The 272,112-nt window shown below is 39.1% G+C and overlaps 1 protein-coding gene across 4 annotated transcripts; it reads right to left on the bottom strand.

The window, feature by feature from the left end:
* Window positions 1–25,197: 25,197 nt before the first annotated feature.
* Window positions 25,198–201,299, bottom strand: pik3r3b (phosphoinositide-3-kinase, regulatory subunit 3b (gamma)). Of its 4 annotated transcripts, XM_084909541.1 has the most exons (15): window positions 200,091–201,296; window positions 199,623–199,960; window positions 148,787–148,861; window positions 147,906–147,980; window positions 126,885–127,016; window positions 118,769–118,961; window positions 117,190–117,275; window positions 39,514–39,649; window positions 38,367–38,465; window positions 35,948–36,128; window positions 35,332–35,457; window positions 34,891–35,210; window positions 34,264–34,338; window positions 33,964–34,134; window positions 25,198–32,711 (listed from the first exon to the last, which is right to left on the bottom strand). In XM_084909541.1, exons 2-15 carry the CDS (start codon window positions 199,861–199,863, stop codon window positions 32,513–32,515), a joined length of 2,109 nt encoding a protein of 702 aa, XP_084765667.1. In that variant the 5' UTR covers window positions 199,864–199,960; window positions 200,091–201,296; the 3' UTR covers window positions 25,198–32,512. The 4 variants fall into 4 exon arrangements, with proteins under 4 accessions (XP_084765667.1, XP_084765666.1, XP_084765668.1 ...); XM_084909540.1 differs by having other exon boundaries at window positions 199,623–201,299; XM_084909542.1 differs by lacking the exons at window positions 117,190–117,275; window positions 118,769–118,961; window positions 126,885–127,016; ... (2 more) ...; window positions 199,623–199,960; window positions 200,091–201,296 and adding an exon at window positions 48,710–49,268.
* Window positions 201,300–272,112: the final 70,813 nt, after the last annotated feature.

Here is a 272,112-nt window from a genome sequence, read left to right on the forward strand (position 1 = left end):
AGAGAATGTGCAGACCAGCTGGCAGATGTCCTCACTGACATTTTCAACCTTTCCCTGAGCACTGCTGTCGTTCCAATGTGCCTCAAAGCCACCACCATTGTTCCTGTGCCAAAGACGTCCTCAGTGTCCTGCCTCAATGACTACCGTCCTGTTGCACTCACACTCATCATGATGAAGTGCTTCAAAAGGCTCGTCATTCAGTTCAGCATTCAACACAATCATTCCTCAGCACCTCATTGGAAAACTGAGCCTGCTGGACTTGAACCCCTCCCTCTGGAACCGGATCCTGGACTTTCTGACGGAAAGACCTCCAACAGCCTGAATATGTAACAGCATCTCCTGACTTCAGGAGAGCACAGAGAGATCACTGTCCACTTAACACCGATGGATCCTCTGTGGAGGTCGTCAAGAGCGCCAAATTCTTTGGTGTCCACATGGTGGAGAACCTCTCAAGGTCCATTAACACCAGCTCCGTAACTAAGAAAGCCCAACAGCGTCTGTACTTCCTGAGGAAGTTGAGAAAAGCCCATCTCTCACCTTCTACAGAGGGACTATCGAGAGCGGATGCATCACTGTCTGGAATGGTAACTGTGCCGTATAGGATCGCAATACCCTACAACAGGTAATGAGAACAGCTGAGAAGATCATTGGAGCCTCTCTTCCTTCCATCACAGACACTTATGACACCCGCTGCATCTGCAAAGCTACCAGCATTGTGGAGGACCCAATGCACCCCTCACACAGACTCTTGACCCTGCTGCCTTCTGGCAAGAGGTACTGGAGTATTCAGGCCCTCACAGCCAGACTGCGAAACAGTATCTTCCCCTAAACTGTTGGACTGCTGAGCACTCAGTGACTGGACTGACACACACACACACACACACGCACACACACACGCACACACATACCTTCATACACGTCACTACCAAGCACTTATCTGCACAGTCTCATACACATACACACATGCGTGCACACCCTCATACATCAAGTTACTTTTTGCACAGTGCTCAGTCTTTTTGCACATCCACTGTCATTGCTGCACTTCTGTTGCACTGTTATGTTTGCACTGTCTTGTGTCTGTATCGTTTTGTTCTATCTACTGTTGCACTGTTTTTTTGTGTGCAATTTTTGCATATTACAATTTATGTAGTCCTGTGTTGATTGTCTGTTATATGTGGCACCATTGTCTTGGAGGAACGTTGTCACTGTGTACCGTACCACTGCACGTGGTTCAAATGACAATAAAGCCACTTGACTTGACTTTACTATTGCTCTCCATTAAAATGAAACTAGTATAAGAATTAGAGCTTGCATTTTGATTTAAGTCCCTTTGTGAGCAAACTTACATATTCAGCAGATCAAAGAATTACCTCCCCCAGTGTTCACCGAGTGACTTCACCTCACTTGGCTTTAAACATACACTGTTCTATCTAGGGATGGGTATCGAAAACCGGTTCTTGTTGAGAACCGGTTCCCACTGTTTCAATTCCTTGGAATTGTTTGCCATTTTTGCAAACGATTCCCTTATCGATTCCAGTCGCCCCGAATGACGTCACCACGTTGCGGAGCGTCATTTACCTGGCAGGAAATACGGCGCCTAAGCGGCTTAAACGCTCAAAAGTTTGGTTATACTTTACGAGAACGGATGACAACAGGGCAACTTGCAATACTTGCAAAGTAGATATTTCATTTAAGGGAGGAAACACTACGAATATGCAAAAGCATTTGCTCACAAAACACGCGATAACCTTAAATGGATGTCGTGATTTTAATTCCGCTCCGGACTCGTGAATCTCAACCCAGCAGCAGCGGTAACGTTTGCACGTCCTCTCCCGTTAATGCGGCAGGTAAATAATCAACTAACAGTGCATATTATGTTAGCGCGATCTGCCTTATTACAAAACCTGCCATTACTGTGCATTTAGGTGACCGTGATGAGAGAGACAGACAGTCTGGCTGGCGCTCGCTGGCAGTTGTCGCTGCAGTCTACCGGTAGCGTCTCCTTTCAGGCCAGGATAGACGAATGTCACCGAGCAGTGACTAAGTTTGTGGTAAAAGGGTTGCACCCATTTGCCACAGCAGATGCCCCGATTTTCGGTAAGTGAATGTGTTTAATTGTAGGCAGGGACATTACTGGATATTCTTGTGTAATTGCTACAGAATAATTTATGTTATACTTTGTTATTGCTACAGAAGAATATTTATTTTATTGTTTTACATTTACAATTTTTTCCCCGGGGACCCTGTGACACCCCATTGAAGAGCCGTAGGCTGGATCTCTTAAGATCTCATTGTTGGGTTTGTAAGGCCATGTTACTGCTAAATTTCTATCTTGTTCAAAGAGAAGATATAAAACAAAGTTCTAAGCTAATCGACCTTAGTGTTCTCCTTTTTTTAAAAAAAGAATCGATAAGAGAATCGATAAAGAATCGAATCGTTAAACAGAATCAAAAATGGAATCGGAATCGTGAAAATCTTATCAATACCCATCCCTAGTTCTATCACTTATTAATATCATGTGTTTTATTGTTTTTGTTTATTGAAGTGGATTTTACAGCGCAACATGTATACACTGTATACCTGCAGTACTCAGCTCAACTTAGTTGTTGTTCACTTTAGCAGTTTACAGGATAAAATGCACGTTCACCATTCTCCCTTCACAGACTTCTGGATGTAATTTTTTTGAATCTGCCAATCAATGAGTCAGTTAATTGGCTCTTTTTTCAAATAATCTAGAAATTTATTTTTGCATAAACTACTGGCCTTTAGTAAACAGATGCATGTACACTGAGGGATAACCTGATAGGGAGATTCACTGAGAAACATGTCAGGTAGTATCTTGTATCTTTTGACAGTTATTTCACTCTCCTGTCTGCACTGAAGAAAGTGTCAAATTTCTTCTGGAAATCAGGGATTTCTCTGAGTTACAGCTGTCAGCTCAATTTCATGAAAGTAGTAAATGAGTAAACTCTGAGTGTGTTTTAAATGATAGACTTCTTCTGAAAATTAACTACTCTTCTCTACTTTCTTATGTTAAGCCTGAAGGACTCTTTTACCTTGGAGCAACACATGCCTGAGATCAAATACACATACTCAGAATTTTCTGCCTATATAAAAAAAGTATTAGTTTCCTTTCAAGGGAATCTGTCAAGGGGATTTTATTAATGTTGAGACCTTAACTAGAGAAATAGTGAATAAAGTTTGGGTATTTTTCTGCTGTCCTGTAAAAGTAAAATAACTTTATAAATGTGTATCAGTGATATCAGAGAGGATTTGATGCCAGAGTTCTTAAACTTCTTCAGTTCAATAACCAAATAAGTTGTTTGCCTGCAGGAACAAGCCTTACTAAAAAGGCTCTTTATTATTCATGCCATGTACCTAGCTGAGACAAAGCTTGGTGGATCAGAACCTGTAGTGAATACAATAAAAAAGCCACTCCTACAAAATCTTGTGGACTTTGTAGAGTTTAAAGGTAATTTGAGGTCTGCTTTGGGTTTGAGGGATTGAAGTAGACGTTCACTGTGAATGATTTTTGCCTGACCATGTTTGTGAAATTTACTCCTATATCTTCTACAACAAGGGATCAATTCAAACAGAAGAGATGTATTATTTAAGGATGGTTATCTGCAAAGAGAAGCATCAAAGAAACTATGTTTGGAAAATTTGTACTGCATCCCGGCACACTAATATCTGTTACCATAAATACAGCCATTTTCATTATAGCATGTCATTTTGTACATCTGGGGTCGATCAGATAACAATCCCTGTTGTCAGTTCTATCTTCTTAATGATTGGCTTTCGTAAAAAGAATATGTTTTCTATTGATTGATAGAGGAGTAATTTAATCATGGAGAGCAATGTCTGGAGCACTCTGCATTGATTGGCGCCAGTGGGTTTTTACAATGAAAAGCAAGGCCTGTTTAATAACCTGAGAAATTGTATTATTTTACTGTGAATCGCTGACAACAACAGCAATGTTTCCTCTCTAATTGCTATTCCAGGCTCTTCCCTGTCAGACTTTACTCAGACTTCAGAGTTACAGACTATCAGGAAAAAGAAAACAAAACAGAGCAGCAGAGAGAGCTTATAATCAACAAGTAGCTAACAGTCTCTCTCCTCTCGTTATCTCACTGGCCTCAGGATGAACCCACATACACAGCATTCACCATGAAAAGTGTTTTTTTTTTCTTGCCTGGTGTCAGAAATTTCTCGCAGTGTGTGGAGAGATGAAATGAAATGCAGTGAATTGGATTTGCTCTTGCAGCACTCCCAGGCTCCCACAGCCATGGAGCTGGTGACCGGAGTTTGACTTCTGCATTTGTCAAATCCTGAAAATAACTGATTCTTACAAAGAGAAGGAAAAGATGAGAGCTGCAGAACAAGACAGTGTACAAGACATTTCATTACAATAAAAGCTCTTCTATCTTTTTCTATTTCTAATAATTCTTGAAGTAATCTGATTGGAATACAAGTCATTTCATTTCAGAAAATTGAAATTCTAAATAATTAATGTGACTTTAAAAAAAGCAGTGATCTTTCTATTCATTTAATTTCAACAATGTTGTAAAAATGAAAAATTAATATTTCATATGCATAAGGAAAACGAGGTACTTTATACGCAGATTGAATATATAGAAGGATCTAAAATATTTTAGCTTTTCTACAAAAAAAGAAAAGAAAGTGTTACATTACACACTTTCTTTTCTGTTGCTCTATAATGTGAAAATAAAATCTTGAGTATAAAAAATATATCCCAAGACATCTGTTAAATTACAGTTTTTCTGAATTGATGAAACACGTCTTGAAATCTCAACTCATTTTCTGAAAACCTTAAACACAAATCCAAAAATCTGAACTACATTCACAAAACCCCAGACTTCTCAAAACAAAATCAGTTATCCTGTGTTCAAAACCAAACAATGTGTTCACATCATACACACAGCAAGTAAAAATATATTCACGTATTGTATCTTTATTTTGAACATAAATAGTATAATAGCAACAACAGAGGAAAAAAGAGACAAACAAACAAAGCAAGACAAAAGGAAAACAAGCAATAATAATTATAAATAACTTACATGTTCAAAAAGGAGTAGGAAGAAGCATAAACATATTTAATCCCACCCCTTTCCACTTTTTTGTAACTAATAGGCCACACTTTTTCTTCATGTTTATGCCCTATCCATCATAAAATCGTCATTAAAATTTGTTACACCGAAGAACATTTGTTAGACATGACATCAAATAATTAAAGACACAGAATCTAGGGCATGTAGCTAACAGGAAATATTTATTTTAAGTGTATTACAATAAAATCACCATGATTAGAGTGACATGAAGTGCTGAATGTAGTAACAAAAAATAAAATGATTAAAAAACCTAAATGAAAAGCACATTAGTGTATTTCACAGATTGATTCCAGTGTCTGTCCAGAGGACTTTATCTACATCAGAGGCAATATTCTACCTCGCCAGGTAACATGGGAAAAACCATTTTGTGTGCTGAACCCAGCTTTGATAAGACTCCACGGCTATGTCACTGGTGGCACTGGCCAGACACTCTTGCTGAGTTGTTTCACTCAAATGGCACCCTTGTTTCATGCTAAGTCTGTTGCATCTTTCAATTTTAGAAAAGGGACAATGGACTTACAAATGTGTATAGCCAGTAAAAATAGCATTTTAATGAAGATTACAGCAGTTACAGTAGAGCATACTATATGACAAATGGTATGCAGGCAGAAACAGTTACCTGTTCGTTTCTCTAAATGTCCCGACGATGCTGCTCATAGAGACTTTGCTCAAATTGGGTTGAAGACTTTGACCTGCTTCCCTCATTGTTATTCCATGAACAAGGACATGGTGCAAAATAGTTGCCCGGATTTCATCAATACTGACTGTTCTTAGTTGCCCCCCATCCCCCAAACGGAGTTTTGTCTTGCCCAATTAGAAACACGTGTGTTCAACTGTGAGTTGCTGTGTGTAAAAGATGATAGCTGTGTTGAAGTTGTTTTCACATTTTGCTGCCAGTGTTTACAGTTTTGCAATACAAGTGTGAAAGATGTTGTGTATCATAGACTATCTCTCCACTCCGTGACATGTTCCAGATGTATGGGGTTATGACCCCCCCTTGGTCGTGGCGTGTCTTTATGACCCTCCGGCTAGCCCGGCCACGGCCCACAGCTTACGTATAAAACAGCTGTGCATATGTGAAACCGGTGATGGTTTGATCTCCACTTGCAAGTGGCTGTTTATGAAAGCTTGTGTGCGTTGGTGCTGTGTGGGTGGTGTCAGTTGTGTCTGCTCTGTTAGGGAGCCTGTCTTGGCAGTTTCCCTGGATTTGTTGTCCCCAAGCCCTCTGACGAACAAAAAGCTAAAAAGCTATCGTGGGTGTCCGGCTGTTTCTGCGGTCTCTTGAGTTCACTCGGCGACCACACAGAGTTTGCTGCTGCAGGCTGTGTTCCCTCTGGTGTATTGCCTGTGGTGTTGCAGTTTTACTGGACAGTTGGACCTCGCTGTATCTGATCATCAGCCGGTGAGTGAGAGTGTTCTCCAGCCTGTAGTGCCGGCTTCCCATTTGACGTATTGCCCGTGGGGTTGCAGGTTTACAGGGCCAGTGGGGTCTAACTTGGTAGCTTGGTAAGCTAGAGCTTCCTGTCTTGTACAGGAGGTGTCTTGCATTGTGAGTTCACTCTTGCCTTTCCCAGTATTCTAAGCATCACTTCACGCTTAACCACAGCTGTCGTTCAGCAGAAGAACGACCACCACCCTCCACCAGACCCAGGTCCTGACAGTTTAAAGTGTAGTCAAAAGAGTGTTTGACTTGAAAATTAAGTTTAGACCAATTATTTGGTTTAGAGAATGGAATTTAGTGTTTTAGCAATTGAGGAAAACTAAGTTGATATATTTAATAGGCTGTATAAAACTACACATCCGCAACATCAGATGATGGCCTGAGAAGATCTCGAACACAGACCTGTGGAAGAGAACCAGACAGAACCTGGTCGGTCAAGACATCAAGAAGAGAAAATGGGGCTGGACAGGCCACACACTTCAAAGACCATTCGACAATGTCACAAGGCAAGCACTGGACTGGAACCCACAAGGAAAAAGGAAAGCGGGGAGACCCAAACAGACGTGGAGAAGATCTGTCGAGAGCCAAGTAAAGGCCGCCGGAATGTGGACCCAGCTGAAAAGAACGGTCCAGAACAGAGTCCGATGGCGTGCTGTTGTAGCAGCCCTATGCTCCACCAGGAGTCTACAGGGTTGATGATGATAAAGCTACACAATGCAACAAATGGAGAATATTCCACACTGGTACTGTGCATGGCAAGTTAAAATGAGAATCTGTTCTGTGACATATGAAAATGCTGGGGATGTAAAGCAAATTCTTAATTTGTGAGAGAAGAGAGAATCTATGTGAATGAAGGTTTAATTTTGGGGCATGATTTAGAGTTGATGTTTTAACAGGAAAAATGGGTATGGAAGAACTACATTTAAATCTAAAGAAAAGATATATGTATATGTAATGAAAAAACAATAACCCTTCCTCATGTGTCTAGCAATATCAAATCGAATTTTGATATTGAAGTTGATATTTGAGGTGATTTCCGGTCAGCATGCGACCCGAGTAGACGCGGGAACGAACTGCTCCAGTGAATTTCACTCCACTCTGACCAGTTTCACCCCTCCAAATGCCACATTTAAGTCGCTTACACTCGCAACTACTTTTCTAGTGTTTTGAACACTTTTGACGCTTTCCAATGGCTTCTAAGAGTGCAAAAGTGAACAAGAAGGAGGACGCTAGCTTAACACTGGAGGCTATCACCACGCTGCTCCCGCAGCACCGAGATGAGTTACTGTCTGAATTTAAATCCTCATTTAACGCCCTCAATTCAAAACTGGACCAAGTACAACAAGCCCTACACAGCAAAATCTCCAGTGTTAAATTAACACTAGAGAGTGTCTATATGGGTCCACACCTCTGAGTGTTAAATACAACACTGTTGAGTGTTAAATTAACACTTTTGACAGTGTTATATGTTTAAAAGTAACCTAGTCAGTTTTGAAGATTAACAAAGACTAACACTGAGCAGTGCTGATTTTCTAACACTGGAATATTTCTAACATTTTGAGTTATTTTCCAGTGTTAGAAAATCAGCACTGCTCAGTGTTAGCCATTGTTAATCTTCAAAACTGACTAGGTTGCTTTTAAACATATAACACTGTCAAAAGTGTTAATTTAACACTCAGAGGTGTGGACCCATATAGACACTCTCTAGTGTTAATTTAACACTGGAGATTTTGCTGTGTAGAGGAACAGGCCGAGAGAGTTTTGTCCTTGGAGCTTGCAGCTGAAGACCTGAGCCAATGAGTCGCTGACCTTGAAAGCACGTGTGCTGCTCTTCGCGAAGATAACAGCCAGCTAAAGAACAAAGTCACCGACCTGGAGAGCCGTAGCAGGCGTCAGAACATCCGCGTCCTTGGACTGCCTGAAGACACTGAAAGTGGGCGCCCCACTCACTTCTTTTCTAACCTTCTCTGTGAGTTATTGGGCAAAGAAATACTTCAATCTCCCCCGGAGCTTGATAGAGCACACCGTTCTCTCGCAGCGAAACCGCCCGCGGGGCGCCCACATCGCCCGGTGTTCATCCGCCTGCACCAATACCAGATCAAGGACCTTATCATCCGAGAAGGTATGAGGAGAAGGAAATTCAACTACCGTGGCGTGCCTATCCGAATTGTGGAGGACTACAATCCCGAGGTTAATCAGCAGGCGCAGTACAAGGACATTATGTCGGAGCTCTACGGACGAGGCCTGAGGTCGGCTCTCCTCTTCCCAGCACGGCTTCGCATAACGCAGGCCAGCGGCACCAGAAAGTTTTTCAGCTCCGTGGACGAGGCTCAACAGTACATTAAGAGACTCCCTAAGTCTCCGGAAGCCCCATGAAGAATTATTACTAATAAAACAGTGACACCAAATGCAGGTACCAAACATCCCATACATGTGTAGAGGTGCAGTGTGGATCCACGTAAGACGTTGCTTTTCCCCTCCGAGTGCAGCTATATAGTCTGGATTTGATATTTGATATGACTGTGTCAATAAGAATGGTCTAACTCCGAAGATATTGCCATTGCAAAGTACTACAATCTGACCTTCAGGATGATATTGCTCTCATCCATTCAGCACTAGAGCTCACTGAAGAATTTGGTGAGCATAAGAAAGATATAAATAAAGTGCTGTGGTCATCTACGCATCTCAACCTGACTGAATATTTGTGGGAGATTTTGTTCCAACAGTGCTCTCCATTGCAACGTCGATGTATGTCAACATATAGAAACACGATGTTAAAAAATGCGTAATTTGCCCACAGACAACAAAAACAGTGTAATGCTACAGTATGGAATCACATTTTATAAAAATAATAACAACATTAAAAATAAAGGTAGTTTTACCATTGAAAACCAATTCAGCATTGCAGTATTAACTTTAATGTGTTTATTAGGAAGTGAACCTAAAATCCTACCAAAACAAAAGCATAATGGCAACCATTAGCAAAAGAATCCAAGATGTTTTGCATGATGCTTCAAAACATTAGCATCAGTATCTTGAAAGGAAACAAAATAAAGCTGGCTTCTGGGATAGGGTAAAATTTTTCTTGTCTCATTTGTTTTGTGTGTTTTCCTGTGGAGTACCATATGTTAGATATTTGAGACTGTAAATGTTATGGTATCCAACTGTCTTACCCTCTTATTAAAAAAAAAAAAAACAGAACAGAGAAAGACATTTAATGTGTGTGTTTGTCTATGTGTGTGTGTCTGTGTGTGTGTTCATGGATATGAAGTCGATTCAAACGGAATTTATTTGTCAGGCTGACTTCAAGGACATTTGTGTAAAGTGAGTGATACTGGTTATAGGTGTGTTTGTGGGGTGATTGTGATGAAACAGATGCAACAAAAACAGTTTAGGAGGCTGCTGCTAGAAGTCTCTACTGCTGCTGCTTTTAATTCCTAAAATAACTATGATATCCCTAACACTTACAGAAAGGTCCATTATTACAATCAGAACACATAAATAAAACAGTCAAAAATGAAACTGTACCTAGTTTTTTGACGACTTCTATCAAAAACAACACATACATTTTGGGGCCATAGCTTCATCACTAGAACCTCGTTTGTTTTGGCTTATCTCACAAGCAATGCCTGGGAATGCTGGAATCTCAAGAGTGACAATGGGAAATCCTGAGATGGTTGACTAAGACAGAGAAAGAGAGAGCCAAGTGACAGAAATGGGCGCTACAATAGAAAGGATGAGGACACTAGTTTGGAACGTGCATGGCAGGGGTTAATGCAGGTTATTGCTCCTCCCTGCTGACGGACCTAATCAGCTGGGTGCAAGGCTGCTCCCCTGTCACAGGAAATAAAACCAGAGCAGTGCCGAAGCTGGTTCTCCTTGGATAGATGGAGACATGAAAGGCCTCACTCTTTGACAATAAACCCCTCACAGACAGAAGACCAGACCAAAGCTCGGGGGCTCTCAAAGGCAAGAGGCTGTCAGTGTTGGGCCACTGGCTCTACTTTTTCTGTGAACAGAAAAAAAACATCCTTCTCTTCACCAAAAGACCCAGATTGAATAGGACTTCTGAGCACACAGTGACAAAATACTAGACACACTGGCTAGGCATTCAACTCTTAGCTCTATGAGGCATATCTGAGGCAAAGGTGGCTAAAAAGCTGCATGACACATCACTTGCTGCAAAATATTTCTGATGTTTTGGTGTCATCAGGATGTGACAGCAGTCAATGCACTGCGGCAGTGACACTGCTGGCGTTTGCAGTGAAGATCTCTTTATCTGTCACTGTGAGTGACAGGGCATCTGCATAATGAGGATGACTGTCAAGTCATCATGTGATGACTTGATATAAAATATCTCCCTCTGCTGTTAAAATGATAAATGGTCAGCTTTTACACACTATGGTCATCCACATTGTTATGTAGAGAGGTGTGGAGACATACTGTTCAGTCAAGTCAGAGTGATGTCTGCTGTTTTCCACTCCACTCCTCTCTGCGTAACACACATGTTCAGAATATGTACTCTCTATGTATCTCTATGTGCTGCAATATGAGTATTTTAATAATTGAAAACAACATTATTAAAATAAACCACAGCTCTATGTGCCGTGACTTCTGGATGTACTGTATTGGATTTCTGTCAGCTCAGACCGCTTAATCAACTGCATCACAGCCACACATTCAGACCTTTAGCACGTTCCTACATTTAACTGTAAACACACGAATCCTGTGTTTAATATAGTTAAGACAAGGAACAACACGGCATAAACTGAGCGGAGCTGCAGATGTCAACAAAAATGACAGTGGTAAACTTTGCCACATAAGACAGTGTAGGTGCACACACACATAATCCGTAATGGAGACATTCATGCTTTATTTTTCTACAAATGAAGGGGAGACTAGTGTTGCTGCTCTGCTACTTTGCTTTGTCAAGCTGGCACAAAAGGCAGTTATGGATCTGGTCAATGTTTTAAATCAACTACCTGCACACTGATTTTTTTTCCTCAATAAAAGTCCTGTAAATGGAATTGATAGTGAAGTTTTAATGCACTGTGCATTACATTTACAACATGTGTTTTTGGTATTTTTGATGATATACTCATGGAGGTGGGCTTACATACCAGGAAAACAACATTTTACCCACTTTACGTTTTCCCTTATCATCTTCCTTAGAAAACACACAGCAAATAGATCGGGGTAGATTCAGACTCTGGTAATAGTCATATGCATATGTGTCACAATACCTACAGCCAATCTAAGGCATTTTTAAAGACGTTACCACTGTGTTGTCTTTTAGATTTATATCATCCCTTGTTAAAAGCAATCAAGCCCAGAAATTTATAAAGAAAACTTTTATTGTATGCGTGGATCAAAGGGTCTTAGAAGCATTTTTCCATTAAAGCATATAAAACTCCCTAATGGCAATTTGAAAGTTTAAGGCACCTTTACTTTGTTTTAAAATTTTTAGTTATAAGAACAATGCTCATCCTTTATTAACATATGGTTTTGCAACATACTGTCTCACTGTACATTGTTCTTGTTTACCAAGTAGAATTTAAAGCACTTGTGTGCTGTGTGCAGAACTAAACCAGAATGCAAAGGCAGAAATCCTGCTGTGATGTTGTGTTTCATCCCTCAGACATTCATGGTGTGACACACAAAGCCATTGGGCGCACACCTGTAGCTCCCTGCAGAGAAATGAACTCTAGGAGAAAGGAAGACAGCGAGAGAAATGTTCTCCTTCCTTCTACAGCAATTGTAACAAGAGGAGAACAGGAAAGTGAATGTCAAACAGCAGTCTCTTGTACATGCCTCTCATTCTTTGTTTAAAACTTAGCCTTTTAACTTTGCTCCTTGCTCTAGTTCTCCAAGCTATTTCATATTTCTTACAATGATTGCTTCAAATAAGCATAATCAAAGACCAAAAATCAAACAGAGAAAACAAGGAAAGAAAATGAGGACACACAGATTTCTGCACTTATAGGCTCATTTCATTGCCTGCTGTTAAAGTCTCTTTTCACTGCTGTTATTGAACTTACTATTTAAGAGACTGAAGCACAGCGAAGCATGAAGTTTTCTTAATTGAAGGAAATTTATCTGAATTTCACGATTGGGTGCACACCTCCATACACACACTTTCCTGTTCTCTGTTTATGTCCCTTCTTTTTTTTTAATTAATTCACTTCTCATCAGAACATGAAGATCTGACTGGCCCAGGCGCTGTCACCAGTGCACTCTGAGGCCTTCCCAAACTGCTGCCTCAATTTATCCTCAAGGAGTAATTAACCATATTATCCATCAATGCATAAATTTACTGAGGTGTCAGTTTGACTGGCAAAATGTTAACGATGCAGATCTTTATTTGAACATTTCATGTACTTAATCTGTGTCTAATTGTGATAGTCTGTGGGCAGTGTTGGGAAGGTTACTTTTAAAATGTATTCCACTACAGATTACAGAATACATGCCCCAAAATGTATTTTGTAATGTATTCTGTTATGTCACTCAATGAGAGTAATGTATTCTGAATACTTTGGATTACTTAATCTTGCTTTTTACAGCTACATGAATGTACTATTGCTGTGTGATTTATTACTATTACTGAAGGTTACTCGCCATACCAATACCAACTAGATGTTTAAATCTTAATATAAAATGAGTAACAGTAGGGTGGACATTAGGTAAGGCTGCACTTTTTGCAGCGATCTCATATAGAAAACTATTCGCGCGTATATAAAACAGGTCCGCAGCTCTGAACCGTAGTAAAGGGACCTCTGGCTAATACATCGGGTTCCGTGTCGGGCTCGTAGCTGAAAACTAGCTTTACTTTGTTGTCTGGGTCAACTTTGCTAGCGAGAGACGGAGAGAGGCGTTGAAAGGCTGCTCCAACGCAACACAGTGTACAGTCGAGTCTTAATAGCTTACTTACAACTGGGCTCGTCAGGCACTCTTTTTGGCTGCAGTGGTTATTATTATATTTACATGCTTCCAGCTGCCGTTTCTGCTCGGTGACAACTCGTACTTTTCCACTCTCCTTTTTCTCCCTCCTCGCGGTCACAGACACATAACGGGTATGGCAGTCCGTTCTCCCTGCAGCACGGACTACACTGCCCATGAGGCTACATTCTTTAGGGCTATCCCTGTAGCACTCTGCCTATTGCCTTCATATTAAATCATCAAAAATATTTCCTCACGTCATTATGAGACGCAAGATTGAGACACAGGCATTTGAGCCTCTTAATGCGTGTTTTGTTTGGGTTTCCACCGGCATGGAATTACCAAAAGAGGGCATAGCCTAACATATGAAACTGGAAAAGACCGCTGTGTAATCCCTTTATTTCAACAAAATACCTGTATTCTGAATACCACCTTTTTAAATACGGTTACTCATGTAATCCATTACTCCCCAACACTGTCTGTGGGCATATATGGTCAAAAACTGTGTGCAGATTTCATCAAGAGCAGGATGAATGTATGTGTTCCTGTGTGCCAGTGTGAATCTTGCAGCCAGGCTGTGGGAGTATATAAGTGATTAGAGTTAAGAGCTAAAAGTAAAACGAAAAGTTGATGGAGGCGAGTCAGTGAAGAGAAGATTCAGGCCACATCTGATGTTATATAATGTTAACTTCACTATAAGAGGCTTGAGCAGCAGCAGCTATACATTAAAATCAGATCAGTTTTCTTCTCCTGTATGACATTCCATGATGTATAAACGGACTAAATGATCAACTATCCACAAACTAGACAAAAAAACTGGCGATGCAGTGATTAGCACTGTTACCTCACAGCAAAAAGGTCCTGAGTTCGATTCCACCACCTGCTCGGGGCCTTTCTGTGTGGTTTGCATGTTCTCCCTGTGTTTGCGCTCTCTGGGTGCTCTGGCTTCATGGTTAGTGGGGTTAGGTTAATTGTTAATTCTAAATTGCCACCAATAGGTGTGAATGTAAGTGTCTGTCTCTGTGTAAGCCTTGTGACAGACTGGTGATCGGTCCAGGGTGTACCCCACCTCTCACCCTATGGTAGCTGGGATAGCCTCTGGCCTATAACCGAAAGAGAATGGATGTAATCAGTGTTGTTCTCTCACCTGACCACCTTCAGAATAGTTACATTTCTTTGTACGAAATCACCCAAACAATCTGGGTATGTTTGTTGAGATTTGTGGTGTCAGTAAGATGCAATGATGCATAGGGGCAACTAGTGTTTGCCCAGACACAATTTCTAGCTTTTTGGCTGTTATCTTGATCCTGCTTCCCAGCGATCACTTTAATTATTGACTGACTTTTAACATAACTGACAAGTGGTCACAATTCTACGTTGTATAAAAGAAAATGTATTTCTCTGAAGTTTTCTTCTTTGTCTCTCAGCACACGAGGAACCATCAGTTGTGTTGTGCAAAAGTCAGATTGGTACACAGCTGACAGCCCTATTTGACAACTGTTTGAACTCATATTATGGCAAGAACAGATCAGCTAAGTAAAGAGAAACGACAGTCCATCATTGCCAATAGTCATCTCTGCCGCTGAAGGTAAATTCATTCGAGTCACCAGCCTCAGAAATCGCAAGTTAACATCACATCAGATTAGAGCCCAGATAAATGCCAGTAACAGACACATCTCTAGCTCAACTGTTCAGAGAAGACTCCGTGAATCAGGCTTTTATGGCCAAATAGCTCCTAAGAAACCACGACTAAGGAAAAGCAACAAGCACAAAGAGATTTGTTTGGGCCAAGAAACACAAGTAATGGACATTGGACCAATGGAAATCTGTGCTTTGGTCTGATGATTTGAGATCTTTGGTTCCACCCGCCGTGTCTTTGTTGTTGGGGAATTATTCAAAATTGAACGCGCATTGAACCAGCAAGGCTCCCATAGCATCCTCCAGTGACATGCCATCCCATCAAGTTTAGTTGGACTATCATTTATTTTTCAACAGGACAATGACCCCAAACACACCTCCAGGCTGTGTAAGAGCCTATTTGACCAAGAAGGAGAGTGATGGAGTGCTGCACCAGATGACCTGGGCTCTACAGTCACCTGACCTAAACTCAGTCGAGATAGATTGGGATGAGATGGACCACAGAGTGAAGCCCAGAGGGCCAACAAGAGCTCAGCATCTCTGGGAAAATGTTTTGAATTAAATGAGAATGTGTGCCAAACTTTCAACTGGTAGTATATATTGGCGCTCTCTGAGTACTCTGAAAGTTATCAATGCAAGAGTTAATTTTTCTCTCTTGTAACGTAATAGCAGCATACTTACTGACATGAGCTTTTTACATTTTCAGAATTTATAAGACTCTTGATATACACCACCGGCCAAAAGTTGGTTTTGGTCGTTCGTACAAATAACCAATTGGAGTTAGAAAAGAAATTATGGAATCAATCTACAGGGAGTGCAGAATTATTAGGCAAATGAGTATTTTGTCCACATCATCCTCTTCATGCATGTTGTCTTACTCCAAGCTGTATAGGCTCGAAAGCCTACTACCAATTAAGCATATTAGGTGATGTGCATCTCTGTAATGAGAAGGGGTGTGGTCTAATGACATCAACACCCTATATCAGGTGTGCATAATTATTAGGCAACTTCCTTTCCTTTGGCAAAATGGGTCAAAAGAAGGACTTGACAGGCTCAGAAAAGTCAAAAATAGTGAGATATCTTGCAGAGGGATGCAGCAGTCTCAAAATTGTAAAGCTTCTGAAGCGTGATCATCCAACAATCAAGCGTTTCATTCAAAATAGTCAACAGGGTCACAAGAAGCGTGTGGAAAAACCAAGGCGCAAAATAACTGCCCATGAACTGAGAAAAGTCAAGCGTGCAGCTGCCAACATGCCACTTGTCACCAGTTTGGCCATATTTCAGAGCTGCAACATCACTGGAGTGCCCAAAAGCACAAGGTGTGCAATACTCAGAGACATGGCCAAGGTAAGAAAGGCTGAAAGACGACCACCACTGAACAAGACACACAAGCTGAAACGTCAAGACTGGGCCAAGAAATATCTCAAGACTGATTTTTCTAAGGTTTTATGGACTGATGAAATGAGAGTGAGTCTTGATGGGCCAGATGGATGGGCCTGTGGCTGGATTGGTAAAGGGCAGAGAGCTCCAGTCCGACTCAGACGCCAGCAAGGTGGAGGTGGAGTACTGGTTTGGGCTGGTATCATCAAAGATGAGCTTGTGGGGCCTTTTCGGGTTGAGGATGGAGTCAAGCTCAACTCCCAGTCCTACTGCCAGTTTCTGGAAGACACCTTCTTCAAGCAGTGGTACAGGAAGAAGTCTGCATCCTTCAAGAAAAACATGATTTTCATGCAGGACAATGCTCCATCACACGCGTCCAAGTACTCCACAGCGTGGCTGGCAAGAAAGGGTATAAAAGAAGAAAAACTAATGACATGGCCTCCTTGTTCACCTGATCTGAACCCCATTGAGAACCTGTGGTCCATCATCAAATGTGAGATTTACAAGGAGGGAAAACAGTACACCTCTCTGAACAGTGTCTGGGAGGCTGTGGTTGCTGCTGCACGCAATGTTGATGGTGAACAGATCAAAACACTGACAGAATCCATGGATGGCAGGCTTTTGAGTGTCCTTGCAAAGAAAGGTGGCTATATTGGTCGCTGATTTGTTTTTGTTTTGTCTTTGAATGTCAGAAATGTATATTTGTGAATGTGGAGATGTTATATTGGTTTCACTGGTAAAAATAAATAATTGAAATGGGTATATATTTGTTTTTTGTTAAGTTGCCTAATAATTATGCACAGTAATAGTCACCTGCACACACAGATATCCCCCTAAAATAGCTAAAACTAAAAACAAACTAAAAACTACTTCCAAAAACATTCAGCTTTGATATTAATGAGTTTTTTGGGTTCATTGAGAACATGGTTGTTGTTCAATAATAAAATTATTCCTCAAAAATACAACTTGCCTAATAATTCTGCACTCCCTGTATATACCAAAATGTATTCTAAACTTTTGACTGATCAAAGTAGCCACCTTTGAGAGATATAACAGCTGAACGCACCCGTGGCATTCTTTCTACATCATCATCATCATCATCATCTTTTATAAAGCACTTTAAAACAACCACAGCTGACACAAAGTACATTGGAAATAAATAATAAAATTACATAAGATATAAATAAAATCCAAATATAAGAAAAAAGTAAAATAATTAATGAATTAGTTAATAACTAATTTAATTACAAGAAAAACTACGTCTTGCTGAGGCCAAAAGCCAAAGAATAAAAATGGGCTTTAAGACATGTTTTAAAAGTGGACAGTGAAGCGGCCTCTCTAATGCGCAAGGGCAAGTTATTCCAGAATTTAGGAGCCACGATAGAAAAGGCCCTGTCCCCTCTGAGCTTCCTCCTGGATCTCAGTATGCCCAGGAGCAGCTGGTCAGCTGACCTAAGAGACCGACAGGGTGTGTGGGGATGAAGAAGCTCAGCGAGGTAAGGTGGGGCAAGATTGTGAAAGCATTTCAAAACAAACATAAGAATTTTAAAATGAACTCTAAAAGACACAGGCAGCCAGTGCAGTGAGGCCAGGACAGGGGTCATATGCTCTCTTTTACGAGTTCCTTCTAGCAATCGTGCAGACGCATTTTGAACCAGCTGCAGACGTGAGAGCAATGACTGACTGATCTGCACATAAAGCGAGTTACAGTGGTCCAGACAATATGAAATAAAAGCATGGATCACTGTTTCAAAGTGCTGCCTAGAAAGAAAAGATTTCACTCTTGCCAGTCACCTTAAATGTAAAAACTGAACATCACCACTGCTCTAATTTGGCTGTCCAATTCAAAATCGCTGTCAACTTAAAACCAAGGCTAGTAATAACAGAGGAGGACTCACGGAAACCAGTTTAAAGCCAACCAAGATTTAATGTCATCTAGACATGTGAAGAGAGGTTTTATGGAGATGCCATCCTTCTGCTTTAGTAGCAAATAAATTTGGCAGTCATCAGCAAATCCATGAAAAGAGATCCTATGCCTTCTAAGGATGGAATCCAAAGGCAATAAATACAGTAAAAAGAGCAGTGACCCTAAAATTGAGCCCTGTGGGACGCCACATGACAGAGAAGCAGAAGATGATGCAGAAGTGAGAAGACTGACAGAGAACGTTCTGTTTGCCAAATAAGACTTAAACCAATTAAGTGCAGTGCCACCAATACCCACTAGATCATTTAATTGAGATATTAGAATATTCTGGTCTACTGTGGCAGCAGTTAAGTCAAGCAAGATCAGAACAACGTGGTTACCAGAATCAATGGATTCCAGTGATCCACAATTCCATCTGCGTTCTGCTCGATAACATTAAACCAAAGCTCAGGTTTAGCCTTAGGGTGCCTGGTTTTTAATGGAGCCACAGAGTCCAAGATGGTTTGACAGCAAGAATAAAACCAGAAATTAAGCTCTTTTGTATAAGAGGAAACAGTTAAAAGGGCCACAGAGCTGATTTAAAAGCAGCAGAAACTGCGCGGCAGTGGAGGGGTTAATAGCCCCACGAGACTTAACTGCAGTATGTGTAAAAACAACAGTGAATAACGCAGTCATATCATCTGAGAGTGCAAAGTCACAGATCTCCAGGTTAGTGACAGGCAGACCATATGAAAGAAACAGGTGCAGTGTGTGTCTGTGCTCATGTGTAGGGCCATTAAGCTGTGTTTCAATCTCTTGTCCTGTCATGGCCTATCATGCAAGATGTTAACTCTCAGAAACTTGTCTTCTGATTCAGCTGTGGCTTTGGGTTGCCAGACCTCTTCCTGTCAGAGTTTGCCCCAGTTTCTAAGTGCCTTTTGATGGTGAAGGAAACTGTACTCACTGACACCTTGACTGTTGTGATGGTCTATCTCTCTTGCACTGTTAATTGCCCTTTTCCCGCCATTTTTGTAGCAACACACTATTTTCTGCAGTACAATACTGTTCAACTGATGGTCACGAGGGTATGGTACCACAGTGTGTTCCAACACTGCTTTTATGCAGACAGATGGGACTGTAAGTAATCCAGAAAAGTTAGAACACCTGTAGGAATTAGTAGCGCCAGCTTTCAAGACTGGACCAACCTCCATTGTGGCAGAACAGCATTAAATTGTTAACCCATTTTGTGTTCCCTGAAAAAGGCCTTTTTGTATAATTCTGAAATCTACATTATTTTTCAGTGTTGGGTAACCTTACCTTTTTTAAATCTCTGGCAGTTCACCACTTACAAGCTATTCATTGGACTTGAATTACAATAAAAGATGGAAAAACTGGGGTTTTCTAAAACTTTTGACCAGTAGTGTAAGTATCCAACATAAGTTCTGTTAACACACTTTAAATGCTGGAGAAAACTTCTGTTTGAGTTGCACCAGCTTACAATGCTCACCAGTGTAGCACTGTGCGTCAGCAAAAGACTGTTGTTTGTTGTTCTGTCATAAAATAGACTTTCCAGTAGATATAAAAGCATTTATTCTGCCTCTCGCTCATTCTGCATTTATCTCTCTCTCTCTTTGTTGTGCAATGGTGCACATCTCCCCTCTGCAGTACACTGGCGTCCATTCAGGTGTGTGTTTGTGTGTGTGGTGGTTAACAGAAGGGGCATTGTTGGTGATGACTGGGTCAGTTCTCTTTCCCAATGTTACTAAGATTTCATGAATCAGCCTGACCACACATCCTGTCATTTACTTACAACCTCTTGACCTACCTCAAGGACTATTTGCCTTAGTCAAATATAAACACACACTCTAATTAGTCACATTCTGGAAAAAGTTTGAAAATAGCGACTGTTGCCACACTTGCTATTATAAACCATAACTGATTAATAATAATAATAAAAAAAAGAAGTCAGTGACAATGTTGTACCTGTAAAAATAAGATCAGATGTTTGTTTTGAAGTTTTATATTAGGACAATAAATACGTATTCTTGACTGTGTATGACCAAATCTGAACCTCTTATTTAACTCAGTTGGAAGCCATGTAAGGTGTACTTCCAAATAAGGCATATACAAATGTTACTAAATATAACACACTTAATAGCAGGATAGATATAAAATTGTCACTGGCTTTTTCAGGACAACATATACTCTGCTACTGTACTGTTCAGTATTTTTCCAGAGAAAGATTCACACAAATTGAAAGGTCAACTTTGCTCAGGAAACTGCAGCTGAAATAGAAACAGACATCGGAGCCACTTCACACTTTAGAAGCACTAGTGAGCAGTGTTGGTCAAGTTACTTGAAAAAAGTAATCAGTAACTAATTACTGATTACTTCCCCAAAAAAGTAATCCCGTTACTTTACTGATTACTTATTTTCAAAAGTAATTAATTACTTAGTTACTTAGTTACTTTTTAAAAACACAATTTACAACCTGAATAGGTGATATAGCGATACATCTGTCAGCCCAATTCTACTTTTTCTGCATAATCCATCATACAAAATGTAATCAAATGGAAAAGTCTCTTTTTTTAACTTGTTTTATCAGTTTTAATCTTTTAACTTTATGCATCAAGCAAAAATTAAATTATATGCAACATTCTCTGACTTGAAGAAATTAGTTTAACATTTAAACCTATTTTCTGCACATTCCAGCACATAAAATATTTTTTGTGTTTACACTCGGTCTTTCAAATAGATGCAAGTAAAACACAGCAGAAAATAAATAAAATCAAAGACTAGCAGTCCTGTTGCTTTATTTTCACCTGTAAAGCAGGAGTGGGGTAGGCGGAGGTTTACCCTGGTGCAGGTGTGCCGCAGCAATCAGTGGAAGAATCCGTGAGTTTCTCTGTGAATTTCCCATTATGTCGTTACGCACTCGGAGCTTGGTTAGGGTTTTTTTCGGTGTAAAAAGAAGTTTTCTTCCCACGCACAACGGACGCTAATGTTTTTGTCACTTTTTATGGAATCAAACTCAAAGTAAGGTCACTACTTCCACACTTTAAACGCTGCACGCTCATACTCTCTCCCGCACTCGATATATGATCCACTGTTGATCTGCACACAGCTGTTGTCACGAACGTCGCACTCGCTTACGTCACTGTCATGAGACATTCTCGCAAAAAAATCACGGTTTTAGTAACGCAGTAACGCAGCGTTCCTACGGGAAAGTAACGGTAATCTAATTACCGTTTTTGCAATAGTAATCCCTTACTTTACTCGTTACTTGAAAAAAGTAATCAGATTACAGTAACGCGTTACTTGTAACGCGTTACTTGTAACGCGTTACTGCCCATCTCTGCTAGTGAGTCACGTTATGCTCAATCTGATGATTATTGGGGTTTTTCACTGTCTTTATATTATTTTACGGTATTTAACTTGCAATACAAATTGCCCTTCGCAACTGTTGTTGTGATTTGTTTCTATATAAATAAAATTTAAATGAAAAATGGAATTGAAATGTGTTAGTCGCCACAAGTGAAAGTGGTAACTGATTCCAGAAGTGGCTGTTGAACTATTGACTGAAAAAATAATAATAATTAAAAAAAGGCTTTATGGCTCACACAGTGACAGTGTCAAGTGAGCAAAACACTTAAGCTTAAATGGCTCCAATAAATCAAGCTACCAACCTGAGGTTACAAAGTTATGCGTTACGAAAATCAATTTCTCGTTTTTACAGTCTGTGTTACAGTCTGCACGGGGAACTCTCATTTCTCTCCCTTTACAAACAGACGATTCTCTAGCAGTCTTTGCAGGATGAGCCGGACCTGTTTTACACGATCACCATGACTTTTGGAAAAAAACAGAATGTCGTCCAGGTAGACAATCACAAAGTGGTTAATAAAGTCTCTTAGGACATGCTTCACCATTGCCTGAAACACTGCCGGAGTCGAACCAAGTGATAGGCATTGCGGAGGTAGAGTTTGCAATAACTCAAAGGCCGACAAAAGCAGAGGCAGGAGGTACTTATTCTTCACAGTGATTGTGTTGATCCTCAGAAGTCAATGCAGGGATGGAGAGTTTTGTCCTTTTTCTCAACAAAGAAAAAACCTGCACCTAAAAGATGCTACTCCTATGTGACTTTGTGCAGTGGGAGGGAAGGTAAACAGTTTTTAAAATGTGAAATATAAAGTCAAAAATTGCCAATTATTCCTGCACTCTTCCTTTTTTGATCCTGAATGCGATTACGAGATTGTGTTTTTTCTTGAATCTCAAACTAAAGAAATTAGATGACGTAACTGTGGAAGAAACCATATGCCTTCATCAAGAAAATATGAGCTGTTCAAGAGGAAAAGCTTCAACCTAAAAGTCAATAACATGTGCAGATGAACAGAGGAAAGTTAAAGGAGTGCAATAGGCAACTGGGAAAGTAGTGTGATATGTCTCCCCCTTCTTCTCCTCTTCACAGCCACTGGCAGCTCAGCAAGTCATAGAAACTCAATTTTTTTTTTGCATTTATGGTCGATGTGGTGTCAGCTGCTTGAAATCAATCCAACAGGACAGATATAATCAAAGTAGTAGCTGATGTTGCAGAAAGATTCCTTGAAGGAATGAATCTAGGTCCAGAGCAGTTACACAAGTTCATGAAGCGAAAAGTGAAGATTGATGAGAGAAGGAGGAGGGGAAGGAGGTTTACAGAGAGAAGTGAAGAATACACTGAAATTGCAGGCTTGGAAATCCATGAGGATGACAGATTCTGTTTTACCTGTTGCAATGGAATACAAAAGTTTGATTGCAAATTTACAGGCATTTAAAAGATGTATTGATGTATTTAAAGATCTGCTAACGAGTCATTGAAGAACCTTGGCTTAAGATTTGTCTAGATTTTGAGTTCCTAGGGTATGAAAATTCAGACCTGATCAAAATAAAAAAGCTGCTGGATATTGAGCAAGTCAATAGTTTGTGTGTGTGTGTGTGTGGGGGGGGGGGGGGGGGAGTCCGGTCTGTAGTGGAACTGCAGGGGAGGAGTGGTCCACTGGGTTCAGGCCCGACTGGCAGCCACAATCTTTTCATGCCTCCCCTATTTCAGTAGCATGCTGGGAAAAGAGAGAAGGTCCACACTGTGAGTGAGCGTGCATCTTCAGCTATGAGAGACCACTGGCAGTTACAGCCTGGAAAGGCTAAATGGTAATTAAATAACTGGGAACCCTCAACACTGTATGCAAGTTTATTTTGCTGGGCAGAACCAACACCAGCTGGTGTCAGAGAGTCTTTGTTGTAGTCCACACAATTCCATACTTAGGGGGTACAAAACTATTTAACAATAAATTTAAATCTGCTCTCAGAGGTGCTAACGTGGGTGCGGAATAACTAAGAAAAAGAAAAGAAACACTAAGAGAACACATATATAAACTATAATATCGCTAGAAGAATTGAAAAGGGCTATTGAACAAAGCAAGGAAGCCAGCCCCTGGAAAACATGGCATTAATAATTATTTTCTGAAGAGACTATAATTGAACCAGTGTTGGACTAAATATTGGTTTTTATGAATAATATATGGAAAGAGAGATTTCTCCCCAGTTCATAGAAGCAAGCAATACTCATTAAAGCACTAAAATCAGAGGAGGCTGGATTGCTTGCACGGTCTTACAGGCCAAGATATACTGTGTAAAATTATGGAAAGAACGGTAACTGATTAGTTTTTAAGCTGGAGAAGGTTTAGTCCTTTTTCAGAGTAGGTTTCCTAGGCAGAGGAGTAACATGGCATCCATCCATTTATTTTATTTAGCTTCTCTGAGGCGAGGTTGCAGGGAGCCTTAAGAGAGAAGCACAGACCTCCTCCCTAGACAACCTCCTCCAGCTTTTCTGGGGGAACACCAAGGTGTTCTCTGGCCAGCAGGGAGTTATAATTTCTCCAGCATGACCTGTGCCTCCTTCTGGTGGGACATGCCCGGACTACCTCATCCTGAAGGCATCCTGTCAGATGCCCAAACCACCTCAAGTGGCTCCTTTTGATGCGGAGGAGTAGCGGCTTTACTCTGAGCCCCTCACCCTATCTTGAAGGGAGAGGCAAGCCACCCTTCTGAGAAACCTCATGTCCGCCGTTTACATCTGTGATCCTGTTCTTTTGATGACTACCCAGAGCTCATGACCATAGGTGAGGGAAGGGACGTAGATCACATGGTAAACTGAGAGCTTCACTTTTATGCTCAGGTCCCCTTTTACCAAAACATAAACTGTGCATAAACATATCTGCAGCTGCAGTCCTAATCTATCTGTCAGTGTCCTGCTCCCGGGAACTCCTCCACTTGGGAGTAGCAACTTGTCCCCGACCCAGAGTGGGCACTCCACCCTTTCCCGGCTGAGACTTTGAGGTGCTGATTCTCATTCCTGCCACTTCACACTTGACTGCAAACTGTTCCAGTGCGAACTGGATGCCATGACCTGATGAAGCCAATATGAACTGTTAGGCAACCCGGCTCGGGTGGCTGCGGTATCATCTGGATGATATATTAGGAAAGGTGTCTCCGTCTTAATTACTTAAAACAACTTTTACAGAGGTAGCTATTATTGAGTAAGGGTTGCAAATCCATGACTAGCAATGATACTGGCCGCATTGCATGTGTTATGTACAAGGGTCAAACTGAACTAGATATGGCATGTAGTGATCACACTAATCAAATGAATTTTGGGGTATGCGCAGGCACATTACAAACCACCTAGTGAGAGTACACCCTGAGATGGAAGCATTTACAAAAAAGACAATCACATATTTGTAAGTGAACAAAATATTTCCTTTATTCTGCAAGAGAATCAAATATGTTGTAACTCCACTGATAATCATACGTGGGTTTTGCTCATAAAACAAATGGCTCATAAACAGTCAAACTCTTCCAACGGACACAAGAAAGTAGTGTAATGGTGAAGGACCAAAAACCATTTCAAAGAGAATACCAAGAGAAGCCAAAAGCAGGTATGGCTGAGGGTAACGCTGAGAAAGAGACCAGCTTGAGTCAACCGGAAAAACTGAATGGGAGAGATTTCATTCAGTCAAGGTACAAGTTTGTGGTTCTCTGTTGTTATGTAAATCAGCACTTTGTCATTTTTTCTTTTATTGTTTATTGTGCAAAATTCTTATGAATGACACATAATGGATGTTTTAAATCTTTGATCATTTATTGTAAAAGAACACTGGGCTATAGTTAATGCCGTAATTTGGACTGAAAATACTCAAAGCTTATTATTTATTCATGTGATGTACCAATGGTTGGCATACATTTTTGGTTCTCTTTCTCAGTTTTGTTATACCATTAAACAACCAACACAAAAGGACTATAACTTGTTACAGCTGTAAGCAGTGATGTTAAATTTGCTATATTAAATTCAGATCTCAATACACCATAAACAGACAAATAACATTTGATTTTAAAGACATCTTTTTAAACCATTTTTCTTTTATACACAAGAGAAAACAGTCAATAGTACCAAATATGCATGCTGGATCTGTACGTATGCCAAAAAGGGGTAAAAGGCATAGAAGGGAGGAGGGGATGTTGTATAACCTTTTTTTTAAAAATGATTTTTTAAAAGTTTTTTTTCAAGTTTTTTTTTCTTTTTAAAGAAACTGATACTCCCCAAAGCTGTGCTGGGCGCTGTGATCAGATAAGCATTCGTCAGAAGACAACACAACTCCTCTGTAAGAACAAAACATATTAAAACCTGGCTGCAAATAAAACTTTGCAGAACTGCTTAAGGATGAGTAGTAGCAGTACTAGTGGTATTAATAATAGTAGTAGAGGAATAACAGACAGTTGCTATTTTAACAGTCCTGCAATGATAGTGAGTATAAACACTCAGAAAAAAGGTAACAGTGGAGTTATTGTTCTTTTTTGTTACTGAGCCTGCACCTTTGTTAGAATCAAAATGTACCTTAATTTTCTGAGAGGTGATCTTAAAATCTGTTCCCTGGAGTTGTATAAGTTGATGCTGAGTTTTCTGAAGTAAACTCAACCAAACAGTCATTAAAAGTAAACTTGACAATATTTTGGTTTGTCCCATTAACCCTCATAACTCATGTCACTGTAACCCCAGGTGTACAGAAAGGCCTGTATTTTGGGTCTGTAACTGCACAAATACATTTTCCTCCATCGTGAACCCCTGACTGACAAAAAAGGGAATATTGCATGTAATTGTTTAGTGATACAAAAAGTGAGAACAATCCTGCAGAAATAATTTAATTATTTGTGATGTTTAAAAAAAAAAAATCTGGGTGGTGGCCGGGGGAGGGGTTATAGCGAGACAAGACAGCCCACTCTTAAGTTAAGTCAAATGCTTGTAATGCTAAAAAGTAAATTTCATGAGTTCGGTCTTTTTGGGATCAATTTCTTGTGTCTGAATCTGACATTCCATTAGGAACATTTGTTCTGGATTTCTGCAGGACACTTTCCAAATAAAGAAAAAAAAAAAAAAAAAAACTTCAAACAAGACTGAACTTCATAAACTGGCAAACACAGATTACAATAACTTTGATTCATTTACAATCGGAAGATCAATGAACACGGACTAAAGATGGATCTTTCCTGATATGCCACAAAAACAAACAAACAAAAAGACACATTTCAACTCACAAGAACTGAACTGATGGACAATCCAACAATCTCACCAAACAGTATGGGATGGTCATTCACACTATGATTTTATTTTGTGAGTCGTGATACCATCATTTCAATGGACGTAAAAAATTGTTTCTATTACTGAAACATTCATTTTCCAATCATCAACAAACATCAAGAACTTAAATCTTTGGCGTTAATGTGTTTTGAAGGGTGGGTGGGGGTGTGGGGGGGGAATGGTCAAACGGCGACTAAAACAACCCTTCAAACTGTTACTCCTTTAAGCTCTATATACATATAAAGATATATCATATATATGACATCTCTGTAAATGTGACTCTGGATGCATACGCAGACATCACCAGTAAATGTGTGCAATTTCAGTCAAGCCCTATGTGACAATCGAAACACATCTGAGAAAAGTTTCAAATGGCACCTTCTTCCCTCCCAAAGTAGCTCTACATTTGCCTGTAACAAATACTGTGCATACACTACAAACCTCATCCCTGCTCACCAGAAAACAAAAGGGAACTATTTGCTTTTTAAATTTTTTCTTTAATAAATGTATCATTTTATATAAAGACATTCAACAGTGAGCAATGCAATACAGTTCAAGTAATAGACTTAGGGATGTTTGAGTTCCCTATGCAAAACACAAAAGTCTGGTAACAGGGAAAAAAACTAAACAAACAAAAATCTAGACCGTATGTTGACTGAGGGGAAAGAAAGACCATGACATCCATTTGGTGATGATGCTGCATCTAATTATGGGAACCGATGACGTACAAGACTGTTAAAGGTAGGACATTTTAAAAAGTCAATGTCATGGGCCTACATTAATTGATGAGTGACTGAAGTATCCATGCACAAAAACCCTGATTTAACCTGATTTTTTTCCCCTCAAAACGCTGGCTTTGTTGTGTGGTAGCTTCTACGGTAAACTTGGAAAAAAGACCTGAGGGTTAATGACCAGAAACTATGATCGAAAAAGTCGTCCGAATCAAATGGGCCTGCATTCCCGATAGCACCTTGAGAGTTAGCAATAGTATGTGTTGATTTTAGATAAACGTGACTGAGGTGCTTCGGATTAAGAAAACAAACAAAAACACACTGGACCAACCTCGCTGTACATTCAAGATTATACTGACAAACCCCATGAAAAAGCAAAGATAACCTGTGACTTAATCCAAGAAAGCAAAGCTCTGAGGCCGTGTCCAGTTCAGAGGCTCATTTGAAAAAGGGAAGGCTAAACCTGCACCTCTGCAAAAAAGCATTTGCAGATGATTCACCACAGTGTCAATGTAAATTCTCACAATATGGCCATAATAAGATTAGAAAATTAGCTTGTGTATACTTACGGACAGTAAACAAAAACATTGATACCAAACAAAAACAATGATGCAAAAAAAAAAAAAAAAAGAAAAAATCTAAAATCTCATTAAATTTATACAGTTGCAAAACTGCAAAATACATAGTTTGCAATAGAACTGGAAGCCCAACAATCCAAAGATCTACAGAAACGCACATATAAGCCTGAGAAACTCCTTCCCACTGCAGCAGTGTCTTAAAACTTGTATATTACAAGAAGCCTCTGAAACAGGACACAGCTAATCTCCCCAAATTCTTCATGCTGCAAAAGTTACGTTGGGTTTCTACTTATGGCTGCTATTCTTAACTGAACTGGAAAACTTGGGCTGATAGATCAAGTAAATTTGGCACCAATTTTTTGAAGCGGTCTGTCAGACATGACATACAATTTAGCAGTTGAGCCAGTTTTTGTGTAACTTTTGAGCTACACTTCTACAGGTCTAGAGAAGTGAGTTCTATATACACTTCCATTTTATTCTATTATGACTACTTGTTAATTTGTGTGGAAACTAAACAGACTTGCAGTCTTAAGAGATTTACTGAAGCAGGTTTACACCTTCTTGATAAGCCTTAGAACAGGTCAATTTAGATTTAATACTGCCACACTTAAAAATTTTAACCGATTCATCCTGTAGTTTAAAAAGAAGAAAGAGAAACTTTCACTACCCATGGCTTTCAGCGCCACAAACCTCACTTCTCCCAGTTCATCTACCTATTGTCTACCTAGTGGGCTGTAATGGAGGGAGGGTTATGGTAGAGAACAGTGAGCAGACTCCAATAGGTTGTAGAAGACATAGAGATGACTGGAGATAAACACACAGTGGGCACAAACAAGGCTTTATGATTTCTTCACAATGATTCCTTTGCACTTTCCAAACAATAGCACTCTTTCTAAAACTGGACACTTTCTCTCTGTGCGTTTGTGGCCAAGCTTATCAAAACTGGGAAAATCTTAAAGATGACAATAAGAGAGAGAGGGGTGCTTTGTCTAACTTTGCAACCAGTCTTTTTTTTTTTTTTATTAGATGCTCTTTCCAGTTTAAAAAAAAAGGGCTAATGCCTAACCAGTGTGATTAGTTTTAAGAAGAGGATTAGAGTGAGTTGAGAATCACATCTCTGCTTTTTCTTAAGCATTCTCTTAACCTTTGATCTCATTACGACCTTTTAAAAGCTCCATATTATCAGTCAGGCAGCGATAAGTCAACTGGATCACTATGAGAAGATGCTTTACTGTGCTGTGTATTCATTTTCTGGGGGGAATAGAATCTAACTTGGTCGTGTATTGTAGCTCTCCTCAGTGTTTGAAGATATTTTTCTTTTTATCAAGTCGTTGACAGAAAATGGATCCGCTGGTTAGAAAGTCACGCAGAGAGCATGTCGTTTTGGGTTCAAATAAAAGCCAAACACTATCAGCAATCAGACAGAAAGGGAATTTCACTCCAACAGCTTAACTGTGATTATCTCCAACTTTAGTGCATCTCACACTAACTGCTGAACTACATTAAACACAAAGCTAGATTGCACGTTCTTTCAAGTTTTCAGATTTTCTTCTAAAGCCTGTATCTTCAGCTCAGGACATGGACTTTGTGTGCCTGTGCTCCTTATACATAAACATTTAGTAAAAGCTTATTTTTTCTGAAGGCGTTCAAACAAAAACACCCCAGTTTTTCAGCCTGCAGTCACATTGCATTAGCTCTTTTCTTTGTTTAAACCACACATAAAATGGGTTTCGGCTTTTATGGCAACATTTTTCACCAAGCTTAGCCTTTCAAAGGCTGGAAAAGGAACCCTTTACCAGTTTACCTTAATGTGCCTTATGCTTTCTTCAGACCAAATTCAAAGTGAAACTTTCACGTCCCAATTATATAGAAAGATAAAATCAAAGAAGCAAATTGGCACAAATTTATGACAGGTAATGCAAATGAAATCATTTTTGCATAGGGTAAATTCACACTAATGTGCTGTGGATTTAGTGTCACCATTATCACAGTTTGTAAGCAGCTAGGCCGGATGATTTCGGTTAACCTTTATACTGATGCATGAAAAAAACAAGAAAGAGCTTGGAGGAAACTAAGCAAAAATGTTTCCATTAATTTCAGCTATCAGTTTGTCTCAGGAGGAGAAAGAAATTTTGGGGGTTTTGAAATTAGCCAAAAGATGCCATGTAGCTTTAGCTGCTAATTACACCTCCTTTGACTCATCCACTTTGGCGTACACAGCCAAAACTTTGTTAGCGCTGAGATTACAAATGGAGCTTGTTTGAGTGCTTTGAAGGTTGTGGGGTTCATGTACCCTTTGATTTATATAAAAAAAAAAAAAGTCTATTTGTCACTAAAGCACACGGCCTGAAACTCATTTTTATGTGTGGCCTTAAACACATCATTGCTCATCTTCACCCATTTGCATTCACCAAAGATGGGAAAATTAAATAAAGAAAGAAAAACCCAACAGATGCTTTATCCTCCCCCTTCACACCAACTTTGGTCTCTGGTTGTGATTTGTTACCATTTACACATACTGTGGTGTGAAAAAGTATTCTTCCCATTCCTGATTTTTTTTCTTCTTTCAAAAACACATTTGTCACGCTTTCATGTTTCAGAGCCTCTAGTTTTAATCTTAGATAAGGACAGCCTGAGGAAATACAAAATGCAGGTTCTAAAATATTTCAATTTTTAAGGACAAAAAGCAGCTATCCAAACCTTCCTGGCCTGGATCGTGCCCATAGATGCCATTTTTGCCCTGTCTTATTGGTGAATCATGCATGCTGACCTGAACTGAGGCAAGTGACGTCTGTAGTTCTTTACATGCAGTTCTTTTATGAACCCCTGAATAAGTCGTTGATGTGCTCTTGGAGTAATTTTGGCAGGATGGCTACTCATGAGAAGGTTCACTATTCCATCCTTTCACCATGGTTCGCTGGATTCCCTTAAAAATATCTTTGTAGCCCTTTCCAGACAGACAGACAGACGTCAATGACTTTGTTTTTCATCTGTTCAAGTTTCTTTAGATCGTAGCATGATGTCTTGCTTTAATTTTCTAATATATTTTAATTCACAACTTCCATATCTGGCAGTAAACTCATGAATTATCAAGGGTGGAGGGCAATTCCTTTTCTTTTTTTACATAGAGACGTGTAGGTTATAATTGTTTTTTTTCCTTTAATAAATGAACTTCATTTTGCACTTACTTGGATATTTAGTAATATTTGTTTGATAATCTGAAACATTTAGGTGTGACGTGTGACATGTTGTCCCCCCCCCCCAAAAAAAGGGTGGTACAAATACTTTTTCACAGGACTATAATAAAAAGCAATGTTAAAAAAAAATAATAAAAACAAAATAATTAGTTTATACAAGCAAGGCTTCAGTCTTTGAGACAAAAAACAAAACAAAACAAAACTTCTGTGTCACTTGTGCACCTCCCTCCCCCCAGATCCCTCAGCAGCAGCAGTCTACTCTCTCTATAACACCTAGTGCTTTGTCTTTTATGCTACATCGTTTTATCTTTTTGTATGGAGAGGGACAGAGAACAGACACTTGACATCATTTCAAAGTAAGTGAAAACAAAAAGGAAACCTCTTAAAAAAAAAAATCTCCAAAAATATATTTCAAAGTTACACCATCTGATGAAAAGAAAAGGGAGGAAAAAATGATGGGAACACAGAAAAAGTCTGATGGGAATGTTTTGTTGTCATTCTTGTACTTTAGAGTTTCTGGTATAAAGTCTGAGCTGGAGTTTAGGTAGCAGCGGGATCAACCTGAAACTCTGACGTCTCCTACTCCATTTCCTTCCTTCGGTCACTTTTGTTTTCACATTCACAAACATTTAAAACTTCCTTGTGCAAATCAAGCAGTCTTTAGAAAGAATGCCCTCCAAAATTGTTCTTGTAAAAATATATAACTCCAAGGTGGCTGATGTGTGTGTTGCAGCAAATGTTAAAATTGTATCGATGTTCATCAGGTCTGGACACAGGGCTGTTTTGTAATTCAACCAATACCACCAACACCACCCATTAAGCTTCATAACACTCCCTTTTCTCCTTTATCCTGAAGACGGTAAAATGTGTTGTCCTTCTGGGGGTAGTTGTTTAGCATCGTTGGTTGGGGTTCATCTTCGTCCAGAGGGCATCTGTGCGTAGACAGGGTAGGCAAGGCGCACATTGAGTGAGTCATTGTGCTGCACCAGGGAAGTCTGGTGGTAGTGGAGCACCAGGTCCTTCAGGCTGCTGTAGAGGTTGTATGGCTCAGCAAAGCCAAAGCCACGTGGTGTACTGTAGATGACACAGTGCTTCACCTCCCCTTCCACACTTAGGAGACACACAGGAGAGGTACTTTAGTTAAGACTGTTTTGAGGTTAAAAATCTGTCATTCAATGCTTTCTTTCTGCATTTTCAGTTTCTTCCAGCTAGCTTTGTTCTACTACTAAAGTAAACTCCCAGGGATAAAAAAAATTAATGGAAATCATATCAGTTTTATTATTTTGGTTACATTCAGTATTTTTTCAAATGTTAATTTAGTGTAGTGATTTAAGAGTTTTGAGTCAGTGGACTTGTTGGTTCTGTGAAAAATGACATCTTATTCAATACTGACATTAAGAAAAATAAACATTTTGGAATCAAACCTTCCTGCTCTCAGGGTTCACTCAGTATCTAACAAAAGTTTGGTTTGGGGGAAGACAACAGCTAACAACAACACTACTTTAGAAGATCAAATCTCTGCATTTTAAAACACATTTTGTACTTTAACATCCTCCTGAATCTGGCTCTTCTATTATCTTGTTATAGCATGCTTTTAAACTGACTTTTACAAAGCTACCATGTTATTGGGTTCAGTCTAAATATATAGACATGGACACATAAGTGGCTTTATTGTAACCATTGACTATAGGTTGCCATGGAAATAGAAAGCAATCAGCATGTAAATCACTGAGTTTTTTTTCCCTCCCACATGCTGTGAATGCATCATTAATCCCCTGTCTGAACTGGAAGATTTTCTACGCGGCACACTTTGCCCACAGTACCAATGGGGGTCAAGACATATCACAATGTATATCGTGTATCGCGATATAGCTAAAAAATATTGTGCATTACATTTTCCTCATATCGCCCACCTCTACCACAGTTTTGTGTCCAAAAATGTTTTTTCGGTTCCCTCAAACGCACACTGTGAATCACAGTGTGCCGCAGACTTAAAAAAGCCCTATCATCATCTTCAATAAAATAATCAGCTTCTTTTCTGAAGCATTCAAATATTTCGTGTCTTAAAGATGTACTGCAAAAGCATGGTGCTATTGAAAAGCCTGAGAGTAAATACAATTAAAAGTTGTAGCTTTATTGTAACTTCAATTCTATTTTAACAACTTTTTATGTATATAATACAAATGCCTAATGTTGTTGTTGGCACTGGTGTTTGTCTCAAAGTGCAATATTTTGAAAGGTGTCCCAACATTTTGTCCTTGTGTACAAACAAGGAGGACAAAAATGTCACTCTTGACTTCATAAAGTATGGGTATGTAAAGTAAGACGCACATCACTTCAGTCATGTGTTGCATGTACTCACACTACAGAGCAGGCATAGCACCCTTTTTTGCTGCTTTCTCGGATAAGAAAAGCTCCATCTGGCTTCCCCAGGAGCAGCTCCTCTGCCTGTGTCCTGTTCAGATCCCCCACAAACCAGTTCTTCTCATCATAGTGAGGCAAGTTCTCATCTTCCTCACTCACAAAGTAACCTCTGCAACCACATACATATGCAATACATTGAGAAATTGCACCAAAGAAATAATATATTCTGCTCTTAACAGTTGCTCTAAGTAAGTAAAGTAAGAGTGTTTGGGTTGCAGCAAAGCAAGTAGAGACTCACTCATCTGTGTTCTCATTCTTGATTCCCAGCCAATCATTAATTCGTTTCTGACGAACTCCTTTATGATTGAGCCAGCTAAAGAGAAGTAGAGAGAGAGAGAAGCATTGTTACTGCTAGGAATCGGTTTGAAACTTTGAAATTTGTTTATGTTAGAGTGAACCGGCACAAGACTGAAATTGGCAAATGTCCTCACAGAATAATTTGGGATGTTCTGCTGAAACACTGCTTAACTTGTTCCTGGAAATAAAGCAGGCGCTCTGATATCGAGTTGAACTGGACCTTCCCTAAACCAAAGCAAGTTTCTGATTGAGCCACTTGATGTGTTTTTGGCTCTAAAACTATGATGAGTCAGATTTTCTTTGATGTCCATATGACAATCAATAAAAAAACAATTATTTCATCGGAAATGATTCCACTGATGTTTGAGTTTTTTTGACCACATCTAATAACTCCCCATTTGACTTTCAAGTGTGTGTAGCTACCCCACAGATGTACAGCATGAACAATATAAACACATGAAAACAGGATCCTATTCCAGGTCAGTAGGTTTTTAATGCTGACCTGCTTTGACCTGCTTTCTGTACTAATGCCATTGCTCGTGTTTTTCTCTCGTCTTTGTATGCTTACACTAGATACTGATCCCTGATTTTGCGGAGCTGTATGAGATCAGGCTTTAGGCTGTTCATCTTTTTGTCTGTCTCCCGGTTGTCCATGGCTTGCGTCTTTAGGTCCTGCTCCAGCCGCACCTTGCTGTCGTGGATCTCTCCGAGGCGAGATTTAAGCTTTTCATAGTTCATCATGATGCGCTCAATCTCTTTATCATTGCTCTCACGCCTAAAACGCTCAATGTAGTCCTTGCTGTAGCGCTCCTGCGTGTGGCATTGCTCCTCGAAAATCTTGATGGTTTCATTGAAGGCTTCAATAGCTGTTCGCTTCATCTGGATCTCCTGCAGGACAAGATGAATAGTTGACACACAAAAAAAGCCCCAAAAAACAAACAAACAAACAAACAAAAAACAGACATGCAAAAAAAAGCAACGCATTTGTTAGACTAGAGTATGAATATACCTGTGATGTCTTGGTGTACTCTTCATATAGTCTGTCATATTCTTTGCTTTTCTCCTGGTACTGATTGTGGTATTCCTGCAACTTCTTCCCCACTGCATCGATGTTGTCCTCCTTCACCAGCTGGTCCTGAGAGTCAGTCGGAGAAAGGAGCATTAGAGACAGAGTGACTTTCAGAAACTGACAAGGAAAAAGCTGGAGAGTAAAATCAAAAGCCATTTGTAATAAAAGGCCAAAAGGAAAAACAAAAATGCATGCACACACACTTATTCCCATTACCCCCGTTCTCCTTACTGAGGGTGACTCCTGAACAGGCTCGTTAATAAACCACCCACAATGCCCCAGGTGTAAGCCCAGGTGTGCATTCTGGCTAATCTTGCATAGTTCTGAGTAATGACTGGCTAAACCTGCCCTTTCATCACTGGTGCGTGCAATTGAGTATGTCATAGGAGCCGGCTGAAAGGGCAACATTTCAGCGAGCAGGTATCATGTAGCTGCTGCTGCAGTTTAAAGTGGAAACACTAAGAGCCAGTCATTGGGTATAGAGGGAAGATTGTTGGTGGTGTTCAAGAGGATACTGTTAGAAAAACTATCAAAAGATTATGAGGAGGGAGTGTACCTGCTGGAAGCGGGAGATGGGGTACATGAGCTTGACATCCAGCTTGGTGTTGTATTGAGCCAGTGACTCATGTCTGTAATGGCTGATGAGCTCCACCACTGAGCTGAAAGTCAGGGGGTCAGAGAAGCCGTACTTCCCATCTCTGTGGTAGATCTTTATCAGCTTGTTATTGCCCCCTTTCCTGAATAACAGAATAACAAACAAAGGCTTAAAGAGACAGGCAATGCATTCTAAAACAGACAGGTTATCAATTTATATACATGTCTTCAAACATTTGAAGATGTGGTGTACAAATATTTATACACCATAGCTTCTATAACACCTGGGCATGGTATGACTCCAAGGCGGGATCTTTGGTTTTTCCTGACCCGCCCGTGTGAGGTTAATGAAGGAGAAGAAAAAAATAAATAAATCACATCTTTGCTAAACTATGCATCAGAGAATGGCTTCATATTTCCTGCCACCCTGCCCCTAACAAAAAACCCCAAACAAAAACAAACAAACAAACAAACAAAAAAAAAAACTACACTTCAGAAGAGTCTATTTTAGAAGTCTTATTATTGACCATTACCCTGAAATGTTAAAGTTCAGCTGATGGTAAAAGCAGAAAGAAGGTGGAACTGAACTATGCTAGTGTACTGAATTGTTCTGCTGTCAGTTGACATCATTAATAGGTTTTATTCATTTCTGTCTGAAAGTCAAAAGATGAACTAGTCATTAAGATTACGTTCAGTCTGAGTTATCAAGGGACACACAGTGAAACAAAACAAAACAAAACAAAAAATACACAGAGGTAGAAGAGAATTCATTTTAAGCATGTATTCTATTCCATCAAAACACACATCAGAGCTCAGTGGGGAAAAAAAAAAAATCACGCTAATTTCTATTCTGTTATAGGCTGGGTAATCTGCTGGGAACAAAAGGATACCATGCACTTTGATGAAAATGAAAATTCTCAGCTTTCAGAGGATGAATTCAAAGTAACAAAATAATGCAGTCAGTTTTTTTGCAGCAACCTAAAAATGATACCCAGTTTTTATGGCTTCCACGTGCTTGTATGCATGCCTGATAACATCGGGGCATGCTCCGAAATGAGTTGACAGATGGTGTTGGATGGGAACTCTCCTCCCAGATCTGGAGCAGGGCATCATTAAGCTCCTGGACAGTCTGAGGTGCAACCCAGCCACGTTGGATTTAGGTCAGGCAAGCATGACTATGGTATCAATTCCTTCATCCTATAAAATGACTTCAGGTGGCTACTGTTGTGGTTTCGTCCTATATAACTAAAACTGAATTGAATGATATCCTTCAGGAATTGCCACCAAGCTCTTGCCACATGAGGCTGGGCATTGTCCAGCACCAGGAGGATCCCAGGACCCACTGCACCAGCATAGGGTCCTGGGGGCTTGGACAAGCGGTCCGAGGATTTCATCCTGATGCCAAACGGCACTCAGTGTGCTGTTGCCCACCCAGTGGAGGTCTGTCAATCTCTCCTTAGGTTTGGCTCTTCAGACCATCACTGACCCACCACTAAACTAGTCATGCTGATGTTACAGTCACTCAGGGTGAACCTGGTCTTATCTATGAAAAGCCCAGCTCAGACTCCACGGTGCCAAGCAGTGAAGTCCATTTCTGATTGTTTGGCCAGAGACATTCACACTAATGTCCTCCATGCTCTTGAGATGTTAGGAGAGACAGCAAACCTAGCAATTGTACACATTGATGTGTCATCCTAGAGGAGTTGGACTCTAACCCTAACCCTCTATAGGGGACTTGGTATCATCTCGTGCTACCAGTAGTCACACTGACACTAGCCAAACAAAAACAACGATTAGAAAAGATGAGGTGGGAAAATATGCCTATAAAACCATTCTTCTTTTTGGGCATTTTCTCATTGTTGCCCCTCTAGTGCCCCTGTAGTTAATTTCATTCAAATCAAAGCAGCTGAAATTGACAAACAACCCCCTCTGCTACTTAAATGACCAAATCAATTTCCCAGAAGCTTAACTGCCTTGACCTTATACTCTGATTAAAGAGTGTTCCTTTCATTTTTTTGAACAGTGTATGACCCCCCCCCCCAAAAAAAAAACCAAACCTAAAATTGTCCACTATTACTATGCAATGCTAAAAAAACAACAAAAAACAAAATAATAATAACAGCAGCATGCTCCGACTATGGCAATAAGAGTTTAAAATATGTCCAGAAGGCAGGCAACGCTCTATTATTCTTTATTATCTACAAAGCACTTATAGGAACCATCTCAAGTCTACATTCTTGCAGTTAACTAAAGGATAACAGCATTAAAGTGGATCAGAAGTGCTGCACTACTCTCAAGTTTGTAGAAATCCTTGTGTGGTTTAAAACACATCATTCAGATGTTCTGATATAGACATAAAGGTCTGTGTGCAGTGGCCTTACCTTAGCGTTAGCGTGTAGTCGCCTTGCATCTTAGTAGACGCGTCCCGAACCAGGAAAGTCCCATCAGGCATGTCTCTGAGCTTATCATTCACCTCCTCCCTGAAGACAAAATAGAAAAGAGAAACAGAGGAAGAAAAAAAAGGGTGTTTGACTTGGTTGAGTGATCCATGCACAGATGGTGTTCATTTGGAAAAGTCTGCCTTCAATCATCAGTGGCAGGCGAGTCGAACTTTCTTTATAACCACACACCTCAAAGTAAACAATCCGTCAATTAGCAGTGCAGGGAGGGGTGATCCTGAGGATAAGTACGTGAGTGGCAGACTGACTGTCTGCACTGTAGGTGTGGTTATCACTGTTTGTGGAACAGCTAACCTGCACTTAAAGTAAAGCAGTGACCTTAACAGTAAAGACAATTTACCGAGCTGAGAAATAAACTTGTCAGTTATCTCTGGTGGTCAGAGTATATCAAAGTTTCAAAATATATTGACATATAAAACAAACAAACAAACCAAAGAAACATAGAATTACACTATATAGTTTACTAATATGATGGTGTATAACATAAAGCATATAAAAAAAAACTCTGGTGGAGCCCTACCCCTACTGTCGCTATAGACTTTAAGCTCACTGTCAAAGTTCTCCTGCAGCATAGATGGACAGACAGTGCTGTGATATCTAACAAGGAATAATAACCTGATACTCTGAGTTAAGATTCAATTGATGCTAAACAACATGCTAAACAGGAAATGCTAATTTCAAAGCCACCAGACAACAATGACAAATATAATATTTACCCTAATGAAAAATAAGTGTTACTGGTCATTTTGAGACTCTTTAACACGTTGGTAGCTTAGAACCAAACAAACATCAATGTCAGACAACTGACCAACTGTGGCCCAACTATAACTCCTATTATTTTGTGGTCTGACAACAGGTAAAGCACTGATAATACCCATATTTGCTTTTTTAAGATGTCTAAAATGTGCTGACCATGTCTGCACATAGAACATGCCTTTAGTTTCTGTCAGTGCAGGTCTTGTGTTGCTGGGGGAGGGGCCAAGCCTCCCACATCTGCATTTCATGTAACCCAACAATGTCACTGTTAAGCTCTCACAGATTTTTCTGTCAGTAACACAGTGTTTGCTACCTGGATATGTCACCCCAGTACCATTCGGCCTCTTGTAAGGAGCCTCCCACTCCTCCATCCTTGGCGACATTGCTGCTGCCCCCTGCCATTGCGACCGAGGAGGGCTGCTGAGGCTTGGTTGGCTTTGGAGGAAGGGCTAGGAAAAAACACAAAACAAACAAGTATTACAATTACTGTGTGTATAACAGTTCATATGTACATGATATTTGCATACAGTACCATCAGTCTACAGCTGATGGTATTTAGAAATACTACTTTGCACAACCATACACAAAAATGTATGGTACCTCGCAGCCTTCTAGGCTACGTTCACACTGCAGGCGAAATCGCATCAAATCCGACTTTTTTTGACCCTATGTGACCCATATCCAATCATGGTATAACAGTGTGAACGGCACAAATCTGATATTTTCAAATCCGATTTGGGTCACTTTCGTATGTGGTACTGAATCAGATATATATCTGATGTTTTAGAAAGCGACTGCTGTTTGAACGGTCATGTCGCATTAAATCCGTCTTCTATGTCACTGACACAAGACAGACGCCAATTATCAGCGCCGGAGAAGACATCGCGAACGCTTCCTGGCCATCCAGTGTAGATGTTAGTGAAACTGTTGGGAAGACAACGTTGGAGAAACGTGAACATTTTATTTGTACTGTATAATCTGCAGATTCTGACAGACATTTCCAACTATCCTTTGAAGCACCGCTCCTCTAAAACAGCAATAAGGATCATTATTAGGCCATATGTAAATAACAAAAATAACTATAACTTAAAGCAAAATTGGGAAACGTAAAGTCTGAAGTCTTTATATTAAGGGCCATCAGTCAAACAATACTGTTTGGTCTGGGTCTAAACAGAGCGCGTTGTGTGTGACGTCTTCTTTTGCGTATGTGGGCCGCTTTGAGCGTTCACACTAGAGCGCGTTTGCTGTCACATTTTATTTGTAGTGTGAACAAGCAGACAGAAAAATCGGATTTGATCCAAAAATCGGAATTGAGCATTAAGACCTGCAGTGTGAACGTAGCCCTAGTAGACACACCTATTGTATCAATTTCAAAATCTGACATCACTGTGTTCGAGTTATTGCATTCATAAGATTTTCCAAAAACTTGACCTCTGAGATTCAAACTCAGCTGATATTTGTAAAAGAATCAATTTGAAATTCCTACATCGCCACGTTCAAAAGTCACCAGATTCACATTGAATTTTCGATTAAATCCTTAATATGCACACATTCTTTTTATGCAGATGATGCATCACAGATCACAGGAACTGTACTCATAACCACACCACATAAACACTGTAGCAGTGCAGCTGGTGACTGTATGGTTATTAATCACAAGTGAAGAGCCCATATATCATAGTAATTATGCCTTATGTCAGAAACCACACACGCAGGTCAACTTTCACGTGAGTGTTCCCGGGGCTCAGCAGGAATGCTGAGGTTTGTTAAATGTGGAAACCCTCATGTTTTCATATCTTCTCCTGTCATTAAATTCATTCTCCTGTTAGGTTTGTAATGGGGAACTCTGGTCCTTCCGCTCGTTTGTTTGTAGCCATTGTCATTGCATCATAAGAGTGTTAAATTTGACTGAGAACTCTAACAGAAACTCTGACTTGCATTCTTCCCATTGTGTTTTGGTTTTCAACGGTTATGAAGATCAAGCTGTATAAACCCATAGCTTAAAGGTTTTGCTATAAAAATAGGTTGTTGTCTTGTTATTAAGTGCTTCTTTATAAATGGACCGATTCTTATACATTTTTTACTTTTCTACTTTCCCAGAGCTCTCAAAGCCTTTTATACAACATGTCACAATCACCCATTCACACACATTCATACTCTGATGGATGCATTGGAGACCAACTTGGGGTTAGTGTCTTGCCCAACATATGCAGACTGGGGGAGCCAGGGATTGAATCACCAACCTTTCGATCAGTAGATGGCCTGCTCTACCTCAGGAGCTACAGCCACCCCCATAAATGTTCACTTTTACGTCACTTAAAGAGCTTAGTTCAGTTTGAGTAAAACTAACATAACAGGAGCGCCTTTGGTCAACGGGATCAATCTATAATGTTTCACAAGGTTTAGTCATTAAACAAATTTAAGTATCAAATGGAAATACAAACTGAAGACAAGTCAACATATTTAACTGATTTTGTGAATTACTATGCAGTCTAACAAAAAAATAAACAAAGACTGAATGCATGAAATAAAGGTTAACATTACTGAGTCCGTTTCAACTTCTGTGTTGCAATTTATGGGGCTAACATGCAACTTCTATGCAAGACTGGGATTCAAATCTCTATTTGATTGCTAAGTGTGAAAAAATGTATTATATAGAAAACATTTCACCTTGCATGTCAAGTCAAGTAAAACAGTATGACAGTCTACTCACACACTGACCAGTCAGTCAAACGGGATTGATGGTAGTTTCAGAGCTTTTGGTTTTTGAACACTGATGTTATAAACCAGCACATATTGTAAAGACCTGTTTGGTGCCATGCTGCATGCTAAACAGAGTTAACCTGACTATGACACATAATACGAAAAACAAACAAACGCATGCAAAAGTTTTCAAGTATCCAAGCACATCTGGACACAATTTAAGGACCAGCAGTGTAATATCTCTCTCTCGCTCTCAACAGAGTACTGATGTGGGAGGTGTCATTTAAAAACAGAAAGTAACCTGATGAATGTACTGAAATGGAGTGGGCTCCTCCTGCAGAGTGCTCACGTGCCAGAGTCAGCAGCATTTGGGAACACTGTGGCCTCACAAATTACCACAAGACACGCACGCACGGACAGCAGAAACAGACGCTTGAATGTGAGGAAGGGCTGAATAAAACCTGGACTTCTGGGTGCACGTGCACATCACCACTCACTGTCCGTTGAATGCTAACACTCACAACAGCAAATAGTTACATTGTTAAGTTATTTCTGTTATTTTTAAGCAATCCATAGTTAAAATGTTTATGCTAAATACTACATAGGTAACTTTTGTCCTTAGGTTCGACTGGTGCTGTGTCACTACTATTCCACAATAAGGTTGCTGCTGGCACATTGCAGGACTACAATCACACTTCAAATTAGGTATTACATCAATGACAGTAGCTCACTGGAAAAGAACCATTGGGTATGTTCTGAATTTACTTGGGCTTATAAATGCTGCAACAATCGTTGTTCAGCATTTTTTCAATATTATTAGAACTATTGTTCATCACAAATTTTCTTGAAATATTGTGAGTTTTGTGATTTTGAGGGTACATCACTCACCACTAGGTCGAGGGTGACTAATGTGTTTAATTCATATCGTCTATGGAAAAAAAAGAAGACATTTTTCCCAGTACTATGAGGACTTAAACCTACAACATTTGCCCACTGGGGGGAGCAGAGCAAGCAAAATGCACAATAATTCAGCGGTCCCCAACCCCCGGGCCTCGGACCGGTACCGGTCCGTGAGTCGTTTGGTACCGGGCCGCGAGAGTTGAGGTTCAGGTGTGAAATGTATGGTTTTCAGGGTTTTTATCGGTTTTCAGCGTTATTTTGTTATCGTTTTTATCGTTTACTCGGTTTTCCTGGGTCCTTTCACGTGTGTTATGAATATTTTTTCGGTACCGGTACTAGTTTTATTTTGTTGTATTTATCCGCGACACCTTAAAGGCCGGTCCATGAAAATATTGTCGGGCATAAACCGGTCCATGGTGCAAAAAAGGTTGGGGACCGCTGCAATAATTGATTTGATGCTAATTACAGACATGCTAGTATATCTAGCTGACAAGTGCAAAAAAAAAAAAAAAAGCCACAGCCACCAATGAAACAATGAAAACAATACTTTGACGTTATATTTTAATTGTCACATGATAGTAGTGAGAATTCACTACAAAGTGTGTGGGGGGGACAAAGAGGGGAAGTGACAGCTTGTGCTCATCTATGCAAATGCTTGGATGCCAATAAACAAACACACTACATTTCAAAGAACAAAAAAAAAGTAGGAACAGTTTACATCCTACAAACTTTTTCTTCACTCTTTATTGTAAGACCACTTAAATAGAGACTGGTAGCCTCTCTTCCTCTCCTGTTCTTTGTTCCCTTCTCACTGACTATTCAACTCTTCTCCCTCCTCTCTCTCATGTCACCATGGCAGTCAGTTAGTGTTGCCAAAACTGTCGTCCTGCAGCTGCACTGTTCCCCTCAGTCAGCACTTTACAGACTAATGCTACACGTGTGCACTTCCAAGGATAGATGGGGTGGAAATTCATGTTATGTTTACATTGAAAAACACATGCACAAGTGAAATAGAATGCAAAAACAGAAAAAAGTAACTGATTTTAAAAAGCATGAAAATCAGAGTCTATGTGTGCTTGCAGTTGTGGACCACACAGAGTTTAGCATGTAAAAAGCACAGAAGGATCACCACAGCTGCAGTTAGGCAATCTCATTACCAATAAAATGAGTCTTTTCTTGACTTCATTACGTGTGTCCACTTTGCATATGTTACTTGAACACCTCAAACACTGAAGTTACAATGAGATAATCGAATTTCTGTCTTAATACACCAACTACAAAATGCATTTCTACCAAATTAATGACTAAAAAAATTTCTGCACCTTTAAGTCTCTCATTACTCCAATACTGTATCTGGTAGTTTTTTATGACAATGGACACAACAGAAAATAAGCAGTACACAAGCTCCAGATTGCAAAGTTCTATAAGAAAAATTAAGACCAGAGACCTGTAGAAAATCCAAACCTTCTGACAATGATCAGAATTTGTGGGAAATGTGATCTTATGTCCTAAATAAACAAGAATTATACTAATCGGAGAACAGTCTTAACCACATGGAAATATTTGGAAAACGTTCAAAACTGCAAAAAACCCAACTTAAAAAAATATGACCAATATAACGGAAACTGCTGAGCCCTTAGTCACAACTACTGCATAGGTCCCTGAGAGGAAGCCAGAGGGACGGTGAACAAAGGGGACCGTAGGTGCAGCCTCCCCCTCACCAAACAAAGGACCAGTGCTCAGCCACACATTCACATATGCACAGACACTTCCATATCAGTTGTCATTGTACATGCTGACAGAAGCTGCAGCTCTCCTAAACAATAACTGTCAGAGTGGACAGACACATGATAAATTCACTTGAGACAAAGAACTCAGAGAACATGGGTCTTGGGGCATGTTCAGGAGTGCACACGCCAGCTGATCAGAGAAACAGGGCAGCAAAATTGAGGTTTGAAAGATGTGTACCGACACAGGAATTCATACACGACAATGGAATTAATGCACAGCCTACAGTTAAAAACTCAAAGCAGGAAGCATGAATGTGTTGTTCTGAAGCAATCTGCTTTATTTTCACAGCTCTACATCTGGATGAGGTAAGTGTGAGTGTACGCATCTGTTAGATGAATGGGGTCTTTCAGACTATCTAAAGAGGATCCAGATTTCTGATGTAGTAAAACTGATTAACATTTAAGTTGACAGATTGACAGAAATTTAAATTTGATAAAGCTATTTCTAAATATTAAAATATTATAACTTTTTAAAGAACCACAGAAAAAAAAAATCTGCTTTAAGTGACATTCTGTTGTTGGACTTTCATTTGGACGACTGATTGTGACCCAGTTTTAAAATACAAATGCACACAGAGCAAAATAATGAATGAATGCCAGTGCCCGCTCACATCCTCTGCAAGTTATGGGTGCTGCAGGAGCAATGAAAGAGAAGGAGGAGCTCTGTGTGTAGGGGAAAAGCTGAAAAACACTAAAGAAAGGGCAGCATAAAAATGCAAATCAGTAGACATGGATACAAAGAAAGCTAAGGTTACATTTAAAAAAGCAAAACTAAGAAGGCTGAAGAGACTAAAAAGTGAAATACACAAAAACAAGAAATCCCATTCCCTCTCTTACCGTTCTCCATCACACTCTCTGTTAGATGCATGTTTCCAGTTTTCTCTCAGCTGTTTCCCTCCTCCCTTTTTTCTGTCACTCACTCTCCTCGTCTTACTTGCACACACTCTCTCTCCTCCCTCCTCTACCACCACCTCCTCCTCCTCCTCCTGTTCTCCTCTCTGCCAGACTGAAGAAAAGAGCGAGCACAGCTCATTCTAAAAGACAGAAGATGCCCCAGCTAATCCCTGCACGGAGGCACGCCCCCTCATCCAATCAGAGGACAGCCCCGAGGGAAGGCGTGCAAAGCTCAAAGAAAGAAAGAAATGAGGGAGGCAGGGAGGAAGGTTGAGTAGGCTTGTGGTAGATCAAGTCCATCACACCATGCAATCACACACACAACAATGCAGCACCTCTAAATCAACAAGTTTCTACTGTGACTGCCAACTGAATTTGTATATTCATTCACTAACCCTAAACTAAGAATAAAAACAAAACTTCCCAACCTTCCAGTAAATTCAAGCCTTGTTGAAAACTGATTCTTATTCCAGCTTCTCCTACTGGGAAAAACTGGAACCAGAATGAGCTTCCAGCTTCTCCAACCAGAATTAGTTTCAAAAAAGGCTTAAAATGCAGACAAAACCATAGGTGCTGGACATTCTACATCTCTACACATTCTACTGGGCTATGCCTGGAAAGTTACACTGGTGGAAAATTAGCAGAAGACATCTCTGTCCTATCACAGAATAGGTCCTCATACTGACGTTTAGTTTTATAACAACGCTGCAATTTATTTACTTGAAAAATAATTTTGCATCTTTCCACTGACTCACATTTCAACACAAAACAAATTAAATTTTATTTATACAGCACCAGCTGACAGAAATCTAATTATGCTTTATATGAAGTAAAGAGGCCACAATATCAGAGTGAGAACAACAATCAGACAATCCCCCTATGAGAAGCACTTGGTAAAAGTGGGGAGGAAGAACTTTTTTAACACGTGCAAGGAAGCATCCAGACTGCACAAATAAAGAAAAGGACCAATATGAATAAAAATAATGTGATTTGTCGTCTTGGCAAAGGGGTCTTTTTCTTTTATTCTGTGTACACATGAATAAAAACTACGGGGAAGAAAGAGGAGCTGGAATGTATAATACTGCATTGTACTGCAAATGAACCTAGACATGCAAAAAGCACTCTGGTATGGTCCTTTGGCAACAATGTCCTGGTGATTTTCCATTGAAACACGAGACTCATCATTCACCCCACATCCACAGAGTGTCGCTTCACACACACCAAGTTGCCAGTGGATACGGAGGCCTTGCCCTCCCCTGGGGGTGGCAGTGACACTCCACCTGTGCTAATCACACCACAAGTACTACTGTACACACACAGGAATTCACACACTGTAGATATCAGTGAGGCGTTCACATTTCAATTCCAGTGTAATAAACATACAAATGTAATGAACATCTGTGGGCATGTGTGTCATCTGATTACACATCAGGTGTGTTAAGACAAAGACACGCATGCAATCTGCACACAGCAAAACAAATATGAGTTGGGAGTGAGAAAGACTTAGAGGTTTAGCTAATGACAGGATGTGCTCATTTGGACAAAAGAGCTGTAAGAATCTGAGTACTGTACAACCTAAAACCAACAGAAACAGTGAAGCTACTCGCATACGAACAGAGGATTATTTGTCCTCTATAAACACCAAATCAGTCTATAAAAACACTCATATATACAAATGCTGTTCTGAAGGTTTCACATTGCCAACACAATGTTTGTTATGGTCCAAAACATTCTTGTTCACTACATTTTGTCAGATAGAAACAGTCTGCTGAGCAAAGCAAAAATCTGTTATTTTTTGTGCCATGACAAACCCCTAAAGAAATGGCACTAGGCACGATAAAAGCCAAGGTCCAGTGACCAGTTAAATGTGTGAATCACCATTAAATGGCCAGAATTTTGCATCTGCATCCGTAATGCACTGAGCAGCAGCAACAAAGGATTACCGACTGCACTTCAAAATACAAGGTCTAACGAGAAAACGTAGCTGAAACAATACTTTTACCCAGCACAAGCTTAAAATATGTTGCATATTCAAGCATCCCGTGGTAAAATGCTAGTGAGCTCTAAGCCCAAATACTCTGCAGCATGCTACAGATAGACACAACACGGCACTGTGAGGTTGCTGCGGAGTATAGTGCATCTTAATAGATACATGGAGGGAAAAGAAAGGAGACGGAAAAAAACCCGAAAGAGCTACAAGGCAATTCAACAGCGCCTCCTGGAAACAACACAACGTCCCACATCTGCGCCATGATCCATTGAGGAGGGGAGAAAAGCAGGGAAGAAGAGGAGCGAGTCGAATGACACTGGCACAATTGCCGAGGAATGAATGAATGAAACTTATTCAATTGTGGGTGACAGTTGGCTAGAAATGGGCACAAAGACTTCTATATGTGTCCAAGTGAAGAGCGTTATTATTCGGAGATATTCAGGACGGTTTTATTCCAGGTTTTATTAATTTTCTTGGTTTCTTGCTTGTCCCATCCCCCCTCTCCCCATTCCCCGGTCACGGCACAGCTGATTTTGGAATGATTCAGTCGGAATGGTTTAATGCAAACTTCAAGTGCGGAATAATACCAAATCTCGGGATGGTACAACATTTACCCGGTGGTCTCATAAGCCAAATTCTCCAACAGTTAAATTAAAATGGGTTAAGCAGCAGATACAGTCACCTTGGCTCCTATTTTATCATCTCATAGGCCTCTTGCAAAGCCATCAGACGCAGAGAAGAAGTGGGGATGCTTCAGTGTACGGACTACACGGGACTTATTGTCTCCACAGTGAGACTGCAGCTACTGTGTCATCACGCAAATCTGTATCTTAATGTACAAAAGATCAGCTGTGGCGAGTGCACCGGACAGCGAGAAACAAAGAGTCCAAGGCGTTTAAAGCGCTGTCACTGCTGCTGTAAACTGCCATTTTATTTCCTTCGTCCCCGAATTACCTGCTTCTCAGCTACAGACAGCGCTAAGTTTATGTACGCTGTCACAAATGTAGCGAGTGTGCCTAAAACATCACGACTGCCCAGAAGCCCGCGAAGTCCTAATAAAACAAAGCCATAACTGCCTGACCGGTACGAACAGGAGCAAAACGTGAAATCTGAAAGCTTCTCTGCAAATTTCACCAAACACCAAAGCACACAGCTCCTAAACACACATCACTCCAGCTAATTAACTCCAGTCCAACTAGCCATTTCCCCGCTATCACCGGCCTGAAGCTTACCTGGTGGTTGGTCCATTTCCAGATAAAATATCAGCTCTGTGGAGTAGGGCATCATCACGTCCCTCCAGTCTCCTTCCTCGCCGGCTTTTTTGGTCGTCCAGACTGTGTTATACATTGCTTTCTTGTAGCTTAACCAGGCAGTCTTTGTATTAGAAAAACGCTATTAAAGTAAAAATGACCGGCGTACTTAAAAAAGAAAAAAAGAAACAATCATCGTGTGCTCCTGTCATATGCCTCTATGTTAATCTATCTGTTTACTTCTAAGTCTTCTATCTGAATTCCTGCTTCAGGATTAAATGAATAAACGAAACGTATACAGCAAGCACCGGGCTGCGACTGCTCCCTCGGACATGTTAATATTGTTAACAACTCGGGGAACTTCATGAAGGCTCCTGTATGTATGTGTGTGCATCTATCTGTCTACATATATATGCACATAAAGACTTCCTTTAAACGGTGGGTAAGTAGATACCAGCTCTACATACAACCCCCTCTGCCTCTCCTCCGCAGGTGCCACCGTCTCGCTAGTTTCATTTTAAGAAACGCACTGACAGGAGGAGGCTGGCGGAGGCAGAGCCAGACAACGGCTGGGAAAACCCACTCCTACACGACATGCAGGGGAGGACAAAAATATCACCAAATATTCACATAAAACTTAGTGTAAATAAACTGCTCTTTAATGTTACATATAATAATATCCCTCGTTTATTCATTGCCATTATCTAATCCATGTAGGAAATCCAATTTTTTTATCGTCCCTGCCGATTTGACGAATAATTAATCGTCCCTTTATTACTCGAAGAGTGGTTAGCCCGTTTCTGTCCTCTATACACCGCTGACAAAGCGCTCTGCGCAAGCTCAGAAGCCGAATTTCAAAACCAGTAGGAAAATTACCTCAGCCTATGAAGAGCAAGTTACAAATATGGTGGTTTTCCACTAAGTTTCTAACCTTCGCCTGAGTCTGTGTGACTACATGTTACCAACTTCTGTTGCCGCTAAAACACATACAGCACCGACAGCTGTTTGGTATGACATAACATGCTGCATGATAACTACCAGTCAAACCAAGACTGAGAGCCAGTGCTTGCTTTATTTATTTCTGCAAATTAACTAGAAACAGGAAGATTAGGATTTTTAAAAACATATGTCAAATTAGTAATCCAGTAAATATTAAATATACGCTATTACATATTTTCCTTACTGTTACTTAATACTAACAATACTGAACTTAGATAAATTCTTTAACTTTACTTGGAAATTAGAAATACATGCTTTTTAGTAGTGTCTTTTAAGTTACTGTTAATTGTATGGTGAATAAACTGCTGAGTCTGGCTAAAAGAAAAGAGCAACTGCTTTGGTGTGAGCAGCCAGTAGCTCACTTCTCATATTAATGTTTGCTTGCTAATGCTAACTGAATTAGCTAGTGGTTGCCACATAGACTGTTAATAAATACAGTTCTGCTGGATGCATGTAGACTCAACATGTTGTTGACTTTTCACAAGTCAAATATGTTTTTGATTTCACAGTGAGCAATAAGCATAGTTGGCACTAAATAATGACCTTGGTGAAATATACATATCAAGTAAGTTTTGTTTCTAGTTCATGTTTATAGCATTATGAGATTAATTCAAACAGGAGCAAAATATAAGGACAACCCCCCCCCCAAAACAAATTAAAATCACTTATGCATGGTTTTGGAAATTGTCAGTAGCAGTGTGAATAAGATGGAAATACACTGCAACGGAGATTACAATGTGGGAGATTGTATGTTTGCATAATATACCTAAAGATTATGTATCCACATTAGCAACTATCCTCTTGTAGGATAGGCAACAATGCTTGTCCTCTCCAAAGGTACTAGCTGACTAAGTCCACACATCTTCATAAACTCCTTTAAAGTCTCTTTACACTAGCTTTGGTGAATTTTTGGTTATCCCCTTTCCCAAATAGTGGCAAGTACACACTTTTTCATCATAAGGGCCTTTTCTGCTGCAGTGATAGAGCTTTAGTTTATTTGATCACTGGGCTTGTTTAACTAGCCTGTTTAACTGCTATTTGCAATGTGAAGCAAACCTCCTATGGTGAGGTAAGTACAGTTACAGATAATAATATGGAAGCTTAACCATGAATTAGGGAATGCTAGAGATATGCAAACATACATGAGGCCTGTAATAATTACATTACTACACACACACACACACACACACACACACACACACACACACACACACACACACACACACCTGCACCAAAACACCCACCCACCAAGAAGGATAGTATGGATTTCCATGATTATTAGTTCAAGCATAATCTCTAGGGATCCTTTTGTTCATATTTTAAGATTCTAAAAGTGCTTGGTATTTTTATATTAACAATGAATGGCGATATGTTGTGGGAAAGGGGTCTCTGAAAGCGAAACAGAGTATTAATGCTGTGTTTAGACCAAACATTAGTGAAGTTTTACCCCTCATTATATGTGCATGTACAGGTGATACAGCGTTTCTGGAACACTTGCAGCTCAAAAATATTACCCAACATAGAAATGGAGAACTACTTCATTCCAGTATAGTTCCAATAGCTGGAGTTAAGTAAAAGTTTTGATTCATTCAAATATTCACACTCTCTCTTTTTTTTCTGTCTCAATATAAAGCAAATGTGATATCAGGGAGAACCACAGAAATCCCAAAAGAGGAGGGAAAGAAGACACAAAAGAGAAGAATAGAGAGACCATATGCAGAAAACAGGACAGAAGACTTCCTTTTTTACGTCAGACAGTGTGTGCACAGATTTTGTATGACTTACTTAGCTATGTGTTGTGAGAAAACAACATTTTCTTTCGGTCTAATTACACCATTAGGCTATCACGTAATAGAGCTTTATAGCAGAACCTAAATGGACATATTCCTCGACTAGTACCATCTGATGCTGACCTACTGCCCAAAGTCCTTTCACTGAAAAAAAATGCTTACATCACATATTTTTCTTAGAACTTTGTTTCCATTTTTTTTTGTTTATAATAATTATAATTTTATTAACACCATGATGGGTGACCATTATTATGATCCAGACCCCCATCATCCCCACAGTAATCTCTGCCAGGAATGACAGCTGCTTTGTCTGGCCCAGTGTCCTACTTGACGAGGCAAGCAACTCCCATCTACTATCACTGACCCAGTCATCTATCTTTCCATAAACTTGTCTGTCTCATCTGTCCATCACAAGAGAGGTAGAAATGAAGGCGGATGAAGGGACCTTGTGTGAATTGAGGGAATTGAATGGATTCTCTGTAATGCAGTACGCACATATATATCATTAATGTGTGTTTGTGTGTGTGTGTGTGTATGGGTGGGTGGTTGTGTTACAGATGACATATGCTGGATACACACAGCACAATGTTATTCTCTGTACTGTGTGTGTGTTTACAGCCTGGCAGATGGATCACTATTAATGATACAGGAACTAAAACTGCCTCTCGCCAAACAAAGGAGAAATGAAGAGGGACGAAGGATGGGCAGACAGCACAGGAAGGGAGGACGATGATGGGAGATGTGTGCTGATGGTTGCACTGTCCCCAACCATCAGCACGCAGCTCCCCATTTAATTTCCCAACCACCGATCGCAAATAGTGGCCTATTTGCATAGCATACCCCTCCGATGGCTCCATATACATAAAACATATACAGTTATGTTTTCAGGCACTTGTTCAAGCACATTTGCAATCAGATGCAAAAATGAAAACAAATTCCCAAAGTAACAGAAAACATTTTTAAGCTTGGCAGACAATGTAAAAACCCATTAATGGCTGATGATTGAAAGAACTGCTGATTTTGAAAACGCTTACTTTAACCTTTAGTTTTGCAGTATTTTCCACTGCCTTTCACTATTATCTTGTTAAAAAGACAAAAAATAAAAATGAAGGAAGGACTGATATGTCAGACAATATCATATCTTCATTCTTAAGTGTTAACATGAATAGAAAGCTGCAATGATTTACTCTTAAATCACTCTGTGTCCAGCACACACACAAAAAAGCACAGAGCAAATGATCTGCATCTGCAACAGTCCTGATTTGTTTGATCCTGTGTTATTGAATCCGTGGACTTCCCTTGTCTCTTTTCCCTCTGATTTAGTTTAGCTGTCTCTTGTACTCCCTAGCTGTGAGAGTGAGAAACAGTTGCCACTACCAATGGGATAGTACTCATGAAACACAACAAAATATCAATGCTGGACAGTCAGAGTCCAACATTACTTTGGCAAAGCATGAAATTCAATATTATTTTTAGTGACCTCCGATTGACGTAACTGAGTGTGTCATGATCCTTGGTTTGCACCCACCATTCTGCTCAGTTTTCAGTTCGACATTGTTGTAGTTTTCAGTTTGGATATATTGTTACTTAGGTTATGTTCTCATTTTGGTCTTTTGATTTTGATCTTGTTAGGTTTTTAGTTTTTCCTGTCCTCCTATATTTCCATGCCTAGCCTGTGTTTCTGTGTTACCTCCTGTGTTTAGTCAGTCCTGTCTTTGTGGTTTACTTTTGCCTGTTAAGTTCATGTGTCTTGTGTCTGTGAAGGTTCTCAGTCATCCAGGTCGCTGTAGTCTAAGGAGCTTTTCTTGAAGGTGAAACATCTTTAAGAAACTTAAAGAAGTCCAGACGCTTTTCTTTCCACGCTCTTTGGCTTTATGTGTCTTCGTTTCAGTCTCATCATATTCAGTTTTGCTTCTCCTGTCTCGTCTGTCTGTGATTATGTCCAGCTGTGCTCCCCAGACGGTGGAGGATGGTGGTGGATTCGAACTGTGTTTTCTTCTGCTTGCTTGTGCTGTAAATGTGCAGTGTTCAATCTTGTGTTTTACAGATTTAATTGGTCTTCTGTGTGAGATTGTGTGTGTACCGATTTAGAAAGAGACAGAACAGTATTGTATATCTCCCTGACACGTTTCCTGGTGTCAGAGTGTCACTACTGTACAATCTATCACAGACTGAGCACATGGTTAGACTTTTTTTCTTTTAAAGGAAAAGGTAGCAACGTGCACATTTGCTGTCAAGATAGAAACTGTAGCAGCAACCTGAGACAAAGATGGATGAGATCTAATCTGCCAGGTTTCAGTGCAAAGCAACTGAAGCAAGAAATAAAGAAATTAAGAGACAAGACAGGAGAGAAAGATTGGGGCGTTGGTCCATGTGCCTAAAATATTTTGTTGGGATTTAGGCATTGTCATATGTAGTTTATTAAGGTGTGTGTGTGTGTGTGTGTGTCTGACAATTTGCTGACTACTTGCTCTATTTCTGTGCTTATCATCCATGGCTATTGGTGCTTTCACATTTTGTCTGACACTGTAATAACTAGAGTGGAAAGCACAATTTAACTGTAGACATGAATAGATTGCTAAACATAGATGTTGGCTGAGTGGGGTCTCTGAGAGCACACACACTTTTACACAAACACACACACACACACACACACACACACACGGTGGTTGCGTAATATGGCACGACACTTTTGTATATATTATGCATAAGCCTTTTCTGAGGGCGCAGGGAAGACGCACACAGTGTGTCATCCCCCACATCACTGCAACAACTATCATTAGAATGCACAACGTAACTAAGCAGTAATCCTTTTGTTCCCTTACTTTTTCAACACTGGGTTTTTGAAAATATGGCAACATTTACAATACAGCTGTAAAGTGTCATTCTTTTAGTAATTTAAGTAAAATTCTGACATTAATCGAGTCAAGTCCAGCTCTAATCCTGGTAGATCAACTGATCTTATTGGCAGTCCACACAAGCTGACGGCTCAGCTGATATCCTCTGTATACATTTGGCAAATTATGTAAGATGCTCATACAGTTTTTTTTTCTTGCTGTGCATCTGAAAACTGATTTGTAACCCATCTCCATCGCAGGTCCCAAAAGGAAAGATCCTTTTGTGTCCAGCTTTTTTGTTTCATATCTTCTGTCATCGATGCCTGGTGTTATGTACTGGGTCTTACAGATGTTCTCATTATCTTCCATTTTCCATGTATGAATATGGAAGGCTGAAGATGTCAGAAGAAGAACAAATCTATGCCACCAAATATAAATGTCTGCAGATGTAAATAGCATTCTTCTTTTGAATATAGTGTCTTGGCTCAAGTACATAATGAATTCTTGACTTATGGCTCAAAAAAGTGTTGTCTGTGACGCCAATGACCTAAACCTTTGACCACCATCTGCCAAAATGTTGTCGTCTTCTCATCATCTTTACATTCATGTGCAAATTTGCACCAGATGTGATGAAATTCCCTCTAGATGTTCCTAAGACATTTACAAAAATGGAAAGGCTGTAAGATCACAATGTTGTTTACCTTTGGCTTCAACAAACATTTGTACCAAATTTAAAAAAAAAAAGGTCATTAAAATGTGTTCAGAATTTGCAAACTGAAGACGATTCTTTTAAATCCTCTACATAAGCTGCCTTTATAGATTTAACCTCCTAAGACCTGAACTCTTTCATGGCATGCATTCTTAATTTCTCTTTGCTATTTGGGCTGATTTGGACCTCATGAATGTAAAAACAAAGAATTACCCGATTTTTATTTTTTACCTGATTTTTGCTTTTGACTAAAATGAGATCCACATATGAGGACGTTCGTTTTAAACTTCGATAGAACAGTGGCAGTATAATATCCCTGTATAATGTCCTCATAAGTGGATATCAGGCCCTTGTAGAGCAAAATTTAGTATTTTGGTCTAGACAACCCAAAATGTGATGTCCACATATGTGGATGCCAGGTCCTAAGACATTAAAGAATCTACCTTATTATAAAAATAAAAAAAAATCACTTTCTAAAACTTTAATATCTATATGAATTTTCAGCCAAAATAATTCAGCTGCTTTTTAATGGCAAAAAGTCCAGTTCTATACATTTCTATAATCTTGTAATGTTTAAATTCAGGCCCCATTTTGAGAAACATTCTTTTTCATCAAACCAGGTCAACCAGAAGAAAAAAAACTTTTATAAAAAGTCTAGAATGCATTACCAGTTAACACACAAGAACTCATTTTAGAAACATTTATGCAGTTCCCAGTTGAGAAAAGCAGATTCCCAGATAAGTTATGTATCTAGAACAAAAGAAGTTCAGGAGACCCCTGCTAAGTACATTTCTTCTAAGTGAACAAGCATCTCCAGGGGTAAGACCAAGCTTAAACACCATTGACTAGACACCGTGCTGTAGTTAACATCACAAATACTGGTTTGATCAGGGCTTTGAAGGATCTTGCACATTGGATTTACATCGACTGTCTTGGTCTTAGTGCTGTGTGCTGTGAGTCATGTGAACTCCAACTCAAGCTTGGTTTCCCTGTTCCAGACTTTCCAGCTCAGTTATTTCCTGTCTGATTCACCAATGAACCAGTGAAGTCATTACTATTTAGAGAGGATTGACTCCCTTTGCCGGCATCAACTGAGCCTGTATCGCAAAATCAAAGCATTGCTCCACCTGTGTGAACTCAGTTTGTTGCACACTGCATCAGTCAAGCAGAAGTAGCAGTAGCAATTAGCCTGATTTTCATCAGTTATTGACAACACCCTACTGAGACCATGTGTCCATCATTTAAAGCAAAAAACACTGAAAAAAGTATTCAGGTGCCAAATGATGTCAGAGAAGTCTGAAGGATTATGACTATAATATGGGGGGAACAAGTTTGTTTCAGTGCAGTTTTTAAAAAAGTGTGCACTTTGCTGAGCCGCTAACCCCACTTTAACATAGTTCAGTACCATTATTAGCTGAGATGAAACCTGGCAGCCTGACTCAACACACCTATAGATTTTCGTATGAATGATGAAAGTTTATTTTATTGTTTGTGGCCATTAGAGGAACGGCAGTTTTTAACACGTCTAAGGTGGCTTAAGTCTTAAACCCTTGGTAACCTTGAAATTATGTCGTTAGCTCCAAACCGTTGAAATCTTTAGCTTGTTATCCAAGTAGGGTTGAGTAACAGGTTCTGGCTACAAATCATAACTCTGCTTTTATTTTGCCTACAGTGGATAAATCCTCCATAGTAGTTAAACTGGAGCTAATCAGGAGAATGAATATTAGAATATTCAGAATATTAGGATAGACACAATAGAGTGAAGGTAACAGGACTATAGAAACAATAGAAATGAATAATTGCCAATTCCAGCACAGGCCAGATTTATATTGATATTAATATTTGTTCATTTGAAATTGTATTTGTGCAGTCATTACATATTCAGCAGAAATAGGGCTGTGTGTAAGCTAAATAAAAAACGATGAAATCAGTTTAGCATAAAGTTGTGTGATGTATTTAAATAAACATGGTGCACTGATAGAATTTCTGGAATATTCACATGGGAAATTAAGGGTGGGAAGCAAAACTAGTGGATTGCGTAAACAAAAGACTGGAAATGATAAATGCCATATGAGCACAGATGATGATACCTGATTATTTTCTCAATTTAAGTGGCTAAAATTATATTAACACCTATCCAGGGATTTTAAAAGTGGTGTTGGATAATTACAGGTTCATAATATCATGGGGGAGCAGTTGATTTGGAAATTTAAGAAGCCTTTCTGACTGAACATCATGTTGATTTGCTTGGCTTAAATTCAATAAATAAAACACATTTATAGCACAGAACTGAGAGGTAGAGCTGCTTTGGACAGAGGCTCTACATAATATAATGCAATGAGTGATTATAGCACTGAGTGCATCAGTAACAGGATCAGGTGAAGACAAGATTAGAAAAGACAAAAGCCATAAGAATGTAACCACATACATAGAAATAACCAAGTTAAGAAGGACGATTGTCACCCTCTGGTGTCGATTTTGCATGTTTAAAGAATACATGATGGATGCTATTTTAGTAAAAATGGAGATGACGGTACAATACTCTTCTTGCTTGGTATCTATTTTTTGTGTAACCAGCCAGTCAGTGTACCAAGAGAAATAGCAGATCAAGAAGAAAAGGGAAGGTAGGACATAGATGGCAGACACACACACTAATACACACTTTTTGACTGAACTAAAACCAAATCTTTCCACCCTTCCTCCTCCCTTGTTCCTTTTTCAGATTGCTATATCATGCTGGCAGACAAGGCCAAAACTCTCCACTAGCATCGGCGTCTTTTTTCCCTCTCTCCCTATATGGCGCTCTGTTCATCTGTCGATCTGGCTCTTTGTCTTTTCACTTCCTTTGCGATGGGCGGTCAGACAGAAAGGCAGACCGTCTGCTAGAGGAGAGCAAAAACTGAAAGAAGCAGCATCTTTTAGGGTAGTCAGACAGAGCCAAGCAGACGAGGTCTGACTCGGCAACGGGTGATGTCATCCCACAGTGTAAATGTCCCCATGGTCCTGATCCCATGATGCAACACTCTGGTGACAGTGTGAAACAGGCTGCATCTGCTCCTGTAGGCTGCATCCAAAACTGCTGAGCTACCTTTCTTACTTGTTTCTCAGTCTTATTCTCCTTTTTCAACAGTTTGTTAGGTTTTGCTTTGCAGCTCATTTTCTTGCTTTTCTTCAAATCTTTCTATTGCTTTCTCTTTACTTGATCAGATCCCTCCAGCATATGCCCGGCCCCCCGTCTCGTGCCCACACACACCCCCCTCCCTTCTATATTTGCTCTCTACCCACACAGACCCCCTTCTTCTTGTCCTCTCCCCACTCTCCATTGGTTGTCAAGGCAGCAGGGCACCATGGCTCAGCATTATTCATGCCGTAGTCAGACAGTTCTGCCGACAGACAGACTTACAGCAGGACAGGCAGGTAGACAGCTAAGCAGAGAGTCAAGCAGGCAGGCTGCCTGAACATCAAGTGGTCCAGCAGAGGCAGGCAGACCTTGCTATAAAGATACCAGTCAGTTCAAGAAGCACCAGTCTGATGATTTAGAAAAGTATCATAACCAAATCATGACTAAAGTTACTTAAATACACTCCCAACATAGAAATTAACCTCAGCTGCTAAAATATATTTTTCCACTTTACCCATTCATCAATTTTCTTAACCTTTTAAAGCCTCAACCATGAATTAATTTGCAAAAAATTCAAAGTTATGAAAATGGAATGCCTGTTGAACCTTTTGGCAATTAAAAAAAATTAAATATTAATTTACATATATGAATTTTAATTTGTATCATATTTTCAACATTTTTTTCAGTTTATTGCTTAAAAATGTATTGTGCAATTTCTTTATGTTACTGGGGAGGAAAAATGCACTCATGATGTAGGTCTCAAAAACTCAACCCCCTTAGCCAGGTCATCACAAAGAGCAGACATGAATTTACATTCAGGAATGGAATGACCATCAGCCACCGCCAAAACATGGATGACATCAAGTTGCATGCCAGTTTCAATTCTATATGAAGACTGTATCATAATTACAACGTCTTTTTTTCTCAGCAGTGCACAGAGAGTAATTTTCATGTAGTTTATTTTAACTTCTCTCTATCATAGCCATACATTCCATTTTGCAATACCCATAAAACTGCAGCTACTTAAGTGAATGTATTGTCTTAGACTTTAGTATGTACCTGTGGCCACACACAGCAGAAAAAAAACAACAGCGATTACACATTTGACACAACAGTATCTTCTTTAACACACCAGTGGCTCAGTATCTTCTGTGAAGTAATGTTTGGAGCTCTTCTACACATCACAAAGATGAGCTGTTAGACAAAGATTTCAGGTTTACATGGTAGAATAGTTTGTAATAACAAAGTTCTCCTCTGGATAGATCCTGCGCTCCACCTGAGTCTAAGTCATTTGGACCTCACACACATCCCGTCAAATTTTAATAGACAAGTTCATCGTTATAGATATTTACTTATCTTATATATTTACTTATAGGATATTTACTTAGGGTCCTTAATTCCAAGGTAAGAATCATTCAAATAAATGCCACACGCTACCTAAATGTTGTTGACAATGACTATCCTTTAATTACCACTTTGTACCAATCTTGTGATGGCTACTTCTGCTTCTGTAGCAACATGAAGTGTCACAAAGCTCAAACGACCTCAAAGTGGTTTGTTAAACACGACTGAGTTCACTGTAGTCAAATAGCCTTCACAGTCACCAGAACTCAAACCAATAGAGCAGTCCTCGACGAGATTACAGCAGAGAGCAAATACTCCTTATCTGAGTTCTAAAACAGTCACAAGGACAACCTCCCATCTTTGGGTGCTACACCCAGACCTCTTCTGTGACTCTCACTCTCATCTGTCTCTGCCTCATTTGTGTATGGCTCTTGTTATAGCACTTGCTTTGCATGCAGAACAGATAAGACATATCCTTTCCCAAAACATAAAGTGCAGAGACCCTTTAAAAACCAGTGTATGACAGAAGTGGCACAGTTAAATACTGTTGCTGCCGAGGTCTCATAAACTGGAGGTGTAAAAGCAAAATAGCAGGTCATTTGAACTGACAGTGAGAGAATCACCAGCAGTGACCCCCTGGAGCACTGAAAAGATGTTTGTGTGTACGCTGGGGTAATGAGGGGAAATCTGTGTCAGGTGTACAAACAGATTCACCCAGACAGCTGAAAGGGACAGGCAGCTTCTTTGTTTGCCACACTCTGCCTGCTGCTGGAGACAAAGGTGGAGGATCATAAAGCACACATGCACATTTACAGCATTTCCCTGACACCCACAGATTACATTAAACTAAATGAAACACATTAGAGCGAGCCAAGCTGACCCACGCTGCCTGACATGAGAAGAATTCCAACACCCACTGGTCAGAAATGAAGGATTTGCTGTAAACGGGGAAAGGAATAAAAGGAAGACTTGAAGAGGAGCATGTGGGGGCAAACATCAAGGCCCTGCAGTGGATTCAGTGACAATGCCAACAAGCTCAGAGCTGGATGTGCTGAACAGTGGGTGTTCAAGATCATTAACAGGCATTATGAGTGTGAATATCAACAGTGCTGATACGCTAAGAAAAGCAGGAAACATTTGTACTGTGTCCCAGTTCTATTATACATTTCATACCTTAGTGATTTTGCACTAGTGTATGCGTAAACACTTCACGTGGAGACATGCACCAGGGAGTGCAAACATTTTCCCCACCTTTGCTGTGAGAAGCACTGCCCTGTGTTGTTACCAATCTTCACCTCCTTCTAGTTCATTTAAAGTCAGTAGTTTTGCTCTTTAAGTTGAGTCTAAGTTAGCCAAACAGCAGAAGGTGTGTTTTGTCTGCATAGTTGAATGTAGGGAATCGTTCAGTCCATTGCAGCATTTTCTACATATGGATTTCACTCACTTTTAACATTTTAATCATTCTGAATGAATGCTGTCAAGTGCTAGAATTGTTTTGCTCTCCACAGTCATCGTTGCCAAATAACCAAGGCCTTTGCCATCTCAAGTCTCATGTTGTGCTGTCTTACTGGACAGGTTGATGTTGAGACAGTCCAGAATATCATTCAGATTTTTTGAGGACACTGATATGCAATTCTTTTTGTTTTACTTTAGGTGGCAGCTTCTTGTATTTAGAGTAATTGAAATCTATATTTCTAAGATCATACATTCATTTCTTTTGAAATGCACTGCTTGCAGTTCCTGCTGTTACCTTTTAATAGAAGTTCGTATTTGAACTTTCATCATTCTCACTGAGAGAGATGACATAGTCCCAATTAATCCTGCTTGCCCAGCTATTTAAAAAGCGAACCATAAAATGCTGTCATTAAATTGTCAAATGCTCACAAGTTCTCTGCTTTACAATCTATATAAACAGTTTGTAGTTGTTTGCATTGAATATAAAACAACAGGTAGCAACAGGCTAATAATTCATGATTCATCTATAATACTCTACCTGGGAAAAAATGTAACTAACGTGCCAATGGGTAACAGAGCCTCTAAATATCACAATGACAGTGGTAAATGCACTGGTTCGAAGAAGCTTGAAAAGCTTGGAAAGAAAGAAATTCCAATTAAAATTTGAGCACCATAAAAAGCTATTTTTACTTAATCACAATTTGAGACTGCATGGAGCAGCATACCTGCCTGTCCAGTAGCCACTTAAGCGTTAGCAGGAGTTTGTTACAGGCAACAGCAGCTAGTGATAACAAATTTGTACAGGGCATAATGTAAAACAACATTCATGTTGTATTAATTTTGTATTAACGAATTTTGTGTTCCCAGAAAAAAGATTGTTCCATTAAGACTCACCATAAAAACTATACTTATAGCTATATTATCACTACTTGTTATGTTAGAATATTACAGTCTTTGAACTTGTATTTAATGACCTGCATGTCTCACTGATCTGGGCTTATAGGCCTTGAATTTGAGTTCTAAAAAACGTAATTTTTTTTGACTATAAGAAATAATCAGCTGAAGCGTAGTATACTGTTTATCAAAGACTAGTTTGGTTCAATGTTACCATGAACATTTCCTTTGAAACTATTTAAAACTTTTATACAGACACATAAAGTGCCTATTGTGTTCTCGGCCACTTTTGACCAGCAATATGATATACTTCTGTATGGAAGAAATGATCCCCAAACTACACTGGCTTCTAACATCTCCTGACAAAGAGAGTAAATCATCATCTTCTGTCCGTCTTAACAGACAGATGATGATGATTTCAGAACCACAAAGTTTGCTTGTTTTTTTTCAAGAATATTGGCCAATAGTTTTCGATTTTGTGGTCATCCTTATGACATTTTCAGCTGAAAACCTTGAGTCTCAGGTGGGGATAAGTTCCCATTCTTTGACTTGAATGTGACAGTAGGCTTAGCGTGGCCATCCTCTTCATCTCTGGATCCATCCTCATCAGTCATTTCGTGGTCTGGATTATATTCCTCGCAGTCTTCAGCTACTGATTCTTTCTCTTCTAATTCATCCTCACTGTCAGTTTCCTGGCTTCTCTGCTCCTCACTAATGTGGTGATCAAATGTGGATTCAAGAGCCTCGTTTAGGGTATATTGTTCTGCCATGATGCAGCCGCACAGTACAAGTGAGCAAGGCCTCAAAAAAGCATTATACACTAAGGCTACGAGAAAAGTTCAATGCTATTGAAACAATGTTGCAACTGTATATGAGAACTGCCAATACAGGAGTTGTTCTCATAGAAGACAGCATCTAGTGGGCATAGACTTCCGCAGTGGTTGCCAGGGAACCCAAGGTGTCTATATGTGTGTATGTGCACATATGTGGGTGCACATGCAGCCATTCTTGCGTGTGCGCATATGTCCATCTGACCAGTGGGTCAAGTTATTTACACTAATTGTTATCTCCTCCATTAATTTCTAACGATCCGTCATTGTTGACCGGAAACACTCGGAGTGTACAAATATTCAATAAAACCCACAACATTTACATTTTTTTGTGTGTTGAAATCCTTTTTGTAGACAAAGTCATGCAATCTTAGGTCAGTCTAATCACATTAATTACATTTTTCAGAGATAAAACTTTTAAATCAGTGAAATTTGACTGGAACACAACATGAGGGTTATTTCTGACAACTTGTGCACGGTCAGCAGATGTGTGAGTGTGTGTTTTTGGCTCTTGATACTGAATAACTGATGATGCCTTCTAATCTGATTGTTGTGATTTTCTCGTCATTACTGTATTTACTTGTTATATAAAACACGCCTTGAAGTGACTGTAGATTTGGCGCTATATGAATGTGGCGTGGGTGTGGTCTCTGGCCAGCTGCAGAGGAGGGGTGACGCAGTGAGCTCCCGGGCCGGCGCAGGGGCGGGGTGAACAGGTGTGCTGGGATCTGACAGTGATTGCGTCTCTTTATATGTTGGCAGTGACAGTCGGAGGAGGAGAGCGGACGTGACAGCAGAGAGAGAGCGGGAGTGTCTGTGTCCCAGTAAAAACCACAGTATTAAATAAAAGTTCTGCTGTCATCATATTCGCCCCAGCGTATGTTTCTTGGGTCCAACGTTACAATGAATAAAACTGAATTGAACTGAGTCATAGAGAACTGAGATTCCTTGTAACAATAAATTTGGATGTATGTTTTCAACTGTAATGGTGTCAAAAATAATCTATGCTCACTTAGTAGTTTTCTGAGCTTCATCTGAGGCATTTTTAACACATAAAATATGGATTTGAGTAAAAAATACCTCAAATGAAATTGAGAGAAAATGTTTTAACAACATTAAGTTAAAATACTCCTCTTAAGTTACAGAGGGTTGCAAGATATTACACAATGCCAGTAAAATAGTCAGACACACTGGACCACAATAGTCATTTTCCTTCCCTAGTCATTTATCATTAGCAAAATGCTTTATTTTGAGACCTCCATGCCTTTACATGTACATACACTATATTACCAAAAGTATTCTGCCTTCACACACACCAGAATAGGTGTTCCATTGGGTTGAGGTCAGGACTCTGTGCAGTCTAGTCAAGTTCTTCCACATCATACTTGCTCATCCGTGTCTTTATGGACCTTTCTTTGTGCACTGGTGTGCAGTCATGCTGGAATAGAAAGGAGCCATCTACTGACTGTTTCCACAAAGTTGGGAGCATTATTTTTTCCAAAATGTCTTGGTATGCTGAAGCATTAAGACTTCCTTTCATTAAAACTAGGTGGTGTGCCCAACTCATGAAAAACAACCCCACACCACAATCCCCCTCCACCAGACTTTACACTTCGAACAATGCAGTCACACAAGTACCATTCTGGCAACCGCCAAACCCAGACTAGTTGATTGTGGAATATTAAGTAGCAAGGAAATTTCATGACTGGACTTTTTATACCGGCGGTGTACATCCTATTACAGTACGGGTGAAATTCACTGAGTTCCTGAGAGACTCAGTTTTAGACAAGTGTTTGTAGAAGCAGTTTGCATCCCTAGGTGCTTCATTTTATACACCAGTGGTCATGAAAGTGATTGGAATGTCTGAATTTGGTGATTTGGATGGGTGAGTGAATACTTTTGGCAATATAGTGTAGATTCGGAAACATCATCCCCAGGTTGACTTAAAAAGTTTACTTTTGCATGACTGCTTAGGTTGATTGCTGATGTTAGGTTAAGTGAAGCCAGGTAAGGAAATTGTATCCTGGGTGGTGCATGAAGGAAGGTAATTTGTACCTCAGCTTACCTGATTTTCACCCTGGTTCAGTCCAGACAACAGAGACAGATAAGAGTTCATCATGGGACGACAGCAGAGGTAATCAAGCTTCGGTTTAATGGACATTTAATAGGCTATCTTGTCCATTAAGCAATGAATGTGAACACCAAACACAAACAAATTCACAAACACAGTGAGTTGGAGTAATGAGAGCTCCTTCAGTGAGCATTTAAGTCTAATTGGATTTTAAGTGTCTTCTCACTCTGTCTGATTAAGACCTTTTGGTAAAGATCTCTTTTTTTCTGCAGGGTCTTCTGCGCCGTTGAATTTATTTTAACTCAGTAAAACATTGTTGGCATAAAATTTAAATAAAAAAACAAAAACAAAATACAATTGGTAATACACCTCAAAAATGGTGATGGGTTTGTAAATGAATACAATAACATATGTATTGGTTAAAGGACACTGACAACAGCCACACATTTAGCATCATTATCATGATCTTTTTCTTCTTTATTTTGTCCATATTATGATGTTGAAGGGATAAGAGAAGGCAAGTTTCTCAGCCAGGAGAAGGAGGTTTCATTTCCCTTTTGTGATATTTGCAAAGCCAATGAAAAATAAACAGTTTCATTTTCTTGCTGCTTATGTTTAGACATCAAAACATAAAATACTTTTATAGTCTGGATTAAACTACCTGCAGCATTATTTTTGTAAATTGAAAAATGAAGTATACCCCAGTGTGTTTAAATGTGACACCAAAGAGTGTCCTTGTGTGCACATATTTAACAATTGGTCCCATCTCTAAACAGTGCATGATGCACAGGTCCCAAAGGACACACTGAGAATGACAGGCTGTGTCATCACATAGTTTGATCAGCAGGATAGTTCTCATTTACATATTAAACTCAGCATGGAGTGGTAAAGGGTAATGCCTTGTCTTGACTTTAATTTAGTTACTACTTTTATCATATACGTTACTGTAAAGGTAAAAACCTCCTGATTGCCCCATTTAATAATAATCAGGATTTTTGTTACGGCAGCAGCAAGAAGGTGAGTTTGATTCCACCACCTATCCAAGGCCTGGTGGTGGAGTTTGGATGTTCTCCACGTGTTTGTGTGGGTTCTCTCCGGGCATTCCAGCTTCCTTCTACAGTGATTAGTCTGCCTGACTGGCCACCTGTCCAGGGTGTACCCTGCCTCTTGCCCTATGGTAGCTGGGATATGCCCCAGCCCCCCGCGACCCTGACAGAAGAGAATGGATGGAGGATTTTCTTACCCCTAAAAATCAGTCTAAGGTAAAGGTTTATGCTCTTGGAAATAAAACAGCTTTTGCTTTCAAAAGTTTACAGCCAATATTCAATTAATAATGATGCTCCAACTGTGCACAAGGATACCTGGTTTTCAGTGGAACATTGCATACTGCAGCTTAGCTGGAAAACAAATTTTATTTATTTATGGAGTAAACACCAGGTGGTCTAATTTCATTGTTTTGCATTAGAACCTTATCATGGATTTGAAATCAGTTTAACTCCACCAGAGAAATCGAATTACCACAAGAACGCACCTTGAAAAGCACCTTGTTTAATATGATGTTAGACAGCATAAAGCCTTGAACCGGTATTACAAAATGCTAACATAATATAACTTTTGATCAACTTTAAATTTGTTTACTATGAAATATACATCTCTCTTAAGGGACACTTTTTTAAATTATTAGTTGAATGAAAACACAAATTGCACAACTTTGCAGATAAACCCGTGTTTGTAGATGAACTTCAGTGACCTAGAAGACAGTTCCTGTAAGTGTGTATCTCGCACATACAGGAAAGACACATTTTATCTTTCTACACGACGGCCTAGCTGTTACCTGAGTCTCATTATTTATTGTGACCCCCAAAACAAGTCTAAATATCAATAAGGAGACAAAGTAGACACAGAAAAATGTATAAATGTATTAATAAAAGCATAAATTAATATAGTTTAAGATGTATATTATAACTGCAAAAATATGTTAAACATTTTGTTTAAAAAATTCAAAACATTTTTTTCTTTAAATAACTATAAATATTTTATGACAAAAGCAAATTGGGTACCTCCAACTATCAGTAGCTTAAAAATTGAGCCTACTAATCACTAATGTCAACAAAGTATGCATGTATGTGTTGGTATGTATGTTAGGCTGTTTTATCGCAAGCAATTCAACAGGCTATCTGCTCTAAGGTTATTGCAGAGGGCCTGGGATCAAATCTACTCTGGCCCATTTGCTGTCTGTCCTTTCCCTGAGCTCCCTCTCAGCTTTCTCTTCAACTGCCCTCTTGTTAGAAAGGTTAAAAAAACACAACAAAAAAACAGTGCCAAACTTGGTAGTCAAGTCACCTGTACACTAGAGTGCTATGGAGGTTATACAATATATACACTCTATATAACAGTCATCAAAACAACAATAAATATAAACTAAGAATCATAAAATGAAACAAAGTAAATAACTCTATTTGCATAACAAAAGCCAGACCATGTTGCTGAACTAAAACTGAAAGCAAGTGAGAAAACGACGGTGTTTTTAACAATCTTTTAAAATGACTGAGAGACTGGGCAACCTTTATGTAAAAAAGTAGGTTGTTTTAAAGTTCAGTTGAGTAAGATGACAGCAAACCATTAAGACTATTAAAAACAACCTGTAGTTGTTGCATGATGTGTCACTAGCTTCCCAATATTCACAACTGGACTTCTTCAATGGCAAACTAAGATGGAAATGGCATACATGTTAGTATATATGTTATTTCAAACTGTAGCAACCTCCCATTGTTGCACTTCTGCAAGTGCAACAATGGGAACAATGGGAAAATACCCAGAAAAAACAGAAAACTTCTGAAGTCAAATAAAAGTCTTCAAGGTGGTGAGGCACGGCTTGTGTTGCAGTTGGAGGTAAACTTCTCTTTTATTCTCATTCATTCCTGCACAAAATTAACAAAACGTGTTGTTCATTCGCTTGGTCATTTTTAGTGTTTGTGTGCTGATGATTAAAGTGGTGCTTTAGTGCTCTCTGTGAGCAGATTGTGCAAAAAAAGAGGTCAGCTGTAACATGTAATAATCAGGCTTTGCCTCTCTGTGTGTCTGTGTGTAGACTGGATGGGAGGTAATTGTGGTGGTTGGGACACAAATATTCAGATTATAATTTCCTTCATGGGATTTTCTTTTTCTTTATTAGGTATTTGTAATTCTCTCCCCCCCATAACTGTAGTTTAGCCTTTAATTTGTTACATTAATTTCTAGTTCAGGTGGTTAGTTTGCCTACCAGTGATTTCTAAATTGGTGTTAGGTCATATCATAATGAGATAGGTTATAAATTCCAAAGCAGTTTCTTCTCTGCCTTCATAGGTTCCAGCTAAATGAGTTGGCATGTTTGAAGAAGCAAAGAGGAGATCATATTTCAGCTTTTGTGTTTAAAAGATTGAAAGCCTTGAATGTAAGTGAATGTATAGGTAGGTGTGAGTGTTTATACAGAGTACAGATATGCCCAAAATGATGGATTAGTAGCGGAGATTTGGAGCACTGATGGAAATGTAGCATTAAAGCTCTGCCCTCGGGCAGCGATGCAACTGTCAATTGGTGGGACATGCATGGTGCCATGGTGACATATATATGGCTTATTGAGGCATCTGTGTATTCAGAAGAACTGTCCCTTTAGTATAAAAATAATCTTGAAAAATCATGGAAGCTCTCAAACATACTTAAAATCAACCTTGTTTGTATTTGTACGATGATAAAATTGTTGTAATTTGACCTCTATACAGTAGCACAGTAGATTTTATATGAAATAATCAAAAAGTGGCTAGTACAGACTTTAATTCAAGGTTTTTAACAGGTCAATTACAACAACTTTTATATACACAGTCACTCATTTTCAGAGGCTCAAAAGTAATGATTGAACAGGACTGACCTGGCCATGAAACCTGGTCGCAGAAATCTTTCCTTGGTCCACAAAAACCTGTTCACAACTTCTAACCAAGTCAAGGACACTTTCAAGTAGGCAAAAGTCTATAATAAACTTACACCTTTGTGAATGTATATGCAAATAATTTAGAAGATGCAAACAATTGGTTGCACTGAAGAATGTAAATGCCAGATTAGATGTTACCAGAACCATCTAATAGCCCTTTTCCACTAGTGCCTACTTGGCTTGGCTTGACTCAAGTTTTTAGGGTTTTCCATTAGGTAGTAGTAACTGATACCAGGTACATTTTTAGTACTCAACTGGCGTTCCAGATGATCTGAGGCGATCCAAAAACGTGACATCATCAGACTGCATTCAAGCGACTGGCTAGTCAGTGGTGTCACTTGGCATGAGAGCGTCTCCTTCACAAAAATCAAAACCACCAGTTTTGAAACCTAGCAACAACTCACAATACAAATTGTTATGGGAGTTACTGTTAAGTAATTACCATATTTTCCGGACTACAAAGCGCACCTGAATATTAGCCGCACAAGCTAAAATCGGGGGAAAATCCTGTTTTGTACATACATTAGCCGCACCTGACTAAAAGCCGCAGGTGTTTCAATGTTGACTTATCATATGTAAGAGAATATGCACAAAGGGAATTGTCAGGAAAGAGATGGCTGTTTGGAGACACATCCCTTTTATTAATATTTTGAAAAACAAGTTACGGGTACATATTTGCATAACTTTTTAGGGTATATGTACAAGTACCGGTAATTACAAGTACGAAACATGTACTGTGCTTCATAAATGAGTAACAAATGTAGTACATAACAATAACCTACAGCACACCAGAAAAATAGATTCGGACTACCTTTTAGGCTCAGGTGCAGTGACACGGCTTTAACAAGAAGAAAAGTCAGTCATTCACCACCATCTTTCTCTTCTTCCTGCGCACTAAAACCACCAAAGTCCTCTTCTCCAGTTTCGGAAACGAACAGGCTCAGGATGGCTTCGTCATCCACTCTCCGCTTCTTTCCTTCGTTGTCACTTTCAAAACCAAAGAAATCCTCGTTGTCAGTGTCAGAGTCGAACACCCTCTGAAGGGCCGTGGCGGTGTCCTCCTCTCCATCATGCAGCAGTCCAGCCCTTCGAAATCCGTTGGTGATCGTGGATGTTTTCACACTTTTCCACGCTGTCAGAATCCACTGGTGGAGTTGAGCATAACTTGCTTTTCGCAAGTTTATCGCCGCTCGTCATCCACGCCTCCCGCTGAACGCGTAGCGCTACTTTGAAGTTTGTTTTTCGCGCTACTTCGTACAGCACTACGTTGCCTGGCGGACGGACATGTGACCAACATACCACTCTTGAACCCCGATACTGTGTGTCTGATCACATGCCCTTCCACCAGGCAACGTAGTGCCGTACAACAGTGGAACAAACAAAACAAATCCTCTTACGATATGACAAAAATCATGGACAATCCATAGAAAAGCCGCACCTGACTAAAAGCCGCAGGGTTCAAAGCTTGTGCAAAAAGTAGCGGCTTATAGCCCGACAATTACGGTAGTTTTCCCATGCTATACTTGATGTTAGAGTTCTCCCATCTACTAAATCCCACTTCAACCCCTGAGAATAAAATGAAAAGAATGACTCAGACCATGGACTGAGCAGGAAACAGTTTCACATGAAGTCTTTTTGCAACCATAGGTATTGCTCTCTGGTGGCCTATAGAAGCATATAGGTTAAATGGACTGGCGCTATTGCTTCACTTTTTAGCTCTTAAAGGTACATCCATCTTTTATACGGTCTTTAGTTATATTTAGTAAAACCTGAAACTAGTGAATGATCAGATCAAAGAAACTGAGGGCTATTTTCCCAGTGAATCCTATGCAACTGGACATTTTTTGTAGCCAAAGGTTTTTTTTAATGTAATTATAAGTCTGAATCCATCTAGCTGTCTAGACTCCTCAACACATCTCAGCCCAGTCACCCATGAAGAAAACTTATTTCGGCTGCTTCTATATGCAGCCTAGTTCTTTAAGTCACCAAAAGACTTTGTGGCTGTAGTTGAGGGTTGGAATTTATTGTAGTGATCTGATCATGATTCCATAGGCATTAACCTGCCAGTGGAGCCAACTGCCATTTCCTCATGTTATCAGCTGTCAGCTCTGCCTAGAAAAAAAATATTTGCCCATTTCCGGATTTCTTTGTTTTTAAATACAGAATTGATTTTACTATATGAAAAAAAGTCACTGAAACCTGTCTGGCCCTGTGTGGAAAAGGAATTGTCCTGTAAACCTAATAACTGGTTAGCGATTCTGACACACCGTCAGAGGACAAAGTGGTGCTCTACCCACATGGTGTATAAGGTGTATAGTCTGGGTGGGAGGCTGCTGACTTCAACTGAGGATATTATCAAGTGATGGAAAGAAAAATTGGAATACCTCCATAATTTTACAGAGTGTCTTCTGTAGAGGAAGCAGAGTCTGTAGATGAGGGGGACGATCTGGGCATCACCAGGGGTGAGGTCACTGTGATTAGGTAAAGGTAACAGTAAGAAAGCTTTGAGAGCTTAAATTGATTAAATAGGCACTATATAAATAGCAGTCCGTTTACCATTACCAGTGTTATTATCAATAACTTAATTGTGGACATCATGAAAAACAATATACAAATGAAGCTAAATAACCAATTGTGGTGGTGTGAGGATAATTAATGACAAAGAGAAGGAGGGGTAATAAAGAATAATGGGAACCCCTGAGCATATGCAACATCAGGTGACAGAGGAAACAGAACAAAAGAAATATAGAGAATGAGGCAAAGCGTTAGCTAAGGGGGAGTTGGGGGTCTGTCTGAGGGAGGGGGAACTGACTAAGAAGAGATGGATGAGGAAAATGGTAAGGGCTCAGGCATTAATAATTAAGAGATTGACTCAAACACACAAGCACATACACAGGGCATTATTCTTTATCTGTGTCATTGCTTACCAACTATCACCCACACACCCCACACACCCCCGTGCTGCTCTGACTATATTGGGCTTATCGCCTGGACACAGAGCACCATTCACCACCACAATATCATCATTATTTACATCCAGATGGAGAGGGTCTACTGGGTGTGTAAGTGTGTGTGTTGCAGGCAGCATGGGGGAGTGAGGTGACAATGGCGTTAGGGGGATTAGGGATGGATGGTGAGGCCACAGATTTATGTCTGTCTGTGTCTTGACCTTGTGCCCTCTTTGTCCATGGGAAGCCTCCTAAAGTCTCTGTGTGGAGGGATTGGGGGTGTATAGGGGTGAGCACCACTACTAACAATAGGCTGGTGACAGAGAGTGGTCCGAAGATCCACACTGAAGCTTTACTGGAGAGTGAGGTGAGGTTTTTAAGGTTGGCTGTGGGGCAGGCTGGGATGTACAAAGAAAATGAAGGATTGGTACTTAGCATTTTTAATTAAGGATATGACCTCTTAAATATAAGAACCCAAGCAGACCATAGAAAATGTATTTTCTGAACAAGTGCTTAATATTGTAAAAGGGCCTTTTTTTAATACTAAGTAGATTTAGATGACGACTCGAATGGAGCTGCTGAAATGGCAATTTTATTTACAAATGGTTCAAAATACAGCTTATCTGACTCATATTGTGAAAGGATTTTCTTTATGTACATTGATTTAAATTGTCTAATGTTCATGGTGCAGTGTAAAGCCTTCCAAAGTTTCACTCCATAATTGGAAAGACACCTTGGTTTTAAAGCATTGTAATAAAACTTACATTTAAAAGAAGTTTTTCATTTCTCTTATATTAAATAACTTGTCAATTTAGTTGATAATAGATAATTTTTCACAAATTGTTTTTTTTTATATAGTTAGTAAATCTTTCAGATTGTGGAGTTGACTTAGAAAGAAAAATTTCATGATAGAGCATTGGGATAATTTGCCTTTCAGTGCAGTAAGTGTTGTCACATAACTCTTCCTGCATGAGGCTAAAATAGGCTGTTAAATGGTTTGCTGTGAGTCTCATAGCTGTCAAGCACATCTCAGTCTAACTTCTTAAGTTGTTTTTTTGTATTTCTTAGTCCAAGTGAAGTAAAAATATACATAAAGCAGAATATTATTTAGAGGACATGCATATTAGGGTTTAATTTTGAAATGGCCTTTTGTAATGCCTCTGATGTGTTGATTGACATGTGAAAATAGAAATAACTACAACTTCTCTAAGGCCAGATATTGTCCTGTGGTCCACCTCAGCCAATGGAATGATTATAGCAATTCCATGGAAAAAACAACAACAGCAGTCTTTGAGAGATAAAGAAGTACAGAGAGGCCACTGTAACATGTGCTGAAGCAGGGTGGAAGGCACAAATATATCCTGTTGAAGTCAGATGGATGGACTTTGTTAGAGAATCCACGCCACAGCTACTGAAACCTCTCAGAGTCCCTGGGTCCGAGCAAAAAAAGACACTCAAGGATCACTCAAGAAAGAGCGCTTCTGGCTGTGACTCAGAAGAAATGATCTGAAGTGGAGAAATTAAGGATCTCAGGACAAGCCACAAACAGCAATGAACCATTGATTACTGTGACTGTGAACTGCAGTGGCATCCAGGAATGACTGGAGGACAGTCAGGGAAAACCTACTAGCAGCAGGAAAGGACTGGATACAGGCAGGCTAGTTAAGGACCTAGACTCTTCGGTTGCTAAGCCATGTTTTTGCAATAGATGCAGTATTAGTACTTAGTATTGTGCTGCTGAAATAAAAAAAAAAGATTGTTCTGAAAAAGATGTCACCTGGATGGGAGCATGCTATGTTAGCCAATTCAAGCAAAATGCGTGCTGTAAAGAATTACATTTCCATTACTTGATCACTCGAGGCCCAGGTTAATAATGATCACCTGTTGGCCAACAGGGTGCCAGTAGAAATGATGCTACTCTGATGTGAGAGCAAGGACTTTAAATGTGACTGATAAAGCAACTAATACTAGTTAAATATATGCATTTATTAAGATGTGAAGATAAAAAGGTAAAACTATTACAAAACAGTCAAATATTAGTCATTGTGAATGTTGTATTGCACGCAATAACACAAACACCTCAGGTTTTTACTACTTAACAGCATGTTGTAAACATGAGGCGAACAACTGATGCTTTAATTCTGTGTAGATTCCTGAATGTCTTTGTGCTAGTTAAATAAGATTGATCCTGACTTTTGTTTTTCATCAGAGACAAATTCATGATATCTTTGTAAACTATTCAGTGTGGGGATTTTTTTTTACCTGTTGTAACAGATGCTATAATTAATATCAGTGTTGAAAAAGATTTATGCATGTTATATATGTACATTTTGGCATTACCAGTGGCGAGCTGAAAATGTATTGACTTCAGTCAAATAGTAGCATTGGCAGTGGTAGCCTGTGAATCTAAAGGAGTATAAATTCCAAAAATGTAGTTGTTTGAAGGTCTGTCGTGTCTTTTCTGTGTTTCTGTGCAATGTGTTTTGGTTTCTGTCTGCATATCTGTGTAGACTGATATGCACACTTGTCTACTGTCAGTATAACAGCCTCTGTAATTTCCGTCAGTGCATCCTTCTGCACTCTTCCAGGGAGACATTGTGGAGGTCAATAATGTAAATCTGAATACTCCACTCTACAAGGGCACAAACACATTCAGAGCTCGGTGGGCTGCAATTCGATTACCAAGATTAGTCTTTGCAATCCTGCCTAGAAAAAACAAAGGCAGGTTTGATTTTGGTGGGCTAAAGGAGGAATGTGAGTGGGAATGCTGTGTAACAGAGACCCTGCAGAGATCAAGAAGTGGAAATGCATTCAAAAAACAAAGGGTCAAATCCAGTCACAAAGCAAACTCAAATAAAATTCAAGCATGTGTCTTTCATTTGTTTTAAAATATTTAATATATTTAACATCTGATTGATATTTTATTTGTCTGTACAATAGTTTTGATCAGCCAGCCACACTACATCTTTAATAAGAGTTTTAATAGGATTATTGTCTCATTGTTTATTTGTATTGGCCTCTGCACGGTCAAAAAAAACTGTGGTTAACCCTACTGTACTACCTCACAGAAAGGTTTTGGGATTCAATTCCCTTGGGGGAGCTTCAGAGGAACTCTTAAACCCAAGTGTATTTTCACTTCCAGCCATACCAACAAAAATGATATCTTTTTATCTGTATGTTTTTCAACAAACTGAGAAGATGGCTTTTCACCTCTTATCAAGATTTCAATGTTGTTTTTTGTTGCTACTTTCCTTTTTCTTAATCATAACCTTAACCTTTTACCTTGTGACCACATTAACCTTTTTTGGGGTCTTTGATTGCCTTGGGAGAGTCTTCGGAGAACAATTAAAACGAAATAAAATTATATATTCTGATCGGTTGGAGGTCAAAAAGTAGAAAGTGTTCCCTTTCAGTGGTGCTATTGTGCACTGACGTTAGTATTACTTTTAAGCTTTTCCACTGGTGCTTGCTGAAATGATGGAAATTCTATAAAGATGGATGATGGACATCATGGTGGGAGCTGCATGGTGGGTCACTGGTGACCTGGTGGACGTTAAGTGGTTAATTGCCTGACACAGGTTGGAAAACAGCATTAGAATAGAACCGATACCTCAAGTACATGTCAGAGATGATAATGTCAATTATTCTGATTTTCAGTTATAATAATAGCTAAAAAAAAATCACCAAAAACCACTGAAAACAATTAACAAAATTAATGCTGTAAATTTAATCTTTCTCCTTCACAGTATAAGCAATCTGACAAGGCTAAAGTCACCTGAAGAAACCAACCACAACATCAAAGAACAAAAAGTCTTACTGATGATGACAGTTTCTGTGTGAAGATAAATTCAGAAAAGCATGACTGACTAATGACTAAAACAATAGCAACGATGAAGATGAAAGTACATACTGGGTGAAGAAGTTGTTTTAGATAGATAGAATTTAAAATGTCTGTTTTACTCATTTCTTTTCGTATTTTCTTTTAAATTTTGGCCTAATTATCCCACGTAGCAGAGTAAAATTAATGTCTAAAATAAGATCGTTTATCAGTTAGCTTTTCTGCTTAGACATTTATCTCCTTTAATTTTCTTTGTTGGTGAAGTTTTCCTTTTAGGATTCTCTGACAATCCTGCTACTCAGTGCAAAATATCTAATTACTTAGACACAAAGACAGGCATACATCTTATCAGGATACGTAGAAGAAGATATTTTAATTAGAGACACTTAGCTAAGATAGACAGACACACATACAGACAGACAATGCTAATATTCCCACCTTTAGGTCTTCCAGCTGGCAATCGGGCCTATAACCAACTGCATCACTACCTGATTGTCCATTTTACAAGTCTATTGATTCCCTATCACCTCCCCACACCAATACACCTCAGCTCATCTCTTCCTTCTTACCATGCATGGAGGTCAATGAGAAAAGATCTAACGGATGGAAATCCTATTAGAGAAAGAAAAAGATGGTGGTAAGGACAAATTGACTCTGAGGTAGAGGAGTTTTCTATTGTCTCCAGAGAAACTGGTCAATACAAACTGAAAGGGTCAAAAGTGCCACATACATATTCTCAGTACAGAGGATGCTAGTGTGAATTCAATTTTACATTTCAAAGCTCTGGAGAACCTGGATATATGTACTTTCTTTGGTAAGAAAAATCTCCCAGCATGTTTCAGCATGTGCCCTTCATGAGGGTTATGAACCCTGTAAGACTCACCCCATCTGAAAAATAGCCAGAAAATTCTGATTTTTTGGAACTGAGATGTTTATTAATTTTTTTATTAATTTTAAAATCCATATTTTGTTTTGTTGTTTTTTTGCTATATCATGTTGTGTATGATATAATTTTATTATATATTTTTGTGTCACATTCGATACATTGGGCGTTTTTGGTAACTTTTTGTTAACAACAATGTTAATTTTAGACCAAAAAAAATTATGGCAAGTATTGATCATGTTGATGAGATAGAGGTCTCAGAAACTCATGTGTCAAATATGATGCAAAGGGCATTATAGGGTGACAAATTCTATTGCAGGTGACAGTTAATATATATTCGCTTACGGAAGTAAGAAGAAAAATTTAAAAACAATATGCATCCAGCATGTTTACCCACCAATGGAGCAAAGCGAGGTCATTAATGTAACATATTACTGTAATTGAACCATGACAATAAACTGCCTAAATTATATAAATAAATATGTCCTTCATAGTGGTTGTTTGTAACACTGAATGAGGAGAAATTTAAAACACCACCCCAGATTTTATACTCTTCCTTTTTAGTAACCAAAAATAGCTCAGGTTTGACTCTGATCACGTGACCTTATACCACATGACTGTATGCCCAGTCCATCCTTGTTGGTGCTCCATAAGTGGATAAATATACAAGCCAAACTGAAAGAAATAAGATGTTTAAAACAAACAACAAAAACAAAAAAACCCAAGCTTGATTACGATTAAGGATATGTTTGAGTTAAGTTGTCAAAAAATGTCTTGTCTGTTTAACTATGAACCCCAAGCATGTAATTTGTCATCAGAATCGTAGATATTTATATTCACTTATAGGGGAAGACGTGAGGGGGACCAAAGCCTGTTCCCTGTTCCCATGAAATACCTGTGGGAACCTTGGATTTTCAGTTTGTGTTGTTGTGTGTTTCAACTGGATCTTAATCAAATGCACAGGACTCATTGCCAAAGGAGAAGCCAGAAACGTCAATAGGAGAAGTATTGATTGCAGAAGATTACCCAGTTAATGGAGGATATAAAGATAACTCTTTGCATCTAATTGCTTCAATTAGTTCTACTTCTTGGTGTTAAAACTCAACACATGAAAATACAGACATAAAATTCATATTTTAGGAATCAGGGCTATAGAAAGGTATGACATCTACTACAAATAACAAAGCATCAACGTGCAGAGAAAAAAAGGTGGTATTGGGGGGAACTCACACATGTATAGGGAGAGCCTGCAGGCTCTACTCGGAAGCGTACTGCCAGCTGGTGCAGTCAAACCCAGGATCCTCTTGATCCTCAATAGCGCTAATCACCACACCACTGTTCTACCTCATTGTAGTGTATTAATAACTAAAAAAATAGCAGACTGTTAAAAAATGAGAAGACTTAAGCTTGGTTTCTTTCTTAGGAAGCTGAAACAACTAATGACCTCCACTTAGATGACAACCATTCTTCCTCAACACTGCAGGCTCACTGGTGTTAAAATGAGAGATCAAGAACATGATTCTGACTTTGCACGCTGACAGCTAGCTGTTAGCTGACAGCTAGCTGTTAGCTGACAGCTAACAGTCAGCCGGCTGACCTCTGGCTAAAAGTGACAATTTTGATTGGCTGGATCTGTAAGGGCATTTTGAGTAGTGGCTAATTACTGCCACCATAAGTCTCTGGTATATAGGCCATTAATAACAATAAATTCATCTTAAGTTATCGTTATTAATGCACACAAGATTATTGGCGATTTGGAATGTAGTTGTAGTTGTAAATGTGACATTAATTTCTGCATAGAAAATCACATCCCTGACCTGCTAACAGTGTTTTCAAGATATGGAGCGTACACATACATGCACACATATCATTAGAATGAGAGCTTGACCTTGTAGTATGAAGACCTAGGGCCACCATGACAAAAATAATGGGCATTCAATCTAACGACCCTCACTCCTACTTTGTCCTTTCCCTCCACACATGTATAAGATTCATGTTTCCAGACCAGATGACTCCCTACTGGCTTATATTTTGCTAGCTAGTACAGTGGCTAATAAGGTAGCTAAGACAGAGTGGTATCATTACTTTTGCAGAGGTTAAAGTTCAACCTCATCATTACAGTGAAAACACTTGCTCATTGCTACACTTCTTTCCTTGCATTTCATCAACACAACTGTCCTTTCTTTCCTTCTTTATGTGGGATAGTCTTCATTTAGCATTGCAGCAAAAGGTCAAGGCCATCACCCAAAGATGCTCTCTAAAAAGGAGAAGACAAACTTTTTTTTTATTTTTCTTTGCTCCATTATTTCCTTTACCCCCTTGCTTTTATTTGTTATTCCATTGTTTTTGTGTATTCTTTTCCTTTTATTATTTATTTCCTTCTTTTTACATCCACTTTTTCTTCCATTAGCTATTCTTTAATTCTCGCTTCTAAATTGTTAGCCGAGGCCCAACTAAATGTATCATTACCTCTGTAGCATTAAAGTTGAACAACAATACTGTTTCTTCTTTTCTCTTTTCTTTTTATACCTCTTCATACCCTTTTGTCCTTCTTGTCCTCTACAGCTAATTTGCTTTGCGTGTATTGGTGCATCATTACCTCTGCTCGGGGTCAATGCTGAATGGTTATTAACTGTAGCCTCTTCATCCAGATGACTTACTTCCACAGTGATGTGGATCTGTCTGACTAGATGACAGCCCCAACCCTTTGCTTGTCTCTCTCTTTTTTCCTGATATTTCTTCTCATCTTATTCTCTCTTATTTACCCCTCAACTCCCCAGACCTTTCTCTTTGTAGGTTAACCCCTTGCTGATCGAAGCCAGGGGATCTAGCCTGGCAGTGGTGCACAGATTAGACAAAGGCCAGATGGCAATATGTGGGCAGCTGAACTAAGCCCTGTTAGAGAGAGTCATTACCCTGTCTGCCTCAAAGACAGACCAAATTATCTATAAAAAGACCAAAAGAAAAAAAAAATCCAACCTAAACTGAGATTGTGATCTGCAGCCAAACCAAACCAAAGGTCTGCAGCGGATGGCTCATGTGAACGGAAAGAAAAAACAAAGGTTAAAAAAAGAAGGTATAAAGGAAGAAAAAGCACGCCAGTAAGGAAACACTTAGAAAGAAAGAAAAAAAACATTTAAAAAGTCGAGGAGGAAAAAAAAACAAGAGAAGAAGAAGATAAAAACCTTGAGTCACAATGGACGAGAGGCACACAAGGCAGGAAGGAAGCAAAGAGCATTTCATCTTATCCAGGCTTGAAAATATGAAATATTGGGCCAGGACCTTTTTTCTGATAGTTTGCATATTCGCATTGTGGATAAACTTTTTTACTTTGGTTTTGCCAACACTCCACCATCATTTTCATTAATTTCAACTGTAGATACACATTAACAGTTTTTCTTGATAGCTTTGACAAAATCCTTCTGTTTTTAAATAGTTTTTATTTCGAACATGTGAATATAACTAAAACAACAGGCAAAAAGAAAAACTTCAAAACATCAAGTTTTCATGAATATCGCTATGTCTACACAATGTTTATGCTCAAAAAGGAGCATAAACATCATGTAATCTTAATAGGTTACATGATAGGGTGAGGCAAAGTCTCACAATTGTTTCACCCAAAACCTTTGGTGATAATGACACATGCCTTTTTTTTCACACCTTGGCTCATGTGATGAGTCACATGATTAATAGTGGGTCAGCAACCCTCTTAAGGGACAACCCCAGTAGAGTTTAAGGGAGTCTGCTCCATTTGGTATTCGAACTGAAAAAGCTTCTTCGATGAAAGGTGAAACATCTTCAAGAAACTTAAAGAAGTCCAGTCACTTTCTTTCCGAGCTCTTTAGACTATGATGACCTAAATGACTGAGAACCTGCACAGACATACTCAACCATCTCTAGGGTTTACATTGTCTGGAATGAGAAAATATCAAGGGAGCAGCAGTTCTGTGGATGAAAATACCTTGCTAATGTCAGAGAAGAATGGCAAGATTACTTCGACCTGATATGAAGGCAACAGGGAACCAAATAACGACTCATTACAAACAAGCGATGCAGTAGAGCATCTTTGAAACACAACACATCTGACCTTGAAGCATATGGGTTACAGCAACAGAAGACCACACTGGGATTCACACCTGTTAGCCAAACTCTGTACTTCAGTGGCCTCCACAGTCACCAGATCTCAGTTTGGTGGAGCATCCTTGGGATGTGCTTGAAAGGAAAATGTGGATGAGCAGTTTAAGTTTGCAGACTTAAAGTATGCAAACCTCTGGTTTACTTGAAACAAATACTTGAAACATACTTGAAATACTTGATACACACTAAATACTTGGTATTTTAATTGGTAGTGTAGTAGAAAGATCACAAAGAATAGCAGTGTGTATAAGAACAATGAGAATGTCTAATGTGGGTGAGGATATTGAGGTGAACATATAGTTAAACATTAATAATTTCTACACTCACTGGCTGCCACTTCAATCACAGGAATCTTTTAAGTGCTGGCATATGGGGACTGTGACGGACTGTTCGATTCAACCCTTAGTGTGAATCTTTAATTGGCTTATCATGGCACACCCATACATAGTAACTATGAGGCCACACTCATCTCTCTGATCTCTTCTTGCACTCCAGCTGTTTACACTCACCCGCAATAATGAACTTTAAAACATACTGTATGCAGTAAATCTAAACAGAAGCAAACACATACACACACAATTACACGCGTGCAGACAGCTGACACAGCTGAAAGCCTGCAAAGCTTATAGGCCAGAAAACATACCAGACATGCCATCCCCATCCCACTTAGCTGATGCTTTTAGTAATTTAAAGTGCATAAGAGTTCAAGTAAAAGCGGGAGTACATGCAGCACTGTGGGAGCTTAGGCGACATTATGAAACTGAGCTTAGGTTAAAGTGTATTAGATCAAAGCAATTCAGAGGAAACATAAGTCCACAAAGAGAGAAGCAGGTATATTAATTCAAGTAATTGTCTGTGTGTGTGTGAGAGAGCGTGTATTATTGGATTAAAGCTCTAGGAAGCATCTGTGTAGGTACAAGAAAATGGAAAATGCCCAGAATATTCACTTATTTGGTAATACTTCTTAAGGAGCATTTGGGGCCACAAGGTAGTCAAATAAACTCAAATCATTTTAATCAAGCAACATAATGCAATATACTAGAAAAAGCTTTAAATGTTTATTTTATGAAAGTGAAATATGAGTAATGAGTAAAATATCTGATTACAAATACACAAGATGTCCTGACAGAGAAAAACATGAATCTAGAGGCCAATGTTTTGAGGCAACAATCATACCTTTTCCTCAGTTTGTACTTACAGTAAAATTTCAGGGTCAGTGACTGAGCTTCTTTCTTGTGTCTGGCCTGGCATTTTTTCATTAAAGAAAGCATAGAAAAATGATGCCTTTAGCAGAAAGCTGAGCTTGGATTTGTTGACCTGTCTTCTTGGTTTTTTGTTTACTAGTGGTTTATGCTGCTGTGCACCCAGGCAGAGGCTATCAATTTACATCCTGTGGCATGCAAAGAGTAATGTCAAGAGCCATTGCTGCATTCGCTGATTCCTCCACCTGACATGTTGAGATGAGGACGAGAGGGACAGTTAGCGTGACTGGGAGATGGAGAGGGCACGCAATCCCAGTCCACCCTTTGTGTGTCTGTGTGTTTGTGTTCTGTTTTTCACACAAACTGACATACACATGAATGCTAAATCAACCTCACTTTTTCTCTGTTGGAGTTCTTAAAGAGTTTTCCTTCCTAGCCCTCTGGGCGCTCTGAGGGAGATTTCGGAGCATCCATTGGCCCAGATGAAGGAAGTAAGAAAAATGTGTAAGAAAAGCTACAAGAGATGCTGCATGAGGCATCGAGGATGAAAGTGGAAAGTGCGCGAGAGAGCCAGTCTACGGAGCATCAGATCCATGATGCATAAGCAACACCAAAGTGCTCTTTTATTCAGTGTTTTATTCACAAACACATACTTGCTTTTCCTGGAATAAGTGAACTACTGTAGCGAGAGAGTTGGAACTTGTCAGGTTCTATCACGCAACAGGGCTGCAATACAGGGGATTACTGTATGCGTGTGTGTTTGTGTGGATGGTGGTGGGTCGGGGGACTGTGTGACATGACCCAACACTTTGCTAGGATGGAAAATGACATGTCCATGATGGATTGTGTGCCTTAGTTCATTGCTCGAAGGAGACCCTGTTGCCTCGAGCTGGTGTGGTGGTTTTTGTGTTAAATGTGTGATACTGCACTAGTTTACATACTGCATACTTTACATACAACCAATGATATGTCACCATCTTTATCTCATATTCATGATCTATTTCATCTCAGTAAATTATGTGGAATGTTTTTGAAGAACTACTTCAACATTGGAGAATAATCAGGAATTGACCAGTTTAGTTTAGAATCAGGTCAAAGCTCTAAGATTAGCTAGAACTCCAAAGCTGTTTTATACTTTATATATATATATATATATGTCAGAAAGGTAAAATACCAAAAGTTTTACCAGTGATTGTTTTTTTCATTGACAAAATAATTGATATTGTCATATGATGAACAGTTATGCATCATCATTTGTAATCAACTTTTCATTGATGTATTTGCACTTTGTTTACTTCAGGATCGAAGGATAAACTTCATATTTAGGTTTTGGTTCAGGATAGGCTGATGACTCTTCTCTCTTTGTTATTGAATAAGATAAGTGGAAAGTAGAAAAAAAGTAGAAAAAAGCATGATATAATTTAAAAAGTCTTAATTTGCATGTTTAGATAAAAAAAAAAAATCTGGAATTTGTTCTCATACACTTTGTCTTTCTAATATACCATATTAGGGCCACAACAGGTAAAGTAATTTAGATACATTTAGATCCACCAGTAATATATGTGTATATATATATGTGTATATATATACACATATATATATACACACACACACACATATATATATATATATATATATATATATACATATATATATATATATATATATGTATATATATATATTAGGGGTGCAACGATACTCGTGTCGATATTGAACCGTTCGATACAGTGCTTTCGGTTCGGTACGCATATGTATCGAACAACACAAAATTTTTAATTTATTTTATCAACTTTCCTTCTGACGATGCTGTCTGTGTTGAGCGCTCAGTGGATCTGCGCTCGACAGTGCAGCCTAGGCGGAGCAGTCGAACGCAGATTCACTGAGCGCAGGGCAAGCTAGCGAGACAGAAGTTAAGCTCTCCTTGCAACATGGCAAATTGAACCTCCCCCACCCTCATTCAGATCTGGCGTTTGGAACTATTTTGGTTTTCATCTGACTTATGACCCTGAAGGTAAGCGCGTCATGGACTAAAGTAAAACAGTATCTTGGATGTGCCACGCAATGCTCAATTACATGGGTGGGAACTAGTGTGTTAGCGCAGTTAGCTCGTTAACGTGTTGGCCGTCCAGCCCCACGCACGGGTCGATCCGCGGTAGCTTGTTAACGGAGATTTGCCGTGTTGTGGCATTAACGTCATTTCAACGAGATTAACGCTGACAGCACTAGTGGGAACACAACGAATATGACTGCACATTTACTCCGACATCATCCTAGTGCAAAGACAAGTGGAAGCAGACAAAAACAACAAGCACGCATGCTACGAACTTTACCCGAGTCATTTAGACAGCCGTTAGCACATGATTCTCCTTATGGGGACCTGATATGTTTAATATGCTGCTGAGAATATACCCCAGAAGAAGCGTATAGTATAGCTTTTATTTTGGAAAGAGCCATTTTTCTGTAATAAACTCTCTTTTCCAAAGATGAGTGATTCCTCAATCAGATACAGGGCTCGCAAAATTTTTCCAGTCGGGCTACCAAAATCTATCTCTGCCCTGCCCGTCGGGCTATCGTAGGAAGGAAAAATATATGTCAATGCTTTTGCATTCTTTCGGAAATGTAGCTGGGTAATTATGTCATTGGCATCGGTGAGCCACTGTCAATATGTGACATATTGAAATCGCGTTTGAATTTGCGCTTGTTTTTTGCTTTCACTTTGCAATCGCGCGAACGGTGTATAGAGAGCGACAGTTCTGATTGGTGAGTGACGATAATTTGTGCACCAATTCCTCTGACATCGTCTTATCAATTGTTAGCTTACTATGCAAACATGACAAGTGAAATCTCCCGCAGCAAGCTTAAACATGTGAGAGGTTGATCGCGCAGAGAATCGCTGAGCGTTATGTGAGTGCGTGTGTAAAAGCAGCAGGATATATATTTTAGTTCTGCTGAGCCAAATAAGACAGGTCAGGGTGAAGAAGTGACAGCCAAAGAAAAGCTTACCACAAAACGGAAAAGTTATGACAAATCAGACTATACAAGTTCATAGAAATGTGTGTTCAATTAGAACCAAGTATTTGAGTTGATGATTGTAATTTTTATATAATGTTGTAATTTGTTTTTCAACAATTTTTTGATTAATGTTTTGTTTCTGTTACAATATTATACTTTAATGTATAATATTGTAAAGGAAACAAAACAGGAAACAAAACATCAATCAAAAAATTGCTCTCTTTTTTATTCGGGCTACTTAAATTTATTTTGGGCTACCAAAAACTGAAGAGTCCCTGCCCGAAGGGCTACCAGGGATTTTGAAATTTTGCGAGCCCTGAGATATATTTATTTATGTTATTAATTTTTTGTTTTAGCAACATTAAATTTAAAAACTGTACTTTTGAGTTAAAATATATATTTATAATTTTAATAAATGACAAATTAAAAAGGCATGAACATTTTTATTGTGTTGAAAAAATATCGAACCGTGACACCAAAGTATCGAACTGAACCGAACCGTGAATTTTGTGTATCGTTGCACCCCTAATATATATATGTATATACACACACATATATATATATATATATATATATATATACACACATATATATATACACACATATATATATATACATATATATATGTGTGTGTGTGTGTGTATATATATGTGTGTTTGTGTGTGTGTGTGTGTGTGTATATATATATATACACACATACATATACACACATACATATATATATATATATATATATATATATATATTAGATATAGAACTTTCTATAGGGCTGAATATAACATAAGTTCAGAGCCTCTGTGGTTTATCTGAGTACTAACATTACCTAAAACAAGAGTTTGGTGGCGTTCTAACTAGTTATCAGATCTATCGATGACTATTGGAGCAATTGGTTAGTAGAATTGCTAACAAGCTAACAAAGAGCTTCTAACACATTACATGTGCTAAATATTAGTCCAGATAACGCATTAACAGTAGGAGTTACAGAATGATGTTTGCTATTGTATAGAACTGTGCCTTTGTATATATAGCAACATAGTTGTATTTACCTTAATTTAATGAGCTGTCAGTTGCAGTAAAACTGTCAGCAGAGAAGTTAAAACTGTAACAGAGTAAAGATTTAAAAACAGGGACTATGACTAGTAAACGAAAAGAGTTGGCTGATATGATGAAGAGAAGGAAGTGCCTTTCTGCTGTGATTTGGCATTAAATAAATAAAATTGATCTACACCCCTACCCTCACCTATGGTCACGAGCTGTGGGTAGTGACCAAAAGAACGAGATCGCGAATACAAGCGGTGGAAATGGGCTTCTTCCGAAGGGTGGATGGCCTCTCCCTTAGAGATAGGGTGAGAAGTTGGGCCATTCGGGAGGGTAGAGCCGCTGCTCCTCCACATCAAAAGGAGCCAGTTGAGGTGGTTTGGGCATCTGACAAGGATGCCTCCTGGGCGCCTCCTAGGCGAGGTTTTCCGGGCATGTCCCACCGGGAGGAGGCTCCGGGGCAGACCCAGGACACGCTGGAGAGATTATATCTCTCAGCTGGCCTGGGAACGCCTTGGTGTTCCTCCGGATAAGCTGGAGGAGGTGGCTGGGGAGGTGGAGGTCTGGGCTTCTCTGCTTGGGCTGCTGCCCCCGCATCCCGGCCCCGGATAAGCGGAAGAAAATGGATGGATGGATGGATGGATGGATAAATAAAATTGAATTGAATTGAATTGAACAAAGGTGATCACGCGATAGTAGTTAGACAGGTATGGCATTAAGGAGAGATATACACAAGAGCAGATGGTAGTGCATTTTGCGAAAAGGATGAAAATGGCTGTGGTAAACACACTTCAAGAAGGAGAAAGAACATAGGGTGAGAATGGAGGGATGAGCACATATGTGGACTACATCTTATACAAAAGAGGCAATCTGAAAGATAGGTGCCTGCAAGGTGGCTCTAGAGAATGTAGCAAAGCAGCACTAGATGGTAGTCTTTGGGATGCTTTGGACATCAACAGGAGGAAGTGAAGGCATGTGCAAACATTAAATGGTGAAAGATAAAGAAGAAAGTAGACAGGAAGGCTAGGTGTGCAGCAAAGAGGTGGAAAAACTGAAGAAAAAGGCTTATAGTGAATTGTGTATGAGGGTGGACAGAGAAGAGGATGTGTATTGATTGAGTAGGCAAGCTGATCAAGAGAGATCAAGCTGGAAATTATATGATTTATCCTTAGGATAATTAAGGATAAAGATGAAAATGCACTAGCAAGTGAAGGCAGTTTGTGCAAAAGACAAAATATTTATGCAGCTGGGTATGTAAAGACAGAGATATTTTTTGTTTCTTTGTTGGCAGCATGGTTTGTATTGAGCCACACACTAATAACCAGACCAATGAAGTATGGCTTCCATATCTCACAAAGATTGTACCCCTTGCAATCCAGGAGTATACAAACAACCCCAGTCTACCCTACTCTGAGGAGCTGATGGATGAAGAAAATGAGAGAGAGGGATGGAGGACAGTTAGTGGATAAGGAAATCCGGAGCATTAGTTAGGAGGAAGTGAGGACAGGATGAAGAATGGAAAGGCAGTTGGTACCTTTATGTACCATACCTCTGAAGGTATGGACATGTCTAGGAAAGAGAAGAAGGAGACTTTTTGATAAGACTCTTTAACACAATAGTGGAGTGTGACAGGATGCCCGAGGAATGGACAAGTGGAGAGACTTTCAAGAACAAGGGTCATTTGCAAAACTGTAGTAAGTACAGAGGGATATGCCATAAAGCCACTGCACATGCACATTGCATGCACTATCAATGCAATGTTTCCTTTGAGAGTGTTGATGGAGAAATATAAAGACCAGAAAGAGCTGAACTGTGTCTTTGTGGATGTGGATCTAGAGAAACCATATAATAAGGTGCCAAGAGAGATACTGTGGTACTGCACGAAGAAGTCAGGAGTTGCAGAGAAGTATGTGAGGATTGCACAGAACATATACAAGGACAGTGAAACAGTGGCGAGGTTTGTGATAGGAGTGGCAGATGGGTTCATGGTAGGGGAGGGATTACACCATTGCTTGCAATAGTGATAGACAGGTTGACAGATGAGGTCAGGCAGGAGTCTTTGTGGAATATGAGTTTTGCATACAATATTGTGAGCCATAGTAAAAGTAGGGAGCAGGTGGAAGAGAATCTGGAGAGGTAGAGGATGGTAAAGTCCTGATCAAAAGACTACTTGAAAAATGGCAAAAAATCATATTTTGCATGGTTGGGTTTTTACAAGGTTCCAAGTAGAGCTTCAAAAAATGAAAGACAAAGAAATGGAAGTGAGACAAAACATTTTTTGGAGAATGCATTATTGAAAATTAAGCTTAAACTCAAACTTTGGCTGGCGCATTTCTCAGGTTTCCCAATAGTGGGCAGTATTACCCCTTCTTTCTTTAGCTCTTGGTGAAGGCAGTCACACTTTTCTCCTCTCCTCCTTCCCCTTATCTTCCCTGCTTAGCCTCTTGTGTCCTTGTCTTGTCTCGTGTGTATTACTTTCCCTGGAACACTCTCTCACAGTCTGTTTCTAAACCTAAAAGAGAATTATGGATTTGATCAACTGGTCTCTGAATGCTATTGACACCCTTTTCTCAACGAGAAGCCTGGGCTCGGGAGAGCCCGAGTGCCCTGGAGGTACTTTCCCTGCCGGATACACGATGGACGGGTGGCAGACATGGAGGGTCGTGTGCCTGGCGGGACTGTCGATCGAGGACGCTGAAGATATCTACCTATTCGGAACCATGATAACAGGGTTCTTGCTGATCGGAGCTGGCTTGACCCTGGCTTATCGGAGAATTAAGAAAGTGGAACCGGCTGTTCAAACCCCCCCAAGGCTGCCCGCTGGAATTGAATCGATGGGACGAGGCGCGACTTCTCCGAATGGGCTCATTGAGTGTAGCATGGTTAAGACCTTGGAGAAGCTAACGGCTGCCGTGAATGCTCAGGATAACACCTCAGAGCGTATATTGGATTACATCAAGAACAACACCTCTGAGCGAAAGTTGGATTACATTGTGGAACAGCTCACTGCAGTCGTGAGTTCTCAGAATCGGCTCTCTGAGCACAAGAATGACAAGACCACGGATCGCAAGTTTGATAACATCATGGAAAAGCTCGCGGCTCTCCAACGGGAGATTGAGAGGCCAGTGTCGGAGTGTTAAAGAACAGCTCTGAAATTCTCATGAGTTGCTCGCATAAAACAAAAATCACCATTTATTGCGGCTACCCCTTCGGCGCCAGCTGTGGGCTCAAGGCTGGAGCCGAACAAAAACTCCCTGATACCGACTGTGTTTAGACTGTTCCTTCCCACTCAAGGCCACCTGGGTTGGCTGGTAGACTATTTACTTAGCCTGGCAGGGCGAAGGACACTGTCTCAGCTGGACTGTGGACACACACACACATACACTGATACACACTCATCCCCCCCTCCCTTTCCAAATGCCTTCGATGCTTGTCCCCTCCCAGGGAAGATGGCGGTCGACTGGTCCAGCGCAGACATGCTGCAGGACCGGATGCGCTGTCTACACCGGCTTTCTCTTACCCTTTACCCGCCCCTGTTGCTTGTCTTGTGTTTCATGGTGTATTGATAGTTATGTGCTTTTTGTGCTGAGGTGTTTTTTTCTGTTATCAAACTGTTCTCCCACTAGGAGCTCAGTCTGAGTGGAGTTTTTTCTCCTCCTCTCACCTCATGTTATGTATTTTCGTTGTTTTTTTTTCCTATCAGCCTACCTCTCTGACATGTCTTCTCAATGTGTTGTTTGTGTTTAGTTTGGTCAGAAGGTTCCTTTGTAAGTGCGCATGCGCCATTAGCGTGCTGCCTGCTGTAACCCTAATTTCCTTCGGGATTAATAAAGTATTCTGATTCTGATTCAGTTTGTGGCTTCTTCTTTAGTTATTTTGTGTGCACTACACTGCCTCCTTTGGTGATGTGTTGTAAGCAGCAGGAAAAGATCATGCAGGCAGTGTGAGAAAATGCCTGGAGCAGAAAACAAGCTGCACAATATTAAGCCCAGTTTACATCGTTGGGGAGTTTGTTCAGCCATAATCTGTAAGTAATCAATGTGTAGCTTTATTTTCTGTAAGATTTGTTACTTTCCTGTTACTTAAAAGGGTATTTGAACGTATAAGGAAAGATGTTTATGGTGAATGTAAAGCATAAGGAAAGCTATGTTGCTAACTTATGTTTTTGTTTACAAAATATGTCGATACTGATGCTTACGTATTATTTCACTGTATGTTCACAGTCTTACAAATTAAAAGAGGAAAAGCTGCATAGGTTGAATAGCCATACATTCAACTGAGGGCAGCAGAACTGTCTTACTGCATCTCACCTCAGCAGCCATGGTACACTGCGAGAGACCCTGCTTATGCAGTTCAACAACCCGACCACACTCAAAACGGGAACGTTTTTTTTTGCCTTTGCCATCAGAACATCATGACAGTGTGACTACCTAACAGAAAATGACAATTAATCCACATTTTTATAGAGGTGAAAATTCCAGGGGAAATGGTATCACAGAAGAAGAAGACAATCTTTGGGGATAATCATAGATCAGCATCAGACCTCATGATCCTGATGGGAAAAAAAGCCGGGCTTCCCAATGCAGTAATGCGTTTGTGTGAGGGAAAAACTGTACTGGCAGATTTCCTTTTTACAAAAGAGACAAAGAAAGACATAAAGCAGGGAAGGAAAAGAATCAGGTTCATGAACAATTCCACTCAATAAATAATACAAATCTTGCATATTCATGGTTAAAGGATGAAAGGGGACATGCTGGTGTGTGGGTGTCAGCCAGAGGGCAGCCTGAAAGAGTCTGACATCAACAATGCTGCTTCTCTGAAAGGATCTTTTTTGCCTGCTGGCCTAAGTGAAGAGGGGTTGGACATGTGTTACAGAACTGGTACTTCCATTGGTTGTGACCCATAGTGCCGCCAGTGCTCACAAAGGCAACATTCACACACAGTTGGACCAATACTGTATAATGAAAATGTTTTAAAACTTTGACTACAGCATAGCAAGTTACTATAGTTAATTTTATGACATAAATTTTATTGTTTTGGTTGTTATTTGTTTAAACGATGTTAACTACATATTGAAGTTAAACAAAATGGTTATTCTGATAAATGATCATGTTATGTGTGAGACAAATTGTCATTCGAGATGACAGAGAAAACTGAATTAAACAAACCAACCAGGATTATACAGCGTGATCACACTGGCATAGAATAAAAGAAAACTGATTGCTTAAAAATACACACATGAGGTAATCAGGGAGATGGAACACACCGGGAGAGATGGAAACAAAACTAAACAACAAACACAGGGAAAAGACTAACAAAATAAATCAGGAAGCAGCAAAACACAGAATCACAAAGATGGTGACTCGACAAGGAATGGCGACATAAGGGAATTAATACAAATCAACAAAAGTCAAGCACATCAACTAGATAATCATGATATTAAGAACAGAGAGAAAACACACATTGGTAATCTACGGAAAAACTAGATATATCAAATACTAATGGAAACACAATCTAAGCAAAAGTATAATATCAGATAAACTCAAAACTGAAACTGAAACTACAACAAATCAAGTCAAACAGAGAATAACAGAAGTGAAAGTCCCAAACTGAAAATGCTGGGTCCAAAACCTGACATCATGACACAAATAAAGTAAGGCAAACATTCGGATTGTAACTGTTCCCTCAGAAAACCAGAATACTGAATTAACAAAGACCGAAGTTTGACAGTCATGTATGACTCATGTAGTTTTGGTTAGACATCTTAGAATAAGACAGACAGTTTACTAGTTTACCCTAATTTTATATAATCTTTTCCAGGTAAAAAAAAATCCTACTTTCCCATACAACTCATTTAAAAAGACTGATATGGTTCAGTTAATTATGCAAGCCTTGCAGAGTTACTTAGCTGCCAAACTTCTATGGAGGAGAATAGGTTTCAAATGTGTTGGAACTTAAACTTTTTCCTTTTATAATATTTATCCATCCATCCAATTCTGAGTCAATGGGTAATCATTCAAACCTACACTCACACATAATTTAGAATAACCAATAACCTAACCGCACTAACTGTAAGAAAGTACCCAGTGTTTATTATTAAGGGGGGAAAAATGCAAACCTACATGGCTCCTTGTGAAAAAGTGATTGCCCCCCAGTGATAACATAAATTAACTGTGGTGTATCACATTTTTTTGAAAGCTAAGTTCAATTCCTCTAGTCACAACCAGGCCTGATTACTGCTACACCTGTTCTCAGTCGAGGAATCACTTAACAAAATGAAGCAGACCAAAAGATCCTCAAAAGCCAGACATTATTCCACGATTCAAAGAAAATTCAGGAACAAATGAGAATCAAAGTTTCTCTCAGTATGGAAAAGGTTCTGAAGGCTTTCCTAAAGATGTGGGAAACCTGTGAACCAAGGCGAGAGCCATCATCCACAAATGGTGAAAACATAGAACAGTGGTGAACCATCCCAGGAGTGGCCGGACAACCAAAATTACCCCATGAGTGCAGCGACGACTCATCCAAGAGCTCACAAAAGATCCCAGAACAACATCTAAAGAGCTGCAGGACTCAATTGCCTCAGTTAAAATCAGTGTTCATGAAACTTTTTTTTAAAACAACTGTATGTTCAAAACAAAAATATATGCATTTATTTTTATAGGGATGGTTTATAAGCCAATTTGAAATATGTGGTTATGTTTAAGTGATGGCAGCACATAGTTAAGATCATCATCTAATTTCACGTTCCACAATGATTTGAGACTCATTTTGTTTGTTTGTTTTGTTTGTTTGGTGCAATGAGGCTGTTTAGTTATTAAGATCAAATTCCTCCAGTTTCAGACCACACATTAAAGCACTGTGACTGGGGTGAAACATTTAGATGTGGACTGCATGCAAATGAAAATTTAAATTCATTCTGGCTCTTCTGGTTGCAATTAGTGATAATCTGAGTTGTAGCTGCTGCACAGAGCATGGCACTGTCTTCTGCATGTCAAGCAGCTGTACTTCTCACTCATTGATATAAGCAGCACAGACTACCAAGGCCCACTGCAAGCACATTCAGAAAAAAAAAAGTGAAATGAAAAATCAGCTTTAATGTTCGTACATATTTAGTTGCTGAGCAAGCCTGAACACAGAGCTGAAATCTGATCAAGTGTTCTTGATCATTACAGTTGAGGATATTTAGAGAAACACACTGCAAAATGCAGGTGTGAACAAATCCTGTCTGCGATGTAGTTTAGGTTGTGTATCAAGCTTTTAAAAAGTATTAAGTATTAAGGTAACTAATTACTTTTGAAAATAATTAATCAGTAAAGTAACTGTAACTTTTTTGGAGAAGTAATCAGTAATTAGTAATTAATTACTTTTTTCAAGTAATTTGACCAACACTGATGGTGACACAGAGAAATCATCCCAAGCCTGGTATTAAGGGGGTATTTTCCATTTTGCTTAAATAATCAACTAAATAAATAATAAACTGCACCAAAAAACAGGAGCTGAGAAAGGAAGTGCGTAAAGCAGGTGTCTTTGAGATCAACAAGGGGACTGAGAAAACCCGTTTTCACCCCATGTTCACTAAACCAGAAGTCGTCCAGTAATTTTATTAACAGAAAAGCCTAATTTTAAAACCCTAAGATATGAAACTTAATCTGAAAGATATAAAATACAAATTTTAGTTTAATTATTAATTTTAGACAATTATTAATTATATCCCAGATACAGTGTGTAGAGAGCTGGTAAATGTTAAAAGGTTAATGGAATAGCTTATCCATATGCATAGTCTTTGTCCAGAGTTATTTTACCTTACTAGAACATTTGCCTTTTACTAAATCCAACAATTATTATATATCTCTTATGTAGGTTCTAAGTACTTTATGAGGTACTTGCTGTCACACACCTAGATCTCAGCAGAAAAATGCAAATTGCATTAAAAAATTCTTTAGGGGTGCAAAATGTTTTCCTTTAAGCTCATTAGTGCCAAACGAATCAGCTAATTAGTACAAAAACACAAACTTTCAGAAACATGGAGACTGTAATTGAGCACTCAAAGCACTTTATACAACATGCCTCATTCACTCATTCAGTTATACAAACACGTTCCCTCCCTCATGACTAAGTGGTTTCCAACATTCACACAAATTTATACTCCAATAGAAGCATCATAGAGCAACGTGAGGTTTAGTATCTTGCCGAAGGATACTTGGGCATGCAGACTGACAACTAGAACAGCCAGTGATTGAACCGCCTGCCTTCCAATTAGTAGATGACCTGCTCTACCTCCTGAGCTACAGCCACCCCGTGTGGGTTCTTCTACTTCAGACAGATACAGTAATCCTGCCTCATGTTGTAAGAGAAGCTTTTGTTATTAGATTATGCTGCATTATACAAAATGGCAAATCGATTATTCATTAGGCTCAATACAGCTCAATACAGTACACACACATTAGAATCTGTTGTGTTTTCTCTTAGTTACTGTGTATATGTATTAATGGGCATCCATTTAGAATAATAGATATGAGATGCCAGATGCCATTTATGATGCTGTTAAACTGCAAGCAGTCCAGTTTCCTTTGAGCAAATACCTGTTTGTAGAAATCACATGATTTCATAAACAGTATGCGAAGACTTTACTTTCAACAGATTCACAGAAACCCTAATATTTTAAGATCCAGGCCAATTTTTCACTGTGTATCATTAGAGTTTATTCTTTTCCCAGGAAGACTAAACATAATATCTGTTGTGATATTGTTGTGATTCCACATTTTTGAAATTTTGCACTTGATTTTTGCAGCACTGGTTAGCCACTGTAATCACTATTTATCACTAGTATAGTGGTGGAACATACAGGACGGGGGTAAGAAGAGATAGATGGAAAGAGACATACGGAGTATTTTCCATTTAGAGCATAAAGAGAAAATTATATGTACTGTGCAGATATGTATACAGTCATGTATACATTGCATTTAGTGCATTTAGTTTTTCATATAGGGTGCACTGTGCGATGTGGACTTTTTCCCTGGGTACTCTCTGGGTACTCTAACTTCCACTGCCCGAAAAAACATAGTAATACATAGTAAAACATAAATAAGATTATTTTTTATAATTGGCTGAAGATGTGAATGTGTGCAGAAATGGTTTTCTGTCTTTCAGCGTTAGTCCTGCAATCTATTAGCGACCTTTCTAGATTGTACTCTACCTCTTGCCCCGGCAGATAGGTCAGGCTCCAGCCAACGACCCTACTTTGGATAAGCAGAAGAAAATTGATGGATAGGTGGATTTTAGCTTTCTACAATGTTGGAAGTAAAGTTGTGAAAGGCTGTAGCTTAACCCTAAACATGGCCTTTACCTAAAGTAACTAAGAAGATTAATTTTCTAAATGTAATCAAAGAATAACCAGTCCCACACAGTACACAACCCTTAGTTTCCTGGGTGAAGGTCACATCCCAGACTTGAATCCATGATGATTCTGATCTTTGTTGGAATTACATTCTTACTTACTGATGTTGTGGCAGTTGGAATTTTTGCCTTGTACATATTGCATATTGGATGTTGTATCTCATTTCGGGTATAATGTGTCTTTAGTTTTTAGCTTTTCATTAAAACTGAGGTAATATAATAAATAATAAAATAACAATAATAAAAAACTAATTTGCTATAGTGAGAAGTACACACTGCTGCTTTTGATTGTTTTTCACAGCTTTTTTTAATTATAAAGGACAGAGCAGAGCCAGGTGAGCCTTCATTTGATTATTTTAAGATATGACATTTCTAAGTGACATTTAAAAAGTCAGTCACATAATTGACATTAAGGAAAAGGTGTTGGCAGACCTCTAATAAGAAAATATGCACTTAATAGCCCACACATACAAACAGCATGGCATAGGCAGGTCATGATAATTAACCCTTTTAATCAAAACTAAGCTCTTATTTTATCACTCCATAATTGCACTCTCCTTGTCCTCATTATGAGTAATTAATCATATTTGAACACAGGACTGCTGTCAGTTATGACAAGAAATGATAATTCATTTAGAACTGAAAAAACATAGCCAACCACTAAGCTCCTCATGAGTACCTTCCTCGTTATTATCATCATTAACATTTTCTAAACTGGCATGAGCTCCACTTTTGCCATCAGATTTAGAGGAATCATTATCACATCTCCATCATCTTTGGTTGTTTTCAAAATCATCACCTTCAGCATGGTTGTAATTATAGTCATCATTGTCATTATGACAGCTTTTATTATCAGCATTGTCAGCTTCATAAACATTATCACCTTGAACAACAAAATCATAAACAGTGTCACCACAGCCACTAAATCATCATCATCATCATCACAATTACCATACTGTATTATCATCTTCAATGTAACATTATCACTGTCATCTTCACAATTAATCTTGGTTTCTAATTTATTGTTTTGTCCCATTATTATTATCGTCAACATTTTTAACTTGGTCCTCATCTCTGCTATTTTCCAGCACTATCACCCTGCACCAGAATAGCAGGTAACAATGTCAGTATAGGATTACCTTTTCAAGTAAGATACAGTACAAGTGTTTCGATCCAATATGCTATCAAAGATTGTAAAATTCATGTTACAAATTACATGACTCATATTCCTGCCAGGGGTTTAAAAATATTCCACTGATTTACAAGTGTTGATGACGTCCCAAAATATGCTGCATGTGCTAATAAACACAGTGAAGACTGCTGGTAAACATAAATATATCGTTTGCAAAAATGGCAAACAATTCCAAGGAATTGAAACAGTGGGAACCGGTTCTCAACAAGAACCGGGTTTCAATACCCATCCCTAGTTGTTAGTCATAATATCTCTGTGTAAGAAAGTTTTTGTACACTGAATGACTGAGACAGCTCACATTTGAAAACATTTATGGTGGAAGCAGAATATTGAATCGCTCCCTGCAGATATCTTAAACATATGCATTAAGGAGGGATGCATAAACATCCCCCCTAAGCCTACAGGTGGATGCTGAGGTTGTGAATGGAGATAAAAGAGCAACTGCACTGATGAGGGAGAGATGGAGAATTCTGCAACTTAAACTAATTCAGAGGATGTGCATGAAACAGGATGTAAGGAGAGGTATGAGCTTCCCGCCCAAAGAAGCTTTCAGGCTTTGCTCCATTTGATTAAAAAGAAAAAGTCAGGATACATAGTTTGACTTTTGTTTTCAAAGTCCCGAATCCTAATAAATAGTCATGTGAGCAAGTCTGCGATCAACAGCGAGTATCCTCATTGACAGATTCACTGGGTCTCCTGAGAGTCAATGCCTCAGTAAGACAGCTAGCATTTCTGCTTCATTACCAACACAAAACCTGCCATTTTAATCATATGGTGAAAAATTGCATGTTGTCTCATCTTATTTTAAGCCTCTGGCATTCCATTTCACTTAATGCATTCACCACATTGTTAAATATTTTTGGTCCCTAAAGTAAAGGCCACTTCTGCTGATCTCAACATTTAAAAAAACTTGCTGAGATGTACACATGTATTCAAAAAGTTCTGCCCTAATGAACACCTTGCTGTGCATCTACAAATGAAGATGCTTATTTCTATAAGGAGACCTAGCCACAGCCAGCGGCTGCTTCATCACTTATTAAACAGTTTCACTGCTGATCTCTGAGATGAAAGCAGACAACCTCAGAGACTCAGCTGCAGCTGGCTCATTCACTGCTCATCTTGAATCAATAGAAAAGTTCTTCAACTTTTGACTCAAGTACAATTCAATAGCGGGTATTGATGCTGAAAGAGTCAACAAAGCAAATGCCAAGACAAGAGAGCAAAGTTTTGGCCTGGGAGGAGCCCTAGTGCTCATGTCCTAAAGTGAGACCTGCTTCACATTCACACTCATCTTTTTATGCCTTCACTCCTCTTTCTGAATAATGAATACAGATACAGTTTGGGTACCAGGTTTAAATAATACATAAATGCTGTCTGAACACTGAAACTAGAACGATGACCCTGTGAATCTTTACAGCTCGTCTGAAAGAGTGGAAGAAAGAAACTTAGCTTTCTTTGAGTAGTGACCTCATCAACCTCACTGTTATTGACATGCAAAAGTTGTGGCTTGGCTAAAAACTTTAGAACTTTTCCTGATATTCAAAAGCCTCTTTGACAGTTGTCCTTTTGTTACTTTTAAACCAATAGGCACACATTTAATTGTATTATCAGATGACCTGGAGACGTGTCATACACTCAGAGTTTTCAACAGATTTACTACAGGTTCTGTTGTTAGCCAAAAAGAAACCCCTTTTCTGCAAAAGATATGACCTTGGGTCACTGCCATTTGTGTATTTTTCTGTTACACGATGTATTCCTGATGACATTTACTTTGGCACAAATGACCACAGTTTGGAGTACTTTGGTAGGTGTCTATCTAAATGTATGTATGACCCTAGATGTAGCCATAAAACATAAAACAGGTGTTTATGTAGTTTTATACCAAAGGAAAGGTGAATTTAAACTTTACACTGTATATATAAAATAAATAAATTAAAAAAAAAAGTTTAAGCCACATTAAGAATTCCATTGGTTTCTCGATGGCACATTATGAAGCCTCAACTTTAGCATTCTGGCATTTAGCATTCTTTTTTTTTTCTTTTCCTGTACTGCACAGTAAGTCATATTATTATTGATTGCATTTGACATTAACTTACTCCAAAAGGCACCAAAAACAATGGAGAGATCCGTTTCAGTAACTCACATTAGCAAAGGTCAGCTAATGGCTACAGTGTGTTGTCAGTCAGGACACCAACACCCCTAACTTTAAGCCTCAAAACTATCCAGTTAATTCTAACATCATATACTTCTTATAAAGGGGGAAACGATACATAGACAACTGTACCATTTTTGTACCAGGTTGTAAACATGAACTTCTGTAAGGACTGAGTCTTATGTTATTTCTAAGCCCTGAAGGTTGTTGCTTGGTTGGTTGTTGCTTGGGTCAAGCATAGGATAGAGGGGACAGTGGACGTACCCCTACCAATCCAGTTTTCATGCTTTTCACCTACGTCTAAAATTCTTACTTTTACTTGTATTTGGTTGCTTCCCATTTAAAGTATCCTTATCAGGTGTGTAAACCTTTTTTGAATAGGCTGGTCAAGAATTTATTAACATTACAAATGGTCTCTATCTAATCCTTGTTGTATCTTAAGACAGGAAGTCAAAATTGAAATGTTCTTTTCTTTAGTCCCTACTATAATAGGCCACAAAACACATAAATAAATACTGTGTTATGTTAATTTTAAACAATGTCAGAAGGAATAAAATAATGTTGCTCTGTCTTTGTGGTGTGTATCAAACATTGGCAACAAACATCATTGCAACTTCACTGGAAGAAACCAGTTCTTATATCTCTCATTTCGTCAGTAAGTCTACTCCAGAATCGATTCTGCAGCGCTCTCTGCCTGTAAACAGCATTGAGCTACTTTACATGCAGTATTTATTTCCACAGATTGCTTGTTGTGTGTAAACCTCCAAAATTATGAAAACCTTTTAGCATAACGACATTATGCTTTTTTTGCCTATTATTGCTTTGAACAATGATCTCTTTGGTAATGAAGGGTACCTTTACATTAGTTTTTTTCTTTCTGAAAAAAAGATATAGCATATAACAACATCCAGCAGTTTTGGTGTGAGGAAAGCATTCTAGTTCAAAAAGAAACACTGCATATATTCAAAATATCATCCATCTGAACAAAATTCAGAAGGTGTTTGTCTTTTATGTTAGATTTAGTTTGAAGTTTGCCAAAATATTAATAACACCATACAAATATATCGAAAACATTAGCTAGCCGAAAAATGTGGATCATAACATGTAATTATTTGTATCTATTTTTTTTTTTAGCTGAACATCCATTGTATAAAATCAGTTTAAAAAATACTATCACTGACTCACTCTTGTTTTGCAGAATCAACTTATTTAATATCCTTTTTACCCACATTGTTCTGTGCATAGAAGGATTCACATATTGCACCTACACCTGAATTGTCAATACAGTGGGCTCAGTGTTGACCCAAACTACAGCCTGAAGTCAGCAGTCAGAGCAAGAATGCTACCCTCAAGGATATATACAAGGAAGAACACTACAGAATCAATACTGTTGACAGGAACCTCTCCTACTTTTTGACTATTTTAATAAAAGCGGGCAAGGGCAACTTTTATTAAAAAGCATGTCTGTGTGTTTGTGTGGACATCAGTGGGAATTTCTTTAGGTCGGGAAGCGGGTAGCTAGAATGAAGCTAATGAAATTAGTCTGGAATTAAAGTGTGCTCACTGAGCTCATTGGGAAGCTAATTTAATCAGAGGTCCTTGGAAGCAATGTTGAGCCCTGGATAAATCAGCCTGTCTCAGGTGCTTAATAAAGAAGTTGCAGTACAACTGACTGAATGCCAGGTAATGACATGTGCTGATCACATGTCAGAAAAGCAAAACAATTTGTATTAAAGCCTTTACCAGCTCAATACTTTGGTCTTTAATTGTTTCTCTCATTTAATTGTTGATTTATTACTTAACATATTATATAGTGTAGTATGAACGGCTATGGGGGAAGCTGTAAAACCTATAAAAATACAGTTAAGTCTAATGATTTTTACCCTCTTTCATATTTTCCAAAGCTATCCAGCAGGCAGGATTGGAACCATTACCAGCCTGATTCTTGCCATTGCCTTTTTTGCATATTACTTAGTTTTTATTCACCTAAGTAAATACTGATTAACAACCTTCCAGACAAGGAAAACCATATTTGTATCCTCTTAATTCCACAAAGATGATCAGAGTATAATTGTATAGATAATCACACTACTATATGTATATGATATGTGTTTTGAGCTTATCTTGTTGGTTTTTTTGGCCATGAGTACCATTCACAGACAGTTGGGGAATAGCTGCAATTGCAGCATTGTAATTTGGTGAAATATATATTCTAAGGCCCCCTCCTCAGCTCACAGATGGTCGTTTCCTTTTCTCATAAATATCCTCCTTGACTCCCTGTTCACATTAATGTTCCTCCCTGTCTAGGATGTACACATCCTCATCACTGAATGAATGGACAATGGCCTGCAGATATGACTAGACTGTGGAATCCTGACCTAACAACATTGTTTGGTTTCCATGATGTATAATTCACAAGGATTCTCTTGGCACTTAACCACATACACTATATTACTATGATTGTGCCAGGAGACCCAATCATTGGGATGGACCAATTTGTGGTGTAGTAGGTGTTGTTTTGGGGTTTGAAAGCCAGAGATACGGTGTTTTGAAAAAAATGCATCTCAGGTGATCTGATAATCCTGACACATTAGAGATCATCACAGGTTTTTGCACTGGCAGCGCTTGTCCTTCTCTCCCGGATCACCTGGAGCAGTCTTCTGGCACCTTTCCAGATTTTCAGCTTTGTCCAGCTGGGATAGCCACATTTATCCAGGTCTTCTGAGAATTTTAGTTTTAGTTGACAATTGACAGTGCTACAGAAAAGATGAAACGATGTTTCATGGTTCTGGGTCATTTATTTTACTTCCCTTGTCTCGCTACCTACCTTTAGTTCACGTGTGTTTAGTTCCCCCAGCCGTATCATTTCCCATGAGCCTTCAGTGTGTCTATGTATTGAAAGCCTCAGTTTGCCTTATTTCTTTGTAGTGCCGTCTTCTATTCTTTGTGTTTTTGCTGGGAGTTAGATTCTGTTGTTTTATATGCTGTTGTAGTTTTTTTTTTTCTTTTCTGGATTTTTTTTGACTGCCTTTCATTAAAGGTGAGCCTTTCATTGAATGCCTGATTGAGTCTCATTTGAGCCATCATTCTTCCTCACATGACAAGAAGGAATGAGAGTGACAGGAGGAATGGATAGAAGATTTGCATTCACATTTGACTGAAGATGCTGAAGTGTGCAAAAAATCAGGTAGGAGGACAAAGAGAGTGATAGAAAATAAAAGAAAGCAAGTTGGATGAAGAAAGAAAAGAAACAGAAACAGAAAGACAAAAAGAGGCGAAATAGAGGACATCTGTCATTAGCTGCAGGGTCTGAGTCAATGCCAACAATGAGGTCAGAGCAGCCTGCTGGATACAAACACTGACCATGTTACAGCAGGACGATGCATTTCAGCAGATTTAAACATTTTAACAGAGACGCACTCAGAATGGAATTGAAATAGAAATTTGTCCTAGTTCCCATATAGCTTTTGTTTCTAACAAACAATGTAAAAAAAAATTTGTGCTGCAGAAAAACTGAAGACATAAACAGAAAATAGTGAAGATTTACAGACTCTCAGCTCTGCAACTGAAAACAAATTCACAGCATTATCACAGAAAAACACTCCATCGCACCCATCATACAGTACTTGACAGAACCTTTCTCTATCACATGCACACATGTACACAAATCCTGGTATTATGACTTGAGTTAATGATGCATTACATGCATTACATGCTGCATTTCCTCCATCTTAGCTGTGACTTTGTTTGTTGTAAATGCCAGAAGTCAATTCTTGATGATTCTTGATGAATTTCTTCAGCAACAAAAACATAGTTCTGAGTAATCACGTGAAAGTAAGATTCCATTTTTCTTATTTTAGAACTTTGTATCTGTAGTGGGATCAGATCCTCTTTCAGCTCAGAACTGACAAACCCTGGCTCTGGAATGTGATATTAGAGACTATTTTTCCAAGGGCACTGGAGGAGTATAGGGGTAATAAGTTGGACACAATCTGCAAACTGACCACTGTACACTGCTATACCCTGCACGCACGGTAACCTGAATGTTATCAGAGCCTTTTGTATTTGTAGTGTAAATGGCAATGATGTGTTTTGTGGAAGAAGTCAAACTGGTGTAAGAAAAGGAATCGTTATTCTTTAGTATATCTTGCTAAAGGGATACAGAGCCTTTGCTTTTTTAAATAATTCAAACTATTCACTGACAGAGCTTCCATACCACGATGATGCTGTGAATAAGTGATCAATAAGGGAACAACATGTGGATTTTCTAGATCTAGAAATGTGTCTCTTTAAGATGTCCTTTAATGACATTGATTTTAGGTCAGTACAATTAATTCACTTTAATTTAAGTGATAACTGAGACCATTTTCAATTAATATTAGTAGCGCAAAGCAAATCAAGTGATCCGTAAATGAGCACCTAACGACATACCTGCGTATGCCAATAACAGCTGTTCTCTGCACCATGCAGTGTGAAGTTTCATTGCGCTTGACAGCAGCGATATACCACAGATAAGACTGTCAAAACAAAAATCAAATGGCACAGCAGAAGGCGAAACACTTATCTCTCAAAGTGGATCTTTGTACATTGTGCTGTAGAATTGTTTCTGTGTAACGAAGACGTTAACTTAGTCAACTACCTGAAAACATATCACAAACTGCAGCATAATGAATATATAAAGATAAAGTAAAAGAATGCCGCTGTTGGTAAGGTGAATTGTTCAAAGTCAACTTACACATTCACAAAAATAGTGAGTCAGCATATGTATCAATCAAAGAAATACTAAGAAATACTAAATCACAGACCAATAAGGATAATGAAGGCAGACAAATGATAAACATACTGGTCAAAACATTATTAGTTACCCTCTTGCATGATTATTTTTAAAAGCGGCAATAACACTGCAGGGAAAATATAGAGGGATCTCGAAATTGTGGAGGACTTTGCTTCAAATGAATACATGGAGATAAACAAAAACCCTATTTATCTGCAAATATGCTTTAATAAACAGGAATGCAGCACAATGCATGCGGCACAAGTCCAGTGTATTTGTAAAGGGGTTGCTACTTTAAAAGGCTGTATTTTGTTGAAAAAGGACATCTTCAACAATGGTACTGCGTCAAAGCTGATGTCTTTTTTTACATTTCTGTTCTGAGGTCCAATAGCACAAGATTTTTTTTCAGTCATACATAATACTTGTTTATTATCAGAATTCCTGCATTTGTCCAAAACCATAATCTTTGCCAAATTCCACCCGAATTACAGTTTTGCCACTGTACACTACCACAGTAAATTTTAAATGAATCAGAATGTGATTGAAATGCAAATTTGAACCTTTTTAAAATAAATGTTACCAAATGTTTCCATTAACTAGGAATTACATTAAGGAATTTTAATACAGACACTCGAAATTAATTGGACAGTTGACTGACTGACAAGCAGTTTTGTGACAAGATGAGGGTTGTAGATTCGTTATTTAATGACAAATGAAGTAGACAGAAGTTGATTTGCAGTAATAAATCTGTATTTTATATAGCTTTTTTTTTATAAATATGAATTTGAGTGCCAAAAAAACAGTTAGAAGTTATCAACAATATCAACAACAACACCCAAACACCAAAAAATACAACTCAAATGGAGGATAGAATTGTTTAAACTGGTAAGGACAAAAACTCTTAAAATGTCTAACCATGTCAAGAACAGGCTGGGAGGCAGGTGCTCATTGTCAAGGTCTACAATCAAAATAAACCTTCATGGATGTAAATACATAATTTTTTAATTCTATTTAACAACAGGAAAGCCTGATTAGACTATAGCACAAAATATTTAAAATTCTTTGGATGGATAAAACCAAGATTTACTTGTACCAGAATGGGAGGAGAGTGTGGAGCAGTAGTTCTGAAGCATCATCTAGCCAAAAACATTCAGTCAGTGTTATCGAGCATGTATGGCTCCAAGTGGAACTGGGCCACATGTGATTACTGATGATGTGACTGCTGGTAGAAGAAGCAGAATGAAGTTGGAAGTGTACAAGACTATACAAATATACTATACACAGTGCAAATGGATAATGACCCAAAGCAAGCTGCAAAAGCAACCCAAGAGTCTCAAGGCAAAGAAATGGGATATTCTTCAGTGGTTAAATCAATCAGTGAGCTCACTCCAGCAGAGCATGCTTTTCACACCCTAAGTGCAGAAAGACCACAAATAAACAGCAACTGGGCTGTAATGCCCCTGACAAAGCATCTAAACAGAAGAAGCACAGCGTTTGGTGGTCGCGTCAGGCTGTCACTCATTGCAAAGCATTTTCATCCAAGTATTACAAACAATTCTCATATTTAAAATTATGTATTTACCCAGTTGTATAAAAATACATACATATGAAGGAAAATAATATTTTAGGAGAAATAATGACATCTGCTGTGTCCCTGCTTCACTATAACAATGTATAATGATTAAAATGCTTTATGTTTTTTTTCACATGCGGGTCAGTCTGAATGAAACTTCACACACATCATCACAGAAATATTAACATCTGCATGTCATCTATCTGTTAAAGAAAAGATTTCCCAAGTGATTTTCATGTTTATCATCACCCTGCAAATGTGATGTTATGTTCTCTGTTTGCATTTCTTTCATGTGTCATGCTCAACGTACGTCCATATTTAACTTGACAGTCACCAAAATTTGTATCTGTGACAGAATTTAGTTTGAATCTCCACAAAATGCAGAATGAAGAATTTTAAAAAGTGCCACAGACTTGTATATGTAATGCTTGATAAACACAGCTGATTGAAGCTGTACTGGTGTTGTATGTTGGCACAAACCAGTTCCTAGAGACGATGTTCCATTTTTTTTATCACCAATGCGTAAGACTTTGTCTGAGACAAAGAAAATTGGAGACATATTTTTTAGCATTCCACTGACAATGCAAAAGTCATTACACTTAATCCCTCTAAGGCACCACAAGCACATAAATCCATATGGTCAGGCTGTGTACATGTGAATCTCAAGTACACATGTGTGGCTCTATATGTGTGCCATGAGATCCATCAGATTATCGTCACCTGTGGTTCTGCTGCCTTAAAGCGCTGTCTGCCACCAATTACAACTCCCTGGTTACCCATAAACCTCCCAGCATAAAAGGACAAGTAGAGATTGTTTCTTTATAGGGAGCCAATGAGAGAAATGAATCTTTCTCATTCTCTCCCACTTTTATCCATCCCAGGCCTTATAATATCAGGCAGGTTTCACAGATTTCATTTAAAGTGCCCTTGACCTTCAAGTGATATAAGGGGTTTGATAGAGCATCATAATGGGACTCTGTAACTTTTGGTGTGGTTGAACAAGTGGTGCACCACAGGCTAGGATGGTGCCTTACAACAGATTAGGTGTTAACGTTTCTTACCATAACTACTACCATCACCTACTCTGTAAACCACATGAACCACAGCAGGCTAGAAAAAAAGCAACCTCCAAAAAATGTCCTGTATGGAATACTAAGAAACAAACAACAGAAAAAATGGAGAAAAAAACCTCAAGATTGTGTTAATACATGTTTTTGAAAGTAAGTGTGGATGTTGTGGAAATTGTAAAAATCAATGAATTCCATGAGACCACCATTAAAACAGCACCTACTAACAAATACCTAGAGTATTTGTTACTGCTGTTCTGTAGTTCCCAGTCTGACTGTGATGCTGAGATCAGGACTGTGGGCTCCAGATCAACTGGTTCACGCACCAGTTGATCTGGAGCCCACAGTCCTGATCTCAGCATGAGCAAGGAGTTCACGCACTCCTTGCTCACGCTGTTGTTTTAGGCTTGTATAATTTCATCTATATGATTCGATCTCTGGCTGCTCCAGTATGCATGCCAAATATTCTTGGGCAAAATACTAACTCCAAGTTGCTCTCAGAGTGTGACTGAAGCATAGAAAGGACAAAGGACTTAGGCTGCATTTACATAGATGACAAAGGCCTTCAAGACCAAGTGAGTATAGTGCTACTGGTGATGATGATTTCTTTGCTGAAATCCTGTTAAAGAAATAAGAATAAATACAGTACAATCAATATACTGCACATAGTTTCTCATAGTTGTCTCTTATGTTTTGGGTTACTTAAGGGAAAGTGAGATTATTATCTGAATATTGAAATATAGATGTTTTTTATTGTATCCAGTATTTGGGAATTCTTCTCTTTCTTCTATCCAAGTCTTATTTTTCCTTAATAGTATTTAAAAGAAAGGACAACAAAAACAACCTTGACCTTAATTGTTTAAATAAAATCATTTGACTGCTGACCGGTGTACTCTACCTTTAGTTTTTTCATTAGAGGTGGAAGCGTGTTGTTACCAGATGAGCAGCTTTAATGTCTGGCATGCCTGGATTTTTAGCCACCAATGTATGGCACTGTTAGCCTGTTAGCGCCCCCCCACTCCACCCCTACAGAACTGTTAAAATGTTTAGACATTCAGCTGCTATTTTACAGAAACTATTTTTCCAGCTTAATTTGACACAGAGTGATCCATCAGTGCTTGAATCATATTTTAGAGAAGTGATAACACTGTTGCTCAATCTGCCTCGGGCTCCTTCAGGTGATGTCAGCGAGAAAGAACAGAAGGGGAACAAAGAGAGTTCGAAAGACAGTGTGGTAGTACAGGTGGTGGCAGACAGAGACATAGATGAGAAGAAGCACATTGGTATTCACGGCTGGCTTCAGCTCACCCATCCATCCCATCTCATATTCTTTACATCACATTTGCCCTTCAGCGCAGCAAATATGTCACACACAGCTGGTAGAAACTACATGCGTGCTTGAAGGGTAGCTGGCACAGTTCATCACATGCACATGTCTCTGAGTGAGTGCAATCACATGCCGTCTCCCCCAGCTGAGATAAAAACAAGCCTTTTTTAATTGCTACATGGGAGAATCAGATGTTTCATTTTTATTTTACCATGTAGTTATGTGCATCATTAGAACTTTGGGTCAGAAGTCCAATGCATTATTGATGGATTACGAGAAGAATAAAATAATTTGACCATAAACTGTGTCATACAATTACTGCTAATTCTTGGACATTTTTAGGGGTCTTCCATATTACTCTTTAATTCTCTACTGCAGGGGTGGGCAACTCCAGGCCTCGAGGGCCGGTGTCCCTGCAGGTTTTAGATGTGTCCTTGAACCAACACAGCTGATTTAAATGGCTAAATTAGCTCCTCAGCATGTCCTGAAGTTCTCCAGAGGCCTGGTAACGAACTAATCATGTGATTCAGGTGTGTTGACCCAAGGTGAGATCTAAAACCTGCAGGACACCGGCCCTCGAGGCCTGGAATTGCCCACCCCTGCTCTACTGGGTAGAGTACCTTGATGTCGGAGTTCTTTTAACCAAAGAATAAGATACATTGAAAAGTATCTTTAAAAATCTAAACATTTACCCAAATAACAGAAGAACTTACATGAGAATCAGCATACAGTAACTGTACAACTAACTGTATAAATACAACATCCAGTTTCATTAGTAGTTATGATGTAATTAGTAAAGTTAGGAAACCATTAAATTAGACACTGCATTAGTAATATGTATGTTTAACTGTACTGTATAAAACTGTTTCTCACGAAACCGTCAAATATTTGTTAATGAAGAAAGGATTGTAGTGTATGTAACCTAGCACCTAATGCAAATAAAACCCTAAAGATATATCGTGGCAAGATAATGAGGATTCTAACACTCTTTGTCACATTAACAGTAAATAAAAATTAAGTTAAATGTTAAGTTAAAAAAAAATCTTCATTTAATAAATCAGTGGATCCAGTAAATTAAAAAAAACATCACACAAGACCATTGTTTCTAATGTGTAACAAAACATCATTGATTAATTTTTTCAGTTTTATTTGCATTTAACATGGAAACACAAATTTACACAATGAAAAAAAAATGAGTGTGATATCATATTACAAGATGTTACAAGTATCTCATTAGTATTACCAAGTTATCTTTTTGAGAAAGAAAAGTTAACACTAGGGAAGAACCACTATGAGCTTTTCTAATGGAGCTGAACCACATGTTTATGAGGACGAGTGCAAAACACTGTAAAAGACGAGTGGTCACAAAGCTCAAAACTGTGCAAAGTCACCTGATTTTTTTTTCTTTTCAAGACCAGGAATGAAACATACTATTACAAGACAATGGAAAAAGAGAGAAGAAAGTGAACAGAGTAAGTGAAGTGTGGTACATGACAGGAACTATAGTTTCCATGATCTCATGATCCTTAAAATTACATATGAAGGGATAAACATGGTAGCCAGGGGTTATTTGATGTTAATTCAAGCTTTACATGAGCACATTACAGCAAAATATGGACATTAACCATGGGTGAGCTTCCTTCCAGAATACATCATAAAACGACTCAACCAGGGAGCAGTGTGCTGGATGATGGGCATTATAAGATAATCTTCTAATAGAGCCTAAGGATAAAACTGTACAGGGCTGAGGGAGAGTGCTGTGCTGTCGGGAAGAGGACATCCCTGAATATTAACTTTTAAATATAACTGACTATACTCTGAGGGAAGCCTGAATGAAATATTGGGGTCAAAGGTACATTTTTAATAACTCTGAAGACTGAAGAACAATTACAGAATGTTTGTTTAGAATCAGATTCGGCTTTATTGACCAAGTATGTGTACACATACAAGGACCTGGGCTCCAGCTATTGCTTTGCTCTCAGTGTACATAACAGAGTAGACAACATAAAATACTGACAACATGACATCAACACACAGACAGCTTGACACAGACAATAACATGTATACCATATTTATGGTGCAATGGTGAAGAAAGCAAACATGCTGAAATAAAACAATGCAATAAATACATGATGGATAACTACTTACTATTTATACAGTTTAGAGTAACATAATTTCTAACTACAGAGGTAAACTGTAAAAAAATGTCATCATTCATGTAATTAATAACACTGTGGCCCAATTAGCCAGGTGTATTAGCTAAATTTATACTAACCTTTCGGTGATAGAAGCTAATATACTGGTTAGCTATCCAAATGGAGCCTAGAATGTTAACTAGTGATCAACTATCACCTACAAAGTGATGTACACACTGGACTTGCAGTCTATCACTGGACAAATGACCTACTAGACTGGTAGCTGATTACACTGATTATTATTTATTTGTCACAAAGCAGTTAAAAAATAAGGCGTTATCAGCACAAATAGAAACATAATCTATGAGAAACACTAACAAGTCCTCAATGCATGCTTTAATAACTGACTGGGTTACAAAATTTTACAAAGTGAGTCTCATCGTAACCTCATCATCCAAACTTCATTTTAAATAAACTTGTCATGACAGCAAAATGAAAAAAAAAATGGACGGACTGGATGGATGACTTTAACTGTCTATGTGTGTGTGTGTGTATGTGTGTGTGTGTCATTAGTCGAGCCATGTAATCGTGTGCTACTGAGCTGGACACAGAACCACAAACAGAAACATGCAAAATACTAATAAATACAGCAGCTAAAAGCTGAGCATTCGTTTGACCTTAATCACATTATACAACCATGATGGCTTACAGAAATTCAAACATCACACTAGCATGTGTTTGTATTTAGGTTTGTGTATCTGCAGTATGTGTGTGTCTGTGTGCCCTGCAGCTGACCCTGTACAGCAGGATTATGTTGGATGTTAAGCTTGCACTTTCCTCCTCGTGGGTTACAGTCACTACATGATTTTACAGGGAACTGTAAATGTATGTATGTATGCTCACATACAGTGTGTGTGTCTATACACAGAGAGAATTACTAGGTTTATTGTTCACATATTAGCAGCCAAAGAGCACCATGTTTCAAAGTTCCTTAGCTTCCTATATGCAGAGTCCAAATAGAACTCTCAGGAAAGTCTGCACCAAACTAGTGCTCACATAAATTTAAGTATCTTACTACACAGTTTGTATGCAAATGTGCAAAATCACAACAACAGTTACCTCAGTGTGCTTTTTACTGCAAGGTAAAAACATACCTAAAGTATTCTGGAGAAAGCCCAACAATCAGTGAGTCTCCTATGAGCAAACACTAGGCAATGGTGGGAAAGAAAAATTCTTTTTAACACAAAGACGTCTCTGACAGAACATTCAAGGCTCCCCCATCTGGGAGATGAGAAGAAAAAATAGAGAAAATCAGAGCATAGAAAGGAGAGAACACAAACTATGGAAGAGAGAAGACTCAGGATGACATGAAGCAGTGGTATATAATCTCCTGGAGAGTGAACAGTGTTCAATTGGAAGTCATACGAGAGTCTGAGCCTATAGAAATATAAATAATGGGTGCTTCAGATTCTTATTATTGTATTACTGTACCTATTACACACCTAACTATAAGCTTTAAGTATAAGCTATAAGTTTTACATTTTAAAACTAGAACATGTCTGCATAGAAACTGTGACCTGGTTCCACAAAAGAGCAGCCTGACAGCTTTTGTAACAACTTTGACAAAATTAGGTCTGCTTAACAGGTTCAAAGTGGCTAAATTATTAGCTAAAATGTTGCAGTCAAATGAATTTAGTACCATTAATTAACCATAATGCTAACTGTGAGCCACAGACTGTGCTGGTCTGCATTCATCTTTACAAATACAGTGGATGATGACAGTGAGAGAGACACCTGTTTATTTCCAATTGTACGGTCTATACCAGCGCTCTCACCAATGAAAGAGCACCCAACAATGGTTTAAATGGTAAATGGACTGGTTCTTATACTGCGTTTTTATTTTACTCTACCTGAGCACTCAAAGTACAGGGTGGGCCATTTATATGGATACACCGTAATAAAATGGGAATGGTTGGTGATATTAAAGTCCTGTTTGTGGCACATTAGTATATGTGAGGGGGCAAACTCCTCAAGATGGGTGGTGACCATTTAGAAGTCGGCCATCTTAGATACAACTTTAGTTTTTTCAATAGGAAGAGGGCCATGTGACACATCAAACTTATTGGTAATGTCACATGAAAAACAATGGTGTGCTTGGTTTCAACGTAACTTTATTCTTTCATGAGTTATTTATAAGTTTCTCTTTGTTCACAGCCATTGAAATGTCGAAGAGGCTAACACGTGAGGAGCGGATCGAAATTGTGTTGATATCTGGTGAATGCAGTAACCGGGTCATTGCAGCAGATTTCAATGCAAGACACCCTACGAAGCCACCCATCTCCCATGCTACAGTTAGCAAACTGCTTGCTAAGTTTCGTGAAACTGGTTCAGTGTTGGATTTGCCAAAATGTGGATGCAAGAAAACTGTCACTAATGAAGAAACATCAGTTTCTGTCCTAGCTTCATTCAGCAAGAGCCCACAGCGTAGCACTCGCCGCATGTCACTGGAGAGTGGCATTAGTCGAACATCCCTTCGGTGGATATTAGCTACTCACAAATGGCACCCTTACAAACTCCAGCTACTGCAGCATCTCAACGAGGATGACCCAGATCGGCGCACAGAATCTGCAGAATGGGCAAAACAAAAATTGGAACAGGACCCTCAGTTCACGCAGAAGATTTTGTTCAGTGATGAGGCAAACTTTTATGTGAATGGTGAAGTTAACAAACAAAACCACCGCTATTGGTCTGACACTAACCCACATTGGATGGATCCCTCCAAGACTGTTGGAACAACAAAAGTGAAGGTTTGGTGTGGTATATGGGGTACGACGATAGTGGGTCCATTCTTCATCAATCGAAACCTCAAGGCAATTATATATCCTTGAAATTGCTACATGATGATGTGTTTCCCCCTTTATGCACTGAAGCTGGCACGTTCCCTGAGTTTTTCCAGCAAGATGGTGCACCACCACATTATGGGTGCCAGGTCCGAGCATTCCTAGATGAACAGTTTCCTGGAAAGTGGATTGGTTGTCGTGGGCGAGTTGAATGGCCCCCAAGGTCTCCCGATCTGACCCCCTTAGACTTTTATCTTTGGGGTAATCTGAAGGCAATTGTCTATGGTGTGAAGATACGAGATGTGCAGCACCTGAAACTACGGATACTGGATGCCTGTGCTGGCATTTCTCCTGCGGTGTTGCTATCAGTGTGTGAAGTGTGGGAGAAGAGGGTTGCATTGACAGTCCAACACAATGGGCAGCACATTGAACACATTTTATAAGTGGTCAGAAACTTGTAAATAACTCATGAAAGAATAAAGTTAATTTGAAACCAAGCACACCATTGTTTTTCTTGTGACATTACCAATAAGTTTGATGTGTCACATGGCCCTCTTCCTATTGAAAAAACTAAAGTTGTATCCAAGATGGCCGACTTCTAAATGGCTACCATGGTCACCACCCATCTTGAGGAGTTTGCCCCCTCACATATACTAATGTGCCACAAACAGGACTTTAATATCACCAACCATTCCCATGTTATTACGGTGTATCCATATAAATGGCCCACCCTGTACTTTATACAACTTGCCCCATTCACACAAACACTTTTTCTACAGATTCACACACATACATATGGCAGCTGATGCATTGGAGTGGTAAATGGTAAATGGCCTGTATTTGTATAGCGCTTTACTAGTCTCTAAGGACCCCAAAGCGCTTCACACAACCAGTCATCCACCCATTCACACACTGGTGATGGTGAGCTACATTGTAGCCACAGCCACCCTGGGGCGCACTGACAGAGGCGAGGCACTGGCGCCACCGGGCCCTTTGACCACCACCAGTAGGCAACGGGTGAAGTGTCTTGCCCAAGGACACAATGACCGAGACTGTCGAAGCCGGGGCTCGAACCGGCAATCTTCCGATTACAAGGTGAAATCCCAACTCTTGAGCCACGAACAACTTGGGGTTAGAATCTTGCCCAAGGATATTTGGCATACAGACTGGAGCATCAGGTTTAGGGGTAGTTACAGCATCCCCACCATTATCTTTTGCATCGTTGACATATGGCAAAGAATGGTCTAACCTATTGTAATCCATAAGTTGATGATATCTGTTAAACAGGTAAAGCAGTATATAGGGTGATTCCATATATATTTAACTGAAAAAATATATAAATATAAATTCAATCTGACCCGTCCACAACACATTGATTTATTATATAGACAGAGAGCTGGGATAGTTTGTCTCAAATTGTATAGACACATGATCAAGAAAATACACAGGCAAAATTGTATCCTCATACTATCATAACTTGTTATGCTCCAAGCAAATCAATTTTAAACCCACTCCAAATGTCACAGTGCGGCAAAAAATCACACAGAAGGGTCATGGCACTTGGTGAGATTCTAATATTACCTTGTTTGTCTGTGCTGAACAGTGTTGGTCAAGTTACTTGAAAAAAGTAATCAGTAACTAATTACTGATTACTGAGTAATCAGTAACTAATTACTGATTACTTAAAAAGTAATCCCGTTACTTTACTGATTACTTATTTTCAAAAGTAATTAATTACTTAGTTACTTAGTTACTTTTTAAAAACACGATTTACAACCTGAATAGGTGATAAAGCGATAGATCTTTCAGCCCAATTCTACTTTTTCTGCATAATCCATCATACAAAATGTAATCAAATGGAAAAGTCTCTTTTTAAAACTTGTTTTATTAGTTTTAATCTTTTAACTTTATGCATCAAGCAAAAATTTAATTATATGCACCATTCTCTGACTGGAAGAAATTTGTTTAATATTTAAACCTATTTTCTGCACATTCCAGCACATAAAATAAAATATTTTTTTTGTGTTTACACTCAGTCTTTCAAATAAATGCAAGTGAAACACAGCAGAAAATAAAGAAAATCAAAGACTAGCGGTCCTGTTGCTCTATTTTCACCTGTAAAGCAGGAGTGGGGTAGGCGGAGGTTTGCCCTGGTGCAGGTGTGCCGCAGCGGTCAGTTGAAGAATCCGTGAGTTTCTCTGTGAATTTCCCATTACGTCGTAGCGCACTCGGTGCTTGCTTGGAAGTTTAGGGAGGTTTTTTTGCTGTAAAAAGAAGTTTTCTTCCCACGCACAACGGACACTAATGTTTTTGTCACTTTTTATGGAATAAACTCAAAGTAAGGTCAGTACTTCCACGCTTTAAACGCTGCACGCTCATACTCTCTCCCGCACTCGATATATGATCCACTGTTGATCTGCACACAGCTGTTGTCACGAACATCGCACTCGCTTACGTCACTGTCATGAGACATTCTCGCAAAAAACTCACGGTTTTAGTAACGCAGTAACGCAGCGTTCCTACGGGAAAGTAACGGTAATCTAATTACCGTTTTTGCAATAGTAATCCCTTACTTTACTCGTTACTTGAAAAAAGTAATTGGATTACAGTAACGCTAATGTTGGGCCCAGCTATCTTTGCATCTGAGACTAATATAACAGGCAACACTGAACCTATGCATCACATAACGTGCACCCAACTTAAGGTGGAAACATGATGGCCAAGACCCAACAATCAACCAGAATTTTCCTTTAAATGGGACCAAAGGAAGCACCATGGTAGCACCAGCTATCGCTGTGATAAACTCTCCAAAGAGTCAATTTCAAACCCAGATGGGATGCATAACCAGCCAAATAAATGACCACAGACAGCCCACACAGAGAACATATGTGTGCATTTAAAGTGTGTTTTGTGTATATTACATTCTTGCCAAGTTGTGGGCATGACTGAGAAGCAAAATGTCTCATAACAAAAGCACAGAGAGAGGGCCAGAATGTGAATGGCTTTATATGGGTGTTTACAATGCTCCCTTTTTTTCTCCCTCACATTATTTTAGCATGCTAACCGACACACAAGCTGGACGAGACTAAGGTTTCACATGCAACTGTAGGATAAACCCACATGTACAGATACCAGTCACACTGAGCAGAGATGGTGAGCCACGATACTCAGGTAGCAGAGAAACAGTCATGAATTCAGTGAATTCAGACTTCATTTTAAAAAAACTGACTTAGGCTATGTTCACACTGCAGGTCTTAATGCTCAATTCCGATTTTTTGATCAAATCCGATTTTTTTGTCTGCTCGTTCACACTACAAATAAAATGCGACAGCAAACGCGCTCTAGTGTGAACGCTCAAAGCGGCCCGCATGCGCAAAAGAAGATGGCACACACAACGCGCTCTGTTTAGACCCAGAGCAAACAATATTGTTTGACTGATGGCCCTTAATATAAAGACTTCGGACTTCACGTTTCCCAATTTTTGCTTTAAGTTATTTTGTTATTTACATAATAATGTAGATAACCTAATAATTATCCTTATTGCTGTTTTAGAGAGGAGCGGTGCTTCAAAGGATAGTTGCAGATTTCTGTCTGAATCTGCAGATTATGCAGTACAAATAAAATGTTAACGTTTCTCCAACGTTGTCTTCCCAGCAGTTTCACCGGATGGCCAAGAAGCTTTCGCGATGTCTTATCGGGTGCTTCTCCGGCGCTGATAATTGCCGTCTGTCTTGTGTCAGTGACGTAAAAGACGGATTTAATGCGACTTGACCATTCATACAGCAGTCGCTTTCTGAAACATCGGATATGTATCGGATTCAGTGCCACATACAAAAGTGACCCAGATCGGATTTGAAAATATCGGATTTGTGTCGTTCACACTGTCATACCATGATCGGATATGGGTCGCATAGGGTCAAAAAAATCGGATTTGATGCGCTTTCACCTGCAGTGTGAACGTAGCCTTAGAGTGCAGCTCTCCTGAGACAGGTGCCACACACACACACACACACACACACACAGCTACGTAGAGGTCTTAACACACAGCCAACAGGCACAGTGCTAACCTTTGACCTCCACTGATGCTATTTGAAGGCTACTAGTGGAGGTAATGGGTGAGAAAAATGCTCACACATGAGTCTGAGCTCCCTGTTTCAGCCTACCTCTCTCTGTCTCTCTTTTTCTTTGTACACATCAAACAAAGAGATGCTCTGTCAGATATGATATCACCTTGCCCTGCCAATGAAAAAGAAAAACATGCACCTTAACTTGTAAAATGACTGAAGACCTCAAAGAAAGTGCAGAGGAACACTATCAACTGCCAAAACTGAATAATTGAATGGCAGACCCCAAAGCTAATGTTCTTTATCCTTGGGCCAACAATTCAAATGTTGACTGAATATATGAATGGACTCCAAATGGAGTGCATCAATGTGACAGCAATGGGGTATTTTTATAGGTTAGAATTTGATTGTAGTAATTCCATCTAATATGTCACTATTGAGACATAATATTTGACTGTGACTTTTTATGTAGCTGTACAGCATTAATTTTCATCATAAAGATTTGTTGATTCAGGCCTGACATCAATCAGATTTGAGTGTGGCTAGTGAAATTCAACTCAGCTTTTTAAAAATGTGGTTAATCACAATTAATTCAAGATACTTTTTTCAAATATGGGCAGGTAAACTTTTTTCTCTTGGCACATAACAAAAATAACAAAAAAGCCTTTTCCCTGAGCAGCAAAACTGATGATAAGCTATTATTGCTCCTTTATAATTAAATTTATTTATAATTCAATTATACATGTGTAAGAACATTTTTAAATTATTAAATAAAATATTGAAAGAATGCATCAGTGCAGTGAATGTATTGTTCAGGCAAAAGAAAAAAACATATTTTGTGCATCTCCATAGTTATTTTCCTACCTGGTGCTGCTTGCATCTCCATTCGACCTGCAGTTGTGATGAGCGCCTCCAAAATCCTGATGTGATGCTCTGGATTTACATCTGCACTGTAAACAAAGCACCAAAGTGAAAACAAATTGTAGTAAGGGACACCATTGAACTAAGTTTTGCATAAAAAAAGTAAATATAGTTCATGATGTACTTTCAGGTACAATTTCAATTGTGCTGTGTAGAAGTCAGGTTGATACACAGCTGACAGCCCTATTTGACAACTGTTAGAATTCATATTATGACAAGAACCAACCAGCTAAGTAAAGAGAAATGACAGTCTATCATTACTTTAAGAAATGAAGGTCAGTCAGTCTGGAAAATTGCTAAAACTTTGAATTTGTCCCCAAGTGCAGTCTCAAAAACCATCAAGTGCCACGACACACCTATACATCAACTGTTCAGAGGGGACTGTGCAAATCTGGCCTTTATGGTCAAATAGCTGCTAAGAAACCACTACTGAGGAAAAGCAACAAGGAGAAGAGATTTGTTTGGGCCAAGATTATTTGTATTAGCCAAGCTCAAATAAAAACGTGACAAGATTACCTTCATCCAACTAAAACAGCTGATACTTTTATATTAAAAAAATGCTCTTGCTAACAGAAAACCAAGTGTGATATTTGGCTCAGCTTTAAAATCAACATCCTGGAGAGAGAGAGAGCTGGGAGAATGGCATTTAACAAGGCTTCCGAAATTGTTTTGTTGATCTGTGACCTGCTTACGTTCGTCTGTGACTGTTTTTCCAGAATTTACCAAGGAATTTCTTCTCCTGGTACTGTGCACTGTGGAGATGTACTGGATTTGGGGAGGGCAGTCAGTGAGTCAGTGAGTCAGAAATGAGGGTTGTTTGTGTAGCATGGTCAGGCAAGTTTACCTTTGACGTGAACAACGGGTGGAAAAAGAGTGGGGTGGTATTTCACATTGTGCCATGTTATTTGCACCAGATGCCATAATAGCTCATTTCATGTGTATGGAATCTCTGATTAATCCTAAATTGTTCTGCAGTCTGTAAGCATTTAAACAATTACACATCTTTTCTTGTCTGAGCATTACCAAAAAGTGCTAGATACTAAAGAAAATATGAGGTAAGACATCATTTAGTATTTTTCTTGATGTGAACAAGACCAAAATAAATAAATGTTTCTCATATTTTTGTCTGAGTCTCCAAAGCCTAATATACTATCTCTTTCCTCTGTGTCAATTCATTGACCTGTTCAATAAACAGCAAAAACATTTCTTAATGGAGAATGAAAAAAAAAAAATTTCTACTTGTCTGTCTGCCTATCCGTTTACTACAGTGCTTTTTAGTTTTCTTCAAAAACATAGAGTTAAGGTACAGGTCATTATTAATGATGATATAGGGCAGAGACAACAGCATTGCTTTCCTGTCCTTCACGGGCTCTTATATTATAGTTAAGTTAACAGCCACAAACATAACTTGGAAAAAAAAGAAAAGAAAATTCACATGAAATAAAGTGTTTCCTCCAAAAAATTTGCATGGATATTTCCAAGAGGAAAGTGTTGAAGGTGCTGATAGTTTTTATATCTGTACCTAAGAGAAAGGTGCTTGAAGATAATGTCAGTGAAGGCCTGTCCTAGCAGCCGGGGGGAGGCTTGACTTTGCTGGCTGATTCGATTCAGGTGTCCGGTGAGGTGGACCAGGAGCTGGTGGTTGACTTGAGGGATGCTGGAAGACTCAAGGATCCTTTTCAGCTTATCCCCACACTCCTCCACACTCTGACTCTCTGAAAAAAAAGACACAACACCTGAATTCTTTGGAGCATTAAACTAGGTATAACAATGATTCATCAAATGTCCTTTTTCAGCCTATGTTCATTTTGGCAGTAGACAATACATAGTATTTACACTATATTTTAACTATAACAGATATACTGTAGCATCAGGTCTTGCCTTTCTTGTAAATAGACTGCAGTGAATTCTTATTTTTATAGACCACAATGTTTCATATTACAATACATATTCACCAACAATGTCAAAGAAACACTACAGGGCTTAAACACTCATGTAAAGAGCTTGGCTGGGGCAATTCTGGGCTTGCCCCAAACACTGCAACATGATGACTCGAGGAGTCACCAACTTTTTGATCAGTGGATAACGAGCTCTACCTTCTGAGCCTTATAATTACCAAGAATAGATAAAAGCGACTGCTTCAGTTTTCCTGCTTTTATTTAGTTAATGACACTGAATGTTCATTGTCTGAATGGACTATCCTGGTGTGCCTAAATCTAGTGAGGGTGCGCTGGGAATGCCTGGCAGAGGCCTAGTCCGTCAGATCTTCAACTCCCACCTCTGGCAGAGCTTTGACAGCATTCAACCATGCGCTTTGTCACTGATTCTGTTCATAACGTAACCAAATGGCAGAAGGCTTCGACTTGGGTGGTCTCAAAATCTTGTCTCTGCTTTTTGCTGATTATGTGGTTCAGTTGGCTTCATCAGGTGGTGGCCTCCAGCTTGCACTGGAGCTATTCACAGCTAAATGTAAAGCATTGCATGGGGTCACAATGACCCCATTCAATGATCATCATTCAAAAATTAATAGTTAACTTTTTTGTTTTGGCTTCCTATTTCTTGACTTTTCCTTATGTGATGGGGGCAACTAAGTAAGCATAACATTTTTATGATGAAATTTGGGCTGTACACATTTTGCATACATCGACACTCCTCTGGGGTCAGTTTTACCCCGAGTTGTTTTAGCTTTGTAAAGCACGTCTTTCTGTGTGTGTGACCTACTATCCTCACACCTGCTGAATTACAACTGATATTTCTTGTGTGGTGGTGGGTGGGAATCTCCTGCAAGGACATGACAGCTCATGCAAAATAAGGGAGGAGCAAACATATAAAAGCTTTCATGACTGCCTTCTTTCTAAATCATTGGTGCACTGTGTACTCTGCAATCTGTATGCTCTCTAAACATGTCCTTTGGGAAAACGTTACTGTCAATGAGTTTTTGGCACAACTCTTTGACAGTGAAAGTGCCATGGAGGAGAATGTGTCAGAGACAGAGTATTGTGTTGAGGAGGACCTTGGTTTTGAGGAATTCTCATCTGATGAGACTGAGTGTTAACCCTCCTGCTGTCTCTCAACCACCAGCAGACAGAATCCCTTCCAAAAATGGAAAAATAACATGGTCCCTTTCCCAACTCCAACAACAGGGTAGACTTAGTACTGATAATATTGTCAAAATGGTTCCAGGCCCCACCAGATACGCAGTCAGCCATGTTGAGGACATCGAGCCATCATTTGAGCTCTTCATGACACCATCGATTGAAAATATTGTACTTCAGATGACAAATTTAGAGAGGACATGTGTGTGGGGACAGCTGGAAAGACTTGGGTGTAACTGACTTGAAAGCTGACATTGGGCTGCTCATTTTGGCAAGAGTTTACAGGTCAAACGTTGAAGCAACAGCAAGCCTTTGGAATGCTGAGACTGAAAGGTGGGTACAGTGTTTACCCCTGCTGTACAATCCAGGTCCTCATGTGACTGTTGACGAGTGCTTGGTTGCATTTTGTGGCTGCTGTCTATTTCAGCAATATATGGCAAGCAAACCTGAAAAATATGTTTGTAATGAACACACAGCAGACCTATCCACATTTCAGTGCTTTTCAGCATACTTTATTCAGTTGCTGTTCTCACACACACACACAGCTGCAGCTTTTCAGCTCGCGGCTGAACACTTCCACAACCACAACACTGCAGGACCTAGTTCAGCCTTAAAGCCGGCGAGGCATGATTGCGGATGCCGCTCAGGTGCGTCTGCCTCCCCTGCAGCGGAACCACAGACCATGCCCCACCACAATGCCATCAAAATATGGGCAGCATGTGATGCACAGTCCAGCTTTGCCTGGAATATGCAAGTTTACACAGGCAAGTCCACTGGTGAAGCAAACTCAGGGCAAAAGAGTGGTGGCTGACATGGCCGAAGGACTGCATGGGCATAATATCACACGTGATATTTTTTTTCATGTCTTATGCCTTGGGTGAGGAATTGCTCAATAGGGAGGTCACCATGTTGGAGACAGGGAGAAAGAATAAGCCTGAGCTTCCTTCTGAACTTCTTGCTGTCAAGAACACGAATGTACCATTTTCAGTTTTTGCCTTTACTGAAAAAGCAACTCTGGTTTCCTATTGCTCCAAGACAGGGAAAAATCTCCTGCTGCACAGCACAATACACAAAGACGCTGCTCTAAGCACCAGGGAAGACAAAAAAACACAAGTCAGAGAGCAACCTTGCCCAAGGATATATTTGCCATGTAGAATAGAGCAGCTAGGGATTGAACCACCAACCTTCTGATTAGTAACTGCTCTGCTCTACAAGCTTAGCTACACTCAGCAATACTGAGAAAATGTCACCTAGTCTGTATGGAAGTCATAATTGCAGACAAATTCAATTTGATTAATTGACCCTGTGCATGTCATGTCTTTATTTGCAGGAAGGACTCTTGCAAATAAGACCACAACCCACATTTCCAGTCCAATCTCCTTAAATAAAGGTTGGTAAAGGTCATATTAATTCAATCTATCAAAAGTCAAGAGACAGTGTACACCTGAGACAAGGTCGCCAGTCACAGTCACATGACTGGAAGGTTCTCATACTGTGCTCATACTAAGCAGTGGTTCACCAGCCACTACTTTGGATGGTGAATCTGAGTTTGTAATACAGCCTTGCAAGCTCATATTTGACCGTGGCTCAGGGGATTGGGAAGCTCATCTGTAACCGAAAGGTTGCTGGTTCGATCCCCCTGCTCTCTCTGTCCTGGTCGTTGTGTCCTTGGGCAAGACACTTTACCCTACTGGTGATGGCCAGAGGGCTATAGAGGCGATATGGCAGCCTCGCTTCTGTCAGTCTGCCCCAGGGCAGCTGTGGCTACAACTGTAACTTGCCTCCACCAGTGTGTGAGAGTGAATGAACAGTGGAATTGTAAAGTGCTTTGGGTGCCTAGAAAAGCGCTATAATAAATGCAATCCATTATTATTATGTTGACAGAAACATTCAGAGTCTTTTGGACACTGGATCTGCTGCAGGGACATTTGTCCAAGTTTAAGGCTAAGTTAAGACATCTGACACTTTTCCTTGTTGTTTTAGACTCAGTGATGAGTAGATGTGTCAACCACACATTTGATTTTCATTTAAAGATTACAGATAGAGGGCTGATTACTGGCCCTTTATCTAAGGTAAGTCTCATAGGCAAGTGGTTTCTTCCTGTTCCAGCATCACGTTACGTTTAAACAAAATGTTTTACAGAAGCACTTCAAACCTGCTGTAAGTATTGTGAAAATGCATGCATTTGAGCATTCTAGGATATGCTGTGCAGCTCAGCAGACACCCTGGATGGCACATGCACAAACATTTTTCACATTAGAAACATTCCAGCTTTCCTTTTAAACAGAAGTATAGATGTGCTGCTGGGTGAGAAGCAGCACCATCAATATCAATTTAAGCATGTAGCTAACTGCTTGCTGACTTTGAGGAGATGTAAAGCCTTGGCAGGATATTGTTATTTGCATTCAGTCCTAGTCCAACAGCCAGTAACGTGTAAGCTAGCCTAATATATAGTAAGGAGAAAATCATATGGCCTCTATAAATGGATGGTTATAAAAATGACACCATGGGAGGCTGTGCAGGGTATATACCAATTCCTTTCTTGTACTAGCCAGGGTTCAGACAATGGGCTGTGTTCAAGAAGGACCAGACATATTGACAAGCTCTCTCAGCACAGGCCCTTTATCATGGCTAAGAAGCTGCAAATAAAAAAAACATCTGTGCCCGAGACTGCTGCGTGTTGGGTTTATGACTGGAGGACACAGTGGGAGAGTGCTCATCTTCCATGGACAAACAGACTCCTAACTGCACTCCACACAACATGTCTTTTTATCTATGGCTGAGTCTATTTGTCTGCTCATGGAGTTCAATTTTTTTTGTTTCATTTTGTTTGTTTTTTACTGATTCAGTTTATTTGATTCCTTTTAATAATAAAATCTCATTTTAAAATCACACCCGAGCTTGTAAAATTAACTGGAATATACTCTAAATTCATCCTAAAGTGTTATGTCTGCTTTTTTTCCCTCTCAACATCTCAGAATAGTGTGACATTTTACACCTTTACACATATTTAGTAGGTCAGAAAGAAGCAGATAAAAATGTTGCAATGTGTGAAATACCTTTGTATAATTTCCAGTACATCCATGTATCATTTTCAGTGAATGTAACTATGTTGTTTTGACTCCAGTAAGGATTCTGTTACAATGAAACAATGTAAGCTACTGAGGAGAGGTTTTTATAGAATTTAATTAAATTTAAAGCCTGGTGCTGTAAAACTGAAGTTTAAAACTGAGACATTTGTATAAAATGTAAAAATACATTTAAAACATACAAACATTGAGTGTGTTTTCCTGCCCAGGGTGGTGTCTCATGGGGGTTCAGGGGACACTTGTGGTGTATATATGTGTGTTTGGTTTGTTTAAATGAAGGTCATGTTACCTAGGTCAGCCCTAGCTCTGTGTGATCTCTACTGATCACAGACAACTGGCACATTCAGCCCCCCTCCCGTCTGTCGTTATTGATTATTGTTGACCCAACTAATCAATGGAGGTCAAGGCTGAAGCGAGAACTTGGGTCACCTATTTGACCCCCTGGGGCTCTGAGAGACTGGACAACTGGACATTAGACTCCTTGGTGTGCCAAAGAGTGTGTGTGAGACATGCTGACATGATGGTGGTTAGGACCAGACCAGCATTATCTATAGTTTGAGATAAAAATGCCTCTTATCTCCTGGGTTTTCATGGAGATAAGATGCATTTTTATTTCAGTCGAAATTGCAGTTTTGACTGATTTAGTGTGTGTGTAGACAAAGGACTTGAAACACTGTAAGGGTAAATAGAGTTCAAAAAGAACCTAAGGATCTGTAGAATCTCATTTAATTTTTAGAAATCAAATTCAAATTCAAATTTTATTTGTCACGTACACAGTCATACACAGTACGATATGCAGTGAAATGCTTAGACAACTGCTCGTGACCTAAAGAAAAAAAGAAAAGGCTATGAATAAGATAGGAAATAAATATGAAAATTAAAAAGGGTAAATTTAACTAGGAAGGAATAAAATAAAATATAAAAATTAAAGTTAAAAATGAAATAACTGTACAACACAAATTAGAATGAAGGGTAAATTTAACTGGGAAAGAATAAGATAAAATATATAAATTAAAGTTGAAAAATAAAATAACTGTACAACAAATACACAATACACAGTATAGAACTATATAAGAATGTATGAAGAAATATAAATATATATATATACAATAACAGCAGCTGTACAAGTATTAACTGGAAATGAAGAATATAATGACCAGAGTTTCTGGTTACCACATTGCTGCTGATTGCTTCCAGTATGGATGTAGCTTGAATCTATTTTACACCTTTAAGATGATCTGGAATGTAAATTGAGACCTATGCCTAATCAGCCAACATCAGTGGTGACCCTCCATTGATGCTCTCATGTCTCAATGGGAACATAATGACACCAGAAGGCTGGAGCCTGTTACAACAGCACATTAATGCCCTTGAATGCATCAACCCTTCCAACTGAAAAGCCGTTTCTTTTTTTCCCTCTCACACTTTTAGGTCCAGATGGACAGTGATCAGGCTGACTCAGGCAGCTGGCCTTTATCCTCATAGATAATAACCTCTGTGAGAGCATTAAGGTTAACTAATGCTGACAAAAGCAATGAATGAGTCTTGGAAGCATAAAAAATAACGCTGGGGGAAGGACTGGGAAAGGATAAGGAAGACACAAGCTGGAGGAAAAAGAAGCCCTCTGATTAAAGAATTAAGATAAGTGATTCACAGACCACATATTTAAGTAGAATGGGAAACTTCTGAAGTAAAAAAAAAAAAAATACAAGTGTTCAGATACAAATCTAATGACTTTAGCTCTGCAGACATTGTTACTTTAAGGGACTAAGGGGCATTTGTACACATGAGAAAGCAACTTCTTAGATCTTTCTGTTGCCATGAAAGAAAAGTGTCAACTGTGATCAGGATGTTGCAGGAACGAATGGGAGAAGGATTACAGGATTACCATCTTCTCATGACAGGTTATTTTTCGGTATTCAAAAAAGCTTTAAAATAGGAAAAATAGAAATATGACTGGACTAATCTAAGGCTCAAATAAAGTTTGAGGTGATGTACAAAAGCATTATAGATTAAATTAAACAGTCATGTTACATCTTACACAGATCTTACTCAGGCAATCTCAGAGAAATTTTAATTTCTTTAATACATAGTTTTGGCAAAAAATAAAAAACACGTCCCACTGGTTGCTTCATATAGAGTACAGAAGGTTTCTGAAAAAATCCCTTCAGTTTTCCAAACATTTTATCTTTGTTTCTAATAATGTAGGGGAATTTCCCATGATGTGCCACTGACTGGAAAAAAGGATTCAGATCAGATGAGAAAATGACTCCCGGAAAAAAGAACAGCCAGAGGAAAAGTATTTAACGAGAGGGGATTTTAAGTGTTACAACATCAACAAATTTCAAGCAACAGATGAAGACAGAACAATAAGGCTTTTTACTAATTCTATGTATGTGAGTATAAAAACCTGCAACATACAATGCAGGGTGAATACTTTACTGATTTACTGTTTTGTCATTATTAATTATAGATATTTTGAGGATGACATCTGGTAATGGAAAATAAGCACATTTTTATGTGCTTTACTAAGTCCCTATGGACCCCAAAGCGCTTTACACTACATTCAGTCATCCACCCATTCACACACTGGTGATGGGTGGAGCTACATTGCAGCCACAGTTGCCCTGGGGCAGACAAACAGAGGCGAGGCTGCCGGACACTGTTAATGTGAGTCTGTCTCTGACAGGTCTTTTATTTCCACCATGCACAGTGCACACATAAAGCAAAAAAAAGGAGGATATCAAGGGAGGCTTTATGACAAATGGATTAGAGTTTCAAGAGTCCCTAAAAGCCAGGGAGAAGAGGACCTGCTGGGTGGAGTGGACAGCAGGTAAAGGGGGGGGGGGCGCAAGAAGGTCAGGTGTATGGAAAATGAAAAATGAAAGACAGAAAGAGGGACAGAGACAGAGACTGACACTAGACCATAATTCAGTACAGTTTGTGCTGAAAGCTGACAGAGGATTATATTCTTCTTGTTTTTATCTATGGCAAAATTCTTGCGGATGTGATGATACAGCAAACATGCTCAAAACCTTGATATCTTCTCTCTGGTCAAAACAAGTACCTTGGTACAGTGGCAGAAACTGAATTATAGGCAGATGGATGTCAAAATTGTTTCCATGCAGAATAGAGGTTGCATCAGAATGTGTCTTAGAAACTGAAAACCATAGACTAGATAATAGGCAAAGAATGAATTAAATCCATTTGTCTTTGATTCTTTTAGCAATGACAATATGGTTAGCAGATGTTTATGAACAGGCATCCACAGAATGTATTTCTAAACATACAAAGACTACTACCACTGGGGGCTTGAAAGGCACAAGCAATAAAATTGCTGTCCAAATTCACAAGGCCTTAGAAACACAGTCCATAGTGCCCAAAACAGTCTAAACCCAAAAGTATCTGCATACCTCGGAGCACCTGTTGTTTGTACTGGTGTAGCACACTGTACCTTGAGCAGTATAGACCAGCTCACTGTAGATGGTGGCAGGTATGATGGGGGCAGGCAGGTCCTGCAGGAAACCTTTTAGAGCATCAGTCAGAGCAACCACATCATATCGGTTCAAATTCACGGAGAGCAGATCTGGGAAGACAAGAAAAAACAGACATAGCTCAGAGAAGCAAGAAGCGCTACTGTGTTCACATTGTTACTCTTGTGGAATTTTAATAAAACACATGTCACGGTGATAGATTTTGGACACTGATTTGTTCTTTTTTTTTTCCTGCAAAAGTCATATTTATTTATCAAATTTATCCAGGTCATCACCATCATAGTAGATCTATTGCCATTTGAAGTAGCAGGGGACCAAGAATAAGGCAAAGGCATAAAAAATGGTGTAGAAACCAATGCGTAGGATATTCAAACTCATATGTAGTTCTGCATCCTCGTTCAGATGGATTAAATTGGAAAGTGAAACGTAGCAGTGCAGAGTAATGGACTTTTAGTTTTGGTCAAAATGCCATATTAGCAAAGTGCGAGATTGGTGATCTGCTTGATCAGGGTTTATCAACTCTCATGGTCAGTTGCTTCTGGGAAAGCGAGAAAGCACTTTAGTTACCCATAGATAACAATAAAAAACACAACTGTCCAGTCCACGAGAATTTACAAATCTATCTTCCTCTAGACAAAATAATAGATAACACCCCCGTTATGACCCTGCTTTGTGCTTACGTGAGTACTTCAGCAGATTAGCAAAGGACAAACCACATGGCGTCAGAGGACGTTTTTGCTGTCCTCCATCTTTCACCCCAACCTTCCTCCTCTTTTCTACCTCCATTCATCCTTCCCCATTTAACCCCCCTCCCCCCAGCTCCCTTTCGACTTCTTCCTTCTTGACCTTTCTTCTGTTTGTCTTTTTAAAAGATTCCTGTATCAGCCTCGTTTGCTTTTCTTTTAGCCTTTTTTCATTTCCTTTCCCTTCTTGTTTTTCTCATCCCAGTGTCACCCAAACCACCCTTTCCCCTGTATGCATCAGCCTCTCTAGAGTTAAAATGCTTGTTAAAAGCCATTGATTTCATTCCCTAAATAATGCCTGAATAAACTTAACCATTCACAGACCAGTAAACCAGCAGGCCATTAATATCTACGGATGACCTCTTCACATTGCTGTGCTGGGACTTGCGTTATTGTGCAGTGATTTGTCTAGGGAATTTGATCATCTCAGTGCCGAGACAGCTTAAATTCGGTGTCGCCATGAAAGCCAAGCCCACAGGAAGATACTAACACAGTTTTTCGTGTGTGTGTGTGTGTGTGAGTAGGGAGGGGGGTGGGGGTGGCTTGTGAAAGCATAAAGTATTTTATTCTAAGAAGTATTTTTTTCTTAAAGCATCTTAAGGCAACTGTTGTAATTTGGTGGTATATAAGTGAAACTGTTTTGAATTGAATTATATCAGGTAAAGTATTGTTGTGTGGTCTGTACTTGAAAGTGCTTAGAGTGGTCAAGTTAGACTAGAAAAGGTTCATTACATTATAACTGTCCAATGCTAATCAAGCTCGCTAATAAGCATTAGCATTAGCATTAGGTCTGAACTGATTTAGGTGAAGCATAATCAGTCTGTAAAAGAATGTTTTTTGTAATGAATTTGTGTCACAAACTCAAAATATGTAACAGATTTTGAACAAGGCAGATTTATATGAAACACCACAGAAGTACTAACTGATGAAATTCTAATTGAACAACTTCAAACCAGAATTTTAGTGATGCAGTTATCTGTCTGGTTGGTCACTGAAGAACTTAAATCGTTAAATCATTAAAAACGAATCAAATGTCAAGAACATTTCAGCTATTTCTGGATTTAAACCGACACATACACACAAACACACACAAATTTCCTCTTTACACCTGATCACTCCATCAATTCATCAAGGTCTGACCCTCACTATGGATCAGTCATTGGCTAGGCAAATGAACAAAAGGACAGATAAATGGACAGATTAATTAATGAATGACTGAAATGAGGAGAGGGGGGTTAATAGTCAAGTGCAGTGTTTAGCTATTACTACATGTTATAGAGGATCTATTTGGTAGGGTTGGTTGACTGACTTGATTGGAGTAGGTGAAATGTAAGATGCTTATGAATAATACTATATATACACGCTATTTTAGGTCAGGTGAACTGATTTTTATTAAAGCTACACAACGAGACCTGAAGTTACAACATATATTAAGGCAGAAGAAATTATATACATGCATTTAAACAAAAAACATTTTCTGAAGAAACTGCAGTGTGGATGCTGATAGCTGAATGTTTTGAGCTGAAATGAAATAACTGCTGCATGTTAAGTTAAAAATGTTGAATGAGATGAAAAATACAGAAATTTTCATCTGAAAACAAAAGTTCAGAACTATTGAAAGCTGAGATTCAAACAGAAGAAGTTAAACAGTAGGCGAACATGTTTAACATGTTTGTAAATTAGAAAAAGCTGAGTAATGACAAAAGAAAATGTAGAGTCAGAAAACATCTGCATAAAAAAACTTGAAACCTCATATTATTTTAATCACTGAATGACTGAAATGTGGGAAAATCCACAACAGCTGAATGCCGTAAATTTTAATCATTCAGTTAGAAAAGATGACTCTAAAAGTCATCATCTGACTCCAAATGCCCAGATCTGAACCACCTGTGTGCGGAAGAAAAAGCCACCAATGAACAATAAGCTTGAATTTAACAGGCCAATCAGAATACCCTATTTAGCTGGCCTGCACTAACTACTGGTATACTGTTATTCTGTGGCAAAACCCTGTCAAATCTGCCTTGGTGCACCTGTTGAAAAACTGCCTCTAAATCCAAGACCCTAACTCCCATCAAAACAGCTTTTGAACTGTGAGGATCCCAAGGAATTGTTCTACACAACAGTGTCTCTTTTATCCTCGTGGTGTCTAAAATGTGATGACAGAAGCAATTTAAAAAGTGGGGTCTTTCCTGCTGTTGAGACAAACTCCTGACTAAAAATACAATGTATTTCTATGGGTCAGTTAGAAGGTTATCCCTCTACTTTGAGCCACACAAATCAAAAAGTTTAAATCTCTGAGCTTTGAATGCCCACAATGTTGGAAGAGAAGAACAATGACTACGTTTTGAGGGTAAAATGATGGCTATAGAGCAAACACTGGGGACACAGCAACAGTTGAAAGAAGTTGAATCTTGGCAGAGTGACAGACAGAGCTCATTAAGCAGGCAGGTGTGAGCCTGGTTGCTATAGCAACTGCACCCAGTCCCCCCCCCCCCCCCCCATTGGACAAAAGTCATTGTGAAACAAATGCTTCCCAAGAAAAAACTACAAGTCGTATTGACAAAATTCTTTCACCGTGAGCGCCAGCAATGTCTAGTCTACCGAATTCTGAGTTTTCATGCATGTGGAGTTTATTTTATGGACAGTGTAAAGACAGCCTGTACTTCTAATTTTCAGACGAATTTTGGGAGTCATTTTAACATTGGACTCTATGGAAGAGTTGAAGGGAGGAGGCTGTGCATTGGTGACATTTATGAAAGAACCCAATAATATATACTACAATAATAATAACATTGGATCAAAGAGGACAGCGATGGCTACGTTTTGAATGAGAATTTGAAGGGTCCCCCCCGCGAAATACATTATAATTTTTTGTTCAATAAAGTTGAATAATTAAAAAGATATAAAAGTTAAAAGTGAGAAAAATAGAAGCACTAATGTCCAAAAGAAGAGGAATCGAATGGTGGTTGAATGGTTTTTCTAAGTTGAATGGTGTTGAAGGAGATAGTCGGCGAAAAACGTACGGAATAGATAATAATAAAATAGAAGAAAGAATAGAAGAACAATACTGTGGATGCTTAATCAGCATCCACACTAATTATTCGGATGATCCAGATCTGGGTTTGAATACCAAACGCAGAAATACCAGAAATAACCAGACTTTTAAATTTAGTTTAGTTTCATTTAATTTCCTGAGTGAGTTTTCCTGTTTCAGTCCAGTTTTTATTAGTTTAAAGACATTAAAAGTCTCAGGAAACACATCAATTAAAACACAAAAACAAGGGATTTTTTAAAAGAAAATTTGACTTAAATATGTTTTTATATTTTTTAGTTTAGTTTTATTTAACTATAAAACATTTCACCTTGAGAGGAGATGTGTTTGTTTGGTGGTACACAAATAAAGGTGAAGTGAACTTGCTGAGTGCTGCAGAGTCCTTTACAGAAACCAAACAGGATAAACTTCAAGGCTTGTTTAAGTTTTCTAGATTATTCTTGAGGTCAGAACAGCAAGGTGTTTGAAAACAGAACACTTAGTGAATTTTGTGTAAGCTGGAATCAGTATGTATAGGTACAGAAGCTGTATATAGACATAAAAGAGGAACTTGATGTCCAAGGTCGTAACATTTAGAACTGACAGAGAACAAAGATACACTCTGAACTTGCAGCAGAGTCAAAGGAAATTTGAAGGCCAAAAACAATCTCAGACTCATGCAAGCTTACAGCAGTATAAGTTAATTAGGTAAAGCTTTGCTTTAATGTCATGCACAAGAAAAGTATTCATTTGGTGGCTGTAGCTCAGGAAGTACAGTAGGTCATCTACTAACTGGATACACTGATTGGTGTATGTGTCAGATCTTTCTGACACATACACCAATAGAAGGCACTGTGGTGTAAGAGCAGAGACTTAGAGACAAAGCAAGGTAGAATTAGCTGTCAAACAATTGAAGTGCAAAAAAGATTCTCATTTAAGTCAATGCCATTATGAAAGAGGGCTGCCACTCAAAACAGTACAGTTCTTGAGAAACTAGAAATGTGGCAAAGCATTCAAATATTTACAGATTACCATTGCAACAGTCAGCACTTCTTCTCACACCTAATATAACTGATACAGATTACACTATTTACATAAGTTAATGTATCAGTTTCAGAGATAATATGACAATATGTATCCTATTCCCTATAGTTACGAAGGTAAGCAGGTAAGGAGGCTACATGTGCCTCTGGGTATAGTTGAGAGCTCTTTTTTTTTAGCATTTTTATTTTAAATCTCATTTAATTGATTTTATTGATCAAAGAGAGCAAAATCATCTGTCATACGTTACTAGTGAACAATCCCCTTTCTTTTATTTTGAAGTTTTTGAAAGCTATGTAAGCCAGCTTTTGAAAAAGAAGCTAGCTTGCCCCATCCTGTTTTCCTGTACTACCTGGTTCAATGCTGTGGCAGTCGCAGAATTATCCAACTATCTTTCTAGTGAGTCTCCAGTGGTATCAACTCCTCAAACTTAGACTTAGGTTTTTGGTTTGAATTTCAAGCAAGCAGCGGACTCGCACCTATTGCAACGTGCACATTTTGTCCACTGTCTTTTTGCTTGTATGACCTGTTTGTATGAAGCAGGTGGTACAACTGCAGAAAATATACTCTATGAAGATATCTCAGTAGTAATTGATGGTGGATAATTTTAATTTTAATCATTAGGTCAGGTAAAACATAAACAAATAAAACAAACAAACAAAAAACAACAATAAACAGAAAAGAGGTCTACTAGAAAATGCAAATGCAGCATTATGGACAATAACTACTGGGACCAGCTGATCTATACCACAGCAGCAGTGATCACAGAGAAGCTTGGCTATAAGATGAACAGCTACAAGGACCAGTACCTTCCATGGAGAAGGGGACTACAGGCCAAGATCAAGACAGCGCGGAAGGAAGTTAGCCAACTATCAAGCTGCAGAAAGGTGTGATAAAGAAAGGAGTGCCTAAAAAGCAAAGACTTACAGCCTTGGTGAGTCGCTTATAGAGAGATAGAAGCCAATAAACAAAATGTTCTCCACTGAACCCATCCGAGGTATACTCTTGGTGGCAGGTAAACAATATGAGAACAACCCCACCAATCCTGGAGACAGAGAAATGCTAGAAGAGCAGTATTTGCAGAATTGTCGCTTGATACCAGTGCAGATGATTAGATGTGTCAGGACCCTCAATCTCAGTAACTCAGCTTTTTCACCACTAATCATCATCACAAATCTTAAACAATAATTAACTGAGCATAACACGCATGAATAAAAAAACACTGAGTCATCACTACTAGCCCTTGCTGTGCAGTCAAAACTTAAAATGTTTCCTTAAGTTAAAATGCCTGGAAACCAAATCTAGCTCAATAAGCAAATAAATGAACAACAGTAATTCTAAGCTAAGAAGGCACTTACCATAAGGTAAACATAAGGGCCAATTCCACCACGTACACACCTACAGAATCTAATGAGTTTAACATTTTTTTGTTCCTAGACGTTTCTGGTTACTAACACTTATATGGTGGAAATATATACCAGAAAACCACAATATATTTTCCTTACAATATTACTTATCACCACTCACTCATCACCGTTATATTATATTATTATATGTTATATTAAATTATATTGTCTATGTGGAAGCAATAGCTATACATATTACACATTGTGTGTAATATATTTCTCTTTCATTTTTGTATCTGACACGAAGAAAATGTTCTAGCTTTTATATCTGTTAATATTTTCATCTTGTAGTTTTTTGTTCATTTGACTTATTGATTTGTTGGTTTATTTATGGCAGAAAGCACCTATGTAGCCAGTTTCATTGATTACAGAAGAGTCTTGGTTTTAGATCAGTTTTAAAGTGGAGTGAAGAATAACAAAGTGTTAGTTTGACGACCAATAGTTAGGTTTTCTAGTAGACTAATAGACTGTTCTGCTCCACTAAATGCTTTGGTGCACAGTGAAAAAAGAGCTTTAACATATATAGTCAGCAAATAATACACAAACATACATCTGTAAGGCACTATGCTCAGTAGTCATTAATATACACTGTATGTATCCCTGAAAGCTTTGGACAGCAGTATATCCAGTGCGTGGTAATGAGGCATAATTTCATCCAGTGCATGTGTGACAACTAACAACTAACCTCTATAGCATAAACATACCAGGCACAAACCATGCCTACAACCACTGACTGGTTTGTGGGAGCAGTTAACGTTGTAGCTGGTTTGTGTCTGTTCAGTGGATTTGTTGGCTGTGGGGAAATATTAATGTTGCATTTTCTGTGACACAAAAAGTGAGAGCGATCTACACGGACCCAGATCTTATTTATGCCCCAGGATGTTCTGGAGGCCTAAACTGCCCTGATGCTTACAGTGTAATTTCCAGGAGTTAAAGAGCTATGGAATGAATTTCTTTTAGACACCAGGGCCAACAATGTTCCCAGCTTGCTAGTTAAAGAAATTGAGTCTGGAAAGCTGGTACTGTATGTATTACAGAAAGTAATATCTCTATATTATGAGTTGTATTTGTTATAAAGTGTATTGCATTGTATGTTTTTACAAGTTTAATTTTCAGATGATAGATTTAATGCCACTAAATACATGAAAGTACTGCAAGATCACTGCGGAAAAACTGAATATTTAAAAAAGCCATTAAAGAGACTGTAACTGCTGCTGCTGAAATATTCCTGCTTTAAACTTTATTGCTTATTTTAATGGACTTGCAGATCACTTGGGTTTATGTACATAAAAAGATCCTTGACTTTTTGTTTTTTAATGTATATTTGCCTTTACAGCCTATAAACTAAATTTTTCCTCCTCAAAATAATTTGTATTCAAGTAAAAAGTGCTTTTTATTTAGAGTACAAGTTTACCATGTGCTTCCTACCTTCCGCACATGGTACATATGCTTATATATGTACACACACACACACACACACACACACACACACACACACACACACACACACACATATATGCACTAATCTGGACAGAGATCTCCAATGATGCTCCTGGGATCTGCTGGAGTCACTTGCCTAGTTTGTGACTTACTGCACCTACTGCTCCGATTACCTGATTTATCAATTCCTTATATACTCCAGTTATAAATGTGGCATATAAAAAATGAACATGAACATAAAATCAAAACTGATCATCAACATAAAAAAAAAATCGCACAGTATCACAGTCTTCCTCAACTCCATTAGAATCACCAGTTACCATAATACCCATATCACTGACCTATAAGTGTAAACCCTCCAAGTCAATGACATAGGTCTTATATCGTGTGTAGTCTGCATGTCGCAAACAATCTGTTTGGTTGTGGTCAACAAGACCACAATCAACTAGAAGGTTGGAACAAAGAACCTTGTTGCTTTGAAGCCACAGTATCCACCACAACCAGATGCAGCTACAGATGTAAACATCTGCAGTCAAAAAGCTCTGCTGCTGTTGTGAAAAACAAGACCAAATGTGAGGAAATGTGTCAAGACGTTCACACTCCAAGTCTGAAGCATTAAACTCAAATGTTGGTGGAACATCCTAAAGCAGACAACTTATGTCACTATTATTCTTACTATTGTCTCGTATTCCTCCTATATTCAACTTTTTGGCCATCCATTTTAAACAAATACAGCCAGCCGTCTACAGTTTTATGGTGTGAAATAGTGTTGATATGACACAAAATAAACATTAGTTTATTTAATAGTATATATTGGGTTGTGTTGTTCTTAAATTTGTGAAAATATATATATTTTATTCTATATAAACAGAGAACTGAAATTTTTTTTCTCATTTTCTTCTGCTCATCCAATTTAGGATTGCAGTCTGGGTGGAACCCTTTCAGTATGTTACATGGTTGTGTGTTTGGTGCTTCGGGTGATAATGTTAGTCTAAACCATTTTAATTTGTGTTTTTGCTTATAATCATATAGTTCCCATGACTACCGCTAGGTCCCCAAGTCTACCAATTTCCTTGAACGCGTGTCTATGAACTGGCTCACCTCTGTGTCAACCCATGTGTCCTTGGAATTCTGCTCACACACACTCTGATATCACAACATGAGCTCAGATAGATGGAACAGGAGGACACAGAGAATAAAACACAGGGATGAGCGAGAAAGAGAGAAGTAGAAAAACTATCACACTGGCATACAGAACAGATGTGGTGGTTATTTTGATACCTGCCTGAACACGGCAAGAGCACTCTTGTGATCACAGAATTGTTCAGAATTGTTTAGAAAAAGATGGCAAAGAATTTAAGGTTTTAATTTGCCCCAAAACATCCGAGATCAGAAAACTGAAATCTGTATGTGTAAGTGTTTCCAACAGACGGTGGAGCCACAGGTATCTCTTTAGTCATTCATGTTACAGGGCAACATATGGTAGAGATAAGCATCTGAGAGAAGAAGTGAGCAGAAGCGAAGAGAAAAGAAGCATTACCCCATCATCATTTCAGCATACTGAGTTAAAAAAAATATGTCTATTTACAATCCAGATCAGTTTTCTGATTACCTTATATGATGTTAAATGATGTTATATATGGTTAATAGGGTATTCCACCATGGGATAACTGGGAAAGTACTTGAAATATTCAACGTTTCAGTAAATGCTTAAGCTTTTACCACAGTTACAATGATTTGGTTCTGGACTCTACTCATCTCACTTTCAGAATTTTTTCATTAACACAGGTTACTTTGCTTATTGCACATTTTCCTTTTTCTTTGTTTTCCAAATACTAACATTAATGTGATTGCCAGTGGCAGTCTGGGGAAAAATACAATGTGCCCTTTGCATTGGAATCTCCAGTATGAGAAGAGCAAAAAAAAAAGTGGATCCAAGAACAAGCTCTCCCATAGGAGTACGCGATCAGAAAGCCACAGCTATGGTCAGTCTAATTTGTGCAAACTCTTTGTAGACTATTTGCTAAAATGATTTGACAGCTGCTTAACAGTCCATCACTGAAACACAGATTGATCCAATTAACTTTTCAGAACTGTAAAAATCCCCTCATAACTGCTATGCAGCATTTTGGTTTAAGATTTATATTTGCTGAGAAGGATACATTTCAGTATGATTTTAGCTAACGCTGACAAAAACATTAATCCCCTGTGAGTGTCAGCTCCCCACAAGCCCCACTGGTTACACTGGAAAACATGAAAAGATTTCAGTACAGAGGACATGGATGCATTTTTTCAAAAATAGTAGATATTGATGCATGACACTAGTATATCCAGCAAAGCACAGTCTGCAGCACATGTAGCAGAATAGCATAACAGCTGAGCAGAAAGTGGAGCAGGGTCACTGTCTTTACAGTAAGTTGTTAAACAGTTTGCAAAACATATTCCTGAAATAAATATACATGTATAAAGAAAACTGGCTGCCATAGCAATATCAGAGTTTTTGGTATCAGCATCAGCCCTAAAATCTTCTATCAGTCAAAGTCTGTTCAGGTTGATAACTATCAATATAAATTATAATATGAATTTTACCTGTCTCTGACTTTCTACCACTAAAGATTTATATTTAGAAACTAACTAATTTCTACAGTATTAGTATATGGTGCCAATAAAGGTTAAAGTTTGGGAAATCGGCCATCATGGCTTATATCAGGGGTATCCAGACTTTTTTTCAAGTGTGCCAGTTTTAATAATGGAAAATCATTCAGGGGCCAATAATCATCATCATTCATTCCTTTTTCGAAACATAAAAACTGTGGGGGTTTGGTTTTTTTAAAAAAAAAAAACATTTTATATTTAATAATACAACCGTTTGTATTATTATGATGATTAGGTGTGTTCAAGCCTGAACAAAATAAATGTACTTTTCATTCACATATTTCATAACACAGTCTTTGATAAACACTCTCTGTGAAAGGTTTTTCAGCATGGTTGCTCTCTGATAGGAGATATGAATTAGCATGTTTTGTCTGATAGTGTCTCTTGACATTCAATTCCTTTTTTTCTTACTTTGCAAATTACACAAACACAATTGTTTTGATTGTCTGTGAAAACGTACAGCATTGCAATTTCCATCTCTCCTGGAACACTCAAAAAGATGAAATTGGGTGGTCGTTATATTTTAGCCCCCCTGGAACTCTGATAAAGATAAGAGGATGGATGGAGTGACAGCTACGTGAAAGTTGTTATAAAGCCATTCAAGTTTTATGTTAAACAGACTCTAGATTTTATTGGACACTCCAAAAATAACTCTTCAAATGAACGTAAAATGATAATGGGAAGGATTTTCACATTAATCTATTACTTTCTATTAACATTAAGTATTTTTGTTGGACTAACTTCATTTGCATGGGTTGGGTCAACTCAGCTAAATTAAGTTGGACTCAACCGGAGTAAATAAGTTGATTCATCATTATTTAATTACGTTGGTCCAACTCAAGTACATTAAATTTGAATAACAGAATTGCATAATGCTAAAATAAAACAATTTAATCACATGAAAATCCTTTTCATTATTTTTTATGTTCATTGAAATAGTTATTTTTTGAGTAAAGGTCTAGCCTTCAGTATCTCTTTTTCAGAGGTGTCATGGCATTATCCACAGCTTGTTACAACCAATGAGTGTAAAAAACCTTTATACAGTCATTGGTTGGAACATAGAGATGAGCTCAGATGCTGCTGCCACCATGAGATGAAGTGACAAGAGAAATTACTCTATAAATTCTGTTTGTTTTGGTGGGCCAATCAATAATACCTTTTAAGATGGGAGTGAGGGGTATGGTTAATGACAGAATGAAGGGTAACTAGATGTCTCTGACAGGTTTTTCTTTCCTACAAAAGCACACCACACTTCTAGGCTCTTACTTTATTTCTGAAGAACACAATATTTCTTACATTTCTTCCGCTGTAAGATAGTGTCAGTAATACACCTGCAAGAAAATATGAATGTATATTTCAACACTTTGTTTTCCCTCTTGGGTGAAAAATAATAAATATATAATGCAATTAGTGTTAGCGGAATAAAATGTTCCTCTAGCAAGTTCTTAAAAATACTTGCTGTATTTGGAGCCAAAGAACCATTTTATCAATTTTTACCAAATGCTTCACGACAAACTGACTGACTGTTTCCACCACACATCCACTGTGAACGAATGTGTGATCAGCTGTTTATGAGTATGTGCAGCTGCTGACTGTAAAATTACTGGATTCCAATAGGTTACTGACGGACCCCAGAGGAAGATGATGACATCACTTCCAACCAATAGCAGGACAGAGACTGGGAGACAACTGGTAGCAGAGACAGAAAGAATAGAAGGATGCAGATGGAAGAAAAAGATGGAGAGATGGAGTAGAGGAGCAATTTTAATTTCTGTTTTGTTGAACTCAGCAGCCACTGTCACTGAAGCACAAGGGAGAAGAAAAGGAATGGCGATGAATGAGTGAATAAAAAAGGACATAAAAGTTCAAAAGGGAAGACAGAGAGAGACTGAAGAGCACTAAAAAAATGCAAAAAGAAATAATATTATTTAAGGGTTCCAGTGTTGTAGATTGCTTGTTAGGCTGTGAGAGGCAACCAAATAATTTGATGGGAAAATGTGAGCAAAGATAACAAAGTAGTATGTCCTCATCTATCTGCAGTGTCTCTCTATGCTTCCATGCACACTGTTTTATATTCTGTGTAGCAGAATATTCTGTAACAGTTTAAGTGAACATGAGTCATCATTTCCAAAACAGACACTGCCCACTCTGTGCCATTGCACAGTGTTTGTGTGTTTGCATATATCTGAGCACTTCCATGTAATCATCATAAGCAACTACTTCCAACTCAGTTAAAAGCATAAAACACACACACCCAGAGGCCTCACACCAGAGATACTAGTACACATACAAAATAAAGATGTTTCCCATTGTAATAAAATCTTGTCCCTTTTCAAAAAAACACTACTACTTTTATACTTTTCACAGAAAGAACATTCTTAAACTCTAAAGTACTTTTGCACAGCTTATAATAGCTTTTAGTGAAATCCTCAGTTGATCCACTATCTCAAACAAGTTGTTTTAGCTGCAGTAGGAAATAAACTGCAGGGCACACCAACAACCAAGCCTCTCTCTCTCTCTCTCTCTCTCTCTCTCTCTCTCCCCCCCCCCCCCTCTCTCGCTCTCTCTCGCCCTCTCTCTCTCTCTCTAGATAGATAGATAGATAGATAGATAGATAGATAGATAGATAGATAGATAGATAGATAGATGAGATAGATAGATGGATGTTGTCACTCTTCAGGTGTGAAACACATGCTGGTACTCACAGATACAGAAGTTCCAGCACACACACAGTGTTACTGGGCCAACTCACTGAGCGCTGTGTGGGCACGGCAGAACCAGGCTGCTAAAAAAGGCTAGCTGTTACCATGGCAACTCTCAGGCCATGTACCAATCACAGGTCAATTTGATGAGGTAATGTTCCTAAACCCTTTCAGAGTAACTCAGACACTTATACGCTCACTTTGACTCCTCTAAGAAAATACTGTACACATGCAACATACCAAATAAAGCACACACAGCCAATCATGTCAGTTGGCAGGATCTGAGGCTGTGGAATAATGTGAGAATTTCTGTACAATATACAACTCCCTGTTACATAATATTATTCCATAGCATGCAACACAAATGCAGAACAGAGAAGGCAGAGTACTTCAGCAGCTTGGATATACTTCCTGCAGACTGATGTTTCACTGCCTCTGCAACGTACTGATCAGAACACCGTTCCAACAAAGGTTTTATTTACTATTATCAGTTATTCAATTCAGTTTAGTTTTTATAGTGCCACATCAGAACAAAAGTCTCCTAAAGCCACTTAATGTTCTAAATTAAAGACCCTAAAATAATTCAGAGAAGCCGCAACAATCAGATGACCCCCTCCCCCCCGACCAAGTACTTTGGTGACAGTGAATGAATCTATATATCTATATATATGCATAAATAGCATGAGGGTCAGCGAACTGCTGCAACCAGCTGGGGATGAAAAGAGGTAGACAAGACAAAGACACACTCTGGAAGGGAGCCAGAGATTAATAATAACTCATAATTAAATGGAGTGTATAAACACATGGTCAGTGAAAAAGGAGTGAGAGAAGGAGAAACGCTCAGTACATCATGGCAGTCTAAGTCTATTGCAGTATATAAATGTACTACCATACACAGTATACAAACATGGATAGAGGATTTGGATATAACCTTCAAGACTTGCATATTTCCTGGTTAACCTTTGACTTTGTAGCAATAGGCCCACCACTTGCAGGAGGGCGCCAGGCCCCACAGGCAGTAGGGGTCGGGTGCAATGTGTGCCGGGCTGCGACCAGGAGCTGAGGCCCTGGCGGACCGACCGAGACTTCAACGCTCATTGGGCAACAACAGTGAGACCTGGAGGGGCGTGATTGAGAGGAACGGGTTCAAGGATCTGACCCTGAGCGGGTTTTTATTCTTGGACTTCTGTGCAAACCACAGTTTGTCCGTAAGTCAAACCTCAGATACAGGAGGAAAAATGCAGTTTTCTTCCTGGCTGTGGAACACTGGATTGCCATGAGAGTAAACATGACTTTGTTGCCTATTATTTGTCAAATGTTTTTTTTTTTTTTTTTAAATAGGGCAGCAGGGTGTTGCAGTGGTTAGCATTGTTGCCTCATAGTAAAAAGGTCCTGGGTTTCAATCCACCATCTGGCCAAGGCCTTTCCGTATGTAGTTTGCATGGTCTCCCCATGTCTGGATGGGTTCTCTCTGATAGCTTTCTCCACAGTCCAAAGACATGCAGTTGGTGGGTTTTGGTTTATTGGTGGGGACCTGTCCAGGGTGCACCTTACATTTTGCCCTATGACAGCTGGGCTGCTCTTGTTGACGATACAGCATTAAGGCTCAGGGGTAAAACGTATCTTTACAGCCTTTGTAGTACAAAATACAATTTGGGGCTCTATTAATAGTCACATCTTCATAACAAAGGCACTGTGGCTAATAATGAGATTTTTTCATAACTTAGCTCTTTGCTGAATGTTCAAAATGGTATTGTAGTTTCTGCTTTTTGGACCCTGCTTCACAGAACTATGTAACAAATCTTTGTTGTACAGGCCATCCAAGAAGTTTGTTCTTTAGTTTTGTTTAGTGAAATTCTAGTACTTTATTATTCTTTTAGGTAATACCAATTAGTAGGCATGTATATCTGTGCCCCCTACAGTTTTTGTTGGTGCAGCTTGTGGAACAAACTTGCATTAGCTGATAACTTAGTACTCCACTCCATCATCCAAATATTGTCAATATGGTCTGTGAAACGCTAACATGATGGTGGCCAAAAGTTAAACATTAAGGCTTCAAAATGTGGATTCCACAAGCCAACAGGTGATATTACATCAGCCACAGTGATTGCTTATACACAGTCTATACTTAAAGAAAAACACTCATTCATTATATTTCTTTATCTTTGCCTTGTATTTCTTCTGAGTGTGTAATTCAAAACCATAATTGAAAGAGAAAAATATTCCTGTGTGTGATGCTGAGGCACGGAGGAAGACAGTGTTTCCTTTCTTGTTTCCCTCCCACTCTCTCTCCATTGTTTCTCACATATACCACCCCTACGTGCCCTTCAGTATTCCATCCAAACCCTTCCTTTATGACTATTCACATGACCTCATACTCAGACGTCAACACAAATCTCCCCACAAGTTACCTTTTGATATATTTATATCCCATGAACTCTGTCCACCTCAGTTAGATCACATATCATACAGAACACAGTTATAGAGTGCATGCAATTTCTGTCATTCAGCCCCTTTATGCTTTAACATATATCTGGGTGTGCATGTCAGGGCTTTGTTATATATTTCTCTGCCTATATGTCAGCTCCTTTAATTCAATAATATGTGCATATCTTGGCCCAATGGTAATGGTCTAAAAAGGGTCAGGTTTCAGGTGTGTGCGCATGTATCTATACACATGTATCTGGCAAGCTGTGTAAAGTGTTTTGAGTGCTTGGATAAATAACAAAAGTACTATATAAGAATCAGTCCATTTACTATGTTGTGTGGCTCAGCATCCAATGTCTTCAGTCTTTTTAAAACCTTTTGAAAGTATGATGTATTACCTAAGCCTATGTTTATAGCTGTGTGTGTGTGTGTGTGTGTGTGTGTGTGTGTGTGTGTGTGTGTGTGTTTAGTATTTCTTTTAAGACTTAGAAACACAATAACATATAGCATAAATGATGAAAAATACATAATAGTGATGTAGCATCATTTGTGCTAACCTCTTAGGATTCCAGGTAGCATAACTACCGAAACACCGAAATTAGTTCTGCATCAGTCCATAAAATACATTTTTAAATAGTTTTAGAATTATCTTCATTCAAGATTTACTTTGTAAATTATATTACTAATATATAAAATTAGAGGGAGTGCACTCGATTAACCATTATCTTAATATTCTTCTTGTTATTACAATAAAAATAATATTTTAACAATAATAATTCCATGTAAATGTGCCAGAGTGTGGACATGTGTTAGAGCAAAGTTCAGTTTTATATAAGCTTTATATAACATCACACCATACTGGTAAGAACTAATGAAATATCTGTTTTTGACCCACTATCATAAGCATAAATAACAAAAACTAAGAATAAATGTCTCATATCCTCCTGGCCAGCTACCTGCTTACCATGCTCCAACTGAGAGTGGAGTCTAGAGTGTAATTTTGTGAGCTCCCCTCCCCTTTCTCCCAAAATTAAAGTACAGAGCCAGAGCACTCCCTGGTGGTGCCAAAACTGAACTTCAAATACTATAATTTGGCCAAGTTTTGTCTTTTTTCCTGACTATCTACTTTACCTGGTTTTGGAGCTGTGTTTTCTGATGATCCACTTGTTGCTTGCAGATGATTAAAAATTAACCAACACAGCAAAAGGAAGAGCCCATTTAATTTTAGCAAGAGTCACTTTGTTTGAAAAGATAAGAAACATAATTTCAGTTTCAATTGAGTGCACAAGCTAAAACAAATGTTTCATGTTGCTATTTTAGTACACAAGAAGGCTTCACTTGTAATCTTATTTGTCTGCTAACCGAATAGCTTTTATACAGTTACATATGCAGTACAGTGAAAAAGCATTTGTGGCATATTTTAGCACATTTTGCACACACTTGCATGACATCAAACACATTTTTATGTTAGATGAAGGTAACCTCGGTAAATAAAAAATATTTTTAAAATGATGATTTCATTTATCAAAAGAATAGAACTTTGCAAACCTCCATGGCCCCTGTGTAGGATGGGATGGTTTTTATTTTGTACTCTTCTACTCTACTTAAGCAGTCAAAGCACTTTATACAACACCCCTCATTCACACAAGCACTTTTTTCTATGCTTTTTCTATCTAACATTCACACTCTGATGAACAAATAGGACAGCTACTTGGGGTTCAGCAAGGATATGTTGGCATACAGACTACAGCAGCCAGTGATCAAACCACCAACCTTCCAACTAGTAGATGATCTGCTCTACTGAGCTATTGTTAGCAGACAATTGCTAAACCTAATAAAAGCCTTTATGTTCTTTTTTTGGTCAGCATAGGTTTTTGCCACAGAAGTCAAAGATGGATCACATTTTTGCTCAGTCTCTTCCTCTCTTTTGATCTCCCGGATTAGATGTGTTTCTACTCTGGAGTAATTTTGGTACACCTGCCAATGCTGGGAAGGGGGCAGATAGATTTGGATAGCTTTTTTACCCATAATAAATTGCATTTTATATTTACTTAAGTTATATTTGTGTAACAATAAAATTTGTTTGATGACCTGAAAGTGTGACAAATATGTAAAAACCAAAGAATTCTGGAAGGGGCAAAATGCTTTTTCATGTCATTGTACGTGTACCAGTTTGAATGCATTCAGGACAATTCTGAATAGAGCAACCATGTTTGCGCAGTTATTGCTACGAGGTGTGGAACAAGAAGAGAAAAGGGACCTGTGTGAAGTCAGTGTTAAGTGAAACAAAAGAGGTGCCTGTAAGTCAATAATTCAATAATTATCTGACCTGAAAGAACTGGTAATAGTGATAGAGTTTAAAAAACAGTTTTCGCCCATACTGTTACAATATAGAGAAATCTAACCAATAAGAATAATTACTGGAACACCAGCTATTTATGTATACAGAATGGTGCCTTCCTCCTGTGAGACAGGGGTACTAACTACTGAACCACTGTGCCACAGTTATATGCCCAGGATATTTTCTGGTTTGCACTTTGTTAGATCCCAGATACCCCTGTACAGGTGGTCTGGACCGGCTCTCCATCCTTCGGGTCAGAGTCCCTTATTTAATTTGATTTAATTCTCCTGTTTGGCTGCCACGTTCCTGTGTGGAGTTCACATCTTCTCCCTGTATCTGCATGGATTTCCTCCCACGTTTAATAACTGCATGATAAATTAATTAATGACTTAATAATGTCAGAGTGTATCCAGGGTGTACCCAGTCTTCTGACTGCTAGATTAGACTCCAGCCTAAGGACACAACATCAATACTTTAAAAGATACAACCCATGAGACAGGCTTTTGTACCCCTAAAGGCACAATAAGGTACTTAAAAGATAAAATAGGTATTTTTTTTTACCAACCATTAGGTCTGTGATAGAAGCGCTTGGAGGATCCCCAATTATCGATAATTCAATTAGTTCATTTCCCTCAGTTTAGTATTCCTACAACAGAATATTTAATGTGTGAACATCTTTAATGAAATTTTCCTTGAAATCAAAGATGTTGTTGTTGCTGTGAATCTAAATGCTAAATATCTACACTGTAAGTAGTTGGTGCAGATTAAAGCCATGTATTTACTGTTTACTCACACCACATGCGTGCAAGTGAGCTTTTCTGCATGACCAGAGCCTGTGACTATTACACTCACAGTGTTTGGATCACTGATCATGGACGTGTATTACTCTGTGCTCATTGAACACAGGCAAGAAACGTCTGGTCATTTTTTTCTATTAGGAACTCTTAAGAAATACCCACAATCATCAGCAATGTTAAAATGGTACTAAATGCTATCAAGTGTAAAGGGCAGATTTTCCTTCTACAAAATAAATAAATGAATAGCTCCTTTGTGTTTGATGTTATAAAAGACAATACTCTAGAGCAGGTCATCAGCTAATGCGGTTGGTCAAGTATCCTTGAGCAAGATACTGAAACCCAAGTTGCTCTCTGATGTGTTCACCGATGTGTGAATATAAGATAGAAACCACTGCAGTGTCGAAAAAGGTGCTAGTGTAAATGGCTGAATGAGGCACTTTTGACTTTTTACAGTTTTGATTTATCAAAGGTCCTGTTTGACTTTTGCTTAATTAAAAAAGAACACAAAGGTGAGATTTGTATGCTTGAACTTTTACATTTATTAACTTTAAAATTTTTTGTTAAAGTTTTGCTAACTTCTTCAGGTTTACAGTGTGCTGACAAGTTTCCATGACAGACAGGGAGTACAGCAGTAGTTACCATGCCAACACCAAGAGTAAAAAAATAAGTCATAGGTAGTGTTAGGATTTTATAAAAACAAATACTGGTATTTATATTCTTAGTGTTACGAACTTGCATGTTCATGTGTTTTGTTTTGTGCAGGTGATGTATCTTTTTATGTTAATTCAGCTGTGCCAGGGCCCTGCTCCGATTGGTGCGTGGATACACCGCCCCAACGTGACTGGTTCCAGCTGGAGGACCCGCTCATTAAAAGGAGGCTGGAGTGCTACGGCGGGAGAGGTCCTCGCATTTCTCCTCATGACCCAGCAGTGTAACTGTGGCAGCCGCTGGCTGCAGTGCGGCTTGAAAGTTGTGGAAGTGGAGTGGATAGGGGTGAGCAGCCGTTTCTTTTGATCACCCGTCTTCTACTGTTTTGAATTAGTTAAGGAGGTCAGACTCTGTCTTTATTTTTGACTTTGTTTTGGTAAGGTCAGGGGTGCGGGATTTGTGTAGATTTGTTTTAGTTTATTATTTTGGCCTTGGCTCACCCTGAAGTGTTGACACTCCTGTTTTTGTTGTTCCTCTTTTTCACTTTATAAATAAATGGCATTATAAAGAACGGATTTGTTTCCTGTGGCTGCTTGGGTCTTGGGGGGGGGGAGCGAGTGCCTCACTCGTGTTATTGCCTGGCCCTAGACGGGTCGTAACATTATTGATACTGATACTTAGTGATACTTTTATCAAGACCACTGTCCCTTTTTAACATAATGGAAAATGTTTTAAGGGCTACCTTTGACACACTGGTTACAATAACCTTTTTCATGTCAACCTCATACTAATCAGCTGTTTGGTGACATGTTTCTGGTGCCAGCTGGTGATCACCACACATCACATCACCAAATATGATCAGCAATTGTCAACTTGACACTGACATACTGGTAGTCAAGCCCATTCCCAGAAACAATAGTTAATTTTGGCCAAAGATGGGAGTGAGTTAGAGGATGCAAAGAGGCAATATGAGAATCTTTGCAGGTTCTGAGTGTTAGGGCTTTTCAGTTTTACATTATTATTGAACTTTGATTTTGATATTATTTATCATTTCTAGTTTTTTGGTTTCTTAGAGTTCTCTGTCTTATAGTTTATTACTCTGTGTTCCATAGTTTCTCTGTCTCCCCTGTCAGCTGTGTCCCCTTGTCAAGTCTGCGTCTCTGTGTTATGTTTCCTGTTTTACTTTAAAGGTCCGTGTCTCATGTTAATGTGTTTGGTTTTGCTTCCCATGTCTTAGCCCTGATTTGTCCCAGCTGTGTTTCCCTCCTGTCTCCTATTCCCTGATTGCTCCCTCTGTGTATTTAAGCCCTGTGTTTTCTTTTATCTGTGTTGTGGTCTCCCTCATCCTATGCTGTCTGCCCTGCCTGCCTGCCTGCCTGCCTGCCTGCCTGCTCGCTCGCTCGCTCGCCTGCTCGCCTGCTCGCCTGCTCAAAGTGTCTGCACCTTGAGTCCACAGTTCCTGCCTGTACACAGCTCATGACACTGAGATGTAAAGAGAATGATCACTTTCATTGTGATATGATTTAAAATATTTCTATCATTTAGATATGAATGGTCAAGCAATATTTTCCTTAAATACTCAGACAAATCGGTCACATTCAGAGGCTGAGACTCAGCTCATTACCGCCTTATCTTGGACGTTTGATTGAACTGGCACTTCATAAAACAACCTTTCAGTAAATATTTACTGAATACATTATTATACATTATTTTTGCTCTAACATTTAACTTATTTTGAAGGGGTCCGTACCTGATTCTAGAGACTGGCGGAGCTCTACAGGTCCACTGGATGCTGGTGGGGCTTGGTACAGAGAATCATTAAGACCTGGACAGCACACACAAGCGGAAGAAGAGGAACGAAGTCAGTCGAGAAATGACTGTGTCAGACAGAAAATATGATGTTCCTCTGGGCTAAGAAACAGTGATATACATTATATTATACAAATGATCAAGTCTGCTATTCAGGCTCCAGGCTAAATGTGGTGAATTGTGTTATATTTTTCATGCAGCCCTGTTGAATTATAAAATTCTTCACCTGCTGCCCTCAGAAGACAGAACCATACCACACGTATTTATTATTTCTCATGTGGGAGAAGGTGGATTTATTTTTAAATAAGTGACGGAGTGAAAAGATGGAGATTAATCTCACATCTCTAACCACAGAGCAGGAGTCAGGACATGGTTAGACTCATGAAAAGTAAAACCAGCCTGGCTCTCTGCAACATTTGAAAATAGGGCTCGGAGCATATTTAAAGCTCACTAATCATCATGTTGGATTTGTAGCCCAGAAGCAGAAATGTACACATGCAGAAATGTACTCAGTGGTCACATGCTGAGTTATGAATTTGTGCAGCAGTGAGTCTTAGTTAAGTGTACATTTTGCAAAATGTGAACTCCTCTGTAAAAATTAGACTTATTGTATTTTCTTCTTTATTTAATATATATAATTACCAAGAAAGAGCAATTACCATAATATATATATATATATATATATATATATATATATATATATATATATATATATATATATATATATATAATTACGGTGGTTTAGCTTCAAAATAATGATGCCAATGTGTGTAGTTACCTGGTAATAAATATACTTAGTACACAATGATGTTGCTCTCTCACCATGTTTCTCGATGGTCTCGATGAGTCTCCAAACAATCACAGGTGCTGCTTCAGAAAGAAGTTCTCCCTCCACACCTGAGACAGAGATATAAAAGCCTTTATCATTGTTCTTGCCTGGAAACAATCAGACATCAACATAAGGATAATTTTAGTTCTAATTTTGATTTCATTTGCATAGTGATTATAATTTGGAAAATAATTTACTACTGCCAAAAAACTGAAAAAAGAGAAAAACATTGTTATAAGACTACAACCAACATTTCTGAAGACTTGCTGAGCCCGACAACAAGAGGCATGGTTTTTCTTTTCAATTTCTGCAATCTACCCATCTAGACTGATGGATCCAAGTGCGTATGTGTGCTTTCATGTGTGTGCCCTCCAGGGAATGTGTACACACACACATACACAGAGAAACAAACACAGACAGCAGCATAAAGGCCTTGTAAATGTCAGTGATGAGTTCATACTTGGGTCAAAACTTCACATGCCACCGTGTGACACACACACACACAGAAAAATAGCAGCTTCTTTAGGCACATAAATACATACATGTTAAGTTGTAGTCTTTTAGTGCTAGCATACAAAACACTAAAGAAAACTAAACACGACACATGAATATATCAATGTGTAACTACAGCATAAATAGCTACAGCAGAGCGTATGCATGCACTGTACAGACAACCTCTGAGCATTTTTAAAAGGTTGGTTTATCATGCTGCACATATGCATGAAAAAGATGAGTAACATTATTGAAGAAAGAGCAAGAAAACATGGTATCGTCTATAAACAGGGCTTCTTACTGAGATCTTGGTGAAGTAGAATTAAAACACTGAAGATGTGTTGGTACTCTAAAGCAGAGTATGAACAAATTAGCTTTAAGGAGCTGCTCTTATACTATCCATTATTATTATGCAGCCAATAAATCTTTCAACTAACTGAACATTCTTTTAAAATTGTTGGCAACATTTGGGGCATCCAGGAATGTGCTGGTAGAGCAGTCCACCTACAAATCGGATGATTAATGCATCAATTCTTCTGTGCGTGTGTCAGAGTATTTTTGTGCAAGATACTGAACCTCAAGTGTTCCCTAGTGCATCCACTGTGAGTGTTGAAAACACCAGTCCATTTTTTTTTCAAACACTTATTCCCACAGAGATCACCTAACTTGAAAATAAAACTAGTTAATAATAGCAGCTTGCACGAATTTCTTTGGGAGTATGCTGTAGTATACTGTACATGGGTACAATACATTTTAAAAAAATCTTAATGGCTCCAAGTTCCCTTTGTATTGTTTTTATTCACCAGTTTGGTGAGTTTTTATTGGTCATTCACCAGATCTTTGTTAATGACGCGGTTTCTACAAATATTTCACCTTTACCGCACAAGAAAGGAAGCTATGGTTTCCTCCATGCTGTGTATAGAAAAGATGGAGGGAGCTTCTGGGTGTGAAAAGTGCAGCCAATGTAGACTTTCCTTAAGCCTGCAGTCTTTCTAATGGCTGGTGGGGGGCTCCTCTAATGGTTTACAGAAGTCAACGTGCATGGCCAGAAGTCTATGAACAAACCTATTTCAGCTTCTTTGATCTCAGTAAACAGATCCCTGATGAGTTGTTGGTCTTAGTCACGAGTTTTGAGACTTCCTGAGTACAACATGATGTTAGTTTTTAGGAAGCCACCAACTAATGGGTTTAGAAAGAAACCTTTCATTTATTAAGGGTAATAAAAGTGGAATTAGAACTTATAGCATACAGATATAGTCTGTTATTTCACTACTTGAAATTTAAATATAGGTCACTGAAGCATTCCAAATGACAGGATCATGCAGATTTTATAAAATGATGGTAACTTTGTGTTTTATTTTATTTTCTCTATATCTAATATTTTAATGTAATGAAGTCAGGGTCATCCCATGGCTCGTCTCTACCACAACACTGCTAATATTCTGTTAATGTCTTTTCTCCTTTATTCCATCTTTACTTTGTTTTTTTTTGGGTGCCCTCTCACTTTCTTTTTCTCAAGCTGCTCCTCAACTTGTCCCTATCCCTCCCTCTATTTCATCCTCTTAATAAACTTTTCCTTCACCTAACAATTCATGCCTAGTTGCTCTCTTCTGCCCACATACTCTTTGTCACCATATCGTTTTAGCTTAGCAGTTCCCACCCTCCTTTGTTGTGATGGTCACACTTGTGTCCTATCATATATGATAGGACACAAGTGCTATAGCACACACACAGCCAAGTATTAGTCACGCTGAATTAAATGACACCTGTAAATGACACTTGTCTTTTAATGATGTCAAACACACTTGCACAAAAAAAATCATATTTAAAAACTTAACACACACTTAGTCACCATGTTTACAGGTTTACAGACCTGCTATTTCCTGCACTGATTATGTTTATGTGAGCGGCCAGTTGAGTGTATTATTTCAGATGTGTATGCATGTGTGGCTGTCAGTGTGAGCAATGACAAAGAATGCTGAGGAATTTCCGGAGATATCGGTCGTTAAATGCACAGTACTTTCATTAATGTCACTGTCGAAATGTATTACAAAGACAATAGCTCAGCCAGAGGACAGGAGAGGAGAGGAGAGGACAATAGAAGAGAGGAGAGAAAAGAAAAGTGATAACAGAGGTAAAAAAAAAAAAAAAAAAGAGGAGATATGTAAAGAGCATGAGTAAAGAGAAAAATCAGAGCGAGATGGAAAAGAGGAGAAGAAGGGAGAAAGTAGAAGTAAGAAGAAGGTAAGAGGGGTCTCAATAGGAGGATGAGGGGAAAGTGAAAAAGAAGAGCATTGAAAAAACTGAATTCAACATGGATAAAAAGAGCAAAAAACAAAAGAGGGCAACCCCAAAAAGAGGAGAATCAGGGATTAAATAACAAACATAAGGACAAAAGCAAAGAGGACAAAAAGAGAGAATATATAATAAAGACAAGAGGACAGATCAGGGTGGATATTACACGGCGGGGATAGTGAGAGATGAGAGGAAAAATCAGAAGAGGACAAACAAGAATGGAAAAAGTGAAGAACTGAAAAGTAAATGGACAAATGAAAACACAAAAGAGTAGAAAAAAGAAGAAAGGAAGAAGAACAGAAGAAAATGATGAAAGAAGAGGACAAAGAAGAAGAGACTGGTGGATGAAAATAAAGACAAAAGGAGAAGAGAGGAGAACAGTGAAGCTGACTCCATTCCTTCAGCTCTGCAGCAGATCACCCCACCCCACCCCCAGCCCCCATTAGAGAGAGGGTAGGGTGCTACAAACAAAGACATACACAAACCTACAGACACACAGAGACACAGTTGAAAGTCAGATAAACAGATAGAGATGAACCCCAAGAGAAGATTAACGTGACTGTATGCACCAGTATAGTATGCACATCGTACAATGAGACAGATGGATGGACACACACACACACACACACACACACACACACACACACACACACACACACACACACACACACACACGTCTGTCCACAGAGATGTTCTCTCATTAAAACATTTTCCACTGTACTATACTGTATAAATCTGATACTATGGTACACACATACAGATGTGGTCATACCCTCAGAGCTACCAACAGCTGTGGTCCCGATCAGCAGTGTCTGAAAATGATTTATTGATCGGTGAAGCTGGCATTATGAAGTAGGACCAGAATCACTATTTCGCGTTTACATTCAAATTTAGTATGCCCCCTCCCACCACCACCACCACCACCACACACACACACACACACACACACGTACAGATGGAAAATCTGATCAAGATAAGAGAGTGGAGTTATAGAGCAAGATGCTTATATATCAGAGAAGCTGCTCTGTGCCTGTGGGAGCTTCTGATAACTCATCTACCAGGATTGGCTCTCTTGATGTATAATAAATCATGTTTAGGTCAAACACTTGCACGATGAGTATGAAATTCACTCATATTTGATGTTCACACGCCAATATGTTTACGTTTTCATCCTAAGTCCCTGTGCAACATCTCAGATCTTTGTCCCTCTCAGATGGAGGTGCTGTGTTCAGTTCTGCAATAATATACAGTGACACCAGGGGGGAGCTGACTCCAGACCTGACTGGACAGTCCTGTTCCTTTAATCGGAGCTACAGCAGAGGGAAGCCACATTTGGTTTGGAAAGGCTGTTTTGTTTCATCTCAGGAAGACAAGTTTAATGTAAGTCTTCAGGTAAAACTCACATGAGATGAGGCAAACTATAATGTGCAATATGTGATCTACACAGCATGTGTACAGAAATAATGACACAGCATGTGGAAAATCCAGCAGAATGCAGGAGACCATAAAAAAGGGAAACACGCTGTAAAGGATAACAGATAATGCAACAAAGAAATATTTATACTCACACAGCAATCCGTTTAATGAACACAGCTGGGAAAATGAGGCACAGGTGAATGCAATCAGGGAAAATGACAAATAGAAAGCAAAACTAAAGTCAAGATGCAAGAAAGAAGCACTTATAGAGTGACAAATACCACAGACACATAGCATCTTGACATTAAGGAGTAGTGGGGAAGGCTATGGAATGAATTCAAAATATGAAACTCACAAATTATGACAATAGCTGCTGATAATATTCAATGCATCTCCTCACATGTGCTGAATCTTAAATAGTACACAGGAAAGGGACTTGTCTTTAGCAATATTAACAGCTAAGCAAAGTGAAAAATTCATCCTCTGTCTCCTCCTGACCAATCCACCATGGCAGCATGTTAGTCAGAGGAAACCTCCCCCCACCCCGGGGACTCAGCTAAAAATGCTATGAGGTTAGCGTATGATGACTTATTATATGAGCATACTCAGAAAAACATTTATGCATATGCATACATTAGCATAAATGCATACAGGCACACTTATCTAGCAAACATAGCCATTTCATTTGCTTAAAAATGTAACTTTCAGAGTAAAGCTGTGTAGGGATAAACCAAACACTGATTTCAATTCATACATGCACAAACAGACACAAAGCTAAATGCTAAATGATGTCTCCCACGCAAACAAAGCTATTTGCAAGCCATTTGTCTTGCATTATGACCACATCCACAGGATATTTAACATTGTCACATTTACATTAATATGTATCTTAAATGCACATTAAATCTGAATCTGTCTTCTGGTCTGCATATACAATTTTTGCCCGAGGACTTATTCATACTGTAATGTGCTGATGCTGTTTCAGTTTCCAGTACTTTGACTTACAAAAACTAATAACTGGAGGCTATACATATCATTCTATGCTAAACGTCTGGGGAATCAGTGTCATAAATTCCAGAAAAATACTATAAAGCAGCACTTTAAGCACAAGCTTCTAGACTAGAAGAAGCTACATGGTAAAGAAATGCTAAAAGAATACAGACAAGCCACTGTGTTTACCAGTTATTAAATCCTTCCTTCATGATGTATCTACTTCCCCTCAAGGCAGCTGTGGTTTCAATTCATTTGAACAAAACGTATTTGTAGAAACTTAAATATCAAGTCTGTATTTTTTTGTTGTTGTTGTCATCATTGCCCACACTGAAGTGTTTATAAAAACAAACACAGTTACATTCAGTATTTCCCTCCAGGCAACATTCCCAGTCCATTTTAGTCCTCCTAAGCATAACTTACATCCACATTTGGCTGGAGACGTTATCTTTCCTCTGTTGTCTGTAAACTATTAACATGAAAGTGTACTATAGTTTCAAATATTGAATTTAATTTCAATAAAATACATGAAATCATGATGTGATGTTTCGGAAACGGTTGGATGATTGATAAAGACACATTAACAGCTGGCCTGGAATGAATTGGAAAACGCCAGTGAAAATGGTGACGAGCACTGTGGTACTTTATACATATTTTTTTCATCAAGTGCCGACCTTTTCCTACCTAATTTAATTAAGTTTACTGCTACCACAAGTCTTTGTGTCTTGTCTGCTGTTTCTCTTCACATAAAGTTGACATGTTCCAACCCAGTCTCATTTAAGGACATCAAATTTTGAAAATTAGTGGCGTCTCACTGACCTCCACAAGGTGTGAGGCATAGTGACACACATTTTAAACTGAACTCATTTACACAGACATTTATAAAATGTGTTAAATATGTGTGTGTGAATGACCAGATGAGAGGAAGCTTCTCTTAAACTGCAAGACTGTAATTGTGCTGTATTTCCCCCGTGGATTTCCCAATCCAGCAGGCACTTATAAATAAAATCATTTTAGAGTGCCATGAAAGGCAAGTTGGACATGCAGATAATTAATCAGACAAAACTGTTTTGTCACAATTAAAGCTTCTATATAGGAAAAGATAGTCTAGGTGTCTGTGTTTAGCACATTAAAACGATGGTTCTTATATAATGCTTTTCTATTCAGACCATTAAAAGCTTGCTTACATATGCAGCAAATGGTAAATAGCAGCATTGTTTATAAATCTTTTTCCTTGTAGACTTTAGATTTTTGCATAATGAAAGTTCAAAATTCTGAGTATCCTTGAGTTAGAGTTGTTTTGGTGTGCATAATGCTGAAAAGATCACTAATTAAATCCCTCTGCTATTTAATCTGTTTTTCCATTAATATTTCTTCTGCCCAATGCAAAACTATAGAATGCTAATATTCCACTGGTAATTGGTTTGATTAAAAGTGAGCTAAAGATGATATCTTACACTGAACAGAGGACCCACAGAGAATCCCCTTTAATCCATCCTCCTCAATCTTGTCTCTCTCTTTCCTCTCATTTATCATCTTTGAAAAATCCGCCACCCCCTGTTTCTCATCATCAGGTTAGTAGCATGTTGCCACCATCACACTGTGCTTGACAGGATTTCAGAAAAAAACATCTATTTTTAATGATAATTGTGTGGACATGCCACAGGTTTGCAGAAATTATCAATAGTCTGTGTTCTGTTGGGATTTTTGAAGTTGCTAATAAGATTTAGTCACACATGTCTACTATGAGGTTTAAGAAAATTGTTTTTGAATCATGGTTTGGAGTAAAATCGATACTTTTGCAACAGGAAGTTTTCACACTGAAAAATCTGTCTCTCACTAATGCCTTACCGTGGAGCATCAAGCTCCATTACCAAAGGACATATTATAAACAAATTAGTTTTATTATTAGTGGCATTAACAAAACAGCATTCACTGATATCTTTTGAATAAAAAAAAGGTTTTGATCTTCAAAAACACAAATTACAGTCACAGAACAGAAAATGGTTCAAGCGAACCAAATTCAACACTTGGAACCAAATCCAAACCTTTGCTTAGCTAACAAACACTCATGATACAACTGGCTAAAATCCTTATTGTTCACTCACTAGTTGTTTTAAATTCATGAAAATCGAGAGGCTAAGCAAAGATGGCTGAATGGATACTGCAATGCCTGTGAATGTGAATTTTATGTTATATTTTAACTGACCTTTAGTTCAGCTTGATGGTTTTGTTTCCAATCTATTGTGGTTGTACAAAATATTATCTTCTTCTTCTTCTTCTTCTTCTTATTATTATTATTCAGTAATAAGAAGCACATTTAAAAAAGCAACAGTAAGAAGTTTAACAGATAAGTCCGAATAGTCACCATTACATTTTTATGCAAATCAGAGACAGTTGAGCTGAAGGCCCATGCTGATTTGAGACTGACCCACAGGAACTACAAAATTGATAATGCCAATTAGGGCTCTTACAAGTTTACACGTAAAAATCTTTGTCTTTGTGGGTGTGCATGCATTCAACCTTGTGCTGAGTTTTATTAGTCCATGTTGGTTGAACTGATAGAATTAATGGACAATGTTTTTCTGATGTCACTCATACGCACACATACATGATCACACACTTATAAATATTGTTACAAATGCCAGAGTTGTTGTCAAATTAGTAAAGAGTTTTTAATAGTGAGCTTAGATTTATCTGTTTGCACGTGTTTTCTTGACTGTGGTGTATTTAGTTCTTGGAAACAGAGGTACATTTCTAAGCCCAAATCTACACAGATCCACCCGAGTGCACACTGAATCATGTATTACGGCCTGTATTGATCCATTTTTCCATCTGTATTCTCTTAGGAATATAATCTCTCCCACACTTAGATCAATGAACACTCTGCGTGCGGTGGGGGGTGGGTATGTTATCACATTACTGCAGGCCAAAGTGATGACATCAGGAAAACACTGGCACACTTTTGCTCTTGTATATTTAGGAAAACCCTCAGTAAATTGTAAAATTGACTGCTTCTTATAGACCCAACATTCACATTCCAGTGAAGAACAACTCAACAGAGAGTAACTCAGGGTTTAGTATTTTACCCAAGAATATGTTGGCATGCAGACAAGAGCAGTCAGGAATCTGCTGATTAGTAGATGACTTGCTCACTAGTCAGAACTGAGGGGATTGCAATACCATAGTCAGCACCACAGTCCAGGATGAGGCAGCGAACATCCATGAATACGTTAGGAAGATTGCCCCAACCGACCGCATTCTCAGTGAATACCTCAGGCAACAGAAACCCAAGAAGGAGGAGGAAGAGGAGGAACCATCATGGCAGGACAGGCCCCTGCACGGTATGTAGCACCTGCAAATAGAGGAGGTGGCTGGACAAAGCTGGGCTGAAAGACAGGACAGAGGCACTAATCATGGCAGCACAGGAACAAGCTCTAAGCACAAGGTCCATGATCTCACTGAGGGGGCTCAGGCCTATGCAGAACAGCAGTGGGGAGAGAGGATCTCCTTGGTAGATCCTGCACTTGATGGCGATATGTACTCCTATGTACAAATGCAGGCAAAAGGTATGGCTGGCAGCTAGAGATTGCTCTGAAGGCCCTTCCACGCAAGTTCGCTCCCCACTTTATTCGACCCTATGAAGTCGAGGCGATCATCAGCACCTCAGCAGTTAGACTCAAGCTCCTGGCATCCTTGCGCATCCACCCTACGTTCCACTTTAGCCTGTTCATGACAGTCTGTTTTCCGATGTCCATTGAGTCTGCTTGTGGGTCCGCAACCACATGCAATATTTGAAAAGAAAAAAATACAGACTCTGAAATAGGCACTGGACAAAATTCTAATCCAGAAGAGCCTATGAGTGGTGATCAAAAGAAATAAAAAAAAGGTGAGCATGAGGTACTACAGCAAAAGATATCTTTCATATGGATGCACTTTCACTGGCGATCCGATTACATCAACTGTGTCATGTTGGTGTGGTGGGTGGAAAAATCTCTTCAACAGTGCCACTGTCCCAAGCCAACTTAAATACCATGTCCAAACAAAACATTTCTCAGTTCAGAACAAGAACACGGACGAGGTAACTTTAATGAAAAAATACAAAAGGTGTCTGAAAGAGCTCTCAAAGCTGGCTATTTGGTAGCAGAACTTATAACCAAGTCCAAAAGTCCCACACTGTGGCAGAGACATTAATACTAGCTGCTTCCAAACCTATTCTAAATGAAGTGCTTGGCCCTGATGAAACTTAAAACGTCCCTCTGTCACATAAATTGATGAGTCTTTGGATATTAGTGGACATGCTCAACTCTTGGCCATTGTGCATTTTTGTGGTTTTGTGGTCCACTAGCAAAAACTTCCTATTTTGCAAAGAATTTCTAGAAAAAATAACATTGGTTGTGATATTTTTCATATCACAACCAAATATCTTGAAGAAGAAGGACTTAGGAGAGAAAACTGCATGCACACAGCAAAGTACCGGTCCATGTGTTTGAGCTGCTTTAACTATTTTTGATGAAAGAAGCAATGATGACATTTTTGCTTTATTGCTGAAAGGACAAGAGCACAATGGTAAAATGTAAACTCTATCCAGGATAGAAACAACTGTTTTATACTGCTAACACAACTTTGGCTCTTTGCAAGCATCTGCACAGACAGCATGCTAGCACAAAACTAGACAATAACCCAGAGTGGTGTTAAAGCTGGGTGTATACCAAGCTCAACAGCCAGACACTGAAAATGAAAAGGTAACAAAAGGAATGATAGCGAGTCAAGGTTGTAGCATTGTAGGCTCCATTTCTACTTGTACTTTTTCTACTTTAGAATCACTGTGGCAATTCCTTTGAAGTCTCGTCGGGGTGTTTTTTTAATCTTTGTTTTGTGTGATGTATTTTTACATAGCCTGGTTGCTTGGCTTGTTAAATTATGCTCTGGGGCAGACCCAGGGCATGCTGGAGAGGTTACATCTCTTGGCTGGTTTGGGAAGCCCTCTGTGTTTCCCCAGATAAGCTGAGGAGGTGGCTGGGGAGAGTGGCCTAGGTGTCCTTGCTTAGGCTGCTGCATCCATTATCCAGTCCCAGGAAAGCAGAAGAAAATGGATGGATGGATGAAAACTAAAGAGTTTAGTCTGTATTAATACAAAATTAATACTTCTGTTACTTTTACAAGAATCTTTTTCTCTCGTCTTAATTTGTTTATTGATTGTGTACACACTTTACAGGTGGCTGTAGGTCGGGCCGGTCAAATAGTAACCATAACGTTGGTGGTACTAGCCCTAGCTACTCCAGTCTGCATGCTAGTTATCCTTGGGTAAGATACTAACCCCAAGTTGTTCACAGTTGCATCCAATGGCATGTGAATGTTAGATATAAAACACTAATCTAGGAAAAAAGGGCTTTGGTGAATGAGGCAAGTTGTATAAAGTGCTCAGAGTCGAAAAGCACTATATAAGAACCAGTGGATAATAAAATACAATTGACAGTGTGACTGGGTCGTTCTCATGCTGGAAAATGAAGCTGTGGCCAATCAGATGCATTCTTGATAATATTGCAAAATGTACCAAAATCTGAATGCACTTTTTTGGTTTCACAATTACATCAATTTTGACAAGATCCTCAACACTACTAAAGATACAATTTAAAAATGGTTTGTGGTGCTAACCACTGTGCCACCGTGCTGCCATCTTATGTTTTAGATTCCTGACAGTAGCCACCCTTTTTGCTTTTTTGACAGTGCTGCAAACCTTTTGCCTTCTCTCACGTAAAATGGTTTTCACTTCACAGGTGTGTCTTGTAAGGGTTCATTTGTGGAATTTCTTGCCTTCTTTTCTTGAATTCTAAGTAAAGAGAAACAACAGTCCACCATCACTTTAAAATTGCTAAAACTTTGAATGTGTCGGTAGTGGTATATGAATGGTAGATGAATACCATCAGCTGCATCTGCAATATGTTTCCAGAGACAAAAGTCTTATACATTCAGCTTAGTTCCTCTGAGTGATGGTCACTGTCTTCAGATCACTCCTAAATGGCTTTCTTGTTAAGCCAACATATTGCTCCCCTCCTAGGCAGGGCCATTTCAATTAGCTAATGAGACCTGGAGTGCCAGGAGGCACTCTCAGCATATTTCTGATCTTCAAGGTTAGTGGTGGATGGAGGGAGAGGGAGCATGTGCTCTAATCTACAATGAAGGGGTAATTACATTCAGTTGCAACTACAGTGGTACAATTACCTGGTGAAGTGATCTGCTGGGAGAAGTGACAGCTGGGAAAGATGGAGACTGATGCCCTGTGAACAGTGCTGGGTGTAAAGAGTTACAGTGTAATGTATTGTATGCTGTGTGCCAAGCATTTACCGTGTTGGGACTACTGCCCATGGAAAACTCATACCAATGGTTTCTGTCCCTCATACTGTGGCACCTGAGGTGGAGAGCAGCTTACCCCGTCTTGACTCTGCTATGCTGAAAGGTCACTTAAAGAACTCGGTCACTTTGCAGGTTTTAGGTTTTGTTGGGACATCTGTCAGAATCAAAGTGAGCCCTTGTACCCTGTGGATGTGAGCAGTGTCATTCTGTCATCTAAAGTGGCTTGCAGGTATGCATTGTGGGTAGACTAAAGCAACTTAAATAATAATGCAGTGTTCAGTAAATTTTCCAATTAGGTGTAAAAGGGCACTAGTTGAGCCATCAGCATTTTGAAGCAAGTTTTGAAATGGTTACTTTTTTCTTAATGGTATCATTCTTGATCATACTATATGCCTGCAAGCATTTATGAATATCTAATATAAGTGATAAATATAACACCGCTTAGCTCAGTTCCTCATTTAGCTGTTTGCTGCTTCCCCACTGAGAGGACAATGACGCGTTTCCTTCATCTACATGTTTTTCTTACTTTCATTTACTGGCCCATTGGCCAGCTAGAAGAAGCCTGAAAAAATAATCCACAGCTCAGCCTGGAGGAGTCCACAAGAACCCTGCTGAAACTCTTAACTGGTTGGAGTTGGAACTTAATGTAAGGTCTTCTTCCTTGGTGATTTGGCACTATATAAATAAAATTAAATTGAAAAATTGAATTGAAGGGAAGGTGTATATAAGGCAAGTCAGCGACAAACTGGTGACCATGAAGCTGTAATAGACTCCTGCTTCTTGGGGAAAGGAGCATTTCTTTTATAAAGAGTAGCAGTTTTCACTTATTTATTACATTTTTCACTGAACAATTTCAGTTTTACATATGTTGAATTGTACTTTAACAGAATTTCACAGATGTATAAATGATTTTCTATGTATGTATCTATGACAAACTGAATTTATCACTGAATTTCTTCCACTGACAACAGTATGACCTTCGAGCCAATCTCATGTTCTCACTATACGAGACTGAGTGGAAATAGCATTTTCCTTCAGGGATCAATAGTCACATTATTACTCTGATATAACATGATGTTTATGTAATCCTCCTGCACTCATGCCATAAAATCTGGACGCAAGCTTTGAAAAGGTAAATCAATAAAGGTTTAACAGGTTACTGTTCTAAAGCACACCTGGGTGACATACTGTATGTGGTATTTATTGTGTTTTTCATTTTATACACACACAGTCCCTGTGGAAGAATGAGCTAATTAGGTGTCAGATAGGTTTAGGTCTGTGCCAATGTATGTCTGTGGTCACCGTCAACCCCCTACTACATGATGAGCAGCACAGCTGAGTCATCATATTTAGAATTCAAATACGGCTGAAAGACTTCGGTTATCACTTCTTTTTATTTTCATCTCCTCTCCACTCTTCCTCTGTTCTTTTTGCTTCTGACTCTCCTTCTCATCCCTGCCTTTGGTTTTCCCATTCCTCTTTCTATCTTCATTCCCTACATTACCCCGTACTGTACCAATTACTTGTTAACTCACATAGATTTCAGACACTTAATGTGATATTTTTTTCTCCTAGCACACAGCACCTCTATTAATCTGCTTGGGATTTAAAAAAAAAAAAAAAAAAGAAAGAAAAGGGAAAAAAGCAAAAATAACCCTGTACATATGAAAACAGCTTATTCCTGTATGATGCTGCTTTTTTCTCTGTGTAGAGTCATCGTAGAAACAAACAGAGGTGGACTTACAGTAGGAAGGTTTGACCGTGCTGTCATGGGGCAATAGGGTAAAAATGAGAACAATGATCATTGCAGCGACACCAGATGACCAAACTGGTTCCAGTAGAGGTTCCAACCCCCTTCTGACTGTGTATGAATGGATCTTTACAGTTTCAGATATGTAGTTATTAACTCAAAGAATCAAAAATCAGATACTGCATGATATTAATAATAGTTCAGTCCAATTCAATTGTATTTATATAGCACCAAATCCAGTGTTGGGTAAATTACTTTGAAAAAGTAATTAATTATAGTTACTAGTGTTACAGGCATGGCCCTTTAAGGGTGAAGCCTGATGGGAAATGTATTCGGGATGTGTGTAGCGGGACTGCCTGGTGTGGGTGTGTAGAGAGAGAGAGGAGAAGGGGAAAAGTAACGGTTAGCTACAGAAGAGACGGAAAGAAAATAAATAAAAGGAATATAATAACTCCCTCGACAGCCAGAGTTGTGTCGGCGATGCTCGCTGTGAGTAAACTGTTTCAGCCCACTGTACGCGGTGTTCGTGCCTTGGAGAAGAAATAAAGTTCGGTGAAGCAGTTTCCTACGCCTCCTTCGATCTTTTTGCTAGCGGAGTTGACCTGTATAGTAAGCTGTTGCCGGCTACGAGCCAGTTACGGAACCTTCAAGTAACTGCCAGAGGTTTCCTTACTACGGTTCGGGGCCGTGGATCTGGCGCGGTAACACTAGTTACTTCTTCAAAAAAGTAACTGAGTTAGTAACTGAGTTACAAGATTCTAAAAGTAATTCATTACTTGAAAAGTAACTATTGCGTTACTTTAAAAAAACGTTTAACCCTCTGGGGTCCAGGGTATAATTGGCCACTACTTTTGATTTTCCCTCCACATTTCACCTTTAAAAACTATTTACTTTGCCTTGTTTGGTATCATCCTTTTCAGCACAACCTCACGTGTCTGGATTTAAAGTTATGTTTTCATTTTGACATACTGTATTAACACAATTGATCTAAAATCAGACAAAAAATATAAAATTTGAATAAAAAAAGTTATATTTTGTACTGTAACAACCACAAACATGTTTAATGAATCATATTTCATAACTTTAAATGCAAATATAAATTGTCAATTTTAAAGTCATATGCACAAGTTTTGCAAACAACAAAGTTATTTGCAGCCATTTACCTTTTACCCCTTTTTTTAAATAACCATTGCAAACTATTTACAGAACAATCAGCTGTTCTGCATTCAATAAGATGCCGCACAAATTATTCGTGCCACTCCAAATATTTCTGTCCACTATAAAGGAGAACATCACAGCCTGATACCTGCAGGTCTGACAGCAGCAGGTGTATCACTCCTGTTTCTACCTGGACACAGCAGTCGCCTCATTGTTCTGACACACAACACTGTCCACAACACTACCCACTAACTACACAAGACAGCACATTAACTACACACTTCAAACATGCTAAACGTCACAAATCTCTCACATCTCAAAACTCGCTCTCTTTCTTTTTCTGCTGTCTTTCTCTCTCTCTCTCTCTCTCTCTCTCTCTCCTAAAACGTCCCTCTCTTCTTAAACAACCAAATGTCATGTTGCCATATCATTTTTGATTCCACCAACACGAAAGGGCTTTTTTTTTTAAAGCCCTATCAATCACTCTCATAAGCAGAGACTGCTAGGTAGCGCTGTCCTTAGACAGTAAATGTGACGTAAAATGACAAGATGACCATCACTAAAGAGCACAATCATGATGTCCATCCAAACACATGATTTTTGAGAGTATTTTAATCACAATATAAATTCTCGATATAAGCAGACAAAAAAAAAAAAAAAGATATAAGCAGACAAACTGTAAATGTAGTCATGACATAAAGCTCTGTAATTAATACTGTTTTGCTGAGTGTCTATATGCTGAGTGTTTATATGCTAACCACTCCATCAAAGACACCCAGCAGCAAGACGCAATGTAGTATAAGCCAAAGGCAGATGTAGACGCAAATGTAGGCCGTTGATGCTGAAATGACTTCCAGCTCACTAATTGGCTCAGTGTGCTGATGCTGAGAGCATAATTACTGCCAGTGATTTTCAACAGACAACACAATGGAATTCATGATTGAATGCAATTATTCCCTGGGTGCTGGAAGCTTCACACTAATTTGACTTTGTCATTTTGATTGTAGGTTTTTCAGTATGTCCAAGCGTAAATCATCTCCACCCTGGCTTGAAAATCAAACCTAGGACAAAGGAACACAAGAAAGTACTGTCGCTCTCGTTCATCTTTCTTGCTGCCTCTTTCTCAGTCTCTCTTCACACCTTTCAGCTGAGTGATTAATGATACATGTAACTCATTTATCATCACTAATGTCACATTCCCTAAGACCTGATTTTAATGCTGACATAGTGCAAATGACATTTAAGTGAAAGAGAGGAAGAAAGACACGGAGAAACAGATTACAGCACACCATTGAAATGTCTCTGTCTTACGAGAATGGGTGTTTGAGTGTCTGTGTCAATGGGGTGATGTCTGATAATTAAAACCATTAGCACCGATCTTTCTGTCAGACATCTGTTCAACTCTGTAGCTTCTGATACACTTCAGAGGTCTTGTACTCAAGTTTTGCTTCAGTTTTGGGAGTGTTTTCTTTGTTTTTATCAGTCTATAGTTCTGTATGAATTTGTATCCATACAGTTTATGGATGCAGTTTGCTAAACAAACTTGTGTAAGCTGATAACTTAAGCCTTCATCCTCTAGTCCTGGTATGTCACGTCGCTCTCCAAAAAACTAATGGCAGCGGTTGAATTGTATTATACTCATAGTCTGCTGCAATGGTCAGTTTTCAAGATCTGAGTCCAGAAACCAATGGGTGAGATCCAGGTGGCTTTGTCCCCCTAGTTATCTATCATTGGTTTTGATATTATATAATTTATCATATATTATTGCATATTCCCCATGCTATAAAAATGCAATATCATGATAATAAATTCAAAAACGAAATATCTACTTAATGCACCAATGGTCAAGTATTAGTCATCTGCAGTATTAGTCATTAATTAGTGTAAGAAAATCCTGAACCTGCATCATGTTATGCACCAAAATCACGCTATTTACAAAACTTGCAGTAAATGTAGCATATAATGGAATAAATGCAATTCATTTGAGCATTTCATGTTCATAAGTAATTCAGCCAAGTTCCATTGCCTACCTATATTGACATATATGGTAATGGAGTCAAAAAGAGTAACAACAATAGTGTTGCTACCACTGTCACTCACCACTCTCCCTTCCTTTTACTTGATTTCTCTCTCCCATCAGCAACCACAGTGTCCCACTATCCTTCAGCCTACCCACTTACCTGCCTATGTATAACTGTGTGTTTGTGACTGTGATTCTATGGTTATTAACTTGCTGTCAGCAGGAAGCATGGAAGCATGGAAGCATGGGGGTCCATCCATTAACCCTGAGCACCTCTGGGTTCCTGGAAAGCCTCTGTATACACAGGAAGACCACAATCACACCAGCACACAGAGGCACACAACATATGGCTTTCTTATGAACTGATGGAGGGCATCCTTTGCAATTCTGGGGTCAGTGTCCATCAAACACACACACACACTCAATGTTGTCCACCCAATAAACAACAGTAGAAGATGAACATTTCATAAATGAATAGACTTCAATGATGATCAGTGATGGACTTTAAGAGGTTAGTCCTCTCAGCTGTCACCTATGACAGATGTTTAACATTTGCCCTTTTCACTTACGTCATTTACATTTTTCACATTATGTATTATTGGAGGGTCTTTACCTTACAAAATAGAGCACCTTGGGGTGAGTACTGTTGTGATTAATGCTATATAAATAAAACTGAATTGAACTGAAGTTCACATTGTTTATGTTATTATGTTGCTTTAATTTTTAGTCAGTGTTCAGTTATAAATTAAATTCAGTACTCTGTAGAGTTTAACAAAGTTTACCACATCAAGCAAATATTGACCTTAAACCTTTGACTCTAACACTAAGTAATCATAATATGTAATTCTGATGTTTATCTAACAGGCAACAAAGAAAAAAAACCTTTAATGGTGATTTTTGTTCATATTCTATATATGTGTAAAATATGTGTCTACTATCATTCTTGCACTAAAGACATTATTTACTACCTATCATACTTAAAATGTGTGACATTTGTGTAGGATGGCACAGTGGTGGCTAGAAAATGCAGCAGTAATATTGCTGATTTACATATATGTGGTCTTTTCCTGCAGAGTTGACCCATTTTGACCGAGTATTTAAGTCACACAGTAACTGCGTCACATCCACAAATGCACCCGCCATTGTTTTTCTGCATTCCATCTAATGTTGGGTATTTATTCAAGTGAGTATTATATACTGGAAGAATCAGAGACTGATGATATTTTTGAGATTCATTATTTGCATCATTTTGACAGACATTTCAATGTTATATATTATGGATCTGAGACAAGCAGGAAAGAAAACAGCTAAATATTCACTCACACAGACGCATATTAACTTGAGTGACATTTTATTATTAATCCATAGGGTTTAATATGATGTCAGCTCAACCTTTGCAGCTCTAAAAGCTTCAGCTCTTCTGGGATGGCTTTTCAAATGGTTCAGGATTGTGTTTATTGGAAATTTGATAATTCTTGCAGAAGCACATTTGTGAGGTCAGACACTGATGTTGGACGAGATGACTTGACTTGCACTCTAATTGGCACCCCACTCTAATTCATCCCAAAGGTACTCTGACCAGTTGAGGTCTGCAGGTCAGTTAAGTTCACCAAACTTGCTCATCTATGCATTTATGGAGCTTCCTTTGTGCACTGGTAGGCAGTCGTGTTGGAACAGGTAAGGGGTATCCCCAAACTGTTCCCACAAAATTGGGATCATGAAATTGTCCAAAATGTCTTGTTAAGAAGTATTTAGAGCTTCTTTCACTGGAACTGAAGAGGCGAGCCAAACTCCTTAAAATGTCCACACTTTTGCTTTTCTTTGTCTCATACTGCCTCCTAACACGTCTGCCCCCTCTCCTCTTCCTTTCTCTTCAACCAGCACTAGCAATTTCCACCAGCACCCAGCTGGCCAATAAAACTGGAGGAGGTCATTGCTATTCCGGGAACTGAAAATTTACTGTATTATGATGACACTTGCCTTGTGATCCCCTGTGGCTGGGTGGATTAGAATAATAAAACCAATAATCAATCACGAATAACAATCATTTCAAGGTTCTCCTTAAACAAAGTTAGAGGGAAAATGTAGTTAGCTCTTTAATATAACTGAAGATATGCAGAGTGTGTGATCTAAACTCTTTAAAAGTTAATGGACAGAGAAGCAACCATGTGAAACTCCCTGGTGAACAGCTGTGGGCTTAAAGCTCTTTGATAATAAGATGTTTCTTTTTGATATGTATATAGAAAACTGAGGAGTAATTTAAGAAACACAACATTGTTATGAAGATATTTCCAGATCCCAAGAATTCCAACAAGTTTTTTCAGCCATCCAGTTAATTAATTAATTTAATTAAAACAAGCAAACAAATAAGCTCAGACAATATTTTGAATAAGTAAGGAAAAAACGTTTTTAATTGTTATTTTATATAGCTGTTACTCCCAGCTTCATATTTTCCTCCCATGCCATACTCAATGGTGAAGGGTCAGAAGGAAGTGCACTCCTGATATTAGTCATAATTTCTGTTTAAACCTTATCAAAACACTCGAGTTAGAGCTTTGTCTCTGGGTTGCCTCTTAAGTGGCAGCGGGGAAAAGATAAATGCGCACAGACCCACCAACTAGCCTCCCCACACATAATGTCTGCATAAATATACGTGCAACTACTTATGACACTTACATGGATATTTGCATGATCAAAAATGCACAGACAGCACTGTCTATGGAGACCTGCATGTTTGAGCTTCCAAATAGTGGCTTACTGTATATGTGATTCATACATACAGTAGAATCTCATACAGATCACATGCATGTGTACGAATATCAATAAATGTGATTTATAAAGTAGGTGTCTTTACACCTCACAGTATTGTTTGGAAATGATGGAAACACGGGCTGATCCGTAAAACCTTTTGGTCCTAATCTGATAGGACACTGCTAAACAGCTAACTCTGGCCTTTCCCCCCCCCCCGCTGTGTCTCCTGGCACACCGTCCACATTTCTATTACTGTGATTAGGGCTGCTCAAGTAATCGAATTTTAATCTCGATTACGATCTGGGCTTTCAACGATCATTAAAAATGACTGAGCCGATTATTAGCCCCTCCCTCGTGCTGCTCCGTGTGGCAAATCAAGCGCACCTCTCTGTATTTCGAACACGTGTCACAACAATTAAGAGGACCCGAGGGAAGCTCGGAAAGCTAAGCAGAAGTTATTTGGAGAGGAGAGTGACTGCCGTTGGTTGAAAACAGAGGTAAAAAAAAAACTTCAGTGGTGTGGAAACATTATGGGTTGGCGGAGTCAGACGTGGATCAAGTAGACATAGTGTGTAAACTTTGCTACAGTGTCGTAGCTGCACCACAGAGCAACACTGCAAAGTTCACTAAACATAGATGTTTACATTTTTCATTTATTTTTTATATTGCAAACATTTGCGCTGTTATCAGTATTTGCACACTATTTTATATTATTTTTTGACAATCTTTAAAGTCATTATTCAATACATTGTTATTGTTAAATAAATATCGTCAAATAATCGAGATCTCAATTTCAGTGAAAATAATCGTGATTATCATTTTTGCCATAATCGAGCAGCCCTAACTGTGATCAATGTCACCATTCTTTACAAACTCCAATTCCATAGTCTTGGACTACAGTTTATAGCAATTTTTCTGATCTAGAGATGAGTAGAAAAATGAGCTAACCAGATCCTGTGGCAAGTGGAGAAGTGGTTCGGTTCCATAACACTGAAGAGGCAGCTGATTATACTGATTAGTTATTTATTTTCACAAAGTATTAAAATAAGACAGTCTTACAAATTCCTTTATCCTTTAATCCTTTAACAAAAGTAGGCCATCTGATGGGGCAGGTTTGAATACAGAGTGCAAGGGAGCTTTAATGTCTGCTGATATCCTTGTATTTACCATCTTACTGCGAAGACAGCCTCTGTTCAGACATGTTCCCCCTATCTTTCTATGTAATGTCCTGTACAAGGTAACAATAAAAAAGTATTTGTTTATTTGTTTATTTTGTCATTGCTTTTGCTTTTTGTTTATTAACAGTACAGCTGTTGAGAACTATATCTGCTGTAGGCCAATATCAGCCAAAAAGATCAACTAAAAACAGCCATTGTCCGGTTTTGCAATAAAGCACAAGTCTCGGTACACATAGGCATTAGTCAACCAGCTTGTTAACCCTCTCAAGGCAGGCGTTGCAGATTTGCAACAGTTAAAAGCTAACAACCTGATTACCCCACATACATATTTTATGAGTTTTTTTTACTCAGAAGTACCACTGCAGGTGGTATTCTTTTGTGCATTAGCAACAAAAACTTAATTTGAGCCTGAGAGGGTTAAATATTCCAGAGCAGTTCCTTTTGTTAAGACTGTGCTGCATAACTGATAACATTAATTGGACTTGGTGAACACAAACGCATTTGCCCTGTCCTCTCTCTCTGTGTAGAGCGCAGACACACACACACACACACACACACACACACACACACAAATCTTTTTCCGTGACGTCAAACCCACTGAGACATCGCATGCTAGCAGACATCTCTGCAATTAATGTGTGTGCCCACTGCAGATGCCATTCCTTATTTACATATAAATTAAATATATAGAAACACGCCCACATATTCATAAACATACATGTAATGCGGGGAACGTGAAGTGCTACCACAGGCATATAAATTCACAAAGTATTTTTCAGGAAACACTTAACAGTAATTTGACATTCATGCTCTATCCTGCATATGTGTATGTGTGTGTGTGTGTGTGTGTGCGTGTGTGTGTCGCAGACAGGGTTACCTATGTGAGATAAACCAATAGCTCAGACTGCATTGCTTATCTATTTGGAAATACTGTGAATTCCAATATATGAAAGCATGACACATGCTGACTGACTGATAAGATATCAAGAAACACTGCTGCCCTTTCAGAATAAAGAAAAAAACAACCAAACAACAAACCCTCCCACCTAAAGGAAAATCACATAAACACCATATGCCGTCACATGGTCAGTATAGGGAAGGTTATTTTTAAAATGTATTCCACTACAGATTACAGAATAAATGCCCTAAAATGTATTTTGTAACGTATTCCGTTACGTTACTCAATGACAGTAACGTATTCTGAATACTTTGGATTACTTAATATATTATCATGCTTTTTACAACTACATGAATGTACTATTGCTGTGTGATTTATTACTATTACTGAAGGTTACTCACCATACCAATAGCAACTAGATTTTTAAATCTTAATATAAAATGAGTAACAGTAGGGTGGACATTAGGTAAGGCTGCACTTTTTGCAGCGATCTCGTATAGAAAACTATTCCATGCATGTATAAAACAGGTCCGCGGCTCTGAACCGTAGTAAAGGGACCTCTGGCTAATACGTCGGGTCGTAGCTCAAAACTAGCTTTACTTTGTTCTCTGGGTCAACTTTGCTAGCGAGAGACAGAAGAAAAGAAGCTCCAAAGAACTTATTGTTTCAGAGGAAAACACGAACACAGTGTACAGTCGAGTCTTAATAGCTTACTTACAGCTGGACACAGTGTACAGTCGAGTCTTAATAGCTTACTTACAGCTGGGCTCGTCAGGCACTCTTTTCGGCTGCAGTTGTTATTATTATATTTACATGCTTCCATCTCCCGTTTCTGCTCGATGACAACTCGTACTTTTAGACTCTCCTTTTTCTCCTTCCCTCGCGCTCACAGACACATAACGTAGCAGTACGGACTGAACTGTCCATGAGGCTACATTCTTCAGGGCTATACCTGTAACACTCTGCCTATTGCCTTCATATTAAATCATTTTTTGAATAATTAAAAAAAAAAAATTTCTTCACGTCATTATGCTGCAAGTAGAGGTGACATGGGGCGCAAGATTGAGACACAGGCATTAGAGCCTCTTAATGCATGTTTTGTTTGGGTTTCCACCGGTGTGGAATTACCAAAAATAGGGCATAGCCTAACATATGAAACTGGAAATAACCGCCATGTAATCCATTTATTTCAACAAAGTAACTGTATTCTGAATACCACCTTTTTAAACGGTAACTGTAACGGAATACAGTTACTCATACTTTGCATTTTAAATATGTAATGCTGGTACATGTATTCCGTTACTCCCCAACACTGCACATGGTATACCCTCATCACATCTTATAAATGTCAGAAAATAACATCAAAGATGAAGAATCATTTAGGAGACATACTGATTCATTCCTGAATATTAATAAGAAAGACCTGGTTTAATAACAATAAGAGAGAGAGATGTGACAACAGCAGATTTTTGTTCAATACCTTGTAGGCAGTTAAAAAATGCAGTTAACTATATACAGCTTGAGATCATGACATCACCAGTGCCATGCATTATGAGAATGCTGTTCATGCAAGTAAGAGCTGATAATGTAGAGTAATATATGGAAAAATATGGTTTGGAAGTCAAACTGTGGACATTAAACTCATCATAATGGTGATGTGCTGTGTTGTAAAATTACACAACTCTACATATGGCTGTGATAGAAGCTTTACTCAATGAAGTAAATGGTAAATGGCCTGTATTTGTATAGCACTTTACTAGTCCCCAAGGACCCCAAAGCGCTTTACATATCCAGTCATCCACCCATTCACACACACATTCACCCACTGGTGATGGCAGCTACATTGTAGCCACAGCCACCCTGGGGCGCACTGACAGAGGCGAGGCTGCCAGACACTGGCGCCACCGGGCCCTCTGACCACCACCAGTAGGCAACGGGTGAAGAAAAAAAAAAGAAAAAAAAAAAAAAAAGAAAACAACGGAGATTGTCCAAGCTGGGGCTCGAACTGGCAACCTTCTGATTGCAAGGCGAACTCCAAACTCTTGAGCCACGAAAGTAAGATTTTGGTGCGTTCCAACTTGGAAGGAGCAACAACGAGCTGAAGTCACAAATCCATGAATGCATTTTGCATTTGGCTTATGTGATGATGGACATGATTAAGTGTCACTAAGGGACAATCTTGACTATATGTTTTAATAAACTGGTGTTCTCCACCTTTTGATTTTAGAACTGAAGAAGCCTCCTGGATGATACATGAAATATGTTTAAAAAACTTAAGGAAGTTCAGTTGTTTTCTATTCAAGATCTTCTGGTAAGCAGCTAAGCTGCTCGGGTCTAGGCTCAGCAAGAAAGTCCTATTCCAGGAACCAGGAATTTTCATTGTCTAAGAATAAAAAGGGAGTGGAGGCTATCCCAACAGGTATAGGGGAATAGATGGGATACACCTTGTATAGCTCACAAGTCCACCACAGGGCTAACACAGAAAGATGGACAACCTATTACACTCCCACCTTTGGGCAATTTATGAGTTAATCTAAGCCCACTTACTGTCTCTTTGGACTGTGGGAGGAAGCCACAGTACCCACAGAGAAAATACAAACTCCACACAGAAAGGGCTGTGCTGTGGATTTGAATCAAGCACATTCTTGCTTTGAGACAACAGTGCTAACCACTGTCCCACCATGCCATCAAAAAATAAATAAATTAAAAAAAAATAAAATAAAAATCACATTTTGTTAATGAAGTGTAACTATAGAACACATGGCAACATAAAAGCACATTATATTAGTTTCAGATTCCAGCAGGAGACAAAACTCTCTTTGGGGTTGTATCAGGAAGGACATCTGGTGTAAAAATCAAAACATGCAGAGATATGTGTTGTGGCAAAGGACAGTCAAAAGTAGTTCTACTGCTGTTTTGAGATTATTGTGAAACCTTGGCAAATGTTCAAAACTAATTAGCCAAATAACCCTATTAAGAAGCCATCACCAAGGAATGTGCAGTTATTGTAAGGTTGTTGCCATCAAAACTAATACTAATCAACTAGATCATCAGTTCCTTAGATGCCAGGAGTGTATGAAAACTGGTGTTTAAACTTCCTGCCAAAAATACAGCATTTGTGTACTTCATTCAAGGCCAAGTCTTTTAGATTTGGCCTTTTAGACTTGGCCTTAAGGAAAGTAACTAAAAAGAGCAACAAGCTTCACAATGTGTATATTATGCAAATGTGTTCCACGCTGATGTAGATAACTCAGAATCAGGCCTGATTTTATCTACATCTGATCTACATCAACTAAAGGCAAATCACACAGTTTGATTCAGGCAGTGTGTAATGTCGAAGACAATACCCACTAAACAATGGATGTCGGATAGACATGCAGATCATATCTATATTGGGTCAGGTGGTCCATGACCAATTCTGGACACCTACATGATGTCCAAACTTAGTCCACAATTTGGATGTCCAACCATGACGCAACCTAGACGTCAATCCGATTCAGTAAAAAGGACTAGATGTTACGGTCCCTGATAATGCATTGCTTTAGATGGAGAGACTCTTGAGGGATGGCTGTTCTGAGGAAAGGCAGCCCAGAAATATTGCCAGCAGCACACATCGTTGTGTGCCTCAACTTTCGGTCTTTTACCCAGGCTAATCTGCCATTTTCCTTCCTTGGTTAGGTTTAGGGATTAGAGATCTGATCTAGATTATCATTTTAAAATTTGGGACACATCGTCAGTAGTGGACCTTGGATTCATCGGGTGTTGCGGCCATTATCACTGTGTGTGTCACTGGTTTATGTTAAATTGTTATTTCTCTCATCATATTCTTCTCTTTGAATGTAATGTTCAACATTTGAAGTTTGGACTGGGTGCATTATTCTTTAACACATAACTATTTCTATAAAGAAAACATGCGCCCTCCACCCTCTGAAGATATGGGATTACAGAGCCTATAGATGTAAAAGCATTATAAAGACGACATCTAAAATGAGTGTAAGTTTGACTTTGAAAAGACGTCCACAACAACCACATTTAGACTATAAATAGCCCATACACGGAGGTCCTATGGACGTTGACACTAGACATTGAGCAGACGTTGAAAAATAGGTGCAGCCTGGCGTTACAATTAATTAATAAATTAGTTAAAGAAATGGAATAATAATGATAATAATAATCTCCTGATTTGTCTCTGTCAGACCGATATATATTGTGGTATATTTAAATCACCTGATAAACATGAATTTCACTATGACTAATATTTAGCTACAAAACATCTTAAAGTTTGTCTGAACCTTAGTTGGCGTCTTTATAGCAAAACCAAAACATGGAGGTGGGTCCCAACAATATGGCTATGTGAAGACATTTAACTCCCCCATCTATCATACAAACACACACACACACATAAATAGAGGAGAAAACCTAGCATTACAGTTGGCCTGCGGTCAATAGATGTTAGCTGTAGTTACCTTAATGGTATCTAATCAGTGCTACCCCCACCTGCATAGGAAGCCATCAGACTGTGACATACTCCAGGGAAGGTGGGAATGTAGGATTTGAGCATTGCACTGTCAGCCCATGACCTGCATCAGCAGTTTTTATAAATAGAACTTCTTTCAATCATTAATCCAATTTAAAAAGCAACAGCAGAAAGCTGATCTGAGCTAAGCTGCATTAAACAGAAAACTGGACAATAGCATGTCACCTTTGAGCTCTGTGTCTGTGTGTGTGATTAAATGCTTCTGCCATCACTGAGCAAAACTACAGACTGCAAATATTTATTGGATTAGAAAATTTAAAAAGAGGGGCAGGTAACTAATTAATTGAGGGGGGTTCAAGAAATGATAGTGAAATTATCTTCAGCTTAACATTGTGCCTGGCTAATTAAAAACCAGATTAGTTTACTTTTGAAAAGCTTAACTCACTCACCGTCTCCTTCTGGCAATTCCCGATGAACACAAAAACACAATCCTGTGCTGACTGATTTAATGCCTCCATTGTTAGTGAACATTGCTGCAACAGCTGCTCAATGTCGAGAGTCTTTGCAGCGATATAATCACAATTTGGTTGTAGACTAAAATATTTTTCTGCATCATTTGCTTTTGGTGAATGGATGTATTTTCCAAGACTAAAAGTATTAGTATCGATATATAACATTTCCTGCAAAAATATTGGAAATTATAATTGTATTTTGGATTTGAGGATATAATCCTTCTTTTTTCATTGGTATGCTTTACATGAGAAATATCTGCCAAATATAGTAGAAGAAAATGTTTTTGTGTGTTTGTTTTGCTATTTTGATGAGTGCCGTGGTTTTTACAACAGCCTTTATTACTTTCCTTTTTTTAATGTTATTTATTAGCATCCAGTATTTTTTGATATCTATGTTATGTGGTTAGAAACATAAACCACTGAGCTGACTTGATCCCCCACCCCCACCCCCAGATCTTACCTCCACTGAAGACAATTGCAGTGACTGCTGTGTCTGTCCAAACATCTGTGTGTACTCGAGGATAATGTGGGATGCGATAAACCAGGATTTTCTAAGGTTTAGCTCTGTGCTAATACCATACTATCACAATGAACAGATGGGATTTACCAACTTCAGGTGTTGCCTGTGTATCTATGTATGCATGTTTGTTGCTCTGTGACAATGACAACTGCCACAACTGCCTGAGACTCTGAATGTCTACAGGGCTACGAGTCAACTGCTTTCAAAAAGTATGTCAAAAAGTGTTTGTTTTTATTGTTTACACCTGTGCTAATTCTCCCAAACCTTCACACATGGCATAAGCTCTCCATATGGTAACAATAAAAAAAAAACTAAACTAAACTAAAAAAAAACTAAAACTGACATTAAAACAAGACTGAAACTTTTTAACTGAAAACTAAATATTGTCTGGGTAACTTACAGAAAATAAACTGACAACAAACTAAAATTAGAATTAAATGAAAAATAAAAAACTATTAGAAAATAACTCTGATCACAGAGGTTTCTTCCTGTTAAAAGGGAGCTTTTCCTTCCCACTGTCTTGCTCATAGGGGGTCATCTGATCGTTGGGGTTGTCTGGAGAGTTCTTACCTTTTACAATATAAATTAAAGTAATAGATTATTATTAAGAAAGGGGGGAAGTAAAACTAAATAAAAGACAGTAAAGACAAGCTTATGTATAGGTTCCCCAATTCTAAAGCCCAGCAAAGCGTATCCAAAGAAGACAAGTGGGGATAGTACTAACTGTGACAATTAAGATTCTGTGTTGCTTTGCCCTGGTTTCTCACACTTGAGTTTGTCTTTGATTTTTTTTTCTCACTTTCATTGCTCCCAGACTTCAATAATTCTTCTTCCAACCCACCCCCAAAATCCCTGTGTTGAATTCAGCAACATGCATAGCTGTGTCTGTGATTAAATCCCTGAAACTGGGCCACAGCCCCTCTGTACCATTTTTGGAAGTTATCTGCTTTGATTTCAGCCGAATGAAAAAACTACGAACCAGAAATCCACCAGGGAGCAGGTTCCCCATTTCTACATTTCTAAATTTAAACTGCAATCCTAATCATTGTGGCATTCTCTCCTGCAGGCTTAAAGCTCAACACTGCACAGACACACATTTTTATACCAGTCTTATGCCTGGATACTACCAGGCTGTTTCGTGTCCTCCAAAACCCCCACCACACCACACCACACCACACCACCACCCACCACTGGCTTCTTGCCAGTGTTGCAGGAATGAGCCAGTGTGTTTGATCTTTTGTAGCAGCCACGTTCTTCTTTGAGAGGGAAAATGTGCTACTGGTGCAGCAAGATTCAGAAAAAAGCTTTCAGCCACCAAAGCTGCACTGACAAAGTGTTTGTTTGTCTGTCTCTGTGTGTGTGTGTTGGAGAGGAAGAGATTACATGAAGAGAGCTTTTAGGATAGAGAAAGGAATGGGAAAGATATTACATAACTTTTCAAGCAGCATCACAGGCATGAAGAGATATTATTCTTCAGTGAGTTACATTGCAAAAATAGCCAAAAGTCCTTAATGTAAAGTAAGATGAAGCTATAGTTCATTGTTGAGTCATTCTCAAGTCCTTGTAGTCCTCCTGACTGTGTCAGCTTCCAAAAAGACAAAAAACAAACTAAAAACCAGCAACAAACAACTTAAATGGTAAATGGTAAATGGCCTGTATTTATATAGCGCTTTACTAGTCCCTAAGGACCCCAAAGCGCTTTACATGTCCAGTCATCCACCCATTCACACACACATTCACACACTGGTGATGGCAAGCTACATTGTAGCCACAGCCACCCTGGGGCGCACTGACATAAACAATTACAAAGAAAGAACAGTACAGTATCCACATCTGAACCAAAGAGTAAAACAGTGAAATGTGGATTATTAAATATTAGGTCTCTCTCCTCCAAGTCTCTGTTAGTACATGACTTAATAATTGATCAACAAATTGATTTACTCTGCCTTACAGAAACCTGGTTGCAGCAGGATGATTATGTTAGTTTAAATGAATCAACACCCCCGAGTCATTCTAACTACCAGAAACCTCGAAGCACAGGCCGAGGGGGCGGTGTGGCAGCAATTTTTCACACCAGCCTATTAATTAATGAAAGACCAAGACAGACTTTTAATTCATTTGAAAGCCTGATGCTTAACATTGTCCACCCCAGCTGTGAAACTCAGAAACCAGTCTTACTTTTATCATCTATCGTCCACCTGGGCCTTACACAGAGTTTCTGTCTGATTTCTCAGACTTTATATCTAATTTAGTTCTGAGCTCAAATAAAATAATTATTGTGGGTGATTTTAACATCCATGTAGATGCTAAAAATGACAGCCTCAACATGGCATTTAGTCTGTTATTAGACTCAATTGGCTTCTCTCAAAATGTAAAAGAACCCACCCACCACTTTAATCACACTCTAGATCTTGTTTTAACATATGGCATAGAAACTGAACATTTAACAGTGTTTCCTGAAAACCCTCTCCTGTCTGATCATTTCCTGATAACATTTACATTTACAATAATTGATTACACAGCGGTGGAGAGTAGATTTTATCAAAGTAGATGTCTTTCTGAAAGCGCTGTAACTAAGTTTAAGAATATAATCCACCCACTGTTATCATCTTCAATGCCCTGTACCAACACAGAGCAGAGCAGCTATCTGAACGCTACCCCAACAGAGGTCGATTATCTTGTTAATAATTTCACCTCCTCACTACGTACGACTCTGGATACTGTAGCTCCAGTGAAAACTAAGGTCTCTAATCAGAAGTACCTGACTCCGTGGTATAATTCTCAAACACGTACCCTAAAGCAGATGACTCGTAATCTGGAGAGGAAATGGTGTGTCACAAATTTAGAGGATCATCATTTAGCCTGGAGAAATAGTTTGCTGCTTTATAAGAAAGCCCTCCGCAAAGCCAGAACATCTTACTATTCATCACTGATTGAAGAAAATAAGAACAACCCCAGGTTTCTCTTCAGCACTGTAGCCAGGCTGACAAACAGTCAGAGCTCTGTTGAGCCAACCATCCCTTTAACGTTAACTAGTAATGACTTCATGAACTTCTTCACAAATAAAATTTTTATCATTAGAGAAAAAATTACCAGTAATCATCCCACAGATGTAATATTATCTACAGCTACTCTTAGTACCATTGATGTTAAGTTAGACTCTTTTTCTCCAATTGATCTTTCTGAGTTAACTTCAATAATTACTTCCTCCAAACCATCAATGTGTCTTTTAGACCCCATTCCTACAAAACTGCTCAAAGAAGTCCTGCCATTAATTAATTCTTCGATCTTAAATATGATCAACCTATCTCTAATAATCGGCTATGTACCACAGGCCTTCAAGCTGGCTGTAGTTAAACCTTTACTCAAAAAGCCATCTCTAGACCCAGCAGTCTTAGCTAATTATAGGCCAATCTCCAACCTTCCTTTCATATCAAAAATCCTTGAAAGAGTAGTTGTCAAACAGCTAACAGATCATCTGCAGAGGAATGGTTTATTTGAAGAGTTTCAGTCAGGTTTCAGAGTTCATCACAGCACAGAAACAGCTTTAGTGAAGGTTACAAATGATCTTCTTATGGCCTCTGACAGTGGACTCATCTCTGTGCTTGTCCTGCTAGACCTCAGTGCAGCGTTCGATACTGTTGACCATAATATCCTATTAGAGCGATTAGAACATGCTGTAGGTATTACAGGTACTGCACTGCAGTGGTTTGTATCATATCTATCTAATAGACTCCAATTTGTGCATGTAAATGGAGAGTCCTCTTCACACACTGAGGTTAATTATGGAGTTCCACAGGGTTCAGTGCTAGGACCAATTCTGTTTACATTATACATGCTTCCCTTAGGCAGCATCATTAGAAGACATAGCATACATTTTCACTGCTATGCAGATGACACCCAGCTCTATCTGTCCATGAAGCCAGATAACACACACCAATTAGATAAACTGCAGGAATGTCTTAAAGACATAAAGACCTGGATGGCCGCTAACTTTCTGCTTCTTAATTCAGATAAAACTGAGGTTATTGTACTCGGCCCTGAAAATCTTAGAAATATGGTATCTAACCAGATTCATACTCTGGATGGCATTACCTTGGCCTCCAGTAACGCTGTGAGGAACCTTGGAGTCATTTTTGACCAGGACATGTCCTTCAAAGCACATATTAAACAAATATGTAAGACTGCTTTCTTCCATTTGCGCAACATCTCTAAAATTAGAAATATCCTGTCTCAGAGTGACGCTGAAAAACTAGGTCATGCATTTATTACTTCCAGGCTGGACTACTGTAATTCATTATTATCAGGATGTCCAAAAAACTCACCGAAAAGCCTTCAGCTAATCCAAAATGCTGCAGCAAGAGTACTGACAGGGACTAGAAGGAGAGAGCATATTTCTCCTGTTTTGGCTTCCCTTCATTGGCTTCCTGTTAAGTCCAGAATTGAATTCAAAATCCTGCTCCTCACATACAAGGTCTTAAATAATCAGGCCCCATCTTATCTTAATGACCTTGTAGTACCATATCACCCTATTAGAGCACTTCGCTCTCGCTCTGCAGGCCTACTTGTTGTTCCTAGAGTATTTAAAAGTAGAATGGGAGGCAGAGCCTTCAGTTTTCAGGCCCCTCTTCTGTGGAACCAGCTTCCAGTTTGGATTCGGGAGACAGAAACTATCTCTACTTTTAAGATTAGGCTTAAAACTTTCCTTTTTGCTAAAGCATATAGTTAGGGCTGGACCAGGTGACCCTGAATCCTCCCTTAGTTATGCTGCAATAGACGTAGGCTGCCGGGGGATTCCCATGATGCATTGAGTTTTTCCTTTCCAGTCACCTTTCTCACTCACTATGTATTAATAGACCTCTCTGCATTGAATCATATCTGTTATTAACCTCTGTCTCTCTTCCACAGCATGTCTTTTATCCTGTCTTCCTTCTCTCACCCCAACCGGTCGCAGCAGATGGCCGCCCCTCCCTGAGCCTGGTTCTGCCGGAGGTTTCTTCCTGTTAAAAGGGAGTTTTTCCTTCCCACTGTCGCCAAAGTGCTTGCTCATAGGGGGTCATATGATTGTTGGGTTTTTCTCTGTATCTATGAAGCGCCTTGAGGCGACTTTTGTTGTGATTTGGCGCTATATAAATAAAATTGAATTGAATTGAATTGAATGTATTTAGGACAGTCTTCTAAGCTAAAAGCCACTATAAATGACCATGATTTACTTCATACTGCACAAAAACCATGATGCTTGCAGTTCAGAAGTACATAAAAAGAACCCTGTGTAACCTTACTGGCAACAGCTGGACTCTGCTGACTTGGTCCAAGCACACCACGCAGGTGTTAAAGAACGTACTGAACTGTCTGACCCTGCAGCCCTTTCGCATTTAATTTCCCTGGCCACAAAGATTACACTGCAGAAAATGACACAGGTGGACAATCCCCAGTTATTCTTGACATGTTTGAGGACATAGACCTGCATCTGCTTCCCCTATTGTCAGGGAAAGCCCAAAAGGATAGGTCACTCCCCTATTGTCACCACTTCCACAACCCCAGGCTGGAGCATCCAATGGGGGCAGGCGGATTTTCAGGCTTCCTAAAGATGGCTGGCAGTCCCAAGATGGACAAACTTTGGCAACACACCAGGCTATGGTGGACTCGGGTTCCATGCAAACCTTAGTTCACAAGAACCTTGTTCAACCTGGGGCATTGTTGTAAACAATGGGTTCACATTAAATATGTAAAAGTGGTGATGCTCACAAACAACCTGCAATGCCAGGAGAAATTAAACACGAGGGCAAGAGGGATAGAACTGAGGCTGTGGTTAGCTCCCTCCTGGCCCACCCTCTAATTCTAGGGACAGATTGTCCTGGGCTTTCTCCCTTCAAAGTGCTGTCTGGCAGGAAACCATAAGAGGGATGTGCTTAAAGACAGCTGGGAGGAAGGTCCAAGTCCAGGTAAAAACAATATTCAGTGCGTACTGGACCAGAGCACAAAATTTCACACACTGGTAAAATCATCAAAGGAGAATTTGCTCCAGGCCCTGGAACATCAGCAGTGCCTAACAGAGGGGTTAGACACAGACAATTCACACCAGGAGCCAAAGGACTTGTAATACTTCCTTCTTCTAACTCAAAGTCATCAATTGGCAAGGACTCTTTGTGGTTGTATGGTAAGTGGGAAATGTGGATTATGAGGTGGTGCTGTCTCTCTTCCACAGCATGTCTTTCATCCTGTTTTCCTTCTCTCACCCCAACCGGTCGCAGCAGATGGCCCCGCCCCTCCCTGAGCCTGGTTCTGCCGAAAGGTTTCTTCCTGTTAAAAGGAATTTTTTCCTTCCCACTGTCGCCAAAGTGCTTCCTCATAGGGGGTCATATGATTGTTGGGTTTTTCTCTGTATCTACTGTATAATATAAAGCACCTTGAGGCGACTGCTGTTGTGATTTGGCACTAAATAAATAAAATTGAATTGAATTGAATTGCTACACAAACCATCTCAACCTCCTGAAGACATGAAGCGAGGTAAAAGAGGTTTCTTTGGTGAACTTGGTGAAAGAGGGCGATAAGTTGAGGCCTGACGTGCCAAATTCAAAACATTTTTGATATCTCCGCCTCACTCCTTTTAGGTGGCCATGAAACGCCAGCCCAGAGAGCAGTTTGCTCTCTTCACTGCCAGGCCATACCACCCTCTATGACACCACACTGAAACTTTCCCAGGTGTGACGGTGTATTCACAGCCCTACAGGTTACCTGAAGACAAAAAAGTGATTCAGAACAAATTGGTTGCTATACTGGAGATTGGAGTAATAGACCAGTCTCACTAGTTCTAGACATGAAGACAGATTAGTTTGAAGATTAGTCTACCTTGACTTGTGTGATAAGGTAGAGGATCATTAGGGGGCCATTGTCCCTCTGTGGGACACTCCCACAGGGCTTAAATCTGGCACTCTCCACCATTTGACCTTAGAACTGAAGAAGCTTCTTAGATGAGACACGAAACGTCTTCAAGCAACTTAAAGAAGTCCAGACGCTTTTCTTTCCAAGCTCCTTAGACTACAATGACCTGGATGACTGAGAACCTTCACAGACATTAGTCTATAAAGTTCTGTGTAGACTAACACAAGATGAATGAAGTCTAACAGTTTTCTTATTCAATGCACCAGTTTGACAAGCTGCTGGTCTGGTTGGGCCCTGCTTGTTTTTTAATGCTGGATTTGGCAGATTTCTTTGTCTAAAGAGTCCAAGGAAACAAACTGTGTTCTGAATGGTTTATAGAAATGCCTGGACCTCTCTGTAGTTTGTATGTTCTCTCTGTACCTGTACAAGTGTAACTTGTATTGGTAGTGACTGGCAATCGATCCATGGTGTACAGGCAGTAAGCAAAGAAAATGCATGGATGCAAGTTATATTGTGTTAACAGTTTCTGACAAAACATTCAGCTACTAGAGTTTCACTTTTTTGTTCATGTTATTTCTGAAAATAATAATAAACACAAAACAAACATGCTGAGACAACCACACGTCTTTCCTATGAGAATCACTTGATGTGACAACAGAATTTAATAACAGAATATATTTAGTACATTAAAATAAAAATAATATCCAAAATATAAATCTGTATTAAAAAGAAGCATCTATTATATAAAAAGAATAAAGTAAAAGAATACTAATTACTCCTAAAACACTATAATTTATTGTGGTTATTTCCACAACTTTGAGACTGTGAAGTAAAAGGCAGAAGCTAGAAAAGAAGTGAAAAAAAGGCCTTTAGAAGACAAATTCTACTCTGACACTCTGTGACTGTTTAAAGACAGCAATTTTAACCCCGCATCTAGTGGGCTCTGACACTTTTATTCTTTATTCCTGACTCTCACTGTGACAGTGATTGCAGCAAGCGATAGTTCCTCTGTCCTCGTCACGCTCCTGTCATCTCCCGCTTACTTACTTTAGTATTTGATAGTGATGGGCCCTGTTATGGAGAGCAGGAGTTGAGCATTTTTAGTCCATGAAGATCTTCTCTCATGTCAATCCCTTTCTAATATCTTTCTCATTTTCTTTGTCTCTCTGCTGTCAAGTTTTTAGAGTTTTAGCTATGTTTCTGGACTCTTTTTAGCGAAACATCACCCTTAACTGACTCTGGATTTGAGGAGATTTGCTGTCTGCCATGAGCACGGGGCTATCGGCACTGTCATCAAGCCTCTCACTGGAATGGAAGTGTGATGGTTTCCACCCAGATCCATGAAGGTCATGATAAAAAAAATCACTCAAGCATTCATTTTGGAATTACCCACAGATCAAAAATACTGAAAGACGGATTTACAGAAAGATTTACAATTCGGGAAGCGGAATGAATGATATGTGAGTGAGGGAGACAAAAAGACACTGCTCTCATGGGGTTTATTTATTTATTGCTGCTGCCTTTTTCAGTTCTAAAAGCAAGTCAAGTCTGGTTATTATTTCTACAATTGAATACAGGGGAAAATGAGAAATACAATCATGAGTAACAGCAGCATTGGAAGGAAGAGAGGAAAAAGTGAGCATAGGGGGCTTTCGAAATACTCTAAAGATATATAATATGTGGGATATATAACAAAATTTCCCATAGAGAAAACAACTTGGAGGTAAGATTAGATAAGAGGGCAAGGGAGAATTGAAGAAGAAAAGGATACAAAAGAGGGTGATTCCTTTAGAGGCAGTGCTATAGTGGAAAGGTGTTTTATTAAACGAGAAAAGTAAGTGATGGAAGGCCAGTTCAACTAGAAGGAGGTGAACCAGAGAGCTTTAAAGTGTTTATACTCTGTATGTGTGTGTGTGTGTGTGTGTGTGTGTGTGTGTGTGTGTGTGTGTTTGTGTGTTCTGAAACGGCATGTAATTGAATTTCTCATGTACTCAGTGAGCAGGCACACAGCCCAAGACGCATGGGTCTTCAAATGCAGGGTGACAAATTCACAAATGAATGCAACCAAATATAGAAAAAGAGACCCCATGCAACAAACATGTATCTAACCAAAAAAGCATCTTGTGATTTTAAATGTTATCTATATAACAGGTGGAGAGCACTGTATGCTATTTTTTATGATTTTCCTGTGTAAAGAGAAAATGAGTAGACAGAGTGACAGAGAGGAAGGTTGAGGCTAAATGATGAAAAACAACAAAACTGGGTTAAAGACAGAAAGCACAGCAGAACTGAATAATGGAGCAGAGGAGGGAAGAATGAAAGAGACAGCTGCACAGAAAGATGGAGGTAATGAGTGAGGAAAAGTGAGAAATGGGGTCAGACTGCTCAAATAATGGACGTGTGCAACAGTGCAAGTAAGGAGCAGAAAGCTAACAAAGACAAGGCAATCGCTCTGTCAGTCAGGGGCAGAATACCACTGAATATCTCTGGACAGTAGAGATCTTGATTTTTGGGGGAAATTCTAACCTAGATCTCTTGCCAGGATATGAGGCAAATGTGCACATATTAATGTTATTTAAATTTGTCAATTTAGTATTTTTTTAATATATCTGTCTAATTATTCAATCAGATTAACTGACACTCAGGAGATCCATTTTGAGATAGATGACCACTTTAACCAAATTTTGCAGCAGATGGAAAAATGGGTCATACACACAATAGCATTTTGAGTTTATTTCGTATGTCTGACTTCTTATGATGCATTAGAGTAATGATAAGTTCTAGTGTTATTATTAGTATATCTTACTTGGGTTTTGTTTAAAGTTTCATCCATGCTCCCTTTTTATGTGTTATTTTCTGTTTCCTGTGTAAGTCTCTTGTCCTCTATGTCTGATTTTTAGTTATGTCTGTCCCTCGTTTCCATGTCCCTCTCCTTGTGTATCATTCTGTCTCCCCAGGGTCCTGGCTAGACCCTCCATGCTAAAACCAAGGCCTGGAATGGCGCGGATACGTCTGCAGCCTGTCCACAGCTCGGACACAAGCATTTCACTAAATGTTGTACTGTGTATGTGACAAATAAAATTTGAATTTGAGTTTGAATTTAGTCTTATGTGTTTCATGTCTGCGTTTTTTATGTCATATTGTAAAGCTGTTGTCACAGTCTTCGCGTCATTATGTTTCCTGTTTTATTTTGACAGTCTCGTGTTTCCATTTTCAGTGTGTTTAGTTTTGCTTCCCCTGTGGCATCATGTTCATTTGTTCAATAATAAAAAATAGGAGAGTCAATGAGATTCACATCAAATTCAGTACATTCACGCTGATGCTTGTCAGTCGCAAAGATCATCATCCACGGGCACAACTGTATAAAAATGTGTATTTGCCAGATAAAAGAACTTGCCAGAAACGTTTGGACAGCTCACCATAAATCAGTAAAATATACTGAGAATCTGCTCAGGCAGACGCATTTCTCTCTCCAACACAAGAAAGAATAAGTAGTAAAGATGAGGGTAAAATGGTGGAATAGAAGAGCAGTGATATGAAAGACACAGACATCACTTGGCTACATGAGCTAAGCATTATTGCGTGTGTGTGTGTGTGTGTTTCAAAGCTGGCATAATGAGGCAGGGGCAGTTCAGGGGCAGTTCAGCTTTACCCTGGAGTACAACAGAACCAATGATGTTAAACCAAGTCTGTGGGGGAAAAAACTCCTCAGAAACACAGGAGAAGAAAGAAAGTGGAATAACTAAAACTAGTGCCTAGACTGTAAATATGTCTCATCTGTGAGTTCTTTCATTAATAAAACATTAGACTGTCTCTACAGAACGTTACTCTCCACTCTCTATAGAAAGCCTTTCATTTAAGATTAAATTATTATTAATAATTTGTTATCTAATAATTTCTTCATACAGATTATTTGAGGTCTTCTAATTTTGTTTGTACCTATTTCAAAAAAGCTAAACGTATTTATGACCAGATTTGTGTGTGAAACACTAATATAGATGGGTCACAAATAAATTTGTGCATATCTACTGTTTATGATTGAGGTTCATCATTTTAAGCCTACATAGAATTTTTCTGGATATGGATCATCTAATTTGTTGAATCACACAAAGTAATAAATATGAAGTTAGGATCTATCCTTGCTGTTACGACAACTCCTGCTGGTTGAAAAAAATAGAAAGAAAGAAAATATAGCTGACAAAGGCGGGAAGTTAGGGTGATTAATGACAGAAATGGAAATGTGCTAACTAATGAAGGCAGTGTTTTGGAAAGGTGGAAGGAGTACTTTGAGGAGCTGATGAATAATGAAAATGAGAGAGAAAGGAAAATGGAAGAGCAGAGCATTAGTTTGGAGGAAGTGTTACAGTCACCCAGATTGCATAAATATGGTGTTATAGAGATGTGTAGGAGAAAGGAGAATGGACTTTTTGACCAGACTGTTTAACACAATTTTGGAGCGTGAGAGGGTCTCTGAGAAATGTACAAGTGTACTGGGAATGATTTTCAAGAACAAGGGTGATGTGCAGAACTATAGTAAGTAAGTAGTAAGTACAGACATCTTCACCAACATGGTCCAGAAACTTACACTGGATGAAACCATAGGGTTTCATCCATAGACTGTCAGAAAATGACTATAGCTAGACAGCTTGGAAAACAGAAGCAGCTGTACCCCTGATCAGATTTGCACACTGTTGGACCTCGGCCTTACCACCACATATTTTAAATACAACGAGGGTTTTTATAGACAAAAACATGGATGTGCCATGGGCTCCCAACATGTCACCAATTATAGTCAACCTTTACATGGAGGAAGTGGAAAGTAAAGCTTTTGACTCTTTCAAAGGGATAAAGTTGATGAGCCATACCATGAAAGTATGACAAATAGTTGTTGAAGGTAGGTTAAGAAGACAGGTGACAATCAGCTGAGAAAGAGTACTACAGATGCAATGACTGATTTGAGAGTCTTGGTGGAGAAATAGAAAAGGTCAGAAAGATTTGTATTTTTTGTGATGAATATTAGAGAAGTGTATGCTGCTGGTGCAGGGCATATATGAGGACAGTGAGGCAGTGCTGCTTGTAGGAAAAAAAATGATTTTAAAGTATGAATATCTACTAGGCAATTGGTGACCAATCAAGGGTTAGATTTTAGATTAGATAAAATCTCATCTGGATGGAGCATTTTGAGTGGGAGAAACATTTCATGACTCAGCTGATTGCAGGTGTCTCCAACCTTATAAAAAGTACACTTACTGTTGTATGTACTGTTATATCCCTATGGGTTAAGAATGGGATGTGACTTAAGTTCATATTCATGTGAAGGCAGATGAGTGAATATTTTTGACAGTATAGTGTATGTCACTATTTGTGGAAAGAAAATTCCCTACTTTTGTTGACTTTCACAGTTAATCACTGTGTTATCACAAAACAGATGCATGTAACTGGCAGCTTGACAACATTCAGTTAGAAAATTACTGATAGCAGACTGACTCCATGTTGTTGCCACTTTATGTCCATCTTAATGGGCATAAAGTGACTTTGAAGATGGCAGCTGACTGCTAGTGGTTGTAGGCCGAGTCCACATCTTTGGAGCAACTATTTCAAAGGCAACCAAATCTCAGGTTCATTGTAGGTCATAGTAGTAATTTTGGTCATGAGTGGAGGTGATTGGTCTCCAACTGCAGTTTTTCCTAGTGTGATTGTCATTTGAAAACAAAAAACAAAACAAGCCTAGATCTGATTAACTGTCTGATATGAACCACTGAATGCGTGACTCATTAACTTTATTGCATTACAGTTGAGTTTGGATGCTGCAAAGTGAACTGATATAGTATGAAGGTCATGCTAGTATTTTGCTGTTTAAGGCTTTTTGTTGTACTGTCCATTTAACTCTGTATCTCACTAATGGGAGTGAAGTGTGAGGAGGGAGTGAAGTATTCACTTTGCTCATTAACCTTTAAGATCAGGGAGCAGTTTTTGGTGTCCTGCTGTTGCCTGCTGACAAATGACTGCTAAGAAATCATTTTCAGCGTTGCCAGTTAAGTTACTATTTGATTATCAGAGTCGTAATGGGGGGGACTGGAGGCTATCTCAGCTACATAGGGCGAGAGGCAGGGTTCACAATGGACAGATTGCCAATCTGATGCAGGGCTAACAGAGACAGACAAGCATTCACACTCACTTTTTTCACTGTTAAAGTTTCAAGAAAGATAAAGGACAAAATAAACAATACACACTGACAAATGTAGAAAAACAGATATTAGTCACAGACTGCTCTAAAATATTCTGTTGCTGAATGTTAATAAAATTCTAACGTTGAGTATCAATAATAAATGAAGAAAAGATGCACTGTGTGAATAATGCATTGTAATAGCCTTTGGAAGTTGCTCATTAATATTACTGCTGTAACTTGGAGCTGTTTTAATGCCATGCATCAAATGCTGAAATGCATTACTGCCCCAGCTTAAATTATTTTTTACAACACCTCCAGTTACTGAAATTGAAGCAGTCAAATGAGCTGTTCCCCATTTTATCAAGACATTTTAGGGGGTATTCAAATGCAGAGAGGAGGAGAAGGCCATAAAATTGCGTGTGATTTTATAGGCTTCCATAAACATGCTGAGAATGGGGAGGATATAAGAGACAAAGCAGGTCAGAACAATTTGCATGCCTTCATTGGGTTTTAAACATAAAAGCTGGTCATGAGTCGCCGCACATGGTTCAGGGAGGAGCAAGATTTACAGGTGAAGGTTTGGCTCATGACAGCATGGAATACACTCTCTAATACTGACCCTGTATAGAAAACTGGAAGGGCATTTTTTCTTTATAAAAATGTAATTAAAGCTATTAAACCCAAAATGACAGCAAAACTAAAGAAGTTGATACATTTTCATTAGACAACGTATATGCAAGTCATTGAATTCAGCATTTAAAGAAAGCACTATTACTTACATTTAAGAGATTAACACTAGAAGCACCAAGGGGTTCATTTTTATTTATTTATTTTTTAATTTTCATTTTAAAAATCCTGCAGCTCTGTAAATTAAAACCATATACATACAGAGACCAAACAAAAAAACAAGGAGCACCAGAGACCAAAAACGCAGGAAAGCACATCGAAAACAAAACCACACTAGAGCCCAACAAGAGTCCATGAATAGTTCAGGGGGCCGACCGTGCACACAGCAACGGCGGCGACGGGCGAACATTTCCGGAGGCCGACCGTGCACACGGCAACGGCGGCGGCACAGGCAAAACCAATCAGGAGGCCGACCACTCGGAAGGCAGTGGCGGCCACTGAGCAGGTCCGGAGGTCGGCCGCGATGCCAGCGGCGGCGACGAACTCTTTCCGGAGGCCGTCCCCGAAGGCCATGATGCCAACTTAGAGGCCTGGAAAACGGCCGGCAGAGGCGAAGCGGAACAGGTCGAGCTGGCTCTGACGGCGGTGTGGCAACCGCAGGACCAGACGAAGGCACGGAGGCAGGACCAGACGAAGGCACGGAGGCAGGACCAGACGAAGGCACGGAGGCAGGACCAGACGAAGGCACGGAGGCAGGACCAGACGAAGGCACCGAGGCTGGACCAGGCGTGGGCGAAGGCACCGAGGCTGGACCAGGCGTGGGCGAAGGCACCGAGGCTGGACCAGGCGTGGGCGAAGGCACCGAGGCTGGACCAGACGAAGGCGGAGCTGAAGCTGGACCAGACGAAGGCGGAGCTGAAGCTGGACCTGACGGCAGCGGGACGGCTGCGGAACCTGACGGCAGCGGGACGGCTGCGGAACCTGACGGCAGCGGGACGGCTGCGGAACCTGACAGTGGTGATGCTGCAGGCGGTGATGATGCAGGAGGTGGTGTGGATGCAGGCAACGGTGTAGAAGTCACAGGGGACGATTCAGCAGGTGATGGCTGAACAAACTTCCCCAGACCGTCAGCAGACGTGAGGATGTGCTTGCTGGGTCCTCCAGGACCCCCAGCTGACTTGGCTTGAAGCTGGGCGGGCTCCTCGGACCCACCAGCTGACTTGGCTTGAAGCTGGGCGGGCTCCTCGGACCCACCAGCTGACTTGGCTTGAAGCTGGCCGGGCGACTCGGGCCCTCCAGCAGACGACACTTGAGGCAGGATGTGCTCCTCAGGCCCTCCAGCTGATGAGGCAGGACGCTGGCTGGGTTCACCTGAACCCCCAGCTAACATGACTTGAGACTGGACGGGCTCCTCTGGCCCTCCAGTGGAAACAGACACTGAAGCAGCAGGTACGGAGACCTCTGCCAGTGTGGACACTGGCTGGGACTGAGCAGCACAGTGGCTAGACTCAGGCAGCAACAGTAGGATGCAGTCCTCAGAGGGCTGAAAGTGTTCCCCAATACACCCAGCAGAGGACGGAGGCGGACGGGTGAACTCACTTGAACTCTCAGGGGGTGCTGAGAGCTGAGACTGTTCTGGTGAGTTCTCCGGTGAGGCTTCTGGCGCTGGCGTCTTGACCTCTAGGGGTCCAGAGTTGGCTGGTGACTGACACCCAGCCTCTGGGGAGGCCCTAGAGGGAGCAACTGTCTCTGATATGGCCAGCTTAAGAGAACCAGCAGATATTGTGGTGAAGTGTGTTCCCTGCTTTGAATGAGACAGTGAGGATGGTGGCTGAGTAAATGAGCGGGCAGACAGCTGAACTGGTGGCGACAGAGCAATAGGCAGCGAAGCGGCTACAGACTGACCTACAGGTAGCGGAGACAATGGCAGTGGAGTCGTAATGAGAGGTGGAATGGCTGACTGAACGGAGGGCAGCGCGGCCGCTGACTGAACGGAGGGCAGCGCGGCCGCTGACGGAACTGAGGGCAGCGCGGCCGCTGACGGAACTGAGGGCAGCGCGGCCGCTGACGGAACTGAGGGCAGCGCGGCCGCTGACGGAACTGAGGGCAGCGCGGCCGCTGACGGAACTGAGGGCAGCGCGGCCGCTGACTGAACTGAGGGCAGCGTTACAGGCCTGGCATTTGACTGGGATGGAAGTGAGGATGGGACAATGGAGCGGACACAGTCATAAACATGGAACGAGGGTTCAGAACAGGCAGTCTTAGAAGCTATGGCCATGGGTGAGAAATCATTGTTATCCTCAGTAGAAACACAAAAAAATTGCCCCAGAAACTACAGTCACAGAAGCAACAGAGTCAACAACAGTGTCCCTTTCACTCACCACAGCCGGCTGCTCTGACGTTCTGACGTGGGGTGCCGCGCCGGCGGCGCGAACGTCGCTTCCTCCGTGGAGATGGCTCCGACGGGCCGGGTAACTCCTCATCCGGCGGTACGGGCGGCACGTCCTCCGTTGAAGCGAGTGGGCGAGCAGTAGCGGCGGGGGCGTGGAGGTGTAGTTCGTGGAGAATGAAGTTTTGTACGAGCGGGTGCAGTGAGTCCAACAGCCAGGGATAATCGGAAATAAGCTGTTGTAGCCTGACTTCCAGAACGTAGAGAAACGCTTCTCCCTCATGCTCGAGCCACAGGTTGATTAGTTTTGACACTGAGTCCGTTATGAGCTTTCGAAGCTCCGTGGGTGGGGTGAATGCTGCTGGATCCATATCTGGCTGGTCCGTACTGTCACGGCGAGTGAAAAGAGCCGTGTGGAAAAGGAAAAGGAGGATCCAAACGCAGGCAGTCGTGAAGGTGTACGGGTGATTTATTGAACACAAAATAAATATGGACAAACAGCAAATGGAGCACGAACTAAACTAGACTGGAAACAACTAAACTACAGAGCACAAACCTGGACAAGAATGAGAACGAGCAGAGGAGATTGACGATGGACAGCAGGGGGAACACACGGGTGACACATGATGGATACACAGACGGACCAGCAACTACAATAACCGAGGACACGACTTAAATACACACAGAGAAACACAGGGGAATTACACACAGGTGGTGGACACAGCTGGGAATAATCAACAAGACGAGACAGAGGTAAAACTGAACACACTCACATGAGACGCAGACCTTCACAATAAAACAGGGAACGAGAACACTACACCAAGACGCAGACCTGACACTGAGAGACAGACAGAATGACACATGGAACCTGAACTAAACATGAAACCACAATTCCTAAAACATGGATAACAGAAACATGAAACTCTAATAATAATAATAATAATAATCATCATCACAACCACAAGAGAACAAGAAAACAATCCATGATGCAAAATTAAACCAAAACATAATAAACTCAAAATACTGGGTCCAACGGACCCAGAACCGTGACACATTTAGTGGCTTATTAATCAAATACTAAATTTGGGGGTGTGTGGGATCAAAAAAAAAAAAGTTGACCACTTTTACGTAAAACCACAGAGGACGTCATTCTGACCCACAGAAATGTATGAATGTAAACTCAATACAGGGGCCCACTGGATTGTTTGCATACAATTTAACATTTTATTATTTTCAATTTTATTTTACTTGTACAGTGCCTTATCACAACAACAGTTGGCTCAAGGTGCTTTATATTGTAAGGTAGAGCCTACAATAATACAACAGAGAAAACCCCAACAATTATATGACTCCCTATGTAAAAGTGCTTTGGCGACTGTGGGAAGGAAAAACTCCCCTTTAACAGGAAGAAACCTCCAGAAAAACTAGGCTCAGGAAGGGGTGGTCATCTGCCATGACCGGTTCGAGTGAGGGGACGAAGGGAGAACAAAAGACATCCTGTGGAAGAGAGCCAAAAATTAATATTAACATGAAGGCTGCTGTAGCATATGCCATAGCTAGCTGATAAATAAATATTGAAGACTGTAGTTAGATAAAAGATGAATAATTGCTGCCTGGATGAAATGTGATTTTGAACCAGAGCACAGCAGGTCAGACTGATGATTTTTTAACATGTTTAAAATAAAGATTCAATTCAATTCAATTCAATTGGCGACTGAATACGTGGAAAACCAGGAAGATTTCTGCCTTGTCTGAGCAGCAACGGAAACGTAGCTGACAGAGTCCAGATTATGGAGAACCAATCAGGGCCGATAAAGAGTGAAATCCAGAGTAGAGAAGGCCAGTTGAACAGTTTCAGGCCTGAAAAGCAGAGCTGAGGAGGTGAAGCTATGGACTTAATTGAAGCAGTGTGGCGCTGTGAAACAGGCTTTGACTGTTCTACTTTCACAATAATTATTTCAAATGTATTTCTTCCCAGCTGTGAGGTCAAGCTCTGCTTCATCTTTATTTTAGCCTGACTAATATCAAATACTACCCAAGAACCTACAACTTTCCACACAACCACCCATAAAGCTATGGATGAATAAAAAACAATTATTAGTATTATTAGATTATCAAAAAAATGCATTAACAATTTCAGAAATACCTCTTTAATGAACCGATTGAATGTAATTCACATTAGCAAATGACCACTGGATACATAAATATCTGCATGTTTGAATTTGACTGCTTTTTATTCCTAGCAGTATGGAAAACACCATTTAGATTTTATCTACAGAATTAATTAAAATGTTTTCAGCCTCTGGTCTGTCATGGTTCTTTGCTTGGGGAAGAGAAGATTATTGAGCAAACAAAGTAATTCTAAGCCCAATTAGATACCGAGTAAAATAAAAGCTTATTGACAACAGTTTTCCTGGGACACCGTTTTCCTAGCCTCACTGAGCCATGAGCAGCTCCATCTCTGTGATTGTAGGGCTTTGCAGACTGCTTCTGTGTAGCTTCATGAAGCTTATGTGTAAGTTATAGGAAGAAGATCTGCAATCACTCAACTGTTTGCTTTTCCTGTATGATCAGGCTGTTAGTTCTTATTCTTTATATCACTTCCTCTTTCTTACACTGTCAATATCAATGACATCATCATTCCACTCCAATCATTTCCTTGCCAGCTTTTTATGAGCCAGCCTGCTTCTGTTCTGTGTGCTTTAAATTTTAGCACTGTTCTGTCATTCAGTAAAATACCTACAGTTAAAGTACTCACAGTACTTCTGCTCTAAAAAAAAGAAAAGAAATATTGGTTGAACAATTTCAGGAGCTGCACATATAATAATCAACCTTCCTCCTGGAAGACTGGACTCTCGTGCTGATTGTCTATTTGCACAATATCAGAAGATCAAATGATCTCAGTCCCAGCCCACATTAGCTGATGGCTCACCTGATGCCTTCTACATATCTACTTGGAAAATCAAAAGACAAGATGAAAAGGAAGCCAAACCCTGTGAATAAAACCTTTTATGAGACCCACATCTGAATCGATGGTCGCAGTTGAGTGGGGCTGACTAGATACACACCGACATTACACATTCTGACATACTGACCAAGGGCCAAAGGCGAAGACAATAGTAACTTTCAAACTGTCTACTCCTCAAAGAGTTAAGATGCTGATCATTTCAGCACAACTCTCATGCTGCACTACATCATATCCCATTCAATGGATGGATGGAGAGGGAGCTAACTAATGCACTACAACAAATTAAAAATTCAAACAAAGCATCACTGTGTTGCTTAAAAGGTGTATTTTTTTTCTCAAACCAAAGAGTTACAGGCTGAGATAAATTCGCTCTCTCGCCAGTAAAAATAAATACTTCTTAAAAAGATTTGTTGAAATGTGTTTCCTGAAACCAGTTTTGTGAACAACAGCCAGCTTCAGCACACAAAACTTCAATTCAATAGGAATCAACTTGCTTTATATAACCAAATCACAACAACTGACTCAAGGCACTTTATATTCTAAGGTAAACACCCTACAGTAATACAGAGAGACTCCAACAATAAATACACTAGGAACCACAAGTAAGCCAGCAATTTGAGAATGCAGTGCTCTACTACAAATGATAATGTACTATGAAAATAAAGTCCCAGCAAAGTGTCTGCAACTGGCCTTGTGCTGGCCCATGTGTGGTCCACATCTGGCAAACCAGATCTGGGCCACCAAAGGGCCGTCATTGTTTGTGGTATGTGGGCCATGTGTAAGGTGTGTGCAGCCACGGGCCAGTTGCAGACACACTGCTGGCCCAGAACAGTTTCAGCTCTGGCCCCAGATGTCAGCCTAGTGAGTACCTTAATCAAGCCATGTAATAAGAACATGTGCATAATAGTGCAAAAGTAAGATGACAAAACTCTGCTCAGACAGAGAATTAACTGATTCTTGCATAGGGCTTTTGTACTCTCCCAGATTACTCAATACAATATGCCACATTCCCCCAATCACACACTTTCTCTAAAGTGAGTGCTTCCTGATTACATTCATACTTGACATGCAGACAGGTGGAGCCAGGGATCACACCACTAACCTTCTGATCAGCAGGTGACCTGCTCTACCTCCTGAGCCACAGCCACTTAGTGGTAAACTTGAGTAAACCCTCACTAGGTTTTGGATAAAGTGTACACTCACAAACCTGTCAAACCTGCATTTGAAACGTTGGCCACCATAGTAGTATAGTATTGTAACATGGCATTTGGGTCTTCTAACTAAAGTAGGAAAATAGGAACATAAATAGTGCCATCATTGCCAGACCTGGCCCACATCTGTTGACATACACCCTGCCATGACACCAGTCAGTCAGAAGTGCCAGCTTGATGCCAGATCTGGGCCAGACTTGTTTTCTATGCGCCTGGGCCACATAAACCAAACCACAATTGGGCCAGATATGCCATGTCATCGCATGGACAGTGCCATCTATGCCAGACCTGGCCCATATCTGGATGTCATACGACTTATCGTGCCAGAAGTCAGCCAGCAGTGCCGGCTTGATACCAGATCCGGGCCAGACCTGCTTGCTATGTGGGGGTGTTTCTCTCTATGAACCTTCAAAGTTTTTCTTAGATCTTGCTGTGGTGATGAAACTGAGGGTGTTGTGTCAAATTTGCTCTACTTGACCAAATTCTTCTGATCAAAGCCTCTGAACAAACTGACGATGTCTAATCTTCTAGTTTGCATCTAACTGCATCCCTCATTTACATAAGAGAGGAACAGAGCATAGGATGCTATAGGGCTCATCTACAGATAAGACATGAGCTGCCTTATCACAGCAGAGGAGAGTGCAGCATGTGATTACGTCTGTGAGCTCCAGAGTGAACTCTGATGACCTCAACGTTTTTTTCTTATCTCTTGTCTCTATTTGTCATAATAATGTTCCCATCCCTCCCCCTCCAGGAAAAATGGAAAATATACACCTCTTAAAAAGACATCAGATCTTAATGGGAAAAAAATCATGCTGGAGATCTATACTCATAAGGGACTGGGTAATATGTTATGAACAAAAGGATGTTTGATGGGAATGAGAATGACCAACATACAGAGGGATGAATTCAGAAACACCCCAAAAATCAAAGTGAAGAAACATAAGGAGCAGCAGATTAGTCTCTTTTGCCGAAATTTCATTGCATCAACTCAAAACTGTATATTTGTATAGCCACCCCCCCAAACTGCTTGTGTTCTAAACATAATGTCCTAGAGGTGTTCTATTGGATTTAGGTCAGGCAATTGTGTCTGCGTGTGTTTGTATGTGTATGTGTGTGTGTGTGTGTGTGTGTGTGTGTGTGAAGGGGTGGTGGGCAATCAATGGTATAAATTCCTTCATCCTCCGGGATGTGTCTCCTTACTCTCACAACTGTCGCACACCACCGTGCACTAGTGTAGGGTCTAACAGTGAGTCCAAGAATTTCATCCCAATTCCCAAGGGTCAGGGTGCCACTGTCTAGCCTGTAAAGGTCTGTGCTCATGGATATTCCTCCCCAGACCTTCACTAACCCACCACCATTCTGGTAATGCTGAAGGATGTTACAGGCACCATATCATCATCATTGATCATTGTAAAGAGCAGGGGTAGATGGACATGACCAACACATTTACAGGTACTCAAGACGAGAACAACATGAATGTTACTTTTGTAAGACTAAGACTCATAAAAGAATCAGCAAGCAGACAATTAAAAGCAGCCAGGAATCAGCAGAGGAAGGCAAGGAGAAACCATTGTTTTGCATCTGACCTGTTTAGCAAATAAAAAGCCATAAACACAGCAGATCTGAACAAACTATGCATCAGACAGCCAAGACTAAAATGGAGCTAACCACCCAACCCTCTATAAAACAAAGCCTGCAGGGCTCATAATAGCTTTTTTATGTAGGGCAGGTCTGTTTCCCAGTGCTTTTCAGATTTTTAGGCTCAAGTCCCTGTAGTCCTCATTACTGCATGTTTGTGCTCAATCCTAAATAAACCATAAAAAAAAATCCACTTACACTGGATACACATAGCGAGCACATTAGTTCTAAGTATTAAGTCAGTCTTCTATCTGGAATCAGAGTCAGGGAATGAATCACCAAATGCAAAGTAGTGCATGTATGCAATGATGAATGTAGGATGGAGAAGTAATCATAATTAATCATTGGTAGCATAACATAGCATGACCATTAAAATAAGGCTCAACTAATGGAAAACTCAAAACAGTTATAACTGTCCAAAATATGTTCATAGGAATTAATCAGTTATCTAACAAAATAAAAGATGCAGAAAACTTCAATGAAATCATATTAGCTTCCAGAAAATGCATTCCATCACGACTAACACATTTTATCAAGTATTGACATAGCTGACAGAGAAAGAGAAGCTACTTGGGTCTGGTAGAATTTACACAGAACAGGTTTAAGACAAGTCTAGCTGGACTACAGCTGAAGGATGAAGCTCAGCAAAAAAAATCTGAACAAATGCAACCCAGTCTAATGGAATGAATATATAGAATTAGTTGAAAATGAGGTTACTGCTAACAAAAATACAAAATATATTTTCCTGCTCATATGCAATGCATTGTGAAATAATAGAGGTTATTAACACCACTGCACTATGCAGTCTGGACCTACACTTGCTCAATGCCATTTTCACAGTTCATTACAAACAAATGATTTGCAAGCTCACACACAGTTGCACTTAACAAATTACTGTTTTTTGCAAACTGCTGATAAATGTTTAGGTCTTACACGATTCTTATATGTGCATGCATGCAGGACGCATGCTTGCAGTAGTAACAAATAACATCAGTAACATCATGCAACTATAATTATCTGGACGAAAGTTTTAGTGTTTTGTAAAACTGTTCAAGAATCATATATGACCCACTAGCAACCTCTCACCCTGAGCCTTAGAAACACAAGATGTGAAAACTGAAAGTAACTGTCCCATTTGATGGTAGAATTTTTCATTTTCAGTAATTTGTACTTCAATTGCTTTTCTGGCCTCAAATTGAACCAGGAGGAACCTAAAACTACCCAGTTTTCCCTACTCAAGGGATTATCAAGAACATGAGTCCAAACAAAGGATAGGCATTTTAATCAACATTACTTTCAGATCATCCCCAACTGTAAATTGTCTTCCAATCTATGCAGAGTTTTAAATAGATGTTCTTTTGGTTTATTTTTTGAAGGACTTTAACACAAGACTTTGATGGCTGCAGTAGTATTTGATTTTGTATATTTTGTCTTGTTTGTACTGTGGCATCTAATTTCACTATGCCAAACATACTTTACCAGTCCAACATCTAGTATTTCGTACCACATTTTTCTTCTTTATCTGTTCTTTAAAAATGTTTGCCAAAACCTCATTGCCAATTTAGCGCTACAGGTTAAAGTGGGATTTGGTGTGGTGCAGTGATGCAGAGGGTTGAAATGACTCAATCAAAAACAAGACAGGCTATAATCAGCTGGCCTGTACTGTTCCTGTGGCTTTGAGTTTGACTTCTCTTTATCAATTTAGCCAGTTGAATTCTACAAAAAAGCAGATTCTACTTAGGCTGTAACTGGACAAGAATGAGCAGGATAAACGATATCTGTAGAGTTTTAAAGTATACATTGGTTTTCACATTTTCTCCTAAAGCAATACCAGGCTGCAGCAAACAAAAACCCTCTTGATGTTTTTCTATAAATGATCACTCTCTCCACTTTCACCCCTGGTTAGCGCCTTTTGGGTCTTGTAGTGTCAACCAAATCCAAACACTACCCATGTGTGGTGGTATCATTGGCAACCTTGTTAATAAAACTGAGAAAGTGGTCTGGTTTTCTTCTGTTGCTTGAGCTCTGTTATATTACGTTCCAACTGATAAGCCAATAAAAAGATTTCAACAGAAAACCCAAGAATCAAGTTGATGTCATCGATGCAAACTCAAACTGAACTTACCAAAAGCAGCAGCTCCTCCAGGAGGCTGAGGTCCCACCATTGTCTCTTGCCCCCCTGGAGTTGGGGGTACAGGTCGGGACCAGGATTTATCCACAGCAGGGCCAACTGTGACCACCCCAACATACTCTACAAATGTCCCTGGAAAGTTTCCCTTCTCCTTGGTCCTCTCATTAATCCCATGCAACCAACCTTTGGGACTCCGCTCATCCCCCTCCTGGTACTCCAGCCCCACTGCTGTCATCAGTGTGGCCTTCAGAACAGTGAGCAGGTCGCCTGGCTGGAGACTGATATCATCCCCATGCTCACGCTCATATTCAAAAAGCGCCCGGTACTGGAAGCTGTGAGATGCCATAGCAACAAGAGTTCACAGGAAGGTACAAAGCTAAACCTATTGATGTCACCTGAGATTTTTTGTATTAAAAGTGAAATTAAATAGTACTAAATGAAAACTCAGTTAATTCAGAATACCTGAGGTGAAACTGGTTCTCGCTCTAAACCTGGGAATCATGGGCTGCCACCTGAGACTGCCATGCTCACTGAGATGAACCAATTGAAATAAATCTGTTAAAAATCCTATCCCTGAGGTGCAATTGGACCCATAACCCCTTAAAGAAAAGGTCCAAAGTTCTTTATCCAAAACTTCCTCAATTGTGGTGAACTGAACAGTCGGCTGCTCTTTCCTGATTTGGATATCCACACAGTTCCTTAAAAATCCACAGTAATTCACCTGTCAGTCACAGGGACCCAGTCTGAGGCTTGCGTGCTTTTACAATCCAAATATTCAGAAAGGCAGATTACCCAACACACAGTGCCTGTGATTTGAAAAGACAAAAGACAAGATTGTTTCGGGACACCAGGCAGTCTGGAAACTGAAGGGTGTCCAACTTTTGCCGGACCTTTAGATGAAATCCCAGAGTGTAGATATTTTCTCCTGATGGTAATCAGTCTACTTGGAAGCCACACACATATACACACTCACACACATACACACACACCTGAGGAAATCCACTGCACTGCAGAATTTGGCTTTCTTTACAGAGTGCCTCTGTGTGCACTCTTCTATATGAGATCCTGCTGCCTCTACTTTCTTGTCTACGTAACCATCTGACGCAGACTGACACTCCTACAAACTTAAAATGGAGTTAGATTGTCAACAAATGTACTGTCTTCAATCCAGCCTGTTAGAATTTTAAACCAAGAATATATTGACGCATGTTTTTTGCACTAGAGAAATAATAAAAAAAAAAAAAATACAGTATCTGCCTGAGGGTCAGTTTGAATAAATAAAAAATAATCAAAATGTAATAATATTTTAAATAAAACGCATATCTCACACCATTCTGTTTGCAGGCTGATGGACCCTAAATATTACCTGGTACAAGAAGCATGACTAGGCGAATATGAAGTTCGCCATGTTCTAGTCTGCCCTGCTGTCGGCTTCCCACAAACACGCCCCAAACTCACCACTGAAACTGCACAGAGGAACTCTCCCCTTCCACTGATGGCTCGGTGCGCGAACTGTTAAGCTTCGCCAGTACCTGAAAACCCACAGAGCGACCCAAATAATCAAAGCCCCGACTGGAAGATAAGTTGATGGCGTTAGCTGGTCAGAAGACAGGCAGCCTGCTCTGTGTAGTAGAGAGCGGCAGTGCTGATGTCAGTAAAGCCCTCCTCCGCCTTGTAAAATATGCCAGTGAGCGGCCGAGACGGGACGGGTCGGTGCGGCGCACAGACGCAGCAGCTGCAGCAAAATAACGAATCCCATATAGGTTTTGTTTTGTTTTTGTTTTTGTTTTTTTTGCGTCTGTCGTTATAATGTTACTGAGAATTAAGATTAGATGGGAATTGTGAAGATGCCAAAAAACATGAATTATGTAACAACTGTGGGACCTCCAGTGCGAGTCTGCAGGTGTCCGAATGCCGAGTTCGCATTTTAGGAATGAATGAATAAGTAAAACAGAAGATAGAGGCATGCGTGATGGAGAACGGCAGCGCAGCTTTGTTTGTAGTCTGATGCACAAATGACGCAGCAATAGAGAGCCAGAGATTGCTGCGTCATCAGGTGCACACATTTCCAGTGTAGAGATGGAGAGCACTCCATACTGCAAGAGGACAGATTATTCCTGCAGAGGTCAGCAAAATAGGACGATAGAAAAGTGCGTGTGTGTGTATGTGTATGTTATGCACACATGCAAACACACGTGCACATATGTATGGTTGATTTTAAAAACTGGTTTAGTTTTGCCATTTTACCTGCTTTGTTCTTGGGGTTTGGTTTTGGATGGGATAGTGCATTTGATATATTCTACTTGCCTCTATCCCGTTCTGAAGGAGATATAAAGTAAATCTATTCTTTAAACATGAGAATGGTTTAACCATGAGGCGGAACACGCCCCTCTCCCCTAATATTTAGAGTGCAAACGAACAAAATTACTTGTATTGAGAGTTCTATGCTTTTACCATATACCATAGGTGGGCCTTTTTCTTCAGCAGTGGCTCCCTTTTACCCCAAACACACACACACACACACACACACACACACACACACATTGTCACTTATCAGCTTGATAAGTCAACTCGGAACGTATCAGTCTAGCTAATTTATCAAACTGATTTACATGAAATGGGTAGTGTTGGCCCCATATGACCAGCTACTGGTATGCTACCAGCAGGAGTTTAAATACATAACACAGTCTGAAAGCAGCACAGCTTCTGCAGAGAAATCAGTGGCATAAGTGCCTGTAACAACACAAGCACTGCACAATAAATAAGGGTTTAAAATTATTTAGCAATGTGTGTGTGTGTGTGTGTGTGTGTGTGTGTGTGTGTGTGTGTGTGTGTGTGCTTTATTTAGTTTCATCAGTAATACTGGAAAAGCCCCACTGTAATAAAGAAGGAAGAAAACATGTCTAAATATTGGCTGTGTGAGGCATGTGTGATGGAGAATGTAAATGTAAGTTAATAAACATATTAGTATTACAACTCTATCATTAACCCTGATGGGTTTCAACTGTTACTCCATTAAATGAATACTTTGAGATGTTCAGGGGCAATGGGATATATTCAAATGCTTTACGAGATTCTTATCTGGGCTTCAAGATTTGAAAAAATCATTTTCTTACTATGTCACATTCTGTTTAACTACTAACAACTTTCACTAAACAAATGTGCTGTACAAACAGACCAATCAATCTCAAGGAGTTTTGAAAACTATATTTAAATACATTTAGAGGAAAACAAACATTAGGAACACAAAAACAAAACGGAAAAGATGTGGCAGCCATGGTTTGTTGCATGATCATTTAATTATATTCATCATTCAGAGAAAACCATGCTTTTTTAATGGCAGTTCTCATGATTTGGAAATTCACTTTAACTCACATATGGCTTATTTATATAACCATATAGGCAAATGGTAACAGCAGTTGCCTCAAGTTGCTTTATGTTGTAAGGTAAAGACCTTACAATAATACAGAGAAAACCCCAACAATCAGATGACCCCATATGAGAAAGAGCTTTGATGACAATGGGAAGGAAAAACTCCCTTTTAACAAGAAGAAGCATCTGGCCTCAGACAGGGGCGGCCAATTGGGGATAAGGAATACAGGTCAAGGATATGCTTGTCAGTGGTGTAAAGGAGATCCTTGAAGTATTCCTTCCACTACCGAGTATGTCCTCACCGTGTCCAATCAGTGAGTGCACCACTGCCTTTCCCTACTTATTCACCTGATAGTTTTCCAGATTCAGAATAAGAATGAGAATGCGAGGCAGTCCAAAAGTCTTGTTCCATGGCATAGCCAAACTACATATTTATTTAATATGCACATTGAAGTACACATCCTGGTCAAAAATGACTCTATATAAATACAATATAAAAATATATATAAATAAATCTTGAGTAAGCATCTGGTTAGACCATACTGCTAAGATTTTTAGGGCTGAAAATAATAACCACAGTTTTATCTAAATTTAGACGCAGGAAATCAGGGGTTATCCAGGTCTTTATATCTTTAACCTTCTGGAGTCGTCAGACAGGCCAGCGTGTCCGTGACAGATTTAAGATGATGTAGCAGCAAGATGCAGCCTTCATGAGTCTTCACTTCAACTCTAAAGTGCGGACTTGAAACTATACTTAGCCTGCCTGCCTCTTATCAGTTTTTGCACTCGCATTACAACCTGCTGATTTCAGTTCGTGTGTCAGAGGACGAAATATTAACACAGTCTAGAGTGTGGATATGGACAGTTATCTGTATTACACAAAAGGATGAGATAAATGGTAAAGTGGAAAACTGCTTCCAGGGCAGAAACAATCGCATTATGCTGCTAACACAACTTCGGTTCTTTGCAAGCATCAGCCCAAACAGCATGCTAACACTAAGCTAGCCAAGAACCCAGAGTGAACGCCGAGTAAATGCCGAGTGGCTGAGTTGCCGCCCAGCAGCCAGACTCTGAACTTCAACAGGTAACAAGCAGATTCTACCTGTTCAAGTAGAATTACTGTGGCAATCTTTTTTGTGTGTGTGTGTTTGTGTGTGTGTGGAGTGTAGTTTTCAACTTTACTTTGCATGGTCAGCTTTGTATTCTACTAAGAGAAAGATTTTAGAAATGCATGCCCTCACTAGAGATTTGTGTTGGTGTGTGGAGTAGTAGCCTTAGGTTATATTGTTAAAATGTGGTTATGAGACAGTGTTTCAGCTATTTTACAGAGTAACATAAAAGTAATTTAACGAGTAGTGTAACAAATTACTTTTCCTGTGAGTAATTAAGTAATGTACTGCATTACTTTTGAGAAAAGTGCTCTCTGTAATATGTTCAATAATGACTTCTTGAGTAACAACTCCAACACTGATTACAAATAAGAGGGTAAATATCAACAAATATCAACAAACATGCAAAAACATTTGACCCACAGCATGCAATTAATTTGCATGAATGTAATTTATTTATTGCTGCTTGGCAATAAATTCTCTCAAAACGGAGCCAATGAGAACCCAATGACAATCAATAAGAGAATCGATAAGGAATTGAAATGATAAGCATTATTGTTAATGTAATTCCAATCCCTAATGTTCACACATGGTTTCTTTTGTCATGGTCCTTCTGTCCTTGAAGTATCTCCAGCAAAATCCCTGCTGACAAACTCCAGGTGGGCCGTTTCGCCTTTTACTGAGGAGTGTCTTCTCTCTGGTCACTCTAATATACAGGCCTGATCGGTGGAGGGCTAAAGAAGTGGTTGTCTATCTTGACAGTTCTCGTCTCTCCATATACACACACACTCAATGTATACATAAATGTGTCTGTTATACCTTCAGATGGGTTACATGCATCATATCGACAGATGACTATCAAGACTAAATTCAAAACTCATAAAAACATGAAAACTCATTTCATGGCATCATCTCATTCATATTTGTGACATTTATTCAGACCTAAAAATGGAAAACGACAGAACTGATTAATACCCTCACAGAGAAAAACCCAAGATTATACAAGCATTTAATCTCCTATATCTCAGTGCTTGGATGAGGGTCTTTTTGTGGCTGTTAAGCGTATCCCTTCTTCTTTTTCTTCTTTCTCATACACACGAGCCAATCAGTAGGAAGATAATCTTTATGAGAACAAAGCCGGATTCCCCGAGTGAAGATAGTGGCTAGTTGACCTGGATTAAATGTGACAGATTATATAAGCATGATATTACATGCTTATGTAACAAGAAAGTTTTTTTTTCCCATTGGCGGCTGAGCTGTACTGAGTGAAGGATGATTATTTTAACTAGTCTGGTGATTAATTTGTTTTTGAGTCTGTGTAAAGACAGGGAAAGTGTAATTGCAGTCAAAGGTCTTGAAAAATGGAGTTAAACCCATGATCTCTCACCCTTGATAAACATGTTTCTAGGTTTAAGAACTTATTCAGTGGGCAGGCTGGAGGGTAATGCAATGCTTGTTTAGCAAGGTTGACAATGTAATGAGAGAATCGGAAAATATCTTGTTTTTGACTATTTCATTTGTGATGTGAAGACTTGCCTTTTGCCATGTGTAGGCCGGAAATCATTAAACACTCTGACTACTGAGTGGAGAGATAGACAACAGCATGCTTCAAAAATTGTGGGTGTATGGTTCATTTTGCAATCAGGGCAGATGGAACACTTAGCTTTATTTCCTCCCAAGCCCGCCTCTCTGGCACTGTTATTCGAGACTCCACCTCCATGTGATTTACAGAATGCACCCAGACCTGCAGAAGTGAATTATGCTGAAGAGCTCTTTGAGGAAACTGTAAACAACATCAAAATCACCACTATCCATCTGCTGAGGATTGCTTGGCAGAAGTATCCTAAGCATTATGTTATGGCTTTTAAAACAAATCATCCAAATGAGTTACAAAATAACTGCAGTTTGAGCTCCCCTAAATTTTTCTAAGCAGATCAGGGTGATGAGCTAATGACAATACTAGACCGATCAATTTATCCTTACCATCTGGCTCTTTCTGTGGTCATACAACATCTGGATGGTGGACGCCAGACTCAGTAGTATTGTAAAATTCTTTGATTTGAAACAATAAATAAACATTAGAGAAAAATCACAGCACCACCTTTGCCCTGAGGCATTTTTAGAAGGGTTATGAACAAACCAACACAAATGATTTATTTGCTGAAGAAAACCAGAGCTACAACATTTAATTATTGAGTAAAAGAAAACCAAACCCTGTCAAGTGGGAATTGTTGAATTCCAGTAACTAGTGGTTATTTTGTTCTTCCTTACATAAAAAAACAGATACTGGTCCAGATACCAGGACCAGTATCTGCTTTTGGATCTACTAAAGCCCTGTCCAACTCTCCTAGTCGTACTGTCTATCTCTTGGAATCTCCTCCATGCTCTTGAAACTGTACTGGGAGACACAGAAAATCTTCTGGCCATGGTGTTAATGTACCATCCAGGAGGCGTTGGACTAGCTTTGCAACCCTTGTGTGGTCTGGGTATCACCTCATGCTACAAGTAGTGATGTGGACCCTGCCAAATGCAAAACTAGTGGGAACAAGTATTTTGAAAAGATGAGGAGGAGAAAAAAATATCTATGGCCTCCAAATATAAAAACCTATTTTGGGGTTGTCTTGTTGTTGCCCCTTTAGTGCACCTAGTGTTAATTTCTTTAACACTAAAGCAGATAAAATTGATTAACAACCCCCTCTGCTGCTTAACTGACCAGATCAAAATCACAGCACAGTCAACTCCAACGTAGCTCCAACGTTATTGTTGATCACTTCAAAAATTTGTTGCAGCATGCTTGATGCAAGCATTTCCATGCAGGTGGGTGGGAACATTTCTCCAAGTGGTGAAGACGGCCACATGAAGGGCATCTACTGTCTGGAACTGTTGTCCATTTTTGTAAACTTCCCCTGCCATCCATCCCCAAAGGTTCTCAATTGGATTTTTTTTTGCTATTTTTCAAGTGGTGTTAAACTTTTGATTGGAAGTGTATATAGTATATAGTGTACTGACATTCAGTAATTCTCACATTGCATGGCTTGTTCAGAACAATAGTCTTTGCTGAATTTGTGACATAATTCCAGAAATAGTATTTAACTGAACATGTGTTGAAGAAGGCAATCTGACATAAAAAATAAAATAAGAATTCTTCTTCTGGTCTATTGTAAATTAACTGGCACTACCCACACCCTATGACATATATTTATATAATCTTTGATAGGGATCCACAAATTAAATTGGGAAGGCCAGCCTAAGCATACTACTATTTTCCATCCCACTTTTTTTCTGGAAAATGTTTTTAAAATTTTAAAGGTACTGTTTTTGTCAGTAATGTTGTAATTCTGGCTCATAAAATATGAGTTTTACTGCCTCGCCTCTGAGATCAACCAGACTGTATGAGGTAGGTGCTGGGTCTCTTGCAAAGAACTCATCTATGTAGGTCTGTTCATAATCCATTCTAAACACGCCTGGGTGTGGGTGATAGAGCACACCCATCCCTATATTCTAATTGAAATCCAGTCTCTCTGGATGTCACATCTCTTTTTGCGAGCAGAATAACTGAGGCATTTATGAGATCCTGACTGGATGTCAGGGTCACTTATTTCAGTGCTCCAGAAACAGTGAATATAAGTATCTCTCCTGCCCAACAAGTACTGTAAAAATTTGTTAGTTTTTTGCATATTTGTCACTGTCACGTATGTGGCAGTGCCAGTTAAATTAATTATTGTGTAATTACCTTTTCACACAGGGACAGGTAGGTTGAGACAGCTTTTGGATATAAAACGGCATTTAGTATTTATTTGGGTTATCTTTGTCTAATATAAAAATTTGGTTAATGATCTAAAACTTTTGTGACTTTTTTTTTTTTGATTGGTCTTTGTAAGAGAATTTCTAGACTAATTTTTTGACATGGACAAAATATTGCAAAAGGACAGAAAAAAGAAAAATGACATGTTATATAAAGGGACACTAATTTACAGTACATGATGTTTCATATTGGTTAAAGAAACTGTAATATAGTGAGATATCCTCTGTCAAACAGAAAATGATAAAGAATGAAAAACAGTTTTCACAACTGCATGGCAGAAAAAGACATGCTAATTTTAGTGAAAGGTTGTTGTGATTCACATCACTTCACTGCTCCATTGCTTCCTTCATCAACACTCCCTCAAAAACATAATGAGTACCTCAACAATTAGCTTAGTAAAAACTGCAGCAGGGTTCAAACCTTTGTTGCCAAAGCAACGTGACAGGGTCAGAGTTCACTCACACAGACTCATTGTGTGTGTGACAACTGATGTGTTAGGTGGCCTTTGCTTCTTAGCCGTGACCCTTGCAGTGATTCCTGTGATCTGAATTTGGAATTGTGTCCTCACAAGTGAATGTTAACGCACATTGTGACTTTGCCATAGCACACGTTTGTAAATGTAATGAGATGCCTTAACAGGCACTGCAATTCCAGGCAGACCCTTCAAGCCACATTCACACATATCTAATTTATACAAGTCCTTTCTGTGCCATATGTTAGGATATGCGTCTGTGAGCAATACAGGTCAAGAGCTCATTGGCAGGCCAGGAACATTTACCACACATATTTGCTCGGCACATCCATCCTCTGCTACGCTTGGAGACTCCTTTGTCAATCCAATTATTCCTCATATTGCTGCAGGGAATGTTTGGTTTCCTTATCACAAGCAAACACGTGCATTGAATTTGCGGAAAGTTAAAGGCAGGCGCAGGAAGAATGTAAATATATAGAAACAATGGGCTTAGTAGCAAACCTCAGGCTAAGCTTTGGTTCAATTTGAGATGAACCACCGAGGATTACATAGTTTAATTTGTGGGATTGTGTGTGAGTTTTGCTGAAGGCTGTGAGTACAGACCAGGTGGTCCAGCTTAATCCAAGGTTTCTTAACACACAGACTCACATAAATATTATGAAATAATTTATGATCTAGATCCTGAGTATATTATTTTTTCAGTGCCTCTGAGTTAGTTAGTTAGTTAGTTAGTTAGTTAGTTAGTTTGTTTGTTAGTCTCATCTCCATGTTCTGTCTTCAGCATCTTTGTGTCTGTTTACCTTCAGTCTCCATGTCTGTTTCTCCAGTTGTGTACCCGTGTCTGGTTTGTTTGTTTCTGTATTTTCAGTCTTTGTCTCCGTCATGGCCTGGGTCTAGGGACCCAGGGCTCATGTATTTTAGTGTATGTTGATGTTTATATTTTCCATGTGGTGTTTTGGTTTTCTCTCCTTTTTCCTCCTGGTTTCTCCGTGTGAGCTTCCGGATGTTTTGGTTCGCTGAGGAGACTGCGAACCCGGAAGTGTTTCTGCACTAGAGACAGCCACACCTGCCGCTCGTCCTCCTCTGCCAGCTGCAGCAGATTACGCTCGTCAAGGGAGTGTTATTTAAGACTGCAGCTGAGCTGAGGCCGACGCTGGACTTTTGTATAAACCTTCGAGATAATAGATTTCCTGCTAACCTTAATGTGTTTGTGTTACCAGGAATCTGGAGCGGAGTGTGTTTTGAAGTCACGGTGTGGGAATAGGAGTTTTTTGGAGTCGCCACTTTTCACCTTTCACGGACATCTGCACTGTGTGGGATTCAGGGAGAATCGCCACAGGACCACAGTGCCTGGATTTTGTATATAGTTGTGTGTTTTCCACCCCCTGTCAATAAATCCACTGTCCTTCACTAAAAGTCTCGCGTTTGGGCCCTACTTTCACTGCAACTCCACGGTCTGCCGTCGCAGCCCGTGACAGTCTCAGTGTTGGCTTACCTTTAGTTTATAGTTTATAGTTTCATCTTAAGTTTGTAGTCAGTAATCTGTTTATATCTTTATCTATATTCCTAGTTTTTAACATTTTGTAGTAACACATTTGTTTGTAACACCCCCCTTATCCCTGCAGCCTATCACAGGGATCATGGGATGAAAGGGAAATCTTGGACAGCTCCACTAAACTAGGATTTTTTTTAAATCAAATTTGTATTTTTATAGAACAAAACAATAACTGACACAAGAGGAGAAAAGAAGAAATACACATACACACATTCTTGTATGTATGCTCATTATGACCAATTTTTGAGACTCTCGTCACTGGTGACTGCATGACAAATACTCCTCCAGTATTCCTCATCTTAGGCTCTGACTTCCTCGACACCACAGTCCTAACTGCTTTATAATTATATACATATATAGATACGAGAAAGGAAATGCACTTCATAATGCCAGAAGGTTTGCTGTTTTAAGATGCTTTTCAGAACAGGAAAGACCACTTTGCTTCTTTGTTAAAAAAACAACAAAACAAAAACAAAAAACATTAACCAGTAAATTATTAACATAGTGCAAAACTAATGAGCCCAGTTCTTTCATTTGAGGGAGAGAGTGGTGGTTTGAGAACAGACTCACATGGATACTGAGAGAAGCTTTTTTAAATGTAAAAAAGCTGCTTTGTTACCTTGTCTCTGTTTTTACTCATCTCTCGTTCCCATCTGTCTTTCTTTATTTAAGCTTTCCTCAGTTCTTCTTCACTCAGTTTTTGTTTCTTTATTTTTTATCTTATTTTTTTTATCATTTAGCATTTTCAAATTAACGAGACAGCTACTCTTCCTATCACACACACATACACAGACACAAAATATATCCTCCTATGGAGAAGAATTTGGATGTGAGGAATATTTCACAGTAATCGCAAAAGATATTTTCCATTCAAGACACATGCGATGCACAATGAACACATACACACGTACATATGGAACAGACTGATAACAAGGATGTATGCAGTGAAGCAGCAATGCTGATGCTCTTATCTCTGACAGGAAAATGCTAAAGGAGCTTGAAAAGTGCTCGTGGGCTTGGTGAAGAAAGCCATGTATTCCATGCAATTAGTGGAAGGAATGCACATGTAGTACATAAACACCATCCACATTTCACAATGTTCTTTCTTTTTAATGGCACCAACCTTGATTTAAAATACGAAATGAGCGGTGACACTGGAATGTACTACATGTTCACCATGCTTTTAGGATGTGAGAGTCATGAGAAATTAATGACAGGCAAGCCAGGAGAGGAGAAGGAGGTCGATGTCATAGAGCACAGGTGTAGTGCTGGCACAGTGTTGCTGCGTACAGAGGCTGGCCTAATATTTTCCAGAATATTTTTTCTCTCTTTATCCTTTACTCTCCCCCATTTATCATTCAAGCACTTTCCCCAGTCTGTGCCACAAACCTCCCTAACAAAAGAAAAATTAAACCTGCAGACGAAAGAAAAAGATGAGGAGTGACATCACTATGGATCAGTGGATCACTGCACTGTGATGCTGCAGTCATCACAGAGGTACATTATTGCAAGAAAACACTCTACTTCATTCAATATCTGCATGCTGTGCTTTATTGTTTCATTTGCATTAGAAGTATCACCTCAGAAAGCTCTTAAATCACATTACACTGCACAGAAATTAAATCAGAGGCCACATGTTGCTGTTTGCCCCTTTTGTGTTATTGTGTGAGGAAGCTGAGCGATAACTTCAGTGAATACAGCCATAAATAAAGTGAAGATGGCCTTAGGTACACTAAATTGAGATAAATGGAAAGATTAGAATGACACTAAATTTGAGAAGAGGAAAAATACAGAGGAAAGACGAAGTCTGTTGAATGTTTAGGCTTTTGGTTTATGTATTCGATAAAGCTCTCCATAAATTTACCAACCAATTTATCAACACGCTTCCAAAAACCTTTTTACTTTGAAGGCAAACTTTCTCTGCTCTCAGCTCTCAGTGTTCTTTTTAACTTTTACTTTAGTTGTTGATGAACAAGATACTGATTTGCAGTGTTGAATTTCATTACATATCTTCATTCAATATGACAAAGAACACAGCAGCTGCAGTGCTGCATAGATCCTTCCAGACAGTTGTGTGATTATATATTTTGTTTAGTACTGTGAATCAATTAATATTGTATAGTCATAATGAAAGGATGCGTTTACATATACAGATGTATTGTCAGGATCTGACGGCGCCCTGACCGGTCGACCTGCCAGTGTGTGTATATCTGTGTGCGTGTGTATGTGTCTCTCCTATCGCCCTGTCTTCCCCTCCGGCTCCGCTGTGATGTGTTAGGAGGTAACCTAGCAACAGGCTACCTCCGACCCGGAAGTGCTGTCGCCCGGAGCTGCCGCACCTGCAGTCAATCCACCAGCTGCTGCCAATCAACTACCATCTTCAGCAGGGCTACTTAATGGTGTGGCTGAGCGACAGACAGCGCTGGAGTATTGCACTAAGCCTGGGATTGACGGAGGATTTACGGACACTAAGGAAGCACTTGGAGGAGAGACGGGCACTCACTACCACGCACGGGCTTACACGGAAGGAGGGACGCACTATCACCATTGTTGCACATTTGAACTGTTGTCACCTTGCTGCACTGTAAATAAATGCACTGTCATTATTTCTGAGCTCCGCGCCTGAGTCCACTCTTTAACAACCGTGACATGTATATCCAGTACATGTAGTGGGGGGTGTTAGTGCATCTCAGTTTCAGGGGGAGAGCTAATCTGGGTAACAACTGTAAAGTTACAGCATACAGTAAAAAATAATAACAGAACCACTCAAGCCTGTATAAAATATGACATTCCTGATACAGCATTAAAAGCATCCACATCGATATCATGTTAAGTACATCTAGATCGCTCACTGAACATCCATCTATTTTCTTACTTGCTTCCAACTTAGGACATAGACAGGCATGGGACAGGGAACACCCTGGAAAGGTCTCTAGTCCATCACAGGGCTATCATGGAAAGATAGACAATCACTTCTTAGAGATGGCATTAGATTTTCAGCTGTGTCCTACACACAACAACAACATCAACCTCAGGACCCAGCATGTTTAATATAGGGGAGGTGTGATGAGCTGATCGAGCTCAGGTGTGTCAGCCTCCCCCGCAGCCTCGCTACAAACCACGCCCTGCCACAGTTATTAAAGAATCTACCAGTTTTAAATACTTTCTTATAAAATACCCTTAATGGCTTTAAAAGAAACTTTATAACCGATGCCTCTCAAGTCAGCATGAATTGAACCTCAAAGTTACCCACAGTTTACCCATTGTTAGTCAGGCAAGCACTCTACCAGCAGCGCAGTGTGGCACACCACTCTGCAAAAACTGCTCATGACCAGTTTAAGCAACATGACAAAGAGCTACAGCTCAGATTCCACACACCTGAGATTCCAGTCTTATTAGGTATTCAAAAGATTTTCAATAGGAAGTCTGACAGTGGCAGAGAAAAGGACACTAAAGAAACTGCTGGACATTATGGACAATGCTGGGCATCCTCTGCACACGGCCATAAACAACCAGAAGAGTCTGTTCAGTGACAGGTTGCTTCTCCCAAAGACAAGAACCAACAGACTTAAAAACTCCTTTGTCCCACACACCATCAGACTGTTTAACTCTTCTCTGGAGGGGAGAGGGAGGGGAGACAGGAGGACAAAGGAGGGGGGAACAACTAAGCTGTAGTGCCTCTTCACTTCACTGTGCAATACCTTTTGTGCAATACTTTTTGTTAATAGTCAACGGTGCAATAGACTCCATACTTGAAATGTGCAATTCACTTGTATTTTTATTTTTTTTCTATTTATTCTATTTATCCCCTTTGTATATTTTATCTATATATGTCTTTGTATTTATATATGTGTGTATATATATATATATATATATATATATATATATATATATAATATTCTGTAACTTCTGTCGGTGCTGTGCTTTTTTGGAAACTGAATTTCCCAGAGGAACCCACCCGAGGGATTAATAAAGTTTTATCTTATCTTATCTTATCTTATCTTGTTCCATAGGGGCCTCACAGGGTCCAGATAACTTACAGTATCTTTTATTAAGTGTTGTTCGGTGTTTTGACTTTATATTGTAAGTAAATGTTTAATCCAAGAAGCATTTTTCACTAGCTGGGCCCAAGTCCTCATTTTATGTTTGGCAGCGTTTTGGAGATTAAGTATCGGAATTTCAGGAGCGGGACCATGCCTCCATACATGCTCCTTCTGGTTCTCATCTATACAGGTTCCCCCAGCCCTACAAGCTGTTCATTCTTGTTTACGTGCCCCACCTTACCTCCCCTTTTCAATTCTTTAACTTCTTCACTTCTATTTAGTACATGGGGATCTGCCAGGCCTGGGAGCCGCCGCCAGTCCCATTCGAGGCCTTCCTCAAGCCGCAGCTCAATTCATGTCCAGGCCATTCACCTTTACCTACTAAAACGCTGTCAAACATAAAATTAGGGTGTGGGCCCAGCTAGTGGATTAGTACATAAAGGTGAAAGGCTTGGACGTTAATTGAGCTGTGGTTTGGAGAAGGCCTCGAAGGGGACTGGTGGCGGCACCCGGGCCTAGCAGATGCCCTTGTACCAAACAGAAGTGAAGAAGTTAAGTGTTTGGAGGCGTGGTCCCGCTCCTGAAATTCCAATACTTTATCTCCAATTATACTTGGAAAACGTCCTCAGAGCTCACAATTGAACCTGGTGGTGGAAACAGTCTGTTAGGTGGGTCACATCACTCAAGGAAACCTGAAAACTGAAAGAACACCTTTCTGACCAGGTGAACATGGAACATGGAAAAATAATGTAGGGAATTAAATAGTAGAATATATCAAGATTTGCAACATTCTCACACTGCATCATCAAGTTGTAGTTCATATCATGCCAAAAGAGTGTAGTGTTAAAAATTGAGTGCTTTTGAAATTTCATAGCAATTTCATAGTACTTCCCTGATTAACTTCTACCCTGAACATGATTTATTAAAATCAACAGCTTTCATTTCGTGGGACCACGCATGCTTGAAGTAAAATCTGCAATCATTAAGCATCAAGAAAGTACTGAAAAGTTTCACTGGATGAGTGTGAATTCAGCTGATGGCCCTAGACAGAAGAGCTCCAGAGTCCACCAGAGTAATCTTGGGCTCTCTTCCACAGGATGTCTTTTATCCTGTCTTCCTTCTCTCACCCCAACTGGCCGCCCGTCCTTGAGCTTGGTTCTGCTGGAGGTTTCTTCCTGTTAAAAGGGAGTTTTTCCTTCGCACTGTCGCCAAAGTGCTTGCTCATAGGGGGCCATATGATTGTTGTTTTTTTTCCTCTGTATGTATTATTGTAGGGTCTACCTTACAATATAAAGAGCCTTGAGGCGACTGTTGTTGTGATTTGGTGCTGTATAAATACAATTGAACTGATTTGAAAGGTATTGATCATCAAGAAAACACATGTTTCTTAAAACAAACTAGTAAGGCAGTCAGTCCAGTTGTTGTGGAAATATTCAGTCTGGAACAAAGTGGTAAACATATTTCTATGAGGCCATGCTGCTACTGTTTAAACACAGAAACATGTTCAGGTTCACAAAACCACTGAGAAAACAAGCATGCCTAAGAAAATAAAGCTGCCTGTGAACAGGAGATTGAAGAAGAGGCTTTGGTAACAGACTGATCCTGTACCAGGCTGGTAGTCATGTGACTGAGAGACTGAAGTCTTTGTGTGTATTTCTCTCTCTCCCTCTCTCTGAGCATGTGTCTGTGTCAGTTGTGATGAATAGCTGTGTCCTGCAGGGTGTATCAGGGACAGACACTGTGATGATGGCAGAGCAGAGGTTGTTCAAATGAAAACTGACAGTGAGCCTAAAGTTCAGCAGCAGCACTGACTTCACAATGTATTTCACTTCAACATTCTTCACTGTCACATTTATAAAAATACTATTAGTCAGTCTTCCCTTTAAAAAAAATCCATCTCTTGAATTAGACTCAGCATTTAAGAAAATGCTTTTTCCCTTTGCTGTCCATGTGGATTGTCTCTTGCTTACATGGTTTTCTGGGAAAACATTTGAAATTATTATTTTATATTTACAAATAGTCCCCAACAACCTCATGAAACTTAGATACTGTCATGAATTGTTAGGTGCGGGACTCAATCACATGACTCCAAAACTGGTAAAAAAGTGAAGGGGTTTTCAGTTAATATCTCATCACTTTTCCCCCTGCCTTTTCCCCTCTCCCTTCAAATGTGGAGCGTGTCAATTCAAATCAAGGCCGGCCCAGATCTTAGTCTAAAAATGCATACATCAGTAGATGTTAAGAAATAGCGACTCATGAGTTTCCAGCCTAGCGGATGGCAGTGTAAAATGTGAGCTTGACATTTAGATTACAAGTCAAGCATGAATTAAATCTCATTTGAAACACATGAGTCTCTATAGACCTACATGGTAATACCCATAAATATGAAGTTTTTGACCTTTCATGCTGCCATTTAGAGTACCTTATCATTAGTTAACAAAATCCATGTCTACATTCCTCCCAGTGGGATTGTTTTATACTATTGTATTCTACATATTAAGGCTTTTTAATATAATATGCAAGAGATTGATGGAACAAAATGTTCATTGAGCACCATTTTGAAAATGAAATCAGTAACTTGAACAGCTGCCTTCTAGTAGGTTTCTTGTAGGCATCTCCTGATCTTGAAGTCAAATGTTAAGAGGAGATTGTGCTCATTTCAGCCATGTGATCTCCATGAATTCATTAAAGTTCTGAATGAAATCTTTGTGAACTGTGTGACAAAGGGCTCACATTTTCAGTGTCGCTGGAGAATCCTCTAGTGCTGCAATCTATGTACTGCATGTTACCAAATTATGTGGCTACAAACAAACAAAAACAAACAAACAAGCTTTATTCGTCACATACACAATCACGACAATGGATTAGTATTTATAAAAGAAGAGAAAAAATGTATTTATTTTTACCAGGCTGTGCTGGTAGTGCTTGTCTAGTGAACATAAAGGGACATCTGCAGTTTTGCCAGGAACACTATAGTCAAAAGAAGATAAAAAAAAAAGATCATGTTTATATTTTCAGTCATTTAACCCCAACCCTAACCCGCATGTAAAGGTACGAGCTTACTGATAGTTCAGCCAGGTCTGTGTGACCTGACTGAACTTTTAAGATTTTTACATCTTATTTAAATTACTCCATAGTGTGATGGTTTACATGGTCACTTAGCAAGTGAAAGGTAGCTGATTAAATTCCGAAGAAGGTATAAATTTTCTTTTGGTTTGCGTCTGGAAGGGCTTCTGATGTAAATCTTGCCAAATAAAATATGCAGTGCTGCCTGTTGTGTAGCTTCATGCCTTTTCTTTGAGACTGTCAGACAATTCAATAAAGAGAGGTCACTTGAACATGATTTATATAGAGAAATCATGTATTTGGCAATTAGACTCTGATGACCCATCATGGCAGAATGGAATCCCAGCGTTGGGGGATTTAGGACAGAGTCATGTGGAGTCCAGACATTTGTGTTGGTGAAGATGAAGACCCAGGGTTAGAGGAAGCTCTGACTCAGGTGGATATGAAGGGGAGGAGGGGGTATCACGAATGAGAGTCTAAAAGGCAGAATGACACAGAGCACAGATTTAAATAATCCAAAATTCTGGTCCTGATAAAGGACCAGAATTTTGGATTTTAAGCCTTTCACACTTCTGAAATGGCACCATAGCTTTTGCATCAAATCCTTCTCTTGCACAACTGGACGGTCACCTCTTCCTGGTGACGAATGTCATGGTTTTTGAGATAGTGGGATGAAGTTCTGGCTGTGTTCTTGGTGTTTATCTGTCATGAATGCAGTCTGAGTGTATGGTATAGTGAACACATCATAACATATCATAATTTTTAGTCTCAGAATATGTCTTTTAATAAAATCCTGGAAAACCTCAGGGATGCTACTCCCCCTTTAGCTGGTTGTCTTCATCTGGCATCTCTTCTTGTTTTGACAGCTGGTTTATATTTCTTATAGATGCTGGTGTGACGCATACATCCTAGAGGTTGTCCATGTTAAGTACTCACCCTAATAAAACCAGATTTTGTAGTCTTTTAAAGCAAATTAATTTTAGATTTGGACACCAGTGTGTTCAACGTATTCCTAGAAATGCCTGCTTTGGTTTTTATGCATGAGACACAATTGGCTAGGCTGTAAGTGTTAACACTTCTGATTATGAACAGGGGCTCCTGTAATACAATGTCTGTTGTCTGTAAAAGAAATATTTTCATTTCAAAATATACTCTCTCACACACACAGATATTTTATGTGACAGACAAGTCACTCAACTGAGAAACATTCTCCATCGCTTCTCTCATTCCCCTTTACCCCCTCCATCTTCACCCAGTTAGATGGTATAGAGCAAGGATAGAAAGATGAGGCAATGAAAGGCTGAATAGATGGAGAGAGGAGGGAGGAGAGGCAAGGCGAGAGCACAGTAGGAGGTCAAGGGAAAAAGATCAAATGAAAGTGGAGCTCAGTATGGAGGGATTGATTAAAGAAGAGTAGGCTGCACATCAAAAAACATGTCATAAAGCTGGACTGCATGGTCCTTTCACCAGCCTCCCATTTCAGCTGCCCCCTCCCTGCCTTTAAGCCTAAAATGATGCAACATGCAATCAATAATGAATGTGTAAATTTTACATTATTCATGCACCATCAGACTTATACATTCAGTTCTTTATATGAATCCTATATGGATGAATAACACACTCCTTTACACCCAACAAAGAGCTAACATCATCTGAACATTAGGGTGAGGGGGTGAAAATAATTAAACACTGACGGAAATCGGCTCATATAGTAATTTACCAAGAGTAACAGAGAAGAGGAGAGAGACAGAGATTAATCTTGAAATAAAAAGAAATATGATAGAGTTGATGTAAACAACAATAAACCTCGTTAGAACACACAAAAAGCTGGTAACATTGACCTAAATGTTTATTTTCATGTTGTTGTTTTTCTCCAGTTGAAAGCAGAGCCCCCTTATTCATTAAAAAATAGAGATCACAGGTGGAACCCCAGAGGTGAAACGCTGAGAGAAAATGCATCAGATTTTTTTCCAAACAATAAATTAACAATTTGATTCAGCCACTGGAGCATGTTTTCTTTCTTTTTGTTTGTTTGTTTGTTATATGCAGTGAACAAGACTAGAGGCCAAGATCAAGGTAGCACGGAGGGAGGTTAGCCAACTATCACAGCTGCAGAAAGGTGCGACAAAGAAGGTGCAAGAATACACGCAAAACACCAGCTACTGGTAGACCGAGCAGTCAGCCAAGACTGCAAGACTAGGTTGCATACATGTGAATCCTGCTGATTTTTCCGTAAGAATCCTGAATTTCAGTGCCCCTCCCGAAAATCTTCCGGAGCCACCATTCTCCAGAATTTCTCCTGATTTTCCACCTGAACAACAAAATTGAAAAACAATATCCCAGAACTCATAGCATGGCCCAGCCAATTCCAGTTTCCAACATTGGCCGCAGCTACTTAGTTTTAATATTGCTCTTATTACTCGTTCTGAGTTGTAAAATAAACGTTTAACATATTTTCAGGCAAGAATGTAGCTGTGTAAACTTCAAATATCTGAGCCGGCGAGAACAGCAAACTCCCGGCACATCGTTCTCAAACCCCCGCTGTCTTTCGCTACTCAGGTTAAACATAATAATAATAATAATAATAATAATAATAATAATACTACATTTTATTTTAAAGCACCTTTCAGAACACTCAAGGACACTGTACAAGGTAAAATAATAAAAGCAACATAAAAGCAAACAGTTTACACAATCATAAAAGCATAAGACAAATTTAAAATAGCAGAGTGGAGAGGTTATGTGGGATAAGCACTTAGATAACCTAAAAATGTTATTGTTTGGCTTTTTTCAGTGTTTTATTTGTTTGTGAGTAAATCGGTTTGGCTGAGATTAAAGTTATTAGATTATCTTAGATTAAATAAAACTTTATTAATCCCTCGGGAGGGTTCCTCCGGGGTTTTCACACAACTGAATAAACGTAAAACAGAGAACTGATTAAACAGAAGTGTGAGATGGTCAAGAATTTACGCCAGCGTCCGGTTATACTTTAGATAGCAAGGAGCAGACGGCAGAGTTTCACTCCACCAAGAGAGCTCATGACGTAATTCTGAAGGCTAGACCGTCCAATTTCACAGTCGCTCACTTCCGGCCTACCCGGCTTTCGGAGGACCCGGCCCACTTAGATCGCAAAGGCCGGGTCCTCATGTGGATGCAGCCTCTGAATTTGGACACCCGGTGAAATAATAATGGTGAAATCTGATTTACTTTATCCAAGAAAAAGCGTTCGACTTATCCGCCTAGGCTGCACTGTCGAGTGCAGATCCACTGAGCGCAGCGCAAGCTAGCGAGACAGAAGCTAAGCTCGTTGCAACATGGCAACTGCCTCAACGCTACCCGAAACTGAACCTCCCCCACCTTCATTCAGATCTGGCGTTTGGAACTATTTTGGTCTTCATGTGAAGTATGACCCTGATGGTAAGCGCATCATGGACAAAAGTAAAACAGTATGTCGGATGTGCCACGCAATGCTCAATTACATTGGTGGGAACTAGTGCGTTAGCGCAGTTTGCTCGTTAACGTGTTGACGCTGTCCAGCCTCACGCACGGGGCGATCCGCGGTAGCTCGTTGACGGAGATTTGCCATGTTGTGGTGTTAAAGTCATTTCAACGAGATTAACGCTGACAGCACTAGTGGGAACACAACGAATATGACTGCACATTTACTCCGACATCATCCTAGTGCAAAGACAAGTGGAAGCAGACAAAAACGACAAGCACGCATGCTACAAACTTTACCCGAGTCATTTAGACAGCCGTTAGCACATGATTCTCCTTATGGGGACCTGATATGTTTAATATGCTGCTGAGAATATACCCGAGAAGAAGCGTATAGTATAGCTTTTCTTTTGGAAAGAGCCATTTCTCTGTAATAAACTCTCTTTTCCAAAGATGAGTGATTCCTCAATCAGATACAGGGCTCGCAAAATTTTTCCAGTCGGGCTACCAAAATCTATCTCTGCCCTGCCCGTCGGCCTATCGTAGGAAGGAAAAATATATGTCAATGCTTTTGCATTCTTTCGGAAATGTAGCTGGGTAATTATGTCATTGGCATCGGTGAGCCACTGTCAATATGTGACATATTGAAATCGCGTTTGAATTTGCGCTTGTTTTTTGCTTTCACTTTGCAATCGCGCGAACTGTGTATAGAGAGCGACAGCACTGATTGGTGAGTGACGATAATTTGCGCACCAATTCCTCTGACATCGTCTTATCAATCGTTAGCTTACTATGCAAACATGACGAGTGAAATCTCCCGCAGCAAGCTTAAACATGTGAGAGGTTGATCGCGCAGAGAATCGCTGAGCGTTATGTGAGTGCGTGTGTAAAAGCAGCAGGATATATATTTTAGTTCTGCTGAGCCAAATAAGACAGGTCAGGGTGAAGAAGTGACAGCCAAAGAAAAGCTTACCACAAAACGGAAAAGTTATGACAAATCAGACTATAAGGCAAAAAGAAAGTGCAGCTTTATGGTTTCATGGACAAAAGAATTTCTGTGGCTGCAATATGACGAGCTAAATAACCAGGGGTGCACATAAGTGGTCCGCAGGTGTGCATTCGCTGTCAAAATAAAAAACGCGCACAAGATAAGAAGTTGCAACGCGTGTTTGCGTACATAAGATTTTCTGGAGGAGGACAGACATTTGTTTAGAACTCTTAAAGATGTCGAAGAAGCTCCTTTAAGCAATTACTTTGGTTTTCCTCCACCTCCAAAGAAATGTCAGAAGGAGTCCGAACCACAAAAGAAGCGCGTATTCTTGGAAAAGTGGTTGCAGGAGGTGAGCTGGCTTCAAACAAATGATGAACGCACAGAGATGTGGTGCGGAATGTGCCGTGAAAATCCCACTCTAGCGGACAAAAACAGTGCCTTTTATATGGACGCAAACACGCGTTGCAACTTCTTATCTGGTGCGCGTCTTTTATTTTGACAGCGAATGCGCACATGCGGACCACTTATGTGCACCCGTGTAAATAACATAATGTTCGATTTCTGAGTCGACAAGCGCCTTTGTTACTGGGACCAGTCATTTTAAGAAAGGCCCCCATTAGAACCCATGAGAAATGCAAGAAATGCATTATTGCTCAGTCTGCAATATCTTTCCCAGAACAAACACCAATTGCAAATAACATACTAAAAATAAACCTGAAAAATCAGTTTAAAACAGCGTACTATGTTGCAAAGAGTGAACTACCACTGGCAAAATTTAGCAGTCTTTGCAAACTTCAAAAAGCAAATGGCCTAGATCTTGGTTCCACTTGCCTCTTACCCGTGACTTCAGTGGAAATTTCAAATTCAGGATCTGACACAGACTGATTCATGTTCTACACAGTTCTTACAAGTTCATAGAAATTTCTGTTCAATTAGAACCAAGTATTTGAGTTGATGATTGTAATTTTTATACAATGTTGTAATTTGTGTTTCAACAATTTTTTGATTAATGTTTTGTTTCCTTTACAATATTATACTTTAATGTATAATATTGTAAAGGAAACAAAACAGGAAACAAAACATCAATCAAAAAATTGCTCTCTTTTTTATTCGGGCTACTTAAATTTATTTTGGGCTACCAAAAACTGAAGAGTCCCTGCCCGAAGGGCTACCAGGGATTTTAAAAATTTTGCAAGCCCTGAGATCTATATATATTTTTTTATTACTTTTTTGTTTCAGCAACATTAAATTTAAAAACTGTACTTTTGAGTTAAAATATATATTTATAATTTTAATAAATGACAAATTAAAAAGGCATGAACATTTTTTTTTGTATCGAAAAAGTATCGAACCGAACCGTGAATTTTGTGTATCGTTGCACCCCTAATATATATATATATATGTGTGTGTGTGTGTGTGTGTGTGTATACATAGATAGATAGATAGATAGATGAGCAAGAACTTTCCTCTAACCCTCTGAGATAAAGATCATCATTAGTTAAGGCTCTAATTCTAACTCAGCCCATGCTATACAATTGTTGTTTTTAACAAGTTTTATTCCAAGTCTGAATAACTGGAGAACAAAAAAAAATTAAAGGAACACTTTGAAAACACATCAGATCTCAATAGGAAAAATTATGCAGGCTATCTGTACTGATATGGACAGGGTAATGTGTGAACAAAAGGATGTCACATTGTTTGATGGAAATGAAAATGATCAACCTACAAAAGTTGAATTCAAAGACACTTTGAAAATAAAAGTGAAAGAATTATGTGGTGGGCTAGTCCATTTTTCTGACGTTTGCAGCAACTCAGAATTGTACTGAGTAGTCTGTATGCCCCCCAAGTAACTGTATGCATGGCTGACAACAATGGATGGAACATGTTTTCCACCTTCTAGCGTACCTGAATAGATAAACCTGCTTTGTGTGTATCAAAAAATAATTCCACTACACATCAGTACATTTCTTCCTCATACTCTAATCCGTCATTGCAACCATGGCAGTGTTCCCAACTAATCCTGATTACTAAGTGCTAATTTTTGTGTTTATTTTGAAAATTAAACGACTAAAGCACTAAATGTTACAAAGGTATTAATTTATATAAATAGGATTTGTGTGTGTGTGTGTGTGTGTGTACTTTAACAGTGGCATTTAAAACTCATCTAATCCGTCATGATACATACCATACTGTAATCCAAGGTGTCTTTTGAAAAAATTGTAAGATGTAATGGTGCTATGATCTCCTAAACTGAGCAACAAATGTATTTGGTTCCTGCCCACACTAATAATTCCAAGTCTACCAAATACAAGCCAATTACACCTAAAACATCTAATATCTTCCAACAGACTGTATCTGCCATCACATTTGTGATTTATGGGAGGACAATCCACAGCAGAATTCCAGAGAGATTCCAGTCATGACCAAAAGACAGTGGCATGAGTTTGTGTTTCATGCTCTTTGTGTTTCTTTGATATAGCAACAAATAATCACAAGTATTTCATATGTTTCAAAAACCTTTAGTGGCACAGAAATGAAAATTAAATTTTGGCATTCATGCCACAGGGAAACATTTTGGCTATGGCTGTACATCAACCAGAGTGAATAGGAGAGGGGGAAAGTGGTTGAAAAACTGGTGTGTGTGTATTGATTGTGCTCAACGAGAAGCACAAGACCGTCTGACCTGACAGAGGAGGAGGAGGAGAAGTCAAAGGCATCTCCTTTGCCATCAGAACTCAATTCATGTCCTATCAACTTTAACCTGATATCATCAGCTACCTTCCTCAGTGGTGATTAAACATAGACATGATTGAGTATTTCCTCAAACAGCAACACATGCTGTACAACTCTTCTGGAAATTTGCTGCAGTATCAATCTCAATACGATCTAAATATTAAATATAAGCCACTAAATAAATAAATAATTTTTGATTACTGTGTCTTCCCTGTCAGTGTCTATATGAAACCATATATACTATAAATTAGATTTTTAAATTTAAATTTTTTTAAAAATGACAATGTTGAGTAAAAAGAGCCATTAATAATCATTTTTCTAATTTCACAAAAATGGCTAAGTTGTGTTGATTGGCCACACCTGTATCTGAGGTCTCTGACTAACCATACAACTTGTTGTCCAAATGGGTGTAGAATGAAATTCAATATATTAAATTTGCCTCATAGTTTTTCTTCTTCACATAGTTCTCTAAAGGCTTACAGACACAAACTCACTCTTTACATGCACTTTTAACACACAGACATGCCTACACAAATACTCAAAGATGAGCACACACCAAATCTCATAGAAAGCACTTGTTTAGGAAAAGCATTAAAAAAAGTGCTTGTGTGAATGGGGCAAGTTGTATACAGCACTTTGAGAGCTCAGTTATTGCAGTCAATTTACCATTTACCATGACAGCTGCTTGAAATACAGTTTGAAGAAACATCAGAGCATAACTTTTCTTTCCAGCTGCATCCTCTGTCATCTAATCCTAGAAAAAGAAAATCTTTACTATCATCAAAGAATTTGATGAGAAACATCCCAATATAACTACAAACCCTAATATTGAGTCTCGGCAGCAGACAACATATCAGCAACATATTAGCAACAGCTTGACACAAAGATCTACACAATGTAACAATTATATAAATATGTCTCTAACAAAAATATTTCTCCTTTATTGTTCTCACACCGTTGCATATTTCCTTTTTTTCTTTTTTTCTTTTTAAATCCTGTCCCTTCTGTCAGTTTTAGCAATTACAATTGTCATCTGAATGCATTGTGGTGCCAAACACACTTTGCTTTTCCAAGAACAAATGTATAAAATCTCTATAGGCTCCTCTTGTTCATGTGAATCTTTTATCTGTTTATTTCTTACACTACTTCCAAACACTTTGTTCTCCAATTTGTGCCTTTTCTATTGTGTGCCTTTCTCTTCCTTTATATATATTCTTCTAGTTTGTATGTATTCCACTTGACTGCACATATTTTTTATTTATTCCTGCTGTCTGACTATTTATATTTTATTCCTGCAGAGCTGGTGTGGAGCAACCATAATTTCATTATACATGTACAATAACAATAAACTGATATTCTATTCTATTATTCATTTAAATTTGTTTTATTTCAGTTATTACATTATATATGTGGTATAGTATGAAAATGGCTAATGCAGGACAGATGGGGGGAAAAGAAAAAATAGCAGAAAATTGTCATGATCCTGGCTCGTTGACCCAGTGTTTTGTGTTCATTTTTGGTATCATCTTATGTTTTGTGTTAATTCTTATTTTGTATTAGTTCTTAGGGTTTGGTTCTTGTGTTTAGTGCTTTAGTGTTTTATCAGCCCTACCTGTGTCTTTCCTCTGTGCTCTGTTCGTGTCCCCGAGTTTGTGTTGTAAAATAGTCTGGGTGTTTCCTGTTTTACTTTGAAGGTTTGTGTCTCGTTGTGTCTAATTAGGTTCAGCTGTGTTCCCCTCCTGTGTGTCATTCCCTCATTACCTTGTGTGTATTTATAGTGTGTGCCTGCCTGTGTTCCTCGCCACGTCGTCTGCATTACTCTGTGTCTCTCTGCCCTGCTTTCTCTGTGTCTTTCCTGTGTACCTTTGTGAGTTATGGTTTTGTTATTATTAGTTTTTTCCAGTTTAGGTTTATGTTCAGTTCTGCCATCGCCTTGGTTATTTTTCACTGTAAATAAACTCACTCACCTCTGCCACTGTCTGCTATATTTGATTTGATTTTATTGATTAGCATTCAAATATCTCAGTGAAGACAGAACAAAGATCTACCACAAAGCAAGAAAGCATGAGACAAGGCTAATCAAAAGGTATTGGCTGAAGCATTTGCTTATTACGCCAACCCTTTTAACAAAAGATCTTTTTGCATGCAGCTCCTGTACACAGGGCTCGAAGCAAATAATAAAACAAAGCAAAAACAAAACAAACAAGAAAAAAAAACTTTCCACCTTAAATAAGTAACTACATCAAAGCAAAAGAATCAAGAGTTGTTTTTTTGTTTTTTTGTTTTTTGCTCTTTTCATTCTTGATATATATATTTTTCTAATACTCTATTTTTAAACATATTTTTAAACAAGGAAAATGAACTACACCTTTTTAAATCACTGTCATAACTATTCCACAGGTTAACTCCTCTAACAGAAACACATCTCTGCTTTATATTTGTCCTTATCTTGTTTTTTTAAAAAAAATCTGTTCCCCTTAAGTCATATTGACTCTCTCTGACTTTGAACAGCTTCTGAGTACTGGGGCAAAGCAAGTTATTTTGTGCTTTATACATTATCTGTGCCATTTTATATTCAACTAAATCATAAAATTTCAGGGTATTCAGATTAATAAACAAAATGTTAGTTGGTTCTATATAGTTTGATTGGTTTATAATTTATATAGCTCTTTTTTGTAACTTGAAAATAGGAAGAGTGTTCGTTTTATATGCATTACCCCATATCTCCAGACAGTAAGTCATATATGGAAGCAACAGAGTACAATAAAGTGTGTATAATGATTTTTTTGTTCAGGACATGCTTTGTTTTATAGAGAATAGCAATGGTTTTTGACATTTTTGTTTCCACATGGTTTATATGAGACTTCCAACTCAGCTTATCATCAATTATCACTCCAAGAAATTTATTTTTTTTCAATTTATTTCTTTCAATTTCAATTCCATTAACCCTGATTTTAGATACATTTTTCATTTGTCTAGTGCCAAAAATAATCAATTTTGTTTTCTTTATATTTAATGATAACTTATTTACATCAAACCAGTTTTTTAATATATTTAACTCCTTTTCCGCTGTAGTCAGAAGCTGTTCTAGGTTTTTACCTGAGCAATACAGAGTGGTATCATCAGCAAACAATACACATTTTAACAGTTTGGAAATGCTACATATGTCATTTATATATAATATAAATAATTTAGGGCCCAGCACAGAGCCCTGAGGAACACCACAAGTTACCTTCAACTGCTTAGATTTTACATTATTGAATTCAACATATTGATATCTGTCATCCAGGTAACTTTTCATCCACTTGTATGCTAACCCTCTTATGCCATATCTCTCTAGTTTATTCGTTAATATAGAATGATCAATTGTATCAAACGCCTTTTTTAAGTCTATAAAAACACCAACAGTATATTCCTTATTATCTATAGCATTAGATATCCCTTCTACAAGTTCCATCACTGCCATCGAAGTGGACCTTTTCACTCTAAAGCCATATTGGTTAGCACTTAGGAGATTATGCTTCTCAATATATTTATCAAGTCTATTAACAAATAACTTTTCTAAAATTTTTGAGAACTGTGGGAGTAGTGATATTGGCCTGTAATTGGTAAACTGACATCTCTCTCCGTTTTTATGGATTGGAATAACTTTTGCTATTTTCATTTGTGAGGGAAATACACCAGTTTGAAAGGACAGATTACAAATGTATGCGAAAGGTTGCACTATATATTCTATAATACTTTTAACTAATGTCATGTCAATACCAAAACAGTCAGTGGACTTTTTATTTTTAAATGTCTTCACAATGTTAATTATTTCTCTATGAGTTACAGCACCAATAAACATGGAGGACACATTCTGAGTAATATGTTTATTTAGGTCGTTATTATTTCTTGACTCTGGAATTTCTTTTGCTAAATTAAAGCCAACATTTACAAAGAAATCATTAAATTCATTTGCAATGTCTTTAGTTTTATCAAGCACAATATCTTTATCTTTTTTAAAATAATCTGGATAATTCTTATTTTTTGAGCCGTTTTTGATTATACTATTTAATATCCTCCATGTTTCTTGTGTGTTACTTCTACTTTACTCCAATAATTTGTGGTAATATTCTTTCCTACTTGTTCTTATAATATTTACTAATCTATTTTTATGTGACTTGTACTTTATTTCAGCATCTTTTGTCCTCTGTTTTATGAATCTCTTATATAGATTATTTTTCTTTTTACATGCATCTTCTATCCCCTTTGTGATCCATGGCTTATTTGATCTGTGATGCTTTCTAGTGATTTTCATTAAAGGACAATGTTTTTCATATAGTGAAATTACAGTTGATAAGAATGCATCATATGCACTATTTGAATCTTCATTTGCAAAAACCTCATTCCAATTGTGTTCCTTTAAGTGCACCTGGAGGGCAGCAATGGCTCTTGTTGTTCTATGTCGTATCATATCAAATATTTGATTCTTTTGTTTAGTTTTAATCCCAAAATAATTTTGAAAAATTGCAAAAACAGGAAGATGATCACTTATATCAGTTATAAGAAGTCCACCTACTATTTCATGGTCAATTTTATTTGTGAATATATTATCTATCAATGTAGCTGTATCAATTGTTATTCTACTTGGTTTTATAATTACAGGGAAAAGGGAGTTACTATACATTGTATTTATGAAATCTGTTGGATCCTCATTCTCACCTCCACACGACTGCTGCCCCAGCTGTGACAAAAATATAATAAAATGATAATTCAGTTCAATTGAATTTGATTTATATAGCGCCAAATCACAACAACAGTCACCTCAAGGTGCATTACATTGTAAGGTAGACCCTACAATAATACATACAAATGAGCACAACTAGAAAAGCAAACTGTGTTGCCAACTTCTGCACCTGTCAGAAAAAGAAAACATAAAACACCTGGAACACAAAAATTAATAAATGCAAATCTGGTGATAATGACCCATGCCTTTATTCACAACTTGGCTCATGTCACATAATTAATTAATTAATTAATCTGCAGGATTTTCAAGCTATAATCAGCACAGATGTTTCTGTGTACACTGCAAGCCACTTGATTATGACTTTCTATAAGCCCTGCCTGCTAGCATTTTATACCCTGCTGTTATGTGCTGGGTTTTATCAGGGGCAGCTTTGCAAAGGCTGCACCTGAGAACTTTCCTCATCTGGTAGACCCCAGCCATGTAGAGGACGTGGCTCTATATCTGTAGCCAATCAAGTCAATTATCTCAATGAGAGGCTTCAGGCCTATGCTGCTTTATTCTCCTGCATTCTGTCTCTCCGGTATACATTTCAAGGGACTGGCCAAGGCTGTGAGTCATGAAAGCAATCGTATGAAGGTGATTGGTAATATATCTCTCATGTGAGCCCCTCCATGATTGACCACCTTATTACAGAATGCCCATATTTAGCTTGATTCAGTTATTTTTATATTAGTGCTGTCAGCGTTAATCTCGTTAAAATGATGTTAACGCCATAACCGCATTAACACGGCAAATCTCCGCTAGCGACTTAGCGCTAGATTTGCCGCATTACTGCAGCCAAAGCTGACAGTACCAAAGTCTAGTGGTCCTAGTTTCAGTAATTACGCAAATGTAGTGCTTATTAGGTTGGAGAAACCTGCAGTCAGGTGAGACTGAAGAAGTCATTTGGATGAGTGACGAAATGTTTCTCCCACTGAAAATGCTAGGTTCAGGTGAACAAATTCAACTGACTTACTCAATTCAACTGAATTAAAAAAAGACAATAACTAAATAAAAACTAATGAAAGAGGGGGAAAAAATGATGAAATGTATCAACATGTCAACGAATAAAAACAAGCTAAAAATGTTCTGAAGACATGAGAGCCAGTCAGAATGTCTTAAGTTGTGTAGAAAGGCAGACGAGTTTGAAATTAAGACTGACAGAAGCAAGGCTGCCATATCACGCCATCGGCCCCTCTGGCCAACACCAGTAGGCGGTAGGGTAAAGTGTCTTGCCCAAGAACACAACGACCAGGACAGAGAGCCCGGGGATTGAACCGGCGATCTTACGGTTACAGATGCACTTCACAACCCCCAGCACCACGGTCGCCCGCTCTCAACAAACAGGGTGGGAAGGGTGAGCCTTCTGTGGTTGCTGTTTCTCATAAAATGCCAACTCTTGGGAGGAAAAGAAGATTAACAATATGAACACACGTAGCACTTGATGTCAAGAAAGCAACTCTCAACTGAATCAACTAAAAGAACTTATATGCCTAAATTATGACTTAAACTAAAGTTTGATGTGTGCCATCTGGCTTCATAGATAGATAAAGTTAGGTATTTTCTGCACAGGAATGAAAATGCATATCCCTTTTAATGATACTGCCTTAGGGAAGCATGCACATAGAATTGGCCCCACAGGACAGAATCCTGTGCAACTCCATAATTAACCTTGTAATTAACTCACACCGTGTGTGAAGAAGAATTTTTGGCATTTTTGTAACTGAACGTTCCTAAAGGCATACATGCAACAAGTACTGTTTTGTCACTATCAGCTTGGGCAAAGACAATTGCCATTACAGCAATAAAAGGGGAAGACAACTCAGCAGAGATTTACTTGACATACGGCAAGGCAGATGGACTGCACAGGGGAACACTGAAAGACAAAAGCACAAATGGAGACATGATAGACAAATCAGAAGATAGACATACAAAAGAGATCTAACTAAAGAAAACCCACCAGCCCCAGTAACTGAAATTAACAATAACTGAAGACTTAACAATGGAATATACAAATGAAGATCAGACTTGAATAATGAGGGTAGAAAATAAATGATAACAACATATATATACAACATTAGATAAAATGTGTTTAGAGGTTTTATTTTTCTCATGTTGTGTATAGGGTCACCAACACCAAGAAAATGTATTTGCTTCAGGGAATTCTCTTCATTCATTCTGATCGGGATCTACACTCCACCTCAAGCCTGGGTGTCAAAGGATAAAACACAGCTCGCTGATCAGATAACAAACACGGAGAAAAAAAAAAACACCCAGCCTCACTCATCATTATTCTAGCACAAATCTCTACAGCACAAACCTGTAGAGACAATACCAAACAATACGATACAATTCTTTACTAATGCTTAATAGAGTGACATTCTTATAAAGTGTGACCAGTGAAAATATTAACTTTCCAGAGGAATAAAACATGGAACAAAACTTAAACATAAAACATTTCTCAAATCTAAAAACACTGTGAGATCTGAACATACATGTGATTGTCGAGTATTAGCAGAGCAATGCTTAAGAAATGCATTAGATTTGTCAAATGATTTAGTAATAAAGAAAATCCTTTATGAACATTCACTTGTTCATAGTACTCTCACCTTGAGAAATTACCTCTTTTTAGCCTCTTGATTTAGATGAATTTTAAAGGGTTTAGGTGAGTCTGTGGCCATTTTAACTCATTAATGTTTTGGAACCAGTTAGAATGAAATGGCTGAAAAGATGTATGGGTCAGGGATTCATTAAATGTGTTCCTTGGTAGCTCTAATAGCATACCGTGGAACTGTAGAGAAGCTAACAATAACAACAGAGGAAAATGACTTGACATGGCAGATGGCTACTAAGCTGGGAAAGTTCCGGTTTAAATTTCGAAACATTCCACACAAATCTTGCATGTGTGGTTATGTAAAACACTGTCCTCTCCGGGAATTAAATCAAACAGAAAAGACTCTCTTTAAGTTTCACTCTTCTCTGATTATGAATGAAGAGCAACTGCAGGAGATTTTTATGTGAACTACGCTCACACATTTTCAGATCAAATGAACTTATCAAGCCCACATAACTAAGCTCTAAGTAGAGATAGTATTCTGAGCCTTCGAAATTTACTTGTGCAGTTTAATCATATGTCTTATGCGCATCCATGCATATGTTACACACCAAGCAATCTCCAAGCTTTTATTCATGCAGCTATTCATGCATCTACATATCTTTTGGCGATTACTTCTTTTTGTTTATATAGCCATATCTTTCATTTATTGCAATTTTTAAGTGTTAAAATGAACAAAAAGGTCTTGAAATGCACACTCTCTAATTTATAAATCATTTTCAAACTCAGCTGCCACACCTCATGAATAAAAATGTGATGTTAGGATGGATGACAGAGACAGCTTGACAATGTTGTTTAACTCACTGCATTTTTAATGCAGAAATTTCTGGTTTGAGCCTATACATAAATTATAAGATTCATCTATCATACATAAAGGAAATGATTGAGCAAAGGAAACTATAATTGCATCTTGTGTGACTGGGCAAAGGCTGAAACTGATATGATGTATGTGTTTAAAGTGAGCCAGTGGAGGAGACGAGAACTCCAAAGGCCATCCCCAAAATGTCAACCAGCTTGGCTCACTGATGAAAGATAATAAGGAGATGGAATTAGTAAACTGCAGTTGTGGAGAGAAAAAAAGTGAAAGTGTGGTTGGGTTGATGGCTAAATCGATATGTATTTTTCACTTGCATAAATGAGATAAAGAAATGATATGGCGATATAGCTACATTTACTATGGAATACCACTTGTCAAGTCAACGTGTATGGTACAGCAAAGATGGTCATCCAGTTCTGAGCTTTATAAAATATGGCTTAAATCGCTTTTTCGAATAAGGTCCTTATGCATAATTATGTGTTTTTGTAGTGAGAAAGACAAAGAAGCAGGAGACAGTCATACTGAGGAAACTGAAACAATAGTGGGGAAGCCAAAATTAAAACAGCTTGAGTGACGACACTGATGTCAGAACATTTCATTTATGAACACACACACACGCGCGATATATCAACCCAATGTATTACAACTACCACTGCTACTACTACTACTAATAATAATAATGATAATAGCAGTAAAACTAGTATTCATTTACACGTGTGTATTTAGGTTTTCCTAAGCACCCAGGCCTTTTTCAATTGTTTGCACAGATGAAATGAAACAGAGTAAAAAAAAATTCTTCAAAGTCTTCAAATAAAACATTCCTCTGCAGATGATCTGTTAGCTGTTTTACAACTATTCTTTCAAGAATTTTTGCAATAAGGTTGGAGATTGGCCTATAATTAGGTAAGACAGCCGGGTCAAGTGATGGATAAGTAGTAGATTACTTACTGTCACCTTAAAGGCCTGTTTTACATAGCTCATTAATAGAGATTGATTGATCACATTTAAGATTAAGCATTAATTAATCGTAGGACTTCTTTTAGTATCCTTGCAGAATGCGGTCTAAGAGACACACTGATGGTTTGGAGGAAGTTATTATTTAAGTTAACTCAAAAAGATCAATTGGAGAGAAAGAATATGTCATGGTCCTGGGTCATTTGACCCAGCATTTTGTGTTCATTGTTATTGTTATGTATTCTGGTTGTGGTTTTCTAGTTCTTTGGTTTCGGGTTCTGTTCTTCCTCGGTCAAGGGTTTAGTCATCCCTGCCTGTGTGTTCCCTCTGTTCTTTGTCTGTACCGTGTCTCTGAGTCCAGTCTGTGTATTTCCTATTTTACTTTAAAGGTCCATGTCTGATGTCAGTGTGTTCAGTTTCATATCCTCCCTGTTTCGTCATGTTAATTAGGTTCAGCCGTGTCTCCCTCCTGTGTATAGTTTCCTCGTTTCCCTCTGTGTATTTATAGTGTGTGTCCTCTCGTGCTCATCGCTGGTCTGTCTGTGTTGTCTCCCTGAGTCTCTCTGTTTCCTCTGGTTTAAGGTTTCCAGTCTGTTTTACTAGCTTCCCCAGTTTAGGTTTCCTTTAGGTTCTGCTCATGTCATCACCACTTCTGTTTGTATCCTCACCGTGTAAATAAAGCTCACTCGCAGGAGGCCGGGATACAGGCACCGTCAGGCCTGTGGATGACTGGCCACGCCCGAGGAGGATGCCACACACCTGCAGCGGATCAGCGTCGGCGGAGGGAGCTACTTAATGGTGTGGTGAGTCTCACGCAGTGATCCCACCGACGCGGGATCATTGCGTGAGACTCCACATTAGCCTTCAGCTCAGTTAAGTTAGTGCGTGTATGCCCGCAGTTGTAAAGTGTCCTAATGGCTGCTTCTATGGTTTCCCCAGGAAAAGTGTGTAACGCCAGACAGCAGCCAGCACGGGGAGTGCTGAGACACGGGAGCGGAGAGCACAAAGACATGGACTTTTCAGAGAAGACACGACACAGGAGTGAAGGGAGAGGACGGGGATTTATTGTCTGTTTTCGCACTGTAAATAAACGCACTGCTTACACACAGAGCTCCGCGCCTGGGTCCTCCTTCCCCACAGGAGAATATAGTGCTGTGGAAGGCAAATGCTTTCCACAGCACTATATGATTTCTATGAAATTATTAAAAATCGTAAATGCTGGGTGCCGGTTTAGCTCAGTGAAATGAGCAGGCACCCATATGCCATACACCTGAGAGTGGACTGCCCAGGTTTGAGTCAGCCCTGCGGCCCTTTGCTTCCCTTTCCTGTCACTCTTCACCTGTACACCTGTCCAATAAAGCCAGAAAAGGCCAATCATTTTTTTTTTTTTTTTTTTTTAGAACTAAATGTTGACGATAAACTATATAAAAAAATCAGGTATACAATTCTGTGAAGTGTCTCTGGTTTTGTATTTATGTTAAAATTTCACAGTTACAGTCTTAAGGAAAACTGTCAAATTCAACAATGAATTTATAACAGATTATTAAATATGCTCTTGAAAAGGCTAACTGGAGCAAGGTCAAGACAAACCTGGAAAAGGGTTTCATATTGGAAGCATTTTTGCATCGGTAATTCTCTGGGAGTCTGTCAAAGATAGACATAATATTTAGTGGAGGACAGGTGGTTGAAAACAGTGGTCGAGAAAAGGCAATTTCCTTGCATTTAGCATAGGATATAAGTTGTGAATTTAAAATGCTTTGTGTGTGTGTGTGTCGGAGTGAAGACGGAAGACAAATTTAAGGCCATGAGGCACTGTCTCTGTGTCAAGCAAGTGTCTATAGGACTGTTCAAAGAAAGCTCCTCACAACTGATCAGAGACATTTGTATCTACACAATGAATATAAAGAAGCTTGTGTATCCACACACACACACACACACACACACACACACACACACACAATTAAAATGAGATCAAGACTCTTTTCTACCCCTCAAGCCAAGGTCAAGACTTAATCATTTTTACCTCAGCACTCCAATTTCCTGTTTTTGCCCTCTGAGGCTACACTAATTTTTTGTTACTTATTACGTATCACTTGTTCCTGAACCCTCAACCCATCCCACTCCCTTTCTGTCTCACACATTCTGAAAGCAGAGCTTAGTCTGACTGACAGTATCACTGTGGTGTGTCTATTTAAAGTACCTGAGGTGAGTGAGTTTTCTGAGTGGGTCTCTGCTGGGGCATTGGTGCTAATGAGCATTTGGTGATTTCTGAAAATACTCATTCACCTCCACACAGGAACACCAACACACATGCACACAAAGAAAAAACCCCATACAGCATGTAAGGCTGTCAGTCAGGAGTTAGTTGTGGTCAGAGGGCTTTCAGGATACAGTTCAATTAAATTGTTGCTAAATGATGGTAGTGCTTATCACATGTACTATCATCCATGTTGATATGAAATTGTACTTGGTGCTGGTGGAGGTTCAGCTATCAGAATGGCTTTGCATGTGACTGACTCATATTTAAAACTGTAGCCCTTTATTTGTACTGAAATGGTGCTTATCAAATATGCTATCATCCATGCAAGTACAAATATGTGCTTTTTAAGCACTGAGATCTACCAAAGACATTTTGGAAGAACAGAGGAAAAGAGCATTATCTAATTGAAGTTATTTGTATGCTTGAACAAATGCTTCTTATTTATCCAATTTAATGATCAAAACCAGAGACTCGGCACATCCTGTCTTAATCATGGTTTTATTCTATAGTTTAAAAGGTGCACTTCATTTGGAAATTGGCCATTAGATCACAAAGTTAAATCTGCAAGGAAAATTAATTCAGTTCAGTTTTATTGAGATATTATTGCTATTATTGAGAAGTTTTTGGCAGTTTTCAATTGAAAAGTCTACAAAATCTGGAGGGGAGTGACAGGAGGAGATTTATTTTTTTTATGACATTAATAGAGCTGTGGACTGTGAATTGGTTCAACATCAAGATAAGATTGTCAAAGCAGAAGTTTGACCTATGATGACAATGATGAGTTGTCAAAGGAAGAACATTCAACCTAAGTTCTTTTTGGTTTTGTTTAGTTTTTTGCAACATTTTTGAGTGACCTAAAATCAACAATAATAACACCAAGAAAATCAAAACAAAACAAAGGAAATACATTTTAAAAACTGGATATGCCGATTAAACCAGCATTAATTGTTTTATGTAGTCTTGTCTATTAGTAGGAAAGGGGAGTGAAAAGAGAAAAGCAGAAAGAAGCATTTGTGTAGCTATAGGGTGGTGTTTCCTGCCTGTTGACTTATAGCTTATCAACTGTGATGACAGCTCAGGGGTCATCGTGGACAAAAAAATATTATGGTTTGATTGGGCTTTGTGAGCTCCTGAACATTTGAAGTAATGATAAAACGTAGAAATTACTGTCTTAAAACACTGCAGACAAAATATAACAGCTGCTTGGCTATTTGTAGTTTCTGTAGAAAAGTTACATCTAAAAATGATATTACAGTTGATATAATCAAAAATGTGAGTTGTAATTATAAAACCAGTTTTACAATTGTATTTTGACTCCTGGTTTATATCAAAAATGGTATCTAAAGGATGGATGTAGCCACATCCTTTTGGCCATTACCGTCTATTGGTGTTGGTGAAACTGGAGGTGATGGCTGAATGGGGCTCTGACAGAGAAACCTGGGGATACTGCTTATGGTGCCAACTAACAAGGCACACAGAAACATTACAAGTATTATCAGCCTTTTTTGTTCTAACTGGGACCATATATATACTTTACTAAATGAACATCATGTTATGTCAAAGAGCTTGCCAATTCCTGGCCATTAGAAGATGCAAGGTTAAGGCACTTTAACATTGGCTTCACTTTCCAGGCCCAGAAACTTTTTCAGTTTTAATTTCAGTCGAGGATTTAGATGTATGTGAGCCATTTTGACTTTATTGTTTTGATTGGCGACTAGTCACTCAAAAATGCACATAAACTAAGAGGAATTAAATAGATTTGTACTAAAATTCAATTCAGTTTTAATTATAGAGAGACAGAGAAGGAAGACAGGATAAAAGATATGCTGTAAAACCAGAGATTGACCAGAGAGCCAGAGATTAATAACAAGTATGACTCACTGCAGAGAGGTCTATTAACACATAGTGAGCGAGAAAGGTGACTGAAGAAAAAATACTCAGTGCATCAGTGGGAATCCCCCAGCAGCCTATACCTATTGCAGCATAAGTAAGGGAGGATTCAGGGTCACCTGATTTAAGCCTAATCTTAAAAGTAGGGATGGTGTCTGTCTCCCGAATCCAAACTGGGAAGTCTCTGCCTCCCATTCTACTTTTAAATACGCTAGGACCAAAAGTAAGCCTGCAGTGCCAGAGAGAAGTGCTCTAATGGGGTGATATGGTACTATAAGGTCATTAAGATAAGATGGGGCCTGATTATGTAAGACCTTGTATGTGACAAGCAGGATTTTGAATTCAATTCTGGATTTAACAGGGAGCCAATGAAAAGAAGCCAATATAGGAGAAATGTGCTCTCTCTTTCTAGTCCCTGTCAGTACTCTTGCTGCAGCATTTTGATTTAACTGAAGGCTTTTCAGGGAGTTTTTAGAACACCCTGATAATAATAAATTACAGTAGTCCAGCCTAGAAGTAATTGTGAGGCCTTGTGAGTTTAGATACAACCATGAAACCATTATCAAGAGAAATAATGCACATTTACAGACACACAAAGCATCAAAGTTTATTTGAGAGCCAGTGAAGGCAAGTGAAATAAAATCTTGCCACAGGGCATGATGACTGTATTAAAATCCACATATATATAAAGTGTGCATATACATACACAAACAGTAAAGATGGAGGAAGCCAGCCCAAATGTACGTTATACTCGCACACCCACATAGTGAAACACATACAACAGAGAATGGATTCTGTCAGAATGTACAATCTATTCTGCAACCGTGGCCTGAGGCAAGGCCGTTAAGAAGACAAATGGAGGGAAAGAGTAAAAAAAAAAGCAAGTAAAAAAAGCATCACCCTCACACCCTTTATAACACACACAGAGCAATCTTCTACACATTAGTTGGGTCCATGGTCCAGTGCCTCCCTCCACCGCATCCAGAAGCTGTTGTTTATCTTGTCGAGACATAATCTCTCCTTTTTAAGGGCCAGGTAAAAAACATGGTTTTGGATCCTTCGGATAGTTTCTTCCATCATAAGAAATCTATAATGGGTGAATTTTTTATTCCTCATCCGTATGGATACTAGTGAGGCTTAAAACTTGAGGCATCTCTGCTTTTTACTGTCAAGTGTACCAACACAGGCACACTTCTCAGCTGTATCCTGCAACCTCATTTTACCTCAGCCACTCCTGGCAAAATCTGGCCAAGAAGTAGGTTTTATTGAAGACCGCTCTTTTACTCACATAACTTTCTCTTTGTTTTGTACAAGGAGCCTTAACATCCTAAGACCCGAACTATTTCATGGCATGCATTTTTAATTTCTCTTTGCAATGGGATTTTTTTTTTCATGTGATTTTTGTTTCTGAGAAAAACGAGATCCACATATGAGGACATTCGCTTTAAATTTCGGTAGAACAGTGGCAGCATAACGTCCTCGTAAGTGGATATCAGGCCCTTGTAGATCGAAATTTAGTATTTGGTCTAGACAACCGAAAATGTGATGTCCACATATGTGGCCGCCGGGTCCTAGGAGGTTAAAGGTGCTTCTTTAACGATTTTGCATATAACAAGATGTGCAAAGATTGGATCCCATTATCAGAATCAGAATACTTTAATGATCCCCAAGGAAATTATGTGGGTTACAGCTGCTCCAAGAAAATTTAACAGTAACAGACTAAACGAATTAAATACAACAATACAAATTTTACAAGTCTAAGAAATAGCTCTAATATATATACAAATATATATGACTGACATTTAATTCTCTCCTGTAAAACTTTGTCATTTGTTACTTTACTGTAGAGCATGTGCAAAAGGGTGTAACTATTGCAGCGTGTACTGTGCATTAGATTGAGAAGTTGTACAGAGAGATAGCCAGAGGCAGGAATGATTTCCTGTGTCGTTCAGTGGTGCATTTTGGTTTTCTTCTGTACTATTACCATACATGATTGCCAGTATGTAGAAGTAATAGTAATCCATAACGCTTTAATATTTCAGTGCAGCAGTTGATTAAATCTGCTTGTTGTTTGTGAAATAATAATACCATTTCCCATACACAGCCTAACAGTCTTTTGTCTCTCCAGCATTCTCTTCATATTCTTTTCTTCTACTTCTGCGCATTGTGGAATGTAGCAAGAGAAGAAAACAGAAAGAAATAAAATCTTTTGTGGTTGCATTTTTTCTCTCATTCCTCCCAGGCATATTTATAACAGAGTGGAGCTTTGAAAGCAAATTAGGCTCTTTTTAAGAATAACGGGGCACAAGTCTTTTGTATTGCAAGGTCACATCTAATTTGATATGGGAGCAGTTTTAAATATTCATCTATGACCCCAGGTCTTCTTCTCTCTAGCAGTGGGTACCAACAGCCACTATCAATGACAGCAGCTAACAATGCTGGCTTCAGGCAGTCAGACTGGGAAACGGAGGAATAAACGCGCCATTTGACTTGTGTTCCGTTGAGGAGAAAAATCCCCTTTGCATTTGAACAGGTGATATTTATCAACTCACTGAATATTTTTTTCACCTCACTGAAGTAGTAATTTGCATGTAAATTTGAGGAGCTGCTTCACAGCCAATTAAAAACTTGCCCAAGGAGTGTGTTCTTTTATTAATAGTTTACTATTAGCAAGAGGATTTTACAGGTCCTGGCTGGCTCTTGGTGGATGCATAAACATCACAAAGAACATCCAATGTGGATCTCAGAAGTAACATCATCTTGCTATAAGCCCTGCTGAATTATTGGAATTGCTCCTTCATTAGCTTAAGCTTTTCTATCTGTTCTATCAGTCTGTCTCTATCCTGGTATATGGTGAATTTGGGTACAACTTTACTCAACTCAAATTCAAGTTTGAATTTCTTTTCTTCTTTAGTTTATTAATTCTCCATCCGTTGATCAATCAATCAGTGTAAAGTACTGAGATTTATAGGCCTACAGCACTTTTCCAGACATACTGAGAGCTCAAAGTGCTTTAGACTACATGTCACATTTTAGCCATCACTTTATGGTGATGGCTAAATGGCTAAGTGAAGTCCAGATCTCAGCTGGTTTAAAATGCTGTGGTGAGACCTTAAGAGAGCTGTGCATAAATTAATGCTTATAATTCTCACTGAACTGAAGCAAAGTTGTATATTGGGTTAACACTCCTCTAAAACAGTGTGAGACATACAGAAACTAAGTGTGGTTCTACAAGCTTTTCAGTCGTATGCAAGGCATGGCTGGTAATCTGGTATACCAGGTATTTATTTACATTGGATCACCCAATCAAATCTCTTAATGCTACTGCCCCATTCTCTACCTTCGTGCACCTTCACGCAGCTGTAGAAAAAAAGTATATATACTGTGCAAAATTTTTAGGCAGGTGAGAACAAATCCTGTAAAGAAAGAATGCTTTCAAGAATGGAAGTGTTAATCATTTATTTTCATCAGTCAACAAAATGCAGTGAATGAACAAAAAGGAAATCTAAATCAAATCAATATTTGGTGTGACCACCCTTTGCCTTCAAAACAGCATCAACTCAGCTGGTAGGTTGTTCCAAACAGATCTTCTGTGGATGTAGGCTTCCTCACATCCATCTGTCTCTTCATTAATCCCAGACACACTCGATGATGATGAGATCAGGGCTCTGTGGGGGCCATACCATCACTTCCAGTACTTCTTGTTCTTCTTCACACTGAAGATGGTTCTTAATGACTTTGGCTGTATGTTTGGAGTTGTTGTCCTGCTGCAGAATACATTTTACAACAAATTGCATGTCTTTGGATTGTGGGAGGAAGCTGGAGTACTTAGTGAGAAACCCATGCAAACACTGGGAGAACATGCAAACTCCACACCATAAGTCCTCAAGCCAGGTGCTGGATTTGAACTCAGGACCTTCTTGCTGGAACATCTGAATGTTTTCATTTTAACTTTTATTAATGTTGCTGTTGTTTTGTTGTTTCTCTGTTGAGTCTGGTTATTTGTTGTTTTTCATTGCTGTTTCTTTGTTGACCCACTTCAGTCCAGTTTCAATTTAATTTTATGTACATGGTGCCAAATTACAAGATCACTTGCCTCAAGATTTATGATGTGAAGTGACTACTAAAATACAACAGAGAAAATCTTAACAATGAAAAAAATCCCAATGAGCAAACACTTGGAGACAGTGGGAGGAAAAACTCCAGCAGAACCATGTCTCAACCTTTCTCTTCATATTCTTCAACCTGTCTCATTATCAGGCTGTGCACAAAACTCCATTACAGTGTCTCCTGGCTTAGAAACACCACACTTTGGTTTATTATAAATGGACTCCAACACACCAGGCATAATTGTGCCCATGACTTGCTCTGAAACAGAACTCTCCATCTCATTTACAGCGAGGTCAGGTAAACAACAACATACAGTCTTGAAATCAGCTGAAAGGGAAGCACTAACATTCACAAAGTGAAAAACATGGAAGTTAGACTCTAATTTACCTAGTAGACCTCGTGATGACACCCCACGCTCTGTCCTGCTGCAGGGTGTAACAGTCACAATGGTGTGGTGTCTCTTTAATGTAACATAAGTCAAGGGGTTATGAGGTCATTAGTGTGCACCACTGCCCTCTCTGTGATTTATGGGAACAACGTGCTTGCACGTGAGTACATGGAGAAAGACGGACTTTATATGTTTTACCCCTCCAGAACCCTTTGCAACGTTACAGGTTGTATGAACACTGTCTGTCATGTTTGATAAGCAGCTGCCGTTCAGCCGGGCTTTGTATGGTTGATGAAGAAAATGTGCATTAAAGGATACGCAGTGGAATTCCCAGTACCAGTGTGATCGTGTATTCTACTATCCAGCTAAGGTTTCTACCGCCTCCTCTCAACGACTGAACACAACCCGACGTTACAAGGGGAGGGGGGGCACAGGGAGCTGTGAGGGCGACGCGAAGGTGTGCCAAGAGAGGCAGGTGCGTGTGCTCAGCCTAATGATCTTTTTCCTCTCTCTGTGCTTTTAGTGACAGCGGAGTAGAAGGAGCAGTTGGTTGCAGCAGCTAAGGAGTGCCTGTTTCCTGAGTGCTCTGTACCAAAGCAACAGAATCAGCTGCTGAGTGTTAAATAAAGCCTGCTTGAGCATGGAAAGACTGTTTGTGTTGAGTCCATTCTTCACAGTGACATGTGAATCTGAATGTTATGTTGATACAGTGTGTAAATAGTTAAAAAGAAAAAGCCCACCAAACTGTTCTATTTCAGTGCTAATTGCACTTTTATGAGAATGTTTTACTCCTGTTTTATTGAAACTTTTATCAGCCGGTATTGCTTCCTTTACGTTAAAAACCTAAGGGTATTGCAAAGGTGTGATGCAAAGTGGCAGGCACCACTTTAGGTGAACACTCTAGAATTTGAGGGTTTTAAGCAAGGCTCGGTCAATTCTTGATGAGTTATAATAATAATAATAATAATAATAATAATAATAATAATGGATTGCATTTATATAGCGCTTTTCAAGGCACCCAAAACGCTTTACAATTCCACTATTCATTCACTCTCACATTCACACACCGGTGGAGGCAAGCTACAGTTGCAGCCACAGCTGCCCTGGGGCAGACTGACAGAAGCGAGGCTGCCATATCGCGCCATCGGCCCCTCTGGCCATCACCAGTAGATGGTAGGTGAAGTGTCTTGCCCAAGAACACAACGACCGAGACTGTCCGAGCCGGTACTCAAACTGGCAACCTTCCGGTTACAACTGCCAACTCTTGAGCCACGATCGCCCAATAGACAAAACCATATAATAGTGATCATTGTAGAAAAATAGAACTGTAATTTTACAGTCAAAGTTGTTCAAAAGTATGAAAGTATCAAAGACACTCAAGTCTCTCAATGTTACAGAGAATCAGAAAGGTAGAAAAAGCTGGAGGGAGTTGATTCAACTTCTTTGTTTCTGTGGATGTGAAATCATAGAAGCTTATGAATATGGAACTATGTAATTAATGATTCTAGCTTTTGGTTGGACTTTAGAGGGAAGACATAAGTTATGCAATTTATTTTTTCTACCTTTTGCTCTCACCTTGTTCAGAAAATTTCCGATTAGATTTTTTCTTTCAAGTTTCTGAGTTTTGTCTTTGCCGTCTCTTACATTACTCCTCAGATTCTGCCACATGCCAGAAATCCTTCCAGGTCTCCATTTTTTAATATGAACAGTGACCCTAATATAGCAACATATGAACCAATAGCAGAAATACAAAAATGCAATGTAAATCCACATCAGAAACACATTTGCACATATATGATGGAATAGTAGGCACTAAGAGGCTGTGTTTATGCAGATTTCACAGCACAAGGTAATTTTAGTTTTCATTTTGGCATGAAATTGCACTGTTCACATATATCACAAACATACAGGAGTTTCTTTGCCTCTTAATGGCTTAGATTAACAATGTCAAAGGAAATCTAAGTGCTATATTTTGTTCTGTGTGTTGCTAGACATCTTGTTGTCAGTCCAGCTATGTAGAAACTCCTTGAATATATAGTGCTATCATTAAAGATACGGAACGATTTACTGTCTGAAATAAAAAGAGCGCTGGATGACATCCCTGTGTACTCAGCAGTGTGTCAGCTCCACAGAGTTTGACAGATCAACTGGATTTGAGATCATAAAAATATTTAACTGCTACACTTGGATGTATTATTCAAAATGAAAGAATAAATATGCAAACATAAATTCTGTATATACATGCATTTATACATGCATCCGAGAGTTTACACTGATGCAGTGTTATCTTCTCATGCATCTGGCAGCAGAGCCAGGGCTGATTTGTGAGCTTCACAACTTTATCTGGCACATGCAAACAGTTTTTTCAACCTTTTGGTCTGCCATAATATACACACATATTCATAATGTATGTGACAACAACTAGTCACCAATCAACTCTAGAATACAATCACAACATAGTGCATGGTTAAGACCTTGCTTTGGTTGAAAAGGACAGATGAGGAGGAAAGTGACTAATGCTGCATTCTCTGATAAGCAGAAGCTCAGGATCCTGCTTATTATACAGTCTTATAGGCTTCAGCTGAAGTCAATGACAGGCATGTAAAGGAACTGTTCATGTGTGACTGCAGCTTCTGCTGTGGTATGATTTTTTCTTTTTTTGAATCCAAAGTTGTTGCAGTGCAAGAACCTTGTCCAGTACGATGCTGGCCTTGGCTGTACACAAAGCCAGCTCCATAAAGAAAAAGTCCTAAACCTAAACCATATTGAAGTACCCAATAATGCATGAATTGAGAGAGAGAGATATATATATTATTTAATTATTTAATAATTACATTTAATTCTTTTCATTTGACTTAAAAAGCATTGACATATAAGACTAAAACATTGCCTCCTGATAGTATACCTTAAAATGTAGGAAAGACTGTGAAAATATGTACATATAACTATTTGGTACCATGCATGTAGCTTTATGGCCCCTGAAAAATTACACATAGTTACCTTGTGGTACAATAATTGTCCCTCGAGGTACATTTGTGTAGATTGTAAGGACTACTGCATAGTTATAACTGCAATTGTACCTAAATAACATATTGGGGTAGATTTCTAGGGTATAGTATGTTGCACAAACACTATTTTAGGCTGAAACAAGAGATTTAATCATTTTCCTTTTCATCCAATTGTAATCACCACTTAATAAGAAAATCCATGCATGCACTGGCAGAACATGCACAGACACAACTGCATAGAAAAAAAACCCTTCTTGTAATAAAACCATAAAAATAGCTACCTTCTGAAACATTTTTGAAGGAATTGTCTGATACATAACATGACCTCATTCACACAAGTATGAGCTTGTTTAGGCTCATACTTGTGTCAAACAGGTGTGAGGACAACTATATATCAGTGCAGCCATGCTCCCATTCAAGAAGCCAGGTGGCTTTTTTCTTTAAAGAATTGTTAAGAAGGCATGAACGTTACCTATATCCATATAATTAAAGAGTGCATTGATCCAGTCTATACTTTTTAATGCTGTGATTTTTTTTTACATTGGTGTCTGGGGATAATGACTTTCATTGGTCCTTAGTAAATTTAGCAGTTTTTACCACCTACCTGTTGACTCTGGGTTAGCACTTAGGTGGGTATGTGACAAGAAAGTGTTGCCAAAGAATTAAATAGCACAGTCACACCAAATGCAATAGAGTTGTAGTGGTGTTTCAGAACACTGCAGTGCTCTTTATCCTGCTACTACCACAAGCACTCAAATACATGCTGCAAGAAGATCCTGTTTCTTTAAATGCATGCTTTTTTCCTCTTCTTTTACCGTCAAGGTAGGTTCTCTTCTTGTGTTTTCCCACAGATTTATTTCTTAAACACCATAAAAATAATATTTCAAGAAAAAGTGGAATTCAACCTATTACTGTCTCCAAAGTGAACCACCCACAATATTCACATCAAGAGCAGAGAAATTCCAAAAGACCAAAGAAGAAGCCGAGAATGGTAGAAGTATGTCGATACATATTTTGAAAGCATTTATGCTATTTCTGTACATAAAGCACAGGGACAAGGTTGTTCTTTTGTGTGACAACCCTTGCAAACTGATAGCAGATAATGAACTTTGAGGTCTTACAGAAGTTCAACAAAAACATGCTGTGGATTGAGAGGAAAGAAAAGAATACGAGTGCCTCTGCTCTGCTTTTCTTTTGTTCTCTCGCTGCATCCTATAGATGCTATACTATACCTCTCTGAGCTTTTAATCCTTTGTGTGCTGAAAAATATGACTAATAGTGCCCCCTAGAGACAATTTGGAGAAATATACCCCCATTCAAATCTGCTCAAGGGAACCTGTCTATGTGTTTGAGCTGCTGCACTGCAGTTAAACCTGCTTTTAAGCATCAGATAAATATTTTCCATCAGAACAAGACCAAAAGAAGCAAAAGGACTCTGGAGAGGGCAAGTCATTCACAGTATTTTCTTCCCTGCTTCAGGCTCTTAAAATATCCCAAATGTCTCTACATGAAACATTAACACACAACAACAAAGCCATACCCACACACAAAGCTCCATCTGTCACCTATTGAAGGTCTTTCTCTCTTTGTGTCTCATAATTACATAAATGCACATAAACATAAATACACACTTTACTTCCTCCTAAAGCCCCAGAACCCTAAACTAAACTGTGCAGAAGATGAAAAGGGCCCCAACACTCAGATGCTAATATGAAGTCATTAGATGTGTTTGGTTAAGAGTTTATTCAGTAGGATTTGGCAATTTTACAGTCAGTGAGCATGCAAATAGGCAGGTTGTATTTCTGAGAAGGGACAGAGAGGCAGGAGGGGGTGTCTCTGGTGGTATGCATTAACAGTGACTAACACACACACACACACACACACACACACACATACACTCATGCACAGCAGTATAACTGGTACATCCTCTTGATAGGTCAACCATCCAGAACTCAATCAGCAAACACACTTGCACACACCCTGGGGCTCCTTACATCTCACACTCATATTCAAATTGTTTACGCTCACAATCTATCCATGTTAATGAGTGTGTGGTGAAACATACTGATTGTTTCACCAGCATGCAGATGAGAAGAGGTATGCTATATGTACCCATGTGTCCATCTGTGCCTTTGTGGGGACTAATTTGAGAATCTGAATGAGTGAATTTTGGAAAGTGAGAACAATTTTTGATAAATAGGGATATGTTTTTGAAGAAAACTTTGAAAAGTAGGGAATCAACATTTTTATAAAATGAGCACTTGAACTCAAAGTTAGAAAGGAGTTTACTTTAATCTGATAGAAATCTTTGAGAGGGGAAAACAGGATGAGTTTGAAAATTAACCTCGTGTAATCCATCAGGTCATTGGCAACCTATTTAGGGTTACAGGTAGTGGTAAGGTTCAGTTAACTTCAAACCCTTTAAAAATCATTTTTGCCTATTTTGGGGACTTGGATAGAAAAGCTTAGAAAAGAAATTGCAATGCCCAAATACTGCCTCAGTTCATCGCCACAGTAAAAAAAATGTAACTAAATCAATCAAGAAAAAACTGAACTTCAGACTGAGAGTTATAGAATTTAAGTAAATTGTATTTGGGTGAATGAAGATCTGGTTATAATCACAGATCTGATTTATCAGCCCAGCTATGAATGCACTCTTGGATGCTGTTCATTATTCTGCCCTTCGCTGGTGATGTTTAAAATCATCTTGTATGAAAACGTTGGGTGGTTGTTCCAGTTCTGAAACACATAAAAGGCCTTTAACAAGACATGTGGAACACATGGGAGACAGGATAAGATGAAAACTCACTCACTCAAATACAACCAACAGAGAAACAAACAAACAAACAAAAAAATACCCTCAAACACAATCTATAAACACAACTACACATAATAACAAAAAAAAAATCATAAATATAAATCCAAAGGGAAGTGACTGTAAATAAGGTCTTCATTTTTCTGTTATTGAATCCACATTTTCCCCTTTTCCTTCTGAACAAACAGCATCCAGAGGTCCGTGTTTTCTATTTCTGCACAGCAGGTCCACTTTAAATTAAGTGTTTTTGCCTTTGTGGCAGTGACGTCATATGATGTGGGTATTTTATCTATATGATCAGTTTAGATTTGTTTGCATGGCAATATCAGCTGAAACAAAGAACAATATGAAGGCTTACATTTATTATCCATGTCACATGTTTCTTTCTCAGGAGACAAGCCACGGTCCACCTGCCAAACAGATGCTACCTTTCTCTATTTCTACTCTCCTTTCATCTCTGTCTTCCTGATTTACTCCCTCTGCAGTTTAGTGGCATTTTCTATCTCCACTGAGGTTTCTGCATCAAATAAAATCCCCCATCTAATCTGGCACCCACTGAATAAACAAGAGATACACAACACAGGTGGGCAGTAAAAATTGTTGTCTTTGCAGGATAATGACAGAAAACTGGACTGGGGTCCACATGCCTGTGAAGGAAACAATACTATACCTGATGCAATTTTATGACCAAACAACAATGGTAATTTCTGAGTCAAAATTGGGCTGAAGTTGTGCATTTGTGAGCGCAGAAGCCTGGAGGCAAAGCTGAGAGACGTGGGAGTCCTGCTGCAGATCAGACAACTGGGAGAAGACACCAGTGAAGGCGTTTAATATCTGCCTGTGTGTGCACAGGGGAGGCAGATATGATCTTATATTACATTTAAAATATGATATAATACAATACAAGAAATTACACAGGCTTATCTGGTTACACGGGTGCAATTTCTTCCAACACCAATCATCCAGTTGTGAGGGTTGCCAGTGGATATTTTTACTATTGACTATTCTCTTGATTTTTATTCATCTTTCTATGTCACTGTTTGGATGAAAATATCAATACTGTATTGGGACCCACTACTTTGGTGGCTTAAACTATATAACTATAGAATATTATAAAAAGAAACTGCAGCAATGTTCCCTCTAAGCGCAAATGCGCACTGCTGGCACAGTCTCTGCACACAGAAAATCTGTGTTGCGCACAGAAAAAAAATCTAACCTGAATTGAAATTAAAATTAAAACTTTAACAATTCTGTTTTGCAGTGCTAGTCAGTAAGTGACTGGCTGCTCCCATATGGGATTCGAATGATGCCACCTTATTCCATAGTCCAGCCAATGATGCGATTCACATTCGTATGTACTCAGCTAATCAACGTCGTTGACAGGCTATGACAGCGTCCTTATGTGCCGACACCGGTGTTTTAGCTAGCAAAGCGGCGTGGCTGATGTGGGGCGAAGCCACGTTAATGACAACGTGTACAACCATTGGACATGTGAGCAGGACAGACGGAACAATTGAAGGAAAAAGTGTGGACTTTATACCAGTTTTGATTTTGTGTTGGCCACGTAAAACCAGAGTTATGATAAAAATATTTGCAATGTTTGGTTTTCTTCCTGAATACTATCGTTGTTTATATTTACTGCAGGAAGAAAACGGTGTTTTATAAGGAAAATGCTCAAAAGCACTCTGCCTGTGAGCAAAAACCACGCCAAAAAAAAACCCCCATCCTTTCCTATTGGTCGAAAAATGTACCATGTCGACCAATCAAAACATGGCATTTAGTTGTTTAGGAAGGGGGAAGTTTTAGGAGTGACGGCGGTGTTTTGAGATGTGAGAGATTTGCCACGTTTAGCACAAATCTTGTGTAGTTAGTGTGTAGTGTAGTCAATAGTTTTCTTGTGTGTGTCAGAACAATGAGGCGACTGCTGAATGTTACAGGTGCTACAGCAGTGATACATCTCCTGTTGTCAGGCCTGCAGGTATCAGGCTGTTGTTCTCCTTTATCTCATAGTGGACAGAAATTATTTTTTGGAGTGGCACCAATAATTTGTGTGGCATCAGATTTGATGCAGAACACCTGATTGTTCTGTAAATAGTTTGAAATGTTTATTTAAAAAACACCTTGGCAGCATTTTTAGGTAAAAAGCTGCAAAAAACTTTGTTGTTTGCAAAACTCAGTTACTTTTTTGAAGAAGTAACTATATAATTAATTGCTCAATATATACTGTATTTTGCAGACAGGGAGTTACAGGACTCTCTCCCAGACCACAGACTCATAATATAAGTCAGAGCTTTATTTAAAAAAAAAAAAAAAAAAGAAAGTTGTTTTTTTAAAATTGGTGTTCAAGTTATTTTGACTTCCAATAGTGTTAACATACTACACAGATCATGAACAAGATTTACTTAAATTTTCATTGTAAGTGGGCTAAAGCAGTTAATTAAAAGTAGTCTAACATAAATGTAAATGCTGTAATTTGATTATTTTAATAAACCATGTAACTTGGATGGATTCGATGCTGGCGTGACCACAGTGCACACGTCTGATGTCTCTCACAGTGGTTCAAGGGACCGCTCAGGGAGTTTGTGTGTTCACTCAGACACATGAAAAATTAGAGGGAACATTGAACTGCACCATATATAATATTGTCTTCAGAAAAAAATAACTTAATAGGTGTTCCCTGATTTAGTTAAATGTTTCTGCATCTCATTATTTATAAACCTTTGTGGTTTAGAGAAGATGTATCCTCATTCTTTAATATTTAACTGATCTGCTTTGTAGTGGTGGTTATCATTAAAATTATTGTTTATTAACTTAATTTCTTGGGAATGCAGGTCATTGCTGATGAACAACTGCCGTGAAGTTTTGTAAAGATGCTCTTGCCTCCCAGTGGAAGTCGTTAGAGGAACGCAATTTAAATGGCCCCATCCACCTGGGATAGACTCAGCCTCACTGTGACCTGAATCAGATACGTGGAAGATAATGGCAAAATAATTAAGACAAATTAACTGACCAGACTGGTTTGAAGCCAATCAGGGGCCTTTCTGTGTGAAGTTTACATATTTTCCCCAGTGTTGAGGAAGCACTCCGGCTTCCTCACACAGCCTAAAGACATGTATGGGCATGGGGTTAGGTAATTGGTGATTCTAAATTGAATGGTTCTTCAACAGTTCTCATCAAATGGTTGAATTACCTGTTCAGCATGCCCTCACGTTTGGCCTTGTAACAAGCCATTCATTTGATTCAGGTGTGTTGGAACAGGGACGCATCTAAAAGCTGCAGGACAGTAGCTCTCGAGGACTGGAGTTGGAGACCCCTGTTCTGGGGAATGGCAGCGCACAAGAAGGGGGAGACACTATTATTGTCACGATAATCAAATGTGCTCGATAGCTCTGCTTGTGATTTCTTTCACCACAAACTAAACATGGAGCAAGTCTTCTTTTTTTTCCTTTTTTTAACACAGGGGGCCTTACAAGGTAGTCGAGAGTATGACAGTAAATTAATATAAAATTTCCACAACCCAGAACGTGGATGAATGGATGGATGAGTGGATCTATGGATTCCACAAGGCCTTGGAAACATTTCTCTGAGATTTTTGTCCATATTAACATGATAACATCAAACAGTTGCTGCAGATTTGTTGGCTTCATATCTATGATGCAACTCTCCCATTCTTTGACAATAGGTTCCCTATTGGATTGATAATCTGGTGACTGTGGAGGTCCTGTAAGTACAGTGAACTTGTATTCAAGAAAGCCGTTTGACATGATTTGAATATTGTAACTTGGCATGCTATCATGTTGAAAGCAGCCCCGGGAACATGGTTGCACTGTCCTTATAAAAGGATAAACATGGTTATTCATTTTATGTAAAAAGCTCTCATGCTGTTTAAATAAATTCTGACCCTAGCATCTGATTGTCTCAGCAGAAATTGAAACTCATCAGACCAGAAAAGGATTTTTAGTCTTCTATTGTCTAATTTTGATGAGCCTCAGTTTCTGTTTATAGCTGATAGTAGGTGCACTGAGTGTGGTCTTCTGCTGTTGTTGGCCATCCGCTTTAAGGTTCAATATGATGTGTTATCAGTGATGCTCTTCTACATGCCTCAGATGTAACAATTGATTTGGACGCTCCACTGTGACCTTGGCATCGACATGGCATTTTTTCTTTACCCCAAAATTGACAGGGCTCTGGGCTAGGACCAATTCTATTTACAATATACATGCTTTCCCTAGACAGTATCATTGGAAGGCATAGCATATATTTTTATTACAATGCAGATGATGTTTTACCTGTCCATGAAGCCAGATAACTCGCACCAATTTGATTAAACTGCATAAATGTCTTAAAGACATTACAACCTGGCAGACCTCTAATTTCCTTCTTCTAACTTCAGATAAAACTGTGGTTACTGTACCTGGTATCTAATCAGATGGTATAACAGCTGTGTACCTCTGGGCTATTGAAATTGTACTTTAGAATCGGTTTTAGTAATAAGAAAATAATTTCTTCCTTGTTACTAAAAAAAGAGCTGAGAAGATTTGTACAAAAGGAAATGGTTGGTACAATGGACGGATGCAAGGTTTTTCGAACAGCACGCATCATTCATAATGCATGGCACATTTTCAGATGTTAATTTTAGTAATATGTGAGCATCTTTTGTTAAAAACATGTTTTCATATTATTCTAAGTGTTTTTCTTCTTGTTGTCTGAAGTGTAATGTTGATAATTCACGAAGCGAGGCGTCACACATTTAAGCGGCATTATTCATTATTAAGAATGTGATTAATGGTTTTAAATGCCTATGTTATTAGTTTTTGACATTTTCCATTAAACAGTTCTCAAACTTAACTTAATATCTGAGTGTTTCTTAGCCTTAGATCAGTCAGTTAGTCTAATTTTTCTCCTCTCATTTATTCCAAGAAGAAATAAGTCACCAGGAACATCCCTAGTTGCCATTATTGCTCTTGGGTTGGACCTCCTTTGCATTCAGAGGCACCTTAATTCTTGTGGCACAAAAGAATTCCCTTAAATGTCACTTAAAACTTGTCTCCCCATTCTGTCTTGACTATGTTTAAATACAACCTTAAATACAGCCCTAGCTTAAACACTGATGGGTAGACTACTGCTATGGTTACTGTGTGTATCTGTAGGTAACCCAATGTTTTATGATAGGGAGGTTTTACAACAACTACCTACAAGTAAGTGTAAGTGCAGCTGAAGTCTCGTCAATAGCTCTACAGTTTGTCTTCATCCTGGTGGCACCAGCGTTTAATTCCCAACACCAAACTGATCTGTTTTTTACATGTTATGGCCAGTGTTGGTCAAGTTACTTGAAAAAAGTAATCAGTAACTAATTACTGATTACTTCCCCCAAAAAATAATCCCACTACTTTACTGATTACTTATTTTCAAAAGTAATTAAATACTTAGTTACTTTTTAAAAACACAATTTACAACCTGAATAGGTAATAAAGCAATAGATCTTTCAGCCTAATTCTACTTTTTCTGCATAATCCATCATACAAAATGTAATCAAATGGAAAAGTCTCTTTTTAAAACTTCTTTTATTAGTTTTAATCTTTTAACTTTATGCGTCAAGCAAAAATTTAATTATATGCAACATTCTCTGACTGGAAGAAATTTGTTTAACATTTAAACCTATTTTCTGCACATTCCAGCACATAAAATATTTTTATGTGTTTACACTCAGTCTCTCCAATAAATGCAAGTGAAACACAGCATAAAATAAATAAAATCAAAGACTCAGCGGTCCTGTTGCTCTATTTTCACCTGTATAGTAGGCGGATGTTTGCCCTGGTGCAGGTGTGCCGCAGCGGTCAGTGGAAGAATCCGCGAGTTTCTGTGAATTTCCCATTACGTGGTAGCGTGCTTGGTGCTTGCTTGGAAGTTAAGGGTTTTTTTCGCTGTAAAAAGAAGTTTTCTTCCCACGCAGGGAACAGCGGACGTTAATGTTTTTGTCACTTTTTACGGAATCAAACTCAAAGTAAGGTCAGTACTTCCACACTTTAAATGCTGCACGCTCATACTCTCTCCCGCACTCGATATATTATCCATTGTTGATCTGCACACAGCTGTTGCCAGGAACGTCGCACTTGCTTACGTCATTGTCATGAGACACTCTCGCAAAAAAATCACGGTTTTAGTAACGCGGTGTGCTTATGGGAAAGTAACAGTAATCTAATTACCGTTTTAGCAACAGTAATCTGTTACTTTACTCGTTACTTGAAAAAAGTAATCAGATTACAGTAGCGCGTTACTTGTAACACGTTACTGCCTATCTGTGGTTATGACACCATGATAATGGATTGCCAAATTTTAAGAGTAATCATCTTTTGTCTTTGTTGCATTTTAGGCTTGGGAATATTTTAAACAGATTTCATGGACTCTGATGAATGAGAGAACTTACCCATAACCTAGCAGTTATGGAAGCTTCTGTAATAGGAGCTACAGTAATGTAGGCAGGCAGAGCTTCTACTATTCTACTGTCCATAGGAGCCATTAAAGTTTATTGAACAAACATAGCGACTCCTGCCACCTTGATTCCATTTCAAGCTGCCTAATAAAATCAGGGTGACCCTGGGTAGTCCCTTGTTAGTGCTTATCATCTCCAGTCCTTCTCTTCTCCTTCTCAACCTCATGCTCAGTTAACATAACCCCTCATATTATCCTCATGTTCACTAGTCTAGAGGGACCAACCCTGATATCTACATAAAGACAAGAAGACGCATCTCACCTGCTGCACCTGCTGCACTCTCAGGAAACAAAGGTATATCTGTGGCAAGACTTTAAAGACAGATGAGAGGTTACTGAGATTCAGAGCAGGTTATAGGACCCAACGGAAGGCCTATAACACCCCCCCCCCCCCCCACACACACACACACACACACACACACAACCCACATGTGCAGGCTTCAACTGAAAACAGCATGTGGTTTTATCAAAGGGACTTTGATCAAATGCAAAATCACTTTGAGTTTTTCCAGCACAGACAACATCATAAACTTTAAAAGTTTTTTTTCTGCAGTTGAATAGAAATTTACATGAAGAAATTATTTCTAAAACTAAGCTTTTCACTTTTATCTGCAGCTGACAATAACATGGCTGGGAGCCCTCTTTCAGTTTTTGTTTTTTGTTTTTAATCTGAGACAGTTTTCTGGATCTGGTGTATATCATTCATTCCAGAAATGTCATTACTTGTGTAATTTAGAACCATCTACAAACAATGTAATTGTTTGTTCTTCAGTTTGACGCGTGACACTATACTGCAAACCCAAAGATGTTTATGAAAAATTGCCTTTTCGATTCATCATCTTCATCAAAAAGGTGGTTTACACTAGTTGGTAGATTCTGCAAGTCATCATACTTTTATGTCTTTAAGCATCACCCAGCAACTTTTGATGTGTTGGAGTTATGTTTAGAAGCTATTATTTTAGCTACAACTCTGTATTTTTGTATTGTTTTGAGAACTACATATGGAAAAAACAGATGATCTGTGTTCTAGAGAGTAATCAGCTCTGAGGCCACCAAACCCAAGTGGCCAATAGAGTGGGAAGGCCTCAGATTTTCCACTATACCCACTATCCCTCCCTGTACACAGATTCAAACCAAGGATGCTGAAGATTAACCTGAAAGGCAGGAGTAAAAAAAAAAAAATTACAAAAAACATAAGGAAAAAATTGAGCCAAGAAATCACAACCCTCCAATTGTCTGCAGTATAATTGAAATAAATTCATGATACTTAAATAGTATTTTTTTAAGTAGAAGGTATGTTACATATAATATGCAAAATACTTGAAGTTCATCAAAAATAATAAGTTGAACTCAAATGGAAGAAAATGGTAGATAAACTTAAGCTATCTGACTTATTAGGAATGTTTTTTTTGTTTTTTTTTAAATTAGGAAAAATTAAGTTTACATTACTTAATTTATTAAGTAATTTTAGCCTTTCAGTTTATAGTGTACTTAGAATTCATCATTTAGCATTTATTAGCAGATATGTGTGTTTTTAAATTACAGCAGCAAGATTCATGAATGCAGTAAGCCTTAAAAGGATCAAAAGGTAACATTGAAAATGCAGCCCAAAGGGGAGACATGACTTCAGGTATTCATTTTACAGATGTCTGGTGTAACCTGGGAGTAAAAGAGATAATAATTGTGAGGAAATTAACCAGTGCTGACTACACTGTGCTCAGCTGCTGTTATAAATAATTCAGGGCCATGTAATTTTAAATAACCCTGCATGAAGTGTATTCTGAGAAAACCCTGCTTAAATAAATTCAGTTCCCTGCTTAAAATTTCAAGATGTATTTAATACACAGTGATTGAAAGACAAAGGGACAGAATGAAGATGAGTGCATAAAATGTATTTTTATAATTAGAATTTTAATGATATCAACTTCCTGGAACAGTGGTTTTGATTGTGTGTCGAGGTGGTCTGAGGGGTTATGACTAAAATGTGACAACACCACCTAGGAGAATGTCACCCCTAGGAAATATAAGGAGTCTTTTTAAACCAACCAGAAAAGATTACACAGGTTTGAGTATACACTACTGAGGGAGATTGGCTCCAGTATTAATATACCTTTAATAATTGCATTTGTTAAAACAAAAAAAAAGAAAAGAAAAGAAAAAGAATAATGCATGATAAAAGTTGACTGTGGCAAATCCTATCCTGTAGTAGTGTCCTAAATTCAATAAACCCACCATATATTGAACTGGACTTACCAGTAGCTGAGGACCATGACAGAAGAAAATCACACATATGTTACACCGCTGAAATGATGGGCCAACTCATCTCCTGTGCAACATATTTATTTTTACAGAAAACTGTAAAAACAGAAAAATATGACAATCAGTTCTCTTTGGTCTGCGGGCCACACGCTGCCTCTTCACCACTGGCACTACTTCTTCCAGTGTAGAAAACATTACTTTATACAAGTAACTTATACAGTTTCATATTCATATGCACCACTTTGATAAACTGCTTAAATCACAAAAATACATTTTACTATACACATGAATAACATAGTGAACTCTGATTACAGTTTTATATTGTTTTTACTACTGTTTTAATCTATTTATGAACCTGTCTTCTTAACTGTATTTATTAAACTAGATTTCTTTCAAATAAACGTTTTTCTTAACATATTCCTATAGCATTCACTCTTCATGAACTAAACATAAAGCAATTCACATTTTCTCTTATTGTGCAAAATATATATCTTGTGACTTTAACCCAAAAATACCTGCACCGAGCTCACAGAGTTTCGGTACAGTCTAACACTTGGATCGGCACAGGCTAACAACAGGATCAACTTGGAAATTAGCTCTCTAGCTAAACATTCGGCACAAACAAGACATTTATCATTAATCGCCACTGCTGTCTGTCACGTCTGTTAGAACCTCTGTTTTATATTATCAACCACCCAGCTTACCTGTAAAAACAGAAAAATATGACAATCATATCACAATCAACGGAACAGAGGCTATAGCTGGTAGCAGCACCAGAATTAAGAATACTGTATCCAACTGCCAGTTATAGTGTAGCAGCCTTCTCCACAATGGCTGGAAATAAGTGAATCGGCCACTCTGTTCTCACTTCCATCTTGTAGTCCTTTCCTTTCACAAATCACCCATGACACTTGTCTCCGCCTACTCCACTCTGCCTGCACTTATTTCCACCTCTCTTGCGCTACTTTTGAATAGTTGAACCCCGTTTTTTTAAACTCGTCAACCTTCACTATCTCTAGGCTTTGCATATTCACCTTTCCCTCTTACTCACACACGTATTCTGTCGTGCTTTGCCTTGCCGACTTTCATTCCTCTTCACTTCAGAGAATACCTCCATCCCTGTAGGCTCTCTTCCACCTGCTCCCTGCTCTCACTAGGATGTAGTGCAAAACAATATAGTCTGTAAACATCATGGTTCACAGAGACTCCTGCCTGACCTCGTCAGTCAACCTGTCTATCACCACCACAAACAGGAAGAGGTTCACTTTGAACCCATCTGTCACTCCTACTGCACATCTTACAACTGTCACACTGTCATTATATATGTCCTCCACCACCCTCACATACTTCTCTGCTACTCCTTCCTTATGCAGCATCGCAGTTTCTCTCTTGGCATCCTATCATATGCTTTCACTAGATCCACAAAAACACAGCGTAACTCCTAACCTGTAGTGCTCTTTCTCAGCATGTAAGAGTACTTCTACTCACTGATACTCAGCTCTCTTCTTAACCTAGCTTTAACAGCTCTTTCCCATATCTCGATGGTATGACTCAAGATTGTGTTAAACAATCTGGTCTTCTATCCTCTCTCTTAGACATCTTCATTCCTTCACAGGTATGTGATCTGGACAAACCACCTTCCCACTCATCATCCTCTTCAAAGCACATCCTTTCCAGCTTGATCTCGTTGCCTAGCCAGTCAGTATAACTCCTATTCTCATTTTGTAGTGTCCATCCTCACATAAAACTCACTGGAAGCATAAACCTTTTCCTATATAATCTCTTTCTTTTCTTGGCTTCCCAGTACTCCTGTTTACTTTTTCATCTCCTTGACTATCCCACCTTTTCTGCATCAAGAGTACTGACAGGGAATAGAAAGAGAGAGCATATTTCTCCTATATTCACTTCTCTTCATTGGCTCCCTGTTAATTCCAGAATTGAATTTAAATTCCTGCTCCTTACAAACAAGTTCTTGAATAATCAGGCCCCATCTTATCTTAATGACCTTATAATACCATATAATCCCATTAGAGGACATTGCTCTCAGACTGCAGGCTTACTTGTGGTTCCTAGAGTATTTAGAAGTAAGTGGGAGGCAGAGCCTTCAGCTTTCAGGCAATTGTTGTTGTGATTTGGTGCTAAATAAATAAAATTGAACTGAATGGAACTCAACCCTGGTCTCAACGAATGGAAATGTCATTCTGTATGATCTACATGTCTGACTTGGCCCAGATTATACACTGGATGCCCTTCCAGATACAAGCCTCTAAATTTATTCAGCCTTGACAACAGCACTAGGAGTACACTCAAAGCCAGTGTTGATTTCAGGTATTGCATGGGCTTGAATCCTGTGATGAGGGGATGACTTTTTCTACTTTTAATTAGCTCAAACAATTTAGGGTTCTTTTCTCACAGAGCCAATAGAAATCGAGTTCATTCTCTCACTACAGCAGCTCAGCAGATGTGCTTTGTTCTGCAAACCAACTAATTCTGTGGACTTGATGATGAAACCCACAGAGCTGAGATCAGCTGCTGCCATATGATACACTTGGTTTAGCTCCTTACCTTGGGACTAGTTGGGCTCCAAACTGGAGCAGTTATAATGAGGCATATGTTTTGTTGGCATTTAAATTTAACATGCAATTTCCCTACATTTATGTCCTACCCTGGCAGGTTGGCAGATGCATCTGCTTCTTGGAGAAAACACATAGTATCGATTAGCTGAATCAGCAGACACCTGTGACAGTTAAACGGAAGGCTTTCCACAGCTAATATTTGCCTGACTGGGGACAAAACTGAATTAACCCGCCTTTTTCTTTTTTTTAATGTTTCAAGATGATTTATAAACTTTGTTGATGTTATTATATTCTAATAACAACGCTGCACTCACCTGGTTCAAGTTGCCTTGTGTAAAATCTTGTGATCCATGAAATACCACAATTAAAATGTTAAAAATGATTTTGACTAAAAGTTAAACAAAAACATTGTTTTTGTGAAAAGATTTGAGATAACTTTGCAGTAAAAACCTGATTGTGACATAGTGAGAACTGAAGCAGAAATGGTGACAAATTACAGGGAAAACCAGAGAATGGGAAAAAAAAAATAGAGGTAGCCACTCTAATGTCACCCATATGTTTCTGGACTCTCCCCTGTTTAGTTTTTAATTCATGATCTCTAAAACAAGCGTGGAGGAAGGCTTGTTAGCTAGCTGAATCTGGAAACACTATGGCTGCAACACACAGACACACATAATGCTGCAGCAGGCTAACAAAGGAAAATCATCAGCAGTGTAATGTACTAGTGGAATATTTGTGTTTCACCTTTCAAACTCTATGACTTTCTTCTAAAAAGTTATTCCCTTGTATGAAAAGAGTGTGTGTGCTAACATAGAAGTCAACTAATTGTAAGCTGTGTTCAAGGTCATGGCGCACTTTGTGTGTCTTTGCTATCAGACTGGTGACTGTGGCAGTGGGAAGAAATCTCCCCACAGTGTGAATAGACAAAGATTTTATTCACCAATAAGTATAAATGAGCTGTTATTTTTCCTTTTGGTATCAATGCTGGTGCAAAGACTGCTATTGATCCTGGTGCGAAGGTTTCTTTCAATAAATCTCAGAAATTCTGTTTGGTTTTGAAATGTATTTTCCAAAATAATGGTGGTGTTCATTGGGCACATAATACAAGCCCATAAATAACCACTAAACCACTAAAGCTACTGCCTAATAATTGACTTGATGCACGCCAAGTATCCAACCTGTAAATGCTGTTAAAAATGTTCTGTGTAGAGTTCATGATGTGCATGATTGATTTATAATTAGTTAAACAATTTCATGAATATATATAGTTTGTGTTAAAATGTCTTTATTTGAAATGTACATGTGTAAAGTGTAAGAGCTAGTGTCTCGTGAGAATACCCTTAACGAGAGTACACGAGACTTTTCATGGACTGCGAGGGAGCAGATGTCTCTCATGAAGCGTGTTAAGCGAAAGGTTTACTAAAAGAAATCCTTTTAGTAACACAAGGACTTAAGGACTTATTTTCAGGACAAGCAGTCAACGAGGTATTTGTCATTTGAGAAAATTTTTATTTGTGTTTGGACTTAATATGTGTACTGTAACTTTGCTAACTGGATTGTACTGTTCACTCGTAACCAGTTCTCACAGCGTATCGGCGTATTGGCGTACTGGCAATGGTGAAGCCAAGGAGGAGAAAAAGCCGAAGTAATAAACGGCCATTTCAAAGAACCGACCTCTGTCTGTGTTGTCGTGAAGAGAGCTACAAACAAATAAAAAAAAAACAAAAATGGCTCCCAATTGTTCCCCATTCTTTTAGTGTAAAGAAGTTATCTCAGTTATTTCAGTTACCTATTTGTTAATTCACAGTGAACACAATGTAACACAGTGCCCTGGGCTGCAAAATACCTACTTTTTGCAGTTCCTATTATTTGCATATGCATTCAGTGGGTTGTATTGGACTCCAGGGGGCCAGTCCTGATTTTATGTTTGACATCCATGCACTAGGCGGGATCCCCAACAGTGAAGTTAGCATCATGTCAGTTAACATTAAGACCAGAGGAAAAAAACAGTACATACTGGCCAGCAAGCATCACTGATATGACAAATTAAAGTTTTATCTCCATTTCAAAGAAGTCTGCAAAGTATATTGCAGACTATATATATATATATATATATATATATATATATATATATATATATGTGTGTGTATGTATATATATATATATATATATATATATATATATATATATATATGTATATATATGTGTGTATTATATATATATATATATATTTATATATATATATATATATATGTGTGTGTGTGTGTGTGTGTGTGTGTGTATATATATGTATATATGAGAGCCATATAGTTGAATCCCATAAAACGGATGCAAGACATATGGGAGTATGGAAAAAACAGAGACTGATGTGAGAGCTTGTCTTTGAATACAGGAGAGGAAGGGGAGGAGGGAGGAGTTGGCAGTGAAGCTCTTTGTCTGTCTCCACTCAGTTTTCTCTCCTTCCCCATGCGAACCAGATCTGCCCTTGTAGCTTTTCCATCGTCTGTCTTCTGCCCTCACATTGCCAATCGTCCCTCGTGCTGCCTCAGCTGCTCAACAGATGGCCAGTTGGCTCATTAACTTTAATAAATCTAACATCAATTAGACTGGAGGTAATGGGAATGCCGTGGAGGTGATTGCAAGGTAGTGGCACCCCATATGAAAAGCCCCCCTCCTCTTAATGAATAGCTCTCATCAGACCCGATATATGTATTCAAGTGCCAAAAGTGTGGTATTAAAACATTGCAGTGCCATCATAGATTGAGGGATGGACAGATGAGTGAAGGACATAGGAGGCAATTTCTTTCTGATACGTCATATCACATGAGCCGACCTTGATGGATTCATTATCTCCATCTGTGCTCGCACACCTTCTCTTTGTCCTCCTCTTTGTTCTTCTTTTCTTTGCCTTCTCCTGTCATTTACCCATGAAATGTCTCACTCCCAGCCCTCTCTGACACACATCTGTCTATTGCTGGTAACAAGCTCCTTTCCTAACTTCTCTCATAGTACATCTTTCAGGCAGCCTATCTTCTGCTGCTTGTTGTCTCTCTCCTTGAACTTTTTACTTCATTACTCCTTCCTGACCTTTGCTGCTGCTTGGACAAATGAGACTCTGCCTTTATGAATAACTCTGCTTTTCTATCCCTTTCAAAGATGGGTGATATGGGAAGAGTGAAAAGGGGGAGGCTTGACCCCTTGACCCCTACAAGCAGGTGACCAAATCCTGTTATTGTATTTGTGGTTTATCATGGGTCCCATTAGTGAGGGTTGGGGGTGTTACTGTATCTTTCCCCTGTAATGGAACGTTTCCGTCCTGATAAAATTTGTCTTTATCACCGACTGAAAGGTTTAACAAAGAGGTAACTGGTGGAAATCATATGCTATGGACTTCCAATTATGACATCTCAAGTTACCTATGGGAAATTTTGACTAACATGTTGATGATAGTGCTGTCCACCACTATCACCAAAACACCTAATCAGTGAAAGACTGGTGAGTGTCACTCCTGTTGCAATCCAATAGTGGAAATTCATTCAATTCAATTCACCTGAGCCCTGAGCTGTAGCTCAGGTGGCAGAGCGGATCAGCCACGAACCAGAAGGTCGGTGGTTCAATCCCAGGCTGCTCCAGTCTGCATGCCAAATATCCTTGGGCAAGATACTAACCCCATGTTGCTCTCCGATGCATCCATCGGAGTGTGAATGTGTATGAATGTTAGATACTTAGCACTTAAGCTTAGAAGTGCTTGTGTGATTGGGTGTGATTGGGTGAATGAATTAGCTGTATAAAGCGCTTTGAGTGCTCGGACAGAGTAGAAAAGCGCTATATAAGAACCAGTCCATTTCCCATTTATATAACAGCAGTCACCTCAAGGCGCTTAATATTGTAAATGGTAAATCACCAATCAAAGCATTTTTATACAACTTCCCTCATTCAGTCATTCATATAAGCACTTGTATGCTGCATTAAGGTGAGCCCAACCTGACGCCTACGGGTCTTTCTGTGGGTGGTGGTTCCTTCCTGAGTCCATGTCACCTCTTTGGGCTGCGACTGACTGCAGTCCATGGCCTAAAACCTGACCACCAGGTGTTCTGCAATTAGCCCCTCATACCAGGCAGGATAAACTAGTCTCTTATACCAGGCAGGATAAACTAGTCTTTTGACTTCTTTTTTTTCTTTTTTTGAAGACACACACCAGGGAGTTAAATAAAGCAGGTTATTTCAACTGACAAAGCTAAAAAATAATTCTTTTTTTTTTTCTGAAAAAGTCTGTGGGTAGAGTACGGGTAGGATTAGAGTTACTATCTATATGATAAAATAAAAAAGAACACATCGACTCTTGTGATTTCACTGAATATAACATTAGACATGTTTATCTAACAGGGGGTGGATTTTCTATTAATCTTGACATGTATAGAGAAGTAGTCTTTCTTTCTTTCTTTCTTTCTTTCTTTCTTTCTTTCTTAGCTGATGTTTAACTTTGGAAATCACAACTGTTGTCTTCACAAAAAACACAGCATCTGAAAATGTCCAGCATTTTGAGAGGACAAGTTGAATGACCAGGTTTGTTGTTTAAGTTGCCTCCATATGTGATGGAAAATCAAAACATGCTTCAGCCCTAGACGCCAGCATTTGTTGTTCAAAGAATTGAGAGGTCACTGTTTCATGCAGCAAGGCATATTGAAGCTGAGACTAATCACATCCATGCAAGGACATACGAGTCATTCTGCTCTGCTTAGACCAACCAAAGTGATTTCAAATTGTTGTCCCTTGATGTAAAAGGGATGTTGATGAAAGTATAGAGCGGCAGTTTTCATAAAATCCTACCCTTATATGGGACAAAGTCACAGCGAATGCCAAATTGAATGAGAAAATGTGTGTGTGGAGAGAGAAAATAAGGGCACCAAAGATCGAGAGATGAAGGAAAATTAGAATGACTGAAGGAAGTGACGGGTGCTGCAGATGAGAGTTGGAGGACGAAGAGAGGGAAAGCAGCAGATCAAATTCTATGGTTGAGTTATTCATTTTCACAGCTCTTTAAAATAGTCCAAACAGTTTACATATACACACCCCAAAGCATTAACCTTTCACGAGCCACGGGGACTCATTGTCCATGGTGCTGCCAAGAAACAGTTTGTATGCCTGATGAAATGATGCAGGGAAATAATGCATTCAGGAGACAAGACAAAGAAATGAAGAGGAAGGAGTTCAAAGCAGGCAGATTAAATGAGGTAGAGGAGGAGGAAAAAAAGAGTGATTTGGTGGAAAATCCTTTGCTTAGGATAACAGATTGGCTGATGCATGAGATTGAGGGAGGGTAGGGAGGCTTGGTGATGCTGCCCTCCATGGTCTGTACTTTTAGGTGAGGAGGCAGTGTGCGAGGAAAAGGAGAGGAACACTGGAAGCTTATAGTAAAGGGAAGGTGTTAAGAGGAGACGAAGAGGGCTTTATTACAATTTTATGGCGGGGTGCCGATGTCCATGCTATTTACTGCATGACAGCCTCCCATATCTCCATCAATCTCCTTCAAAAGGTGGGAAATGACAGAAGAGGGAATGAAGCAGAGACACTATGTGTATTGGTACATCTTAGCAAGAAAAAAGGTGAAAGGAAAGGAAGAACATCCCAGAAACAGCTCCAGAAAATAAGCACAAACCACAGTTCACATGGAGAGACCCACAGAGGGGCGTGAGGTTAGTGAGTTATCATCAGAAACTGACCGGAGGATAATGAGGTCTGATACAATATGCATCTGACGAAATAGAGCAAAACAAAGAGTTAGTCCCATTTTTACTGAGGCTCATGAGACATCAACAAGGCTAAAGAATTTTAGAATTCCTGAGCCTGTTCCCTCCTTTAACAGTAGAACTACCAAACTGTTCGACGGCACCTTTCCCTTTATAAAATCTTTAGCTCCCAGTGTTTGACTTGTCCTACAAGTGTAGCATGTTGTGGCCCCTTTGGTTAAAAATGTCAGGATAATGCCATCTTGGGACCTTCTACCTATAATAATAGATTGCATTTATATAGCGCTTTTCGAGACCCTCAAAGCGCTTTACAGTTCCACTATTCATTCATACACTGGTGGAGGCAAGCTACAGTTATAGCCACAGCTGCCCTGGGGAAGACTGACGGAAGCAAGGCTGCCATATCGCACCATCAGCCCCTCTGGCCAACACCAGTAGGTGAAGTGTCAACCGAGACTGACCGAGCTAGGGCTCGAACCGGCAACCTTCCGATTACAAGACGAACTGCCAACTCCTGAGCCACGATCGTCCCTATGCCACCAACTCTTAAAATATTCCCCTATAGAGAAGACTCATTTTCAAGCTATTAATCTTGCGGGTTTAGATAAACAGACTCTGTTGCTATGGCAACTCCTTTTGCAACTCTCATGCGTGATAGAGCTATGTCATTAGTCAACGAGCTACATGCTCAACATCCCAGAAATGGCTTCATGCATCGATTGGCCCAGGACGTGTGCACTGAGTAGAGACGAGTGTGCAGATGTGACCTTCACAGAGTGCAGCAGAATGACCTGCGCGGTGCAGGCACAATGCAAACGGATACAAAAGATCTCTAAAACATCTGGCATGCTGTTTAACTGTGTTAGCTTCATCTGTGCCACGTGGTCATCTGTTTTTGTTTTCTTCTTTGAAGCATCTTGTAGGCTCAATAAGAAGACCTGTATCTCTCTCAAACTTATCCGATTAGCATTGTTTCACTTCCCAAACGCCTTCGATGCTTGTTCCCTCCTGGAGAACACGGCGGGTCTGGGCCCAGCGCTGGAAAAATAGCTGCAGGGCAGGATGGCTGCTGTGTTTGCTTGGGATTACTCCTCACCCCCTACCCACCCCAGTTGCTTGTCACGTGCTCCATAATGTTGTGCTGTGGACATTTATGTGCTTCTGTGCAGAGGAGTTTTTCTGTATTATCCTTTTGTGTTACACGTTTCGATGTTTTTTTTCCCCCTTGCTACCTAGCCACCCCAATGTGATGTTTGTGTATTGTATGTATGGTTGGCAAGGTCTGTCATCTCGGTTGTGGGCAACTGCAACTGACAAATAAAGGCTATCTCATCATCTCTCATCATCATCACTTGTTGAATGGCATAAAGAGACCACAAAGCAAATCTGGGGCTGACACACTGTCTGACACATACTCATGATTTCAGTGTCTTTATGCAAATGATTTACAAATGAAAGCATAACATTTATGATTCAATTAGTTACCTGAAATCAAAACTTGAACTACTTAATCTGGTAATATTTTTTTGAAAATTACCAAGATGCTTCGTTTTCACTAATTAGCAATGTTCATTCATACAGTTTTAAGTGGAGCTTGTTTGTGTTAGCTGATAACTAAGCACTAAACCTAAAGTAACCATATTTAAATAAAAGTTACTTCTTGTTTCAAAAAAACCGACATGACAGCAGTCCAGCCTTCTTATACAGGCTACAGTTCTGACTAAAAGATTCAAGGCTGGACTAGTTTAATATTTAGATCAAATTGAGGAAATGTGGAACAATAAATCTTTATATGCTGTGCTAAGGTTTTTGTCAAGCCTAGTGACAAACTTCTGGATTTGAAACGCTCAACTCTGCTTTTAGAAAAGGAAAATAGAAAAACTTGTAGCAAAGTGAACAAAAATGGAGGATTTGAAAAGTTGTGAAAATATGTTACTGTGTAACTTGATTGCAATATAGAAGTGCAGTCAATAACCCTGTTGTGTACCTTTAATACATTTTATTAAAGGTACACTATAAGAGCACCAGGTCAGATGCTACAGAGCATGTGGAAGTATTGATCAAAGGTTGTGAATACTTATGTACACTTTGTTTTTTATTTTTAATAAATACACAAAAATGTTCTCTTCTTTATCTTCATAGCATATTGTGTGCTGAATTTTGTGGTGAAAAATGATATTGGACATTTTTGGAAAAAGGCTGTAATATGATAAAATGTGAAATAAATGAAGCGCTGTGAATACTTTCTGTATGCACTGTACATATTAGGCCTGAATGTCTACAGAACACCACCATGAATAATTTTATTAAACATCACAAATCACTAACATTTCAAAATTTTACAGAGAAATATGATCTCTGGGACAGTAGATTTCTCCAACTATAGTCAGATATAATTATAATTCTGCCCAGCTCAAGTCCTGGATTAGTCATCAGACCCCGGTGACCTGTAACTCACTGGGCCTTCTCAATCTCCATTCATTAATTATAGAGTTCTTACTTGTAGAAAGAATAATGTCACTCTGGTTCCTATATTCAACAGATTAGTCTAAAGCAGTGAGGGGCGGAAGTTAAAGTTTCTAAACTTAAATCAAGAGCTAACGACCAGCATGTTAGACCCAAGTCACACTAGTTATTAGACCAGATACAATTATAGTGGCAGTGACAAAGTGCAAGAGGGGTGTGAGGGAAATGGAGTGATAGCTGAGAGAAATATAGAGGGAGGCAGAGAGAGCATGAGAGTTGAAGATAAAGAGACAGAGAGACTGCATAAAAATGACCCCTTTTAACTAATTAGCAGTGCTGCTAAGGGCCCTCTGAGAATTGCCCCTGCTGCACCATGGCCCTATAGGTGTTGAGATCAACTCTGTGGCCACGGGGGCTCATAAGCAATGTGTGTCATTGGCGAACACCATCAGTCATAGAACAAAGGAGGCACCCAGGTCAAAGGCAGCAGTACACTCCTGCATTTTGCTGCTCCACTCCTCTTCATTTCTGTCCCTGTCTCCCCCCCCCCCCATATATTTCCTTTTCTATTAACCCTTTCCTCCTCATCCCTTCGTCTTCATCCCTTCTCCCCCCTCGTATATCTCCCGATCTAGCAATCCTGTTCCTTTGTGTGTGAGTCAATTAGCCCGGCCCTTTAGTTTTGATTTATAGAGCATGGGCCGCCTATGGCCTAATGGATGGCTGTGAATTTAATATGCAATGCTTTTGTGTGTGTGTGTGTGTGCATGTGTGTGTAAGACAGGGAGATAAATTAAGGACCAGGAGACACAATAGAGGTCACAGAGGTATCACTTGCTATACTGACTGTGTTTAAATTGGTGCTGGTCGGTCCCTCTCTTGAAAAAAAAAATCTGCCTGTAATCCTGACATAATAGATTATGAACAATAATGGAGTGACTGGAGTGCTTGTTTAAAGTCTCTCAATATCATTAGCATGTGGAAATAATTAGTCCTTTCATAATGAGTGAAACCTGCAATTGTTATTTGTGCGAACAAAGGGCATCACCGGGCTGCAGAGATGATTCATCGGCTCATATTTTCATCCTCTTTGTTGCTGAGTTCAGAGATTAGCAGCACAGCCTGCCTTGGGGTAGCAGGAAGGAGAGGTCAGGATAGGTGCTAGTATACATCACAATCATCACCCTTATCATCATCGTCATCTGATTTTTGTAATTCACACGCTATGACCGGAGGCTATTTGCTCCAATACAAATCAAGAGGCCCTGTGTTGGTGGTTTACAGCAGGGTCATGAACTCTGAAGGCCAGATTTCACACTATCTGAAAGGGGGCCTGTTAGTCCCTTTCTGCCCACACACACTGACAGCATATCATCACTGTCAGGTGGAAACTTTTCATCTTCACAATGCCAATGCTCGCTTTTTTGGAACAAACATTTTCCTCCTTTTAGAAAGGGGAAAAGATCTTGGAGATTTTTCTACACAGCACAGAGACATTTGATGATTTATCACTCATTCAGTGTCAGATTAAATTCATTTATATTTTAGCTTGACATATCTCACCCAACATAACTGCAGAAGACAAGCACACACACACACACACACACACACACCCATCCCATGGCAATAGTGCTTGCCAACAGTAGGGGCCTTTCACAGAAGAATAGCTCGAGTAACATGACAAAAAGCCCAAGGCATTGACCCAGCCAGGGAAATTCCCCAGATCCCAATTTGATCAAGCATCTGTGGCATGTGCTTGAACAAGCCCAATCCACTGAGGCTCCACCCTAGAATTTAATGGATCTGCTGCCAATTTCTCTGTTTCAGACACTACAGGAGCTGCTCAGAGATCCCGTCTTCATGTCCTAACAGTCCTAACAGCTGTTTTGGGGGGCATAACATTAGGTGCAAGATTTTAATCCTGTGGATGGTCAGTGTGCATATCAAAAGTGTACTAAAATGGTAATATAACAATGCAGTAACATAGTAACAGTCAAAAGTTGGAGCACACTCATGGTAGTTCTAAAAAATAGCGTGTGCCAAGAAATGTATAATAATAACAGGAATATGCTTTGAGAAAGGTTTATTTGTAGGAGGCCAAAATTTCTAAAAATATTCCATCAAAATTATTCTTTTCTTTTGTTTTCATCTTTTAGGTGAGTCATCCATGCATCCATCCAACTTTCTTTTTTCTGGAGAAGCAGAGATGTGCAGACCCCAGTCACCTCATTCAGTGGTGTAGCAATGCATGCTCAAGGCAGCTAAGAGACAACAGCTAGTTATTCTGTAGGTGTTCAAGGGGTTAGAGTTGTTTGCCCATATCAGCTCACCTAGCTCATTTCCATGTGAGGAACTAAGCGCCTCTACTCTCCCGTATGACCAAGCCTCTCCTGAATGGCTGAGATCAACCCCAGGGGAAGACATGCTTTCAGGCTGAGGCTGGTTTTCAGGGCATTAAAATGTAATACTGTAACAATAATGGTTTGATAAACAAACAGTGCTGCTTTTTAGACTGAATGGTACACTGTCATTATTCGACTGACGTAATGTTGCTGATGTGGTCAGGATGCCTATGGGTGTTCAGTCAGGTGTGCAGTCAGTGTTTTGCATTTTAGCTTGAGAATTTTCATACTGTCTTTGTGATAGCCTTTGCTGAGCTGTTATGGATTTTTTTTCCCACAATGATGATCACTTTTTAACACAAAGTGACTCCTGTAAAAGACACCAACCATAAATACTTCTCCCAGTATTTCCATGGTTGACATTAAAGTTATTAACTAATCTTTGTAATCAAACATGTTGTTTTGCAACATACAACGAAACCGTCAGGGCCAAAAAATATATTTCCCTAAAACTTACAGGTAAAGGATATTTTTATGTCTCGCCAACAAATTATAGGTATGGCTCTGCAATTTAGAGTAATAATTTATTTCTAGACTGAAACTCCATCGAGGATTCTGAGAACTTTTAATGATCATAAGATCACATACTGGCTGATATTACATCAATTTTAAAATCAAGGTAAAAGATGAGTCGGTGCTCACATGGGATTTATAAGGTATACATGTTATGGAAACAGCCCAGCAACAGCAGATGTATAACTGTGGTGGCTGCCCTGGAGGGCCACTTATAATACTCAGTCTAAATGACCTCATTAAGAGACCTTTGTTTTTTACCTTTTTCATCTCAGTGAGACATCTACAAAGCTGCCACTTCTTTCATCAGAGGTGATGAAAAATCACCATTTCTTTTTCCACACACAGTGGCTGCAGAGTACGTGCGTTCTTGGACGTGAGCAGAGATTATTAACAGTTTAATGGCTAACAAAGCCTGACAGGTGCTTCACTCACTGAGATTAAGGACCAGTGGGTTAACGACCCTGTGGGTGAGATTGTCATAACTCACAATAAGACCATTAAAGTGATATTACTGAGAAAGACTTTGGCTGATATGGACTCTACTTCCCAACAAGGTGGCACTAGATGGAGGTTTCCTGTCATTTTTGTTCCCCCCCTTCGCTGTAGCGCTGTAGAAATGTGTTTCAAATAAAGACTATCAGAAAGACACAAAGGGAGACAAGGAAGCTTTTGTTCTTTAAACATAAAAGACAATATGGGAAAACTGTCAACATACAACACTCCTAATTATATACTAGGTTTTATTTTGGAGAAGTATTATTTAGACAGTTACATTTGATTGGCTGCTAAAGGTGCACACAGCTAGTCAAAATGAAGAACAAAGACAAAGGGAGGCACATTCTTGCACTCAGAGAAAGACCGGTTAGCCAGTAAAAGTTGCAGGACAATAGAGACAAAGCTCTGACAGGTACCTCTGTAGTTCACTGCTCCCCTCTGGTGGTCAGGACGGGATGCTGCAGTGCTTAGTAAGAAACAGAACAAAGAAAGCAGAGATGAACAATAGAGTTGACAGCAGGCAGCAGTAACAGAGATCAGATACTTCTGATCTGTGGCTCTGACAGTAACCATTAAACAGCAAAGACAAGGAGAGTGCCAACAAGTGTGGGCAACGTTTTAATGTGGTGACAGTAACTGAACATATGCTCAGTGTGGTTCATCATATAAAATAAGTGTACTTTGTTAAGTCCAGTAATAATATTTCCAAAAGATGCGAGAGAGAGGCTGTGTACAATGTCATGCTGAACAGGGCAGTTTGCAAATCAATTTGTAAATAATGCAAATCTATGAATGTTGAAAACATCAAAAACAGAAGTAATAAAATAATGGAACAATTGTATTGAGCTGTAGTAATGTAGGATGACATATGCAACATATGTTGAGGTTGAGAAAACTTATTTTACAGGGCAGGTCTTGCTTATACAGATGGACTCAAAAATGATGGATGTGGCTGAGGAGATGGAGCAAGTCATCTTGAAGGATCCTGGGGCAAGATAGTGAGCCCTAAGCTGGCCTGATGCATCTGTCCGTGTGTGTCAGCAGATTCACCTTGCTTATTATGCTCTGATTTCAAACACCAAGATGGGAACGGTAAAAATGTTCAGCTCGAGTACAAATGGGACCTCAGAGTTGGATGGTAAAGTATATAAACAGCTCAAACATCAACAAGTTTCACACAGCGTGACACAGCTGCAAGTTTTGACGAGCTAGAATTGAAAGGTTCTGTCTTCCAAAGTCGAATACTGCGCTACCTACAGCACCTTTCGGTCTTCACTTTAATCTGTTGTCCTAGGATTTGTGGGTTGTTTTGATCTTTTC

This window comes from Perissodus microlepis, chromosome 17 (genome assembly GCF_051167445.1).
Source record: "Perissodus microlepis isolate ML-2025 ecotype Zambia chromosome 17, ASM5116744v1, whole genome shotgun sequence".
Classification (NCBI taxonomy): Eukaryota; Metazoa; Chordata; class Actinopteri; order Cichliformes; family Cichlidae; genus Perissodus; species Perissodus microlepis.

Coding starts and splice junctions, on each gene's coding strand:
- pik3r3b (XM_084909540.1), bottom strand. CDS start 199,974: ATGGCATCTCACAGCTTCCAGTACCGGGCGCTTTTTGAATATGAGCGT. Junction 127,017..147,905: donor CCGCCAGTCTCTAGAATCAG/GTACGGACCCCT, acceptor TTGTCTTCCCAG/ATCTGCTCTCCGTGAATTTG. Junction 38,466..39,513: donor TACTGGGGTGACATATCCAG/GTAGCAAACACT, acceptor TTTTGTCTTCAG/GGAGGAGGTGAATGATAAGC.